Below are 288,358 nucleotides of genomic sequence, written 5' to 3'. Positions count from 1 at the left end.
CGATCCATAGTGAAGCTTCACCTTCGGGAATTTTAAACAAGGAAACACCGGCTGTGTTTGTGTGGCTAAAGACTAAAAGCTTCCCACCTCCATCTTTCTACTTTGACTTTTCAATTATTAATTGAACGAATTACAAAAAAATTCAGCAACACAGATGTCCAGAATACTGTGTAAATTTGTGATTAAACCAGACTACTTATAGCTTTAATCGGGCTGGAAAATAATGTCCGCTACAACCCGAGACGTCAAACGCACGCGTCATCATACGCGTCATCATACGCGTCATCATACGCGTCATCATACCGCGACGTTTTCAACACGACACTTCGCGGGACATTTAAAATTGCAATTTAGTAAACTAAAAAGGCCGTATTGGCATGTGTTGCAATATTAATATTTCATCATTGATATATAAACTATCAGACTGCGTGGTCGGTAGTAGTGGGTTTCAGTAGGTCTTTAAATAAGCTCGGGCCCAGCGATTCTGGGTGTTGTTGATAAATGTCTTTGGCTTTGCATAGTAGAGTTTTAACTCGCATTTACAGATGTAGCGACAAACTATAGTGACTGACAGTGGTTTTCTGAAGTGTTCCTGAGAGCCCATTTGGTGATATCCTTTACACACTGATGTCGCTTTTTGATACAGTGTCGCCTGATAGATCGAAGGTCACGGACATTTAATGTTGGTTTTCGGGCTCGTGATTTCCCCGGATTCTCTGAACCTTTTGATGATATTACGGACTGTAGATGGTGAAATCCATTATAGCTCGTTGAGAAATGTTGTTTTTAAACTTTCCATTAATTTGCTCACGCATTTGTTCACAAAGTGGTGGACCCTGCCCCCATCCTTGTTTGTGAAAGACTGAGCATTTCATGGAAGCTGCTTTTATACCCAATCATGGCACCCTCTTGTTCCTAATTAGCCTGTTCACCTGTGCGATAGTCCAAATAAGCATTCCTCAACTTTCTCATTCTTTTTTGCCACTGGTGCCAGCTTTTTTGAAACACGCATCAAGTTCCAAATGAGCTAATATTTGCCAAAAATAATGTTTTGCAATTCGGACGTTAAGTATCTTATCTTTGCAGTCTATTCAATTGAATATAAGTTGAAAGGGATTTGCAAATCATTGTATTCTGTTTTTATTTACCATTTACACAATGTGCCAACTTTACTGGATTTGAGCTTCGTACTATCATATGTAAGTGTGCAAGTTGAAACAGAGCCTATGACTCCATGCAGAAATGGGGTGTCATTTTTTATTTAAGAGTTGTTCTGACATATTTGGCTCTGTTTGCTTTCGCTATACAGTTGGAAATCGCTCAGAAGCATCCGGACATCTACGCCATCCCCATGAAATTACCCAAGCCAAATCTCAACCGTCCTCAGCCCATAGGGTGAGAGTTTGTCTCCATTGTCAGAAATGTGCAGCTCTTTCCTTTACTGATGTGTGTATGTGTGTGTGTGTGTGTGTGTGTGTGTGCGTGTGTGCGTGTGCGCGTGTGTGTTATATCGCAGTTCCAGCTCCAATCCTGAGCCCCAGACTTCATCCAGGCAGCAGTACTCTGAGAACAGACATGATGAAGATGAGGCAGAGTACCGCAGACAAATGGCTGACAGCAACAAGAGAGGATACTACAACACTCAGAAATACAAGGACACAGAGTTGTAGTAAAAAAAAAAACACATGACATCATCATTACATCATTACACAATGACATGTTAGATATATATGTAGGTATATATATATATATATGTGTATTTATTTGTGTATTTATTTGTATGTATGTATGTATGTACATATATATGTGTAGACATACATATATATGTGTATGTATGTATGTACATACATGTATGCATCTATATTTATATATATATATATTTACACGCATATATATATATATGTATATCGTAATTTTTTCATGTTCTTTTCAAACATTTTTTAGTTAAGAGTCAGACATCTGTTTTGTGGTTTTATTGGGTTGTCATCTCTTACACACAAACTCACGTTGCTCTTTGTGCTCAGTTTTTTTTAGATAGAAAATGTAAATAAATATAAGTATTTTATACGAACATCAAATTTGGGAATTTCCAAGTTAGTTCAAAGTAATTAAGGTTTTTGTTCATGATTTTGTCGTGCGTTTGATTTGATGTGTAGAACGTGTCGTGTTTTGTGTGTACTTTTACTTCTCTGCGAAGCACATGTTTAAGTGCCTTTGTCATAAAAATCACCAATTATTCATAATGTGACCGAACCTCAGCCGCTTCAAAACGATCCAATTTGAGTCGTTTTAATTTACTGGAACTTCTATTTTTGATCCTATAATTAATAAAAAATCAACGGCAAGGAGGGATGCATTTAAAATATGCAGAATCTAACCGTACTAAATAAATACATTTGTTTTTTGCGTGTTGGAATGCACAGAACTAAGTCAACATGAAAGATATTTAGCTTGAATTATTGGGCATAAAGTATATTTTCTTACCTACTTGCAGTTTAACTACACACTTGCTGTTTTTATAACAAAGAACAATATTCTGTCATGGTTATCAATTGTATATGTTATGAGACAATCATGGTAGTTTTATCTTAAATGTAGGTTTGATGGGGGATTTCAAATAAACGTGTTTTTTTTTTTCTACATATTGTTGTGTCGCCTTGTTTCAATTCGCACACTTTGCATTTTGAGTGCATAAGTGTAACTACCACACTGAAACGCAGTGCACTGCCAGTTGCCGGATGCTGCACTCACCACACCCCAAATATCAGTGGATATGTCTGCATATGCACAAACAACTTTTTTTTTTTTTATTATTTTTATTTTATTTTTTTAATAAACAAACAACTTTCTAAAGTGCTACTACATATTAGCGACTAAGTTGTTAAATATATTACGGAGGTTAATTTGTGTCTTCATTACAAAAGCTTTTTTTTTGCTTTACACTGAATTTTTAAACCCTGATTTATTTTTTGTACTGAATTTATAAACACTGTATTTTTATACAATGAAGTTTTATACAATTAATTTTAAAATTCTTAGTTTTCGCTTAATTTGATGTAAAGGAAAAAAGTGATGTAAAAAAATATAATTTAGTTACATAAACTCAGTGCCAAAAAAAAAGGCTTTCGTAATGAAGACTCACAAAAACCTCCATAATATATTACAAAAAAATAACTTTTTATGTGCATCTAACGTATTTATACAGCAAAATAATTTTTGACAAATTAAACTGCAACGCCAAACGGGACAAGCGGTAGAAAATGGATGGTTGATAAACGCCTAAACCAGGGGTGTCAAAGTCATTTTAGATGGGGGGCCACTGGGAGAAAAATCTACTCCCAATTTGGCTGGACTGGTAAAATCATGGCACGATAAGTTAAAAATAAAGACAACTTCAGATTGTTTTCTTTGTTTAAAAATAGAACAAGCACATTCTGAAAATGTACAAATCATAATGTTATTTTATTTTTAATTTTTTTACACTTACATGTTGCGGTTAATAGTACTTTATCTTTATTTGTCGTTATTTATACTTTCTGAATAAATTGTCATAATGTTCATCAGTCAACTCATTGGTCTTAATTTTCAATCTATCAAGATAATATATATATATATATATATATATATATATATATATATATATATATATATATATATATAAAAAACTCCTGTATGTTATTTATGTGAGTTTTCCTTGCCCTTATGTGGGCCTACCGAGGATGTCGTAGTGGTTTGTGCAGCCCTTTGAGACACTAGTGATTTAGGGCTATATAAGTAAACATTGATTGATGTAGTTTGCTCATTTTCCTTGGCTGATGTACAAACGTTTTTTTGTTGTTTTTTTTACTTATGTAGCATCATCTACAAAGATACAAATAATTGCTATTGTGACATCTAGTAGACACATTTAGAACAGCAGCTTCTTTCATTCAAAAATTTGGGCTCATTTTTATACTTGGCAAATTCATCCCGCGGGCAAGATAAAACCGGTTTGCGGGCCTCATCTGGCACGGCCCGTATGTGTGACACCCCTGGCCTAAACTTCAATTATCAGCGTATAATTGTTTGTTTTTTTTTAGTTATTGCCATGTAACCACCCAGTCTTAGTTAAGATGAAAAGCTTCAAATTTGAATAATGAACTATATATATATATATATCCATCCATTTTCTACCGCTTATTCCCTTTTGGGGTCGCGGGGGGCGCTGGCGCCTATCTCAGCTACAATCGGGCGGAAGGCGGGGTACGCCCTGGACAAGTCGCCACCTCATCGCAGGGCCATATATATATATATATATATAAATATATAAATATAATGTGTATGTGTATATATATATAAGTGTATATATATATATGTACGCTGAGATAGGCGCCAGTGTCCCCCGCGTCTCAAAAGGGAATAAGCGGTAGAAAATGGATGGATATACAGTATATATATATATATGTATGTGTGTATATATAAATATTTATATATATATGTGTGTGTGTATGTATATGTATATATATGTATATATACATATATGTGTGTGTATATATATGTATATGTATATATTATATATATACATATATATATATACATATATATATATATATATATATATATATATATATATATATATATATATATATACATACCTTATTTCCATATAGTATGCGCCTGCCTTGAATTACTGCCGGGTCAAACTCGCTTCCCAAAATAATTAGCGCATGCTTAGTATTACCGCCTGGTCAAACTCGTGACGTCACGAGTGACACTTCCCCTGTCATCATTTTCAAAATGGAGGAGGTTGATTTCAATACCGGTAATATGAAATCGCATAAAGGGAAGAAGATTAAGAGCTATTCAGTAGGATTTAAGGTCCAAGCTTACATCACACTCAATTTTTTACTGCATACCTTTGGTAAGTGCCGGAGTGAGAAGAGGTTTTAAATTAATTAGCGTTCCGGCGGCAATTCAAGGAAATTCTGTGTGTGTGTGCGCGTGTGTGTGTGTGTGTGTGTGTATGTTTATATATATATATATATATATATATATATATATGTTTATTTTTTTTTTTTAAGTGTGGCTATCGTTTGATACCTACAAAAAATGAAACGGAAACGGAAGTGGCTAAATGTCGCGCATGCGCCAAAGAATCGGGCAGTGGCGAGATATTGACAAGGCGGTTTTGAGCCCCGCCATCTTTATCTTGGAATAACATACTCTCTTTCTTGGCGTGGATTGACTCCGTGGTTTTAAAACACAACTTAAAAGAAGAAACTGCTTGTATTTAATACAAGCGTCATTTTCGGTCCGTGTGCAACCACAATATATTGTTAGGAGCACCAATAGCAGGTAAGTTAACAACGTGAAAAGAGACAAGTAACCGTGAGTCTCAATTCAGTAAAAAAAGCAGGTTTGTACGACTCTTTTATGACTTGCACGTCTCTAAATGTGTCACATTTGATGTTAGAATTGCCTAAAACAGTCTTTGTTCGTGATTAAATATGTCTTTGTGCCACAACTACAAGGAAACATAATCCTTTCTTCCGACAGCTTGAGTCGATTTTAACATCGCCGCAAGGTGGCAGCACTGTGACGTAGTGGGTGCCTCGCTGCAGTAAAACCTCCAACGAAGAAGAAAACTGCTGACCTTCCGAAAAGAGTATCTTGTTTCCCGCCGCATGAACTTTGAGAATGTTGCAAGAGTTGATAAGAGAGAGGCTGATATCGGCAGCTGATGAAATATTCAGGCTGTTCCAAGGAACCATTGTGTCGTACGAGGAGGAACTTTCTCGAACGAGAGAGGCGAACGAGCGACATCGACAACAACAGGAAGCTGTTTGCAACACTCCAGTTGCAACACATGTTGAAGGTGTGTTGTTCAATGTTTACCAGCTTTCTACTTCATATTTTACTGCATCTTTTCTATATTTATACACAGAACCTGGGAGACAACATTAACAAAAACGTCTTCTCTCATCCTAATTAGTATTTCTCTTCTTAGAAGTACAAACCCCGTTTCCATATGAGTTGGGAAATTGTGTTAGATGTAAATATAAACGGAATACAATGATTTGCAAATCCTTTTCAACCCATATTCAATTGAATGTTCTACAAAGACATTATATATGATGTTCAAACGCATAAAATTTATTTTTTTCGCAAATAATACTTAACTTAGAATTTAATGGCAGCAACACGTGCCAAAGTAATTGGGAAAGGGCATGTTCACCACTGTGTTACATCACCTTTTCTTTTAACACTCAATAAATGTTTGGGAACTGAGGAAACTAATTGTTGAAGCTTGGAAAGTGGAAATCTTTACCATTCTTGTTTTATGTAGAGCTTCAGTCGTTCAATAGTCCGGGGTCTCCGCTGTCGTATAATGTGCCACACATTTTCCATGGGAGACAGGTCCTGGACTACAGGCAGGCCTGTCTAGTACCCGCACTCTTTTACTATTAAGCCACGCTGTTGTAACACGTGGCATTGTCTTGCTGAAATAAGCAGGGGCGTCCATGATAACGTTGCTTGGGTGGCAACATATGTTGCTCCAAAACCTGTATGTACCTTTCAGCATTAACAGTGCCTTCATAGATGTGTAAGTTACCCATGCCTTGGGCACTAATTTACCCCCATACCATCACAGATGCTAGCTTTTGAACTTGGCGCCTATAACTGTCCGGATGGTTCTTTTTCTCTTTGGTCCGGAGGACACCACGTCCACATCTTCCAAAAAAATTTAAAATGTTGACTCGTCAGACCACAGAACACTTTTACACTTTGCATTGGTGCATCTTAGATAAGCTCAAGCCCAGAGAAGACAGCGATGTTTCTGGGTGTTGTTGATAAATGGCTTTCGCTTTGCATAGTAGAGTTTTAATTTGTACTTACAGATGTAGCGACCAACTGTAGTTACTGACGGTGGTTTTCCGGAGTGTAAATGAGCCCACATGGTGATATCCTTTACACACTGATGTCGCTTTCTGATGCAGTACTGAACCTTTTGATGATATTACGGACCGTAGATGGTGAAATCTCTAAATTCCTTGCAATACCTCGTTGAGAAATGTTCTTAAACTGTTCAACAATTTGCTCATGCATTTATTCACAAAGTGAAGACCTTTGCCCCATCCTTGTTTGTGAATGACTGAATATTTCAGAGAAGCTACTTTTATACCCGATCATGGCACCCACCTGTTCCCAATTAGCCCGTTCCCCTAATAAGTGTTTGATGAGCTTTCTTCAACTTTCTCAGTCCTTTTTGCCACTTGTGCCAAGTTTTTTTGAAAGATGTTGCAGGCATCAAATTCCAAATGAGCTCACATTTGCAAAACATAAAGTTTTCCAGTTCAAACGTTAAGTATCTTGTCTTTGCCGTTTATTCAATTGAATATACGTTGAAAAGGATTTGGAAATCATTGTATTCTGTTTTTACTTACAATTTACACAACGTGCCAACTACACTGGTTTCGTAGTTGGCCCATTCCACCGGATCAGTGCCATTTGTATCTCCAGGAAGTCAAATTTAGGAATGCACCATGAAATTAACTGAACATGTTTTTTCTTCAGCAAAATGTCCTGCACATTGATCTGATTGCATAGTTGTTAAATAGGATTTCAAAGATAATGTTAACTACCTTGAACATTGTAAAAATAACATTATTCACATGAAGTTGATTCATTCAGATATTCTGTTGGTCAGGGGATGGACAAAAAATTATTGTGTTGTATATTTTAACTGGGGTGTTGCTTGGACTCTCAGCACAGTCTTGTTACCTAAGATGTTTATTGAAAAATATATGTAGCTGAATCAGTCACTTGTCAACATGCTATGAGTATCAGTTCCATGTGGTTATATTTCATATTTGTGCAAATTCTATGTTAAAAACGTACGCCTGTTATTCCAATGAGCCATCTTCAGTTTAGAAACATTGTACAAAATGAAAAAAAACTTGCTCGAATGGGGTAATACACATTTTGAGTAGTTTAATATGTGTATTATCACATTTAGAGTTTGAAAAAAAAATGTATTTATTTTGAGAGTTACAACCGGAAAAGGCAACTGGTTCGGTGTTATGCCCCAATTATTGTGGCCTCAAACAAGACAACGTTATCTTAACTCAAATTAACTGCCATAGTGATTCTGGTCTGTGTCCTGCAGAATTCCATGAGCTGATTGGTTGTCAAGAAGAATGTCCACCTGAGCTGCCGGAGGCTTTACAGCCTCCCAACATTAAAAAAGAGGATGAACTCTGTATCGCCCAGGAGGAAGAGTGTCTTCTTGGGTCGGAGGAGGCTTTTGTCCCTAAGTTGCCACTGACTGCTGTCTCTGTGAAGTCTGAAGACCAAGAAAACAAACCACAAATCCACAACTTCTTAGCTCCACTATCAGACAGTGACGACACAATGTTACACATTCTTGACAGTGAAGACCGGTGCGACACCCAGGGACTTTTGAGCAGCGATCCAGACTATGAAGCCGGTACGAGGACTCACATGGACAGCAAACAACCTGAACTCTTAAAACAAAAGACAGGTAAAGAATGTCTGACCTGTTCAGTTTGTGGCAAAAGATTTAGCTCTGAGAGTTATTTTACTCGACACATGCGGACACACACAGGAGAAAAACCTTTTAGATGCTCGGTTTGTAGTAGACAGTTCTCTCATAAGGCTAATATGTTATCACACATGAGAACGCACACAGGAGAAAAACCCTTCGTATGCTCCGTTTGTCCTAAAACCTTTTGTAAAAAGCCTCAATTGGCTCAACACATGCTGACACACACAGGTGAAAAGCCTTTTTGCTGTTCAGTTTGCAGTGAAAGATTCTCCCAAAAATCAAACATGCTATCACACATGAGGATACACACTGGAGAAAAACCCTTCAGTTGCTCATTTTGCAGTAAAAGATTCTCTCACAAAGCAAATATGCTGTCACACATGCGAACACACACAGGAGAAAAACCTTTTAGCTGTTTAATTTGTGGGGAGCGGTACACTCAAAAGTCAAATATGGTTACACACATGAGAACACACACAGGCGAAAAACCCTTTCGTTGTCCAGTTTGTGGTAAAAGATTCTCAGGGAAAACGAACATGGTGTCACACATGAGAACACACACAGGAGAAAAACCTCCAAATTGTTCAGTTTGTGGTATGAGGTTCTCTGAAATAACGAACATGGAATCACATATGAGAACACACATTGTAGAAAAACCTTTTGGTTGTCCGGTTTGTGGTAAACAATTCTCTGTTAATGCAACATTGCTGTCGCACATGAGAATACACACAAACGTAGGGATGTGTACTGAATTCAATACTTTTGGAGGTGCTGACCAAGTTCAATTCATGTAAAATCAAATGGTACCATACCTTTTGTTGCATGGTCGTTATGTCTAGTTGTAGACAACAATGACATTCATAGCAGACTGTCTTGAGGTAATGTAATTTTCCATTCCAACAAAGCAAGTATGCCTGATAGCAAGCACTCAATAGTAAGGCTCCACTCTTAAAAAGACATGAGTCTATGCTAATTTACATTGGATGTGCTATTATACATGCTACTGATTAGCATTAGTAATTTTACATGGCAATTTCAACTCCTCCAAATCTGGTAATGGAAAGTACAACTAAGTTGTATGTTACAATTAAACAGCTGGTTTGTGATAAGTACAATATATATAATATAATCACTTTGTTGGACTCAACAAAAGACAAGACTGGCAGATTTAACTTAGTGACAAAGACTACATTCAGACTACGGCAACACACCTAGGACAAACTGAAATGAATGCGCACTTGCTAAAGATACTCAGAAGTGTACTAAAAAATGTAAAAAATTGGACTACACAATAATAATCAGCTCATCGTTGAATATTAAATAAAAAAAATACTTTTATTTTGAAACAAATTGACATTTATCAGCCCATGAACACACACCAAACATTGGTACAATTGAGAACTGGTATCAGTTCCCATGTAACAGGATTTGGTACTGTATCAGTTCAAATGTAATAGGTACTCCTCATTAAAATTATTTTTTAGCTGCTTTTAGTGCTTAAAACTCAAAAAGGTTCATTATGTCTTCATGTTAAATATACTCTGCAGTTTCTTCCAGTCAGATCAGATTTTGATACGATCGTTGGACTATTTTACTTTGACATTTTTCAACTGTCTTCCTCAGAAGAGTTACTGTATCAGTCAGGTGGCCGATAGTTTATTTCTGCCGCAATGACGTTACTTTTTTACGTCTCTTGAAAAAAACTTTACTGCAGGAGCATGTAAATCAACAATGTAGCAGAGACAGAAAGCACAATGTAAGCTAAACCAACAAAACCCGAAAATTGGTGCACATTAAAGGAACTTTGTTTGTTTGGATTAAAAAAACAACCAAACAAATGGTTCTCTACCACCTGGGCCACTCTAGTGGAAAAGTTGAACATCCGGGTCACAAAGGTTAAAGAGGACCTGCACTGTTTTTTTTATATTTATTATGTCTTCTTGTCTCTCATAATGATTGCGAACGATTCTGAAATAATAAGTGCAGTTCCCCTTTCAAAACCTAAATGTGGTATAAACTGTCTAAAACCAAAAATGTATGTTTTTTTTGGTATTTGTCTTGTCCTTTTTGTATATGAAGAATGTGTTTTAGGAATAAAATGAGAAAATATTTGAGAATCAACATTCATTTCAGGTGTGTGTGTATATGTACTTTTTTTGGTGTTTTGTTTTTTGAAAAAAAACAATATATTGTGATATATATTGGTATTGGGCTATACAATTACTAGCTTTGTCAAATGATTAACTTTTTAAATTAGATTATTCATACTGTTGACTTTGGATTAATAATGCTTCATCACAGGTTATCACTCGCTTGCATATTTTAAATAAACTTAAAAAAAACAATATTTAGACACAAAGCCAATTTCATTGTCAGAATGTTTTTCAGGAACACTTTTTAAATGTTTTACCTAAATGCACGTCACTCGAAAATTGGTAGCATTTTTATATAATAGCCTTCCAAGACCCAATCTCTGGTGTGGCATGCATTTTTTTTAATCTTGGGAATTTGGGCTCTTTGGACCCCAATGAGTATAAAAACCCAAAGTTTGAACTTTGCTCTGATTAGGGGGTACTTGAATTTAAAAAAATGTTCACAGGGGGTACATCACTGAAAAAAGGGTGAGAACCACTGTCCTATTGAATACCGCCGCAAGATGACAGCAGTATGACGTCATCGAGGATCGTAGAAGAAGAACAAATAATAGCAGAAGAAGAAGAGGAGGCGGAAGTCGAGGCTTTTTCAGCTACGTGCAAAAAGGCGATGCTAAGCTAGTTGGGGCAAAGTAAAAAGTCAAGAAGAAGAAGAAGCAGGATGCCTGCACATTGTGCTGCTTACGGCTGTAAAGTACGTCGCACGGCGGAATCGAAAAAACTGGGAATAACTTTTCACAGGTAAGAATAGTTGGTGGCTCTTTTTCGTCTTTAAGTCATGTTGAGAGCTTCAGGATTTGTGCTAACCAGCTAGCAGCTTCCCGACCATATAGACGAGTAATATTTGTTTTAATAAACTTTATAAACCGTCCCAGTATTAAAAGTACTTGCGGCCGTAGTAAAGGAAACAATAAGGATACATCTATTTGTTTTTGGTAATATCTGTACTGTTTACATCATTGAAACGTTTTTAAGAAATATTTTTGTTAAAGCCGACCGGATTTGCTAATTAAACTAGTGATATTCAATATTTGTCTCGCGAGACTTGAAGTAGGAGCTATCATTTTCTTATAGGCAGATACTACATTATTTTTTTCATTTCATTTTAGAGTCACGTTTTGCACCATTTAAATTTATCACACCGATAATATTGTAGGTCAGTTGTTCTCAAATGGGGTACTTGAAGGTATGCCAAGGGGGAACGTGAGATTTTTTTAAAATATTCTAAATATAGCAACAATTCAAAAATCCTTTATAAATATGTTTATTGAATAATACTTATGCAGTCCTCTCCAAGGTTTCTCATAGTCATCATTGTCACTGTCACCGACGTCCCAATGGGGTGAGTTTTTCCTTGCCCTTATGTGGGCTCTACCGAAGATGTTGTTGTGGTTTGTGCAGCCCTTTGAGACACTAGTGATTTAGGGCTATATAAATAAACATTGATTGATTGATAGATACTTCAACAAAATATGAATGTAAGTTCATAAACTGTGAAAAGAAATGCAACAATGCAATATTCAGTGTTGACAGCTACATTTTTTTGTGGACATGTTCCATAAATATTAATGTTAAAGATTTTTATTTTTTTTTGTGAATAAATGTTTAGAATTAAGTTCATGAATCCAGATGGATCTCTATTACAATCCCCAAAGAGGGCACTTTAAGTTGATGATTACTTCTATGTGTAGAAATCATTATTTATAATTGAATCACTTGTTTATTTTTCAACAAGTTTTTAGTAATTTTTATATCTTTTTTTCCAAATAGTTCAAGAAAGACCACTACAAATGAGCAATATTTTGCACTGTTATACAATTTAATAAATCAGAAACTGATAACATAGTGCTGTATTTTACTTCTTTATCTCTTTTTTTCAACCAAAAATGCTTTGCTCTGATTAGGGGGTGCTTGAATTAAAAAAATGTTCACAGGGGGTACATCACTGAAAAAAGGTTGAGAACCACTGTTGTGGGCGACTTGTCCAGGGTGAACCCCGCCTTCCACACATGTGCAGCTGGGACAGGTAGAAAATGGATAGGTGGATTGTTGAATTTCGTAATACAACGATTTTCTATGCATGCAGAGGTGGTATACTTTTAAATCAGGGGTCACCAACGCGGTGCCCGCGGGCACCAGGTAGCCCGTAAGAACCAAATGAGTTGCCCGCTGGCCTGTTCTAAAAATAGCTCAAATAGCAGCACATACCAGTGAGCTGCCTCTATTTTTTAAATGTTATTTATTTACTAGCAAGCTGGTCTCGCTTTGCTTGACATTTTTAGTTCTAAGAGACACAAAACTCAAATAGAATTTGAAAATCCAAGAAAATATTTTAAAGACTTGGTCTTCACTTGTTTAGATAAATTCATTTATTCTTTTAACTTTGCTTCTTATAACTTTCAGAAAGACAATTTTAGAGAAAAAATACAACCTTAAAAATGATTTTAGGATTTTTAAACACATATACCTTTTTACCTTTTAAATTCCTACCTCTTCTTTCCTGACAATTTAAATCAATGTTCAAGTAAATTTATTTTATTATTGGGACGGCGTGGCGCAGTGGGAGAGTGGCCGTGCGCAACCCGAGGGTCCCTGGTTCAAATCCCACCTAGTACCAACCTCGTCACGTCCGTTGTGTCCTGAGCAAGACACTTCACCCTTGCTCCTGATGGGTGCTGGTTGGCGCCTTGCATGGCAGCTCCCTCCATCAGTGTGTGAATGTGTGTGTGAATGGGTAAATGTGGAAGTAGTGTCAAAGCGCTTTGAGTACCTTGAAGGTAAAAAAGCGCTATACAAGTACAACCCATTTATTGTAAAGAATAAGAAATACATTTTAATTTAATTCTTCATTTTAGCTTCTGTTTTTTGACAAAGAATATTTGTGAAATATTTCTTTAAACTTATGATTAAAATTCAAAAAAATTATTCTGGCAAATTTAGAAAATCTGTAGAATGAAATTTAAATCTTATTTCAAAGTCTTTTGAATTTCTTTTAAAATTTTTCATCTGGAAAATCTAGAAGAAATAATGATTTGTCTTTGTTAGAAATATAGCTTTGTCGAATTTGTTATATATTCTAACAAAGTGCAGATTGGATTTTAACCTATTTAAAACATGTCATAAAAATATATATATTTATTGTGAGAAATCATTAAGATGATCAGTGTTTCCACAAAGATAAATATTATTAATAATAACTTAAAGGTAAATTGAGCAAATTGGCTATTTGTGGCAATTTATTTAAGTGTGTATCAAACTGGTAGCCCTTTACATTAATCAGTACCCAAGAAGTAGCTCTTGGTTTCAAAAAGGTTGGTGACCCCTGCTTTAAATGTATTTTTATAGGGCATCTCCAAATTTCATTTGAGTATGGTGGACCCCGCCTTCCGTCCGAATGCAGCTGAGATAGGCCCCAGAACCCCCCACAACCTCAAAGGGGACAAGCGGTAGAAAATGGATGGATGGATGGATGGATTGATTTCCCCAATGGGTTAGTTATGTTAGGTCATGTAAATACTGTAGTAGTAGTAGTAGCTTGTGTACTTACTGCCACTAGTACTAATAGTGCAGATAAAGCCTCCTGTGTTTCCCAGATTTTTTTTGCAAAATTAGCAACTTTATTTTATTATTTTACATGTACATAAAATAAAAAATATAAAATTTTTATTAGTATTAAAATATGTTCATTGTTACATTGAATCGTTTCTCTGCATTTTTTTTTATTTAATTTTTGTTGCTTTTTTCATCACGATCAAACAGTGCTTCTCAATTATTTTCTGTTGCGAAAGAAGAAGAAAATATTTGTTATTTATTACAATCTTTGGCAAGCTAGGTAACGTTTGCTGTGGTCTGGAACAACATGGCACACAAACAAATATCAGAAATGCAGCCAATATTACATACAGATAATGTGTCATGAAACATCCATCCTTCCATTTTCTACCACGTATGCCCTTTGGGGTCACGGGAGGCGCTGGTGCCTATCTCAGCTACAATCGGGCGGAAGGCAGCGTACATCGCAGGGCCAACACAGATAGACAGAAAACATTCACACTCACATTCACACACTAGGGCCAATTTAGTGTTGCCAATCAACCTATCCCCAGGTGCATGTCTTTGGAAGTGGGAGGAAGCCGGAGTACCCGGAGGGAACCCACGCGTTCAAGGGGAGAATATGCAAACTCCACACAGAAAGATCCCGAGCCCGGGATTGAACCCTGACTACTCAGGACCTTCGTATTGTGAGGCAGACACACTAACCCCTCTTCCACCGTGAAGCCCTGTCATGAAACATGCAAAACTAAATTATATACAAAAAGGATAAAAGTGTAGGATATTAAATGAGCTGAAATATAGTTACAGATGAGGCATAATGATTCAATATTTACATACAGCCAGCCTAAATAGCATGTTAGCATGGATTAGTTTGCAGTCATACAGTGACCAAATATGGCTGATTAGCGCTCCAACAAGTCAATAATATCAACAAAACCGCACCTTTTGTGCATTTTACGCACAGTATAAAATATTTGGTGGACAAGATGAGAAAGAAGAAGTGGAAGATTTTCCATGTAGAAAAATTGTTGCGTCACAGTCCACACTATGGTGAGTTCAAGAACCGCCGAAATTAGTCGGACAAAACAATGTTCACCAAATACTGTCATCAGTGAAGCATACACACAAACATTAAACAGTGGGCTTTCTTATAATTGGGAAGGTTTGTGTCCCGTTTGTCCTCAAACAAAAAACATACTAAAACAAAAAAATATTTTTCCCCCATCCTATTCCATTTTCAGTCCTTTTTTTAAAATGCTATAGAGCCACATGCGGCTGGAGAGCTGCTGGTTGCTGACCCCTGCACTAGTTCAATGCGAACATACAATGGAAGATCCCTTTGACAGGCTAATGAAAATTTGCATTGTGATGGTTTTAAACTTGCACAAACAAATAGGATTTTAACAAAAACAAATAACATAAAACATCAAATGTATTTTTATCTATAGACATATATCCACCAAACTCTGTCAAAAGGGATATTGATGTTAACTATGTACTCCTAGGCGAGTCTGTTCAACAACACTGTGTGCTGACTAACTACGGAAACCTGTTGCTCAGATCTCAAACTGGAATTTTAAAAGAATAATGTTGTCAATGTTTTGTGGAACATAATGGCCAGGAGATGGTGGCACATTTCACCAACATATGCACTATTGTTTTGTTGTGTGTGTGTTTGTTTTAACTTGTGGCAATCCTAAATCTCGGTCCTTATGTATCCAGATTACCGCTGATGTTCTTCCTCCTAATACAACAAACTTCTCTAATGTTGTGTACAGTCATGCAAGTGATGTCAAATAGTCCCAAGTGCTGTTGGAGTCAGACTTTTTACAAGTACTTCATACTAAGTGTTTTTCCATGAAGCACTCAGTTTTTATAAATACTGGGTTTACATGCAATTCTTAAGTATTGCTTTGAAAATAATGACATTATATTAACAAGGTTATACTTATCAATTTAAATACATTTGGTCTCCATTGTATTATCTTATTAGGTTGTTTATCCATCATTTCTTTATAGATAAGTTTTTACGGACTTTTTTTTTGTAATTGTCGTACTCTCTGTAGGTTTCAGTACTACAGAGGGGCTAAAAATAAGAAAATATGGTTTATAATTTATTTTTAAAAGAGTTTGTGTGCAAATGAATTGAATTCTGTCTACTTGTCATACTCTTTGTAGGTTTCCCAAAGACGATGACATGAGAAGAAAGTGGGAAGTGGCTGTGAGGAGAAAGAGTTTCGCTGCTAAAGAGCAGACTGTGTTGTGCAGCAAACATTTTAATCCAGAGGACTTTGACAAGACTGGAGGGTTATGTCGGATCAGACAAGGAGTTATTCCATCAGTCTTTAACTTCTCGCTTCCTTGTGAAAAAGTAAATCCACTTTTTGATTTTGATTTTCATTACAACTTACACTTTTTCTCTTACTTTCAAGTAGTGCAGGTAGAACATTTTCAAAAATGTAATATGTTTTCAAATGAGTAATATGGACTTGTAGTTAAGGAATATTATACAAAAAGAAATGTAGACAGACGACAGATGCAATACCATTGTTATTTCATATGTTTCATATCTATCTGGGAAACTCAGAATCATTTTTAACATGGCATATGCTCTTTAATTATATAATGATTTATATATTGATTTATATGACTTAAATATTGGTTTATGTAATGATTTATCATTAACAGGTGTTTTTACACAACAAAAGACCAAAACCATTCTTGTCTGGGCATGTCACCTCTTTTTAGAGGATAAATAATTTGGGTCTTGGCACCCAGCACTCGGCCAACATCTGACTAATTTAGCATGAACTGATGAAGTCTGCTCTTGTAAGGAGTGAAACATCTTAGACAGACTGAACAATCCAGTTGTGATCCATTGAATGTACTGAGAATAACACGCTCAGGTATTGTAGTTTAATGACGTAATGTAATAATAAAATGCAACATTTGGCTTGTTGAGTGGGCTTCTACAGTATGGCGTGTTTATAACCGTGTATCTACTCATTCTGCTTCAGAAGTAGTGCTACGCTCGTAGTGTTACGCCAAGTTGGGTGTCAAACTCACAACCCGGGGGGCCAGATCTGGCTCGCCATATCTTTTTTCTTTTAATTTTGGCAAAAAAAAAAAAAAACTACTTCATGCAATTGCATACCTTTTAAACTTTAATAGTATCTAATTATGCAACCGCATATTTCTAGCATTTATATAATAAATAACTGCTTTTTACCATGACTTATTATCTCAAAGCAAATTATACATCAATATGTCAGTAAAAAAAATAATACAATAATCAACTGCATAGGCAATGGTGTAATAAAATAAAGCGAGAATATTCATAACCTTACTTAATCTAAATGTGTCCTTCTTTGTGTCTGAAGAGCTCATTTTAACCAAATTTAAGGGCATTAATTGAAAAGAAATATTGAAATATTGTAACAATATTGTTGAAAACTAGAGATGTCCGATAATGGCTTTTTTGCCCGAATCCGATATTACGATATTGTCCAACTCTTAATTACCAATTCCGATATCAACCGATACGATATATACAGTCGTGGAATTAACACATCCTTTTTTTACCGCTTATTCCCTTTGGGGTCGCGGGAGTGCTGGTGCCTATCTCATCTATAATCGGGCGGAAGGCGGGGTACACCCTGGACAAGTCACCACTTCATCACAGGAATTAACACATTATTATGCCTAATTTTGTTTTAATGCCCTGCTGGATGCATTAAACCAGGGGTGCCCAAACTTTTTGACTCGGGGGGCCGCATAGAGTTAAAAAAAAAATTGGTCGGGGTCCGGGCTGTGTGTGTGTGTGTGTGTATATATATATATATATATATATATATATATATATATATATATATATATATATATATATATATATGTATATGTAGTCCAAGCACGATTATGTCACGTTATCGATGGTAAAATGCATTTTTTGACAATATGATTGTCCAAGTTAAACATTTTTTTAATTTGGGACAAAATCCCGTGGGCTGGATTTTGGAGGCTGGTGGGCCGGATCCGGCCCGCAGGCCGTAGTTTGGGGACCCTCGCATTAAACAATGTAACTAGGTTTTCCAAAATAAATCAACTCAAGTTATGGAAAAAAATGCCAACTACATTATAAATGATAAATGGGTTGTACTTGTATAGCGCTTTTCTACCTTCATGGTACTCAAAGCGCTTTGACATTACTTCCACATTTACCCATTCACACACGCATTCACACACTGATGGAGGGAGCTGCCATGCAAGGCGCCAACCAGCACCCATCAGGAGCAAGGGTGAAGTGTCTTGCTCAGGACACAACGGACGTGACGAAGTTGGTACTAGGTGGGATTTGAACCAGGGACCCACATTACATTGTTTAATGCATCCAGCGGGACATCACAACAAAATTAGGCATAATAATGTGTTAATTCCACAACTGTATGTATTGGTATCGGTTGATATCGGGATCGGTAATTAGGAGTTGGACAATATCGGAATATTGGATATCGGTAAAAAAGCCATTATCGGACGTTCTCTAGTTTCAAAGCGTTTGAAAAAAGGCTTTTAGTCCGGAATTTACGGTACAAACACAATGAAACAAACACTTACTGTACAATGTCTGCTCTCACTGGGATGCGGATATCATCCCATCTGGATGAAGAATTAATCATAGTCTTTATGCAGGTAAAACAAAAAAAAACAAAGCATTATTTCATGTCATCTCAGGGTCTAAGTTGAATGTCAAAGTGAACCAACTCCTCAGTTTATGGCCGCCACCTTCTAGCATGCAGTCGGAGGCATTATTTATAGTCTAGCACAATGTTTTACCGACTCAGAGACGATGTGGCAGCTCACCGGCTCTGTATGTCAATAGCTGCATAGGCTAGTTACCTTTCTGTGATCAAGGTGCCGCTAAAAGCAGTTCCTTGACGTTAACGCTTATGATAACAATATCGCAAATACTTGGTTAATATTCAGGTCACGAAATGTAAATGGAGTATTAGTGGAGATTTTTTGATTTTTTAACAGGGACTTAAGGGTGCAATAGATTAATTCCATTGGCTTCATGGTTAACCACCTTTTACATGTTTTATTTTACGGATTTGAATGCGTAAAAAAAAATGTGTGTCTTTCATAGGGATTGTGAGAGAGTGATAGAAAAAATTCCCCAAAAAGTGTGTTTCCCCTTTAAAGATGAACAAACATCTGTGACCCAATGCACTCTTTTTTTTTGTTTGTATATTAATAATATTTTAATGCCCTTTGTACGTGAATCATGTGTAAGTGTCTGAAAATAGTTATTCATACTGTGCGATGCTATATTCTCTGTATTTATTTTATATACCGTATTTTTCGGATTATAAGTCGCAGTTTTTTTCATAGTTTGGCCGTGGGTGCGACATATACTCTGGAGCGACTTATGTGTGAAATTATTACACATTACCGTAAAATATTAAATAATATTATTTATCTCATACGCGGAAGAGACGAAGAAAATGTCAGCAACCGTCAGACACACGTCAACCAATAAGAATTCGGCAGGGGAGGGTCATGGGAGAAGTGCATTGTGGGTCATGGGATGCTAACTGCTATATGCTACTGCTGTAGCTATTAAAATGGATCATTTCAACGTTGGCGGTAACTTATAAAAACTGAGAAGGTCTGAACAAAAATGGCACCGAAAAGGAAATCATGTACTGCAGACTACAAGCTGGACGTAGTGAAATATGCAGCGGCGCATACCTTTGGAGTTGGCAAAGTTGTTTAGAAGCGACATCAAGTAAGAAGATTTAATCGGATTTATCGATTAGGAGTGACAGATTGTTTGGTAAACGTATAACATGTTCTATATGTTATAGTTATTTGAATGACTCTTACCATAATATGTTATGTTAACATACCAGGCACCTTCTCAGTTGGTTATTTATGCCTCATATAACGTACACTTATTCAACGTACACTTATTTATTTTAAATTGTCTTTCAAATGTCTTTTCTTGGTGTTGGATTTTATCAAATAAATTTCCCCCAAAAATGCGACTTATACTCCAGTGCGATTTATATATGTTTTTTCCTTCTTTGTTATGCATTTTCGGCTGGTGCGACATATACCGGAGCAACTTATACTGTAACCCGAAAAATACGGTACCAAAGATCAATCTAAATATGTTTTTTTTTCTTTAGTCTAAAGGGAAAAGGACCGCAACAATCTCAAGGAAACCCAAGGAGTGTCTACCATTACTAGTGTGTACCAGTGAAAAGGTATTTTAGTCTTGAATAATTGATGTTCAAAATGCAAACACTTCTTTTTGTGTGTGTACGTACTCTGTGGAAAATCTACAAAATATCACTTTGGTGTAGACTTATGTATCATTCTTTTTTGGTCACGCCTGAGTGAGTGAATATTGAATAAGCAAGTAGCGAGTGAGAACTAGTTTTGAATTAGAGTCGAGAATTGTCACTCCTGAGTGAGTCAGTGAATCAGCAAGTGAGTGATCTAGTAAATGAGTGAGTGATTGAACGAGAGTGAGCGAGCGATGCAGTGAAATTGATTTTTATTCTCGGGATGACAGTTCGATGAATAACTGATTGATTTAAATGGGTTCTTACAATATAATGTTATTTTATTAAAAAATATAAATATACAGTACATCATTGTGGTATCAATAAATAAAGATGTGTCTTCTATTTACGTTCCTCAGCCTAAAGCCAAAAGGAGCACAATCACATCAAAGAAGGCCGAGGAGAGTCTTCTATTAAATATTTCTCAGCCTGTTATTGAAAATAAACATCAGCCTAATGTTGACCTTGTGAGTATTTGAACTTGATGATGGCAACAAAGTGAAAGTATTAATTACTGAATGATGTATATGGACTATTAACTTACACATTTGTCATCTTTTCCTGAAGCAGGAGCACAATTATTCGTTGCCTAGTTGCCCGTCTGCTCTGAAGGTGAGATTCAATGAGGCGGTAGCTCGGGTGTTGGTGCTGGAGAAGGAGAAGAGAAATGCACAAGTTCGAGAAAGGAGAGCAAAGGCCACCATCAACGCTCTCCTGCTTGTTTTGACCGAGAAGAACCTTGTGAACGAGGAACTGTATGACAAGATGCAAAAATACTTCGGTAAGAAGAAAATATTGCGTATAATGGGATTAATGTTTCACACCGCCGACTCTTGGTCAGATTTGCATTCAGGTCTTCCTTTGGAGTTTTTTAAAAAGAGGACACAAAACCAGTATTCAGCAGAACAGAGAGAGTTTGCCAACAATTTACACCTTCATGGTCCTAAAGCCTACAAGTTCTTCAGAGACACTCTGAATCTTCCTCTCCCTCACCCGCGATCACTTCAAAGGTAATATTCATATTTTATTCTTGGCTTGAAAGAAAGTAAGCGTTTGGAAATGTTACTTATACTCAGAGATGGGTAGTAACTAGGGGTGTAACGGTACGTGTATTTGTATTGAACCGTTTCGGTATGGGGGTTTCGGTTCGGTTCAGAGGTGTTGCGAACGAGTTTCCACACGAACATATTAGGTAGCGCACCGCAGGTTGTGTAAACAATGCAGAGCGAGGCACAACACACGGCAGGCTAGCAGCGACCGTGCTAGGACAACATGCAAAAGCCAGAGCTGGAAGACCCTCCTGCCTTGTTTACGTCTCCCGTTTGGGAACTCTTTGGCTGCGCGGTGCAATACAACAATGGAGGACGGAGGTTTGCCGACATTGTTCAGCAGCAGTAGGGTGCGCTTCTGCCAACACGTCAAACATGCTAACCCATTTGAAGCGTCACCACCGCATTAAAGCAGCCTCTCCTCGGCGAGTCAGGCAGGTCTAAAGCAATATCAAATGTTTTAATAGCAGATTTAAGACTATCCATCCATCCATCCGTTCGGGGTCGCGGGGGGTTGCTGTGTTACATTAAAAACTAGATTTTGACCCACTTCTATGGTGGAAGAACAATGAGCCCATATATCCTCTTACTGCCAAGTTAGTCAGGCTAACCTGGCAGTAAGAGCAACAACTTGAGGCAGTTTACTGTTGATGAACGTGGACCCCGACTTAAACAAGTTGAAAAACCTATTGGGGTGTTTGCAATCCAAGGTCAATTGTACGGAATACGTACTGTACTGTGCAATCTACTAATAAAAGTTTCAATCAATAAATCAAAAAAAGCTCTTTGTATGTAGAAAGGTTTTGTTAAGAAACCATTCTGAGCATTATCTTATTTAGTTTTTACTTTATATATGTTGACCACATTAACCTTGGCAATGGACCCTGTGTGTATATATGTATGTTATGCCATTGTTTACAAATTTGTTGGTAAATAAATAACCAAAAAATTAATATTTTGTTGTTTTCTTACTGTATCAAAAATGAACCGAACCATGACCTCTAAACCGAGGTACCTATCGAACCGACATTTTTGTGTACCGTTACACCCCAAATAGTAACTCATTACTTGTACTGCGGCACGACTTTTATCGGGAACTAAAAAAGGGAGCACATCACCTCAAATCTTGCCTCCCTGCATTGACATGCTGTTCGTTTTAGGATTGATTTTAAATTTTTACTGTTTGTTTTGAAAACTTTGAATGGATTGGCCCCAAAGTACATCACGGACCTCAGCCAAATTTATGCTTCAGCTCAGGCGTTGAGGTACGAGGGCCATTTTTAACTTGTGGGGCCTAAAACAAGACTCAAGACTAGGGGAGACAGAGCCTTCTCCGTTCCGAACTTTGAAACTTTCTGCTCCTTCATATCAAAATGACCCCCACTGTTGAATGTTTTAAAACCCACTTTCATCTTCTGGCTTTTAAATTAGCGTGAGTCTTGTGGTCCTCTGTGTCTTTTATTGTTTTATTTTATTGATTTGTTTTTACTTGTTTTATTTTACATGCTTGAATTTAAACCAATTTTTATTGTTTTGTTTTGTTTTTGTGGACAGCATTCTGGAAACAGTTTTGTTGTTAATAGTGCTAAAGATATAAAGGGGATTGATTAAAACCAGACAGATTTTTCTCGGCAGTATCGTGGGCACTGATTGGTTCAGCCTCATGCATCATTATTCAACTGGATTAAAAGAGGGTAAAGATGACTGTGTGTTAATTCATTTTTATAGGGCTCTCATAATGTTGAAAACTTTATTTAGACAGTCATAAACAGTTAAGTATAAACATTTTCCATTTATAAATAATGAATGGGTCATGGGATGCTAACTGCTATATGCTATATGCAACTGCCGTAGCTATTAAAATGGATCATTTGAACAGAGCGTATATATATTTTTTCCCTTCTTTATTATGCATTTTCGGCCGGTGCGACGTATATTCCGGAGCAATTTATAATCCGAAAAATACGCTACTTAATATTTCGGTGTGCTATAAAGAAACATTTTTGTTTTTCAGCTTATTGTGTTGTTTCGTCCAGAAGAAGTCCCACGAAGTACAACACTCGTTTTAAATGTATTGATGTGTATTAACCATGAATTGATTAACGTGGACCCCGACTTAAACAAGTTGAAAAACTTATTCGGGTGTTACCATTTAGTGGTCAATTGTACGGAATATGTACTGAACTGTGCAATCTACTAATAAAAGTATCAATCAATCAAATTCTGATGGAAACAATAAGCCGACAGAGTTCCGCAAGCTGTATGACACAAGAGTATCCCAAGGCTTAACTTCCTTTGCAAAGGAAATCAAGTTTGATCTTTTTGTTTCAGGCTTTGTCACTCTTGAAATCTGCTGTGTTGTGATCTTGTTCGTTAGTTTAGTTTTTGAAATGAAACAAGTTTTTGAAGCAATTGAGATCAACTTTAACCTTTTTTTTTTCAAAGGTGGCTCCCTTGTTCGGAGAAACCTGAGCAAGCCGTCCTGTGATGCGTGACACGGAAATCTTGCTACTGCGCTATAAAAATCATCGTTCACAAGCGCTACCACCTGAAGAAAATGGCCTGAAAAAAACTTTATCGGGTTACTGTTTTTTTTTATTGGTGACGTTTATGTGCTGAGAACGGCTGAGTGGACCATTTGCTGTAAACCTGGATGAAAACCACAAGAGTCTGTGGGTACACACTGTGTCCAAGGAGGACAACATTGCCACAACGACAAAATGTTGTTGTACAAATGTATATATTTTAAAAAACCTCTCTTGATTGCTTAAAATGTGTATGTTTTCGTACAAATAAAGCTGCATTATGTGTTTTACATTTTTATTTTTACATTTCCAAGAGGCAAGTACAAAGAAATCATGCATAACCATTGGTGTTGTTTTGCCTAGAATAGTCCTAAGCCCCCCTAAATAATTTTGTGTGAGTTCTTTTTTCTTTTATTAACAAACAATTGCAGACAAATTTAACAGAACAGAAATATGCAGGAATGTGAGTTTAAACAAATGATTATATAACCTCTCATTATTCACTAGGAATCTAAATCAGGTCCCCAACTTTTTTTGCAACAGGACCGTTTTAATGTAGGCATTATTTTCAGGGACCAGCCTTCCATGTGTGGCGGATAAATACATATATAGAAAATAAGTGCATGAAAAATGAATACCTGAAAAAACTCACCAGAACGTTGAATTAGTGGGAGCCCTTGGCCTTTTGCCTTTGAAAAAAAATCTCTCAATAGACTTTAGTTTTGTACGATTTTTTGCTAGTAGTAAGCTTTTTTTTTTGCTTTAGTATCTGATGGGTTATTATAGGTGATACATCACATTCAAAGATAAGAGCATGGATATATAATAATGCTACAAATACTTGCTATATAGTTACAATATATTCCTGTCTATTTCCATTCCAAAAGTTATGTATTCATATTTTGTGTAGAAATGTCCGATAATGGCTTTTTTACCAATACTGATATCAACCGATACCGATATATACACATTATGCCTAATTTTGTTGTGATGCCCTGCTGGATGCATTAAACTATGTAACAAGGTTTTCCAAAATGCCAACATGGCACTGCCATATTTATTATTAAAGTCACAAAGTGCCTTACTTTTTATTAAAGGCCTAATGAAACCCACTACTACCGACCACACTGTCTGATAGTTTATATATCAATGATGAAATATTAACATTGCAACACATGCCAATACGGCCAGTTTAGTTTATTAAATTACAATTTTAAATTTCCCGCAGAGTTTCTTGTTGAAAACGTTGCGGAATGATGACGCTTATGATGACGCGTGCGCGTGACGTCTCGAGTTGGAGGGGACATATTAGCGCAGCACCACTTGCGGCTAAAAGTCGTCTCTTTTCATCGTGCAATTACACAGTATTCTGGACATCTGTGTTGCTGAATCTTTTGCAATCTCTTCAATTAATAATGGAGAAGTCAAAGTAAAAAGATGGAGGTGGGAAGCTTTAGCCACACAAACATACAGTGTTTACTTGTTTAGAATTCCCGGAGGTGAAGCTTTACTATGGATCAGAGCGGTCAAGCAAACATGGACCCCCGACCACTTGTCAACCGGCAGGTTTGGGTGAAAAAATTGTGGTAAAAAGTCGCCTCTTACCGGAGATCTACGGAGCTTGCGCCGTCCATGCAGCTGCCGTGACTTCCCTCAGACACTGGCGTCAACACACCCCTCCGACTATCAGGTACTATTTAACTCATTAAACACTAGCAACTCAATAGAAAGATAAGGGATTTCCCAGAATTATCCTAGTAAATGTGTCTAAAAACATTTGAATCGCTCACAATACAATCGCCTTTTTTTTTCCCCCTAGTCCTTTGCTTTTAATATCCTCAGCCAAGAATCTTTCATCCTCGCTCAAATTGTCGTTTTCTCGGTCCGAATAGCTCATTTTGTTGGAGGCTCCCATTATAAACAATGTGAGGATGTGAGGAGCCCTCACACGGGTGACGTCATCGTCTGCTACTTCGGTAAAGGCAAAGCTTTTTTTTATTAGCGACCAAAAGTTGCGAACTTTATCGTCGATGTTCTCTACTAAATCCTTTCAGCAAAAATATGGCAATATCGCGAAATGATCAAGTATGACACATAGAATGGACCTGCTATCCCTGTTTAAATAAGAAAATGTCATTTCAGTAGGCCTTTAACATGCCTCAAAACAGCAGCTTGGAATTTGGGACATGCTCTCCCTGAGAGAGTATGAGGAGGTAGAGGTGGGTGGATAGGGGGGAAGCGGGGGTGTATATTGCAGCGTCCCGGAAGAGTTAGTGCTGCAAGGGGTTTTGGGTATTTGTTCTGTTGTGTTTATGTTGTGTTACGGTGCGGATGTTCTACCGAAATGTGTTTTTCATTCTTGTTTGGTGTGGGTTCACAGTGTGCCGCATATTTGTAACAGTGTTAAAGTTGTTTATACGGCCACAGTGTGACCTGTATGGCTGTTGACCAAGTATGCCTTGCATTCACTTGTTTGTGTGAAAAGCCGTAGATATTATGTGACTGGGCCGGCACGCAAAGGCAGTATCTTTAAGGTTTATTGGCGCTCTGTACATCTCCCTACGTCCGTATACACAGCAGCGTTTTAAAAAGTTATGATTTTTTAGTTTTTTAAACCGATACCAATAATTTCTGATTTTACATATTAAAGCATTTATCGGCCGATAATATCGGCAGTCCGATATTATCAGACATCCTTATTCTATTCTCGTCTTTTGCCTTGCACTTTCCTTTTTTTTTGGACTAAAATACACACAACGACGAATGTATAAGCTATGTGATTCAAACATACTGAAATGTAATACACAATACTTAAATATTAGCTTTACACAAATATAGAGCACTTGCGATAAGCTGGCGACTTGTCCAGGGTGTACCCCGCCTTCCGCCCGATTGTAGCTGAGACGGGCGCCAGCGCCCCCCGCGACCCCAAAAGGGAATAAGCAGTAGGAAATGGAAAGACAAAAAATATAGAGCACTATCATCAAACTAATACTTTTGAGTGTTGAAAGTATTTCGATGGTGGAAATATACGACCGGCAGCCATTTTGATTCCTCAAAACATCCATTTAAACAGTGCACAAACATTGTTTTTCAATAAACATCTTATAGTATCAATTTGAACCACTTTCCACCTTAATATTGAGTTATATAAACAATTTAAAGAGTTTACTTACAGACTTATCTTTTCCAAGGCTTGGAAGAGCGAACACAACTTGTCTCCTTCTCAATTGTCTCATGAAATGATCAGAAATCGTACACCCGGAAGTGACTAAACAATTGAAGCGTAGTATCTTCCTATCGCCACAAGGTGGCAGTAAAAGTCTACAATCAAATGGGCATAACAATGATGTCTTCCAAACAAGGTTTTAGTCCGCGAGCATTAAAAGAAGTTAGAATTTTGTAAGCTAGGCGCCAGCGCCCCCCGTAACCCCGAAAGGGAATAAGCGGTAGAAAATGGATGGATGGATGGAGTTTAGCAAAGTTGTCAATATAGAGAATATATTTGTTAAATTTAGGTTAAAATAGTGATAATACCTTGTTTCATTGTTTCTGCAAAGTTGGCCTAAATCTAAAAGGCCTACTGAATTGAGATTTTCTTATTTAAACGGGGATAGCAGGTCCATTCTATGTGTCATACTTGATCATTTTGCGATATTGCCATATTTTTGCTGAAAGGATTTAGTAGAGAACATCGACGATAAAATTCGCAACTTTTGGTCACTAATAAAAAAGCCTTGCTTGTACCGGAAGTAGCAGACGATGTGCGCGTGACTTCACGGGTTGTGGAGCTCCTCACATTCGCACATTGTGTACAATCACGGCCACCAGCAGCGAGAGCGATTCGGACCGAGAAAGCGACGATTTTCCCATCAATTTGAGCAAGGATGAAAGATTCGTGGATGAGGAAAGTGAGAGTGAAGGAGTAGAAAAAAAATAGACGGCAGAGCGATTCTGATGTTATTAAACAAATTTACTAGGATAATTCTGGAAAATCCCTTATCTGCTTATTGTGTTACTAGTGTTTTAGTGAGATTATATGGTCGTACCTGTACAACCTGAAAGTCGGAGGGGTGTGGCCACGGGTGTGGTGACCGCCAGTGACTCCGAGGGAAGCCACGTTTCTCGACAAGGCGAAGCGAAGGCAGCCGTTGGGGCCGGGCTGATTTTTTTTTTTCCTTCTTCAACGGTGGAAGAATCCCACGTTCGGGAGCGGCCTGTCGGAGGAGGGAAGAGAGTCCGCAGCTGCCTCTTTGATGACGCAAGCTCTCCGCTCATGTCTACAGTAAGAGCCGACTTATTACCACCATTTTCTTACTGAAACCTGCCGATTGACATGTGGTAGGGAACCATGTTCGTTTGACCGCTCTGTTCTATAGTAAAGCGTCACCGTTATCTTTCGGGTATGTAAACAAGGAAACACCGGCTGTGTTTGTGTTGCTAAAGGCGGCCACAATACACTGCCTACCACCTACATCTTTCTTCTTTGACGTCTCCATTATTAATTGAACAAATTGTAAAAGATTCAGCAACACAGATGTCCAGAATACTGTGTAATTATGCGATTAAAGCAGACGACTTATAGCTGGGATCGGGGCTGGAACAAAATGTCCTCTACAATGCATGACGTCCCGCGCATGCATATATGGTCGTACCTGTACAACCTGAAAGTCGGAGGGGTGTGGCCACGGGTGTGGTGACTGCCAGTGACTCTGAGGGAAGCCACGTTTCTCGACGAGGCGAAGGCAGCCAGTGGGGCCGGGCTGAGATTTTTTTTTTCCCCCTCCTCCACGGTGGAAGCATCCCACTTTCGGGGGTGGCTGGTCGGAGGAGTCAAGAGAGTCCGCAGCTGCCTCTTCGACAGGTGCACGAGGAACGCCGCAAGTTCCGCTCATGTCTAGGGTAAGAGCCGACTTATTACCACCATTTTCTCACCGAAACCTGCCGATTGATTTGTGGTGGGGAACCATGTTTGCTTGATCGCTCTGTTCCATAGTAAAGCTTCACCTTCGGGAATGTAAACAAGGAAACACAGGCTGTGTTTCCACCTACATCTTTCTTCATTGACGTCTCCATTATTATTGAAGAAATTGCAAAAGATTCAGCAACACTGTTGTCCATAATACTGTGGAATTATGAGATGAAAAGAGACAACTTATAGCTGTGAATGCTGCTGGACCAAAATGTCCTCTACAATGCGTGACGTCACGCGCACGCGTCATCATACCGCGACGTTTCAACAGGATACTTTGCGCGAAATTTAAAATTGCAATTTAGTAAACTAAACCGGCCGTACTGGCATGTGTTGCAATGTTAATATTTCATCATTGATATATAAACTATCAGACTGCGTGGTCGATAGTTGTGGGTTTCATTAGGCCTTTAAATCACAAAACAGAATGTGGTTCTTCAGTTTATTCAGTGTAATTGTGTGACAACATCTAGGTCCAACATATTCCGTGTACATTCACATATGACGGATAATTGCAATTTATAAAGTGATATTTAATTTGTTTTGTTGCCTCAATGAAGCACAATGAGACCTTTGATAGATCTTTGGTCCAGAGTGCTGTGCAACGAGGAACATGCGGGGTCAAAGGTCAGAAAACAAAGTCCATGTTGTTGTGCGCGACACACAATAAGGCCGTTTGCGTGATATCAAACAAGATGCGGAGAGAAGAAAGTTACTGAAGGAGTGAAAGTTGGAAGAAGAAGAAGAAGGTCAGATGAAGACTGGCTGTTCCTGCGCGGTCAGCAGGCGATACATGGCTGCTGGCATTGTCTTCATGTGGATCTGAAACACCAAACATTATCTTATCACACCAAACTTTATCTTTGTGCAGAGGAATCTTTCCATAATGGACATATGTAGCTATTGCTGATTTTGAAAGAACCACATTTCATTTTATATCATGCAATGACATGTAGGATAATTGTTACTCCTTCCAAATATTATACAGTTTCAGCTGATGTTAAAATGATGTGTCAGAAAACACACACACACACACACACACACACACACACACACACACACACACACACACACACACACACACACACACACACACACACATCAGGAATATTCCGATATTGTCAAATTTTTAATTACCGATTCCGATATTAACCGATACCGGTATATACAGTACAGTCGTGGAATTAACACATTATTATGCATAATTTTGTTGTGATGCCCCGCTGGATGCATTAAACAAGGTTTTCCAAGATAAATCAACTCACGTATGGAAAAAAAATGCCAACATGGCACTGCAATATTTATTATTGAAGTCACACAGTGCATAATTTTTTTTAACATGCCTCAGAATAACAGCTTGGAATTTTGGACATGCTCTCCCTGAGAGAGTATAAAGAGGTTGAGGTGGGGGAGGCAGAGGTAGCGAGGCTCTATATTGTAGCGTTACGGAAGAGTTAGTGCTGCAAGGGGTTCTGGGTATTTGTTCTGTTGTGTTACGGTTCGGATGTTCTCCCGAAATGTGTTTGTCATTCTTGTTTGCCGTGGGTTCACAGTGTGGAGCAAATTAGTAACAGTGTTAAAGTTGTTCATACGGCCACCCTCAGTGTGACCTGTATGGCTGTTGACCAAGTATGACTTGCATTCACTTGTGTGTGTGAAAAGCCGTAGATATTATGTAATTGGGGCGGCGCGCAGAAGCAGTGCCTTTAAGGTTTATTGGCGCTCTGTACTTCTCCCTACGCCGTGTACAACTCCATACAGCAAGGTTTTAATAAGTCATAAATGTTACTTGTTGAAACCGATACCGATAATTTACGATATTACATTTTAAAGCAGTCCGATATTATCAGACATCTCTACTATACATACGTATACAGTACAGGCCAAAAGTTTGGACACACCTTCTCCTCAGTCAATGCGTTTTCCTTACTTTCAGGACTGTTTACATTGTAGATTGTCACTGAAGGCATCAAAACTATGAATGAACACATGTGGAGTTATGGCCTTAAAAAAGGTGAAATAACTGAAAACATGTTTTCTATTCTAGTTTCTTCAAAATAGCCACCCTTTGCTCTGATTACGGTTTTGCACACTTGGCATTCTCTCGATGAGCTTCAAGAGGTAGTCACCTGAAAGGGTTTTCTTCACTTCACAGGTGTCATAGTTTTGATGCCTTCAGTGACAATCAACAATGTAAATAGTCAGGTTAATAAATAAAACACATTGAAATGAGAAGGTGTGTCCAAAATTGTGGCCTGTAAATATATGTATATATATCTATTTATTTTTTTCTTTTCTTTTTTTTCCTTTTTCTGAAAGAGCGCGTAATTGCCGATGTCACATTAGCGACGGGAAAATGCATGTTTAGACTATATTATTTGCCTGGGCGGCGAGGAGACACAGAGTACAAACAGTAGAAAATGTATTAGCAAGGACAGATTTTTTTTAATAAAAAAATACAAAATTAACTAGGGACTTCCCGCAGGCCGGATTTTGGACCCTGGCTGTAGTTTGGGGACCCCTGTCATAGACACTTCACAAACTTAATTCATGAAAATTGACCTCCAGGGGACCATTTTTACAAAATGAAAAATATTCATAAGGTCTATTAGGAGGCCATTTGTTTGCATTTTAAATTTACCACTGAGCTATGTAGAATATTGTGGTATATAATATAGATTGGAATAGAACGCTTTACTGTCATCAAAAATGACACCATGATGAAAATACAGGAGGCTACTCTGTTAGGTACAGTCAAAAGACAAGACAAACAATAAATAACATGTAAAAAATAAATACATAAATGTACAAAAATTACAGTAAATGCCACAAAAGAGGAGTATTTTTTGCGCTTAAGTGCTGCTCGGTCATCAAATTTGAGCTTTGTGCTCAGAGATAGCCGATCACTTTCAGCTTGCATGTAAAAAAATATATATATATACACCTCTACACTGTTCTCCGCAGCACTAACAGACCACCCATCTAATGTGTGCTCTCTTGCAGGGGCCGTGCAAAAACCATATCTTCACGTTTTCATTAAATCAATATAAATCGAGCTTTTTTTCTAATCAAATTATTTGATTTCGTCTATTAATCATTGCATTCCTACAATACTATATCATATCGTGACTCACGTATTGTCATATTGTGAAGTAATTTCCAGCAATGATTTGACAATAAGAGCAAAAAACCCATCAACAAATGAAAAATAATTCATTGTTTGACTATCATACCTCTCCCATGGCGTTGGACAGGATCTGAACAATCCTCTCATGAGGCGTCGCCACAACACTCTGACTGTTGATCTCGATGATGCGGTGACCGACACGTACGCCACCCCGCTCGGCGATTCCTCCCCTCATCAGGCTGCAGATCTGCACAAATATTACGTGAAATATTACAGAATGTACATCAAACAGCAACGTAATGTTTAACATGATGAAGTTGCAGGACTGCTGATGGGACTGGTGGCGAGTTCTTGCCGCATCAGGTCTTTAAAGACATCTTGTAACATTTGCTTCGTGGAGTGAGTGATAAGAGACGAGAGTTGTAGCAGGACAACTTCACCCTAGCAACGTCTGCTCACAAAGGATCATCAGCGTTTGACGATGTAGAATAGAGAATAGAAAGTACTTGTCAATGCGTGGATTGTGAGGTTTGTTTTCCCAGAAGGCAAAGGAAAGTTGGCGTGGGAAAAGTGTGAAGGTAAGGACATCATGTAATTTAACACTGACAAACTACAAAAAAGGAAGCAAACAAAGGCGCGCACAATGGCGGAAAACAAATTTGACTAATGAAAACAAAAGACTAGCACAAAGGCAATTAACTATGAACACAAAACAAAAACACTTACAGTGGCATGGCATGAAGCATGAACTATAATAAACAGGAATCTCGTGGGTAGCAGAGGTAGTATGGATGGATAGATAGGATAATGTCACCAGGACGAACAACAGAAACAGACCGGCTTAAATAGCAGTGACATGATCAGTGAAAACAGGTGCGTGACTCGACAGGTGAAAACTAATGGGTTGCTATGGTGACAAAACAAACAAAAGTGCACAAAAAGTCCAAAAACAAAACTGAACATGACTAAAACAAAACATGACCACACAGACATGACAGTACTGTATGGATCCCTTGGGGAAATTCAGCACCACAGTTCGCTCACAATAAACAATAAACACTTGGGTGTTTTTTTACATGTGAATAATATAAATACAGTCTATTACACAGCATTAACATGTGAATAATATAAATACAGTCTATTATACATTTAAGTACAGTCAAAAAGGAACATATGCATTATACAGTCTGATGGCTGTCTGTATGGACAAGATTAGACAACATTAAAGTACCAGTAGAGTGGAAAAACACTTTATATGCTTAATTGTGTTTCATTGTATCCATTAAACCAGGGGCGTCAAACTCATTTTAGCTCAGGGGCCGCATGAAGGAAAATCTCTGCACACGTGGGTCGGACTATTAAAATCATGGCATTAAAACTAAAAAAATAAAGACAACTTCAGTAAAAACTCACAATGCCGTTCTGGACACTGAAGCCCAGCTGGTATCTGAGGTCCGGCCTGCGAATCAGCACCATAGTCACAGGTGGGCAGCGGACTATGTTCATCTTGATCCTGCACTGACATTTCAGTCCCTGGAGGAAGAAGAAGTCTGATTGGCCACAAAAAAAACTCAGCAAGTTCCGACATGCGTGGAGAAAGCCGGCGTACTTTAATGATGCTTTGGCAGGTGCTGAGCGGCAAACCGACCAAGCTGGTCCCGTTAATGGTCATGATTTGGTCGCCGATGTTGAGTCGGCCGGACTTCTCGGCAGGACCGCCGTGCATCAGGCTGGCGATGATGACGGTGGGGAGGATGGATCCCCAGCCCGACTCCACGATGACCACGCCCACAAGCTCTCCTTTCTGCTTCTCAATGTAAACCTAACAAGAAAAGATCTGATGACTTCATCAGTTAAATTGCAGGAAGAAACAAGCAAAAGAAATGTTTACAAATAACAAAAATCTTTTTTCTGCCACAGCTGGACCAGTTGCTCGATAGAAAGAGCAATTCGAACGTTGATCTCATAAAGTGGGCAATAAGACTAATCTAGAAGAGTCTGAATTCAAGGTGTAGCTTTAACACGGCTGTCCAGAAACTTCAGGGTTCCTGGTTTGATTCCAGTTTCCGCTAATCTAGTCACTGCCTTTGTGTCTTTGGGCAGGACACTAAACCCACATTGCCCTCTTGGTTGCCAACACAGGGAAATTTAACCTACCAAGAAGCTGAACCATGACGAGCCAGATACGGTCCCCGGGGGCTACACAATAGGGGACGGCGTGGCGCTGTTGGTAGAGGGGCCATGCCAGCAACCTGAGAGTTCCTGGTGCGATCCCCACCTTCTACCAACCTCGTCACGTCCGTTGTGTCCTTGAGCTTCACCCTTGCTCCTGATGGGTCTTGGTTAGTGCCTTGCATGGCAGCTCCCGCCATCAGTGTGTGAATGTGTGTGTTTGAATGTGGAAATAGTGTCAAAGCGCTTTGTGTTCCTTAAAGAAGTCGAAAAGCGCTAAATAAGTGTAACCCATTTACCATTGCCCACTGTTACGGTCATGCTTAAAATGACCATAATATGATAAATGTTGTACATATTTCTCCGTAACAGTACATGTTATATTACAGACAATACCCAGGACACTTTGGAGGGACTATGTCTCCCAGCTGGCATGGAAACGCCTCGGGATCCCCTGGGAGGAACTAGACAAAGAGGGAAATCTGGGCTTCTCTGTTGCCCCCATGACCCCACCCCAGATAAGTGGAAGAAGATAGATGGATGGATGGATCTAGGTTGATTGGCAACACTAAATTGGCCCTAGTGTGTGAATGTGAGTGTGAATGTTGTCTGTCTATTTGTGTTGGCCCTGCGATGAGGTGGCGACTTGTCCGGGGTGTACGTCGCCTTCCACCCGATTGTAGCTGAGATAGGCACCAGCGCCCCCCGCTATCGCAAAAGGCACAACATGCATTTGTTACGTCTCGTCTCGATTACTGTAACGTATTATTTTCGGGTCTCCCCATGTCTAGCATTAAAAGATTATAGTTGGTACAAAATGCGGCTGCTAGACTTTTGACAAGAACAAGAAAGTTTGATCATATTACGCCTGTACTGGCTCACCTGCACTGGCTTCCTGTGCACTTAAGATGTGACTTTAAGGTTTCACTAATTACGTATAAAATACTACACGGTCTAGCTACAGCCTATCTTGCCGATTGTATTGTACCATATGTCCCGGCAAGAAATCTGCGTTCAAAAGACTCCGGCTTATTAGTGATTCCTAGAGCCCAAAATAAGTCTGCGGGCTATAGAGCGTTTTCCGTTCGGGCTCCAGTACTCTGGAATGCCCTCCCGGTAACAGTTCGAGATGCTACCTCAGTAGAAGCATTTAAGTCTCACCTTAAAATTCATCTGTATACTCTAGCCTTTAAATAGACCTCCTTTCTAGACCAGTTGATCTGCCGCTTCTTTTCTTTTTCTCCTATGTCCTCCCCTCCCTTGTGGAGGGGGTCCGGTCCGATGACCATGGATGAAGTACTGGCTGTCCAGAGTCGAGACCCAGGATGGACCGCTCGCCTGTGTATCGGTTGGGGACATCTCTACGCTGCTGATCCGCCTCCGCTTGAGATGGTTTCCTGTGGACGGGACTCTCGCTGCTGTCTTGGATCCGCTTTGAACGGAACTCTCGCGGCTGTGTTGGAGCCACTATGGATTGAACTTTCACAGTATCATGTTAGACCCGCTCGACATCCATTGCTTTCGGTCCCCTAGAGGGGCGGAGGGTTGCCCACTTCTGAGGTCCTCTCCAAGGTTTCTCATAGTCAGCATTGTCACTAGCGTCCCACTGGATGTGAATTCTCCCTGCCCACTGGGTGTGAGTTTTCCTTGCCCTGTTGTGGGTTCTTCCGAGGATGTTGTAGTCGTAATGATTTGTGCAGTCCTTTGAGACATTTGTGATTTGGGGCTATATAAATAAACATTGATTGATTGATTGATTGACAAGCAATAGAAAATGGATGGATGGGTTGGATGGATGGATCGTTTGACAGCACCAGTTAAAACACGTTTAGAAAGTCATAATCAATCTTCTATGGTTTAAGTATGAAAATATTCAATTTACAATTCCTACTTCACAGGAATTAAAGGCCTACTGAAACCCACCACTACCGACCACGCAGTCTGATAGTTTATGTATCGATGATGAAATATTAACATTGCAGCACATGCCAATACGGCCGGTTTAGTTTACAAAATTGCAATTTTAAATTTCCCGCGAGGTATCCTGTTGAAAACGTCGATGATGACGCTTATGTTGACGCGTGCTTGTGACGTTATTGGTTGGAGCGGACATTTCAGCCCAGCGCCACTCACGGCTAAAAGTCGTCTCTTTTCATCGCATTATTGCACAGTATTTTGGACATCTGTTTTGCTGAATTTTTTGCAATTTGTTCAATTAATAATGTAGACTATAAAGAAGAATGCTGTTGGTGGAAAGCGGTGGATTGCAGCTGCCTTTAGCAACCGACACACAGCCGGGGTTTCTTTGTTTGTTGTGAAGCTTTAACACAGAGCGGTCAAGCGAACATGTTTCTCTACGTCAACCAGCAAGTTTTTGGATGGAAAAATTGTGATATTAAGTCGGCTCTTACCAGAGACTTGAGTGTATTATGCGACCTCCTCCTGCAGCTGTCAAAAAGGCAGCTGTGATCTTGGCTCCTCCATTGGCTTCTCTCAGAGACACTGGCGTTCACCGCAGCCCTCCGACTTTCAGGTATGACTTTATAATTTCACTAAAACACTAATAACACAATAAGCAGATAAGGGATTTTCCAGAATTATCCTAGTAAATGTGTCTAATAACATCTGAATCGCTCACACTGCCATCGCCTGGAGCATCGCATTTTCTTTTTTCTTTTTTTTTGTGCTTCACTCTAACTTTCCTCATCCAATAATCTTTCATCCTCGCTCAAATTAATGGGGAAATCATCGCTTTCTCGGTCCGAATTGTTATTTCTGCTAGTGGCTAGGATTATAAAAAATGTGAGGATGTGAGGAGCCCTACAACCCGTGACGTCATGTGCACATCGTCTGCTTCTGCAAGGCTTTCTTATTAGCAACCAAAAGTTGCGAACTTTATCGTCGATGTTCTCTACGAAATCCTTTCAGCAAAAATATGGCACTATCGCGAAATGATCAAGTATGACACATAGAATGGACCTGCTATCCCCGTCATATAAGAATATCTCATTTCAGTAGGCCTTTAATTTACCATTGTCAAGCCTGGGACCAATTTACAGCAATAAAATAAGGGTTTACTGCATCCCAATGTCCCCTGCTGCACCTGTTGGTGCACTTACATCTCTACAGTTCTCTGATTTGGAGAAGTGGATGAGGTCGTCGTTGTACATGTCCTGAGTGTTGAGCAGGTCGCTGTACTCCCTCTGACTCAGATCCTCTGGGTCGATGCCGTTGGCCCTGAGAAACTCCTGGTAGGCCACGCTGAAGGACTGACCGATGGACTGAGCAATCAGCTGAGCCTGGAGGAAAGATGGCAATTTTGATGATTTGATTGTATTTCTTATTTTCAACATTACCTTCATTTGCTTATTGGTAGAGAAAAAGTAAGCAAATAAAAAAAAAACAGCAGCAGAAAATAACATTATAATAAATAACATAACTCACATCCTCAGACTCAAAGACGTGACAAATCATTCTGTAGACGCGTCTGTCATCATTGGACATGGAGTTTTGCTCAGCTGTGTTGTTCAGGCTTTCCTGAGCGCTGCGAGCACGAACCATCTTCCCTCGGGCCATCAGGACCACCATGTTGCCAATGTCAGCGATGTAAGAGATGGTCCTTAGCGGCAGATCCATTAAAGACTCCTGGTGGACCGCACAACTTTTTCAACAGTGCTTCAAAGACAAATTACTTTAGTATCACTTTTTATATAATCTATTTACATCAAACTGATGATTGAATGTGTATTATGGTTTTATACACTACTGTGAAGATGCATTGATGTACTGAAATGTGTGACGTTTGCTGGGCATGGTGAAGCGGGTGCGTTCTTTCAAGATGCAGTTCGGGCTCGAACACAGCGTAAAAGGTAAGAAAATCTAGATTTATTAAAAATTTAACAGACTAGGAAACAGAAAACTTGCACAAGGCAGAAAAGGCAAAACAAACAGAACTAGCAAGGGAGCTAAAAGAAAACAAGCATAGCATGGGAGCTAGCAAAATAGAAAAACAGGTCTACCAGATACGGGGATCAGCGTCGTCACTTGTTACGGGTAACAAAAGCTAGGATGCGAGAACGAGTCGACTGAAAGGGCAGGCTTAAATAAGGATGGTAATCAACAAACAGGTGTGAGTCCGGAAACAAGGAGCAGGTGGAACAAATAAGCAACCATGGTGACAGAACAAACAAGGAAGTGCACAAACAAACTCAAAAATCCACAAAACCTATGATCCGGGTAGCAGATCATGACAGAAGTGTGTATTATTGTTTTTGTATAAACTATTAATAATCAGAATCAGCTTTATTGGCCAAGTAAAAAGAGGTTTATTAGTGTTTTTGTATTATCATATTGATAAGCAGTATGAAATAAATTATTTCATTACAATTTTAATTCATTATTTACCTGAGTGTCTGCATTGAGGACTTTGATTCTTTGCGTGGACATGAAAAGATCCACTTCAGCAGTGGATGGAGTTTCACTGTCAGGACTCTGTTGAGATCAAATAAAAAAAGATTATGTTTTCAGTTTTCACACACAACAAATGTAAGGTCTCAATGAGTTATCACAAACTTCATTTTAACTTCAAAACAAAGTTTGAATAAACAATTTACCTTTTTTCTGTTTTTTGCTTGCTTCTGTGCTGCCTGCAGAGTCAAAAAGCACAACTCAGAATTATTTTTTTGGGGGGGGGACAGTGTCATTATGTTGTATAAGAAAATCAGGGGGAACATTACTCTTTCCAATGACATAAGACGACTAATAGATGCATGTAAATGAGTCACCAGAGACATTAAAATAGTTGCACATGAAAAACTTTCAGGCATAGACGACTATGCTAGTGAGAAAGTGAAGACACGTCTCCATTAGCTGGTGGTACCAGACTATGCTAATTCCAATTATAGTTCATCAGTCAAACACTCAAATAAATACTCTTCTGCCAGTAAATCATAGTCTGCAAGGTCAGCAGTAGCTGGCAAGAGAGCAGAGGCTGCAGCAGAACTCACGACAAAGGAAGTAGAGTATGAAGTGTTACTAGAGGAGGAAACACAAATGGAAAATATTAAACTTTTAGAGAGAAGGTAAAGAAAGGAAAAACATGAGAAACTAAAGGCTAAAAGGGAGTTAAAGGCTGCTCAAGCGAGACTAAGGACTTATGATCAAGAAATAAGGAATGAAAATAGTGTTCACGGTATTGACATAAGCAGAGCAGGTCAGAAGTCTCCTACGGTTTCTGCTCCCATTCAAGACCCTAACAGTAACGTGGTGTTAACCTCATCTCTACATGCAGACATATTTTATTTAGCTCAAGCAGTGCAAGACAGTATAGCCATCAACAGACTGCCAATTCCTGAGCCCTCCATTGTCACTGGTGACCCAATCCAGTTCATTGAGTGGAAAGCTTCATTTTGCTGCCTTCATTGATAAGAAGAACATCGTACCTGCTGACACTCTGCACTAATTAAGGAGATATTGTATGTTGGAGGTCCAGATCGAAAGACACTTGAAGGCATCTTCTACCGAAATGACAGTGACGTATACAAAGATTCAAAGGAACGTCTTAACCAAACTTATGGACGTCCATTTGTCATACAAAAGGCATTCAGAGAAAGGCTGCCAAAATGGCCAAAGATACAAATATTGGTCTCTACAGGATTTAGGGCATTTGTTAATTTTATTCAAGCATGTTATGAGGCCTTATCCCACGTTGAAGGCTTAAACATTCTTAACGACTGTAAGGAGAACCAAAAACTTGTACAAAAAAAACTTTATTGGGCAGCCACATAGATGGAAACGTCAAGCAGCTCACCAAATTAGAGAAAGTGGAAGTTCCCAGATTTGAAGGATTTTCAGAGTTCACGTTGTCTGAAGCAGAGATTGTGTGTAACCCCATCACATCATTTCAGGCTCTCCAGTCTACAGACTTCTCCACAAGCCCAGTCTAGAATTACCAAAGGGAAAAACAACCCACATCCTCTGTTCTCTACACGCAATCAGTTGCAGAGACTGACAACACAAAACAAAGGTCAAATGTCAAACAACCCTGCTTGCTTCGTCAAGACAGCGGTCACAAACTTTACAGTGGCCCTCAATTTAAAGGCAAATCATTTGAGGAACGGAAACTGTTTATAAAAGAGAAACAACTCTGTTATGGCTCTCTTAAACCAGACCTCAATGCAGAGTACTGTCATTACAGACTAATATGTGAAGTTTGTAAGAAAAAACACCCTACCTCTCTACACGACTTCAATTAAGACAATAATAAATTGGCCAAGAACCCAACTCAGAGCGCCACAGAAAAGGCTGCAACTACCCTGGCTCTAAATACGGAAACCAACACACAATGTGTAAACACGTCTATGATCGTACCGGTATGGGTTTCTTCAGAGCCACACTCAGGTACAGAAAAGCTAGTTTATGCACTTTTAAGACACTCAAAGTGACATTGTATTTATTGACTAAGATGTGTGAAATAGTCTTAATGCTAAGTCTACACCAATAAAGTTAAAGCTCTAATGCTTGGTAAAGATGCTGTTGTGCCAAGCAAACAGGTCTCAGGTCTTAAAGTGAGAGGCTATAACTCCTTAGAAACGATAAAACTCCCTCCTACGGCAAGGCAATTAAATCCTTTAAAAGGTAAGAGTAAATTAAATCCCCCCAAAGTTTGAGTGTGAAGTTGATAGGCTACATTTGCTCCAAGGCCCTGGCTTCAAGGCAGGTAATTGAAGGAGGAGAAAATGAACCTGGGCTGGGTTTTTGTAGGTGCCACATCATTACACAATAACTCATTAAGCATGTCCACTGTGTGTCACAGAGTTACCGTCAAAAAGTTCCCAAATGTGACTCCAGTTGATGCACTCAAATTTAATCGAGTTTGACTTCAAGGATGATAACACGGATAACAGGTCTGTGTCTCAGGATGACATTCCCTATTTGAAAACGTTAAAGGAAGGCATTTATTAAATACGCAGAAGTGTTACGCTTGGGTGGCATTGTAATTGTTTCACAAAGATGCAGACGGACCTGCGGAAGCAGTGTACAGGTAAGAAAGATGACTAAAATAGAATCTGTGGTGATTGGCTAGTTCAGGGGTAGGCAACCCAAAATGTGCCTGTAGCCGCAAAAAATTAAAAGCCTTATATAAGTGTTATAATGAAGGCAACACATGATGTAAGTGTCTATATTAGCCTACTATCAAAGGCTGACGCAAATTTTATTTGACAGAAATGTTGTATTTTAATTTTTATTCTACAAATTTATGCAACATTGGAAATCATTAGTAAAATGGTGGCTTCCCACAGGATGAGATAACTTCTGGAAATGACTGGCTCAGAATGGTAAAAGGTATACAGTAGATGTGGAGAGGAAACAACAGGCGATTTTCTCCTAATGGAATTATCACTTTGCAAGCTGGCTAACGTTTGCTGTGGTCTGGAACAAACACCGACCAGAAATGCAGCCAATATTACATACATACAATAGTAAATGGGTTATACTTGTATAGCGCTTTTCTACTTTCAAGGTACTCAAAGCGCTTTGACACCTTTTCCACATTTACCCATTCACACACACATTCACTGATGCCGGGATCTGCCATGCAAGGCGCTCACCAGGACCCATCAGGAGCAAGGGTGAAGTGTCTTGCCCAAGGACACAACAGACATGACTAGGATGGTAGAAGGTGGAGATTGAACCAGTAAGTGGAGCCCGAACGTTTTTCCAGTGGAGCCCGAACGTTTTCCGTTCGGGCTCCAGTACTCTGGAATGCCCTCCCGGTAACAGTTCGAGATGCTACCTCAGTAGAAGCATTTAAGTCTCACCTTAAAACTCATCTGTATACTCTAGCCTTTAAATAGACCTCCTTTTTAGACCAGTTGATCTGCGGCTTCTTTTCTTTCTCCTATGTCCCCCCTTCCCTTATGGAGGGGGTCCGGTCCGATAACCATGGATGAAGTACTGGCTGTCCAGAGTCGAGACCCAGGATGGACCGCTCGTCGGGACCCAGGATGGACCGCTCGCCTGTATCGATTGGGGACATCTCTACGCTGCTGATCCGCCTCCGCTTGAGATGGTCTCCTGTGGACGGGACTCTCGCTGCTGTCTTGGATCCGCTTGAACTGAACTCTCGCGGCTGTGTTGGAGCCACTTTCACAGTATCATGTTAGACCCGCTCGACATCCATTGCTTTCGGTCCCCTAGAGGGGGGGGGTTGCCCACATCTGAGGTCCTCTCCAAGGTTTCTCATAGTCAGCATTGTCACTGGCGTCCCACTGGGTGTGAGTTTTCCTTGCCCTATTGTGGGTTCTTCCGAGGATGTTGTAGTCGTAATGATTTGTGCAGTCCTTTGAGACATTTGTGATTTGGGGCTATATAAATAAACATTGATTGATTGATTGATTGATAACCCTCAGATTGCTGGCACAGCCACTCTACCAACTTCCCCACACCGTCATAATGTGTCATAAGACATGCAAATATAAATTAAATACACAGAGGACATAAGTAAAGAAAATTAAATGAGCTCAAATATACCTACAAACGAGGCATAATAATGCAATATGTACATACAGCTAGCCTAATTTCACCACACCGAGTGTGTGTGTGACGATCATTTGTACTTTAACTTTAAAACAGTATGTTAACATCGATTAGCTTGCAGTCATGAATTGACCAAATATGCCTGATAAGCACTCCAACAAATCAATAAAATCAACAAAGCTCACCTTTGTGCATTCACGCACAGCATAAAATGTTTGGTGGACAAAATGAGACAAAAAAGGAGTGGCATAAAACACATCTTTCTGTGGCAGCATCGGAGAAAGTTGTACATGTAAACAAACTACGATGAGTTCGAGGATCGCTGAAATTAGTAGGACAAAACGGTGCTTGCCGAATACGCTCATCAGTGAAGAATGTATAGCATAAACGGTGGAATTTGTAACAATAATTTCTTCATCTTTTTTCCATTTTCACACATCTCTGAAAGAGGTCCAGGGAGCCACTAATACGGTGCTAAAGAGCCGCATGTCTAGAGCCGCGGGTTGCTGACCACAGGTCTAGTTGTTTGGTAGCAGCTAAACAGCCATGTTGCAAGACTGTACTGTGTTGTTCTGTTGTCATGAGGGTTCGCCCTGGGACCCAATGTCTAAGAACGTACACCGAACACAGGAAATTTACAAAAAATGTACATATTGTTTTGGTGATTGTGTGATGTGGAGAAAGAATGTCTTTGAATAAGCTACACTTCTTCCGACTCCTTTAACTTGAGTTAACATGAGTCTCTGTGCTCTAATCTAGTATGCATTTAAAACAAACTTCAATAAACTGAACTGAATCCACTGTAGCGGTCAATGGCCATGAGCTTGGTTAGTAAAAAAAGTCATGTTTCAGGAATACTTTATGAAATAACATATTCAACTAGAAATGATGTCCTTACCCTCACTTGGTTCATGGCTTCCTGTGCCTGCTCCATGCGGGCACTCTTTGTAGGCGTCCTCTCCGAAAGAAGGTTGGTACAGCCCAGGTAGGTTGCGGCAAAGATGATGCCATCAATAAGGTCTTCAGGGTCACATGGTCCGGGTACTACACAAATGATATGCACTCATCAGACACGCATTTTGCAGTTTCCACTCTTTTGAGATGACTGGTCTGCGTGTTTGGATTTTTGTCAATTAATCCTTCAGAAAATTTGTGAGGTTTTTACCACAGTATAAAAAAGTACCGTATTTTCTGGACTCTAATACATAGCATATACTGTCAAAGAAACACATTCAAGGCTCTCACTAACTCAGCATTGTGGTGAATTTTTAGCACTTATTTTTACTATACTTATTTGCCACACGTGGAAAACCGGACCGTGAAAATAATGCCTGGATTAAACGGTCTTTGAGGACCCTACTTTAAATGAATATACCATTTATATACTGGAAATCATTAAATAACATTGCTTAATACAGTATTTCGATTGCCATGAACCAAATGTACAATTGGAAAGTATTATGTAATGTGTAAAATGATGGGGGTGGAGGTGAGAAAAAGTGTCTACTCACTATCCACAAATGTGGGAAACGGAGGAAGAGATCTGCGTATCTGTAAAAAGACAAAGAATACCTATCACATTTTTTCTGGTTCCTGTGATTGCTGTATCTTCTTGATATCCACACAAATATCAAATACATTAAATGTTTTCTGATTGCTCTATCTGCTTGCTATTAATTAGAGGTGGGAATATTTGGCCACCTCATGATCCGATTACGATTCAAAAGCTACGATTCAATTAAAAATCAATTGATGCATCTTTAATGTATGTATATTGATGCAGTTTTACATTTTGTTTGACTAAATAAGTGTTTATCACTTGCAACTTTAAAAAAAAACAGCGCATTTGTAAAAATAAATAGTTAAATTAATTCCCATGTTTATTAAATTGATGAAAATGTGTGCAAAACTGGAACATAAGTGTCTTAAAATGAAGCAGGTGGTCGGATCTCTCAGAGAGGTGGTTTGCTGCAGTCAGCCAAATTTTAAAACTGTCTGCATTAAATAAATTGATTATCGATTATGACGTTTACTAATCGATTCTATAATCCTGCATGTCCAAATTGCGATGCAGCCTAAAATCGATTATTTCCTCCTCCTCTTCTTGGTATACACACAAATATATTGAATATTAAGTTAAAGTACCAATGCTTGTCACACACACACTAGGTGTGGCAAAATTATTCTCTGCTTTTGACCCATCACCCTTGATCACACCTTAGGAGGTGAGAGGAGCAGTGGGCAGCAGCGGTGTCCGCGCTCGGGAATCATTTTTGGTGATTTAACCCCCAATTCTAACCCTTGATGCTGAGTGCCAAGCAGGGAGGGAATGGGTCCCATTTTTATAGTGTTTGGTATGACTCGGCCGGGGTTTGAACTCACAACCTACCAATCTCAGGGCAGACATTTTAACCACTAAAAAATTGTTTCCTGTAATTGCTGTATTTCCTTGCTATCCACACAAAGGCAAAATACATTGAATACTGTGTAGTTACTGGACTTTTGTGGTCGTCACAGATTGTCCATAACAAACACCATGTTCAAAAATAAGGTTGTCCATACGTGCACCTGGTACAAGGACACCATGGGCCTTATTTTGATGATTGACTCTGTGGTCGCGTCGTCGGACTTGGGGACCCATGTCTGGGACACTCGGGTGAAGAGAAGGGTGGCGCAGTCAACCAATTACCCCTTGGTGGTGAGTTAGCTCCAATGGTGGGGAGGATGCCAGTCAGACCTGGCAGCCCCAAACATAATGTGAGTGTCTGCTAAGAACGTCTGGCACTATTGGTGTAACAGTACATGTATTTGTATTAAACCGCATCGGTACGTGGATTTCGGTTCGGTTCGGAGGTGTACCGAACGAGTACACATGCTAGCAGCGACCGGACTAGGACAACATGTAAAAGCCAGAGCTGGAAGACCCTCAAAACCCGAACGAGTTTCCACACGGACATATTAAGTAGCGTACCGCACGTTGTGTAAACATTACACACCGAGGCACAACACACAGCATGCTAGCAGCGACCGGGCTACGATAGACTGACCATACCTCCTCTTTTCACCAGACATGTCCTCTTTTGCGGGGCTGTCCGGGTGGAGTTTCTTAAATGCCTCAAATGTCCGGCATTTTAAGTTAGGGTTGCGTGTATTTTCAATGTACGTTCAGGGTTAAGAAGGGGTTAAAAACAAGACAATTTGTGCACGCAGCAGCATTTGTGAGGGAGGGGCAGAGACAGAGAGAGCGAGAGAGTTATGATAAATGCGCATGCGTCGCCAGGCTCTGCTTTTTACCCATAGATTTATCAGATTTTATTTTTTATTATCTATTGCAGGGGTGTTAGAAGTGTGCCCCGGAGGCCATTTGCGGCCCACAGCTAATGTTTTAAAGGCCCACGGCATATTCTAAAAATACTATTAAAATAAACAAAAACATAAACAAAAGTGAAAAAAAAAACCATAAAGGCTAAATGTAATTTAGAAAAAGTTGCAACGTTGACTAATGAAACAAAGCTGGGGTTTTTTTCTTTCAAACTGTCATTGCTTAAAACATAATATTGAATCAAAATCAATGTTATTATGAATTATTGACCTATCCAAGGTTCCCATGACTTCACATCAAAAAACATTTTTTGGGTGGAAGATTTTGCAAATTTGGTAAAGAAATAACCAAAAAAGGTGTATTTTGTTGTTTTCTTACTGTACCGAAAATGAACCGAACCGTGACCTCTGAACCGAGGTACGTACCGAACCGAAATTTTTGTGTACCGTTACACCCCTATCTGGCGCAGTCTCCCGTTGGAACGAGTTCCAATTTCCACCTGTGGGAAAGCGTTGGCCTTATATATGAGTACAAGTGGGCCATGTTGGGGGCTGTATAGCTCAGTTGGTAGAGCGGCCGTGTCAGCAACTTAAGGGTTGCAGGTTCGATACCCGCTTCCGCCATCCTAGTCACTGCCGTTGTGTCCTTGGGCAAGACACTTTACCCACCTGCTCCCAGTGCCACCCACACTGGTTTAAATGTAAAAAAAAAAAAATAGATATTGGGTTTCACTCTGTAAATCGCTTTGAGTCACTAGAGAAAAAGCGCTATATAAATATACTTCACTTCACCATGTTCTGTGCCTCTTTTATTGAGGCGGCCGATCGTCGCTGTGGCTTACGCAAGTTGTTTGGTGCCCCCTCATAATCCGCCGGTGGAAACCAGCGCTGAGGTATGTTGTCAAGCTTGAAAAAGGAGTCCTATTAGGCATTTTAGACTTCTGACAAGTACCAAAAGGCCAAGCAGTGCGTGGAATTGGTGGTTGCCGAGGCAAAACTCGGAACTGGGAGGACAAGCCAAGGAGAAAGACTTCCAGACGGCTTTGAAGAGACTCTAGCGCCGTCTCAGGTAGAGAAAGCGATTAATTGTGAACACCATGCATAGAGTTGATGGTGTGCGACAGTATATTGACCTACACTGATTTGGTTTTAGTATTTCTAATGCTGGTGTACGGGCACTCACTTCCTGGACTGATGGCTGCTGTGAAGAAGGCTGGACCTGATGTGACTGATGTGGTGGATGTTGATTCTGTTGGTGATACTGCTGTTGATGTGCTAGTTTTGGCTGCATGTATGGGTGAGGTTGCTTTGTGACATCCCTCTGTTGTGATGGGCGGCCTTGGTGGTGATGGTTGTTGCTTTGGGGCTGATGTTCAGGATGTTGTTGGGAAAGGGGGACTTTGACGCACTCGTCGCTCAGTGGACTACAAGAGTCCGGATCACACAATGAGGCATGGTGTGATGGAGACCTTGATGCTGACTGCGAGAAGGACTGAGGAGAAGACTGTAGCAAGGAAACAATGAAAAGAAACAGACCGGTAAGTTAGAATACACATTGAATCAAAGACTAGAACAAACACTGAGTGTAATCGATCAAGGACCATGTTGACGGATCGATAGAAATGTGCTAACAAAAATGGTGTAGATATATAACAGTTCAATAACAGATTGGAGAGTTTCATAAACAAAAATAGAATACTCGCTGAGAACCAATATGGATACAGAGCTAATATTTCAACTTTGATGGCTTTAATCGAAATAACAGAAGAAATTACCACTGCAATAGATGGTGAAAATGTGCAGCAGCAATGTTTATGGATCTGACTAAAACATATGGCATAATTAATCACAATATCCATCCATCCATCCATTCATCTTCTTCTGCTTATCTGAGGTCGGGTCGTGGGGGCAGCAGCCTAAGCAGGGAAGCCCAAACTTCCCTCTCCCCAGCCACTTCGTCCAGCTCCTCCTGGGAGATCCCGAGGCGCTCCCAGGCCAGCCGGGAAAGATAGTCTTCCCAACGTGTCCTGGGTCTTCCCCGTGGCCTCTTACCGGTCGGACGTGCCCGAAACACCTCCCTAGGGAGGCGTTCAGGTGGCATCCTGACCAGATGCCCGAACCACCTCATCTGGCTTCTCTCGATGTGGAGGAGCAGCGGCTTTACTTTGAACTCCTCCCGGATGACAGAGTTTCTCACCCTATCTCTAAGGGAGAGCCCTGCCACCCGGCGGAGGAAGCTATTTTCGGCCGCTTGTACCCGTGATCTTGTCCTTTCTGTCATGACCCAAAGCTCATGAGCATAGGTGATGATGGGAACGTAGATCGACCGGTAAATTGAGAGCTTTGCCTTCCGGTTCAGCTCCTTCTTCACAACAACAGATCGATACAGCGTCCGCATTACTAAAGACGCCGCACCGATCCGCCTGTCGATCTCACGATCCACTCTTCCTTCACTCGTGAGCAAGACTCCGAGGAACTTGAACTCCTCCACTTGGGGCAAGATCTCCTCCCCAAATCACAATCTATCACAATATATTAATATAAAGATTAGAATGGTATGACATCAGAGGGTTGGTCTTAAACTGAAATAGAAGCTACTTAACTAACAGGAAACAATACGTAAAGCTAAGAGAAAGAATGTCTAAAACACCAAATATATCCTGTGGTGTACCATAGGGATCAATACTGGGACCAAAAATGTTCAATCTTTATATAAATGACATCTGTAAAGTTACGAAAGACTTGGTTAGTATTATTCGCGGATGATACATCAGTGATTAGTTCAGGAGAGAAGACTCAAAACCTAAAACAAACAGTAACGGAAGAAATGAACAAATCTAAAAGATTGTTTGACAAAACAATTTTTAAACCTCAGTAAAACTAAAATAATGCTAATCGGTAACAGTAGAAGAGAAAGTCAAACCAAATTACTAATAAACGTAATAGAAATTGAAAGACTAAATGACACCAAATTTGTAAGCATAATGATTGATGATTAAATGAATTGGAAATCTCATATAAACAATATACAACATAAGGTGGCAAGAAACACGTCAATAATGATTGAAGCTAAAAATGAATTGGACCAAAAATCACTTTATATTCTCTACTGCTTGCTAGTGTTACCATATCTGAGTTATTGTGCATAAATATGGGGAAATAACTACAAAAGTACACTTCATTCATTAACGGTGTTACAAAAAAGATCAGTTAGAGTAATACACTATGTTGGTTATAGAGAACATTCAAACCCTTTATGTATTGAATCAAAAATACTGAAATTCCACAACATATTGAATCTGCAAACGGCTAAAATTATGCACAAGGCAAATTATAACCAGCTACTGAAGAACGTACAACAGTTATTCTCAGCATAACAGAAGAAATATAATCTAAGAGTAAAATGTAATTTTAAATATTTGTATGCACGTACAACACTTAAGACCTTTAGTATATCAGTAAGTGGAATTTAATTATGAAATGGATTAAGCAAAGAAATCAAACAATGTACTAATATGACCCAATTCAAGAAACTCTTCAAACTTAAAGGCCTACTGAAACCCACTACTACCGACCACGCAGTCTGTTAGTTTATATATCAATGATGAAATATTAACATTGCAACACATGCCAATACGGCCGGTTTAGTTTACTAAATAACAATTCAAAATTTCCCGCGGAGTTTCTTGTTGAAAACGTCGCGGAAAGATGACGCGTGTTTGTGACGTCTCGGGTTGTAGTGGACATATTAGCCCAGCACCACTTACGGCTAAAAAACGTCTCTTTTCATCGCATGATTACACAGTAATTTGGACATCTTGTTGCTGAATCTTTTGCAATTTGTTCAATTAATAATGGAGACTATAAAGAAGAATGCTGTTGGTGGAAAGCGGTGGATTGGAGCTGCCTTTAGCACCGAAACACAGCCGGTGTTTCTTTATTTGTTGTGAAGCTTTAACACAGAGCGGTCAAGCGAACATGTTTCTTTACGTCAACCAGCAAGTTTTTGAATGGGAAAATTGTGATATTAAGTCGGCTCTTACCGGAGACTTGAGTGGATTATGCGAACTCCTCCTGCATCTATCAAAAAGGCAGCTGTGATCTTGGCTCCTCCATTGGCTTCTCTGAGAGACACTGGCGTTCACCGCAGCCCTCCGTCTTTCAGGTATGACTTTATAATCTCACTAAAACACTATTAACACAGTAAGCAGATAAGGGATTTTCCAGAATTATCCTAGTAAATGTGTCTAAGAACATCAGAATCGCTCACACTGCCGTCGCCTGGAGCCTTTGCCTTTTCCTTCTTTTTTTTGTGTGCTTCACTCTAACTTTCCTCATCCACGGATCTTTCATCCTCGCTCAAATTAATGGGGAACTCGTCGCTTTCTCGGTTCAAATTGCACTTGCTGCTGGTGGCTATGATTATAAACAATGTGAGGATGTGAGGAGCTCCACAACCCGTGACGTTACGCCCACATAGTCTGCTACTTCCGGTACAGGCAAGTCTTTTTTATTAGCGACCAATAGTTGCGAACTTTATCGTCGATGTTCTCTACTAAATCATTTCAGCAAAAATATGGCAATATCGCGAAATGATCACGTATGACACATAGAAAGGACCTGCTATCCCCGTTTGAATAAAAAAATCTCATTTCAGTAGGCCTTTAAAGTGTTTACAAAGTACAAAGAAGTGGAACCTTGATAGGTTATCTCAGCTGATTTAAAGTGAGAGGCAGGGTACAAACAGAACAGACTAGAACCACAGACTTGACAAAAAAGCTACCAATATTCACACTCACACTTACAGTTTATCAAGAGTTTTTATCGATCTGGCACACGATACATGTTTTTGGACTGTGGGAGGAAACCTCAGTACCCATAGAGAGCCCACATGCGCAGCAGGACAGCACATTCAGTAGCACCAAACCTTAGTCACGTAACAATGCTCACTATAAACATTAAGTCTGGTAATCATGAATGATAAGGTTCACACTCACGTTGCCTGCCATCATCTGTAGTGACTTGACTTCCTCTGTGGGGCTGATTTCCTGCCTCATCACCCAAATGGGCTCCACTGGCTGGTCAGGAGTGTAAGGGGACCGCACAGTCTTGGTCTTAACCTCCTCAATTGCCTCCCTGATGTCTCTTATCACAAGGCTGATGGTGTCTCCGGATACCTCTGCATTTGGACCTACCTCATCCCTGGTCCCGCCTGACCTGCTCTGTCCAGGGGATGAGTGCTTGGTCCGTGAATCTGCTTGTCTAGGTGCATTCCGAAAACTTTTCTGAATAGGGCTATGATTAGCACTGCCCCCCTCTCCATCAGACTGGGCATCATAGTGGTGCAGCCGGCAACCGACAGAGCTGTCCACATGGGGGGGATGGTAACCTCGGTCCCTGGAGCGCCTTGGTGCATAATGGGTGCCTTTGGTAGGCGAGACTTTTTGTACATTCTCCTGTTTATGGGTGGTAAATAGGTCATTGGGGGGCTCCTTCTGGGCCTCATATGGCTTAGTCATTTGACAAGACTGAATGTGAGGTTCTCTGAGTACCTCAGAATAAGATGCATTAAGGGGTTCTGGAAAAGACTTGAGATGGCAATTTGTCTCTGACTCCTTAACAGGCTGCAGGTAAGACTTTTGGTGGGATTCTGTGTAAAAGTCTGCATAGGTTTTTGGGTAATATTCAGAGGGCGATTCGGAGCACTCGTCTTCCTCTTCAGGCAGCAGATCATTGTCTGGCAGAGGACTCATATTAGCATCCTCACTAAAGTGGTCCAGCATTGGGAAAAATGGAGCATCAGGAGACGATGGCGGAGTTGGGGACTGTAGTGGGGGTGGACTGTGGAGAGGCCCATCGTTATTGAGAGAAGCAGCACTTTCTGTGTCCGAGCATAAATCAGTGATTTCAAATCCCTGAGCTTCAACATCAAGAACCTCATCAATGATGTCTTCCTGATTTTCTACATCCTTGTCTGAATTTTCCTCATCCTTCACTGTCTGCACGTTTTCATGGCTGAAATCCGAGTAATCTGTGCTTGGTTGATGATCTCCTCCATTTAATGACGGCTCTGGGGTTTCATCCTCCTTAACTTCCTTCACGTCATCTTCACAGACCACATCAATATCCTGGAAATTCTGTTGCAGGTCAAGATGTACTAGCTCTGATGAGAGGTGGGTAGGAGTGACCACAGCAACAGGAGTCTGATAGGGAGATCCTCTGCCCTGTATTTGGTCCTTTGGAGATATATCTGTCATGTCTTCCTCTGTAATGTCTGCAGGACCTTCCCTTGGTTCTGCAACTGATAATGTTTGCAGTATTTCTTTGTTTGCAGGCTTCGGTTTGTGAGCTCTGAGCCTTGGATTTGGGTCACCACGGCGGCGGTAACGATTAACAGCAGCGCGAGGCTGTTGGACAGGACGTTGATCACTTTCTTGACTTTCATTAAAAGGGACCACCTCCGGTACAGTACCAGAATACTGACCCTGGTTTTGGCTTAGTCCATTTACTGATGACTGACGATTACGTTGATGTGGTGGATTACGAGCTGCGTGTGGGTGGTAGTGATGAGACAATTGTTGATGATGGTGGGAACTCAGCTCTCCATCTTGACTAAGCATCTGACACGGCCTCCAGGTTCGGCGTATAGGAGGGTCTCCTGGTACTGATCCATTGTCCTGCCTAGACCGCTGAGGAACCAAGGCTGCTGGGCGTTCCTTGCCTACTTCCCCAGTCCACCCTTCCGGATACTTATGGCTCATTTTATTGTGTTGATGTGACTCCAATCTTTAGAACTCAGCCTGCAGATTCATAAACAGAAAAGACAAAGCAGCTATTACAAACTGCCCAAGAAAAAGTTTAAAAGTGACCTGCCGAACACGTAACACATGGTGTCTGATTTTGTGTATTTGGGATCTGCATAAGTCCCGAACATTTGAACTCAAATTAGCGGAGATATTTATAAAACAAATTTGCCTTTCTACGTACTTCCTCCAAACGAACCATTTGGTTTTTGCACAATCTGTGACATTTTCCCCGTCTGTGACGTTAGTGGATTATCCATATATGGTAAAAATTTACCCAAAGTGGTTTTGTGCAAGTCCGCTGTTGTAGTCCGACGTTGTGGTCAAAAAGCTCCTTCTTTTTCACTATCCTTTTGTTGTAGGGAAGACTGGCTCGTACATGCAAATAAATCCTTTCATGTTGCCATTTCTAATACAAATTAGCGTATAATTTGAATTTAAATCAGTCAGTAGACTGGCTATGGAAGCACTAAAAACTACAATACTGATGACGGCGGAACATGCTGTCGAAGTGGAGGCATGTATATAAAACGGCGCAACCTGAAGAGACGGTCAGAAATCGGCTGTAAAACATTCTGTAAAATATAATCGTTGCAAAACGTTGACTACAGAACACCATTACATGTTATGTAGACCACAGGGAAGTGTTTTAAATGCAGAAAAAAAATCAAATGACCCCTCTATTAACTCTACTAACTAATAATAGGACTTTAAAATAGAGCTTGAAGTGGAAGGGAAACCCACTCATCGCCTTTAAAACACCTCATCACCACGCGTGCAGCTGAGTTTTGTTATTATTGTAGATTTCTAATATTCTTTTTGGCATACCAGAGAGCAGGGTATCATCACCTCCATGCTGGCCTGAGAGAGAAACGGGAACAGCTCTGACTATGTTCTTGATATAATAAAAGTAAAAGACGTAAATGAGACTTATATGGTTACTTTCATTATTATTGTATATTATGGTTACAGAACTTTATCATCAATGGATAGTTTTTATTGGCTATTTCTTCAGTTTAAAAGCATGATGTAGTGGCTCTTTAGCGCCGCCCTAGTGGCTCTCTGGAGCTTTTTCAAAAATGTATGAAAACTGGAAAAAGATGAAGGGAAAAAATATTTTTCATGTTTTAACATGGTTTCTGTAGGAGGGCAAACATGACACAAACCTCCCTAATTGTTATAAAGCACACTGTTTGTATTAAACATGTTTCACTGATTCAAGTATTTGGCAAGCGCTGTTTTGTCCTACTAATTTTGGCGGTCTTTGAACTCACCATGGTTTGTTTACCAGTACAACTTTCTCCGACTTTCTAGGACGTGTTTTACGCCACTTCCTTTTCTGTCTCATATTGTCAACCAAACTTTTAATGTTTTGCGTAAATGCACAAAGGTGATTTTTGTTGATGTTATTGACTTGTGTGGAATGTTAATCGGGCATATTTGGTCCCTGCATGACTCCAAGCTAATCGATGCTAACATGCTATTTAGGCTAGCTATATGTGCACATTGCATCATTATGCCTCATTTGTAGCTATATTTGAGCTCATTTAGTTTCCTTTAAGTCCTCTTAATTTAATTTATATCTCATGACACACTATCTGTATGTAATATGGATTTTAAATTTGTTTTGCGGCTCCAGACAGATTTGTTTTAGTATTTTTGGTCCACTCTGGCTCTTTCAAGATTTTGGGTTGCCGACCCCTGATGTAGACAAAGGCTTACAAGCCTGTTTGCATAAAGCCAGATATTTTAAAGTAGATTATTGCAAGTTGTTCTGTGTGGCACTTTGAAAAAAGAATATGTTGATTGAAAGTCTAAAAGTAACATTTATTCCTTCACTCGTTATTTTCACAGTTGTATGCGTTTTTACGTATAGATTATAAATATCGCAGTTTGAATCGCAATCCAAATTTTGGAAGTAGAGAAACAGGTCTGTTGTATTGTATTGTACAGCCTTAATTTGTACACTTAAACTAGGGTTAAGTGTACAAATAAAAATCTACAGTATATTATGTGGTCAGCTGTGTCTTTAAGCAACAGACATAAATGAAATAGTAGGGACTCCTTGCCAGAAGAAGACATTGATAATTTAGGCTCAAAGTGAAATGATTGCAATGAAGGTCTTGGAGCATTCAGTGTGACAATGCTATCAAAACAGATGCCAAGAACTTAGTGAAAAACATGTCAACCATCATATTTTAAGTGTTGGACTGAACTGTTATGTTTATATTCTTCCATTTGAATTAATTCAATGACCTGATTTAAACTCCACACATGAAGCTAAGACTGACACATGAATACCTTCTTGCTGTGAGGCAGCATCCAAACCACTAATTCAGTAAGTTATGTTTTCAAGGAAGACTCCACACGGAAGCTAATACTAAATCCCTGGGGATATATTCGGCTGTTCGGTGCACTTTTTTCTACTTCCACGCACCCGGCAGCAGCTGGCTGAGCAGAGAAGACAAAAGGTCAAGAGGGGACAGAGTGGGAGGACAAGTAGAGATATTTCTCTGATGTAAGATTAGACTCGACACACAGAGCGATGGATAAGCCACTGATCTGAATAATAACTGTACTGCGAGGTACATGGCTACATTTGATACTGATGAAATGTGACGTGGCTATCAGGGTATATATCAGTTATAAACTTAACCATGTATCGCATTGAGAGAGAAGACTCACAACATTAACTTACTGAAGAAGGAAAACCAAAGGACAAACTGTGCAAACTGATACCAGGAAAGAAAACAGCCACCAAAAATGGGCTTGCAATTAGAGGTTCTCTAATACAACGGCGTGGCGCAGTGGGAGAGTGGCCGTGCGCAACCTGAGGGTCCCTGGTTCAATCCCCACCTAGTACCAACCTCGTCACGTCCGTTGTGGCAGCACTCTCCATCAGTGTGTGAATGTGTGGGTAAAAGTGGAAGTAGTGTCAAAGCGCTTTGAGTACCTTGAAGGTAGAAAAGCGCTATACAAGTACAACCCATTTATTTATTTATGAACTTTTTTAATTCCAAAACAATACCAATTTTGGAGCCCTATGTATTGGTCGATACTAGGGCTCGGCCATATGGATCAAAACTGATACCACCGTATTTTTAGTCAGAATCCAGGTATAAGGTACATACCGGTATCTCTTCTCTGGAAGAGGTAATGATCCTTCTTCAGGTTCACATGCGGAAACAATGTTACGACTTTCAAGTTTGATATGTTCTTTGTGCAACACCAGAGCTTAGGATCTCACAAACTATGCCTACACGATTAATCGAAATTGAATCCACTTCGAAGGTTTTATTAATGCGGTAGATAAAACCGCAAGAGGCTTAGGTTGTTTGTTTAAATTGAACAGCCATGTTCCTCAATCAGAATTATTTAGCCTAGCGTTTGTTTGTCTCTCGTTTCAAACAGAACGTAAGACGTCTGAGCGTGTTTATTTAACAGTGCAATTAACTGAACAGCATGACCCCTCTTTTCAGTCATTCACAATCTTTGTCTTGGCACAGATTCGAGCGGGGTGCCGTCGCCAACACTCTTACAGTACAGACAGCCTCGCGACTCGCCAGTGAGAAGTGCTCCAAAGTAACACAAATTAGGACGACAAACATAAGATTATAAGCCCAAAGTTACCGTTATGGAAACATTTCAGCTTCAAATAGGATGAGCGATAGGAGCCTATCAATACGGACAAATGAGCGAAAATGTCGCCGTGATTGCGGGATAGCAATAAAGAAAAAGACAACGTCCGACCTCATTTTTCCAACTGGGAAAAAAATGCACTTTAAGATGTTCAGTATTTATAGGGTTACAAAAATGACTCCATTTAATTTTTGTTAATGTATTTTTTAAGGATATCGGTTATTTACCTTCCAATTACAGTACAATAGTAAACAATCCTACAGTAATGAGGAATACAAGTTAATTATATCCTTTGAAGTGGTTACTTGTATTACTATACTGCAATATATGATGATTACATTAACTTATCATCACTGTATAGTAGGGATGCACCGAAATGAAAATTTGTGGCCGAAGCCGAATAAAATTTAAACGCTTGGCCGAAGGCCGAATACCGAATAATGAATGTAGTTTTTCACAATGTTTTTTATATTGCATAAATAGTCTAGAATAAATATTTAGACATGTTTTTCAAATAAAGTATTTTTTTATTGAATATTGACATTTTTTTTAATAATCCAGTAGCCTTTGCTTTTCAAAAGCACAAAGGTTTTCATTTTTTTTTTGTGGACTTCTGGATCTGCCTCCCGGGAGCCTCTTGGCCATGGAGACCAGCTGCTGGGTGTCTGCCACACCGGAGTCGGTTTGGAGGGACTGGCGGAGATGCGGATGAGGGGACAGGACTGCAGAGTTTGGAGGGATTGGAGGAGATGCGGATGAGGGGACAGGACTGCAGAGTTTGGAGGGACTGGAGGAGGTGCGGATGAGGGGACATGGCTGCGGAGCTAGCACTGAGCGCTGGGACGGAGAGGCTTCGCGGTGTCTTGGCTGGGTGAGCAGGTGTCGGACACCTCAGTCACCTTGGACGTATCCTCGCTCATCCATGCGGACTGGACACAGGCCGAAAATGGAGTCGGCTGTCTTGGTTGCTTTGTTGGGTCTGCTCCTGTCTCTGGCCATGCTCCCTCCACCCCAGCGGACGATGGCGTGGAACACCCCAGAGGCCACCACAGTGGATATGTTTCTTTTACTTTTTATTCATAGCTAGTATGTAGAAGTGTCTGGTTGTATCTGCTGCTTTAATGTCTTTAATGTCCTCTGTGTTCTTTGATGTTTGATGTTTCCCTCTTACACACATTTAAGAGGGATGTGTAACATGGCTATGAGTTGTTGTTTTTTCCCTTGGCCTCAGTCTGCACCTCCTCTCCAGGGCCCAGGCTAAGACCGATTTTTTTTATTTTGTTTTAATCTTCTATTCCCCCTCCTTGTTTACCTGTATCTCATCTTTTTGTAAGGGGCGCTGGAAGTCGGCAGACCCGTCAGCGATCCTGTTCTGTCTCCCTGTAATGTTTGTCTAAACTTGAATGGGATTGTGCTGAAAATTTTAATTTTCCTGAAGGAACTCTCCTGACGGAATAAATAAAGTACTATCTATCTATCCATCTATCTATCTATTTATATTAGGCCTTCAAACAAAACATGCATTCCAAAAAAAATTAAGTGCATTAAAGTGCATTAAAGTGGATAAACCCACAACAAATGAATTGTCCTTTTGGCAAAAGTCTGCTTAGCCACAGTAGATATGCTAATAATGTAAACAGAAGGCTCAAGTAAATCTCAATTAAGTGTGTGCTTGTAACCTCTTACACTTATACAGGTAGCCTACACAACAGGCTAATAATGTAAACAGAGGCCCCACTAAATCTCAATAAGTGTGTGCTTGTAACCTCATATACTTATACAGGTACACAACATATCCCAACGTCACCGCGTCACTGCACGTTCGTTGATTGCGTCACCGCGTCAAAAAAATTGCGTCACACGCCACTATTCGGCCTTCTTTTTAACTCATTCCACCGAAGGCCGAATATGGCTTTTTTTGCCATATTCGTCCGAATATATTCGGTTACCGATTAATCGGTGCATCCCTACTGTATAGTTTTTATTATTTATTCAGTTTAAGAATATGATTTAGACAAAAGCTTTAAGTCTGTCTGCATAAAGCCAAATATATTTTTTAAGTAAATGATTGCACATTGTTGTAATGTGTGGCACCTTGAGACAAAAATATGCTGGCAGTTTAATAGTAACATGTCTTTCTTCACTTGTGATTTTCGCAGTTTTATGTATAAGCTATAAAAATCCCAAGTCAAACGCATTTGCAATTTTGGAGAGAAAAATTTGCAATTAGGTTTTTTCTCAAAATCGTCACAAACTATTCGATCCCTACCGTGCTGATTTGTTTATCGGAGTTTATGAGCATGAACTGATGAAGCCTACTTGGATGAGACACGAAACGGCTTTTAACAAAAGGCAAACAGTCCAGTTGCGATCCATTGAATGCCCTGAGAATACACAATGACCTGGATTAATGACAACATCCATGTTACGTCTGTTTGGCATCGTGGTGCCGGGTTTGATTCCCTCGTGGATGCGTCAACAAGTGAACAGAGCAAAGGTAAGATATGAACAATTTATTTAACGAAAAGGATCTACGAAACAAAACACTGGTGCTAATAAAAAGGCAAACCAAAGACGATAGCATAAAAGCTAGGATATACAACAATGAGAACTAAAACTGGCACGTAGGCACATAAAAGAGTAAAACAAAACATACAGCATGAGAGCTGGAATGAACAAATGGCTTAGCGTGAAAAGCTAGCGAGAATGTACATACGTGACAGAGTGCAGGCGTAACTCGTTGCGTGAAAGCAAATTACAGTCCCAGAAAGAATAAACAGAAGAGACTGGCTTATAAAGGAGGGTGATTAGCTGAAGCAGGTGTGCGGACCGAGTGTAGCAGGTGAACTAATGAGTAACCATAGTGATGGACAAAACAGGAAATAAACGGATCAAACGGAGAATGAGAACAAAGATAAAAAAATAAACAATAACATGTGAAGATCCGAGTCACGGATCGCAACAATCCATAGACATTTATCAGAGTGATTTTGTCATGATCCGTGGTCCGGATCGTGTTTTTCTTATGTTCGGTTAGTTTTAGACTCCACTAGTTGCTGTTTTTGTGCCCCCTTTTTTGTTTTAGTTATAAGGGCGACTTATGATTGTCACCTGCCTCTGCTGTTAGGGACGCGCACCTGTTTCCAATCAACAGACATGATTTGAGCCCACCTTTGCCAGTCAGTCGTCCTGGCATCATTATTGGGTTTAAATCATGTCTCTTGATTTGGAAACAGGGGCACGTCCCAAACAGCAGAGGCGGGTGAAAATCATAAATCGCCATGGTAACTAAAACAAACAAGGGTGCACAAAAAACTAAAACTAACAACATGACAAAAACATGATCCGGACCACGGATCGTGACAGACTTAGACCATTTTTGAACTAGAAAAATTCACAAATGATATTTGTGTTGTTCTCTTTAATGAAAGACTGTATTACTTTTATAGGTTTTTGTATATAACATTAGAAGAATCCCTGTATAGCAGTTAAGATCTACGTCCATGTGACCTTACTGACACTGTATCACCGGTCAGTACACATTACTACAGGGGTAGGGAACCTATGGCTCTAGAGCCAGATGTGGCTCTTTTGATGACTGCATCTGGCTCTCGGATAAATCTGAGCTGACACTGCTTAACACGATAAGTAATGACTAATTCCACTTGTAATCAAAATGTTAAAAATAACGTTCAAAATATTAAACATGCTCATGCATTTGAATCCATCCATCCTTTTTTATACCGCACTTGTTCAAGAAATCGCATGATTTATTTATTATTGTTTTTTTTAGGGCTTGCCCTCCTGGGGGTTCTTCAGACCACCAAGCACCGACATGAAAGCCTGTTTCAGGGTTACGATATTTTTTATTTTTCAATAAGTCTCTCAGTTGCTTTCCAGCAATTGTCTTTCTCTTTCGTTCTCGCTCGCGCTCTGGCTCCAGCTCCAACCCTGTCTCCCCTCCCGGCTGCTGCTTATAACAGAGCGACTGGTGATTAGATTACAAGGACCAAGTGGGCCATCTACGCACCTGTCGCTGATTTTGAGGCCGGTCCTGTAACACCCCGCTTCGCTGCAGGCCCGCAGGCCACGCCCCTCGACAGTTAGCTTCAGAATATCAACGTTATTACAAAGAATACGAGACCTATTATACTCTAGTAATGGTGGTCTTACTTAAAAATGCACGCGTTTAGTTGTGTTCAGTGTTGAAAAAAAAATGATATGGCTCTTACGGAAATACATTTTAAAATATTTGGATTCTTGGCTCTCTCAGGCAAAAAGGTTCCTGACCCCTGCATTACTACATTCCATCCCAATCAGTGTATTTCTCTTCTAAAAAACAATGCCATAGATTCGACTAATCAGATTTGACTATGAAAACCCTTAGTCCAAGAAGACAGCCCTACAATATAGAGTAAATGGGATACAATTTGTCCACAGTAAAGAATGGGCAAACTCCAGCACTCCATATTGCTATTGTAAACGCAAAGTTGTAAGCATTAAGCCCAAAATATCTTGGTAAAAGCAAACATTCAGATTCATTCTCTTGCCATTGAGTGTTAGGGTTAGGGCTACTGAATGAAATCAGTAGGTGGTGTGTTTGCAATTAAATATAGTGAAAAAAAAACCTAATCAACAGAGGGCCGAGGTTAATGTAGTCCCCAAAGTCGATCGAGTAATCTGACCACAAAAACCAGCAGGACGAGCAGACGCCGGGCAGCTTGGGAAGAGGCTCATGGAGGAGGGCTTGTCCCAGCTGCAGATGGCCCAGCAGAGCAGTGGTGCGTCTGCAGAGCTAAGTGCAACACTTCCATCTGTCAGGATGCAGTGAAAGCTGCAGGGAGGAGGATTTACTAACCCATTAAGTCGCTAATCCACTACTGACAAACACCCGCTGACAACAACACACGTGCTGCTTGCACATACAAGTACTCGGAGTCATCAGTAATTGCACTAAATAGAATTTTGAAGGAATTTTACTCCCTTTAACAATACAATACGTCTATTATCTTAGTTATTTGTTGTTTAACACAAACAATATCATTAATCCATTCCTGACACATAACCCCCAAGATAATAATAATAATAATGGATTAGATTTATATCGCGCTTTTCTATTGTTAGATACTCAAAGCGCTCACAGTGAAGTGGGAACCCATCATTAATTCACACCTGGTGGTGGTAAGCTACATCTGTAGCCACAGCTGCCCTGGGGTGGACTGACGGAAGCGTGGCTGCCTCCGACCACCACCAATCATTCATTCATCATTCATTCACCAGTGTGAGCGGCACCGGGGGCAAGGGTGAAGTGTCCTGCCCAAGGACACAACGGCAGCGATTTGGATGTCAATAGGTGGGAAGCAAACCTGCAACCCTCAGGTTTCTGGCACGGCCGCTATACCCATGCTGCCCAAGATGAGCTAACTCCGGCATTTTTATTGCTTTTATGAACTGATAACTAGTAAGTCTTTGTAAGTTTGTAATGACGAATGTTTGAATAAATGAAGCTTCATCTCCATGACAACAGTTTATTTTAAGACCAGACTGGTGCTTTGAATAAAATAAAATAAATATTCTCGTAACTACTGTACCCGTCCATCATGTCCACCAAAGCTGTTGCCCATGAATTGAATGTTAATATCTCTACCATAAGGCACATATATATATATATATATATATATATATGTATATATGTGTGTGTGTGTGTGTGTGTGTGTGTGTGTGTGTGTGTGTGTGTGTGTGTGTGTGTGTGTGTGTGTGTTAGTCAAAAAGTTTGGGGACCCCTGGTCTAATCAGTCGGCATCCCAGTGAAAGCAGACATTGAGTAAGTAACTGTTTTATTATGTTCTTAGTTTGTATATATTTTTTCGCACTTAGCAATAGATCTGTTTATCACTCATATAAGGTTCTAGATCAGGGGTCGGGAACCTTTTTGGCTGAGGGAGCCATGAAAGCCAAATATTTCAAAATGTATTTCCGTGAGAGCCATATGATATTTTTTAACACTGAATACAACTAAATGCGTGCATTTTTATGTAAAATCTAAATTGTTAGAGTATAATTAGTTTCTAATTATTTTTAATAGCATTTTTATTTCTTGAACAGGTGCGGTAAAAAACGGATGGATTAAAAAGCATGAGAATGTCTTATATCTGGAACGTTATTTTTACCATTGTGATTACCAGCGGAATTATTCATTCAAGCAATGTCAGCTAAGATTTATTTGAGAGCCAGATGCAGTCATCAAAAGAGCCACAGGTTCCCTACCCCTGTTCTAGATCATCATTTGTCCCAAATTAGTCGTTGTGGCTTTCATGAAAGTTGCCAAGGTTAGTGATAGTAGTTGCTAAAGGAAATAGGGAACATTGTGATGCGTCCGGGCAGCACGGTGGTACAGGGGTTAGTGCATCTGCCTCACAATACGAAGGTCCTGAGTAGTCCTGCGTTAAATCCCGAGCTCGGGATCTTTCTGTGTGGAGTTTGCATGTTCTCCCCGTGACTGCATGGGTTCCCTCCGGGTAAATTGGCCCTTGTGTGTAAATGTGGGTGTGAGTGTTGTCTATCTGTGTTGGCCCTGCGATGAGGTGGCGACTTGTCCAGGGTGTACCCCGCCTTCTGCCCGAATGCAGTTGAGATAGGCTCCAGCGACCCCCCGCGACCCCAAAAGGGACAAGCGGTAGGAAATGGATGGATGTGATGCGTCTGCGAAATTAATGCGCCGCCCACAATATGTACAGTAACTTTAGATGTTATTATGAATGTGTCTGTTACTCCATTAATCTATCTTCCGCTTATTAGTGCGGTTAATTGCAGTTTCTGGTACTGTATGTACATCAGGAACATATGGGGTGGTATTTGCTTGGAACAATATAATGCATTACATGTAATGATGTTCTACTTTGTGTGTTGACATGGTAGTAGCTATATGATTTATGAGTAACATGGTTTTAGCGTAATGTGGGTTGGCTCATAGAACTGCACTCTGCACTGAAAGATAACGATGTGCGTACATGGAAGAGACTGAAAGGACAAGATCACGGGTACAAGCGGCCGAAATGAGCTTCCTCCACCGGGTGACGGGTCTCTCCCTTAGAGATAGGGTGAGAAGCTCTGCCATCCGGGAGGAACTCAAAGTAAAGCCGCTGCTCCTCCACATCGAGAGGAGCCAGATGAGGTGGTTCGAGTATCTGGTCAGGATGCCACCCGAACGCCTCCCTAGGGAGGTGTTTTGGGCACGTCCGACCGGTAGGAGGCCACGGGGAAGACCCAGGACAGGTTGGGAAGACACTAGGGCCAATTTAGTGTTGCCAATCAGCCTATCCCCAGGTGCATGTCTTTGGAAGTGGGAGGAAGCCGGAGTACCCGGAGGGAACCCACGCATTCACGGGGAGGACATGCAAACTCCACACAGAAAGATCCCGAGCCTGGATTTGAACCCAGGACTGCAGGAACTTCGTATTGTGAAGCAGACGCACTAACCCCTCTGCCACCGTGAAGCCCGCCTATGTGACATATAATATATTATTGTATATTATTATTTTGATGGTGGTCCCTGCGGTCAAACTAAACATTTTAACAGGGTAATGCCAACAATCTGTCGCGACTCCCGATGAAAATATTGCCACGTAACTTTACAAATACATTTGGCTGATCGACATCAGTAAAAAGTGGCATACTTTTTTTTTTTTAAACCATCTTGCAAGAAGCATAAACAAGAGAAACCTACACTGCAAAAACTGAAATCTAGGTAAGATTAAATATCACAAATTAGGGTGATATTTGCTTATTTTCTGTCTGATAAGATCATTCTTCTCACTAAGCAGATTTAATGTTAGTTTTTTACTTGTTTTAAGGGTTTCGGTCCTAAATGATCTCATTAAGATATTACAGCTTGTTGCTGAGATTTGATTATCTATATTGACTAAAACATGCTTAAAACTACTTTTGTCCAAATGTCCAAAACACACCCAGCAATGGTGCACAGGAAGGTGGGGAAAAAAAAGAGGAAAAGGCGGCCAATATGGTCAAAAGTCCCATTTTTGTCCAAAACACCTCCCCGGGTTCCAGTCCCACGAGTCCTGCCGCAGGCCGCACAAGTACCGGGATGCAAAAAATGTCCAAAACGCACCCAGCAAAGTCCCACGGGAAGTGGGGAAGAAAAGTGAGAAAAGTCGGCAAAAGTCCCCAAAAATGTTCAAAATACCTACCCAGGTTCGAGTCCCACAAGTCCCGCCGTCGGCCCAAAATGTCCAAAACACACCTAGCCGAGGCCCACGGGCAAGGGGGATAAAAGTTGGCAAAAGTCCCAAAAATTTTCAAAATACCTACCCAGGTTCGAGTCCCACTCAAACCCGGGTGTGATTTTGGAACATTTTACCCACTTTCTCAGTTTTCTCCCCGCCTTTGCTGGGCGCGTTTTGGACGTTTTGAACATCCCGGCCAACGGCGGGACTCGTGGGACTCGAACCTGGGTAAGTATTTTGGAAATTTTTGGGACTTTTGCCGACTTTTCCAACTTTTGGCCCCCCTCCCCGTGGGACTCGGCTGGGTGTATTATGGACATTTTGGGCATCCCGGGACTTGTGCGGCCATACAAATGATTTTATGTTAGAGTGTTTTACTTGTTTTAAGGGTTTTGGTCCTAAATTATCTCGTTAAGATATTACAGCTTGTAGGTGAGATTTTATGACCTATATTGAGTAAAACATGCTTGAAACTAGAATATCAAGTGTTGCAAAACTGCGTCATCAACAGTCACAAACATAAAAATACTTTTTTAAGTAATATTTTCTTATTTCAAGCATGAAAAAAAGAACATGACTTTGACACAATTGTGTCTCATAGTAAAACAGATGACAGCCAAATGGACTTTGCTGTTTTATTTTCAATGAAACAATAGAAAATACATACTTATATAATAGTACCGTTTTTATTAGTGAGAATATATTTATTTTAAGGTATTTGTGGGTTCATTGAGGTTAGCTAATTTTACTTGTTTTGGAAAAGCTTGACACGACAAATTTTCTTGTTCTATTGGCAGATAATTTTGCTTAGTTCAAATGAAATACCCCTAATTTTTGTTTTGTTTTTTCTTGTTTTTGAACACTGACTTTTTGCAGTATACGGCGTAGGACTCGTCGATTGCCATTTGAAGTCCCTAGAGTAGGATTCGGATTCGGCTACAGACTTTTGACGGTGATTGCAATACCATTTCTGGCCACATCAGTACATATGGCACCTTTAAAAGTTTCATCATTACTGATTTTTTTTGTAAATTGTGTAATTTCATCTCCAATTATTTAGGAGCAATATTAACAGTATATTAGTAATTATCTATCTCTGGAATCAGCTGGACAAAATAGGGCATTTAAAAGCAGTACTGCCAGCCTATTTGTCCCAGGAAATATTGTATTTTTATTTTGCTAAGTGTGCACTTTTCTTTATCTTTATAATAATTGGATGCCTCATTCATCCTCTCGAGGTTTCTTAGTCACACACGCGCACACACATTCACGGACGCACTCATGCACACACACAAACACTTACTCAGCAAACATTTGGCCCGTGTTAAATTATGTTTGTTGCAAAGTGCCAGCATGATAATACCAACATTGCATATTTATTAGGGGTGGACAGATCAATTTAAACATTGATAGTATTCATAAAAAAAGTAGTATCACTTTTAGATCTATAATAGCAAGATGAGAGTGATATTTTTCGATCCTCTTTTATATTTATTTTCCCAGAAATCAATGTTTTTGCTGTGCTGTTCATTTTAGCACACTGTTGATTTTGCTATTTATATATTGTTATATTGTTTACAAACTTAGGTAATAAGTTATTGCAGTGGTTCTCAAAAGGGGTACGCGTACCCCTGGGGGTACTTAAAGCTATGCCAAGGGGTAGGTGAGATTTTTTTTAAATATTCTAAAACTAGACAATTAAAAAATCCTTTATAGATATATTTGTTGAATAATACTTCAACAAAATATGAATGTAAGTTCATAAACTGTAAAAAAAAAAAAAATACAACAATGCAATATTTAGTGTTGACAGCTAGATTTTTTGTGGACATGTTCCATAAATATTGATGTTAAATATTTTTTATTATGTGAAGAAATGTTTAGAATTAAGTTAATGAATCCAGATGTATCTTTATTACAATCCCCAAAGAGGGCACTTTAAGTTGATGATTACTTCTATGTGTAGAAATCTTTATGTATAATTGAATCACTTGTTTTTTTCTTCCACAAGTTTTTAGTTATTTTCATATATTGTTTTTCCACTAGAAATTAGCAATATTTTGCACTGTTATACAATTTAATAAATCAGAAACTGATGACATAGTGCTGTATTTTACTTCTTTATCTCTTTTTTTCAACCAAAAATGCTTTGCTCTGATTAGCGGGTACTTGAAGTGAAGTGAATTATATTTATATAGCGCTTTTCTCAAGTGACTCAAAGCGCTTTACATAGTGACACCCAATATCTAAGTTACATTTAAACCAGTGTGGGTGGCACTGGGAGCAGGTGGGTATAGTCTCTTGCCCAAGGACACAACGGCAGTAACTAGGATGGCACAAGCGGGAATCAAACCTGCAACCCTCAAGTTGCTGGCACGGCCACTCTACCAACCGAGCTATGCCGCTCCATACTTGAATTAAAACAATTTTCACAGGGGTTGCATCACTGAAAAAGGTTGAGAACCACTGAGTTACTGGACATAGGAAGGCATTCGGGACAAAAAATCCTTAACATTTATTCAAGACAAAAGACTTAAAGTTGCACGCTATACATCTCAATGTTGGAGTTTATTCATTTGCATGCAATGGTATGCAACATTTTTGTTTACAGAAGTATTAAGACAGAAGTTTTGCCTTCCATAGTAAGTTCTATATTGAATTATTTCGATGGATCAGGACGGGCGGCAAACGGCGGCTCTTGAGTATATTTTTGATTTTGTTTACTTATTTTGTACCGTTGACATGGTTTTGCTAAAAAGTGTTATGCAATAGTAGGGAATAATTTTAATATTTTGTGGTGTTGTTTTATATTGTTGTACTTGTCGAAGGCAAAATCAGAGGAGGGTTAAATGAGCTTGAACATTTCCAAGTAAAATGTACAAACCCCGTTTCCATATGAGTTGGGAAATTGTGTTAGATGTAAATATAAACGGAATACAATGATTTGCAAATCCTTTTCAATCCATATTCAGTTGAATGCACTACAACGACAAGATATTTTATGTTCAAACTCATAAACTTTGTTTGGTTTTTTTGCAAATAATAATTAACTTAGAATTTCATGGCTGCAACACGTGCCAAAGTAGTTGGGAAAGGGCATGTTCACCACTGTGTTACATCACCTTTTCTTTTAACAACACTTAATAAACCTTTGGGAACTGAGGAGACACATTTCCAAAGCTTTTCAGGTGGAATTCTTTCCTTTTTTGTTTTATGTAGAGCTTCAGTCGTTCAACAGTCCGGGGTCTCCGTTGCGGTATTTTAGGCTTTCTTAATGCGCCACACATTTTTAATGGGAGACAGGTCTGGACTACAGGCAAGCCAGTCTAGTACCCGCACTCTTTTACTATGAAGCCACGCTGTTGTAACAAGCGACTTGGCATTGTCTCACTGAAATAAGCAGGGGCGTCCATGATAACGTTGCTTGGATGGCAACATATGTAGCTCCAAAACCTGTATGTACCTTTCAGCATTAATGGTGCCTTCACAGATGTGTAAGTTACCCATGCCTTGGGCACTAATACATCCCCTTACCATCACAGATGCTGGCTTTTCAACTTTGCACCTAGAACAGTCCTGATGGTTCTTTTCCTCTTTTGTCCGGAAGACACGACGTTCACCGTTTCCAAAAAACAATTTGAAATGTGGACTCGTCAGACCACAGAACACTTTTCCACTTTGCAACAGTCCATCTTAGCTGAGCTTGGGCCCAGCGAAGCCGGCGGCGTTTCTTGGTGTCATTGATAAATGGCTTTGGCTTTGCATAGTAGTTTTAACTTGCACTTACAGATGTAGCGACAAACTGTAGTTACTGACAGTTGTTTTATGAAGTGTTCCTGAGCCCATGTGGTGATATCATTTACACACTGATGTCACTTTTTTGATGCAGTATCGTCTGAGGAAACGAAGGTCCATTATATCATTGCTTACGTGCAGGGATTTCTCCAGATCCTCTGAAGCGTTTGATGGTATTACGGACCGTAGATGGTGAAATTCCTAAATTTCTTCCAATAGCCCGTTGAGAAATGTTGTTCTTATACTGTTTGACAATTTGCTCACGCATTTCTTTACAAAGTGGTGACCGTTTCCCAAACCTTGTTTGTGAATGACTTAGCATTTAACAGAAGCTGCTTTTATACCCAATCATGGCACTCACCTGTTCCCAATTAGCCTGCACACCTGTGGGATGTTCCAAATAAGCGTTTAAAGAGAACCCCTCCACTTTATCAGTATTTATTGGCACATTTCCCAACTTCTTCGTCACGTATTACTGGCATCAAATTCTAAAGTTAATGATTATTTGCACAAAAAAAGTGATTATCAGTTTGAACATCAAATATGTTGTCTTTGTAGCATATTCAACTGAATATGGGTTGAACATGATTTCCGTTTATATTTACTACTAACACCATTTCCCAACTCATATGGAAACGGGGTTTGTACTTGGTGTCGTGCAGATATAAGATTGCACTCCCCCCCACTATAAATATTACATATTTGTCAAACAGTCTCGTGCTTTTATTTTGAAGGCCTCAATCGCCTCTTAAATCCTTGCCTGGCCTTGAAAGATCATCCTGTTATAAAGGCTCAACAAAACCATTTAACGAGCATACACATGGGTTTTAATGTTACGAGTAGAGATGAATGTACTTTTAAATTTAAGCAAATATGATGTAAAATGTCACCTGTCGATATGAGCCTCGATACATTACACTAGAGCAGGTGTTTTAACAAATGACTTAGTAAGAAACATACAATAAATACAAAATGACGGCGTCATTTTTACCTGTTTGTCAGTCCAGGAGAGGAGCCGCTGCTCCGGCAGCCGTACACACATGCTCCTCCCGGTGCTCGGTCGGCCCGCTGCGGTCGTTGTTTGTCCGGCCAGACGACGACTTGTTCGGCTAAAGCAGAAAGCGGAGCCCCTCCTCCTTCCGCGCGGTGACATCACAGCGTATTACCGACGCACGAGCCATGGAGCACATCTACATATATGTTAGCACATACATTCAAGTTTTTGACTCAATATATTACAAATATATGTTACCACGATGCTGGCAGACTGTTATCAGCTGGAGTGGACGCTGCAAGACAGATGTGAATAATAACACGCAGCACTCAGGAGCGGCACAGCGATGGATGACATACAGGATCAGGTGGACACTTCCACAACGTCACCAACAGAGGGCGCTGTTTCCCGCTTTCACCCTCAACTGCTGCAATACTGCAAATGTTTGTGTAGGCCAGGGGTCGGCAACCTTTACCACTCAAAGAGCCATTTTGAGCCGTTTCACAAAGTAAAGAAAACAATGGGAGCCACATTACTGTTTTGAAATTTACAATGAAATAATACTGCATACATTTTTTTTTTTTTTGTTTTGCTTTATGCTATGTATAAACGAGGGGTCTCAGACACGTGGCCCACACTTTAATATGAAAATATTTAAGTGTCAACTCTCTCCTTGGAGTCAAACATTAAAAGCGTTACTAAAACGGCCTTCTTTCATCTCAGTAATATCCCTAAAATTCGCTCCATTTTGTCCACTAAAGACGCTGAGATCATTATCCATGCGTTTGTTACGTCTCGTCTCGATTACTGTAACATATTATTTTCGGGTCTCCCCATGTCTAGCATTAAAAGATTACAGTTGGTACAAAATGCGGCTGGTAGACTTCTGACAAGAACAAGAAAGTTTGATCATATTACGCCTGTACTGGCTCACCTGCACTGGCTTCCTGTGCACTTAAGATGTGACTTTAAGGTTTTATTACTTACGTATAAAATACGACACGGTCTAGCTCCATCCTATCTTGCCGATTGTATTGTACCATATGTCCCGGCAAGAAATCTGCGTTCAAAAGACTCCGGCTTATTAGTGATTCCTAGAGCCCAAAAAAAGTCTGCGGGCTATAGAGCGTTTTCCGTTCGGGCTCCAGTACTCTGGAATGCCCTCCCGGTAACAGTTCGAGATGCTACCTCAGTAGAAGCATTTAAGTCTCACCTTAAAACTCATTTGTATACTCTAGCCTTTAAATAGACCTCCTTTTTAGACCAGTTGATCTGCCGCTTCTTTTCCTTTTCTCCTCTGTCCCCCCCTCCCATGTGGAGGGGGTCCGGTCCGATGACCTTGGATGAAGTACTGGCTGTCCAGAGTCGGGACCCAGGATGGACCGCTCGCCTGTGTATCGGTTGGGGACATCTCTACGATGCTCATCCGACTCCGCTTGGGATGGTTTCCTGTGGACGGGACTCTAGCTGCTGTCTTGGATCCGCTTTGAACTGAACTCTCGCGGCTGTGTTGGAGCCACTATGGATTGAACTTTCACAGTATCATGTTAGACCCGCTCGACATTCATTGCTTTCGGTCCCCTGGGGACCGAAAGATATTACAGCTACAAGCTGTAATATCTTACCAAGATCATTTAGGACCAAAACCCTTAAAACAAGTAAAACACTCTAACATAAAATCATTTGTATGGCCGCCCAAGGTTCTCATAGTCATCATTGTCACTGGCGTGCCACTGGGTGTAAATTCTCCTTGCCCACTGGGTGTGAGTTTTCCTTGCCCTTTTGTGGGTTCTTCCGAGGATGTCGTAGTCGTAGTGGTTTGTACAGTCCTTTGAGACATTTGTGATTTAGGGCTATATAAATAAACATTGATTGATTGATTGATTGAAATTTAAAGTTAGAGCTGCCCGCGAGTTTTATATGAATGCCGCTTGACAGCGTCACACCTGCCAACCCTCCCAGGAGACTCCCGAATTTCAGAGTAATTATTCTCTCCAAACTACTGGTGTTCACCCAATGAACAAGAGCGTACAATAATGGCACTACTGCTAGCACCCTCTACAGCTAGTACAAATAACTTGCCAGCCCAAAGAAGTGTTTGACGAGGCTATTGCAGACACACGTATGCGTCTGCAAGGCATCCTTATTCAACAGCAATACAGGTCACACTGAGGGTGGGCGTTTAAACAACTTTAACACTCACTAATACGCGTCACACTGTGAACCCACACCAAACAAGAATGACAAACACATTTCAGGAGAACATCCGCACTATAACACAACATAAACACGACAGAACAAATACCCAGAATCCCATGTATCCATGACTCTTCCGGGCTACATTAGTGAATTATATTTATATTTATATAGCGCTTTTTCTCAAGTGACTCAAAGCGCTTTACATAGTGAAACCCAATATCTAAGTTACATTTAAACCAGTGTGGGTGGCACTGGGAGCAGGTGGGTAAAGTGTCTTGCCCAAGGACACAATGGCAGTAACTAGGATGGCACAAGCGGGAATCGAACCTGCAACCCTCAAGTTGCTGGCACGGCCACTCTACCAACCGAGCTATGCCGCCCCAAACTAAACTACCACCAATCCAACCCCCCTACCCGCACCCCTCCGTGCGTAGGTTGAGGTGGGCGGGGTTGGGGGGGGCGGGGGTGTATAAAGTAGGGATACATGGAATTCTGGGTATTTGTTCTGTCGTGTTTATGTTGTGTTATAGTGAGGATGTTCTCCCGAAATGTGTTTATCATTTTGTTTGGTGTGGGTTCACAGTGTGGCGCATATTTGTAAGGGTGTTAAAGTTGTTTATATCACAACCCTCAGTGTGACCTGTATGGCTGTTGAGCAAGTATGCCTTGCAGTAGTGTATGTGTTCAGATAGAGGTCGCATCCAAAATGAGACCGGCCGGCACGTAGATAAATGGTGAAAATCCTGGCACGATGACATGTAGAAAAGGAGTTAGAGGCGTTGTCATAACGGCACGCCCTCAAAGTTGAAGTCTGGGTGAAAATCGAAATATGTTTACCCGGGAGATTTCTGATGGAGACACTGAAATTTGGAAATCTACCGAAATCCGGGTGGTCGGCAAGTATGCGGCTGAGCCACATCAGAGTGGTCAAAGAGCAGCATGCGGCTCCGGAGCCGCGGGTTGCCGAACCCTGGTGTAGTCCTTAACCTATGGAAGTAGAATTGTCTCACATCAACTTCCATCCAAACATCTTCTTCCGCTTATCCGAGGTCGGGTCGCGGGGGCAGCAGCCTAAGCAGGGAAGCCCAGACTTTCCTCTCCCCAGCCACTTTGTCCAGCTCTTCCTGGGGGATTCCAAGCCGTTCCCAGGCCAGCTGGGAGACATAACATCTTCCCAATGTGTCCTGGGTCTTCCCCGTGGCCTCCTACTGGTCGGACGTGCCCTAAAAACCTCTCTAGGGAGGCGTTCGGGTGGCATCCTGACCAGATGCCCGGACCACCTCATCTGGCTCCTCTCCATGTGGAGGAGCAGCGGCTTTACTTTGAGTTCCTCCCGGATGGCTGAGCTTCTCAGCCTATCTCTAAGACCCCTTAGAGATAGGGTGTAATTTATATTTGGCATATAAATTACAATAAAACTACTTATAAACTTATGCAACGGCTCCTAATTTTACTGCTGATATATGCAGTCACATATTGCGTAGATTCCAGTTTATTTGAACATAACCTTTGTTAATCTACTTGATAATTTGCTGTTAATACCTAATTATTTTGTGTTGTAACATAGTTCAATCTACACGTCTGTTAAAATGTAATAAGCACTTATACTTCTGTTGTTTGATTACTTTACATGATTTCGGGTGATACTACAAATTTGGGTATTGATCCAATATCCGGTACAGACGCAGTATTAATCATACCAATGCTGATACTGATACTTCAAATATTAAACATCAACACATGATTACATTTTTAATCACAAATATAATCAAAGAAAAACACATGATGGCCGTGTAACTAAAGTAAATAAATACTTAAATTATTTCCCTCATCCCTTTGATTACATACAAAATGTATAATAAAGTCAATAGTGCAAAATATCGAAACAAATGCAAAAACATACTATTGGCTCCTATTTTTGAAACATTAACAAAAGAAAGATTTTGTGATAATATAAAATATGGATCAAATGGGGGTATGTGTACCCTTGGGGGTACTTGAAGGTATGCCAAGGGGTAGGTGAGATTTCTTAAAAATATTCTAAAAATAGCAACAATTCAAAAAAATACATTCAACAAAATATGAATGTAAGTTCATAAACTGTGAAAAGAAATGCAACAATGCAATATTCAGTGTTGACAGCTAGATTTTTTGTGGACATGTTCCATAAATATTGATGTTAAAGATTTCCTTTTTTCGTGAAGAAATGTTTAGAATGAAGTTCATGAATCCAGATGGATCTCTATTACAATCCCCAAAGAGGGCACTTTAAGTTGATGATTACTTCTATGTGTAGAAATCTTTATTTATAATTAAATCACTTGTTTATTTTTCGACAAGTTCTTAGTTATTTTTATATATATTTTTCCAAATAGTTCAAGAAAGACCACAACAAAGGAGCAATATTTTGAACTTTTATACAATTTAATAAATCAGAAACTGATGACATAGTGCTGTATTTTACTTCTTTATCAATTTTTTTCAACCAAAATTGCTTTGCTCTGATTAGGGGGTACTTGAATTAAAAAAATGTTCACAGGGGGTACATCACTGAAAAAAGGTTGAGAACCACTGCTGTATATAATTATTGCAAGAGCCTGCAACATATATTACCCTACTGTAATATAATATGTCAGAAGTATTACATATCAAAGTATTTATGTAGCCTAACTACTACAATCACACAGAAGTTTTCATCAACAGTTTTTTTTTTTTTTAATAATCGCTATAAAGTGCATGTTGTTTTACTGGCCAATAAGACATGACGGGTGATAGTATTCTCATTTTAGTGCAACTCATCAAAGCCTGCCAATGGAATACAAAACGTGTAATACACACTAACTGCATACAGTCAGTTACATTTGTGCTGTTGCCTTGACAACAACAAATGCGTGACATGAAAATGTTGTGATTGCAAAATCATCTTTTAGTGTGACGGGAAACTCGGTAAACTAAAGTTTATGTTTCATATTGTTGATGTTTGTGATGTAAATTTGCGCAAAACAGCCTGTATTTTATGTAAAGAGTTCAGTTCCGTGTGATTCTATTTTGAGAGCTGTTCATCAATAATTACTGGTCCTTTCTCCCTGCATACTGTACAATACATCTCGTGTCATTAGGTATTTCTAACCCTTTAAGGCACATTCATGTTTCATAAGCACTCTTTATATCGCTCGTCATGCTCAAAACATATGGCCGCAATTTAAAGACCATGCAGCAGCTCTTAGCACACAATCAAATATGGCTGTCGAAGAGATATTTTTCAGGCAATTGGGATTGAAAGGCGCGCTGCTGATGAGCGTGTCTATCCAGGTCTTTTTTCATACAAAAGGCGCACCGGATTATAAGGCGCATTAAAGGGGTCACATCATGATCCATTTTCCATCCATTTTCTACCGCTTATTCCCTTTCGGGGTCGCGGGATTTTTTTCTAAATTTAAAACACTTCTTTATGGTCTACATAACACGTGATGGCGGTTATTTGGTCAAAATGTTGCATAGATTGTTTCACAGACCATCTTCAAGTCGCATTCCGAGCGTCTCTTCAGGATGCGCCGTTTTGTGGGTCATACTTGCCAACTCTCCCGGATTTTCCGGGAGACTCCTAAAATTCAACGCCTCTCCCGAAAACCTCTGGGACAAATTTTCTCCCGAAAATCTCCCGAAATTCAGGCGGAGCTGGAGGCCACGTCCCCTCCAGCTCCATGCGGACCTGACTCAGCAATTGTGTGACCCTCTTAAACAGGACAATGCTGCCATCTACTGTACATAGAATGGAATAGAATGTACTTTATTGATCCCTGGGGGAAATTCAGCACCACAGTTCGCTCACAATAAACAATGATAATAATAAATAATATAATATATATAGTATATAATATATGAATAATATAAGTATATTCTACATATATTCTACATTTAAGTGCAGTCAAGGAACATATGCATTAGGGAGTCTGTTCTGAAACGCACAGTAAAGAGACGTACTGTAACTTCATCACGTCGCCTGGTTATTGACTCCAAACCCAATATATTACACCGTCAATGAGCAAAATTAAGAAATACGCTTGCAAGTTCCAAAACGAATGGAAACAAGAATTTCAGTTTATCCAGGAGAGTTCAAAGTGGAAGAGGTATGTTGCCTATAAATTTTGTAGAACAGATTTCTCCATTGAACACGGCGGCCGAACGGATATACTCAGTCATGAACGGTCAGCGAATCACAAAGCGTCCGCAGCGCAGCATCGTTCACAACCCAGTATTATGGGCCACCTCGCAAAATGGAGACCCGATGCTGTAACTTATGCTGAGACAAAGATGGCTATGCTGATAGCTGGAAGCAACATCCTGTTCTCATTTGCGGATGTCTACAATAAATCCGTGAAGGATATGTTCCCGGACTCGGAGATCGCTCCCCAGTACGCAAATGGCAGAACAAAGGTTACTCAAATAGTGAAAGGTAAGTGGGTTTTTTTTTAGTAACCAGCAAGCACAGTACAGTTAGTAGAACTGTGTTTTTATTACTGTCTATTTGATAGGTGCCGTTTGAAATTCAACTATTTCTTTCATTTATATATATATAATAAAATAAATATATATAGCTAGAATTCACTGAAAGTCAAGTATTTCATACATATATATATATTTATATACATAAATATATATATATGAAATATATATGAAATACTCAAGTTGGTGAATTGTACTCCTCCCCTCTTAACCACGCCCCCCGCCCCAGGGTCGGTCGTAGTGGGTTTCAGTAGGCCTTTAATGTTAGTGCGGCCCGCATGTTTTATATGAATGGCGCTTGACAGCGTTGTGTTATTTGAGTCCAAAATGGCTCTTTCAACATTCTGGGTTGCTTACCCCTGCGCTAGTGGAAAAGCGGCATTTGAGTGAAAGCGACAGAGACGTTGCCAAGGAGGCAAAGGTTTTCTTACGTGCTGGCTGCAGTCACACTGCCACACTTGTCCGTCAGTAATAAAAGTCCCCGATAACCCGGACCAATTCAAATTGTTATTTGTATTTTTTATCGTTTAATTTGCATTGCCTCACACGATGAACACTACATATATTTCTATATGATGCCGGACAACACTTCGGGAGCTGTCACTTTTTTGCGCTTGCTATCCAGGTACTTTCCCGGCTATTATTCACCGACCGCCGTGTTGCTGTAGGGAGGAAAAGCGTAATGACACACATTGCGAAAATAACATTATTCTTCTGTGCTTTGGCTAAATACAAATATATTCCACAACCCCAAACATGTCTTTTTCAAAGCCTGCAGTGTAGAGAAAGGTTAGTGATGAGCAAAGACAATTCCAGGAAAAGTGGGAGATGCAATATTTCTTTGTTGAAGAACCCCGACATGCACCCCGACATGTCTTATTTGCACAGAGAAAGTTGCGGTGCACAAAGGACTTAGGTGGGTGGGGTTGGGTTTGGTGGTAGCAGGGGTGTATATTGTAGCGTCCCGGAAGAGTTAGAGTTAGGGTTCTGGGTGTTGCGATCCGTGACTCAGATCTTCACATTTTATTTTTCCATCTTTGTTTCATTCTCTTTTGACCCACTTACTTCCTGTTTAGTCCGTCACCTTGGTTACAAATTGATTTCACCGGCTCCTCGTTTTCTACATACACCTGGTTCTCCTTGATTACTCCCTATATAAGCCTTCCTCTTTTCTTTGTTCTTTCTGGGTCCATAAATTTGCCTTTGAGCAACAAGTATCGACTGACTTCACGTACGTATATTCTCGCTAGCTTTTCACGCTAAGCCTTTGTTTTATTCCAGCTCTCACGCTGATGAATTGTTTTTCCTTTTTGTGTGCCTTCGTGCCAGTTTTAGTTTTTCTGTTTTCTATTCTTAGCTTTTATGCTAGCGCCCTTGGTTTATTTTGTCTGTTAGCTCCAGTCATTTTGTTCGTAGCCTGCTTTTGTTAAGTTTAATAAATAATTTAAACCTACCATTGCTGTGTACTTGTCGACGCATCGACGGAGGGACAAACCCGACATTACTATGCCAACCAGTCCTTACACTGGGTATTTGTTCTGTTGTGTTCATGTTGTGTTACGGTGCAGATGTTCTCCCGAAAAGTGTTTGTCATTCGTGTTTGGTGTGGGTTCACAGTGTGGCGCATATTTGTAACAGTGTTTAAGTTGTTTATACGACCACCCTCAGTGTGACCTGTATAGCTGTTGACCAAGTATGCTCGCATTCACTGTTTGTGTCTGTAAAAGCCACATATATTTTGTTACTTGGCCGACACGCTGTTTGCATGGAGGAAAAGCGGACGTGACAACAGATTGTAGAGGATGCCATAGGCAGTGCCTTTAGGGCACGTCCCCAATATTGTTGTCCGGGTGGAAATCGGGAGAATGGTTGCCCCGGGGAAGGGCACTGAAATACGGGAGTCTCCCGGAAAAATCGGGAGGGTTGGCAAGTGTGCTCGTCATTCCAAAGTGAGTGTCCAATCACAAGTTTCAATTTAGCAGGAAGCGGAAAGTGTTGACCCACAAAGAACGAGAACAAAATGCCTCCTAAAACCAAAGAGTGTTCAGGCACTTTGGTCGTGAAGCTGACCATCGAACTCAAGCGATGGGAAGTTACGTTTGTCTTTTTTCAAACTTCCATTAACATTGTCGGTTTGACAAACATTCATTTCCGTGCGTTCAAGCTCAGCTCTTTAGCAGTGTTGATGTTTTTAGGACACTTGTGAAGTTGATGTATAACATCTCCTACTTTGTCTCAACATTCTCCCCCTGCTAAGTCTCCACACCTCCTTCCTCCATCACTGCTTTCCAACCATTCAGATTCATTCTCATCTTCCAGCCCCCTCCTCTTTATTGGGCTCTGCTGTCCACATTTGGGACATTGGAGCAGTGTGTTGCCAGACCACTGAGTCGGAGAGACACTCAGATGACAAACAGGGAGCCTGACAGAAAAAGATCTTCACTTTTCGTTTTGAATGTGTCAACTTACCAAGCATTGCGATGCTTCCATTCTTCCTTTTGGCGCTAGCTGGTGAGTACTTTTTTAACGTCGGTGCCATGCAGATTGTGTGAGGATACATTTCTGTGCGCGCCAGTGTCTGTGATTCATTCTTGCCGTTTTGTTTCCCGATCCCCCACCCTTCAAGCCACCATCCAGGCCCAAATGGCGTTGTTGCCAGGCTCTTGCAGCTTTGAGGTCGACACCTGCGGTTACATGTCAGATGTCGACTTTACCAGCTGGACCCTAAACAAAAACGGTAATGGAAACTTTCCTGAGTGACGAATGGCATCCTCAGCCACGGTTCTCGTTCTGAAATGTTTTCCCGCTGCAAACTTTGCATTTTAGACATGGAATTTGCAATTCTACATGCAGCTGTTTAGCGCACACTTCTTATACTGCTGAGAAGGAGAACATCTGCTCTCTATAGACTCCAACATCCTTGAACATCTGGACTCAGTGAAAGAGCACATTTAGGCGTTCTCACTGGTCCAGTCCTAAGTTCAGCTGTGAACAATCATGACAACCTTTGTTTATGTTATGGGATCAAATGAATGAAAATTAGATCCTTCATTTACTGTGATTGTTCTGTAACAGAAACCTTGTCAGGTACTTTCGGGGCAATATGAGCAAAAGCTTCTTTTCCACCAATATTTCTTTCTAATATAATTTCTGGGTCTGAGTAGTGAACGTCAGCTGCAAGTAACAATACATCTACAATATCCAAAACCAGTGAAGTTGGCACGTTGTGTAAACCGTAAATAAAAACAGAATACAATGTTTTGTAAATCCTTTTTAACCTATATTCAATAGACTATTCAACAGACTGCAAAGAAAAGTAACTTTAAGGCCTACTGAAATGAGATTTTCTTATTTAAACGTGGATAGCAGGTCCATTCTATGTGTCATACTTGATCATTTCGCGATATTGCCATATTTTTGCTGAAAGGATTCAGTAGAGAACATCGAGGATAAAGTTTGCAACTTTTGTTCGCTAATAAAAAAGCCCTGCCTTTACCGGAAGTTGCAGACGATTTGGCAGACGATGTGCGCGTGACATCACCGGTGTGAGGGCTCCTCACATCTTCACATTGTTTATAACGTGAGCCACCGACAATAAGAGCAATTCGGACCGAGAAAGCGACAATTTCCCCATTAATTTGAGCGAGGATGAAAGATTCGTGGATGAAGATATTGATAGTGAAAGACTATATAAAAAAATAAATAAAATAAAATAAAAAGCGACGGCTCCCCCCCCAGTGTGAGCGTTTCAGATGTAATTAGACACATTTACTAGGATAATTCTGAAAGATCCCTTATCTGCTTATTGTGTTACTAGTGTTTTAGTGAGATTGTAAAGACATACCTCATTGTCTTACTAGTGTTTTAGTGAGATTGTAAAGACATACCTCATTGTCTTACTAGTGTTTTAGTGAGATTGTAAAGACATACCTCAAAGTCGGATGGCTGCGGTGAACACGCCAGTGTCTCAGAGAGAAGCCGAGGAGCCAAGCTCAAAACTGCCTTTTTTGACAGCTACTGCAGGAGGACGCATGATCCACTGATGTCTCCGGTAAGATTTATATATCACAATTTTCCCATCCAAAAACTTGCTGGTTGACGTAGAGAAACATGTTCGCTTGACCGCTCTGTGTTAAAGCTTCACAACAAACAAAGAAACACCGGCTGTGTCTCGGTTGCTAAAGACAGCTGGAATCCACCGCTTTCCACCAACAGCATTGTTCTTTATAGTCTCCATTATTAATTGAACACATTGCAAAAGATTCAGCAACACAGACGTCCAAATTACTGTGTAATTATGCGATGAAAAGAGACGACTTTTAGCCGTAAGTGGTGCTGGGCTAAAATGTCCCCTCCAACCAATAACGTCACAAACACACGTCATCATTCCGCGACGTTTTCAACAAGAAACTCCGCGGGAAATTTAAAATTGTAATTTAGTAAACTAAAAAGGCCGTGTTGGCATGTGTTGCAATGTTAATATTTCATCATTGATATATAAACTATCAGACTGCGTGGTAGGTAGTAGTGGGTTTCAGTAGGCCTTTAACATTCGAACTGGTAAACTTTGTTATATTTTGCAAATATTAGCTCATTCAGTTCAGTTCAGTTTATTTTGAACATGCATACAATACAATGTAATGCATCACACAGTTCCAGTTGTTTTATTACAGCATGTCCGAAAAGGAGTAGGAAGAAGCAGAGCTTATTTAATCCTACCCCTTTTCATAACATAATAATTTGATCAAATTTCCTTGTTCTCTGTAACAGAACAGTGAGCAGATAAATAATAAATAAACAGTGTACCATAGTAAACATACAAGTATTAAATACATAAATGATCTTTGTCGCAATAAAAAAGTATATCTACTACATGTTTGAAAAAAGCTAGCACAAGTGGCAAAAAAGACTAAGAAAGTTGAGGAAGGCTCATCAAACACTTATTTGGAACATCCCACAGGTGAACAGGGTAATTGGGAACAGGTGGGTGCCATGATTGGGTACAAAAGCAGCTTCCATGAAATGCTCAGTCATTCACAAACAAGGATGGGGTGAGGGTCACCACTTTGTGAACAAATGCGTGAGTAAATCGTTAAACAGTTTAAGAACAATATTTCTCAACGAGCTATTGTCAAGGAATTTAGGGATTTCACCATCTACGGTTCGTAATACCATCAAAAGGTTCAGAGAATCTGGAGAAATCACTGCACGTAAGCAGCAAGACCAACCAACATTGAATGCCCGTGACCTTGGATCCCTCAGGCGGTACTGCATTAAAAAAAAACAAAAAACATCAGTGTGTAAAGGATATCACCACATGGGCTCAGGAACTATTCAGGAAACCACTGTCAGTAACCACAGTTTGTCGCTCCATCTGTAAGTGCAAGCACCTATTCAGTGGCCTAGTGACCTACTCAGTGGCTTTAGTGGTTAGAGTGTCCGCCCTGAGATCGGTAGGTTGTGATTTCAAACCTCGGCCGAGTCATACCAAAGACTATAAAAATGGGACCCATTGCCTCCTTGCTTGGCACTCAGCATCAAGGGTTGGAATGGGGGGTTAAATCACCATAAATGATTCCCGGGCGCGGCGCCGCTGCTGCCCACTGCTCCCCTCGCTTCCCAGGGGGTGATCAAGGGGATGGGTCAAATGCAGAGGGCAAATTTCACCACACCTAGTGTGTGTGTGTGACAATCATTTGTACTTTAACTTAACATAACTTAAAACTATAAATCAAAAGCCATTTATCAACAACACCCAGAAACGTAACTGAGGCAAAGTGGAAAAGTGTTCTGTGGTCTGACAAGTCCACATTTCAAATTGTTTTTGGAAACTCATGTTCTCCGGACCAAAGAGAAAAAGAATCATTTGGACTGCTATAGGCGCAAAGTTCAAAAGCCTGCATCTGTGATGGTATGGGGGTGTATTAGTGCCCAAGGCATGGGTAACTTACACATCTGTGAAGGCAACATTTATACTGAAAGGTACATATAGGTTTTGGAGCTACACATGTTGCTATCCAAGCAACGTTATCATGGACGCCCCTGCTTATTTCAGCAAGACAATGTCAAGCCATACGTTACAACACCGTGGCTTTGTAATAAAAGAGTGCGGGTACTAGACGGGTCTGCCTATAGTCCAGACCTGTCTCCCATTGAAAATGTGTGGCGTAAAATACGACAACAAAGACAGCAGATTTACACAACGTGCCAACTTCACTGGTTTTGGGTTTTGTAAATCAAGTTTCCTTTTTCAAGGAGGACTTGCCAAGTGGTTGGCAACACACGTCCTCACACATTCATCCATCCATTTTCTACCGCTTGACCCTTTTGAGGCATCTAAATATGAATTATAATAGATAAACTAAAAACAGATTACAATTAATAAGCATTTTCACTGTTTGTAGGACTCTCTTCATTTGTTTTATTTTTAATGCCCAAACGGTACAGACAGAAATGAGGTCTGACATGTTCAGTTCTTCCTGCAGAGTGTTCCAAGCAAAAGAGGTGGAAAAATTGAAGGCACTTTTTCCAAAAGCGATCCGAACAGATGGGACAACCAAGTGATAAATGTCAGTAGAATGTAGGGCATAATGACTTCAGTTTCTTTGCAGGAGAGAGCTTCAATAGGATAGAGTAAGGCCAACAAGAGACTTCTCGTATAAATCAAAGTCCTCCAATGGGTATAACTGCCATTATTCAAAGAATGACACTCAGCTCTGGCATACGGTTCACAGTGATGAGTACAACCACTAGAGCCTGGCACAAAACTCAATGCACACTGATACACAGTATTTATGTAGTGGAGGCATTCATATAAAACACTACAATAGTCTAGTAAGTTTAAAAGGTTGCTGATCCAAAAAGGGAAATGAAAAATGACTTAATAGAACCCAAGCTTTACCTTGAAAAGTCCATATTTTAGTGAAGGTTTGTTCATTTTGAAAGCAATATAAAGTATATCAATCATTTATATCAAACAAACATAATAGACACAGAAGTCCCTTTGGTGCCCTCACATAGGATCAGAAACCACAAAAATCATTAACTTTACCAACCACATTGCTAAAATATTAAACATTTTAAAAAGTAAAATCAACTTACAGTAAATTATCGGTAAAAATGATAGGAGCAGCTCACGAGAAACACGCAGACAGCGTGTGCTCTGTGAAATAAATCCTCTTTGGCATCTTTTTCCAGAAACCGGCGTCCTTAATCTCTTCAATCTTCATTCTCTCTCCCGTGTTTGATATACATGATTGATATACTTTATATTGCTTTCAAAATGAACAAATTCAATCTTCAAAGAAGCATTTAAGTCTCACCTTAAAACTCATTTGTCTACTCTAGCCTTTAAATGGACTCCATTTTTAGACCAGTTGATCTGCCGTTTCTTTTCTTTTTCCCCTATGTCCCACTCTCCCTTGTGGAGGGGGTCCGGTCCGATCCGGTGGCCATGTACTGCTCGCCCGTGTATCGGCTGGGGACATCTCTGCGCTGCTGATCCGCCTCCGCTTGGGATGTTTTCCTGCTGGCTCCGCTGTGAACGGGACTCTCGCTGCTGTGTTGGATCCGCTTTGGACTGGACTCTTGCGACTGTGTTGGATCCATTATGGATTGAACTTTCACAGTATCATGTTAGACCCGCTCAACATCCATTGCTTTCCTCCTCTCCAAGGTTCTCATAGTCATCATTGTCACCGACGTCCCACTGGGTGTGAGTTTTCCTTGCCCTTATGTGGGCCTACCCAGGATGTCGTAGTGGTTTGTGCAGCCCTTTGAGACACTAGTGATTTAGGGCTATATAAGTAAACATTGATTGATTGATTGATTGATTCAATACGAGCAAAAAACAAAAGGGCTGCCAGCGGGATAGAAAATTTGTGAAAGAAGCATTTGTACACAAAGACATAGTTTTCAGACAAAGGCATAATTAGCGCAATGTGAAGGTTTGTTAATCCAAAAGTTTGCAAATAGAGGGTTTTGTAAATCCAGGTTGTTATTGCAAACGTCAGCAGCAAAAAATTAGGGGCCTTTGCAACCTGTTTTGAAATTGTTCTATTATTGTTTATATACCAAATAATATATTGTCCGATATCTTTATCACAAGAGGTTGCCAAATGTATTTAAATACAGATTCTGAGCCATGTCGCCCATCTAAGCTTAATTCAACAATAATTCTATTGTCTGCAAAAGAGACTGAACTACGTCAATGCAAATTGTAGGAACTCGAAGGTCGGTGTAAGAGAAGAGAAACGTCATTGTTGACTTATGGGTTAACAAAACTTACTGTCTAACAAACTAAATAGTAAATAGTTCATATCATTGACTTTTGTTCCGTTCATCTCTACAGTAGGTTGGTACACATCCTCAAGCAACAAGCTCGCCGTGTCCTTTAGTTGCTGCAGTATAGCAAGCTGGTCATTCCACTTGTTGGACCCACTGTGATTGTTATTCAGCTCCTTGGAATTGGCCATTCTTCCACAGACTTAGTTGTTTACGAAATACAATCAATATTTGAATGAGTATTGTCGTTTGGTGATGTTGTGAGCTTTTGTCTGGATCAAACATTTCAATGTCTTTACCTTAGGTATTGTCTTAATCGTGTCCGTACGTCTTCATATCGCCTCCCTCCGGTGGTTGGCGGAAGCGAGTGCGGCTGCGTTTGGTTAGCACAGGTCATGTCCAGGACGGTGTGGGGCCTGGCTGAAACTCATGAGTCACAGTTCAGAAGAGACTGACTTTTGTGGCTAAGCTGTGGCGACAGATCTACTGTTCCTTTTCAGTGTTAGTCGAAGAATACGTTAATCTTCTGATCTAAGTCCAAACCAGGAATCTCCAACCTCTTGATCGCAATCAGCCTGTCGATCCTTAGACTTAGACAAACTTTATTGATCCACAAGGTGTTCCACACAGTAGCTCAGTTACAAAGGATAGCGGTCAAGCAATAGAGAGATATCATCTATTGCTGAATGGCGAGTGATTATACAGCTGGATGGAGTGTGGAATGAAGGAGTTATTGAATCGAACACTGTGGAACGAAACTGAAGGGAGACTGTTGGAGTATGAACTTGGTTGACCTCAAATGTCCGGTGGAGTGGATGGTCAGGAGTATCCTTGATAGCAAACAGTTTGTCCAGTGTCCTCCTGTCCCTCACGGACTAAAACGCCTCCAACTGCGTGGTGCCAATAGTTTGGCCGGCTTTCCGGATATGTTTGTTAATCGGTTTCAGTCCCTTAAGCTGGTGCTGCTCCCCCAACAAACCACTGTAAAGTACAGGGCACTGGCCACAACAGACTGAAAAAAGATCTCCAAAAGGAGACATTAAAGGTCCTAAGCTTCTTCAGGTAAAAGAGTCTGCTCATGCCCTTTTTGTATACAGCTTTGCTTTTATGCTTCCAGTCCAGTCTGCTGTTCAAGTGGACTCCCAGGTACTTGTACTGCCCCACTACTGCCACCTCCCGGCGCTAAATGTCGGATTACTGTTGGATCCTAAAAACAAATGTCATTGTGATACACCCCCCTCTCAGAAAGTGACCACCAGACCAGCCAACATTTCAGTTTTGATTTTAATCCGTAAAACCTGGAAACGTAATTGTTGAGGCTGATTGTTGTGATCCAACAATTAGTTCCAGCTGCAATATTACTCTCCTTCGGTCTTTAATGACCATTGATAACCAATAACTAATTATGAAATGAATCTTTGTCTGTAAATATGCATCACTTCTCACTGTCTTTTGCCAAAACTTATCTGGGATATACTCTATTGACTCTGAAAAGTATAAGCGGTAGAAAATGGATGACTACACTTACCCATTCAACATATTTTGTCCTTATGTACGTATAGGAAGTGGCTGTCTTGTGTTAATCACAATATTATCTCATGTATTTTAGGACATTTTCTTGCAGTCGAGGCAGCTTTGATAGCCGACCAAGACTCTGACGTGACTGCAGATGTGACAGGAATCTTGTTGAGTCCGGCTCTGGAGCACAGCGAGTGGAGCTGCCTTAGGGTGGTCTACCAGATCAGCGGCTCAGGAAGTCTGCAGGTCTTGCAGCGCACGGAGGGACAGAGCTTTGACAGGCCGCTGTGGAGCAGCCATGAACCATCAGACAGCTGGATCATTGCGAGCATGGACCTGCAGAACAGGACGGATCCTTCCCGGGTAAAATTCATCTTATCTAACCCGTATTAAGATCGCCACATGCTTTTTTTGTGTCATGAACATTTTTCCACAGCAGTTATTTGAAGTGGACGGATGAAGCTCGTGCTATAATACTAAACTCTTCCACAAACCCCATTTATATGTTTAGTTTGCGTTACAATGACAACACTGGAACTGTCCAGCCCCATATTTAGTACGGCCCTGTTTCCACAGCACACCATATCTGAGGTTTTTGCCCTCAAGTGACCCAGATCAGATTTTTTTTTTTTTGCCAGACTAAACGCTTCAAATCTGATCTTTTGGCATCAGATCCAGGTCACATCAGGAGCTAGTCCTGAATCCGACTGGAATCTGATCTTTTCAAATGTGACTTCAGTGTAAACGCAATGCGACCTGTAAGCGACCTGAAAGTGACTTTTTCGGTAGTTTTGGGCGAAATGAAAATGCAGTCGCTCTAGCGGAAGTGGATATTTCATCACAACTTCCGTTTTCGGTGAGAAAAGTCTATTTAGGATGACCAAATTTTCGGTGCATCACTTGTCAATACTGGGTAAAAATTTGGCTGTATGTACAAACCCCGTTTCCATATGAGTTGGGAAATTGTGTTAGATCTTAATATAAACAATGATTTGCAAATCATTTTCAACCCATATTCAATTGAATATGCTACAAAGACAACATATTTGATGTTCAAACTGATAAACATTTTTTTCTGTGCAAATAATCATTAACTTTAGAATTTGATGCCGGCAACACGTGACAAAGAAGTTGGAAAAGGCGGCAATAAATACTGATAAAGTTGAGGAATGCTCATCAAACACTTATATGGAACATCTCACCGGTGTGCAGACTAATTGGGAACAGTTGGATGCCATGATTGGGTATAAAAGCAGCTTCCATGAAATGCTAAGTAATTCACAAACAAGGATGGGGCGAGGGTCACCACTTTGTAAGCAAATTGTCGAACAGTTTAAGAACAACATTTCTCAACGAGCTATTGTTATGAATTTTGGGATTTTACCATCGACGGTCCATAAAATCATCAAAAGGTTCAGAGAATCTGGAGAAATCGCTGCACGTAAGCGATGACATTACAGACCTTTGATCCCCTCAGGCGGTACTGCATCAAAAACCGACATCAGTGTGTAAAGGATATCACCACATGGGCTCAGGAACACTTCATAAAACCACTGTCAGTAACTAAAGTTGGTCGCTATGTATGTAAGTTCTAGTTAAAACTCCACTATGCAAAGCGAAAGCCATTTATCAACAACACCCAGGGCGTGACAGAAATTATTTGAGAAGCACCACCTTATTTAAAGGTAATAACATGAAAACTGCTCTATTTCATGCAGTGAAAAGTTAAGCAGAAGTAGGTCAACATGACACATGGACTAATTACGGCCAATAGAAAGTGCATGGAAAGGCGCACACGTAATGTAAACAACGTGTGTGAACAGTAGAGCACGTGTTTATGCTCTTTATCTAGAGGTGGCTCTGGATTTGACAAGGACATGACCTACGAGATGGCGAGCTATGTCTGCTATACTTGTGGGCCCCTGCGTGCATAAACATGAAGTGTTTCCAGGGCATGCATTAGGAGGGAAGAGGTTATGAATACAAACAATCATCCCAACAAATATTTTCACTGAACTGTTTGCTTCTTTTCTTCCGATGCAATGAAAATGTGTTTAGTGTAAACTCTACTTTGTCCAGACCTTGGCTTTGATATGATCTCTCCCCTCTGATGACATCATCGCTTGCTGATATCAAACACGTGTTGTGTGTTAGCTTGTCATTGAAGGTAAACCTGGGCGGAGGGCCGGGAGCAGCGTGGCCGTGTACGAGATCCACATTAGTCCTGGATACTGCCTGGGTGGGTGATGTCACTCCTTCCTCGCTCTCTCACACTCAGACTTTTTCAATCAGTCCGTCAATCATACTGTATTTGGGGGGGGGCACGCTGTAGTTACATTCAATGTGTTGCACAGACTTCATTTTTGAGCTTTGACCTCAATCAGTTTGACTGGTGTAATGTGTTCTCGCCATCTGGTTCTTCTTAGCAGTCAGGAAATCATCAAAGGCATAATGGCATTGAGGTGGTCCAGAAGTGTCATCCGCATGCTAATTTACGTTCATTTAACGGGAGCTCAAAAGAACACAAAACGTCAAAAGCCTGAGGCTAATGGTGGACTGTGTGTTTATGTAGAGTGCGACTATGAAGAGTCTCACCTGTGCGGCTACAATAACCAATGGAACGCCAACGTGAATTGGTATGTGGGGAGTGCTGGAGGCGGCCAACTGCTTGACAACAACCTGCCAGACGACCACACAAACAACAATAGGACGGGTGAGTAAGGAACCCTTGCACGAATACTAGGCTGACCATATTCCGAAATCCCAAAAAGAGCACACATAAAAGTGGGGCAAAAGAGTATTTAGTCAGCCACCGATTGTGCAAGTTCTCCCACTTAAAATGATGACAGAGGTCTGTAATTTTCATCATGGGTACACTTCAACTGTGAGAGACAGAATGTGAAAAAATGTAGGAATTTCAAAGAATTTATTTGTAAATTATGGTGGAAAATAAGTATTTGGTCAACCATTCAAAGCTCTCGCTGATTTTGGCTCAAAATCTCACGATACATGGCCCCATTCATTTCTTCCCTAACATTGATCAATCGTCCTGTCCCCTTAGCAGAAAAACAGCCCCAAAGCATGATGTTTCCACCCCCATGCTGCACAGTAGGTGTGGTGTTCTTGGGATGCAACTCCGTATTCTTCTTCCTCCAAACACGACGAGTTGAGTTTATACCAAAAAGTTCTATTTTGGTTTCATCTGACCACATGACATTCTCCCAATCCTCTGCTGTATCATCCATGTATCCATTTTGGTATAAACTCAACTTGTCGTGTTTGGAGGAAGAAGAATACTGAGTTGCATCCCAAGAACACCATACCTACTGTGAAGCATGGGGGTGGAAACATCATGCCTTGGGGCTGTTTTTCTGCTAAGGGGACAGGACAATTGATCCGTGTTAAGGAAAGAATGAATGGGGCCATGTATCGTGAGATTTTGAGCCAAAACCTCCTTCCATCAGTGAGAGCTTTGAATGGTTGACCAAATACTTATTTTCCACCATAATTTACAAATAAATTATTTAAAATGCCTACAATGTGAATTCCTGGATTTTTTTTCCACATTCTGTATCTCACAGTTGAAGTGTGCCTATGATGAAAATTACAGACCTCTGTCATCATTTTAAGTGGGAGAACTTGCACAATCGGTGGCTGACTAAATACTTTTTTTTCCCCACTGTGAATACGTGCCAAGGCGGGCAGCACACCAAGGTGAAAATTTGCCAATGATACTCGAACTTGCTTTATTAATAGTATAGTTATTTAAATAAAGCAATTTTTCTCCTCTGTTGACAGCAGTGTTGGCGCTAGGAATTTTCAAAACGGGGACCCACTTTTTTGTAAGCTTTTTGAAAATAAATGATAAACGTATGCATTGTCCTGTTATATCTCACATTCTATATAGTGTTTTGGAAAAAGGTTGTCATAAACGTTACTTAAAGGCCTACTGAAATGAGATTTTCTTATTTAAACGGGGATAACAGGTCCATTCTATGTGTCATACTTGATCATTTTGTGATATTGCCATATTTTTGCTGAAAGGATTTAGTAGAGAACATCGACGATAAAGTTTGCACATTTTGGTGCTGATTAAAAAGCCTTGCCTGTACCGGAAGTAGCAGACGATGTGCGCGTGACGTCACGGGTTGTGGAGCTCCTCACATCTGAACATTGTTTACAATCATGGCCACCAGCAGCGAGAGCGATTTGGACCGAGAAAGCGACGATTCCCCCATTAATTTGAGCGAGGATGAAAGGTTTGTGGATGAGGAAAGTGAGAGTGAAGGACTAGAAAAAAAAAAGACTACAGTGGGAGCGATTCAGATGTTATTAGACACATTTACTAGGATATTTCTGGAAAATCCCTTATCTGCTTATTGTGTTACTAGTGTTTTAGTGAGATTATGTGGTCGTACCTGTACAACTTGAAAGTCGGCCCCGCACCTTTCTTCGATCAGCACCAGTCGACGGGTGGTGGCGATGCCCAGCTCTACCCTTCGCAGAGGACCCTCTTCGAAACACGATCTTTCGAAATGATCGCAGCATAATACACTGTACTTTGTGTGTGTGGTCCAATCCAACCGTGTTCGCTTGACCGCTCTGTTCCATAGTAAAGCTTCACCGTCATCTTTCGGGAATGTAAACAGTGAAACACCGGCTGTGTTCATGTTGCTAAAGGCGGCCGCAATTACCGCTTCCCACCTACATCTTTCTTCTTTGACGTCTCCATTAATCATTGAACAAATTGCAAAAGATTCAGCAACACAGTTGATCAGAACACTGTGGAATTATGCGATGTAAACAGACGACTTATAGCTGGGAACGGTGCTGGAACAAAATGTCCTCTACAATGCGTGACGTCACGCGTACGCGTCATCATACCGCGACGTTTCAGCAGGATACTTCGGCGCAAAATTTAAAATTGCAATTTAGTAAACTAAAAAGGCAATATTGGCATGTGTTGCAATGTTAATATTTCATCATTGATGTATAAACTATCAGACTGTGTGGTCGATAGTAGTGGGTTTCAGTAGGCCTTTAATTCATTAAAAATATAATAAAAAAAGAAAACAAATTTGTATGCATATGTAGATGTATTCAGTTATCAATCAATCAATGTTTATTTATACACCCCTAAATCACAAGTGTTTCAAAGGGCTGCACAAGCCACAACGACATCCGCGGATCAGCGCCCACATAAGGGCAAGGAAAAACTCACAGAACCCAGTGGAACGTTATAAAAATTCACTTACTTTCTTCTTTCCTTCATGGATCTAAACTTTACCGCTGCTGGTAGTTTTTTCTAAGTTTTTATTTTATAAGTTTTAGGTGTATTTATTTCAGTATAAAAGTGTAAAAAGTGTTTTGCTTGGGTCATGAAATGATGATAATGGTGTGCCAGGACATACATGCATTTTATATTTAAGGTTTAAATCTCTGGAGTCTACATCAACTTCAGATCTATCCCTCATTTCAAAAAGTTTTAGTTTATTTATGTTGTTTTTATGTTTGATTGTTTTCCACCCTTTTTTGTCAAACAAAACTATGTTTTTAATGGCAAACGCACAAAATATGCAAAATCTTCCACCAAAAATATTTTTCAAAGTGGAATATTTGATGTGAAGTAATTGGAACCTTGGATAGGTCAATAATTCATAATAACATTGATTTTCATTCTATATTATGTTTTGAGCAATGACAGTTTGAAAGGAAAAAAAAACAGCTTGGTTTTATTAGTCAACATTGCAACTTTTTCTAAATAACATTTCACCTTTAAGCTTTTTTATTTCACTTTTGTTATGTTTTTGTTTATTTTAATAGTATTTTTAGAATGTGCCGTGGGCCTTTAAAACATTAGTTGTGGGCCGCAAATGGCCTCCGGGGCACACTTTTGACAGTCCTGCTATAGATAATACAAAATGAAATCTGATAAGCGTAGCCTGGCGACGCATGCGCTTTTATCATAACTCTCTCGCTCTCTCTCTCTGCCCCTCCCTCACGAATGTTGCTGCGTGCGCACACCTTCACAATTTGTTTTGTTTTTAAACCCCTTCTTAACCCTGAAAGTACATTGAAAATACAAGCAACCCTAACTCAAAATGCCGGACATTTGAGGCATTTAAGAAACTCCGCCCGGACAGCCCCGCAAAAGAGGACATGTCCGAGTAAAAGAGGACGTATGGTCAGTCTAACGCAGGGGTCACCAACCTTTTTGAAACAAAGAGCTACTTCTTGGGTACTGATTAATGCGAAGGGCTACCAGTTTGATACACACTTGAATAAATTGTTAGAAATAGCCAATTTGATCAATTTACCTTTAATAAATAAATATATATATATAAAAAATGGGTATTTCTGTCTGTCATTCCGTCATACATTTTTTTTTCCTTTTACAGAAGGTTTTTTTGTAGAGAATAAATGATGAAAAAAAGACTTAATTGAACGGTTTAAAAGGGGAGAAAACACGAAAAAATCTAAATTAAATTTCGAAACATAGCTTATCTTCAATTTCGACTCTTTAAAAATTCAAAATTCAACCCAAAAAAATGTAGGGAAAAACTATCTGATTCGAATCTTTTGGAAAAAATTTAAAAAAATTATTTATGGAACATCATTAGTAATTTTTCCTGATTAAGATTAATTTTAGAATTTTGATGACATGTTTTAAATATGTTAAAATCCAATCTGCACTTTGTTAGAATATATAACAAATTGGACCAAGCTATATTTCTAACAAAGACAAATCTTTATTTCTCATAGATTTTCCAGAACAAAAATTTTAAAAGAATTTCAAAAGACTTTGAAATAAGATTTAAATGTGATTCTACAGATTTTCTAGATTTGCCAGAATATTTTTATTTTATTTTAATCATAATAAGTTTGAAGAAATATTTCACAAATATTCTTCTTCGAAAAAACAGAAGCTAAAATGAACAATTAATTAAAATGTATTTATTATTCTTTACAACAACAAAAAAAAAATGTACTTGAACATTAATTTATATTGTCAGGAAAGAAGAGGAAGGAATTTAAAAGGTAAATAGGTATATGTGTTTAAAAATCCTAAAATCATTGTTAGGGTTGTATTTTTGCTCTAAAATTGTCTTTCTGAAAGTTATAAGAAGCAAATTATAAAGAAATAAATGAATGTATTTAAACAAGTAAAGACCAAGTCTTTAAAATATTTTCTTGGATTTTCAAATTCTTTTTGAGTTTTGTCTCTCTTAGAATAAAAAATGTCTAACAAAGCGAGACCAGCTTGCTAGTAAATAAATCAAATTTAAAAAATAGAGGCAGCTCACTGGTAAGTGCTGCTATTTGAGTTATTTTTAGAACAGACCAGCGGGCGTCTCATCTGGTCCTTACGGGCTACCTGGTGCCTGCGGGCACCTCATTGGTGACCCCTGGTCTAAAGTACAGTAGCATCTCAACTTATGAGCTTTTCGTGTGTCATTTTGCTGGAACCCGGAAAGAATAGCGGCAACTAACCTTGATGTTAATAAATAACAAATGTTGATCAGATTTGTTCCTTAGCCAACATCTGGCAAATCTAAATTTACTTGGTTTAATGTGCCATCATCTGTGCAGCAGGAAATTTACTCCAGCTTTTTTGAACTGGTTATGTTTAACAAAGCCAGGGATTGCCTTGCTTGCTTTGGGCTTCATGTCAGAATAGTCATGTTTGTGACAATAAACATGTCAGAGAAGTCATGTTTGTGAAAAATATTCTTAGAGCAGGACTCGATGAGTAAATACAGTTTGACATTTTAAGTGTCTTCGGTAGCAAAAGACAGTCTACAGTCCTTACCATGAATTGATTAACGTGGACCCAAACTTAAACAAGTAGAAAAACTTATTCGGTGTTACCATTTAATGGTCAATTGTATGGAATATATACTGTACTGTGTAGTCTAATAATTAAAGTTTCAATCAATCAATCCTTCTGTCTTTGCTTACAGTCTTCCCTTAAATCTGGTGTTGTCTTTAATGAGACTTGGGGCCCTATTCTACCACTGGCGCGTCAGCGTTTTTGTTTTTTTTTGCTTGAAATTAGTTTCTCTTATGCGTATTCTCCCATCCAGCCTGCGCACACGTCCACCGTACTTGCCAACTCTCCCTGATTTTCCGGGAGACTCCCGAAATTCAGTGCCTCTCCAGAAAACCTCCCGGGACAAATTTTCTCCCGAAATTCAGGCAGAGCTGGAGGCCACGCCCCCTCCAGCTCCATGCGGACCTGAGTGACGTGTGTAAAGAGTGTGTCTGCCCAATGACGTTATAACTGTAGAATGATTGAGGGCGAGTTCTTGGCTTCTTATGTGGGTTTATTGTGAGGCAGTTTCATTATCGTCCTCCCAGCGCGGCAACAACACACAACAACAGCAGTCCGTTTTCGTCTACCGTAAAGCAGTTCGTCTGCCATAAACAGCAATGTTGTGACTCTCTTAAACAGGACAATACTGCCATCTACTGTACATGCATGTGCTTAGAAAAACAACCCTTAACTCAACAATGAGTAGATGAGTGTTATGTGTGTGTAAATGTGTAAATAATTAAACACTGAAATTCATTTATATATATATATATATATATGTATAATTTAAAATATATATATATATATATATATATATATATATATATATATATATATGAAGTACTTTACTAGGTGAATCTTGCGGTAAATATAGAATAGAATAGAATGTACTTTATAGATCCCAGGTTGGAAATGTAGCACCACAGTTCGCTCACAATAAACAATGATCCATCCATCCATCCATCCATTTCCTACCGCTTATTCCCTTTCGGGGTCGCGGGGGGCGCTGGCGCCTATCTCAGCTACAATCGGGCGGAAGGCAGGGTACACCCTGGACAAGTCGCCACCTCATCGCAGGGCCAACACAGATAGACAGACAACATTCACACTCACATTCACACACTAGGGCCCATTTAGTGTTGCCAATCAACCTATCCCCAGGTGCATGTCAATATATATAATATATTATATATATAATATGTGAATAATATAAATATACTCCGCCCCTCTTAACCACGCCCCCACCCACCACACCTCCACTCGTCCACTGCCTGTCCGGTCTGTTCAATTCTTGTAGTTACGCATATCGAAATTCCGCGTGTAAATATTGATAAACAACATTAAACTGCACCGTAGTTTAAACACTACAATACTGAAATATTGTTCCACTAATCAGAGTTTTTCATAGCTGTCACACAAAGCTCCTGCAACTCCAAACTTCTTTCTCTCTTTTGTCAACTATCTTCTAAGAGAAATAAACAAGTTGTGACCACATACTGTATTGGCAGCTGTTTTTTTTCCAAGTAAAGTATTACAACCGCCTGAACTATGTTCCACCACTCAGCGGCCTTTAGTATTTCCTGCAGGAACTTGGTGGAAACGCAAGGGGTATTTCATTTACTTGGGTAAATTGGAAAGTTCCTACGGTGAAAAAAGGTCAATGGGATCCGGATTCAAATCTCTCCGTTGTTTCAAATTCAGTAAGTGCTGATACACACAGTATTATACAAACAATAACAGTGTCTTCGGTCCTTAGGTCACTTTATGTACGTGGACTCCATCTACTCCAAAACGTTTAAAGAAGTGGCCAAACTGGTGTCCCCAATGACTACCATGCCTATGTCTGGCTGCCTGACGTTTCACTATCAGCGCACGGATGAAGGGGGGAACCTCTTCTCTGTTTACACTCGAGACCGACTGGGTCAATACCAGGAGCTGTGGAGGGTGGGGCCAAGAAACACCAGCAACTGGAGTGGTTCACATGGAGAGTGGATACCTGTGCAGGTGGACCTGAGGGCTCCTTACTCTGTGCAGGTCAGTATAAACATATCATGAACACTTTTAGCATTGTTTTAGTGTCATGAGCTGTAATAATGGTTGGTTGTACCAAAAAGGACATTGGACTAAGACAGGGGTCACCAACCTTTTTGAAACCAAAAGCTACTTCTTGGGTACTGATTAATGCAAAGGGCTACCAGTTTGATACACACTTAAATTAATTGCCAGAAATAGCCAAATTGCTCATTATATATATATATATATATATATATATATAAATGGGTATTTCTGTCTGTCATTCCGTGGTACATTTTTTTCCTTTTATGGAAGGTTTTTTTTGTTTGGAATAATTGATGAAAAAAACACTTAATCGAACGGTTTAAAAGAGGAGAAAACACGAAAAAAAATGACAATTAAATTTTGAAACATAGCTTATCTTCAATTTCGACTCTTTAAAATTCAATATTCAACCAAAAAAAAATGAAGACAAAAACTAGCTAATTCGAGTCTTTTTGAAAAAATTAAAAAAATAATTTATGGAATATCATGAGTAATTTTTCCTGATTAAGATTAATTTTAGAATTTTGATGTCATGTTTTAAATAGGATAATATCTAATCTGCACTGTGTTAGACTATATAACAAATTGGACCAAGCTATATTTCTTACAAAGACAAATCATTATTTTGTCTAGATTTTCCTGAACCAAAATTTTTAAAGGAATTCAAAAGACTTTGAAATAAGATTTAAATTTGATTCTACAGATTTTCTTGATTTGCCAGATTAATTTTTGGGAATTTTAATCATAATAAGTTTGAAGAAATATTTCACAAATATTCTTAGTCGAAAAAACAGACGCTAAAATGAAGAATTAAATTGAAATGTATTTATTATTCTTTACAATAAAAAAAATAAATTTACTTGAACATTGATTTAAATCGTCAGGAAAGAAGAGGAAGGAATTTAAAAGGTAAAAAGGTATATGTGTTTAAAAATCCTAAAATTATCTTTAAGGTTGTATTTTTTCTCTAACATTGTCTTTCTTGTGCTGAAAATTGACATTTTCTTGAAGGAACGCTCCTGACGGAATAAATAAAATAAAGTACTATCTTTCTGAAAGTTATAAGAAGCAAAGTAAAAAAATTAATTAATTTATTTAAACAAGTGAAGACCAAGTCTTTAAAATATTTTCTTGGATTTTCAAATTCTGTTTGAGTTTTGTCTTTCTTAGAATTAAAAATGTCGAGCAAAGGGAAACCAGCTTGCTAATAAATAAATACAATTTAAAAAATAGAGGCAGCTCACTGAAAAGTGCTGCTATTTGAACTATTTTTAGAACAGGCCATGCAGCGGGCGACTCATCTGGTCCTTACGGGCGACCTGGTGCCCGCGGGCACCGCGTTGGTGACTCCTGGACTAAGGAACTTGTGTGTTTTGGCCAGATCATGTTCGAATTTAGTATGTTTATAAGCCAATGTTAATTGTGTAGAACTGATAATCCATTGGGAACTTAGACTTTAAGCTAGAAATGTTTGGATGACAGGAGCTGTAGCAAAAATAAAGTTCTGATCATATTTGGAGGCACAAAACATTTTTTTTAAGGATCCATGAACCTTTATGCGAGTAGAATTCCCAGTGGAAAACATGATGGTTGTCAAAAAACAAACACTCCTGGCTATAGTTTGATGCAGGCTAGAAACCTGGATTAATGAAAAGTAATGTGTGTTGTACCCTTTAGGTGGTTTTCGAGGTGGCCTTCAGTAGCCCGAGAGGTGGGCACGTTGCAATTGATGACATTTCATTTGCACCTGAGTTCTGCAGCTCCGACACAGGTAAGCAAAATCGCTCACTACTTATATTTTAGACAGTCCTATTCCATAAATACTGTATGTAAATGTTGCTTTTACATGAACGGAATGTGAAGTTTGCTTGAAGGATACAGAGGATGTTTGTTCAGATGAGACTGGTCAGATCTTCTAAGGGTACAGGAAGACTTCACACACTGAAGAGATTGATGAATGTAACAATGTACTTACTGTCCTGGAGAATCCTGCATCCTCAGCCAGAACTCTGAAGTTGGTCTTGGATCGCTCTTTCAGCTTGACAATGACCCAAAACATACAGCAAAAGTGTGGTTCAAATAAATGCACATTAAGATTCGGAGTAACCTGACCATTTGTAGCCTGATCCCATAGAACATTTGTGTTAAGGGTCTGAGAGATTGAGTTGCCAAGCAATAGTCTTAAAATCTTCAGGATCTATAGAAAGCAGAAGACCACAAGACAACCACAACCGTCTGACAGGGTCCATCATTTAGGGACATCTTGTTGACCGTCTTTTGAGTAAACTCTTCACATAATTAACTTTGATCTGACATTTTTTTTTTTCATAGAGCCCACCTTTGATCCTTCCATCGCCAACTGTGACTTTGAGTCAGGTTTCTGCCAGTACACCCAGGACCAAGCGACAGGATCATTGTGGAGGAGGGTGGGCGTAAAGCCGAATCTATTTCGAAACGGGGACCACACATCAGGAGCAGGTTGTATTTGAAGTTGACTGGAATTCTAGAACAAAAAAGGGCTTATAAATGTAACTCGCTGAGTTGTATGTCTGAGCTTTTCATAGTCTGGTCATCCATCTGAGCAGAACTTGAAAAACAAACTGATTAAAAAATAAATGTACTTGTAGACAAGTATGAACATCAAATGTGGATAGAATAACCAAAAATCTCGAATAAGTTTCTGTAACAAGCTAAATGAAATGTCTTTGTAGGCAGTAATTGATAGATTACTGTATAAATATGTATAATGGTGATTTAAATAAATGAATCAATGTAACAAACTAAAAGTAATGTTTCTTCTTCACAAAAATACTCAAGTAAAAGTAAAAGGTATGTTGCATTAAAACTACTCTACTGTACAAGAATAGTTTATTTAAAATGTGATTATGTAAATGTAACAACGTGTTATTATTATACACCTGTAGAGAACATTTTTAAGTTGACGTACTTCGGCGTAAAGATGCTAAATAAAATATGAAAAATCAATGTCAAAATAATCCCTCTTGTTTTTGATTTACTTTCAGGGACTTTCTTGTTGGCTCACTCCCAGCTGAACACAGAGTCCAGCTACATCAGTCGCTTAATCAGTCCAACACTGGCGGCCAACATGAAGTACTGCCTGAGATTCTACTTCACTGTCAGGGGTGAGAAGCACGTATTTGATATCTTTGTAGAATTTCAGTCATCCTGGTTGTGATTATCCTTGCAAAGGTTGAATTGAGGCAACTGGACTCTTCTTGTTCCTTAGGGCCCAGGGCCATTAGGAAACCCCCAAGATTACATAGACATTTACTTTGTTTTAATACTAGTTCAGGGTTGTCGCCCGCTGAAGTCGTCAGAGCGGCTTGCGAGACATCAAAAGATAAATAAAATTGGCCCCTGGTGTGTTTTTGCCTATATGTGTTCCGCTATAAATTCATTTTGTGTGATATTGGACAGATTTTGCCATCCAAACAACTTTCCCCACTCATGGTGCAAATGAACTATAACCAACTAATAAAGTCAACATACTCTGTGGACATTATAAAACATGCATATATAATTTACAATTAGACATATAGGCTCCAGCCACCCCTGTGACCCTGAGAGGGAGAAGCTAATTTTGCATTGCGCCAAAAATCACTACATTCTCTATTGCTTGCTAGTGTTACCATATCTGAGTTATTGTGCAGAAATATGGGGAAATAACTACAAAAGTACACTTCATTCATTAGCCGTGTTACAAAAAAGATAAGTTACAATAATACACAATGTTGGATATAGAGAACATTCAAACCCTTTATTTATTGAATCGAAAATACTGAAATTCTACGACATAGTGAATTTGCAACCAGCTAAAATTATGCACAAAGCAAACTATAACCTGCTACTGAAGAACGTGCTATAATTCTTCTCAACTAAAGACAAGAAATATAACCTTAGAGGAAAATGTAATTTAAAACATTTGTATGCACGTACAACACTTAAGACCTCCCAGCCTTTTTGAAACCAAGAGCTACTTCTTGGGTACTGATTAATGCGAAGGGCTACCAGTTTCATACACCTTTAACTCTATGTTATTATTAATAATTAATTATATTTATCTCTGTGGAAACACTGATCATCTTAATGATTTCTCACAATAAATATACATAGAAACAGATAAAAATATCAATATGCAACACTTTATATTTATCCATCCATCCATTTTCTACCGCTTATTCCCTTTCGGGGTTGCGGGGGGCGCTGGCGCCTATCTCAGCTACAATCGGGCGGAAGGCTCTTTATATTTATATTTTCTCTAAGTGCACATTTTTCAAATTTAACATTATCAAATTATCATTTCTAAGACAGTCTTGTGAAATCACAATGTCCCATTTTAACTAGCTAGCCTTTTGATTGATTGATTAAAACTTTTATGAGTAGATTGCACAGTACAGTACATATTCCGTACAATTGACCACTAAATGGTAACACCCGAATAAGTTTTTCAACTTGTTTAAGTCGGGGTCCACGTTAATCAATTCATGGTAACTCACATTTTTTAACAAATCATGAATTACTTTGCACCATGTTTGTACAAATAATAAGTAATGTAAAATACAAAAGTCAAATATCAAATGTTTAAATAAATCATGTCACACTTTGAACTGGACACCAAATCTGTTATCTGTTTCTTTGTCAGTTAGTGCAAGCCTGGCATTGCATGCTGTTAATTGGTGTGTAGTACTCTGCTGTGTAACTTGACCCTGCAGATGTGCATCAGTGAGGCGTGTTCTGTGTTTGTTCTTGATGAAGTTCATGTCAGAAAAGGCTGATTCACAAAGATAAATTGAACCAAACAGGCTTGCAACCTTCATAACTGCTGTGCATACAACACTGTACTTTTCTGTGTCAACAAGGCACCAAAAGTTTGGTGGCTTTAAATTTTAAATTGTCAGGAAAGAAGAGGAAGGAATTTAAAAGGTAAAAAGGTATATGTGTTTAAAAATCCTAAAATCATTTTTAAGGTTGTATTTTTTTCTCTAAAATTGTCTTTCTGAAAGTTATAAGAAGCAAAGTAAAACAATAAATGAATTTATTTGAGGGCTTCACGGGGGCAGAGGGGTTAGTGCGTCTGCCTCACAATACGAAGGTCCTGCAGTCCTGTGTTCAAATCCAGGCTCGGGATCTTTCTGTGTGGAGTTTGCATGTCCTCCCCGTGAATGCGTGGGTTCCCTCCGGGTACTCCGGCTTCCTCCCACTTCCAAAGACATGCACCTGGGGATAGGTTGATTGGCAACACTAAATTGGCCCTAGTGTGTGAATGTGAGTGTGAATGTTGTCTGTCTATCTGTGTTGGCCCTGCGATGAGGTGGCGACTTGTCCAGGGTGTACCCCGCCTTCCGCCCGATTGTAGCTGAGATAGGCGCCAGCACCCCCCGCGACCCCAAAAGGTAATAAGCGGTAGAAAATGGATGGATGGATGGAATTTATTTAAACAAGTGAAGACCAAGTCTTTAAAATATTTTCTTGGGTTTTCAAATTCTATTTGAGTTTTGTCTCTCTTAGAATTAAAATGCCGAGCAAAGCGAGACAAGCTTGCTAGTAAATAAATAAATTTAAAAAAATAGAGGCAGCTCACTGGTAAGTGCTGCTATTTGAGCTATTTTTAGAACAGGCCAGCGGGCGACTCATCTGGTCCTTACGGGCTACCTGGTGCCCGCGGGCACCGCGTTGGTGACCCCTGCATTGGCGTATCAGAATGTGGAATTAAATTATGAAATGGATTGAGCAAATAAATAAACAATGTACTAATATGATCCAATTCTAGAAACTCTTCAAACTTAAAGTGTTTACAAAGTACAAAGAAGAATAACCATGATAAACATTCTGAGTTTATTGATAATCTTATTTATCTCACCATATGAAATACAACTTACTTCACTAATTATTATTTATTTATTTATTTTTGAAAAATATTTCTTATGGAGTGTATTGTGAATAAATCCAGAACATGAAGTGAACAAAAGTGTTAGCCACTGCTATGTAAAGGAAAAGCGGAAGGATTAAAAAAGATCTCCTTCTTCTTACTCGTTTTTCAAACATGTTGAAAAGAGGAACTGGAAATTGTGATGTATCGTGTTGTACATGCATGTATATTCAAAATAAACTCAACTCAAACCCAGAAGACAGTAAGAGGAAGTATAGGTCTGAGATGTGAGGGAGGGTGACAATTGTGTCCTTTGATGAATAAAGAGTTGATATATTGTTACATATTTATTTGTCCAGACAAGAAACTAACATATGTTTTAATTAAGACAGTTGAGGTGTGAGTTTAAGCGTTGCTCAGAGACAAATTATTTTGGTGAAAATGACGCCGACTGGCCAAAGTGTGCAGGAAGTTGCAGGCATTCAACAACGTTGTGAAACTCTGCATAATTTGAAGGGAATGGGTGAATTTTCATGAATTGGCGCCATTGTGACATTGCAAATTCCTGGAGGTACTCTCTATTTCTGTCGTTGCCGGGTGCAAATAAGGGTTTTTGTTGTTGGGGTTGTTGCCTGTGTGACGATCTGTCACTGCTCGTCTAGTTATGTTTCCTTGGTTGGTGTTTATTTCCTGTCAGCGCTCTTGTCTTTGTTCCACTCCCTGCGTGTTTCCCCGAGCGATCGTTTCCCTCACCTGTCCCTGATTGGCAGCCTGGCACACCCGGTTGCAGTTGCCAATCAGGTTGCTATTTATGCCTGCCTCGCCTGTACGTCAGTGCTCGAGGATTAATTATGTTAAGGACCTTTTACCATGAATTAATTTACATGGACCCTGACTCAAACAAGTCGAAAAACTTATTGGGGTGTTACCATTTAGTGGTCAATTGTACGGAATATGTACTGTACTGTGCAATCTACTAATAAACATTTCAATCAATCAATCAATGCTGTATGCATGACTACTCCTCTTATTTTGAGTAGAATAAAAGACTCTTACCTGCACGTCGTCATCCTGTTTCCTGCATCTTGGGGTCACAACTGCCGCAGCCATGCGAGTTCCTGGTCGCAAAACAGCTTGTTAGTGACCATCTTTTGGGGAGTGATGTCAAGAGATTGTTATGAGAAGAACATACTGTCGATCAGGGGTAGGGAACCTATGGCTCTAGAGCCAGATGTGGCTCTTTTGATGACTGCATCTGGCTCTCAGATAAATCTGAGCTGACACTGCTTAACACGATAAGTAATGACTAAGTCCACTTGTAATCAAAATGTTAAAAAATAACGTTCAAAATATTAAACATGCTCATGCATTTGAATCCATCCATCCTTTTTCCTACCGCACTTGTTCAAGAAATTGCCTGATTTATTTATTATTGGTTTTTTTTAGGGCTTGCCCTCCTGGGGGTTCTTCAGACCACCAAGCACCGACATGAAAGCCTGTTTCAGGGTTACGATATTTTTTTATTTTTCAAGAAGTCTTTCAGTTGCTTTCCAGCAATTGTCTTTTTCTCATTTGTTCTCGCGCTCTGGCTCCAGCTCCAACCCTGTCTCTCCTCCCGGCTGCTGCTCATAACAGAGCGACTGGTGATTAGATAACAAGGCCCAAGTGGGCCATCTACGCACCTGTCGCTGATTTCGAGGCCGGTCCTGGCACACCCCGCTTCGCTGCAGGGCCGCAGGCCACGCCACTCCACAGTTAGCTTCAGAATATTAACGTTATTACAAAGAATACGAGACCTATTATACTCTAGTAATGGTGGTCTTACTTAAAAATGCACGTGTTTAGTTGTGTTCAGTGTTGAAAAAAAATGATATGGCTCTTACGGAAATACATTTTAAAATATTTGGATTCTTGGCTCTCTCAGCCAAAAAGGTTACCGACCCCTGCTGTAGATGTATTACACATAGTACATGGGAAAACTTGAGTAATAAAAGTTTTGCATGAAGTTTTTTGGACAAAAAGTGAAAGGTCTTCAACAAAAGTTAGTCCGGTTGCTTCGATTTAACCTTTGCTGACGCATTCCAATTACTCACCAGCCAATAATTACTGCAGGTATCAACCACTCGGGCGTGGCCCTGGCCGTGTATCTGCAGGAGGGCAGCAGCTTGGAAAAGATCTGGACACTGGGGGAGAGGTCCAGGGGAATATGGATAGCAACAGATGTAACCTTCCAGACATCACAAGCTGCTCAGGTCAGGAATGTTTTGAGATGGAGGTTGGGGGGTGGGGGGGGGGGCATCATTTGATTGGCATTGACAACACCCTTTCAAAGGGAAATACACTTTTGTTTGCAGTTAGGGCTCTGCAAACCAAAGTCTTTACATTAGAACACACTTATCTCAACAACACCCACTTTGAATCCAACCGCTTATTTTGTTGTCAGTCAGCCAATCTGAGTGGCGTTGACATCAGCAGCTTCCACTGTGTACCTCTATCATTGTATACTAGATCCACTCGACGTCCGTTTTAAGACACTTGTGATTTAGGGCTATATTAATAAACATTGATTGATTGATATAATGTTTAACAGCCCTTTGTACCTTCACAGATGTGTAAGTTACCCATGCCTTGGGGACTAATTTAACCCCTATAACCGTCCGGATGGTTCTTTTTTCAAAAACCAATTGAATTGTGGACTCGTCTGACCACAGAATACTTTTCTACTTTGCATCAGTCAATCTTAAATGAGCTCTGACCCAGCGAATCGAGTGGTGTTTCTGGGTGTTGTTGATAAATGGCTTTCACGTTGTATAGTAGAGTTTTAACTTTACACAACATGCCAACTTCACTGGTATTGGGTTTTGTACCTCCACAATGCCTCCATCGTGTGAATTCACATTTTTGGTCCTTATAAGGATTCGAATTGCACAAAAACCAGGTGCTATGCAACAGGCAAGAAAAGTGGGTTTTGCCTAATATGACCGCTTTAAGTGTCTTTTCAAAGTCTTTACAACACTCTAAGCTGCTAGTATTTAAATATATTGTGAGAATCTTGAATCCCTCAACACGATAATGTGCAAACACAAAAATTACAACACAAGTGTAAAAGTTGCTTCCAAACAGTTCCTCTGTACACACGTCACCGAAGCCAGTCATGCAGTTTTTAACAAAGGTTTAATGTTCCACAATGAATCTCCTCCCCTGTTCTCGGCCGTTAAAGACAACAGGTGATTAGATTAACGCGTACCACCTGTGAAATCTAATCACCTGTCAGCTGTGTCTCGCAGTCCCCTATCCGATGGCGCTTGTCCTCAGCACCATAGACAGAGGTGATGACCTTTGCTCCTGCAGGCGCGCTGGCCACACCACCCCCCACAACAACACACACACACACTGGGCAACACAAAGAGCAACTTCCTATAAACAAACTGAACTGTTTATAACCATTTCATGGGGAACTCAACATTGTGAAAATACACAATTTTTACATTAAACATTATTACAATGTTAGAATTTAGTTTGAAACGGCTGTTTTGGAGGAAGCAGTTGAACGTTTTTTTTTTTGTGAGACACAAATTTTAACAAGTTACCTTGGCTGTTTAGGTGGTTTTTGTCAGCACCTGCAGGAGTCTGTGGGACTGTGGCTCAGTGGCTTTGGATGACATCAGCATGAGTCTGGGAGACTGTGAGCTCACAGCAGGTAAAAAAAAATATATATATATAAAAATATATATTTCCAAATTGCAAATCTTTACTTTTCTTTCACAAGTCAAACTAATTTCTGCCGAGCTGAGCAGGAACACTCAGTCCAACCAACAAAACTAAATATGTTAACGTTCTTAGCAGTATTCCATTGAGATTAGAATCTCGGTTTCAAGGGACAAACTTTCATACATCAGTGTGAGTTTCAATGGGAGCAAGGTGGGTCAAGTGTCTTGCCCAAGGACACAACGGCAGTGACGAAGATGGCAGAAGATGTATTTGTACCAGCAACCTTCAAGATTCTGGATTATCGCTCTACCATCCGAGCTGCGTTTGTATTGAAGTTGTATTTTTGTGCTGCAGGGTTGACGTCATCAATCCCAGGTTGGTGTGACTTTGAAGCAGGATTGTGCGACTACACTCAGGACAGGCAGCATGATGCTGCTGACTGGGAACGCCGGAGGGGACCAACCCCGACCTCTTACACTGGACCCAGGGGAGATCACACTACTGGACTTGGTGAGACACAAACACGTTCTTAATCCTCTCTGTAATTAGTGCCTTCCTTAAAATGCTAATGCTGCAGAATAACATTGCAATGTCAGCACATTGGCGGTCAGTGGATGTGATGCAGAACAAATACCGTATTTTCCGGACCATAGGGCGCACCAGATTATAAGGCGCCCTGCCGATGAATGGTCTATTTTTTTAAATATTTTTTCATATATAAGGATTATAAGGCGCATTAAAGGAGTCATAGTATTATTATTTGTTTCTAAATGGAAAACCCTTCCTTGTGGTCTACATAACATGTAATGGTGGTTCTTTGGTCAAAATGTTGCATAGATTACGTTTTACAGATCATCTTCAAGCCGCTTTGTGACAGTCGCTTCCGGATGCGCCGTTTTGAGGGCGGTATTATTTACGTGGCTCAACTTCGGCAGCGTCTTCTCCCCGTCATTTTTGTTGTAACGGTGTAGCGTGCAAGGACGGGAGTGGAAGAAGTGTCAAAAGATGGAGTTAACTGTTTTAATGACATTCAGACTTTACTTAAATCATACGGAAACAACACGAGAAATGTGTCTTGTGAAAAAACGTCCGACCGGAACTCTCGACTAACTAAAGTTCCTTGGGTGAATAATGTAAACTCACTACACCGGTATGTTTTAGCACTTTCATGGCAAGTTTACTGACAGATATAACTGCTTTATATTAGAAATGGCAACAGCGGAGGATGAATGTCCCATAACACGAAGATAGCGAAACATAAGACGCTTGACGACACAGACTACAAATAGCGGTTGCGCGCAAATTTTCGGGATTTATGCAGATCACAAATACAGATCAGCAGGTACCAGAAGGTAAGCAAAGTTGCTTTTGCATAATATTACGAAACACAATGCCAGATAATATGTCTTACCTAATACGCACACCATAATAATACTCGTATGTTGAAGCAAAGTACAATCCATCAAGCGGTGCGGAGTCATAGCTTACCAGAGTCGTACTAAAACATTTTGATAGATTTTTGAGCGCCGTGTGTAATGTTCTATATTTTCAATGGAACATATAAAATGTTAGTGTTGTTTACCTGAGTCATATTGCCCAATAGTTCAGTCTACACTTATCTCTTATGTTTGACTGCCATCTACAGGTCACACTTATCATTACACCATGTACTAAATAAATAGCTTTGAGGTCGGTAAGCAAAATCAGAATTAATTCGTACATTAGGAGCACCGGGTTATAAGGCGCACTATCGAGTTTTGAGGGGAAAAAAGGATTTGAAAAAAAATGACTGTAATATCGGAACCATGGAGCGCACCCACCAAATTTAAGAAGCAAATCTATTTTTATATATATTAGCCGCACCGGACCATAAGCCGCAGACATATACACTGGTACGAAATATTTTGCTTGTGTTTATTTACATACCTTTATTATTTCCAAATGGTGTCTGTAACACAGCAGTAAAACGGTGGATCATACAAACAGAAATCATCGTCTCCAATTAGCTAAACAGACTCCACAACTTCATGATGACATTTTGGTGAATTGACTAAACAGAAACAATACAAAAAGAATGTATTGTAAGTTAACTATACTAGAGCACAGACACTCATGAACGTGTTAGCATATTTGCTAATGGTAATGACGCTAGCTTGATTACATTACAATACCACGTACAAATATGCATGAAAACACTCCCTACAGACATCAGACATGGGACGGTTTAGTAAGTATGAATTGTTTTAGTTGTATTGTAAAATCTATAAACGTTGCTTGTAGTGATGAATGAAGAATACTTTTGACCCGAAACACTATGGACGGTCTTACTTCCAGTCATAGCATGAAACACGAAGTACATTTTTCAACCCGGAGCATCTGCCGTAAGCGGTCTCATCCAAAAGATGGCGCCGTAGCACAAACAATAATACACCTTCTCAGTGTCTTGGTTAGTGTAATATAAAAACAGTTTGTTCAACACAAAACATTATGGTCTTTTGCAAAGAAAAATCCATAAACCAGCCAGTAGATGGTAGATTGGCTGATTAGAAACTTGAGGGTTCTGGGTTCGAATCCAGTTTCTGTCATCTTAGCCGTTGACATTGTGTCCTTGGGCAAGACACTTCGACCAACTTGCTCCCAGTGCCTCCCACACTGGTGTAAATGTAGCTTAAATTTAGATAATGGGTTTAATGTAAAGCACTATTTAAAAAATAAATAATTTGTAATATATTGCAATTCCCAGTCGATTTTTTTCCAGCCTTCTTAGTGCTAAGTGAGCACATTGCTAAGAAATCAAGGTTAACAAACACTTCCTGTCATGATGCGCATATGGGATCAGTGACTAACTTTTCCATGCCATGATTTGATTGACAGGTTATTATCTGTACATGGAAGCGTCCCCGATGTTGCCCGGTCAGACCGTCCGCCTGCTGTCTCCTCCTGTCCGAGGTTCTAAGGACGTGCAGTGTTTGGGTTTCTTCTACAACATGCTTGGTTCAAACACAGGCCAGCTCAGCGTGCGGCTGCAAAACAACAAGCGGGAAGTTTTGCTGTGGCAGCGGAAAGGCGAGCAAAGTGTTGCCTGGTTGAAAGCCGTGGTGGAATATCAGAGCGATGACCAACATCAGGTAAGAACTCAACTTTGTTTAATTGGCGTTAAGCTGACCAATAGTCAACATAAGCAACTATAAGAACTTTCTATTCTGTCTGTTTTCAACAAACGTCAGACATTTATGAAGTTTGTTTGCTTCTACATTCTCATTTTCATGTTCAAACTGGATCAAGTTAACTAAAATTGAAGGATTAAATCAGGAGCTTAGCCTTTGAGTGAGGGTCACGCCACACTTGACATTTCCCCATTCACTACTTTATATATATTCTTTTATAATGATAAACTTTTAGCTGAGCCAGAAGGCAAAGCTCTCGGTCTACAGAGCTATCTACATTCCTACTCTCACCTATGGTCATGAAGTGTGTGTCCTGACCGGAAGAATAAGATCGCGGATACAAGCGGCCGAAATGAGTTTCCTCAGAAAGGTGGCTGGCATCTGCCTAAGAGATAAGGTGAGAAATTCAGTCACCCGAGAGAAACTCGGAGTAGAGCCGCTTCTCCTTCGCTTGGAAAGGAACCAGCTTAGGTGGTTCGGGCATCTCGTGCGGATGCCTCACGAGCGTCTCCCTAGGGAGGTCCTCGCTGCACGTCCCACTGGGAGGAGACCCCGCGGCAGGCCAAGGACCTGATGGGGGGATTACATCTCCTCTCTGGCCTGGGAACGCTTCGAGATTACCCAGGAGGAAGTTGCTAATGTTGCTTCTGGAGAGGGAAGTCTGGGGGTCTCTGCTTGAGCTCTCCTGTCCAAAGGCAAAACCCAGTAACTCAATTTTGGTCAAAACTGAGCTGATAATAATGTTGGAGTTCCTAGGTGATATGCTTTACATTAGTGTATGCGACATTGTAATTTGTTCCGTAAGTAAGCTGTTACGCGCATGGCAGGACCTAGCAACTACCACATAACCGCGTAGATACAACAGAAAAACCTAGTATCTCAAGGGACCAATCGGAGCTTCTTTGTCAGTCGCCTTATTGTCTTTAATGAGACATTTGCAGGAATGGGGGCCGACGGTCAACCTGATTATGTGATATTATGGCACGAGGGGATATTTGGAAGATTGGCCCAGGTTTAGTTACAAGCACCTTCATTAAATGTATTGTTCTTGATTCTTCCCCTTGCATACTCTTTTGGGCAGAAAACTGTGGAGGTCAAAATAAAAACTGGACGCTGTACACGGCTCTTGCCCAATGTGCAAACGCAGAATGGGGCCCACCTGAGTTTGTGATAAAATATCTGGAGAAAGGGCACACGTTCATGAGAGCAGATTCAATCCATGGCTCAAACGGCAACAAAATGAAAGCTCAAGAAAACATCTATACGTTTGATGACTTTGTAAGTCTTTGTAAGACAGCATCAAGATAGATTGGTTTTCCTTTGTTTTCTCAAAATCAGCTAGAAGTGAGTTACTAGGTTTTGCCTTTGGACGGGAGAGCTGTTGTCCCCACGACCCGATTCTGGATAAGCGGTTGAAGATGGATGGATGGATCTTTTTTCCACGCGACATGTCGTATTGATTGACAGAAAGAACCAAACCCAGACCAATTCATAAAGTATTGTGCCTGAATCTAACCAACCACGGAAGGCATGACAAAATGTAAACCAATCAGAAGCAACCTAAGGTGGGTATTGGCGTCTCTTTCTTTTACACACACACACACACTTGGCGGCTTTCTCGCTAAATTTAGTATCTTTACAACTCTTATTAGTGGTGCAAGACAAGGATGTATACTATCAACCCTTTTATTTAACATAAAGTCCTGGTCAAAAGTTTACATACTTTAAAGAAACATAATGTCATGGCTGTCTTGAGTTTCCAATAATTTATACAACTCTTATTTTTTTGTGATAGATTGGAGCACATACTTGTTGGTCACAAAAAACATTCATGAAGTTTGGTTCTTTTATGGATTTATTATGGGTCTACTGAAAATGTGAGCAAATCTGCTGGGTCAAAAGTATACATAGAGCAATGTTAATATTTGGTTACAAGTTTCACTGCAATAAGGCGCTTTTGGTAGCCATCCACAAGCTTCTGGTTGAATTTTTGACCACTCCTCTTGACAAAATTGGTGCAGTTCAGCTAAATTTGTTGGTTTTCTGACATGGACTTGTTTCTTCAGCCAGGCAGGACTTTGGGAAGGCCATTCTAAAACCTTTATTCTAGCCTGATTTAGCCATTCTTTAAACTCTGTGCAAAGCTGCCGCCTTTCTGCCTTGGTTGAAATGTAAATGTTTCATCACTGTCTTGCTTAAAAAAACAACAACTATCGTTCATGCTAACGAGCCAGTCACTAGATTTGGTTAGTTCGTGAATAAATAAACCTTCAGTCTTTTGATCAATTTTGATACCATTTAGCAATGTAGAACAAAGCAAAAAATACAACTAAGAATTATCAGAAGAAATGTAATCATAATTTGCAGTTTTTAATCACATTTTATGTCTCACACTACGTTATTATAGTCTCCTAAAGTGTCCATTGTAATCAATTATGCAAATTAGCCAAAGATATCATTGAGCGACTTCTAGCAACTTTTATGACAACCAATAGCTTCTTACCTTACTGAGGAGTTGGCAACGCTGGAAGGTGGAGAGAGATCAGGTCAGATTGAGGACAGAGTTGTCGAAGTGACACAAAAGAGAAAACAGTGGAGATGATTTTCATATCCAGGCCACAGTGCAGGAAGACCCTGTGAAGTTGAGAACATCAGTCTTATGGTATACATCTATGTTAAAACAAGCTAAATCGATGTTAAAAAAAAAAGGCAACTTTTATTTCAAACACATCATGCCACTTAAGTCTCACTATTGTCATTTTCTGTAACTTGGCAGCCCTGTGATTACTTTTTATTTGTGTTGTTCCAGATTGTGCTCGAAGCCACCAGAGGTTCATCGGTCAGAAGTGACATCGCCATCGATGACATCATCTTGGAGAGTGGACCCTGTTCAGGTGAACTTCCTGTTTCCAAAACAGTTGATTTCAAACTGGGGAGAATTTACTGATGGTCATGTGATCAGTCATCTTAAAGGGGAAATGCACTTTTTTTTTTGTTCACAATCATGAAAAACATGACAGTGGATGTATATTTTTTTAATGCATTCTAAATATTAAATACATTTGATCAAAAGTCCGCTTACAATGGAGCCTATGGGAGCCTGGCTATAGAGCTGCCTAAAAAAAAATCCAAACACCTCCATTGAGATTTATATAGAATAGAATAGAATAGAATATATCTTTATTGTCATTGTACATTGTCCAACGAAATTGTATGCAAACTAATTTAGTGCAAAAATCATACATAAAAACATAGGAACATAGATAAATAGATAAAAATACATAAAAAATACCAAGCATACAGCTCACTTGCACAGTCATTATTGTTATCTTGTGTTCAGCGACACTATTGCTCTCGGGTAAAAAGTGTTTTTAAAACGGTTAGTCCGGCATTTTATTGTCCTGTATCTCCTGCCTGAGGGCATCAGTTCAAAAAGTTTATATATACATGATGTAAGTATATATGTAATGTAGTAACGGGCACATTTAAAATAACATGTCATATTTTCGTATTTTGATCATTTTAAGCATACACGGCACATTAATTTCAAAAACGCATCACAATTTGGGCTTATTTTCCTTCATCGCTGATTATTACTCACTGCAGACCTTATGAGAGCCAACAAACATGATAAAACATCACTTACTGTACAAGGTCTGCTGTCATTAGGATGCTGACTGCTGGGATGTTCATATATTCCCATTTAGATTAAGAATGACTCATAATCCTCGCCAAGAAAAGGAAGGTGGAACCAAGCGTCTTTTTGCTTCGTCCTCACCAGTTCCAGGTCCTAAATTGGCTGTCAAAGTGTACCAACTCAGCCATCTACTTTTCAGGGGAGAGGCATGATTTATGATCGACAATAAACTTACAGGGAAGCGAGGAAGCAGCAGACCACTCGATGTAAACATAAAGACACACAGTCGTGATCCCTGTGCCGCTATAAATAGTTTGTCTGCGTTAGCACTTAAAAATAACAATATCACTAATACTTGCTTAATATTCAAGTTACGAAATGTAAACTGTTGGTGGTTTTTAAATGGTAATTTATCTGATTTTATGGGCGGAATAGTGGGGATTCTATTGGCTGCGCTGTAATCCGACTTTAATTTACGTTTATTCAATATTTAGAATGCATTAAAACAAATCTGTTGTTATGTCTTTCATTATTATTGTGAGGGATAGGCAAAATTCCCAAAAAAAAGTGCAATTCCTTTTTAACCGCAAAACTAACTTGCAACTTGTCGGCAGGTAAATCAGACCTTTTTTAAAATCCCAAACTTTAAAATCACAAACATTTAAAAGGAAGGTTGGAGTTAAAATGATGAAAAATATATTACAAAAATATATAAATGTTTTTACTGACACTTTTGATGTTAATTCCTTCTACTGCTGCAATTATAATTGTATTTAAAATGATGCAAGTTAAACAATCTCCCACAAAATTTATATTTTAGGAATACATTACAACTTTGTCATAAAAAAGTAGATGAGATGTGTTTTCTGGATATATAAAACTACACCCAAGCAAGAGTCCGGTGGTGAGCTGCTGAGCAGGTAGTGTGAAGGCTAAAATAATAATAATAATATATTGACCTTTGGGTACAATATTTATTGTATTGTACAGTGGAATCCATTTATGTTGACTGAATAATGTAAACATAAGCCAGCATAACTGAGACATAACTTGCTAATGCTGTTATATTGGTCATTACACAATCATTAAAATTATTAGTAATGAGGGTTGTCTCGATACCAATATTTTGGTACTGTTACCTAAATGTATTTTGATGCTTTTTTAAATACAGCAGACCACCCAAAAAATTGCATTATTGGCTAAATTTTAACAACAAATTGTAGGGTATATTAAACATATGTTTCTTATTGCAATCAAAGAACAAATTTGTCCTTAAATAAAATAGTAAACATACAAGACAACTTGTCTTTTATTAGTAAGTAAGCAAGTTAACAAAGGCTCCTAAATTGTCTCATGACATATGCAGTAACATCCATCCATCCATTTTCTACCGCTTATTCCCTTGTGGGGTCGCGGGGGGCGCTGGCGCCTATCTCAGCTACAATCGGGCGGAAGGCGGGGTACACCCTGGACAAGTCGCCACCTCATCACTTCCAAAGACTAAAGACATGCACCTGGGGATAGGTTGCAGTAACATATTGTGTCAATTCTCCTTTTGTCCAAATTATAAAGGACAAGCTGTAAAATGGAATATTAATCCACTTTTTCATTTACAGTTAATATCTGGTTATTTTCTGTTTTAACGTGTTCTATCTACATGTCTCTGCTCGTAAAGCCAGCAATGTCACGACATGACGTCATGACCGGGAACCGGTACTTTTCAAACCGTTTTTGATTCATTAGTACCGGGATACTATACTAGTACCGGTATACCGTACAACCCTATTAGGAATTACAAAACAAAACACATTTTTGATTTAGTAATAATAGAAGTATTATTATTAAGGCGCTTCTCGAAGTACCAAAAATTGGGACCAATAAAAATGTTACAAAAGAAACAAAAAAACAACAGATAGCTAAAATGAAAGTGGAGAGGGAACATGAGGCCATGTTGCAAAGATCAGGAGGTGGTAAGTTCCGAACAGGTTGTGTACTTGTACTTAGTCTCCCAAAATTATGTCCATCCATCCATCCATTTTTGTACCGCATATTCCCTTTTTGGGATCGCGGGGGGCGCTGGTGCCTATCTCAGTTACAATCGGGCGGAAGGCAGGGTACACCCTGGACAAGTCGCCACCAAATTATGTCCTAAGTTCCAAATATGTCTGTGAAAAGTATAAAAGTGGGTGACATTGTTATCACCAGGAAACATGAGATCACCTACCTAGGTTCCATTCTAGAGGCTAATCTTTCCTGTGATAAAATGGCAACCAAGGTGATCAAAAAGCTCAACCAAAGAACGAGATTCCTCTACAGAATCTCCTCTCTGGTCAACAAAAGCACCTTGAGGATTCTAGCGGGAACTCTCATTCAACCCTTCTTCGATTACGCTTGCACCTGCTGGTACCCCAGCACCTCCAAAACCCTCAAATCTAGACTCCAAACATCCCAGAATAAGCTAATCCGGTTACTTTTAGACCTCCACCCCAGATCACACCTCAATCCAACCCACTTCTCCAAAGTGGGCTGGCTCAGGGTGGAGGACAGAGTAAAACAACTTGCACTGAGCCTAGTCTATAAAATCCGCTACACCTCCTTGATACCGAAGTACATGTCAAACTACTTCCTTAACGTAAATGACCGCCATAACCACAACACCAGGGGGAGCTCCACAAACCACGTTAAACCCAGATTTCGATCTAACAAAGGTCTTAACTCATTCTCTTTCTATGCCACATCAATGTGGAATGCACTCCCAACTGGTATAAAAGTAAGTGCATCTCTATATTCCTTCAAAACCGCTCTAAAACAACACCTCCAGGCAACTTCAACACTTTACTAATAGCCTCCTCCATTCACATCCTATCTCCCCGGATTATAAACAACTCAAATGTACTTCTAATGTATATACTTGTTCTTATGCTATCTGAACTCACTATGTTCTCTGCTGGCTGTACATATCCTACTAAGTAAGACCTACACTGTTTCAATGTCCACATTTCTCTGTTGATGCAATTGTTGATGACTGAAGTTCTGATATCAGCCAAAATTCCTCATCCCACCCCCCGGATTGTAAATAATGTAAATAATTTAATGTACATACTATGATGATTAACTTGTGTGATGACTGTATTATGTTGATAGTATATATTTGTACCATGAATTGATTAACGTGGACCCCGACTTAAACAAGTTGAAAAACTTATTGGGGTGTTACCATTTAGTCGTCAATTGTACGGAATATGTACTGTACTGTGCAATCTACTAATAAAAGTATCAATCAATCAATCAAAATATGAGGGGCAGGGGTCTGGACCCCATGGTGGACAGACGAAAACAAGGGAAAGTAGAATGGATGGACATTGAGAATCTTAGAGAACAGGAGAGGGGCCAACATGGAGCAGATGGGAACGATATGATTGTGTGAAGTTGTGGATAGAGGTGTCTCGATATAATATTTTCAGTTCCGATACGATACCGATATTGGAGACATGTGTGTTGGCTGATATCTATATTAACCTGATACAATGTCTGCAAAAATCATAACGCAAACTTTATGTACTGTTGTGGAATGTTACAAAATGTCTGATTGTGTGATGTTAGTCAAACAGGAAACAATGGTAGGTATGAAAAAGGAGTGTTAATTTGCTTTTGGCGACACCTAGTGTTCACAATCATTAACTTAACTCATGACGCAGTAAATTGAATGATGTGGACATGTAGATATGATCCTGCCTGTGTTAATATGCAACTTTAAGTATTTGAAAAAAGCAATGTTTTACACTGCAATATTGTTTAATTTAGGACTCTTATTCCTTATGTGCTTAGCCGTTGTGTAGTTTTTATCTCCTAGTTACTTTCGGACTAAAATACAAGACCAACCTTGTTTGCTTATTGGAGGACATTTTGGCCTTGTTCACACTGCAGGTCAATTCCGATTTTTTCACCCATATGCGACCTGTATCGGGTATTTTCATGCCAGAGTGAACAGTGCAATTGCGAATTCTTCATATTCGACCCAGGCCTCTTTCGTACGTGGAAATAAAGCTGATATATATGCGTTGGGTGCTCGAACGCTCTCACGCTTAGGTCGCATTCATCTGACCGGAACGTCATCAAAAAGCAACAAGTGACAAAATTATTCCCCAAAATAGATGGTTACAAAATAAATAGTTGACAATTTAGCAGAAAACGGATGAAAATGTTTCAGGAACTCACATGAAAGTTCCACCACTACTGCTCTTCAAACCTGCCAGAGCCCAAAAATGTGTCCTCTTTCTTTCTAATCTTTTATGCGCAATCATTTGGTTCAGAAAAAGTTGACTTTGATTACACAAAATACTTGAAATTGCCACAAATGCGCCAGTACTTAAATTGACTGAAGTTGAAGCCATGTTTACTTCTGTAAACACTGCAGTGTGTGCGACGTTAAGTCCACATGCGGGTCAGATTGCATTCACATTAGAAATCACTTTTTTTTTTTTGCAATGTGAACGGCCACTAAATAGATCGGATTTGACTAAAAAATCTGAATTGGACTTCCGACCCTGCAGTTTGAACGTAGCTTTAGATCAGACCTGGGCAAATTATGGCCTGGGGGCCGCATGCAGCCCATTAAGCTTTTCAATCTGGACCGACATTCCCAAATATTTTTTTTAGATCTTTCAGATCAAAACTGTATGATTTGCAGTGATGTTTTCATATGAGCGTAAGTCTTGAACTATACAAAGTATTTCAATGGTTGGAATCTGCGCTTTTGCATGATATACTAGTTACTATGGTAATCTACGTCACAGCAGCTCAGACGAGGCACCAAGCAGTGTGGGCGGGGAGCGTTTCCACAGAGTCTTTACAGAGCGGCCAGTCTGAAATGTGGGTGTCAGGGACAAACGCGAAATGACTTTTTTACAACAAAGTTCTGAAGCTTAGTGATGTATCAGATATATATTTAGATTGTAGTTTTTTTTGCCCTTTGTGTTCATATTTTGCTGTGTTTGTTACATTTTTGTTGCGTTCCGCTTGATTGAAATGTCGCTCGAGAGGCAGTGTGACGTTCATGTGTTGTCAACATTGTGTTTTATTGTTCATAGTTAATATTGTAAATCCCACATTTTTTATTTTTATGTACATTGTGGGTGTCTCATTTAGTAAAAAATTAAAAATTCCATTCCGTTTTTTAAGGTTGTCTGTCATAAGGTTTTTAGCATTCAATCAGACATTATTGTGAGGTTTTGTATTAGTGTTCCTGAAAAATAGATTTACTGGCCCCAAGACCAATTTCCCCTCCAATTTTTCATGTGTGAGCAAACGCCAAAACTCCTTGAGCATTCAGTGGCGCACACGTGAGCGACGGCAGACGTGCACACTGTTATGCGCTTATCTTTTTATTAGATTTTGTGCGCGGCCTAGATTTGCCGTGCGCACAGGACGCGTGAGCAGTGTGCGATTGCACAGGCACGTACCTTACAGGGAACGTTGCTCAAGACACATTTTTTTATCAAAACTTGGCCACTCAAGTCAAAATAATTGCCTAGGCCTGTTTTAGATGTTAACTGGCTCTCCAGCTTTGCGCAACTAAAAAACACTGCAGGACAGCTCGTATCTGAGACGTTAGATGCAGCCGATATCATCCGATACCTTTTTTTTTTTGCTGATATCGTACTGATAGTCAATATCAATACCGACCCGGAATATCCCTTGCCTAGGTTTTATAATTTGTAGGCTGAGGTAAGTGTGTAAGAATTGTAGTCATGTGTAATATTCGCTAAAAAAAAAAGTGTTCAGGAAGTCAAATCTGCTGCAGCATCTGATGTTTTGTTTCCATCACAGCTGCAGAGACGAAAGCTCCTGTGGGAACATTCAACGAGATCGAGTAGAAGAAAACATAATTGGGCTTGAACTCTTTTTTTTTCTTCTTCTTTTTCTTTTGGACTCCAAAGACATTTCGACTGCCCACGCGACCACATGATCAGTTTTTATGTCTTTTTATAAAGCACCTTTGTACTTTTCTCTGTGCTAAAACAAAAACTCTGTTTATCCTCACAAGTACGTGCATTAGATTAATGCTTATTAAAGCTACTGTTTTCTCACTGGTGTGTTTTCACTGTTTTATAGACTTAGACAAACTTTAATGATCCACAAGGGAAATTGTTCCAAAAAAGCAGCATGATTAAAGTCACCCGAAATTAAAACGAGGCCACCGGGGTGTTTGGTCTGTTGCCAATGGAATTCGAATTCCAACAGCCAGAAGTTCGATGTCTGGCATACAAACACACTCCCATACAGTAATATGTCCAGGATTACACTACCTCTCGTTCACCAAGATCGCAATCCCACCGCCTTTTTTCTTACCGCTCAGGAGTGTGTCTCTATCTGCACGTGAGTTTGTGAAGCTGGGTCGAGACGCGCTGTGGTCCGGAAAGTCTGCGTAGTTGTTGGTTGTAAGTAGTAGTAGAATCACTGAAAATGTTAAAAGTGTTAAAAATGTGGAAAAAAAAAACTACACGCATATTACAGAACACAGATAAGAAGGAATATAAACAGATTTATTCAAATAAAGTTATTTGGAAAAACATTTCAAATGGTCGCACGGACAGGTCACATGATACATGTTCCATCGTTTAAATACTTCATAGACTCCATCTGCTGCGTCAGAGCTAGAACGTCCTGGAATCCCGTGCTCAGCCCAGACATGTGCTGGAAGTACGCTTCCTTCTCCAACTGCACCGACAAGTTATTCACCCCAGCGTCTTTCAAAATAGCAGTCACCTGCAAGAGGAGTTGGAATGAAGGTGAACGTATGGATAAATTGATAAGTTTGCCTTCAAGTTCAACTCACTTTTTGCCACAATTCAGCATGACATCATGAACACAACCTAAGTGAGGTAGTGTTCCATCTCAGAGGGAACAACCATAATTTCCAATAACTCTGGTCTCAGATTCGAAGGTCCTAACCACCCCAAGAATAGGTGACGTTCAAACCTTGATGAAGTTATCAAGATCACATCAACCAATCAAATAGCAGAGACAAGATCCCCCAAAACCAGCAAAGTGAGCGTTCAAACTTTGAAAAACCAAACAAAATGCAGCATGAAACGCAATCAAATGTCTTGTTTACGCCCATGGGTTGGACACGTTTGCATGAACTCTCCGGCACTGATCCAGTGTTTAATGAAACCAAGGAAAGTCACACTGACCTCTGATCTTTGGCACGCAGGAAACATTTGTACTTTATTGAAAACTTCTTGAAAAGAGAGACCAAGGTATTTGGAGCGGAATATTCTAAATGGCCAACTGAATTATTGTCACATACTTTGTGGATTGTAATTACAATTGGATATGGTTTAATGCACACTTGCCAACCTTGAGACCTCCGATTTGGGGAGGTGGGGGGGCGTATAATTCACCAACTCGAGTATTTCATATATATTTCATATATACTATATATATATATATTTTTTTTTTTTATATATATATATATATATATATATATTTATGTATGAAATACTTGACTTTCAGTGAATTCTAGCTATTTATATTTATTTTATTATATATATAAATAAAATAAATAGTTGAATTTCAGACGGCACCTATCAAATACACAGTAATAAAAACACAGTTGTTTTACTAACTGTACTGTGCTTGCTGGTTACTAAAAAAAACAACACTTACCTTTCACTATTTGATTAACCTTTGTTCTGCCATTTTCGTATTGGCGAGCGATCTCCGAATCCGGGAACATCCTTCACGGATTTGTTGTAGATATCCACAAATGAGAACGGGATGTTGCTTCCAGCTATCAACATAGCTATTTTTGTCTCAGCATAAGATACACCATCGGCTCTCCATTTTGCGAGGTGGGCCATAATACTGGGTTGTGAACGATGCTGCGGACGCTTTGTGCTTCGCTGACTGACTGTTCATGGCTGAGTATATCCGTTCACCCACCGCGTGTTCAATGGAGAAGTCTGTTCTACAAAATTTATAGGCAAAATACCCATTCCTCTCGAACTCTCCTGGATAAACTGAAATTGTTTCCATTTGTTTTGGAACTTGCAAGCGTATTTCTTAATTTTGCTCGTCGAAAGTGTAATATATTGGGTTGGAGTCAATAACCAGGCGACGTGATGAAGTTACGTCTCTTTACTCTGGGCTTCAGAACAGGCTCTAATGCATGTTCCTTGACTGCACTTAAATGTAGAATATATTTACATTCTATTCTATGTACTGTAGATGGCAGTATTGTCCTGTTTAGGAGGGTCACAACATTGAATCAGGTCTGCATAGAGCTGGAGGGGGCGTGGCCTCCAGCACCGCCTGAATTTCGGGAGATTTTCGGGAGAACATTTGTACCGGGAGGTTTTCGGGAGAGGCGCTGAATTTCGGGAGTCTCCCGGAAAATCCGGGAGGGTTGGCAAGTATTGTTTAATGGATACAATGAAACACAATTAAGCATATAAAGTCAACTTGTTTTTCCAATCAAGGGTACTTAATGTGTAACATAAAAAACTGCCTTCTTTTTAATGACATATGACTAAGATTTGAAGGTGCATTAACTCTGTCATACATAAAGTATAAAATTAAGTTTGCCATAGTGTATCAATAAAAGCAACAAACAATAAAACATTGGAGTTTTAATAAATTGAACAATTATTATTGTATTGCTGCTTTGACTGATGAATAAATGTATTTATATCTCCCATGAAATGTATACAGCATGTGAGAAGGTATTTACCTGCTGAATGATGCGCTGCTCCACCACATCCGACATGACCTGCAGGTGGATCGTTCCTGCCACCACGCTGGCTGAATGTCTCCAGAAATGAGGGTCTCGATAGGACAAAACTCCTTCAATCTTTTCAATCTGGAAAAGCAACAGAGCGAATGAGGTGAAGGAGTCCCGTATACGCTAGTCACAAGTTCTAATGGAGTCGAGTCGGGGTGTAACGACTGATCGATGTATCGATTTATATTCCTAGATTTCACGTATATCGATCTGTGTTCGGAAAAAAAAATGTGCCTTGGCTCAAAAAAGGTTGAAAAACACTGTTTTAGGGAATGTATGACCGGTAGGAGACCACGGGAAAGACTCAGGACACGTTGGGGAGATTATGGCCATGATTTACTAACAGCCAAACACCACACGCTAAACAGCGGGTGCAAAAAATAAAATAGTGTGTACTATTTATGGTCGTGTTGCGTGTGATCTACTAAAACTGCGCGTACAATAAAAAAGTGGTGCAAACCGCCTTATTTAAAAGAGGCTTTTGCATGCATATTGGCTTTTACCACGGAGACAATCGTTTTCCTTACATTGATATTATCATGCTTTTACCTGTGTGCAATGTGTTAAACCAGCAGCACACATTTATGATCTGTAACACTTTCTGAATCGCAATCTATACAACACACTGACACTTCATTCTGTGCGCGAGGCTGTGTACCGCATCACCAACACATTTGTGTGTCTGGAAGACTCAGACGCAACAAAATTCACAATGTAGGAAAATATATTATAGTGGTATATTTTCTAAAAAAACAAATAAAACAAACGACATTTGAAAAAAAACTAAAGACACCAAAACGCATCAGTTGATTTAATTTTATTCCGTCTTACAAATTATCTAGCAGCTATAAAATTATTAATGGGAATTATATACCCAATGCGTTTGATATTTTATATTTTCGGACCATCCAAAATGTTGAGACACATGTAGGGCGAAGGATTCCTGTCTGTCCATCATCAGTACTCAGTACTCGCAAAACGGGGATGAGCTTTGATAAACCAATGATATTAGAATTTTGTCCTTCCAGTATTATTTTGATGTGAGCATATATTTCGCATTTCAATGAAGACGGAGACGCAAAATGGATTGCGAGCCTTATTCTGCTCACTTAAAAGATGCAATCCACTTTGCACAGTTTTTAGTAGATGAGCTTGTGTGCTATCAAGTTTGCACGTGTTTAAGTACACGCAAACCTTTAAGAAATTAAGCCTTATGTCTCCCAGCAGTGGATCCCCTGGGAGGAGCTGGACAAAGGGGTTGGGTAAAGGGAAGTCTGGGCTTCTCTGCTTAGTCTGCTGCCACTGTGACCGAATAAGCGGAAGATGATAGATGATGGACACTTAAAATTGTTGTGCTGGGCTTACAGCTCATTGGCACATTTTCATTTTGGCCCTAAGAGAAAAAAAAAATTGGGCACCCCTGCTAGAGTCGCAACCTCTAATGGAATCCAGTATACTCTCTAGTCACAACCTCTAATGGAATCCAGTATACTCTCTTGTCACAACTTCTAATGGAGTCCAATATATTCGCGAGTCCCAACTTCTATTGGAGTCCAGTATAGTCTCTAGTCACAGCTTCTAATGGAGTCCAGTATACTCTCTAGTCACAACTTCTAATGGAGTCCAGTATACTCTCTAGTCACAACTTCTAATGGAGTCCAGTATACTCTCTAGTTACAACTTCTACTGGAGTCCAGTATACTCTCTAGTCACAACTTCTACTGGAGTCCAGTACACTCTCTAGTCACAACTTCTAATGGAGTCCAGTATACTCTCTAGTCCCAACTTCTAATGGAGTCCAGTATACTCTCTAGTCACAACTTCTAATGGAGTCCAGTATACTCTCTAGTCACAACTTCTAATGGAGTCCAGTATATTCTCTAATCACAACTTCTAATGGAGTCCAGTATACTCTCTAATCACAACTTCTGATGGGGTCCGGTATATTCGCGAGTCACAACTTCTAATGGAGTCCAGTATACTATCTAGTCACAACTTCTAATGGAGTCCAGTATACTCTCTAGTCACAACTTCTAATGGAGTCCAGTATACTCTCAAGTCACAACTTCTAATGGAGTCCAGTATACTCTCTAGTCACAACTTCTAATGGAGTCCAGTATACTCTCTAGTCACAACTTCTAATGGAGTCCAGTATACTCTCTAGTTACAACCTCTACTGGAGTCCAGTATACTCTCTAGTCACAACTTCTAATGGAGTCCAGTATACTCTCTAGTCACAACTTCCAATGGAGTCCAGTATACTCTGTAGTCACAACTTTTTATGGAGTCCAGTATACTCTCTAGTCACAACTTCGAATGGGGTCCGGTATATTCGCGAGTCACAACTTCTAATGGAGTCCAGTATACTCTCAAGTCACAACTTCTAATGAAGTCCAGTATACTCTCTAGTCAGAACTTCTAATGGAGTCCAGTATACTCTCTAGTCACTCTAGTCACAACTTCTAATGGAGTCCAGTATATTCTCTAATCACAACTTATAATGGGGTCTGGTATATTCGCGAGTCACAACTTCTAATGGAGTCCATTATACTCTCTAGTCACAACTTCTAATGGAGTCCAGTATATTCTCTAATCACAACTTATAATGGGGTCTGGTATATTCGCGAGTCACAACTTCTAATGGAGTCCAGTATACTCTCTAGTCACTCTAGTCACAACTTCTAATGGAGTCCAGTATATTCTCTAATCACAACTTATAATGCGGTCTGGTATTTTCGCGAGTCAAGACTTCTAATGGAGTCCAGTATACTCTGTAGTCACAACTTCTTATGAAGTCCAGTGTACACGAGTCACAACTTCTAATGGGCTGACGGAGTCTCTTGTTCTCACCTTCTCAAGAGCATTGTTCAGGTCCTTCTCATGCTCAGGAGGAGTTCTCAGCAGTAGAACCTCACAAGCGTCTTTGAGCAGAGGGATCACACTGAGGAAGATGAGTGTGGCGATGAAGAGGGAGCAGATGGGGTCAGCGATCAACCAGCCAAACTGACGGATGAGGATGGTGGAGATAATGACGCCAACGCTGCCCAACGTGTCAGCCAGGACATGAAGGTAGACGCCTGAGAAGACGACAGGAACAATAATTACATTTTGCTTCTGGATACGCAAATGTTATTTAATATACACAGTTCCACCACCTCTCATGTTGGCATTCATGCCCCCTGAACTGTGGGAATGTCCATGTCCGCCATGTCCGTGTCCGCCATGAGCGTGGCCTCCATGAGCGTGGCCGTGGCCTCCGTGGCTGTGCTCGCCATGGGAGTGTCCATGGTGTGAATTTCCGTGGTCGTGCGTGGAGCAACTTTTTCCACCGTGGGAGTGAGCGTGGCTGAAGGCGCAGATTCCCACAAGGTTGACCAACAAGCCGCCAACAGACACGGGCTATAAGAAACACCAAGCAAAAAAATATAACAGATAAATAAATAACACCAAGCAGAGGTCAGACTGTTTACAATATAGGAGGTGTTTACGTCTAAGCCTCTAAGAGTAATTGTTTATGTCAACCTAAATGCAACTAATTTAATAAATGATAATAAAAGATTTGTTAGGCTACAGCACATTATTCTTCTCTATTTGTGCATTATTTTTTGGGGGGTTTAAGTATTTAGCAGAGCTGGTGCAGTCATTTTTTACTCCAATTAAAACTAATCGCAGACATTACAAACTTTGGTAGAATCCAAGTTATTAATGCCATGCTTTTATTTTGAAGCATACTTGAAAGTGAACAGAAAGTCCCTGTTTGCAGAGTAAGTAGACTGTAGTTATCCGCCTGTCCATGTTGTATGTTACTTATCTTTCTCTTATTGTCTTTATGTCCCTCTATCCCCCGTGGTTGCTACTCCTTGCTTACAGAGGTTTGGCCAGCAAGAGCACTATTGTACTTCCACAATTTCTGCTGGTTATTGTTGGTAGTGAGGCTGATAACGGCGAGGCTGGAGAGGACCATTACTGTTGTTGCAGTCATTAAGTGACTATAATGTGGTTTATACAACTGTTGTTGTGACAATTGTCCCTTGTCTTATTTCATGTCTCTATCTGTCTTTACTCTATCAATCCACTACTCTGTCTCTCTATCTCAACACAACTGGTCGAGACCCCAAAGAGCCTAGCTAAGTTCTGTCTGATTATTTTCCTTAAGGGTAGTTTTTCCTCGCCTCCGTCGCTGTGCTTAGTCATGTGGTGATCAATTGGTTGTCTTTAAAGTTTGTTGATCCATGTTTAAAGTAGCTACAACTTCTTATGTAAATTGGCGCTATAAAAACAAACTTGAATATAATTGAATCACACTACTTAGTGATAATAACGAACGGATAAAGTAAATAAAGGGCTAGAATTGATGTTACTATTATTGATACTTTTGACTAAATGTTACTAATTAATTTTGTGATTAGTGTCCGCCCTGAGATCGGTTGGGAGTTCAAACCCCGGCCGAGTCATACTAAAGACTATAAAAAAATGGGACCAATTACCTCCCTGCTTGGCACTCAGCATCAAGGGTTGGAATTGGGGGTTAAATCACCATAAATGATTCCCGGGCGCGGCACAGCTGCTGCCCACTGCTCCCCTCACTTCCCAGGGGGTGATCAAGGGGATGGGTCAAATGCAGAGGACAAATTTCACCACACCTAGTGTGTGTGTTACAATCATTGGTACTTTAACTTTTTAACATTCACCTGGGGATAGGTTGATTGGCAACACTAAATTGGCCCTAGTGTGTGAATGTGAGCGTGAATGTTGTCTATCTGTGTTGCCCTGCAATGACTTGGTCAGGGTGTACCCTGCTTTTTGCCCAAGTGCATCTGGGATAGGCTCCAGCTCCCCCGCAACCCCGAAAGGGACAAGCGGTACAAAATGAATGGATGGATGGATGGTCTTGAAGGTACCTTCTTATTGTATAATACTAAGATATTCAAATAATACAGTAAAACGCAGCTGATAGCTAGCTGGCAACTAGCACGCTAATCGCTAGCGGTCAATTAGTGTATTAATTACTAGTTGGCAACTACAGCACTAATTGCTTGCAGGCAAATAAAGCGCTAATCTCTAGATATCGACTGCTAACATGAATAGAGAAATATAAGAGTTTATTCAAGTTTTTGATTTAAAGCTGCAAGGTACAGTGAGTAGGGTGGTCACGTCACAGCAATTTATAAACTACGCAGGATGGAACGATATTGAACATATCGTTGTTTTGCCGTTTCAAAATCTTATCAAGGGCTTCACGGTGGAAGAGGCGCTGGTGCGTCTGCCTCACAATAAGAAGTTCCTGCAGTCCTGGGTTCAAATCCAGGCTCGGGATCTTTCTGTGTGGAGTTTGCATGTTCTCCCCGTGAATGCGTGGGTTCCCTCCGGGTACTCCGGCTTCCTCCCACTTCCAAAGACATGCACCTGGGGATAGGTTGATTGGCAACACTAAATTGGCCCTAGTGTTTGAATGTGAGTGTGAATGTTGTCTGTCTATCTGTGTTGGCCCTGCGATGAGGTGGCGACTTGTCCAGGGTGTACCCCGCCTTCCGCCCGATTGTAGCTGAGATAGGCGCCAGCGCCCCCCGCGACCTCAAAAGGGAATAAGCGGTAGAAAATGGATGGATGGACAATCTTATCAATAACGACGTGACTCGTGACGGTATCAAACAAAAATGGATGAGTGTAGTTTTTTTCTGGCACTTTTGCTTTGGCGGTTCTGAAAAATGGTTATCTTTTGATCTGCCTTTGCTATGCCCATTCTCTTCACTGCGACCCTTGCCTGCCTAGGCTTCTCAGATAAACAACAACAAAAACTTTTCAAATGAATATGGCGCCTCCGCCCCGACTAAAAGACTCCTGAGTGATGCAATGCTTTAGTCAGCGGCTGCATTTGGCTATTGGTGAACGACTACAGCTTTATTTACACAAACATCAATTTGCTTGAGAATGTATCTCTTCTTGTAGCGACTTTATCACTAATCTCATCTGTTTGTTGTTCACAAAGTTATAAGCTACTTAGCACCCCAGCTTGTGATAGCTCTTCTCTGCTGCTCGTTAGGTGGGTCAAATTGCGAAACCTCGTCTTGAAAGTGCCTCTCCCCACAGCCTGTGCAAATTAGGCTACTGCAGTATAGCGGCTGGGTGGCTGAAAAGCAGTTTTAAACTTAACAGCCAGCGGCTTTCACTGCAGTATGCGAATAGAAGCTCCACTTATCCCCGCACACAACTGTGAGGCTATAAACCTAACGTTAATGAACAAAATGAATGAAAACTGCTTTGACATAGTAACGGCTAACTAATTACCCTGTAAAATAAACAACACATTACTGCTTACAACACAGATTATCTGTGGGTTTTTTTTTTAAATACCGGTATATACCGTATACCGCCATTCGCACTAAAAAGGCCATGATATCAGTTTTGGTCCATATCACCCAGCCTAGCGTAAGTAATAAAAAACTATAATTATTTGACACTTGTTTGTATTGACAAAAGTGGTTTTAGAATGCAATACCTCAGAATGTCTTGCAGGTATGGAAAATTGACAAAATGTTTTCTTTGTATATTGTTCAGTTATGGACACAAGCTTGTGTCCGATGTTATTGTGTAACTGCTTGCTTCTAGTAGCCTATTACGTGTAACTTTTGTAAATAACTTGACTAACATACAAGAAAAGACTAACCATGTGTGCTTGTTGGAGGACATTTAGATGTTAACTGGCTTTGCACAAGTAAAATGCACTGCAGGACTGCTTCTAACAGAGATTGTATCACACATTTGACAAGCAAGCAGATATCATCTGATACTTGCTTATATTCGACCATGATTATCGGCTTGGTACACCTCTAATAAGACAGTCCATAAAAAAACACGCTATTAAAATCTAAGATGTTTCCATTGTGTATATTTTTTTAGACTAAACCTTGGTTGCTTACTGAATCAATTTCTGTGCGAGGCTCGATACGTTTTATATTGTGGGAATGGGCATCAATGCTGAACATGTACACAAAACATTCAAGCTGGCTGAGTGGAAATAAAAATGACTGCGTGGAGATTTGTCTCTGCACATTGTTGAGGAAATATCTAATAAATGCAACAATGGAACAACAACACCAGCGTGTTTGTGAAGAAGCTTTCACAAGAAGATGGGAAAGCACTTGACTCACAGTCAGCATGTCTGTGTTTATGTTAGGAGGGTCCAATAAACGGGTGACAGACTCCATGAAGACAAAGAAAGCGATGACCATCAGAAACAGGCCATTGATGAACCCAGAAAGGATTTCTACACGACCATACCTAGAGAGACAAGCACAGATTATCAATTCATGTACATTGAGTTTGAAAAATAACTCCACATTTTTACCCATAGGAGAATATCCTGGTGGCTTTCCAGCGTGTCATGAGGGCGGCAAATAGGCCGAGGACTAAAGCGGAGCAGTCAAACAACATGTGGAAGCCATCAGAGATCAGTCCAAGACTGTTTGTCCAAACGCCATAAAAGAGCTCAACAAAGGTGAACGCCTGGAACACAAAGATTCTCACGTAAACAATTCTGACAGCAGAGTGTCAACTTCACTTAATTATTCAAGACTAAAGAAAAACACATCCACTGCATAAATAGAGCCAATTGTTGTAAGGCCTGATGTTTCGTATGACAACATGTATGAATCCACACATCAACATACCAAGTTGAGACACAGGAAGTAGAAGATCTGTCTTGAGTCGTACTCCTCCAGGATCTGTTTCAAGGAGTCTTTGATGAAGCGTGGAAGCGACTGGGATGTGTGCTGCAAGGCGTCACCCATGAAGTTGTACAACGGTGTCCCTTCAGGGGAGTAACCCACTAAGGTGCCCTTGTGACCTTTTTTTGATGGTGATGACAGAATACTGGACGCTGCACGGGAAGAATAAAGACAGCAACTCTTCAAAGCGCTGCCAGAGCACCAACCTCACATGTAAATATACCTTAACAAGGAAATGTGGCCCATAATTTCACTGTTTTCAGGATTTTACATGTATACATGTTCACTAAGATATTAGTGATTATATACTTTAAAATGGAGTGAAAATTATGTTTTTAAAAAACATTTTCTCATCAAACAGATTTTTAAACTATTAACAACAGCAGCATATTTAAAATGTTACTTAAACTACTATATTTCAAGGTTTTAGGGCAACACTGTATAAAGTATTTGGGGTGAAAAAAAAGTGTCAGATGATATCAGATGCTAGCTTCCACATGTTTACCTTTTTTAAATAATTTGACTAAAATACAAGAAAACACCAACATTGTGTGCTCATTGGAGGACATTTAGATGTTGACTGGTTGTCTAACTTTGCACAGGGAACCACGCTGCCGGTACCGGGGATTATTTCACACATTTTACATGTAAGCACATATAAAACCATACATTTTTTGTTGATATCGGACTGGTATCAATATAAATAATAAATCGGGACGCCATTATTAAAAAATGTTTGATTTATTCACTGCAGCACATTATAAAAACTAAACTTTATCAGTTTTTTCTGGATTAAAAGGAGGTACTTTTTTCCTATGTTAAAAATATTAACCCTGCAGTATTTTTCTTTGCTAACAAGCACAATGTTTTGTATTCAACAAATAATTTTCATGAAACACAGACAAACACTGAAAAGGTGTGTCATGGTGCGTGCTATGGTGCCATTTTTTGAACGAGTTCACTCCTCCTGGGTAAAAAAATTACTTCCCGTTTCACGCCTGGACCCGGAACATACTGTTTATCCCGTTTCGTCTACTAGTCGTCTATAGCGTTTCTGCTGGAAGTGATTCTTCATTTATCTCTCCAAGGAACATTTGTAAGTTTTACAATACAACTAAAATAATTCACACTTACTGAACCGTCCCATGTGTGATGTCTGTAGGAGTGTTTTCATGCATTTTTGCACGTGCAATTGTAATGTAATCAAGCTACAGTCGTTAGTATTAGCAAATACGCTAACACGTTTACATGTGTCTGTGTTAGTATTATTAACTTACAAAAGCATTCTTTTTATATTGTTTCAGTTTAATAAATTTACTAAAACGTCACAGTGGAGTTATTAACTCTGTTTAGCAGATTGTAAAGCTGGCTACCGCAGCTAACAGCTCTATGACGATGACTTCTGTTTTGCTTGATCAGCCGTTTTACTGCCATATGACATAAGATATGTAAATAAAAATTTACAAAATCTTACGCATCAGTATATTTAAAAAAAAGAAAGTTGTTATTATACAGTAATATTTAAATACCAGTGCTCTATATCAGTGGTCCCCAACCACCGGGCCAATTGGTACCGGGCCACAGAATAATTTTTTATGATTTTTTTTAATTTTCTTAAAAAAAACATTTTTTTAATTAAATTAACATTAAAAAACACAAAATACACTTACAATTAGTGCACCAACCCAAAAAAACTCCCTTTTTCATAACAAAAAACACAAAAACAAAACAAAAAACACAAAAACAAAACAAAAAAAACAAACACAAAAATAATCCTTGACCGGTCCGCAGCTACAAAAAGGTTGGGGACCACTGCTCTATATATCCCGGAAATTATGATAACTAAAAAAATTACAAAAGTTGAAAAAATAAAGCATCAGGATCAATGTTATGTGATAAAGTTGAGATGTTAACAATCATTATTATTATTATTAGTTCTATTTAATTATTTCTATACATTTATTTTAATATATTCATAATTACTAATCAATAAAATATATAATAATTTGTCAGCAATCTAGAATGACATGATGTGTCCTCTTTATATAATTATATATGTCAGTGTATCATATGTGTAACCTTTTAGCGTATCTAAATTTAGTTCAAGTCTGACAATCAAATCACAAGGTTTTTTTTTAGCCTACTGTGTAACCTTTAGACACGCCTACTTTATGGGAACAAGTTGTGTGTGAAATAAATAAAGTAGAAAAGAAGAACTCATTAGAATGTCTTTGTTCAGGATCAAGTGTACTACTTACACATGATGAAGAAGATGGCACTGACCAGCACCCCTCCAGAGAGCACATGTTCTGTGCTGCTCTCCTGGGGCGGTTTGCTCATAGAGCGCAACTGGTCTGTCAGCGGGTGGGTCCAAAAGTTGGCGAGTAGCAGGGAGCTGGAGAAGAGAGCGATGGCGCCGTATCGGGCGCACCGCTGCACCTCCATTTTTGCACTGCAGATGGCCTCCACGTAAAACTGGAGGATGACTACGGAGAGGATGATCATGACGAAAGGCAGGATGAGAGAGGACCACGACTCTACTTTACTCTGCTCAGATGGAAAGAGAGAGAGAGAGATCCACAAAAATAGAAACGGTTTGCAATGTCACTTTAAAGGAAGCAGGTAAAAGTAGAGATGTCCTGATCAACATTTTTGGCCTACTATCCCAATCTGATTTCGAGTCCCGATCCAATACTTTGAAAATAGATTATAGAAGTGAAAATTTTAATTGCAAGTAACTAAGTAAACACAATAACACATTTTAAAAGGCTTATCTTATTAAATGTAGAACATGTTAGTATTGTTGAAATTAGATAACATATTACATTTGTGGTGTTGAATGCTACATACATTTTTTAAACAGAACAAAATGTCTCGTCCACAATAACTAAGAAAAAACTACTACTGGCTTCCATTTAGATAATTTGGGTTTTGCCCAGAAAGCCTTCCTTTACCCAGAGACTTACTCTCTGAGTTTGTAAACAATAACACAAACGATCAAAACATTATCAAAGTTTCCCCGAGACTGCTAAGATTCCTGTGGCGGTGGGCCGTGGTTATGAGCGGGGTCACCATGACGTCATCAAATAATTTGCAATATTTTCTCTGATGATATATTATATTTCTTTAAAAGGGCTAAAACATATTAAAGGCTTCATCTTTTCTCCTCCAAAGATATTGCTGGGTATTGTGGTCAAACAGCTCAATTTTTGTTTCATCTGACCACAGAACTTTCCTCCAGAAGGTCTTATCTTTGTCCATGTAATGTCAGATGAAACAAAAATTGAGCTGTTTGGCCACAATACCTGGAGTATTATGTTTAGGGCCTGTTTTGTTGCCAATGGAACTGGTGCTTTACAGAGAGTAAATGGTACAACAAAAATTAAAGAATACCTCCAAATTCTTCAGGACAACCTAAAATCATCAGCCCGGAGGTTGGGTCTTGGGCGCAGTTGGGTGTTCCAACAGGACAACGACCCCAAATACACGTCAAAAGTGGTAAAGGAATGGCTGAATCAGGTTAGAATTAAGGTTTTAGTATGGCCTTCCCAAAGTCCTGACTTCAACGTGTGGACAATGCTGAATAAAAAAAGTCCATGTCAGAAAATCAACAAATTTAGCTGAACTGCCTCCATTCTATCAAGAGGACTGGTAAAAAAATAATAAGCTACTGTGTGTATATATATATATATATATATATATATATATATAAATATATATATACACACATCCAAATCGTGTGATTTGGACTTGATGTCAGTTTTTCTCACATTTGCAAACACACCATTGTCTGGGGAAGCACGGAGACGAAAGAGTTTGCACGGGAGATAAAACCTTTTGTGCCATTTGTTATCCTAAAATTGGTAATAAAATTTAAAAATAGCGTCAGAGTTGGTGTGATTTCTTCTGGGGGCTACAATATTTTATATTATGTACTTATTTGTTTTAAGTAAGAAAAAAAAACAACAACATATTTTTAAGGTGTGGCGGTAATAAAACTGCCAAGGCGGCACGCCACATTCAACTACATTAAGGGGAAACCCTGAGGATTTTGTAATAACAAGAACATTGATGTAAGCACTCTAGTATCAGTTAAATACGCGAACCATACTAGGTATCGATAGTATTGACACTTGGATCGCTCACCCCTACTTAACATTGAAGCTTTAGCAGTTAGCTTTTTTTGTGTCATCACGCTGTGTGTGTGTGTGTGTGTGTGTGCGTGTGTGTGTGTGTGTGTGTGTGTGTGTGTGTGTGTGTGTGTGTGTGGCATGCTTAGCAATTCATGCAACTCCTGGATATGTGTAACAAGAATATGAAAATGTAATTATGTTTCCCAGAGAGGGCATCATTTTTAAAGGAATAAAACCATATCAGTACAATCTTTAGTACGTAAACACTGGTACACAGCTGTGATAACAAATTGGCTGGTCTCTGGAGCTTTTAGCCGATCGCCGATCAGTTAATAAAGGCAAATATCGACCATTATCTCTGTGTAAAAGTCCTATTTGAATGTAAACTGCTCATTGTGTTTGTGATTTCAATTCCTCGTGACTAAGTGCTTCATTCTCTGCACTTACTTCAGTGGTGACTGACAGCACTATGACCCAGGGCAGCAGCACCACAGCAGACACCAGGTTGTCCAGAGCAAACAGGCGCTTGGATCCTCCGAGCTCCACTGAGAGCTTCCTGGAGGCTGTGTGGAAACCCACCTTCAGGCACAGAGACACCACCAGCAGCACAACACCACCCTGATGAGAAGAATTGATGAGTTTACAAAAGTAACTAAGCTTTTTTCAATCACACCAAACTTACTTTGTGATCTGCGACCCCTAAAAATGCGATGCCGGTGTAGAGGAAGTGAGTTAGCGCACTGTCGTGATGCCCCTCGGCTAATGACAGCAGTCAAGGATCACACATAACCATAATACAGTCATCACTGATCGTCAAGTCATGAAGGATACGATGCTCTGCCATCTTGGCCATGAGATCATCATTATCGAAGAGGAGTAGGCAGATTACTGCGATGATGAAGAGAGCTGCGCCTCTGGTCTGGAAGACAAATTCAATGGTCATTAATGTTTTCAAGTTATGTTAGCAGCAAATATGAACCGTGAAGACATTTCTAGTATAGTGCATCACGCACATCAAACACATCAAAAAAATAAATATATATAATAACTTAGATTTATATCATAATAATAACTAGAGGTAGGAATCTTTGGCCACCTCATGATTCGATTACGATTCAGGAGCTACGATTGGATTAAAAATACATTATTGATGCATCTTTAATTTATGTATATTGATGCAGTTCTACATTTCTTTTTGTTTCACTAAATGAGCGTTTATCACTTGCAACTTTAAAAAAAAACAATTAATTTGGTATAAAAAACTGTTAAATTAATTCCCACTCATTAAATTAATGAAAATGATGTGCAAAACTGGAACATAAGTGCCCAATAGTAAAGGAGCTAGTCATAGCTCTCGTTAAGGTGGTCTGCATTACTTTATTTACAAAAAATAAATCAATTATCGATTGTTGACGTTTACTAATCGATTCTATAATCGCCCATGTCCAAATTCCGATGCATTTAAAAATCTATTATTTCCCTGCCTCTAATAATAACTGCATTTATTACTGATAAAGTCAAAAGTCATTCATTCATTAATCATTTATCATTAATTTTATTAGATATGCTCCTGAAGAAATGATCATTTGTGTTTTGTAGGAATATGTAACCATATGAAAATTTCATATCACGTTTATCGTGACCAGAATTATTATTATTATTATCGCTGCAATGTTCAATGTGCCCAAAAAGTACTTTATCAAAACTCGGATAGTCTGATGATGATATATTTTTTCTTTATGGCACGATGCAAAGTTTGACTGTTTGAGGTGTTTAATTCTTGATACCATGTGACACGCATAAGATACAAAGAAGGCATTTTGACGTGGATGCAATGGACAGAACTACAAAAATTAGATTGTAATGAGAGAAAACCAGAGAGACCACTGGTATGTCCAATAATTACGATTGTTGGTGCTAAGATACAGTTGGATATTAACACTATTTTGATAGTTATTTACTAAGCATTGAATGGTTACTGCTCATAGTGTTTGATGCTATCCCTCTTTAGTTTAAGGTTATCAACCTATCCAGAAAAGCTCTTGTAATAGATGTGGTGTAAAATAAGGAACAAAATCTCCTGGAGTTGAGCTGATAAAGCGTACTCTACAATCTTCAGTCTTTTCAAGTGCGGGTGAAGAAAAGTCCCAAAGAACTTGATACCTACTATCTTGCCTGTTAGTGTTTCTTATGTTTCACCTGCAGTGTTTTAGTCTGTTATCTGTTTCATGCCTAAGTTTGTATTGTTTTAAATGATAACTTTGTACTATAGCACTTCAAGATTTAGTTAAATGAGAAGTACGTAATAAATCAGCGGTCCTTAAATGCACCGTAAAAACACCTCTGTCTCTTTTCTACTGAGTATGGAATGATGACTATGTTTGAGAGAGAACAACTTGTGAGTTCAAAGTGCAAAATTTAATATCTTACCTCAAACAGCAATATGTTTATATAAGTTTAAAATGGGGTATGTCGATTCTTAATTGGGAAATAAATTATTGTCTCTTGTTTTCATTTTAGCATTTGAGCTTGTCGTTTGTTAAGACGGGAGGATACTGTCACGGCGTGGCGCAGTGGGAGAGTGGCCGTGCGCAACCCGAGGGTGACTGGTTCAAATCCCACCTAGAACCAACCTCGTCACGTCCGTTGTGTCCTGAGCAAGACACTTCACCCTTGCTCCTGATGGGTGCTGGTTGGCGCCTTGCATGGCAGCTCCCTCCATCAGTGTGTGAATGTGTGTGTGAATGGGTAAATGTGGAAGTAGTGTCAAAGCGCTTTGAGTACCTTGAAGGTAGAAAAGCGCTATACAAGTACAACCCATTTATTTATTAATAGAATACATATTTATCCATCCATTTTCTACCGCTTATTCCCTTTTGGGGTCGCGGGGGGGCGCTGGCGCCTATCTCAGCTACAATCGGGCGGAAGCATATTTACTCGTTACTAATTTATTTCCCTTTGTTATTTTAAGGTATATTTAATGTTGTGTTTTGGTCGTTGAATAAATATTAATGTTTTCAAATCAATGAACAATTTTGCTTTTTAATTATGATTTCAATATACCTGTGTGAAGTTGGCTCCCCTTATCACTGCAAATATTAAAATAACCCTGCTATTTGTTTGTGCTACAGCACGTTTGTGGTGTAAACATTTTTGTTTGTATCGTTACGGTTTTTACATTTTCTGATTAGTGACATCATCCAGCCAACATTTTTTTGTCTAACTATTATAGTTTTTATCTTATTAACTTTTAATGATTCAAAACCGGCCCCCCCACCTTGGCAAAACGTCCCCGAAATTGTCCCATTTGTGTGTGCAGCAAACATTTTTGTTTGATCATTATAGTTTTATGTTATTAACGCTTTATAGTTTTAATGTTAATATTGTGTTATTATTCATAACCAGCCCCATTACATAAAAACTGTAATAAAGAACGGAAATTTTCCAGCACAGACTTTGCACAAACGAATGGGACAACATTAGGGAATATTTAGACAAGGTTAGAGGACTGGTTATGAATAATAAAACACTAATAACTTAAGAACTATAATAATTAGAAAAAAAATGTGCAGCTCGAATGTAGTGCAAACGTTGGGACATGTTTGGTTTGATTTTGACAACATGGGGGGCTGGATGACAAAACCAGTCATAAAATGTATTTTACAATCATTCAAAACGGTAACGGCACATACAAAAAATTTACAGCAAAACAAACACAAACGTAGCACAAACGAATGACAGTGCTATTTTCAATATTTGTAATGACAAAGGAGGCCAACTTCACACAGGTTTTCAATATCAATCAAAATAATCGTGATTATTATGTTTGCCGTAATGCATTAATGTAAGCTAAATGACGACAACACTTGACCAAACATGTCTGTTGCAGCACAATCTGTAAATGCTGACTCTTTACCTTAGATGGTCCTCCTCCTGAACTGGTAAAAAGGACGCAGAGGAGTGCGATCACCACCACGTCACTGTGCTCGAAAAGTAATAACGCCCTGTAAAAGAAACCCAACAGACCATAATGACACATTTAAAGAGGCGCTATTATGCAAAACCAATTCACCCTACCTATTGTTGGTACCTGCTTATGTGTATTCGGGATCTGCTAATGTCCCGAATATTTTAAACAAAATCATGAATGCATGGCGGAGATATTTATAAAAAAACATCTTTGCCTTCCTTTATATTTCTGCTAATGATTGGAATTTGCCCCATTAGTTGTTCTCATTGTTGTCAGCGGATTATCCATACATTGAACAAATTTACCGAAAGTGTTTTGCCTCAGTCCACCATTGTAGTCAATAAACTACTTCTTTTTCTCTATCCTCTTATTGTGGGGCAGACCGGCTCGTAAATCCACATGCATCCTCCACTGTTACCATTTCCAATACCAAGTAGCTTACAGTTGTAACTTATATCTTACATATAAATTACAACATGGATGACGGGTAGGAGACCCTGTTCATGAACCACGTAAATAAGACAACGCATCCTGAATAGACGGTCAGAAAGCAGCCTTAAAACAGTCCGTGAAACAATCGATACACATTTTTGACCAAATAACCACTATTAAATGTTATGTAGACCACAAGTAAGTGTTTTAAATGCAGAACAAAATGATAATATGGACCCTTTAAGGCAGGGGTGTCAAACATACGGCCCACGGGCCGGATCAGGCCCGCGAACAGGTTTTATGCGGCCCGCGGGTTAAATTTGCTTAGTATAAAAATGAGCCGAAATGTTTCAATCAATTAAACTGCTGTTCTAAATGTGTCCATTAGATGTCGCAATAGCAATTATTTGTATTTTTGTAGATTATGCTATATATGTAAAAAAAAAAAAACATGTTAGTGCATCAATCAAGTAAAATGAGCAAACTACATAAATAACATCCTGTAATTTGATTTTGATATTATTTTTTTCATCTTGATAGATTGAAGATTAACACCAATGAGTTGACTGATGAATATTATCACATCATTCATTCAGAAAGTATAAATACGGACAAATAAAGATAGAATACTATTAACATGTAAGTGAAAAAAAACAAAAAAACATTATGATTTGTAAATTTGTTCTACTTTTAAACAAAGAAAACAATCTGAAGTTGTCTTTATTGTTAAGTTATCATGCCGTGATTTTACCAGTCCGGCTCACTTGGGAGTAAATTTTTTTCCATGTGGCCCCTGACCTAAAATGAGTTTGACACCCCTGCTTTAAGGGCTTCCGAACAAGAGCATGGACAATCGATAAAAAGGATAACACATTTTCTCTAAAGCCATGTTTATATGTATGAAGACATGTAAAATTTACCTCAGTGGTCCACAGAGAGTCAGACCAAAAAAGCCCAGCAGGGATATGATGCAGCTGAAAACAGCATGCTTTAGTAACTTTATCCACTGGAAAGACAAAACATTTCAAAGAAATAAGTTAACCATCATGACACCACATGTGAAAAAAGGAAAGCGTAATCTAGCACAAATGAAAAACCCAAACCAACCTGTCTTTTTGAGATGACTTTTCCAGAACTAAATGGTTTTTGAAAGAAAAGTAGAACAACAGCAGACCTAGGAATAATAGCAGATACATTTCAACACACAGTCATTGTTTGTCTTTAGTCATTGACTGAAGAGTACATGAACATTCTAACAGAAACTTCCAGTATGATTGACAACATGGAAGAATGTTGCCTCCAAACCAAAACTAGATTCTAATCTTAAAGACTGGACCATTTCCAAGGGACAATGGATAGTTAGTCATGTCTCAAGTACACTATCAAAATTAAGTGTCCATCCATTCATCCATTTTAAGCAGGGAAGCCCAGACTTCCCTCTCCACAGCCCTTCCGTGGCATTCCCAGGCCAGCTGGGAGACATAGTCTTCCCAACGTGTCCTGGGTCTTGCTCGTGGCCTCCTACCGGTCGGACGTGCCCTAAACACCTTCCTAGGGAGGCGTTCGGGTGGCATCCTGACCAGATGCCCGAACCACCTCATCTGGCTTCTCTCCATGTGAAGGAACAGCGGCTTTACTTTGAGCTCCTCTTGGATGACAGAAATTCTCACCCTATCTCTAAGGGAGAGTCCCGCCACCCGGCGTGATCTTGTCCTTTAGGTCATAACCCAAAGCTCATGACCATAGGTGAGGATGGGAACGTAGATCGACCGGTAAATCGAGAGCTTTGCCTTATGGCTCAGCTCCTTCTTCACCACAACGGATCGATAAGCGTCTGCATTACTGTAGACGCCGCACCGATCCGCCTGTTGATCTCACGATCCACATTTCCCTCACTCGTGGACAAGACTCTGAGGTACTTGAACTCCTCCACATGGGGCAAGATCTCTTCCCCAACCCGAAGATGGCCCTCCACCTTTTTCCGGGTGAGAACCTTCGACTCGGACTTGGGGGTGCTGATTCTCATCCCAGTCGCTTCACACTCGACTGCGAGCTAAAGATCCTGGCCAGATGAAGCAATCAGGACCACATCCTCTGCAAAAAGCCGAGACCTAATCCTGAAGCCACCAAACCAGATCCCCTCAACACCCTGACTGCACTTAGAAATTCTGTCTATAAAAATGATGAACAGAATTGGTGACAAAGGGCAGCCTTGGCGGAGTCCAACTCTCATTGGAAACGGCTCCGACTTACTGCCGGCAATGCGGACCAAGATTTAGTCTATGACTTAGATTGGTCGGATTTAGTCTTAGACTTAAGAATGGTCAGATCTGGTCTCTGACTTAGATTGGTTGGATTTAGTCTTAAAATAAGATTGGTCAGCTTTAGTCTCATACTTATATTGGTCAGATGTAGTCTTAAATTAGTCCGATTTAGTCTATGACAAGAGCTAGTCTTAGATTGGTCAGATGTAGTTTTAGACTTAGATTGGTCAGGTATGTTCTATGACTTAGATTGGTCAGATATAGTCTATTACTTAAATTGGTCTATGACTTAGATTGGTTAGATCTAGTCTTGGATTTAGATTGGTCAGATCTAGTCTATGACTTAAATTGGTCAGATGTAGATTTAGACTAAGATTGTTCAGATCGGGTCTCCGACTTAGATTGATTAGATCTAGACTTAGAATTAAATTGGTCAGATTTAGTCTTAGATTGTTCATATCTAGTCTATGAGTTGGATTGGTCAGATCTAGTCTTAGACTTAGATTGGTCAGATGTAGATATAGACTTAGATTGGTCAGATGTAGATTTATACTTAGATTGGTCAACTCTGGTCTATGACAGATTGGTTAGCTCTAGTCTTAGACTTAGATTGGTCAGATTTAGTCTCCGACTTAAATTGGTCAGATGTAGTCTTAGATTGGTCAGATTTAGTCTATGACTTAGATTGGTCAGATGTCGTTTTAGACTTAGATTGGTCAGATCTGGTCTAAGACTTACATTGGTTGGATCTAGTCTTAAGACTAAGATTGGTTAGATCTACTCTTAAGAGTTAGATTGGTTAGATCTAGTCTTAAGACTTACATTGGTTAGATCTAGTCTGTGACTTAGATTGGTCAGATCTGGTCGGTGGTTAGATCTAGTCTGTGACTTAAACTGGTCGAATCTAGTCTGTGAGTTAGATTGGTCAGATCTAGTCGGTGGTTGGATCTAGTCTGTGACTTAGATTGGTCAGATCAAGTCTGTGACTAGATCTAGTCTAGGACACTGATCATACATGGAGCGGACAGCCACAATCAGACAGTCCGATACCCCATACTCTCTGAGCACTCCTCACAGGACTTCCCAGGGGACACGGTAATTTTAATTAATTGCTCTTTCAACGAGTAATACTCACCCTAACTTCAATATGAAGATAAACTGTACAATGTGAACCACTTTAAGGATGTCGTATGATTCAAAGATTCCCAGGGCCTTGAGGATCTTGGAGACAACTAGCAACACGATGTACCTAGTTAACCTGCAGATGAAAACAAAATACAAGTATGACCTTCAAATATAATCAAAATAAATCAAGGACTTGTTTACTTCAAATTAGAGATGTCCGATAATATGGGACTGCCGCTATTATCGGACAATAAATGCTTTAAAAATGTAATATTGGAAATTATCGGTATCGGTTTCAAAAAGTAAAATGTATGACTTTTTAAAACGCCGCAGTACGGTACATGGACGTAGGGAGAAGTACAAAGCAGTTGCGTCTCCCAGTCACTCTTGCCAACCCTCCCGATTTTCCCGGAAGACTCCTAAATTTCAGTGTCCCTCCCGTAAATCTCCCGGGGCAACCATCTTTCTGAATTTCTCCGGATTTCCAGCCAGACAACAATATTAGGGGCCTTAAAGCCAATGCCTTTGTGTGTCGGCCCAATCACATAATATCTACGATTTTTCACACATCTTAGTGAATGCAAGGTATGCTTAGTCAACAGCCATACAGGTCACACTGAGGGTGGCCGTACAAACAACTTTAACACTGTTACAAATATGCGTCACACTGTGAACCCACACCAAACAAGAATGACAAACACATTTCGGGAGAACATCCGCACCGCAACATAAACACAACCGAACAAATAGCCAGAACTCCTTGCAGCACTAACTCTTCATGGACGCTACAATATACACCCCCTCTACCTCCTACCCCCCCCAACTCAACCCCGCCCACCTCAACCTCCCCATGCTCCCTCAGGGAGAGCATGTCCCAAATTCCAAGCTGCTGTTTTGAGGCATGTTGGCATTGTTTTTTCCATAACTTGAGTTGATTTATTTTGTAAAACCTTGTTACATTGTTTAATGCATCTCAACCTGCCACTTCGGAGGTTCTTGGGCCGCAAATATTTCAGTGTTGTGTAACTACATGAGCGTACAAAAATTAAACCAATGCACTCCACAAATATACAGAACAATTCAGCACAATATGACAAATACCTTGTTCAGCTAGCCAAATGTTCTTGCTGCTGCTGATGGCTCAAAGTCTTTTGCATGTCTGCAACCCCAAATACTACATCAAAATCTCAACAGACTCCGGCTTATTAGTGATTCCTAGAGCCCAAAAAAAGTCTGCGGGCTATAGAGCGTTTTCCGTTCGGGCTCGAGTACTCTGGAATGCCCTCCCGGTAACAGTTCGAGATGCTACCTCAGTAGAAGCATTTAAGTCTCACCTTAAAACTCATCTGTATACTCTAGCCTTTAAATAGACCTCCTTTTTAGACCAGTTGATCTGCCGCTTCTTTTCTTTCTCCTATGTCCCCCCTTCCCTTGTGGAAGGGGGGACATAGGGACCTCGGACTACGTTAAGGTAACGTGTGGAGTTCCCCAGGGTTCGGTCCTTGGCCCTGCACTCTTCAGCATCTACATGCTGCCGCTAGGTGACATTATACGCAAATACGGTATTAGCTTTCACTGTTATGCTGATGACACCCAACTCTACATGCCCCTAAAGCTGACCAACACGCCGGATTGTAGTCAGCTGGAGGCGTGTCTTAATGAAATTAAACAATGGATGTCTGCTAACTTTTTGCAACTCAACGCCAAAAAAACGGAAATGCTGATTATCGGTCCTGCTAGACACCGAACTCTATTTAATAATACAACTCTAACATTTGACAACCAAACAATTAAACAAGGCGACACGGTAAAGAATCTGGGTATTATCTTCGACCCAACTCTCTCCTTTGAGGCACACATTAAAAGCGTTACTAAAACGGCCTTCTTTCATCTCCGTAACATCGCTAAAATTCGCTCCATTCTGTCCACTAAAGACGCTGAGATCATTATCCATGCGTTTGTTACGTCTCGCCTCGACTACTGTAACGTATTATTTTCGGGTCTCCCCATGTCTAGCATTAAAAGATTACAGTTGGTACAAAATGCGGCTGCTAGACTTTTGACAAGAACAAGAAAGTTTGATCACATTACGCCTGTACTGGCTCACCTGCACTGGCTTCCTGTGCACTTAAGATGTGACTTTAAGGTTTTACTACTTACGTATAAAATACTACACGGTCTAGCTCCATCTTATCTTGCCGATTGTATTGTACCATATGTCCCGGCAAGAAATCTGCGTTCAAAGGACTCCGGCTTATTAGTGATTCCCAAAGCCCAAAAAAAGTCTGCGGGCTATAGAGCATTTTCCGTTCGGGCTCCAGTACTCTGGAATGCCCTCCCGGTAACAGTTCGCGATGCCACCTCAGTAGAAGCATTTAAGTCTCACCTTAAAACTCATTTGTATACTCTAGCCTTTAAATAGACTCCCTTTTTAGACCAGTTGATCTGCCGTTTCTTTTCTTTTTCTTCTATGTCCCTCTGTGTATCGGCTGGGGACATCTCTGCGCTGCTGGTCCGCTACCCTTGGGATGGTTTCCTGCTGGCTCCGCTGTGAACGGGACTCTCGCTGCTGTGTCTTGGATCCTCTTTGGACTGGACTCTCGCGACTGTGTTGTATCCATTGTGGATTGAACTTTCACAGTATCATGTTAGACCTGCTCGACATCCATTGCTTTCCTCCTCTCTAAGGTTCTCATAGTCATCATTGTCACCGACGTCCCACTGGGTCATTATTGTCACCAATGTCCCACTGGGTGTGAGTTTTCCTTGCCCTTATGTGGGCCTACCGAGGATGTCGTGGTGGTTTGTGCAGCCCTTTGAGACACTAGTGATTTAGGGCTATATAAGTAAACATTGATTGATTGATTGATTGATTGGGGTCCGGTCCGATGACCATGGATGAAGTACTGGCTGTCCAGAGTCGAGACCCAGGATGGACCGCTCGTCGGGACCCAGGATGGACCGCTCGCCTGTATCGGTTGGGGACATCTCTACGCTGCTGATCCGCCTCAAATTGAGATGGTTTCCTGTGGGCGGGACTCTCGCTGCTGTCTTGGATCCGCTTGAACTGAACTCTCGCGGCTGTGTTGGAGCCACTATGGATTGAACTTTCACAGTATCATGTTAGACCCGCTCGACATCCATTGCTTTCGGTCCCCTAGAGGGGGGGGGGGGGGTTGCCCACATCTGAGGTCCTCTCCAAGGTTTCTCATAGTCAGCATTGTCACTGGCGTCCCACTGGATGTGAATTCTCCCTGCCCACTGGGTATGAGTTTTCCTTGCCCTTTTGTGAGTTCTTCCGAGGATGTTGTAGTCGTAATGATTTGTGCAGTCCTTTGAGACATTTGTGATTTGGGGCTATATAAATAAACATTGATTGATTGAATCTCGCGAGAATAGCGGTGTGACAAAGGAAATAAATTGCCCCTTTTATAGTAAACCAAATGTGTCTTATTTACAAAAAATATAACATGACTTCACAACCATAATAATTTTCAACAAAAAATGTTAACCCTTAAAACAAAAAATATTAAGTGTCAGTTTTCAACAACACTTACAGGCATATTAATGTGTTAATTCCACGACTGTATATTTTGGTATCGGTAATTAAGAGTTGGACAATATCGGAACATCGGCCAAAAAAAAGCCATTATCGGACATCTCTACTTCAAATCATGCCACATGATCAAATTAATAAAACAAAGTTAGTTTCTGAGGACAAATACTGTACCTTGAATTAGGAACTTCAACCATTCCCAGTTTACTCCCAGAGAGAACATTGCTGCTGTATTTCTCCTCCATTTTACCTTCCCATGTACGCTTTATACCATTACTGCTATCTGCAATATCAACGTCACCTGTAACTTATTTACAGTAGATGGTTGTCATTAAAATACTTTCATAATTGTCGTTTTCTACTATCTTGGAGGGCAAATAGACTTATGGAGAAGCCTTGTTGCTCTGGAGCTTAGCAACGAGCTAACACGCTAACTAACCATCTGGCTTGACTCTAGTTGCTGTTTTTTATCCACTCTCAACACCTTGACGCTTTTTTTCCAAATCGTCTATTACGTACTACAACTGTTTAAGATAAATAAATAACATGCCAAGCAAGTAATATGACATTAAATAGAGCAAAATCCTTTTTAAAAAGGACCGAGCGGAGAACACTTCCGGACAAGATAAACAATCCACGTCACTGTTTTCTTTTTCTTAGGTTTAAAGGCGGGCAGCAACCGTCACTTCAAAGACGCATACTACCATCTAGTGTCCAAAATTGTGAACTACAGAACCTACTTTATTAAATGCCTACTACTACTGACCATGCAGTCTGATAGTTTATATATCAATGATGAAATATTAACATTGCAACACATGCCAATACGGCATTTTTAGTTTACTAAAGTGGGATTTTAAATTTCCCGGGAGTTTTTTCTTGAAAACGTTGTGTAATGATGACCAGTACGCGTGACGTCACGGGCTGTTAGGATTAGGAAATATGAGCGCTGCACACACACACAGCTAAAAGTGGTCTGCTTTAACCGCATAATTACACAGTATTTTGGAGATGTGTGTTGCTGAATCTTTTGCAATTTGTTCAATTAATATTGGCTCCGCCTCTCCATAGCTTCTAATGAGGTATCATCTATAACTGTTACCGGGAGGGCACTTTGTATTGAAGCAGCTTGTTCTGGCATTATTTGATGTTATACATTTATTGGATAATGATTTCATACCTCTACATATTTAAATCTGTTTAACTAAAAGTAAAAACTTAGATAGGGAACCAAATCTACCAACAGAACTAAATCTGCCGCCAACTATGCTAGTTAAATACAGGAGCTGGTCATATTATTAGAATATCATGAAAAAGTTGATTTATTTCATTAATTCAACTTAGAAAGTCAAACTTGTAGAATGTATACATTCATTCCAAACAGACTGATACATTTCAAGTGTTTTTTGCCAAAAAGGAGATGATTATAGCTGACAACCAATGCAAACCCTAAATTCAACATCTCAGAAAATTTAAATATGGTGAAAAGGTCAGATATTTAAGACACCTGGTGCCACACTCTAATTAGCTAACTGACTCAAAACACCTGGAAAAGCCTTTAAATGGTCTCTCGTTTTGATTCTGTATGACACACAATCATGGGGAAGACTGCTGACTTGACAACTGTCCAAAATATGACCATTGATACTTTAAAGGAGGGCAAGACACAAAAAGTAATTGCCAAAGAGGTTGGATTTTCCCAGAGCTTTGTGTCCTAGCACATTAATAGAGAGGCGAAGGGAAGACAAAGATGTGGTAGAAAAAAATGTACAAGCAAGAGGGATAACCGCGCCCTGGAGAGGATTGTCAAACAAAACCGATTAAAAAATGTGGGGGAGATCCACAAAGAGTGGACTGCAGCTGGGGTCAGTGCTTCAAGAACCACCACGCACCGACGTACGCAAGATATGGGCTTCAGCTGTCGCATTCCTTGTGTAAAGCCACTCTTGAATAAGAGACAACGTCAAAAGCGTCTCGCCTGGGCTGGGCTCACAACAAAAAGGACTGGACTGCTGCTGAGTGGTCCAAAGTTATGTTTTCACATGAAAGTAAAGTTTGTGTCTCCTTTGGAAATCAAGGTCCCAGAGTCTGGAGGAAGACAGGAGAGGCACAGAATCCACGTTGCCTGAAGTCCAGTGTCAAATTTCCACAATCGGTAATGGTCTGGGGTGCCATGTCATCTGCTGGTGTTGGTCCACTGTGTTTCCTAAGGTCTACAGTCAATGCAGCAGTCTACCAGGAAGTTTTAGAACACTTTATGCTGCCTGCCGCAGACCAATTTTATGGAGGTGAAGATTTCATTTTCCAACATGACTTGGGACCTGCACACAGTGCCAAATCTACCAGTACCTGGTTTAAGGACCATGGTATCCCTGTTCTTGATTGGCCTGCAAACTCACCTGACCTTAACCCCATAGAAACCCTATGGGGTATTGTGAAGCGGAAGATGCGAGATGCCAGACCCAACAATGCTGAAGAGCTGAAGGCCATTATTAGAGCAACCTGGGCTCTCATAACACCTGAGGAGTGCAACAGACTGGTGGACTCCATACCACGCCGTATTGCTGCAGCAATTCAGGCAAAAGGAGCTGCAACTAAGTATTGATTGCCGTACATGCTGAAACTTTCCATGTTCATACTTTTCAGTTGGCCTACATTTCTAAAAAATATTTTTAGGTACTAGTCGTAACTAATGTTCTAATTTTCTAAGATACTGAATTTGGGATTTTCAGTAATTGTCAGTACTAATCATCAAAATTTAAAGAAATAAACATTTCAAATATATCACTATGTGTGTAATGAATTGATATAATATGTAAGTTTCATGTTCTGAATATAATTACTGAAATAAATCAACTTTTTCATGATATTCTAATAATATGAACAGCACCTGTAGTCCTGCTCCATACTGTATTGAGAAACATGTAAATGACTGTACTGTTCAGTGCCACAAAACAATGACAACAGACAAAATTAAAATTAGCATGATCTAAAATTATTGTTTTTCAGAATTATAGTTGGAAGAAGGAATGAAGTCATTGACATAAAAGTTTTTATTCAGGTGACAATTTTTTGTCGATAGTATATGGACTGATGCATCATACTGTATACAAATGTTTATACATATGATTACTTCGAAAAAGCTATCATGTTCATTCTGTATCTGTTTGGTCTTGTGTTAAATGTGAACATTGTGTTGAAGTTATGCAGCCTCTAATATTGTTTCTGTATATGAATAACAATTGCTGAATTCCATGATGTCATTTAACGACACGGCACCCGCTCTTGTTTGATGTTCCTCAGTGAGGTCCACACAGTCCAAGCAGGATGTTCTCAAAATGATTTTTGGTGTCTTTCTGCAAAACAAACAAGTGTTTACACGCCTGCTACAAATACTGTAGTATGATTTAATTATTGAAATGTTACCAGTATGTCCTCCTGCAGTGTTCTGTCGTACATGGCTCTGTACTCTTCTAAGATCTTCTTCAAGTCGATTTCAGAGCGGCTCACCAGCACCCTGATCAGCGTATCTTCACACGTGCCATGACGCTGATAGAACACAATGTTCATTATTCATCATTCATAATCATAGAACCACACGCCACTAATGTTTATATGAGTTCTACAGAATGTACCTCCATAGCCCGATGAAGCTTCTCAGCGAAGAATGCAGGTGTGCTCCATGCACATTTTACTTGATGGAGAAGAAACACAACATATTGTAGTTTTTACATCATAAAATCACAAATATATCTTGTTTTCCGCACATCCCATGTGACCTATATCCATCTAAAACCGCTGCTTAATAGACAGGGCCAATCCAAATCAGTATCCGGATCAGGAATATGTGTAAATGGTAAATAAAAACAGAATACAATGATTTGCAAATCCTTTTCAACCTATATTCAATTGAATAGACTGCAAAGACAAGATATTTAACGTTCGAACTGGAAAATGTTTTTGTTTTTTTTGCAGATATTAGCTCATTTGGAATTTAATGCCTGCAGCATGTTTCAAAAAAGCTGGCACAAGTGGCAAAAAAGACTGAGAAAGTTGAGGAGTGCTTATCAGACACTTATTTGGAACATTCCACAGGGTGAACTGGCTAATTGGGAACAGGCGGGTGCCATGATTGGGTATAAAAGCAGCTTCCTTTAAATGCTCAGTCATTCCCAAACAAGGACGGGGTGAGTGAACCACTTTGTGAGGAAATGCATGAGCAAATTGTCCAACAGTTTAAGAACAACATTTCTCAATGAAAAATTGCAAGGAATTTAGGGATTTCACCATCTACGGTTTGTAATATCATCAAAAGGTTCAGAGAATCTGGAGAAAGGCTGAAAACCAACATTTAATGCCCGTGACCTTGAATCCCTCAGGAGGTACTGCATCAAAAACCGACATCAGTGTATAAAGGATATCACCACATGGGCTCAGGAACACTTCAGAAAACCACTGTCAATAGCTACAGTTTGTTGTTACATCTGTAAGTGCAAGTTAAAACTGTACTATGCAAAGAGAAAGCCATTTATCAACAACACCCAGAAACGCTGCCAGCTTCGCAGCTTTGCATCAGTCCATCTAAGATGGACTGATGCAAAGTGGAAAAGTGTTGTGTGGTCTGACGAGTACACATATCAAATTGTTTTTGAAAACTGTGGAAGTCGTGTCCTCCGGAACAAAGAGGAAAATAACCATCTGGATTGTTATAGGTGCAAAGTTGAAAAGCCAGCATTTGTGATGGTATGGGGGTGTATTAGTGCCCAAGGCATGGGTAACTTACACACCTGTGAAGGCACCATAAATGCTGAAAAGTACATACAGGTTTTGGAGCAACATGTTGCCATCCAAGCAACGTTATCATTGACACCCCTGCTTATTTCAGCAAGACAATGCCAAGCCATGTGTTACAACAGCGTGGCTTCACAGTAAAAGAGTGTGGGTACTAGACTGGCCTGGTGTGTAATCCAGACCTGCCTTCCATTGAAAATGTGTTGCGCGTTATGAAGCGTAAAATACAAAAATGGAGACCCTGGACTGTTGAACAACTTAAGCTGTACATCAAGCAAGAATTGGAAAGAATTCCACCTGAAAAGTTTCAAAAATTGGTCTCCTCAGTTCTCAAATGTTTAATGAGTGTTGTTAAAAGGAAAGGCCATGTAACACAGTGGTAAAATTGCCCCTGTGCCAACTTTTTTGCAATGTGTTGGTGCCATTAAATTCTAAGTTAATGATTATTTGCAAAAAAAACGTTTCTCAATTTAAACATTAAATATATTGTCTTTGCAGTCTATGCAATTGAATATAAATTGAATAGGATTTGCAAATCATTGTCGTCAGTTTTTTTTTTACGAATCACACAACGTGCCAACTTCACTGGTTTTGGGTTTGGTAGTCCGATTCCAACCTGCAGATGTCTCTGATACCATGCACCATGCCTGTGTTTTAATGTTTGCTGAAATGATTTCAAGATTCCAAGGGTGCTTCTATGCTCAGGTGGCTGGCTGCAAACTTTGGAATGGATTCCAAGAACAATATCGTGTCCAAATCAAGACGCAGAAAAATAAGACACGCCTCAGTTCAGTAAATCCATTCCACAGTTTACAGCCAGCGAGCAGGCGAACAAATTTATGAGAAGGGTTGCAGCTAACCAGCTTTTCATCAACAAATGTTTGCCATATGGAAATACTAAACTTAAGTCACTAAATTATTGTTTAATCAGGACACACCTGTCCCTGATTGATTGATTGATTGATTGATTGATTGATACTTTTATTAGTAGATTGCACAGTTCAGTACATATTCCTTACAATTGACCACTAAATGGTAACACCCGAATAAGTTTTTCAACTTGTTTAAGTCGGGGTCCACGTTAATCAATTCATGGTAGTTAATTCATGGTTGCCAATCAGGTTCCTTCTTATACCCTTTCATTTGAACAGGGCTGTATCCTCATTGTGTGCAAGTTTTTAATTTGTACTTAATATATTACGTTTTTACTTTGCACGTGGCCTGCTTTCTCTGCGTCTTGGGGTCACTTGTCAAAAAATGTCAGTTTAAAAATGAGGCTAATCTTGTCATTAAGTGATCTATTTTTTTTGTTTATGTCTGTTCTGTGTTTGTTTCCACTCATGGCTTTAAAGAAAATGTGCGTTAACTCGTTAGTATATGTGTAACTTTGGCAGCCCTGTTTTCAACTGTTGTTTTTTCTCCAAATTCAGCTTGAAAAAAAAAAAGGTGTGTTGATGCTCACCAATATCAATGAGGCAATCTTCAATGTCTCCTCTCAGCTCGACGTTCAGGGCTTTAGGTAACGTCATGTCACTGACACACGCGTACCTTTGGAACGCTAAATAAGCAACACGCAGGAAATAAATCAATCAATTAATGTTTACTTAAATGGCCCTAAATCACGAGTGTCTCAAAGGGCTGCACAAGCCACAACAACGACATCCTCGGCTCAGATCCCACATTAGGGCAAAGAAAAACTCACAACCCTATGGGATGACAATGAGAAACCTTGGAGGGACACTGCACATTATTATTGTATTATGCGTCAGTTCCATTGCATGTTCCACCTGTTCCTCAAGATGGGTGTGGTTTTACCTGCCTAGACCGCTGAGTCAAACAACAAGAGACAGACTGTTTTCAGTGACTCACGTACTTTTAGAGAGTTGTGGTCCGCTGCGTGTGGTCAGAATGTCGATGAAAGCAGAGACATTGACTCCTTTTGTGTTCTCACCAGCTTCAAAAAGACTCTGCAGATGCACAACATAAAAGTCATAATTGTGTGAATGCTTCAAAGCGTTCACAAATATGGTTTTAGACACCAAAATTCATCTATTTATTATTCAACATTTTCTTCTCCTGATTTTGGCACGCTCTACCGTCCACGTTTTTCATCTGATTTCTGTCAGTTTGAATAGTATTGAGCACCTTTGGAATTTTCTTCAAATAAGAGTGAATATTCAGAGAAGATATATTTCATTTTACACAAATTACCTCTGCATCCTCGTGGGCTTTATCCATGTCCACTTTTGTGTTTTCATCTTTGTTTGCTCTCAACATGGCCAGAAGAGCTGTGGTAAAATCACCTTTGGTTTCGTCCTTGATAACGTCCTCCAGGTCTTTATTATAGTCTGAGAGAAAATATCATAGTGAGAAGTCAAATCATGATTGCAGTCTTTGAGATACAACTCTCCACACACCGAAGAAAATGTCACATAGTAAACTTTCATTTCGATGTCCCGCCCTTTACCGTTTGACCAATAAGAAAGTCTGTGAGTGTGTCACATCCAGGTTGCCAGTTACACACCACCTTCTTTGTCTGGCTACTGCCACTGGTAAAGTTACTAAACATGTAAGATACAACTCTCTACACACCATAGAAAATGTCCCATAGAGAGTAGTAAACTTTCATTTCGATGTCCTGCCCTTTGCCGTTTGACCAATAAGAAAGTCTGTGAGTGTTTCACATCCACGTTGCCAGTTACGCACCACCTTCTTTGTCTGGCTACTGCCACTGGTAAAGTTACTCAATATGTAAGACTTTAGTAAACCTAAAAGGCATTGTTACGATACTCAACTTATTCATGACAAAACCAGGAACAAAACAAGGATTTATATCGGGGATGCCTTTGAAAGCTGGAGATGATTGAAGGCGGAGTAGATTTTTTCATCTGACGCCAAACTTGCTCATTTCCTCTTTGATAGTAGGGCTGGGCGATATGGCCTTTTTTAACATCTTGATATTTTTAGACCATGTCATAATACACGATATATATCTCGATATTTGGTTGGTTAAAATGTCTAACCTGCTTTAAAGGCCTTCTTAAGATCCCGAATCTGTTCATTTGACCTCGTTGCCAGAACTTCCACCAGGACATCTTCATCCGTGCCTAGTCCCTGTTGCAATAAAGTGAAATATGATTTATCTGTATTTGAAGGTATACATATATTATGCATATGATGCTCTTGTTTACCAAAAAAATAAATATAATTTTTGGCGCATTTTGAAAGTACATAAATATAAGGGTCTTTTTGCTGGACACAAAAGGAAAAAGAGGCTGATAAAATTACTAATAAAAGGAGGCTGGTACAACACTGCTAAATACCTTTGTTGCACTTCTGAGCAAAAATGCATCAAAGTGTGCTGGAGTCATCAACAAGGCCAAAGAGATGTCCTCCAAATCTGACCTGAGAGCAGACTTCAGAGCCCGACTCAGTGACTGCAACACATCAACACGACTTTAGAGTCAATCAAGACCACACAATCAAGGCACACAGAAGCAGCATGGTTTTTGATTGATTGATCGATTGATTGATTGAAATTTGTATTAGTAAAAATGCACAGTACAGTACATATTCTGTACAATTGACCACTAAATGGTAACACCCGAATAAGTCGGGGTCCACGTAAATCAATTCATGGTACGGTATGGGTAGACAGTTTGATCCAAATATTAATAGTATTGATAACAAGGGAATAAGGTTTTCCCGATACCAATAATTGGGTACCGGGACCAAAATGGATATCGAAAAAAAGCCAACTACAAAAAATTTCAATATTGGCTTTATTTGAACAGAAACTCCTACAATACAAAGAAATATATGTTTCCTTTTGCACTAAACAATTTTAGAAGGTTCAAATATAAGTTAAAGGGCATTAAACAGATTGGACTTTTCTTGTTGCACTCAAAAAACAATTTACAATCTTCCATATTACATATAGTCTGCCATAATTAAAGATTAGGTTAGAACAGGGGTCTCAAATTCAATTTACCAGGGGTCACTGTATGCAAAAACTGGGTAAGGCAGGGCCGCAAGAAAATATTTCTTTAAAAAAATCTAACATGTACTTTTTAATGAATTCATCTTCTTTGAATGGCTATCCCGCCCTAGCAAAATACTTGCCAACCCTTCCGATTTTTGGGGGAGACTCCCGAATTTCAGTGCCCGTCCAACAGTCTCCCGGGGCAACCATTCTCCCAAACTTTGTCCCGATTTTCACCCGGACGACAATACCAAGGGTGTGCCGTGGTAGCACTGTCTTTAACGTCCTCTACAACCTGACGTCGCGTGCGCTTTTTCACCTTATAAATAGCGTGCCAGCCTAACCACATATTGTATCAGGCTTCGGCAGATTCACGTAAGTGACTGCAAGACATACTGGATCAACAGCCATACAGGTCACACTGAGGGTGGCCGTATAAACAACTTTAAAACTGTTACAAATATGCCTGCTCTATACTGTACTGAGAAACATGTAAATGACTATACTGTTCAGTGCCACAAAACAATGACAACAGACAAAAAGGAAATTAGCATGATCTAAAATTCTTGTTTTTCAGAATTATAGTTGGAAGAAGGAATGAAGTCATCGACATAAATGTTTTTATTCAGGAGACAATTTTTTGTCAATAGTATATGGACTGATGCATCATACTGTATACAAACGTTTGTACATATGATTACACACTGTGAACCCACACCAAACAAGAATGACAAACACATTTCGGGAGAAAATCCGCATCGTAACATCAACATAACACAACAGGACAAATACCCAGAACACCTAGCAGCCCTCACTATTCCGGGCTACATTTTACACCCCCGCTACCACCAAACCCAAACCCCGCCCACCTCAACCGATGCACAGTTGTGTGGCGCATATTTGTAACAATGTTAAACATGTTTATACGGCCACCCTCAGTGTGACCTGTATGGCTGTTGATCAAGTATGTCTTGCAGTCACTTACGCGTGTACAGACATCAACTATAACATGCGACTGGATTGGCACGCTGTATATACAGGTTGTAGAGGGCGATAAAGACAGTGCCAGGGTGAAAATCTGCAAACGTTCGAGAGAATGAATGCCCTGTAATTTGAGACTCTCCCGCATAAATCAGGAGGGTTGGCAAGTATGACGCTGTCAAGCGCCATTAATATAAAGCTCGCGGGCCGCACTAACATTACATTTTTATATTAAGGTGCAGGCTGCTGAATAACCTCTCGCGGGTCACGGGTCCGAGACCCCTGGGTTAGAATATAAAAGAAAGCTTTATTAACATTATATTAAATGCTTCATGATTTATGGTTGCCTCTCCTGGTATGTGCTTTAAGAAAAATATTCGTAAGTACTAAAAACAAAAACTATGGATTAATGTACATAGACAAGCCATGTAGCAGGTAAAACACACATCTGTTAAAGATAAAACACAAATTGTAGCAATTTGTTATGAAATTCAGTCCTTTCACTTGCATTAGCTGACTGCTAATTGAGCGGTTTTAACTCTGCTAATATTAGCCATCAATCCAAGCTGCTGTGTGCGCGTCTACGTACAGCAGGGGCGCTCACACTTTTTCTGCAGGCGAGCTACTTTTCAATTGACCAAGTCGAGGAGATCTGCCTCATTCCTATTTATGATTTATATTTATTTATTTATGAGAGAGACATTTTTGTTAACAAGTTAATGGTGTTTAATGATAATACAAGCGTGTTTAACACACATAGATTCCTTTCTTTCATGAAGACAAGAATATAAGTTGGTGTATTTGATTCTGATGACTTGCATTGATTGGAATTAGACAGTGGTGCTGATACCGTCCGCATTTTCAAATGGAGGGAAAAAAAAAAAGTCCTCCTTTCTGTCCAATACCACATGAAAGTGGTTGGATTTGGCATCTCATTTGTCCAACTTGCATACTCGTTTTTAAACACTTTGTTATGAGAGTAGCATATGTGTGTGGCCCTTTAATGTCTGGCAGCAGGTGAGTGACGTCAGTGACTGTGCGGGTGGGCAAGCAAGTGAGAAAGCGGTCGCTGAGGGCGGGGGAGAAATACATTGGCATCAAACTCTGTAGCTTGCTAGCTTGTGCACGCTAGCTTTCTGAGACTCTTATTTTGTTAGTACAGGCAGGATGAAACAGGTCTTTTATGGTGAAGACAGGAACTGTGCTGTCGGTCTTTAGAGTTTTGACAGTAGGTACGGAGTCTCTAGAAATAAAATGTGTTTCTCTGCGTCCGCCCTGTTAGTGATTTTTTTCTTGAATATGAGCTCGCAGCAGCCAGCGTCATCTCACAAGAGCCTCGGGTGCCGAGAATGTCAAACAACTGACGAAAGTGAAGTCTTGGTATGATTGATGATTGCTCATTTTTATGTCTATTTTTTAATGCCTGGCTTGAGATCGACTGACACACCCTCCGAGATCGACCAGTCGATCGCGATCGACGTAATGGGCACCCCTGACGTACAGTATCTACACTCATAATTCGATTAAGATGAAAAGTTAGCAGCAAAATTCTTCAATAATCTTTAATTTTTTTCACGGAAAAAGCACATGTATTGGTGTGACACTGGTCCGGGGTTTACTTGCCACAGATTGGTACCAACTTCTGTAGCATAATCCCACCCCTATGTTAGACCGCTTTGTCTTTTTACATCACATCAATCCTTCATTATCCATGATTGAGCTCATCGTTTCTGGTTAATTCATGCTTTTTGAGAAATATTTAACTGTGTGATGTCCTAAAGGCTGAGTAACAATATGTTTGTCATTCAAACTTTCCAATCAAATACTGACTGACAGGACAAGTCAGTGCATTAAGTTAAGTTAAAGTTAAAGTACGACTGACAGTCACACACACACATGAGGTGTGGTGAAATTACCCTATGCATTTGACCCAGCCCCTTGTTTCACCCTCTGGGAGCTGAGGGGAGCAGGGAGCAGCAGCGGTGGCAACGCTCAGGACTCATTTTGGTGATTTAACCCCAAATTCTAAGCCTTGATGCTGAGTGCCAAACAGGGAGGTAATTGGTCCCATTTTTATAATCTTTGGTATGACTCGACCTACCGATCTCAGGGCGGACAACTAACACGGACGCGCGCAATTTTCCAGGACTTATGCAGATCCCAAATACAGATCAGCAGGTAACAGAAGGTAAGAAAAGTTGCTTTTGCATACCATAATAATAAAGTTGAAGTACATGAAGCGGTGCGGCTTCGTAGCTTACCAAAGTCGTACTAAAACATTTTGACAGATTTTTGAGCGCCTTGTATAATGTTCTATATTTTCAATGCGACATATAAAATGTTGGTGTTGTTTATTTGAGCCATATTAAATGATAAATGATAAATGGGTTGTATTTGTATAGCGCTTTTCTACCTTCAAGGTACTCAAAGCGCTTTCACACTACTTTCACATTTACCCATTCACACACTGACGGAGGGAACTGCCATGCAATGCGCTAACCAGCACCCATCAGGAGCAAGGGTGAAGCGTCTTGCTCAGGACACAACAGACGTGACGAGGTTGGTACTAGGTGGGGATTGAACCAGGGACCCTCGGATTGCTCACGGCCACTATTCCACTACGCCAAAACCGTCCCTATATTGCCATCATATGGCAGTCTACATAGAGCTTTTATGTTTGACTGCCATCTACTGGTCACACTTATCATTACACCAAGTTCCCAATAAAATTGCTTCGAGGTCAGTAAGCAAAATCAGAATTATTTTGTACATTAGGCGCATTATCGAGTTTTGAGGGGAAAAAAATATTTTAAGTGCGCCTTATAGTCCGGAAAATGGGGTAAATACTTTTTTGTGCAAAGTAACAATTTTATGTCAATGAAAAACATACATTTGAAAACTTTTCTGACTGCCTTACAATAAAAACATACATTTGAAAACTTTTCTGAATACCTCATAAGACCAACACTAACACTGTGTTACAAGAGTTTTAGTAATTGTCATTATATTATCAGTAATGGAGCAGAAAAGGGCTTGGAATATATCTGTGGTTAAATTCCATATGAAACGCCATGTCATTCTTTAATCGACAGTTACCATGCACTCTTTCATGCACAGTGTATGATCTGCATATAGAAAGGGCGACCCTGCTCGTGCTGTGGTCCACAAAGTTGACTCTTACGCGGCTAAATATCCTGATCAGTGCTTGTGATGGACAGCTAATCAGAAACTTGAACAGTCTTAAGAAAAGGAATGTTGAAACAGTCAACAGGTGTACTGTAGATAAAGACTCACCTCTCCAGTGGTGGCCTCATAGACAGCTTTTATCTTCTGTCTCTGCTCATTGTTTCTTTTGACCAGGACTGAAATGATCACATCCTCGTCTACCCCTAAAGTGTCAGAAAATTAAAATCTTTGAAGAAAACAACTTTTCTAGCCATTCAAACTTTATTAATGACAACTCAACAAAAACAACAATGAGCTCAAAGGCATCATGCAAAAATGAATCCCTGTATCAGTGATTCCAAACGACCATGCCGCGGCACCAACATTTCCATTTAATCATTTAATTTCTTATTATATATATTACATCTATTTTTAAAGGAATATTTTCTACCTTAACCGAATGAAACACATTGGGAGTCCTTTCTTTGGACTTTGTTCTGCTTGAGGAACCAAACAAAATGCATCCACCCTCTGGTTACATCTTTGCAAATACACGTGCATAGAATAAGCTTTAGTTTCGATGGCGAGAGGAGGTGCCAGGTACGAGTGTATGTGCGTCAAAAACACACACACCTAGATTTATTTTACATTACTCTGCATGGGAAGGGTGGGAGAATGGAAAAAAGCACTAAAGAGTGGATCCATCGAGTGCAAACTCACCGGACTTTGTAGAGCTTGGTCTTCTCTCCAGTGCTGATATCGCTAATGTTTATACTTGATAAGTTGTTCAACTTAAATTCTAGTCTCCTCGCTTTATTCAGACAGTGAAATCAAATAGTGTTATAATATGTTTTTTAGTACAATAAAGGTTGTGAAACACATCTAAGTTATGGTATAGTAAAAGTTGACTGGGGAACACTGGACTCATTTTGGGCCTTTCATCTAAAATGCGTCTTCACTTCTAAATTTGAGGTGTGGCGTCTGCCTGTCAGGAACACAAAGGCCAAATAGGGACTCTTCAAACCTGAAACTTAGAGGTAAAGAAACCTTTTGTTGAAACATCAACAAACAAGACGAGTCCACTTGCCCCCATTTATCCTCAGCTGATTAAAATGATCCACACAGATGGCTGACATGCTGAAAATATAGAATTTATTTTTGCTTTGAAAGTCCCTTGCAAGTGAAAATTATGGTATGTGTTAATTGCGATCAATCGCAGCAAATTTTAAACGAGACCCCAATATTTTCACACAAATACAATTTTACTTTACAGGAACATTTTTTTAAATGTTTTACTTGATTGCATGCATTTATTTAACCAATTAGCCAATGAACAGACCTGGCAGAATGCATTGACCTGATCAATGACCAAATAACAAGAACACCGTTCAGGTAACCGCGGTTAAGGTAAAGGAGCATGTGAGCTTGTGAGATTATCTGCCTTTTTTACACAATTAACGTACTAATTAATTACCCAAAAATGATGAACAGTTAAGTGTAACGATTAGGGCTGTTGAGGTAATTCATGATTAATCAAAAAAATATTGCATTAATCTTGTATATGCGCAGAAATTACGCAATTTATTTTGCCTGTACATGCTCCTTTACCTCAGCTACCGATGGTTCTATTTTGGCTGTCCGGGTTGCTATATATATATATATATATATATATATATATATATATATATATATATATATACACTGTATATATTTATACACACACTATATACATATACATATACATATATATATATATATATATATATATATATATATATATATATATATATATATATATATATATATATATATATATCTCCACCCATTTTCTACCGCTTATTTCCTTCGGGTCGCGGGGGGTGCCTGAGCCTATCTCAGCTACAATCGGGCGGAAGGCGGTTTACACCCTGCTGGACAAGTCACCACCTCATCACAGGGCCAACACAGATAGACAGACAACATTCACGCTCACATTCACACACTAGGGCCAATTTAGTGTTGCCAATCAACCTATCCCCAAGTGCATGTCTTTGGAAGTGGGAGGAAGCCGGATATACAGTATATATGTATATATAGTACAGGCCAAAGGTTTGAACACAACTTTTCTTTATTTTAATGACTATTCACATTGTAGATTGTCAATGAAGGCATGAAAACTATTGACACCTGTGAAGTGAAAACCCTTTCAGGTGACGACCTCTTTAAGCTCATCGAGAGAATGCCAAGAGTGTGTAAAACAGTAACCAGAGCAAAGGGTGGCTATTTTAAAGAAACTAGAATATAAAACATGTTTTCAGTTCTTTCACCTTTTTTTGTCAAGTAAATAACTCCACATGTGTTCATTCATAGTTTTGATGCCTTCAGTGACAATCTACAATGTAAATAGTCATGGAAATAAAGAAAGCACATTGAATGAGAAGGTGTGTCCAAACTTTTGGCCTTTACTGTGTATTTATATATGTGTGTCTCAATACTTGCCAACCTTGAGACCTCCGATTTTGGGAAGTGGGGGTAGCGGGGCGTGGTCGGGGGTGGGGTAGAGGCGTGGTTGGGGGCGTGGTTAAGAGGGGAGGAGTATAGAACAGGATGTTGCTTCCAGCTATCAGCATAGCCATCTTTGTCTCAGCATAAGATACACCATCGGGTCTTCATTTCGCCAGGTGGCCCGTAATACTGGGTTGTGAACGATGCTGCGCTGCGGACGCTTTGTGCTTCGCTGACCGTTCATGACTGAGTTTATCCGCTCGGCCACCGTGTTCAATGGAGAAGTCTGTTCTACAAAATTTACAGGCAACTTCCCCTTCGAACTCTCCTGGATAAACTGAAATTCTTGTTTCCATTCGTTTTTGAACTTGCAAGCGTATTTCCTCATTTTGCTCGTCGATATTGGGTTGGAGTCAATAACCAGGCGACGTGATGAAGTTACGTCTCTTTACTGTGGGCTTCAGAACAGACTCCCTAATGCATGTTCCTTGACTGCACTTAAATATTGAATATATGTCGAATATATTTATATTATTCATATATTATATATATAATATATTTTATACATTATATTATTTATTATTATTGTTTATTCTGAGCGAACTGTGGTGCTGAATTTCCCCCAGCGATCAATAAAGTACATTCTATTCTATTCTATGTACAGTAGATGGCAGTATTGTCCTGTTTAAGAGGGTCACAACATTGCTGAGTCAGGTCCACATGGAGCTGGAGGGGGCGTGGCCTCCAGCTCCGCCTGAATTTCGGGTTTTCGGGAGAGGCTCTGAATTTCGGGAGTCTCCCGGAAAATCCGGGAGGGTTGGCAAGTATGGTCAGTACAAAGATGAGTAAAGCGACTCCGACTGGTGTGCTCACTGCCAAATGTCACTTAAAAAAAACACCCTGACTGTACTTAATAATATTAAACTGTTAAAAGGTTTCAAGCAAATAATTGACATGCGTTCAAGCAGAACATTTTAAAAAGTGTTCCTGGATGACATTCTGACAATGAAATTGCTCTGTGTCTGGGTCTTTTTTAAATAAAATTAAATCATATATGCGACTACTTTCCTGTGATAATCATAATTAATCTGAGTTCAGAAAATATTATCATTTGACAGCACTAATAATATATATATTTTTAAATGCTGATCTTTGTAACATACAGTAAGTAAACTGAATTGCAACACTGAGTAAAAAGGGTATACATGTTCCAAGCAGAAATTGAGCGATTTAGATTGACCATACTGTACCTTTACTATTTATGGCGCTCTGGAGAACCGCAGCATCTTTGCTGGCATTGAAGTTCGGATAAGGTGCAACTGTGCCATGAAACACAGGCGTCATCTTCCCTCCCACCTAAAACACAGACACCTTTGTTTTCCCAAATGCAAATCATCATGCACATTAATCCTGTTGAACCACAGGACAGACAAGAAAATGGGAGGTGGTAGAAAGCAGGAGCAGTTTTCCGCTCATTTACATAAATACCAGTCAAAACTAGAAAAGCAACTAAATTGTGTGAAAAACGTGTCTCTCATTCCATGCGTTATCCAAGAAGACGACAGTACGTACTTTAATGGAGTCCTTGTCGGGGTCTCTGTCATGGATTATATTTTGGTAGAATTTCTTGAAGAAAGACATATTTTCTGGGCAAGTTGGTCAAATCTGGAAGAAAAAAAAGTCTCAATGAATCTAAATAATTCTGTTTAAGATCCACCAGTCTCACCTGAGCTGCTGATGACAATCTTCAAACTGCTGCATAGGTGAGTATTTGCAGTATTTAAGGACTTTTTACAGTCTCCACCCACCAGAACAAACCATGCAGGTTTTCCTGTCGACTGCAGGAGTTCAACCTTTGTAAAGGACACACCCAACGATCAAGTCACAAGCACCTCTGACTGGTCCGGTGACTTCTGTTTAGGCTTGTACTGTAAATAAAAGCTTCACCCTTTTATCAAACAATTATTGACACAAACCTGGAGTGAAGAGGAACATCTCAAATCCACTTTTATAACTTACTGGCAATAGAAGCATAATTTAAACGGCGTTCTTAGACGTAAACAAAAAAAAAAATGTGCTGTTGTTTTATGTGGCTCAACCGGACTGTCCACATTTTTCCCCATTGTGTTGTCCAGAGTCAATACAGCTAAAGTGGGAAACAAATTTAAATTAACTACAGTTGTGGTCAAAAGTTTACATACACTTGTAAAGAACATAATGTTTTGGCTGTCTTGAGTTTCCAATAATTTATACATCTCTTATTTTTTTGTGATAGAGTGATTGGAGCACAAATTTGTTGGTCACAAAAAACATTCATGAAGTTTGGTTCTTTTATGAATTTATTATGGTTCGACTGAAAATGTGACCAAATCTGCTGGGTCAAAAGTATACATACAGCAATGTTAATATTTGGTTACATGTCCCTTGGCAAGTTTCGCTGCAATAAGGCGGTTTTGGTAGCCATCCAAAAGCTTCTGGCTGAATTTTTGACCACTACCCTTGACAAAATTGGTGCAATTCAGCTAAATTTGTTGGTTTTCTGACATGGACTTGTTTATTCAGCATTGGCCACACTTTTAAGTCAGGACTTTGGGAAGGCCATTCTAAAACCTTCATTCTAGCACGATTTAGCCATTCCTTTACCACTTTTGTCGTGAGTTTGGGGTCATTGTCTTGTTGGAACACCCAACTGACTCAACCTCCGGGCTGATGATTTTAGGTTGTCCTAAAGAATTTGGAGGTAATCCTCATTTTTCCTTGTCCCATTTACTCTGTGTAAAGCAGAGGATAGCTGAATGGTTAAACAGCTAGCTTTCAATCAAAGGGGACTGGGTTCAAATCCCAGTCAGATCGATTGGTAACTAGGAAAGCTTTAGCTGGTGGAGTTAATCTTTTATATCATAGTTTGCTGAGACAGGTTCTCAATTAAATATGTCATTGGGGCCCGAAATCTCCCTAAAAGAAGACCAAGGATGGCTGGGTGGTCAAAACAACTATCTCCCAATTAAAAAGGACCTCGTTCAAATCCCAGTTATGTCGATCGGTAACTAGAAACGATCCAGTGGGAGGAGTTGAAGTTTTATATCATTGTTTACTGAGACAGGTTCTCAATTAAATATGTCATTGGGACCCAAAATCTCCCCTTAACAGGGCCTAGGTTAGCTGAGTGGTTAAAGCAGTTATCTCCCAATCAAGGCGAATTGGGTTCAAATCCCATTCAAGTCGATCGGTAAAAAGAAAATATTCAGTGGGAGGACTTAAAGGTTTATATCATTATTTACTGAGATAGGTTCTTAAATATAATTGTAATGGAGGAAAGAAATCTCATCTGAAGAAGACCAAGGATAGCTAAACGGTTAAAAAGCTAGCTCCTAATCAAAGGGGACTGGGTTCAATTCCCAGTCGAATCGGTCAGTAACTAGGAAAGCTTCAGCTTGTGGAGTTATATCATAGGTTACTCAGACAGGTTCTCAATTAAATAGGTCATTGGGGCCCGAAATCTCCCTATAAGAAGACCAAGGATGGCTGAGTGTTCAAAACAGCTATCTCCCAATCAAGGAGGACTGGGTTCAAATCCCAGTCAGTTTGATTAGTAATTAGGAAAGACCCAGTAGAAGGAGTTAAAAATGTATATCATAGTTTAATAAGACAGGTTCTCAATTAAATATCCATCCATCCATTTTCTACCGCTTATTCCCTTTGGGGTTGCGGGGGGCGCTGGTGCCTCTCTCAGCTACAATCGGGCGGAAGGCGGCGTACACCTTGGACAAGTCGCCACCTCATCGCAGTCAATCAAATATGTCATTGTAAATAAATGATAAATGGGTTGTACTTGTACAGCGCTTTTCTACCTTCAAGGTACTCAAAGCGCTTTGACACTACTTCCACATTTGACATTGTGTAGCATCTGACTGCTAAAGATGAAAATAAACATTGTTTGATGAATTTGTAGAATGAAAACCTTTATCAGAGACATGTAAGAGACACAAATAAGACAGTGTTGACAAAACGTTGTACTTGCTGACCAAGGATTAACAAACATGATGTCACTGTACCAGTATGACCATATTCCTTTGTAGTCGTTTATGCCTATAATTGCACTCAAAATTAATAACTGGAAATTACATTTATTCACAACCCTTACAAATGTGGATTTGTTTGTAATAAACCAACCAAGCAGGCAAAAACTACCCAATGTTGACTAATCCTTTTTAACCTATATTCAATTGAATAGACTGCAAAGAAAAGATACTTAAGCAAAAATAGGAAATAATTCCACCTGAGAAGCTTAAAAAATTGGTCTCCTCAGTTCCCAAACGTTTACGGAGTGTTGTTAAAAGGAAATGCCATGTAACACAGTGGTAAAAATGCCCGTGTGCCAACTTTTTTGCAATGTGTTGCTGCCATTAAATTCTAAATAAATGATTTGCAAAAAAAGACATACGTTTCTCAGTTGGAACAGTAAATATCTTGTCTTTGCAGCCTATTGAATTCAATATAAGTTGAAAATGATTAGCAAATCATTGTGTTTTGTTTTTATTCACAAATTACACATTGTGCCAACTTCACTGGTTTTGGGTTTTGTATACAGTGCCTTACTTTTAACTGTTGTGATTTGTTGCAATGTGCCTCCAACTATGAAGAAGTCCCTTCGCGTGTGTGCAAAGATTATCCCTGTTTCAACCATAGACCTTTACAAAAAGATGGATTTTCCACAGAAAAAAAAATACTTTTATTGGCAGGCTCAGCAAATACAATTTATGACAATGGAGGAGACAATGAAACAGTTAATAATAACTGTACGTCAGAAATGTCTGATTGATATGTTGAGTTGTGTAGCTAGCTTAGCCTTCCACTGTAAGACAATAGCATCCCAACCTCCGGCAAAATAATGAATGATTTTCCTCAAAACTACTTTTACTTGGATCATTGTCTACTATGCTTGGCAGTGGACCAGTTAGTAATATAATCCCTTACTACGCTTGCGATGTAGCTTGTTGCATGGTTTACTGTATAGCCTGATTACAAGTGTTCAAAACAGCAGCAGTGAACGTATTAACATGATATAGAATAGAAAATCATTTTATTCTCAATACACACACGTATGTGTCCAGGATTCAGCATTGGAGAAAGACTAGGTAGATTTTGACTTCAGCCAATTTCGGACCGGGCTTCCTTATTTCTTTCTGTCGCATTGTCCCCTCACTCCTTGAGCCAACAACAAACCATATGGAGCCGCTGGTTTGATTGATTGATTGAGACTTTTATTCATAGATTGCACAGTACAGTACATATTCCTTACAATTGACCACTAAATGGTAACACCCGAATACGTCTTTTAACTTGTTTAAGTCGAAGTCCACGTTAATCAATTCATGGTCCCGCTATATCATCCGAGATGTTGTGTTGTGGTGAAAGTCAAGTAAAAATTAGACGGTGGGAATCACCGGTGTCCAAATTCCATACAATCTTAGCAAAACAAAAAGAACTACCAAACATAGCTGTGGGGCGGGGACGAAAGTTTAGTCAGCCGTGGTAAAGAGGGGTTCATTTGCATCAACCTAATAAGCCTCTCAAAACGAACAGTTTTTAGAAGAAACCTGAAAGTATCCTACAGAAAATGTCTTACAGCAAAATCAATGCAAAATTCAAAACAAAGAACCATCATTACATGTTACGTAGACCAAAATGTTTTAAAAACAGAAAAACTAATCTCTTGACCAACCTTTTAAAGGAACTGCCTTTAAGAGGTTTAAATTCAATTTGTTGGTAAAGAGCAATCTGTATATGCAGAAGACAACCGTGACGCTTGGACCAATACTGTTCAGTCCTTACATCATAGGTGTCAAACTCTGGCCCGCGGGCCAAATCTGGCCCGCCGTGTAATTTAATTTGGCCCTTGAGGCAATATCAATCTCCTCTCTGAGCTGCAACCTTATCGTGGTAGAGGAGTTTGCGTGTCCCAATGATCCTAGGAGCTATGTTGTCCGGGGGCATAAAGCCCCCTGGTAGGGTCTCCCAAGGCAAACAGGTTCTAGGTGAGGGATCAGACAAAGAGCAGCTCGAAGACCTTTATGAAGATGAAAAACCATGGACCCAGATTTCCCTCGCCCGGACGCGGGTCACCGGGGCCCCCCTCTGGAGCCAGGCCCGGAGGTGGGGCACGATGGCGAGCGCCTGGTGGCCGGGCCTGTTCCCATGGGGCTCGGCCGGGCACAGCCCGAAGAGGCAACGTGGGTCACCCCTCCAATGGGCTCACCACCCATAGCAGGGGCCATAGAGGTCGGGTGCATTGTGAGCTGGGCGACAGCCGAAGGCAGGGCACTTGGCGGTCCGATCCTCGGCTACAGAAGCTAGCTCTTGGGACGTGGAACGTCACGTCACTGGGGGGGAAAGAGCCTGAGCTAGTGCGCGAAGTCGAGAAATTCCGGCTGGATATAGTCGGACTCACTTCGACGCACAGCAAGGGCTCTGGAACCACTTCTCTCGAGAGGGATTGGACCCTCTTCCACTCTGGCGTTGCCGGCAGTGAGAGGCGACGGGCTGGGGTGGCAATTCTTGTTTCCCCCCGGCTCAAAGCCTGTACGTTGGAGTTCAACCCGGTGGACGAAAGGGTAGCCTCCCCCCGCCTTCGGGTGGGGGGACGGGTCCTGACTGTTGTTTGTGCTTATGCACCAAACAGCTGTTCAGAGTACCCACCCTTTTTGGGAACACTCGAGGGAGTACTGGAAAGTGCTCCCCCGGGTGATTCCCTTGTCCTACTGGGAGACTTCAACGCTCACGTTGGCAACGACAGTGAAACCTGGAGAGGCGTGATTGGGAAGAATGGCCGCCCGGATCTGAACCCGAGTGGTGTTTTGTTATTGGACTTTTGTGCTCGTCACAGTTTGTCCATAACAAACACCATGTTCAAACATAAGGGTGTCCATATGTGCACTTGGCACCAGGACACCCTAGGCCGCGGTTCCATGTTCGACTTTGTAGTTGTGTCATCGGATTTGCGGCCTCATGTTTTGGACACTCGGGTGAAGAGAGGGGCGGAGCTTTCTACCGATCACCACCTGGTGGTGAGTTGGCTGCGATGGTGGGGGAGGATGCCGGACAGACCTGGGAGGCCCAAACGCATTGTGAGGGTCTGCTGGGAACGTCTGGCAGAGTCTCCTGTCAGACAAAGTTTCAATTCCCACCTCCGGAAGAACTTTGAACATGTCACGAGGGAGGTGCTGGACATTGAGTCCGAGTGGACCATGTTCCGCACCTCTATTGTCGAGGCGGCAGATCGGAGCTGTGGCCGCAAGGTAGTTGGTGCCTGTCGGGGCGGCAATACTAAAACCCCTTGGTGGACACCAGCGGTGAGGGATGCCGTCAAGCTGAAGAAGGAGTCCTATCGGGTCCTTTTGGCTCATAGGACTCCGGAGGCAGTGGACAGGTACCGACAGGCCAAGCGGTGTGCAGCTTCAGCGGTCGCGGAGGCAAAAACTCGGACATGGGAAGAGTTCGGGGAAGCCATGGAAAACGACTTCCGGACGGCTTCGAAGCGATTCTGGACCACCGTCCGCCGCCTCAGGAAGGGGAAGCAGTGCACTATCAACACCGTGTATGGTGCGGATGGTGTTCTGCTGACCTCGACTGCGGATGTTGTGGATAGGTGGAAGGAATACTTCGAAGACCTCCTCAACCCCACCAACACGTCTTCCTATGAGGAAGCAGTGCCTGGGGAATCTGTGGTGGACTCTCCTATTTGTGGGGCTGAGGTCGCTGAGGTAGTTAAAAAGCTCCTTGGTGGCAAGGCCCCAGGGGTGGACGAGATCCGCCCGGAGTTCCTTAAGCCTCTGGATGCTGTGGGGCTGTTTTGGTTGACAAGACTTTGCAGCATCGCGTGGACATCGGGGGCGGTACCTCTGGATTGGCAGACCGGGGTGGTGGTTCCTCTCTTTAAGAAGGGGGACCGGCGAGTGTGTTCCAACTATCGTGGGATCACACTCCTCAGCCTTCCCGGTAAGGTTTATTCAGGTGTACTGGAGAGGAGGCTACGTCGGATAGTCGAACCTCGGATTCAGGAGGAACAGTGTGGTTTTCGTCCTGGTCGTGGAACTGTGGAGCAGCTCTATACTCTCGGCAGGGTTCTTGAGGGTGCATGGGAGTTTGCCCAACCAGTCTACATGTGCTTTGTGGACTTGGAGAAGGCATTCGACCGTGTCCCTCGGGAAGTCCTGTGGGGAGTGCTCAGAGAGTATGGGGTATCGGACTGTCTTATTGTGGCGGTCCGTTCCCTGTACGATCAGTGCCAGAGCTTGGTTCGCATTGCCGGCAGTAAGTCGAACACATTTCCAGTGAGGGTTGGACTCCTCCAAGGCTGTCCTTTGTCACCGATTCTGTTCATAACTTTTATGGACAGAATTTCTAGGCGCAGTCAAGGCGTTGAGGGGTTCCGGTTTGGTAACCGCAGGATTAGGTCTCTGCTTTTTGCAGATGATGTGGTCCTGATGGCTTCATCTGACCGGGATCTTCAGCTCTCGCTGGATCGGTTCGCAGCCGAGTGTGAAGCGACCGGAATGAGAATCAGCACCTCCAAGTCCGAGTCCATGGTTCTCGCCCGGAAAAGGGTAGAGTGCCATCTCCGGGTTGGGGAGGAGACCCTGCCCCAAGTGGAGGAGTTCAAGTACCTAGGAGTCTTGTTCACGAGTGAGGGAAGAGTGGATCGTGAGATCGACAGGCGGATCGGTGCGGCGTCTTCAGTAATGCGGACGTTGTACCGATCCGTTGTGGTGAAGAAGGAGCTGAGCCGGAAGGCAAAGCTCTCAATTTACCGGTCGATCTACGTTCCCATCCTCACCTATGGTCATGAACTTTGGGTCATGACCGAAAGGATAAGATCACGGGTACAAGCGGCCGAAATGAGTTTCCTCCGCCGTGTGGCGGGGCTCTCCCTTAGAGATAGGGTGAGAAGCTCTGCCATCCGGGAGGGACTCAAAGTAAAGCCGCTGCTCCTCCACATCGAGAGGAGCCAGATGAGGTGGTTCGGGCATCTGGTCAGGATGCCACCTGAACGCCTCCCGAGGGAGGTGTTTAGGGCACGTCCAACCGGTAGGAGGCCACGGGGAAGACCCAGGACACGTTGGGAAGACTATGTCTCCCGGCTAGCCTGGGAACGCCTCGGGATCCCCCGGGAAGAGCTAGACGAAGTGGCTGGGGAGAGGGAAGTCTGGGTTTCCCTGCTTAGGCTGTTGCCCCCGCGACCCGACCTCGGATAAGCGGAAGATGATGGATGGATGGATGGGCAATATCAATTTAGCATTAGAGCTGGCCCGCCGGTGTTATACAGCGCTGGTGCCGCTGTAACACCGCATTCACCGCTAATACTCATACTTGCCAACCCTCCTAATTTTCCCGGTAGACTCCCGGAGTCCAGTGTCCCTCCCGAAAATATCCCGGGGCAACCATTCTCCTGAATTTCTACCGATTTCCACCTGGACAACTATATTGGGGCCGTGCATTTAAGGCACTGCCTTTAGCGTTCTCTACAACCTGTCGTCACGTCCGCTTTTCCTCCATACTAACAGTGTGTCACATAATATTTGTGGCTTTTACACACACACACACACACGCACAAGTGAATGCCATGCATACTTGGTCAACAGCCCTACAGGTCACACTGAGGGTGGCTGTATAAACAACTTTAGCACTGTTACAAATATGCGCCACACTGTGAACCCACACCAAACAAGAATGACAAACACATTTCGGGTGAACATCCGCACCGTAACACAACAGAACAAATACCCAGAATCCCTTGCAGCACTAACTCTTCCGGGAAACTTCCAGCAAACTGACCAATAATTAACGTTTTATTCCTGCATTTTCTCTTGCTACTTCAAGGCTTGAATGTGTGGTTCATTCATTATAGTTATTTTATTTTCAAATTTATTATTAGCCTGTGGAAAAAATTTGATATTTACCTCATAAGATTGCAAATAGAAAAAAAAGGCGTAAAATGTTTATTTCAATTTTATTTGATATGCCATTGATATTTTTTTAATTATTATTATTATTATTTGAAACTGGATTTTGTATGTCACTAAAGTTATATAAGCCTTGCTTGTTTAATATTTAATGCAAAACTTGTTTGGGTCCCTATTAAAAGGTTCATTTGTTCAACCTTGGCCCGCAGCTTTGTTCCGTTTAAAATTTTTGCCCACTCTGTATTTGAGTTTGACACCCCTGCCTTACATGTTATTTTTAGGCCATTGGCCACCAAAGATTTGGATCCCAAGGCCCCTCCCTGATCCCGGCCATGAACAAAAAGGCAGGATCTACTCCCAAATTGTATTTCTACAATGTGCCGCGAGTCATTGTAAAAATCGAGCACCTTGGTCACGTTTTGGAAACTCTTGTCTGTGCAGGTCTTCATAGTATATAGTTTCAACGATTCACAGAGCCATGCACAGCTTGAGGATTTTTTCCAAAAGTGCCTGTTACACAAAGAAGGTTTGCAGGACAAGAAGGTGTAGTGTTAGCCAGAACTTTGACACAGAAGTATTATCCAAGTTTCCCTGACTGAAATTAAAAACTGAAACCAACAAAATGCAACTAAATGCGTTATTGGAGTGCAGAGTTTATTACTTTGCATTCAAATGTCTAAACATGTGCTGAGTACAGAGGTTAAGTGTATGTTACCAGGTCTGTTGGTCACTTTCTGGGAAGGCGATGATTATGCATTTATTTTTCTTAATATTTTTGGGATATACCAATAAAGTTCCAAAGATCTACTGGTTGATCGTGATGAACGGATTGGAGACACTTGCTTCTTTCATTAAGTATTCTTGTTCATTTCTACACAACTTCATCAATGAAACACAATGGAATTATCATAAATCCAAACTGTAGGTGCGTAATCAATATATCAAGTACTGGATGATTGTTAACTTGTTAACTTACTTAAACAGAAAATATACTCCTTTGCTACGAGCACTGCACACATTCTGTATTTAAATGTAATTCATAATTAGGGCTGAACATTTTCAAGACAGAAACAGATGTAACTATTCATGGATTTCAGTCATATATTATTTACAGTTACACTGTAACGATTAAAAATATTTTTCTCCAGATTTTTTGAACTTGAAACAATCCTATCTAATATGGTTATTAGAAATGGTCATCCAGATTTATTTTTAAAATCCTTGTCTAAATTTTTAATTTGGATGAGAACAACAATAAATGTAGTTGTAACAACAAATATGGTTGTTGAGCCTATGGTGATAGTTACTGTGTCATATTCTAGGAGGGGCTCCTCTCCCGCGGCCTCGACCAGGACCGGATATTGGTTGCCGTCCTCGTGGGGCTCGGGTTACTGGCTCATGGGGAGCAGGTTTAGATGACGCAAGGGTCACATCTTTCTGCAGGTGAACGCCTTTTCCAGCTGTACCTGGTTTTGTTTTGGTCGGCTTTGCATTGGAAGGCTTTTCTGTTTAACGGAGCAAAGAAGGCGGTACTTTAATTAAAAAAATAAAAATAATAATACCTAACGTAAATGACACATTCGCATTTATTTTTAATAATCACTGATGATCGTTAAATCCAGTGTTTACTGACCAGGCTCTGGTGGTGGAGGAGGAGGTGCCAGAGAACTGTTTGGTAGCAGATCCTCCAAATCTTTCATGACCTGGTTGGTGCTGTCTGTGTTGTTCCTTCGGTTCTTCTCTTCATCGCGAGCCTGGTCAGAATGGTGATCGCCAGAAAAGAGGGGTGAATGATTTAAGAAATCATATGAAGAGAGAGGACGTGTAACTTTGCTGTGGTTGAAGGAGGTAATTGGACTCTTCTTGGTTGTGGAAGATGTTCCGTCAAAAAAAAAAAAATAGTTATTTTAAGTGTTAACCAAAATCCCTCTCTAAGACAAGAATATGTAATTTTATGTATTCCAAATTCATAAACGCTAGCAAGAAGCAGCCAACAATGCAGTTTTTATTTTCACAATAGAGCACCTTTGAAATGTCCAAAAACCTCAAACATTTACATTCCATCCATCCATCCATTTTCTACCGCTTATTCCCTTTTGGGGTCGCGGGGGGCGCTGGCGCCTATCTCAGCTACACCCTGGACAAGTCGCCACCTCATCGCAGGGCCAACACAGATAGACAGACAACATTCACACTCACATTCACACACTAGGGCCAATTTAGTGTTGCCAATCAACCTATCCCCAGGTGCATGTTTTTGGAAGTGGGAGGAAGCCGGAGTACCCGGAGGGAACCCACGCATTCACGGGGAGAACATGCAAACTCCACACAGAAAGATCCCGAGCCTGGATTTGAACCCAGGACTGCAGGAACTTCGTATTGTGAGGCAGACGCACTAACCCCTCTGCCACCGTGAAGCCCCATTCTGTAAGTATATATGCAATGTAGTAACAGGCACATTCCTAATATTAACAGTATTCATTTGAAGCAAGTCATTATTTGACTTAGTAAGTCATTATTTTGACTTAGTAAATTTCTAAGTCAAAATATTGATTTACTAAGTCATATTAATGATATACTTAGTACCACAGGTAACTAGTGAAGTGTGAAGTAAATTATATTTATATAGCGCTTTTCTCTAGTGACTCAAAGCGCTTTTACATATTGAAACCAAATATCTACGTTACATTTAAACCAATGTTGGTGGCACTGGGAGCAGGTGGGTAAAGTGTCTTGCCCAAGGACACAACGGCAATGACTAGGATGGTGGAAGCGGGGATCGAACCTGAAACCCTCAAGTTGCTGGCACGGCCACTCTACCAACTGAGCGAAAAAATATCAAAATCGTACATCACCATTCAGCAAATGGATATTATTTTGAAAAGCAAAATATTTTTATATATCATAATATTATTTGGTAATTCTTTAATAAATATGTGTTCAATGTAATCAGAGTCTGTGGTTTATTGACGACCCCCCGGCTGTGGTGGCAGCGATGAAGTAGAGACGTGATGGCGACAGGCCGAGTTACACTGAAGATAGAAACAGGAGGTGAAATGTGGTGTTCTTGTCCATGGCTGCTTTGTCAGAGAAACTAGGAATGATTTTCCCCAAAAACAACATACCGATACACACCAGACGCACCACTAACACCGTCCGACAAAAGCTGATCCTCCCTTGGGACAAAATACAAACAATATTCATTATTGAAATCTCCATTTACCATCTGCATCTTCTTCTTCAGATCCAAGTTGGAGTTTTTGTAGGCTTCTGAAACCGAGTTCAAATAGTAGATGGCCAGTCTGAAAAGGAAAGTGTTTTCGGCAAAGATCAAGCCTTATTGTACAAAAATAAATTCAATGTGCGTTTCTAATGCGTTGTTTCTATGTCTGTACTCACACCATGAGCAAAACAGCCGGTATGATGAGACCTGGGTTGGCGACATAACTGAACAATGTCCCAATGAAGGCTGGCAGGTCCAGTGTGATGGTTTCAATGATGACATCAAACATCTTCGCTTTACCACTACAAACAGCAACAGGAATATATCTGAATATCAACATTTGCTTAATCAGACGAGTGTCGTTACCTGAAGGGTCCACAATCAAACGAGGGCGACAGGGTCATGATGGTGTAGACAACAGGCAACAAACTGAGGAAGAGGATGAGGAGGAGCAGACCCATGTAGAAGTTGTTGGACTTGGAGGCCTTAAAGACCCTCTCATGGGGGACGTTGGTGGCCATCACAGCCCAACACTGATAGTACATGGAGGTGAGCAGGCGCAGCACGTTGATCCCGACCAGACCGGGAGCATAAAACGCTCCCATCCTAAAGGATTTCATCGTTCACTTACTTTGATATCTTCTCTGTGACAAATCATCAATAAAGCAAGGAAAGGTACTACAGTGGAAGCCGTTTATGTTGACGCCATAGGACAGGGGTCGGTAACCCGCGGCTCCGGAGTCGCATGCGGCTCTTTGATCACTCTGTTGTGGCTCAGCTGCAAACTTGCAGACCTTCCCGAATTTACCAGGAGATTTCTGATCTCAGTGCCTTTCCCTAAAATTGTCTGAGGTTTGCATATTGCGACTTTTAATCTGACAGCAACATTGAGGGCGGTCGGAGATGGTAAAACCATAACATCTTCTAATACATGTAGCTGTGCCCACTGTTACACAACACTGTGAGCGTGCGGGCTGGGCAGGTATTGTGTGAAACCGTTATTACAATCCTCAAGCGATTGCAAGGCATACTTGTTCAAAAGCCATGCAGGTTACACTGAGGGTTGTGATATAAACAACTTTAACACTCTTACTAATATGCGCCACACTGTGAACCCACACCAAACAAGAATGACAAACACATTTCGGGAAAACATCCGCACTGTACCACAACATAAACACAACATAACAAATACCCAGAATCTCATGCAACCCTGACTCTTCCAGGCTATATTATACGCCCCGCCCCCCCAACTTCGCCCACCTCAACCAATGCAAGAGGGGACGGGGGGGGTGGGGTGTATATTGTAGCCTGGAAGAGTCAGGGTTGCATGAGATTCTGGGTATTTGTTATGTTGTGTTTATGTTGTGTTACAGTGCAGATGTTTTTCCGAAATATATTTGTCATTCTGGTTTGGTGTGGGTTCACAGTGTGGCGAATATTTGTAAAAGTGTTAAAGTTGTTTAAATTAGCACCCTCAGTGTGACCTGTATGGCTGTTGACCAAGAATGTCTTGCAATCGCATTTGTGCGTCTGCAAAGGCCACATACAAGACGTGACCTGACTGGTAAGCTGTATGCACAAGTTGTGGAGGGCACTAAAGACAGTGCAATCGTGGCACGCCCTTATTTCTGTTGATTGGGTTTTGCTCAGCACAAGTCCGAGGGAATAGTCACTCGGTAACCCGCTAGTCTCCCGGTCAAATCGGGAGGAATTGAATGTGTGGTGCTAAGGGGTATTCATATAAAACTCACTGGGCGCACTAACATCAAATCTTCATATTTAATTGCGGGCCGCGTGTCTGAGAACCCTGGTTTATACATAGAACAAAGCAAAACAAAAACTCTCTATATAGTGTTATTTCATTATAAATTTCAAGAGTCTTGTGGCTCCCATTATTTTATTTATTTTGTGAAACGGGTCAAAATGGCTCCTTGAGTGGTATAGGTTGCCGACCCCTGCCATAGGACATCAGGAGCGGATGTACTTGTGACTTTGGACAGAGACAGAAGCAAAAGAGTGGATGATAAAGGTTGTTTACATCATTTTTCTCCATTTGTACATATTTAAATTTAGATTCTTCCGTTTTCATATAACTTATACTCTTGTCTCAGCTGCTGTGGTAAATTAGTTTTATTTCGTTGGCTAACACACTTAAAAAATCAAGTGTTTGTTGGTTACTGTGATAGGTTACTACCATGAGCTAATGTAACAAAATGTTGTTCTTATCTGTACGGTAAAGTTCAAATTCAAATGACAATAAAAGGAAGTCTAAGTCTCTTAATGCATTTATTTTAAAGCTGACTTTGCACTGAGCAGGAAATCACTGTGTACATGTATAAGTAGAAGGTAGTTGTTGTGGTTTCATGCTGCTCAGCGATTATGATGAAGTTAACAATACAACAACAGATGTTGACTTAAACAAACCCTTTCTCGTGGTAATAACCTCTTAGGCCAGGGGGCGGGAACCTTTTTGGCTGAGAGAGCCAAGAAGCCAAATATTTTAAAATGTATTTACGTAAGAGCCATATAATATATTTTTAAAACTGAACACAACTAATAGTGTGCATTTTTAATTAAGACCAACATTTCTAGAGTATAATAAGTCCCTTATTCTTTGTAATAACGTTGTTATCCTGAAGCTAACTTGGGGCGGGGGGGGGTCTGCGGGTCTGCAGCGAAGCGGGGTGTTGCCAGGACCGGCCTCGAAATCAGCGACAGGTGTGTAAATGACCCACCTGGGCCTTGTTGAAGAACCCCCAAGAGGGCTAGCCCTAGACTAATCAATAATAAATAAATTATTTCTTACCTTTAAGGCAACTTCTTGAACAGGCGCAGTAGAAAAAAGGATGGATGGATTCAAATGCATGAGCATTTTCATATTTTTAACGTTATTTTTAACACTGTGATTACAAGTGGAATTATTCATTACTTATTGTGTTAAGTAATGTCAGCTCAGATTTATCCGAGAGCCAGTTGCAGTCATCAAAAGAGCCACATCTGGTTCGCGAGCCATAGGTTCCCTACCCCTGTCTTAGGCTCTCAAATGTTACGGTAACAAAAGCGGTTGACCATTAGTGTCAATTTTAACAGGCACTTTTTAGTAATATTAAGAAAACGCTAGAAAAAGAACTGATGAGTTTGTCGACAGACAGGTTGTCAACATAAACGGCTTCCACAGTACTGGGAATACACAAAATACAAATCATTTTAATTGCAGAATCGAAAAAGTTCAAACCAGATCATTCCTTGATTGAAGACCAGTCCCAGAACATTGCCACTGATGTCAAACTCTCCATATGAGGGCTAAAATGAACAAATACGCAGTTTTTAAATAGTTACAATAATGCTAGGACTTTGACATCAACAAATGATAAAATTGCAAACTTAAATTGAATGCAAAGCTTCCAGTTTGATTAAGATGTAACTAAAAAAGCTTTTGACTTCCTCCAATCTCCAAATACTAAAGAATGCTTTTAAAAAAGTCCTGACTCCTTTTGGTTATCTGCACCATCCCCAAAATCTAATCACTAGTTTCTACCAATTTCACCTCTTTCCTGAAAGTTTCATCAAAATCCATCCATAACTTTTTATACATTCTACACAATCCAACTTGATCTTTTGAGGGACAAGTTAGAACACGCAGGATTGGAAGTGTTCTCTGCAGCTGGATTATAAACAACCTGACCAAGATCTTAGTTTCAAACATAGTGGTCTGCAGTCAAGATGCCACACAGAAAACAGTCTTATCACTAGTTTCTTCTTCCTATAAATCTCCACCCACTATAATCTGCAGATATTCTAAGATTACTTTGCCATTCTATTATCGATAAATATCTGTGCAATTACAAATATAACAACCATAATAAAAAACCATCATCACATAGTTATTTCCTCCCATTTTGTATTCCATTTGTTGTTAAGCATGCACTCAAAAAGGCTTATCAATGACTTCAACTGTTACTGAACTATTGAAATAGTCGCTGTCAAGTAACTAGATATTAGCTAAACTACCAGATTATACCAGTTTAATGTACAGTACTTACAAATCCAGCCTCCAGGTCCCAGCACCAGCAATAGTTAAGAAAACGCACAATGACAGCTCGGGCAAAGTCACCTATCAAGATGGTCAGATAGGTGACCTGAATGTCTGACACCGTCAGCTTTACAAACTCCTGCAACACAAACATACAAAAGATTAATACTATCAATTAGATTCAATCCCTAATACGGACAGATGCTTTCTTTTGTTCAATTATAATTAGGATTGGGCAATATTTGAATTTTGACAATTTTAGTTCCAATTTCGAATACTTGTTTCTATTAAACGATTCTCAATACACTCTCAAAAGTTTTATTTTTGAAAACATCATAAATAACATTTACACATATTATACACTGTTTTGATCAGGGTTTCCAGTTGACAATTATGATCAATGAGTGAAATTGCCAGATACCGGCCAAATTTATTAACCATATTTTTTCAATTTTATTTTATGGTGAGTGCTACTGACAATGTAACAGTTTCAACACAATATTTAAACAAGTGCCTTGTTTTATTTTACAACCTACAATTGTTTGATTAAAAAAAAGTCAATAGTACTCAATAACTTTACAAAATTACTCATTTATATACATGTCTTTGCCCTCAAAGTCCGCCTGTGTACCCGGAATAATTCCCAGTTTGTAAATATTAATAAAACAAAAAAAAATAATTGGGTGAAAATATATATATCAATCTAAATCACTCTAATATCAATCATATACTGATACTACCCGTAGTATCAACATAGTCGATTTATGCATCTATCTGCCCAGGGACGAAATTTGGATATCAAAAGTCATGAGGACACAATTGGCTTGCGTGGTTTGAATAATTCAACGCATGTATTTTTCTTTAAAAAACAATTCTAATACTACAAAACACAAAACCATTGAAGTTTTGCAAGTTGTTTAAATAATAAATAAAAACGGAATACAATGATTTGCAAATCCTTTTCAACCTATATTCAATTGAATAGACTGCAAAGATAAGATACTTAACATTCGAACTGAGAAACTGTTATTTATTGCAAATATTAGCTCATTTGGAATTTGATGCCTGCGGCATGGTTCAAAAAAGTTGGCACAAATGGCAAAAAAGACTTAAAATTTTGAGGAATGCTCATCAAACACCTATTTGGAACATCCCACAGGTGAACAGGCTAATTGGGAACAGGTGGGTGCCACGATTGGGTATAAATGCAGCTTCCATTAAATCACAAACAAGAATGGGGCGAGGGTCACCACTTTGTCAACAAATGCGTGAGCAAGTTGTCGATCAGTTTAAGAACAACATTTCTTAAAGAGCTATTGCAAATAATTTAGGGATTTCACCATCTGCGGTCCGTAATATCATCAAAAGGTTCAGAGAATCTGGAGAAATCACTGCGCGTAAGCAACAAGGCCGTGACCGTCGATCCCTCAGGCGGTACGGCATCAAAAACTGACATCAGTGTGTAATAAAGGATATCACCACATGGGCTCAGGAACACTTCAGAAAACCATCCTCAAGCAAGAATGGGAAAGAATTAAAAAATTGGTCTGTTTCCAAACGTTTACTGAGTGTTGTTAAAAGGAAAGGCCATGTAACACAGTGGTAAAAATGCCCCAGTTGCAACTATTTTGCATTGTGTTGCTGCCATTAAATTCTAAGTTAATGATTATTTGCAAAAATAATTAAGTTTCTCAGTTCGAACATTAAATATCTTGTCTTTGCAGTGAATTCAATTGAATATAAGTGGAAAATGATTTGCAAATCATTGTATTATGTTTTTATTTACTATTTACACAACGTGCCAACTTTACTGGTTTTGGGTTTTGTATTTTTACACGTGCACAACGATCCCAAACAATAAGAAATACATCAACTACGATCCATCCGTCCATCCATTTTCTACCGCTTATTCCCTTTGGGATAGCGGGGGGCGCTGGTGCCTATCTCAGCTACAAACTTGCGGAAGGCGGTGTACACGCTGGACAAGTTGCCACCGCATCGCAGGGCCAGCACAGATAGACAGACAACATTCACACTCACACTAGGGACCATTTAGTGTTGCCAATCAACCTATACCCAGGTGCATGTCTTTGGAAGTGGCAGGAAGCCGGAGTACCCGGAAGGAACCCACCCAGTCACGGGGAGGACATGCAAACCCCACACAGAAAGATCCTGAGCCCGGGATTGAACCCTGACTACTCAGGACCTTCGTATTGTGAGGCAGACGCACTAACCCCTCTGCCACCGTGAAGCCCATCAACTATAATGTATTGTAGTAAAACATAATAAATATATGATTTTAATTGACACTGATTTAGAGGTTAGAATTTAACAATGTGTTGATTATTGAAAGTGCAGTTTGCATTGCACCAATCTAAGAGCTCCAATTTCCTGTATGTACATACAAAAATGAAATGATCATATTAGATGGTGTAGATGTAGCGATATCCAATGAAGTAAAAGCCTTGTCTTTACTATGCCAACAGCCGTCTCCCAGCAAGGTCCTCTAATGACATCGGCAGGGTTCATGGGGGGTGGGGTTGCCTCTGAGTCATTGGCCAGTCGAGAGAAGTTAGCGTAGTATTCTTGTATGGCCAAGATGGAGGCGTTCTTGATTGACTGTTCTTCATTCAGCTAAGACGTAAAGAGAAGTTAAGATGTCATCACTGGAAGAGATTCCTCGAACGTGGAACAAGAGTAAGATCACACACCTTATTGTTGACCTCGTCAAAGAGGGCAAAAAGAAACGTGTAGAGGTTCCCTAGCAAGAGAGCGAAGATGCGTCCCAGCTGCCACTTGAGAGCGATCCGAGGATGGTAGTCCTCCAACTCCGCAATAGTCTCAAAGAGTGGAGGACAGAGAAGACCCAGCAGAGACATGATGATCTCCAACTGGATCAAGTGAATTAAAATCGGCATTTCGTCACACATTGCTTTCTATTTGACATTAGCAGTGTTACACTGCGATTGCTAGGCTGCAAAAATGTGGCCTACATCCAGTTCCAGCATTTGTTTGGAGGGTGAACATTAAATATTGTTACCATTCATTTAGCATTATAACAAGTACTGTTTCACAAGATAAAATATACGTAGGAGTATGATGCTATGGATGTGCATATTCTGTCTGTTCACCCAAGATGCAAACTTTTTTGGAGCAAGCGTAAACGTGTGACTTCTCTGTCAAATCATGCCACGTATTCTCCAATCCAGTGGTCCCCAACCTTTTTGTATCCGCGCACCGGTCAACCCTTAATAATTTGTCCCGCGGCCCGGGACAATTTTTTATTTTATTTTTTCTTTGTCATGAAAAAGAGACGTTTTTGTCATGAAAAAGGGAGTTTTTTGTGGTTGGTGCACTAATTGTAAGTGTATATTGTGTTTTTTATGTTGATTTAGTTAAAAAAAAAAATATATATATATATTTCTTTATTTTTTTTTATTTATAAAAATGAATAAAAAAATTCTTCTGCGGCCCGGTACCAATCGTGCCGCGGCCCGGTGGTTGGGGACCACTGCTCAAATCGACTTAAATACTTTTGTTCTTGCGTGCCTCTATAAGTCTGGAATAAGTCCAGCAGACCTGAAAGGTAAAATATTTATCATATTGCATTTGAAATTCTAATGCAGTGTACATCAAACGTAATAAAATTAGAAAAGAAACTACCGGAAAGCTAATAAAATAAAAGAAGGGGGGCACACCGTGTTTGAACATCCTGGTACTAATGGACATTTAATGTGGACCGTGATAGGATAGGACAGGATCGGGTAGACTGGGGAAATTTTACAGAATGTGGCTGCAGTGCAGATTCAAAAAGTCCACAAAAAAGTATTAGACGTAGCGCATAAGTCAAGAAATTGCCACCCTTCATTGCAGCTTTGACAGATGTGTGTTAAAACTATAAGCTACTTTTTGATTAGAAATGGCAACAGCGGAAGATTTTAGCTTGCATGTGCATGTATGAAGTAGTCTGGTCCACAACAAGATAGAGAAAATAATAATGAAAACTTATTTTACTTAGAACATGCTATCACTTTATGTTTTTGCTTAAGTATATGAAAAAATTAACTTATTGACTACAACTGAATGAATATGGCGGACTCGCGCAAAGCTCTTCAGGTAAACCTTTGCCATTTATGGAGCTATCAACTGACATAACATCACTAAAGTCTAAAATTCTAAACGCCTCGTTTGCAGCAAGTTTGATTTTATTTGATCGTTTTTAATATTTGCCTTATTGTGGTACTTTGAGATTTATATCACTGAAAGGTGTGACCAAATCTATCTCTATCCTCCGCAATGCTGCCATGGTTTCAGTTAAACATTTGGGGCTTGCAGGGATCTCAAATACACAAAAACAAGTACCAACACCAACAGGTAAGAAAAGTTGGTTTTGCATATTAAGACCTCTTTAAGCGCAACCAGGAGAATAGGGCCATAAATTAATTTATCCATGGTGAAATCCAGTAGTACACACAAAATCCTCATTTTGATATGCTGGTCTGCATTACTTTTGCACTTGTTATCAATTGTACACACAGTTGTAGTAGATCACCTGCAACACACTCACTAATAGGACACAGTTTTATACTTTCTACAGACTATTTAGTACTTCTAAACTCTATATCATTTCATTATCATTAACATGATGGTTTGGGCTTTTGAATCAAATCGGATAGTTACATATATTCCTTTTTTAACAATGTTCGATCCAGTAAATATTCTATAGCCTGTATGTAACTGATACCAATCCAGAGTGTGTAAACTGGGATACTCCCTAACTTCAATGGCATTAAAGGATTTACACATTGAACCAACAATCCTAATTTGAACCACCAATCAAATTATACAATTTCATAGATGCCAACTCCTGCATGCGACTAATTAGTTCACAATGTAAACTAAAATAGGGGAAATGCAATTAAGGTTGATGTTTTAGGTTGAAATAGTTAGGTGGAAATCAAACATATTACCAATTCTCACAATTAGTTCTCCAAGGATAACTAATTGTGAGAATTGGTAATATTTTCTGTACTATATAGGTAAAAAATGTCCTCACCTCATTTTTCTCATACCAGCTGAGATCAGTTCTGTTGGCAAACTCCTGAGAGCGCTTCACCACAAAGTAGATGAGGTATCCACTACCTCCCAGACTGCAGGTGATGAGAACATTAGCCAGCACCCTGAGGAACCTCCGCAGATGAATGTTCTCATCCTTCTGGTTCTCCTGCTCATCCACAATGGACTCCTGTTCTTGTACAAGTTAGTGGAAAACAGACAAATCTGTCACAAACAACTCAGGTGGAGCTGAAAAAAGACAATATATTTTTATTGTCTGTTTCTACAGTGAAAAAGAGAAATTTGTCTTTGACACGGCTTTATCACAAAATTAAAAACAGGTATTCAACCTATTTCATGTTGCTTTGAACAGTTATTGCAGAGGAGTTGAATGATTTCTTTTAAATGTTTTTCCGGGCCTGATGGCAGCAACATGAAGGAGTGATCCAGGGGGTGGGATTGCGGGGGGCAGGAGAGGTCCTCAGTTATGAAGATGGCCTTCTTTCCCAGTGAGCGCCTGTACAGTTCAGTGACAGGGCCAGAGGCTTTGTGTGGGTTTAATCCGTGCAGAATGGAGGTTACAAGCTGCTCACCAATAGTGAGAGCTTGGAGGGGGAGCTGGGGGTTAAATAGGGGTCCAGTTTGTTGGTTTGCTGCTGTTTGTTTGCTTGTTTGTCACCTGAGTCATCTCAGAAGTGCTAGACACGCTTATGGGAGGCTTTGAAGTTCACCAAATTAGTTGCCAAGTTGATGCTGATACCGCTCTGTCATCAGCGCTGGGCACCGTAACTAGAGGTGTTCGGCAGATTCTTGCTCCTCACCACACATCCATCGTCTTCACACTTTCCCGTCAGATGAAGCCACCTTCGGAGAGCAGGGTGGTGACTGGCTCCGAATCGGAGGAGGTCTGTGAGGTCTTTCTTCAACAACAAAAGCTCTTCTTGAGGGCTGGGTTTGTGGGATGTTCGGAAGATGAGACAGGGATGGTTGGAGGGGGCAGGCAGGCATCTCCTACGGATGATTGCATGACAAGTTAATCGATCGAGTTTGTTGTGATCTTGGGGGAGGGAGGAGCTGAGCTCGGCTTGTTCATCTGTGAGCTTGTTGCTTGATAGGTTGCAATGTCCTGAGACCCAGATGAATAGCATCCATTTTGAAAATGGGACAAGCCGATAGGGAGGATTGGATTGATATTGGGGTTGCTGACAGCTTGGACCAGGGACTTGCAGTCGCTGATGATGGAAACTGAGGACCAGTTGTCATACTGATGCATCCAAGATATCCATCCATTTTCTACCGCTTATTCCCTTTGGGGTCGCGGGGGGCGCTGGTGCCTATCCCAGCTACAATCGGGCGAAAGGCGGGGTACACCCTGGACAAGTCGCCAGCTTCTCGCAGGGCCAACACAGATAGACAGACAACATTCACACTCACATTCACACACTCGGGCCAATTTAGTGTTGCCAATCAACCTATCCCCAGGTGCATGTCTTTGGAAGTGGGAGGAAGCCGGAGTACCTGGGGGGAACCCACGCAGTCACGGGGAGAACATGCAAACTCCACACAGAAAGGTCCCGAGCCCAGGATTGAACCCAGGACTACTGAGGACCTTTGTACTGTGAGGCAGACGCATCGAAGATATGTTTTTTCAGATTTAAATGAGCTGCTAAAAAGTCCCAGGGGAAGCATGCCAAGTGTGGAGGATGTCATCTTCACAAAAAACTATCGCACCTGCTCCTTCATTCTGGGTGCCAGTCAGCGTAGAGCCATCGGTGAAGATTTGAAGGTCGGTAGCACCGGCCGGAGCTATGGTCTTCTCTGCTGCAGCAAGTTGTTGAGATGGGGATGAAGATTTGAGGATGGGAGTAAAACTTGCAGTGGGAGGAACTGGCAGGGGCCACGGCAGATCAGTACAGGTTCCGTCGGGCCAGTCAGTAGGTTGAGTTTGGATAAAACAAGGGTAGTAGGGTTTCAACAGATTTTTGAGGCAATAGTGGTCTGTCGTCATCTGTTGGAAGGTGCGGCCAATCATCAGCTTTGCAAAGAGAGACGTTCTGGAAGCGTGGGAGATGAGCTTTGTGGAGGATAGCGTCCTTTGGGGTGGAGCGGACTGTGCTGCTGTTGTTGAAGCGGGTGAATAAAATATTTTGCTGTTGTGCAAGGGAGGTGGGGTCCAAACAGGTGATCCCTGCAGGTTTTGGAGCTCTTCCCATCATGATGTTTAAGCCCTGCCATGCTTCTTTAATATTTTCTGATGTTCATTTTTTTCTCCACGGTGTCCTTATACTTAATTCTAGCAAGACTAGCCTTCCTACTAAATTCCTGTGTCACCTTATATATATATATTTTTTCTTTTGGACTAAACATGCTTTCATGTCCTTGGTAATCCACTTTGTTATTTGAAAGTATGGTTACAAATTTAGTGGGAGTAACTGTTTCTTCACAGAATAACGCAACTATGTCTCGCTTATTGAAAGAGTAACCTTGTATTTGTATTCTTATGTTATATTCCATGCATGTAGTGGTTGCTCTGGTTACCTTGAAGCTGGTAGTGATGGAGGCATACTTGTTGTCCGCAGTCTCAGCGTTTCCAATGAGATAATCCCAGCTGGTGAACATCTTCCAGCCAAAGGTGAACTCTCCATCTTCACCGTCTCCGCCGCCAAGGTCCGCATTCTTGGCCATCCTGAACCAGCAAGCAGATGACAGGACAGGATGGCGTGTGTTAAAGTAATTTAAAACATGCATATAAGATTACACTGGATCACATCTCATGTTCCAAATTACACATCATGTCTGAAAAGGAGGGGGAAGAAGTAAAGTTTATTTAATCCTACACTTCTACACATCAAAACAATCACAAATGTGTTCATCGCACACAATTCATTTGAGTAACGGACGTCAGGCCCGTGGGTGAGACCCTGAAATGAGGCAGAAAAAAAATGCACGACCAACTAGACCCTCTCCTTATTACTGAATGCACACGTCTCAGTGCTTTCCGTCTTAAATGTTCGTCCTGTGACTGCGGGGGTTCCCTCCGAGTGCTCCGGCTTCCTCCTACTTCCAAAGACATGCCCTAGTATGTGAATGTTGTCTGTGTATCTGTGTTGGCTCTGCAATGAGTTGGCGACTTGTCCAGGGTGTACCCCGCCTTCCGGACAAATTTCTGCTGGGATAGGCCCCAGCCACCCTCACGACCCCGAGAGGGACAAGGGGTAGAAAATGGATGGAAATCAACATCATCCTGACACTGAATAAACAGAAAGCATGTCATTTCAATGTTGTAGAATATTGGTTGGAAAATGACCAAGTTTCAGTGGTCAACTCAACATCAGAACCCAACATTGATTAAACGTCGTCAAAAAGCATGTTGTTTCTACGTCATGTTTGAGATGCTCAACGTCCCGACCTAATTCAATAAGTTCTCAATGATTTATCGTCTTAGAAAATAATAAAAAATACATGCATAATTTAGCATTGAGAAATTGATTATAAAAAATGTTTTTAACAGCAAATATAAAACTTTCAGCTGCCACGCTCCCCTGTAAAGCACATCCCCGCCCCTCACACACACACATTACATGCACATACACGCACCCACTCAAACTGACGCTTAGCTGGCATCGTGGTGCGGGTTTTGTTCTCTCGTGCATGCAGTCGGAGAATGGACACAGCGTGAAGGTAAGAATGAAGATTTATTTAACAACAAAACAAACTAAGAACAGAAATACTTGCACAAAGGCACTACAGACAAAACCAAGAGAACTAGCATGCGAGCTAGAAAGAACAAAAGACGCTAGCATGTGAGCTAGGGAAATAAACAAATGAGGGAATAGCGTGGAAGCTAAAGTACAAAAAGAGTTTTACCACAAGCTGGGATAGCGACGTCACCTGTTGCATTGAATAGCAAATGAGAATCCGAGTGGGAGTAACGAAAAAGGCAGGCTTAAGTAGAGACAGAAATTAAGAGGCAGGTGTGCGTCGAAAACACACTAATATGAAACAATTGCAACGGAACAAAACAGGAAGTGCCACCAGGAACTAAGGAAGTCAAATAACCACAAGACGAGATACAAAACAGAACCAAACCAGAACATGACATGATCCAAGTAGCGGATCATGACACAAACAGCTGTATTCTAAGCCTCTTTGACCCATCACAACTTCACAAATATTTGAACTAAACAAAACTCTCATCACAAATAGCACCTGGGTGGTTATAATAACAAGTAAATAATCGAGCTAGGAAGAAGAAGCTGTCACAAGTTCATGTGACTAGCACTGACTGGATTTATACAATATTTTCACATTTAAAGTGTGATCTTTTTCAAGTATTTTAATGACATTCATGTGTTAGTAAAACTTTGTGTGCCATTATTTTCACACAACCAAAAATGTGTCATAGTTAAGGTTCAAAGGGGTGGAAAGTTTCCGGAAATTTACCACGGACAGTTAAGATCAGGAAGTTTGGAAATATTGACCATTTTTTGATTATTCAAAGTTGCACACCGTCCATGGGAATTAATGGGAATATATAGGAATTAAGCAATTACACCTCTTTTAAACATAAATACCATATATCAAATATATTTACCCCAGTAATATCATCAACACTTACCTGACTTGATGAAGTCCTTGAGCTCAAATACTAATGTGGCCTAAATAGCCAAGCTGTAGTGTGTAGCAAGCTGGGAATTATATGTGCATGTGATGAAGGAATGCACAGTGAAGGGTTGAAATGCTACTGAATTCGCATTAAATCAGGTTGTTTTAGCTAATAATCATGCTGCAATATCTAGCATGTTGCATGCAATATTTATTCCCATTAATTACCGTTAATTCCCATATATTCCCGTTAACTCCCATGGAAAGTTTCCATGTTTGAATATTCCCGGAATTTTGCAACCCGAGTCATGGCAGAGTCTGCCTTATTAGTAATAAGCTCGCCTTGATTCATAGCTTAAGCTCTTTTCTTTCCTTTACGTTGGATGGCCTTGTCCTAGATGGATGGCAAAATTTGAATAAGACAAAAAAACACTGAAGTACAAACGGGGCCCTAAAACATCATCTCTTTCTTAGTTAGGCTTTTTGTGGCCCCTGAAGGGGATTCTAGTTGTGTTCTACAACATGACACATACGGTTACTACTAAAGAAACACAATAAATGCAATAAAAGAAAGAAAGGGATAAATCACAAATACCTTTAATTTAATAATGTCGCTAAAAAAATAAAGATGTGTTTACCATGGTGGTTGTGGCCCTAAAAAAACCTAGTGTTTTGCCAAAATGCTCAAAAAGATTTGTTATGTCCATCCATCCATCCATTTTCTACCGCTTATTCCCTTTCGGGGTCATGGGGGGGCGCTGGCGCCTATCTCAGCTACAATCGGGCGGAAGGCAGGGTACACCCTGGACAAGTCGCCACCTCATCGCAGGGCCAACACAGATAGACAGACAACATTCACACTCACATTCACACACTAGGGCCAATTTAGTGTTGCCAATCAACCTATCGCCAGGTGCATGTCTTTGGAAGTGGGAGGAAGCCGGAGCACCCGGAGGGAACCCACGCATTCACGGGGAGAACATGCAAACTCCACACAGAAAGATCCCGAGCCTGGATTTGAACCCAGGACTGCAGGAACTTTGTATTGTGAGGCAGACGCACCAACCACTCTTCCACCGTGAAGCCCGTTTGTTATGTCTTCTACGTCATATGCTTTTCTACGTCATATGCTTTTTAAAATGTTGTTGTAATCAGACCATATTTTCGGTATATTCGATTTTGCCAGGAGCCGGCCCTGCATAGCACGTATAGGAAAATCAAGGGCCTTCTAGCTGCAAAGTTACGAGAGGCAGACAATTGTTAATCAAGGCAGAACTATTTTAAATAGCATGAGAATATGAGCAGAAGAAGAATTGGCCAATGAGTATGTATGAGATTCATACATGACTTGTTACAAACATTAACAAACTCATTTTTGATTGACACTTACAAACATACTGTATATTATCTCACCCACAATGATTTGTAGCTCTTTGATTGGCTCATTGACAAACTGGTGTGCCATGAAAGATCATCAACATTATTCCAATTTCATGCTCATGACTCACGTGCGGATTACGACCATCAGGCTGTAGCCAAACGTTCCGACGCCAACCATGAGGTAAGCCAGAGGGAGCCGGAACTTGAGCAAGCCGATGGTCCTCTGGCTGTTGTAATATCCGTAAAACAGAACGGAATACTTGCAATATCCCTGGGAAAAGAAAGAATGCGGTTTATCTTTCATTCTAAATAAAACTATTCTACTGGGAACCACAACATCTCTTTAACTTGAAGTCTCCCTCTCCTGGTGGGATGTAATAATGCTCACTGTAAATGACAACCGTTAACACGCTATTTTGCGAAGATTACCGTTTTTCCTGTATTTCCTGTAATTTTGAAAGTTGTATTACTGGATATACTCTTATTTTGATAATGAACTAAGGGTTGAAAATGAAAACAGAAATGCTTCTTCCATATAAAAATTTACAGTCATGTATTAAAATGCTAAATAGAAACTAGCAGAGTTCAAAGAATTCGAACGTCAGTTGACCATCCGGTCCAGACCTTAATTTCAATTGAGCCGCAACACTCACATTTAATTGCTACTGTATTAATAACCTTTAGATATTAAAATGTAATCTTTCTGCATTTATTGTCTTGAGTGAAAAAAAATATGCAATAGTTTCTTTTGTCATAAAATAGTCTTTTTTAATGTAATGGCCAATATGCAATAGGCAGTGGTGGCTGTAATCCACAAAATATAAATATTTTGATCCATCATCTTCCCTTGAGTTTAAGAGAAAGACATTTAAAGAAAAAAAATATGATTTTTATTTCATATTCAAATTAGGGCTTCACGGTGGGAGAGGGGTTAGTGCGTCTGCCTCACAATACGAAGGTCCTGCAGTCCTGGGTTCAAATCCAGGCTCGGGATCTTTCTGTGTGGAATTTGCATGTTCTTCCCGTGAATGCGTGGGTTCCCTCCGGGCACTCCGGCTTCCTCCCACTTCCAAAGACATGCACCTGGGGATAGGTTGATTGGCAACACTAAATTGGCCCTGGTGTGTGAATGTGAGTGTGAATGTTGTCTGTCTATCTGTGTTGGCCCTGCGATGAGGTGGCGACTTGTACAGGGTGTACCCTGCCTTCCGCCCGATTGTAGCTGAGATAGGTGCCAGCGCCTCCCGCAACCCCAAAAAAGGGAATAAGCGGTAGAAAATGGATGGATGGATATTCAAATTAGCGATGTTAGGATCAGGGTTTGATGCAGGGTTATATTACGATACCGAGCATCCATGACTGAGATCGTCCGATACGATCACATTTATTAACTGTAAAAGCATTAAAGCAGGAGTCTCAGACGCAATTGGCCCGCGGGAGGATATTTTGTGGCCCCCACCTTAATATGAAAGTTTAAGGTTAATGCGGCCCGCGAGTTTTATATCAATGGCGCTTAACAGTGTTGTGTTATTTGGGTCCAAAATGGCTCTTTCAACGTTCTGGGTTGCCTACCCCTGCGTTAGTGGAAAAGCGCCAAATAAGTGAAAGCAACAGAAACGTTGCCATGGAGACCAGGGTTTTCTTACGTGCCTGGCTGTAGTCACACCGCGACACCTGTCCGTCAGTAATAACAGTCCTCGATAACCTGGACCAATTCAAATCGTGTTTAATTTGCATTGCCTCACACGATGAACACTACATATATTTCTATATGATGCCGGATAACACTCCGGGATCCGTCACTTTTTTAGCGCTCGCTATCCCGGTACTTTATCCGCCGACCGCCTTGTTGCTGTAGGGAGGAAAAGCGGAACGACACACATTGCGGAAATAACATTATTCTCCGTGCATCAGCTAAATACAAATATATTCCACAAACCCAAACATGTCTTTTTCAAAGCCTGCAGTGAAGAGAAAGGTTTGTGATGAGCAAAGACAATACCAGGAAAAAAGGGAGATGCAATATTTTTTTGTTGAGCACAGGGGCACCCCGACCTGTCTTACTTGCACAGAGAAAGTTGCGGTGCACAAAGGATACAATTTGAAACGTCATTATACAACTAGACATGCTGAGGAGTATGCAATTTTTTTTTAAAGAAATATTTTCTTGCGGCCCATTCTCATCCAAACTCTGCCTCCAGTGGCCCCCAGGTAAATTGAGTTTGAGACCCCTATGTTAAAGTATTTATACAGTCCTTGTGACAGTGTAACAATATCAAATACATTTTAAAACTATTATTTATTTTCTATTATTACATACAAATTTCAATTAATACTCAGTGGCCTAGTGGTTAGAATGTGGGTTCTTCCGAGGATGTTGTAGTCGTAATGATTTGTGCAGTCCTTTGAGACATTTGTGATTTGGGGCTATATAAATAAACATTGATTGATTGATTGATTGAATGTCCGCCATGAGATCGGTAGGTTGTGAGTTCAAACCCCGGCCGAGTCATACCGAAGACTATAAAAATGGGACCCATTACCTCCCAGCTTGGTACTCAGCATCAAAGGTTGGATTTGGGGGTTAAATCACCACAAATGATTCCCGGGCACGGCACTGCTGCTGCCCACTGCTCCCCTCACCTCCCAGGGGGTGAACAAGAGAATGGGTCAAATGCGGAGGACAAATTTCACCACATCTAGTGTGTGTGTGTGTGTGAGACAATCATTGGTACTTTAACATTAAGTTAATAGTACACAGTAACTAAACAAAGCAAAAACTACTTTATTGACTATTCTTTTAAATCCCTTGGTTTTCGCCCTCAAAGTCCACCTTTGTCCACAGAATTATTCTCAGAGTTTGTAAACATTAATAAATAAAAAACACAAAAAAAGTATTTTGTGAAAATAAAAATAATCGGTCTGAAATCGATCATATAATACTGATACTACCCTTGGTATCGACACTACCAATACATGGAAGGAGCCGCCCTAAACTTATGTGTACACCTGGTTGCTACACTGCATCAGACATAATTATGTTAACTTCTGTCTAACTATTATTAATCTACTTGTTAATATCTGCTTACTTTCTGCTGTAATGCGCTTCCATTTACACTTCTTTAACTTTACCAAGCAGGTTGTTTCAAGATATCTTAGTGGCTACACTGTAAAAAAAAAAGTTAAAAAATATTGCAAACAATTATTATTTTATAATAATAAAATAAATCACATGTGTTAACATTGACAGCCCTATTTTTTTTAATTACTTGAGTTGTCGGGCATCAGTTTGAGAGGCCACAGTAATACGTTACAAAATAAAAGTATATTATAGGTCCTACATAATGGTAAAACGAGTTATACTCAATGTATCATTATCAACAATAATATTAGTTATAATCATAATAACATTCCTAAAAACAACTCACATTAAAGTCCAAGAGGACTGAGTAGTCCTGAGCGGTCGCCTGCTCTGCTCTTGGCACAGTCTTCCTGGGAATGGATCCATAGGGGAGCCCCATTAGAACCTGTTATGTAAGCAATACAAAAAACTGAAAGTTAGGTCTTTGCATGAACATACTTGTAAACCAGCGGTTCTGAAACTTTTTTCACCAAGTACCACCACAGAAAAAACGTGGCTCGCTACTGTAAGTACCACCATACTGACCAATATCAAAATACGGTAACGCAGTAGGCCAAAATATCCATTAAAAACAAGGCAGAGGTTTATATAAAAAAGTATAATTTTTGGGGGCACACTAAATGTAGACAGTGTTTGAACAGTAACTCTGTTTCTGAATATAGGATAATAAACACCGTACTTTAATCAAGTGATTATTTGGCATGGCACTAGATAGGGTGTGAGCAACCTGTGGCTCTCTCCTGCCAGGGAGCCACTAGGGAAAATGGAAAAGTATGGGGTAATTTTTTTTTTTTAGTATGTTTTTTGTTTGAGGACAAAAATGACACAAACATTCCCAATTTTTAGAAAGCCCACTGTTTAATATGTTTGTGTGTATGCTTCACTGATGGAAGTATTTGGTGAACATCCTTTTATTCCTACTAATTTTAGCAGTTCTTGAACTCACCATAGTGTTTGTTAACTGTGATGCAACAGTTTGTTTACATGTAAAATCTTTCACTCCTTTTTTGTCTCATTTTGTCCATCAAAAGTTTTATACTGTGCGGGAATGCCCACAGGTGCGCTTCGTTGATGTTTTTGACGTGTGTGGAATGTTAATCAGGCGTATTTGGTCAGTTCATGACTGCAAGCTAATCAATGCTAACATGCTATTTACATATTGCATCATTATCCCTCATTTGTAGGTATATTTGAGCTCATTTAATATCCTTTACATTTATCCTCTTTGTATAAAATTTAGTTTTGCATGTCTCATGACACATTATCTGTATGTAATGTTGGCTGCATTTCAGATATTTGTTTGTGTGCCATGTTGTTCCAGACCACAGCAAACATTACCTAGCTTGCCAAAGATTGTAATAAATATATTAAAAGAATACAGCCTGCCGTTTCCTTTAACTTGGACACACACATCTATACCTTTGGCCATTAAAAGCCAGTCATTTCCATAGAATTATCTCACCTTCTGAGTAGCCTCTGATTTACTAATGGTTTCTGATGTTGTAAAAATGTGTAGAATAAATATTATATTTCAACCTTCCTGTCAACGAAGGTTTGCTTCAGCCAGCGACACATAGTAATTTTGATAGTAGGTTATTATAGCTAATATAGACACTTTTGTCATGTGTTGCCTTCATTATAACACTTATATACATCTTTAAATTTTTTGCGCTCCAGACAGATTAGTTTTTTGTATTTTTGGTCCAATATGGCTCTTTCAACGTTTTGAGGTGCCGACCCCCGCACTACATGGAGCCCGTAATACAGCTATGTGAATCACTGTTGTAAACTATTGTTTGCACTCAAGTCTAAAAAAGTCAAATATTATCAAGTCACTTCTTCACCTCAGGTATGACCACCAGTCCAAAGGTGAACCCAAACAGAACCAGGTTCATGCCGTACATCCAGCGCAGAAAGATGAAGTAAGAAGCCACAGATGAGCCGAAGTGACCTGAGGACACAGGAAGGGGTTCTGGTCTCCACATCACTGCTTAGCACAAAGGCGAGCAGGAATCCAAAAACATACTTTCCACGTCTTTGATCTTCCTCTCCCAGGGGATACATGCTGTTTTGAAGTTGTCAAAATCTCTCTGGAACTTAATCCATTTCTGTAAAACAAGGAAAAGAAAAATCATGGAGCCAATAAACATGAATGCTAAATAAAAAGTGTAATTTACTGTATTTCCCACCTTTGTCATCATCACTTTGTAGGCGTACCACTTCCTGCCTTTTCCTTTGCCGAGAGCTCCTTCAAACTTGTCCACAAACTCTTGAGCTTCCCTGTGAGGTAAAATGAAGGCTCATTGGCACATATTGACTTTTATATCTACAGTATTGGAGTACAATACTACAAACCCCGTTTCCATATGAGTTGGGAAATTGTGTTACAGGTAAATATAAACGGAATACAATGATTTGCAAATCCTTTTCAACCCATATTCAGTTGAATGAACTACAAAGACAAGATATTTGATGTTCAAACTCATAAACTTTTTTTTTTTTGCAAATAATAATTAACTTAGAATTTCATGGCTGCAACACGTGCCAAAGTAGTTGGGAAAGAGCATGTTCGCCACTGTGTTACATCACCTTTTCTTTTAATAACACTCAGTAAATGTTTGGGAACTGAGGAAACTAATTGTTGAAGCTTTGAAAGTGGAAGTCTTTCCCATTCTTGTTTTATGTAGAGCTTCAGTCGTTCAACAGTCTGGGGTCTCCGCTGTCGTATTTTACGCTTCATAATGCGCCACACATTTTCGATGGGAGCTTTAACTTGCACTTACAGATGTAGCGACAAACTGTATTTAGTGACAGTGGGTTTCTGAAGTGTTCCTGAGCCCATGTGGTGATATCCTTTAGATGTGATGCTAAAGTAGACCGAGGAAATTATAGTAGTATCGACTAGATACGCTCCTGTACTTGGTATCATTACAGTGGATGTCAGGTGTAGATCAATCCATCCATCCATTTTCTACCGCTTATTCCCTGTTTTTGGGGTTGCGGGGGGCGCTGGCGCCTATATCAGCTACAATCGGGCGAAAGGCGGGGTACACCCTGGACAAGTTGCCACCTCATCACAGGGCCAACACAGATAGACAGACATTCACACTCACATTCACACACTAGGGCCAATTTTAGTGTTGCCAATCAACCTATCCCCAGTTGTAGATCCACACATGGCATTTGTTTACATTGTGACGGCAGGGAGCCACGATGTGTAGTGAAACATGTTTAGCTATTCCTCGTCCTGCAGGGATGATACTTGTAAGATACCTACTTTATTTGTCGCCAGGGAGGCGATGATTAGTGATTTAGAAGAAGCTAAAACACTGCAGAATGCAGATGAACATTAGCTGCTAGCAAACTAGCCATGTCTTAAAGCACCTCTTTCTTAGGGTGTTTCAGTGTTATAACTTCACCTTTATCTTTAGTTTTTAAGCCAAAATGCATCCATTCTCCCTTTTCTGTCTAGACACCGGGACTGCTTGTAAGTACTCTGTGAGTGTGCGCTGCCGAACATGCTCATCTGCTCGTAAAACCAGCAATGTCACGACGTGGCGACGCGCTGTCATGACCCTTAAAAAAAATTAAAATAAAAATAAAAGGGGGGTGTTGGGACCGGTGCTTTTTAGATGCGGTATAGTACTGTTTCATTAGTATCAGGGTACTATACTAGCACCGGTATACCGTACAACCCTAGTCATGACGAATGGTTGGAATTGTCTTTTGTATTTTATGCATATTAAATGTATATTATAAGTATATGTCCAGGATATATAGCAAAGGAGAAAAGATTACTTCAGGTGTGTGAGCCTCCTCTTCATCCTCCATGGTTTGTTCCTGATAATAGCTATCAGTTTCTTCTTCTCCTCCACCTCCTCCATCAGCAAAGCCATCTCTCCTTCTGACAAAGACTCCTCTTCCTCATCTGAGCTTGAACTTGAATCGGATGAACTGTGTGCAGATGGACAGTGGTCATATACATCTGACTTTGTTTTGCATCGAATGCATATTAGACAGTGACGGGCAAGCTACTTGGAAAATGTAGTAAGACAAGCTACAAGTTACTTTTGATTATATGTAAATAAGCTACAGGGGAAGCTGTCTCCGGAGAATTGTAGCAAGAAGCAATTAGAGGCAATTCACCACTAGGTTGTCGACTGATTATGTTAACACAGCAGCATAAACTAGTTAGCGCTCTGTAAACAATGCAGCAAAAAAAGCAGTGCCTTTAGGGCACGCCCCCAATATTGTTGTCCGGGTGGAAATCGAGAGAAATTCGAGAGAATGGTTGCCCCGGGAGATTTTCGGGAGAGGCACTGAAATTCGGGAGGGTTGGCAAGTATGGTGGGATCTGAGCCGAGGATGTCGTTGTGGCTTGTGCTGCCCTTTGAGACACTTGTGATTTAGGGCTATATAAGTAAACTTTGGATTGATTGATTGATTGATTGATTGATTGATTGAAATCAAACTTAATACATGCATAAAGAATCATTGAATTGTAATATTTGACGCCATATGCATTCGAATTAGGGTTGTCCCGATCCGATATTTGGATCAGATCGGCCGCCGATATTTGCCAAAAAATGAGTATCGGCAAGGCATGGGAAAATGCCGATCCAGATCCAGTTTTAAAAAAACTCTGGTCCGAGTTTTCCAACACACCGATTTAAATAATACATTCCACTCTTCTGCTGCTCCCTAAACTCCGTTCCGCATTTTCCAGAACACCTTCGAAACATCCACAGGTTTGCTTTCTAACTGTTCAGACGGCCGTTTGAATTAAAAGTTACGGTAAAAATGTCAGCTGTGTGGGATTATTTTATCCTACAAAACGAAAAAGATGAAGAGGTGGAGTGCAAAACATGCCACAATAAAGTCAAGCGTGTTGGTAAAGTTGTAAGACATTTTAATGACTCTTGCGAGTGAGAGGCTTTTTAGCACTCATCATAGATGAACACAGGAGCAGGCTGACACCTGAGCATCTTCAAGTGCTCGTCTTTGTTAGAAAGAATCTCCCAATTATGCTTGGATTTCAATTGCTTGCCCCCCCTGACTGGGGCAAACAATTGAAGGGAGTGTGTAGATATATATATATATATATTTTTTAAAGTTTACACTTGTTCAAGAGCAAGTATTGATGCTGAGTTATAGACATTTTATCCCACTCAGGTTGTTTGTGTGTTTTGCTTTTTTGAATAATGTTTACAGCATTATTTGCACTTTATACTGTTCACTTTTTTACTGTTTAATAATGCCATTTCTGTTTGTCATGTATAATTTTTTTATATTTTGTGTTTATCCTTGGATACCAACTATTGTGTATTCAAACTCACCTAATTCAGCTGGCTAGTTGTTATCAAGAGTACTAAAATCCTTTTCAGCATGAATCTGACAACTAAGTAGGCTAAATAACTTCAAACTTTAATACATGCTTGGATAGGCCAGTATCGGCCAGTATCAGTATCGGATCGGAAGTGCAAAAACCTGGATCGGGACAACCCTAATTCTAATTGTTAGAAAACAATCTTGATAGCAAAAAATACTCTTTTGGGAATTAGCAAACTCCATCCGCCATTTTGGGACAGTCATGTCCTCTGATAGTAGACTGACCATACGTCCTCTTTTTCCTGGACATGTCCTCATTTTGCGGGACTGTCAGGGTTGTCCGGGCGGGGTTTCTTAAATGCCTCAAATGTGCGGCGTTTTGTGTCAAGGTTGCATGTATTTTCAAGGTCTGTACAAGGTTAAGAGGGGTTATGTGTGTATATGTGTAAATAAATGAACACTGAAATTCAAGTATTTCTCTCATTTATATATATATATATATATATATATATATATATATATATATATATATATATATAGCTACAATTCACTGAAAGTCAAGTATTTCATATATATATATATATATATATATATATATATATATATATATATATATAAAATACTTGACTATACACCTCCCCTCTTAACCACGCGCCCGCCCCAACCACGCCCCCCACCCCACCTCCCGAAATCGGAGGTCTCAAAGTTGGCAAGTACGCATGACTGTCACGTGACCACCACTCTCAAACACTTTAAACATTAAAAGTCACAACTCAAAGCTGCTTTAAAAACAGTACACATTATATACAGTACATACCTTTCCACCTTTTTCTTCTTTTTTTGGTTGTCTTTTCCTTTAGCTTCTCCTTTTTTACCTTTAGTTTGTTCCTCTTCTTTTCCTCCTTTCTTGCCCCCTCCCTTCTTCCTCTTCTTTCCTTTGTCTTCATCACTGTCCTCCTCCTCGCTGTCTTCACCTTTGCCTCCTCTTTTCCTCCTGCTTGCTGCGCCACCATTCTTCTTCTTCCTGGGTGCCTCATCTTCACTTTCCTCTTCTTCTTCAATTTTCTTGGCGGGCTTCTTTGCTGACTTCCGGCTTCGAGAAGCCACAATGTTGTCTTCCTCGTCTTCATCCTCACTGGCTGCTTGTTTGGCTGCCTTCACTTGCCTTCTGTTTCCTCGCCTCCGGGTGGCGCCATCTCAACAATAAATACAAGTACCAGCAATACATTTATCAATTATAAATTCCTTTTTAAACAATAAATAAATTTGTTAAAATTTGTCAATTCATCAACAATTAATATGTTTATCAAAAATAAATATATGCATTAACAAGAACATTTATCAAAAAAAAGTGCATTTATCAACAATGCATACATTCTTAAACAGTGTTGGGTTAGTTACTGAAAACCAGTAACTAATTACAGTTACTAGTTACTTTATTTCAAAAGTAACTCCGTTACTTACACCAAAAAGTAATGCGTTACTGTGAAAAGTAACTATTTAGTTACTTCTTCTTTTTCTTTAAAGGCCTACTGAAATGAGATTTTCTTATTTAAACAGGGATAGCAGGTCCATTCTATGTGTCATACTTGATCATTTCGCGATATTGCCATATTTTTGCTGAAAGGATTTAGTAGAGAACATCGACAATAAACTTCGCAACTTTTGGTCGCTAATAAAAAAGCCTTGCCTGTACCGGAAGTAGCAGACGATGTGCGCGTGACGTTACGGGTTGAAGAGCTTCTCACATCTGAACATTGTTTACAATCATGGCCACCAGCAGCGAGAGCGATTCGGACCGAGAAAGCGACAATTTCCCTATTAATTTGAGCGAGGATGAAAGATTCGTGGATGAGGAAATTTAGAGTGAAGGACTACAAAAAAAAAAAAAGAATAAAGTAAAAAAAAAAAGGTGATTGCATTGGGAGCGATTCAGATGCATTGGGAGCGATTCAGATGTTTTTAGACACATTTACTAGGATAATTCTGGGAAATCCCTTATCTTTCTTTTGTGTTGCTAGTGTTTTAGTGAGTTAAATAGTACCTGATAGTCGGAAGGGTGTGTCCACGGGTGTGTTGACGCCAGTCTCTGAGGGAAGTCACGAAGCTGCAGCAGGAGAGAAGCTCCGCTGATCTCCGGTAAGAAGCGTCTTTTTACCACAATTTTCTCACCGAAACCTGCCGGTTAACCTGTGGTCGGGTTCCATGTTCGCTTGACCGCTCTGATCCACAGTAAAGCTTCACGTCCGGGAATTTTAAGCTTGGGAACACCGTGTGTTTGTGTGGCTAAAGGCTAAAGCTTCCCACCTCCATTTTTCTACTTTGACTTCTCCATTATTAATTGAACAAATTGCAAAAGATTTAGCAAAACAGTTGTCCAAAATACTGTGTAATTATGTGATGAAAAGAGACGACTTTTAGCCGTAAGTGGTGCTAGGCTAATATGTCCGCTCCGACCAATATCGTCACAATCACACGTCATCATACGCGTCATCATTCCACAACGTTTTCAACAGGAAACTCTGCAGGAAATTAAAAATTGTAATTTAGTAAACTAAACCTGCCGTATTGGCATGTGTTGCAATGTTAATATTTCATCATTGATATATAAACTATCAGACTGCGTGGTCGGTAGTAGTGGGTTTCAGTAGGCCTTTAAGGCTCCCATTAATGCCCTTTTAGCCTTCATTTCAGTACTGTTATTGCAGTGGAGAATAATACAATCTGCTGATCAACTTGACGTGCATTTGCATCAGTGAACTCTGCTAAGCCGTGTGGTCTAAGTACAACACACAAAGACAAAAGATATGTTTCAAAGGGCCAATGAATTTTGGGCCAGGACAAATTGACAAAACTATTTTAAATAGCGACAAAAGAACTGTGGAGGGGGGCTTGGCCTGCGGGCCTGCAGCGAAGCAGGGTGTGCCAGGACTGGCTTCGAAATCAGCGACAGGTGCGTAGATTGACGACCTGGGCATAAGAGATGCGCGGATACGCAATCAAATCATCCGCAACCGCATCACCAAAGTAGTCATCCACCCGCCATCCACCCGCACCAACATTTTATCAGAACCACAACCGCCCACCACCCGCTCGCTGAAATACATCAGAGGTCGGCCACCTTTACCACTCTTAGAGTTATTTAAACCCGTTTCACAGAGTAATGAAGACAATTGGAGCCGCTAACGTTCTCGCGAATATCCAATTGGCGTTCATCCTGATGTCAAGAATATGGGCGTGCTGTGAAGCCATTGCCTTAGACACCTTCAACAACATGTACAAACCGATTGTTAGTCCGGCAACATGTTGTGTGCAGCTTTCGCAATCACACGTACAAGATTGAAAGGCATACTGGGTGATACAGAGTACACTGATGGTTGTGATATAAACAACTTTAACACTTACTAATATGTGCCACGCTGTGAAGCCACACCAAACAAGATTGACAAACACATTTCGGGAGAACATCCTCACAGTAACACAACATAAACGCAACACAACAAATACCCAGAATCCTTTGTATCCGTGACAATTCCTGAATGTATTTTACACCCCCGCACCCCCAACCCTGCCCACCTTACCGACGCACGGGAGGGGGGGGGTGGGGGGGGGGTGTTGCTGCTAGCGGGGTGTATAAAATAGTATAACGATGCAATATGTACATACAGCTAGCCTAAATAGCATGTTAGCATCGATTAGCATGCTGTGCTAATCGATGCACATTCTACGTAAATCAACTTCAAGCCGTCCCTGTTCATGTTGTTACACCCTCCGACAACACACCAACGGGGCATGATGTCTCCAAGGTACGGAAAACAGTCGAAAAAAACGGAAAATAACAGAGCGGATTCGACTTGCTGTGTGTAATGTGGTGGAGGATTACCTAGGTGATGTCACGTTCTGACATCATCGCTCCAAGAGCGATAAATAGAAAGGCGTTTAATTCGCCAAAATTCACCCAAAATTCTGAAATCGGTTAAAAAAATATATGGCCTTTTTTCCGCAACATCAAGGTATATATTGACCCTTACATAGGTCTGGTGATAATGTTCCCCTTTAAATTTCACTAAAATGTTCTTTTCTTTGTGTTCGACAAACGAAAAGTAGTGCGAATATCTCCATGTTAAGAAACTCAACTTTGACTCCAGCATGATGTCTTTTTAACCCTAACCCTGTTGGATTAATTGTAAATAAGTTATCTAATTTTGTTCAAATATGATTGTTTGCTCATGCATTCTGTAGACCATGGGTGCCAAACTCTGGCAAGAGGGCCAAATTTGGCCCGCCGTGTATTTTCATTTGGCCCTTGAGGCAATATCAAATTAACATTAGAGCTGGCCCGCCGGTATTATACAGCGGCGGTGTCGCTGTAACACCACATTCACCGCTAATACTCATACTTGCTAACCCCCTCCACCCCCTGATTTTCCAAGGAGACTCCCAAATTTCAGTGCCCCTCACGAAAAACACAGGGGGCAACCATTGTCCCAAATTTTTCCCGATTCCCACCTGGACAACAATATTGGGGGCGTGCCTTAAAGGCACTGCCTCAAGCGTCCTCTAAAACCTTTCGTCACGTCCGCTTTTCCTACGTAGAAACAGCGTGCCGGCCTAGTCACATAATATATGTGGCTTTTACACACACACACACTCAAATGCAATGCAAGCTTGGTCAACAGCCATACAGGTCACACTGAGGGTGGCCGTATAAACAACTTTAAGACTGTTACAAATATGCGCCACACTGTGAACCAACACTAAATGAGAATGACAAGCAATTTTCGTGAGAACATCTGCACTGTAACACAACATAAACACAACAGAACAAATACACAGAACCCCTTGCAGTACTACCTCTTCCTGGACGCTACAATATAAACATCTATTATTAGCCTGTGGGAAAAGTTTATTTTGATATTTACCTGAGAAGACTGCAAATAGAAAAGAGGCATTCAATTTCTATTTAAATTTGATTTGATATACCATTGCTATTTTTAAATTATTAGTATTATTTGAAACTCGATTTTGCATGTCACTATAAAGTTATATAAGTCTCGCTTGTTCAATATTCAATGCAAAACTTGTTTGGGTCCCTATTAAAAGGTTAATTTGTTCAACCTTGGCCCGCGGCTTTGTTCAGTTTAAAATTTTGGCCCACTCTGTATTTGAGTTTGACACCCCTGGTGTAGACAAGCTGAAGAGAAATGAAACTTGGCGTTAGATTGAAATTAGGTTGACCGACCAACTTCAAAGAGGAATTTGCAGATGGCAGAGAGCAACGCAGGAAGTTGATGTATCCTCTGTATTTGCATGTGTTAAGTTCTCACCACAGGTGTTAGGTTTCCAACACAGCTGCAAATACCCCCTCCTCCCTTAGTCCAGGTACGTGAAAATATTTTCCGTGCCATTTGCTGTTAGACGCCGGTTATCATGGTATTTAGCTGCCTGAAAGCGGGTGAGTCCACTGTAGAAATAGCCTGCATGTCTTCTAGCAGATACGATACATTTCACTAAAATGTTCTTTTCTTTGTGCTCGACAAAAGAAAAGTAGTGAGAATATCTCCATGTTAAGAAACTCAACTTTGACTCCATCATGATGTCTTGTGATACAGGAAGATTCAGAAAGACGATACTGCAGCTCTCCAATAAAACACACTCAGATCTTCTCAGTTTCTAGTTGATACTATATAAAAAAAATAACGTAAAATAGCGCCGTAACACATCATGTAGTAACGGTAACCGAGTTACTGAATGTGAAAAATAACGCGTTAAGACAACCAGTTACCGCCGAAAATAACGGCGTTACAGTAACGCGTTAGTCCCAACACTGTTCATAAACAATAAATACATTTATCAACAATAAATACATTTATCAACAAGTACATTCAAGCTAGGGGTGTCCAAACTTTTTCCACTGAGGGCCGCACACTGAAAAATCAAAGCAAGTGGGGGCCACTTTCATATTTTTTATTTTAAAAACCAATACAGTATATGTATAAAAAATATACATTTAGGCCTCCACTTAGTTATGGGGGGTTTTGGTCCAAAAAAATATTAAAAATGTGTCATTATTCAGTATTACTATTTTCATTATTATTCAAGTTTTAAATCTTTAGATCAACATTAGGGAAAAAAATGGAAAAAACACAAAATATGCAATATTTTCACCCAATAACTTTTTTAGGTGGAATATTTGAGATTATATAATAATTGGAGCCTCAGTTTTGGATTTTGATTCATTATTATTTTTTGAGCAATGCCACTTAAAAACAAATCACACTAAAATAATTGGGGAGCAAAAAGTGTCCTACTCATTGAAGTGTTAAAAAATAAATTATAATACTTTTTTTTTTACTGTTTACTTTTAGCACAATAATCTCGAGATCAACTTCAGATATATCCGTCAATTTACAGTTTTATTGTTGTTGATGTTTTTTGTTTGTTTGTTTTACGCTCTTCTTTAAAAAAAAAACAACTCGGTTTTTTATATGGCAAAACACAAAATATGCAACATTTCCCCCCCAAAAAAATATCAAAGTGGAATATTTAATGTGACGTAATTGAAGACTTGAATAGGTAAATAATTCAAAATGACATTGATTTTGATTCATTATTATTTTTTTAAGAAAACATGGCAGCTTTGTGTTATCAAAGCGTTGCAAGATTTTGTTGTTACATTTCACCTGTTCGCTGTTTTTTTAATCACTTTTTATGTTTTTAATTTTTTTCAATTGTATTTTTAAAATGTGCCGTGGGGCCGTTAAAAAATGACCCGCGTGCCGCAAATGGCCCCCGGGACGCACTTTGGACACCCCTGATTTAAGCATTAGATAGATAGATAGATAGATAGATAGATAGATAGATAGATAGATAGATAGATAATACTTTATTGATTCGTTCAGGAGAGTTCCCTCAGGAAAATTAAAATCCAGCAGCAGTGTACAGAGTTAAGATCAATTTAAAAAGTAACAAGTAAATAATGGGGGTATAAAAGGAAACAAAATAGAAAAATATTACAACAAGAATAAAAATATAAAGCAACAATGGGAATAAAAATATAACAGTAAAATAAGAATATAACAAGAGAAACCAGGCAGTAGTGACCATGTTATGAAAAATGGTTATGATTAAAGGATATGTTCGCGGAATATTGGACAAAACTTACCATCAGGGCTGTCATCGTCTATATCAATCCCCACTGAGAATAAACAACAATTTTGAAAGAAATTAGGAACAAGTCCAACGATTGAGGCACATGGTTTGTTTTTTTAAACGTAGTGTTTGTTGTTTAACAAAACTTTAGAATACTCGCATGAGGAAAAACATTACATCCGTTGAAATGCTTTGTACTCTTTGACACAAGTCCTGTGGAAGTTTCTAGAACTCAAGTCAAGCGTACTAATTATCAAGACATTTTTAAGTCTTGTTTCCCATTGCAACCTCTAAAGTTCGAGTAATTCTATACAGTTACCCTCGCTGGGGTCGTGAGTAGGCTGATATGGGAATGTAATGTCTGTGATGAGGTGGCGACTTGTCCAGGGTGTACCCCACCTTCCTCCCGATTGTACCTGAGATATGCACCAGCGCCCTCCGCCACCCCAAAGGGAAAGCGGTAAAAAAAATGGATAGCTGGATGGGAATGTAATGTAATTTTTTTTTTTTTATGCAGATATATTTCTCACATTTAGCACACTTTCGTCACATTTAATTCACTTTTTTTACATTTATAACACTTTTCACACATTTAGAGACTTTTCATCACAAAATAAAGTTGTTATATTTAGATTTAGCAATCAGGTTTAGATCAAACATTTAGATCTAGATGCAGATTTAGATTAAACATTTAGATTTAGATTCAGATATAGGTTTAACATTTAGATTTAGCTTGGATTTAGATTGAATTTTTAGGTTTACATTTAATTTGTACGTTTAGATTTAACAATTAGATTTAGATTCAAAAGTAAGATTTAGATTCATATTTAGGTTCAACATTTAGATTTAGCTTATGTTTAGATTTAACATATATATTTAACATTTACATTTAGGTTTAGATTTAACATTTAGATTTAGATTTAATTTTTATATTTAGATTTAATATGTATATTTAACATTTACATTTAGGTTTAGATTTAACATTTAGGTTTAGATTTAATTTGTACTTTTAGATTTAACAATTAGATTTAGATTCAAGTGTAAGATTTAGATTCAGATTTAGGTTCAACATTTAAATTTAGCTTGGGTTTAGATGTTAACATATAGGTTTGGATTTAACATGTATATTTAACATTGACATTTGGGTTTGGATTTAACATCTATATTTAGATTTACCATGTAGATTTAGATTTATTGTGTACGTTCAGATTTAACATTTAGATTTTGATTCAAGACTAAGATTTTGATTCAGATTTAGGTTTAACATTTAGATCTAGCTTAAGTTTAGATTTGACATTTAGGTTTGGATTTAACATGTATATTTAACATTTACATTTATATTTAACCTTTATATTCAGATTTAACATTTAGATGTAATGTTTACGTTTGGATGTAACATTTAATTTCAGAGTTAACATTTACATTAAGATTTACATTTAACATTTTGGTTTCGATTTAACATTTAAATTCATCAATTGTTTTACATTAAGTCATAGATCCAACATTTAGGTTTGGATGTAATGTTTAAATTTATATTCAACATTTAGATGTTTTATTTATATGTAGATTTAACATTTAGGTTTATATTTCGCATTTAGATTTGCCATGGACATGTATATTTAACATTTAGACTAAACATTTTATTTATATTTACTATTTATATTTATATTTAACATTTAGATATAACATTTACAGTAATTTAATTTAGACTATATAATACTTAATACTTACACATTTAGAAGTATTATTTAAATGTATATTTAACATTTAGGTTTATGTTTAACATTTAAATTTGCCATGTACATTTATATTAAACATTTAGACTAAACATTCATATTTATCATTTATATTTATATTTAACATTTACATTTAGGTTTATATTTAGCATTTAAATTTGCCATGTACATTTATATTAAACATTTAGACTAAACATTTATATTTATCATTTATATTTATATTTAACATTTACATTTAGATTTAACACTTAGATATAACATTTACAGTCATTTTATTTAGACTTAAATGTGATGAAAATGAGCTAAATGCGAGACAAGAGTTAAATTTGGAGAAAAATTTGCTAAATGTGACAAAAGTGCACTAAATGTGAATATTATATCTGCTAGAAAAGTCTAAGTGATTTTTTTTCGATTCAGCATCGCATAAACTGGAGCCTATCTCAGTTGATTTCAAGAAATCTGGCTTATTATTGAACTGTTATTGCAAAAAAAAAACTCTTAACATTTGTGATACTGTTTTTTTTTTTTACAACTGACACATATGAATGAAAATAGTCTTAAAAACTTGAGAAATTAGTCATTTTTATTACCACCGTTGTGTGGATCTGCACAATCTATCTCTGACAGCATGAACAGATGAAAGGCTGAATATTAACCTGATTTATGTTATTATAAATTGTTTTATCGTTTATTTTCTGTCATTTAAGATTGTTTTTTTCCTTTGTTTTGTGTAATTTTATACAAAAACCAGGTCTACATTTTGGTGACATGTTCTGTTGAAAACGGAAATACATTTGGCATATATAAATTGCCAGCGCCCCCCGCGACCCCAAAAGGGAATAAGCGGTAGAAAAATGGATGGATGGATGGATATATAAATTGAGGTCTGGTTACTAGTGCCATCCATCCATCCATCCATCTTTTTCCGCTTATCCGAGGTCGGGTCGCGGGGGCAGCAGCCTAAGCAGGGAAACCCAGACTTCCCTCTCCCCAGCCACTTCGTCCAGCTCTTCCCGGGGATCCCGAGGCGTTCCCAGCCCAGCCGGGAGACATAGTCTTCCCAACGTGTCCTGGGTCTTCCCCGTGGCCTCCTACTGGTTGGACGTGCCCTAAACACCTCCCTCGGGAGGCGTTCGGGTGGCATCCTGACCAGATGCCCAAGTCACCTCATCTGGCTCCTCTTGATGTGGAGGAGCAGTGGCTTTACTTTGAGTTCCTCCCGGGTGGCAGAGCTTCTCACCCTATCTCTAAGGGAGAGCCCCGCCACCCGGCGGAGGAAACTCATTTCGGCCGCTTGTACCCGTGATCTTATCCTTTCGGTCATGACCCAAAGCTCATGACCATAGGTGAGGATGGAAACGTAGATCGACCGGTAAATTGAGAGCTTTGCCTTCCGACTCAGCTCCTTCTTCACCACAACGGATTGGTACAACATCCGCATTACTGAAGACGCCGCACCGATCCGCCTGTCGATCTCACGATCCACTCTTCCCCCTCTCGTGAACAAGACTCCGAGGTACTTGAACTCCTCCACTTGGGTCAGGGTCTCCTCCCCAACCCGGAGATGGCACTCCACCCTTTTCCTGGAGAGAACCATGGACTCGTTCTTGGAGGTGCTGATTCTCATTCCGGCTGCTTCACACTTGGCTGCTAACTGATCCAGTGAGAGCTGAAGATCCCAGCCAGATGAAGCCATCAGGACCACATCATCTGCAAAAAGCAGAGACATAATCCCGGGGCCACCAAACCGGAACCCCTCAACCCCTTGACTGCGCCTAGAAATTCTGTCCATAAAAGTTATGAACAGAATCGGTGACAAAGGGCAGCCTTGGCGGAGTCCAACCCTCACTGGAAACGTGTCCGACTTACTGCCGGCAATGCGGACCAAGCTCTGACACTGATCGTACAGGGAGCGGACTGCCACAATAAGACAGTCCGATACCCCATACTGTCTGAGCACTCCCCACAGGACTTCCTGAGGGACACGGTCGAATGCCTTCTCCAAGTCCACAAAGCACATGTAGACTGGTTGGGCAAACTCCCATGCACCCTCGAGAAGTTCTTGAGGGTTCTTGAGGGTTCTAGTTACAAGTGTATTAACCTAAAGTGCTGGGTTCAGTACAAGTTTAGGAGGGTATTTAATACCGTGAGTAGGGAGTGTCTGTCCATCCTCATGGTGTACAATGAAATACTTATCAAATATTCAATGAGTGCAGAAGCCCTGCAAATGATTCAAACACCTTTGCAAATTCTATCACTTTTGGAAATGCTGAAAGGTGTCTAAGGTTCTGAATAAAAAAGGTTAGGAAAGACTTAAATTTTCTGACTTAGTTCATGTACTAGTCTTGACATTCTTCCTACCTGCACCATCATTATCTGAACACAGACGCAGAGTGCTTCTAATGACTTATATTTAAAGTACAAATAGTATAGAGGACTACACTAAAAAAAATGCTGGGTTATTTTGATAACCCAATTTATGAGTTGCAAGTGTTGGGTTACATTTTGGGGTTATTTTTATGAAGAGCAATCCAGTTTTTGGGTTATAAGGGTGTTATTTTAACTCAATTTCTGGCTTTTTAAAATTATGAACCATTTTTGTGTTGTTTTTCAATGAGTTACGCATTTTTAGGTAAAAGGCTTCTTTTTTTTTTTTTTTATTAAAAAGTTACTTTTTTTAAGGGAATTTTATTATGGCTTAATCTCATTGACACTTACAATCACACATTTTATGTACATGAAAATATTTGGGCATGCGGATAGGATGAGCGGCGATTCTTGTTTAAAAAAATGTCACTCATATCTTGATTTGAGTATATTTTAGTGCAGGGGTCACCAATCTTTTTGAAACCAAGAGCTACTTCTTGGGTACTGATTAATGCAAAGGGCTACCAGTTTGATACACACTTCAATAAATTGCCATAAATAGCCAATATGCTCAATTTACCTTTAATAAATAAATTATATATATAAAAAAATGGGTATTTCTGTTTGTCATTCCGTCATACATTTTTTTCCTTCTACGGAAGGTTTTTTGTAGAGAATTAATGATGAAAAAAAAACACTTAATTGAACGGTTTAAAAGAGGAGAAAACACGAAAAAAAATTTAAATAAAATTTTGAAACATAGCTTATCTTCAATTTTGACTCTTTAAAATTCAAAATTCAACCGAAAAAAAATGCAGAGAAAAACTAGCTAATTCGAATCTTTTGGAAAAAATTAAAAAAAGAATTTAGGGAACATCATTAGTAATTTTTCCTGATTAAGATTAATTTTAAAATGTTGATGACATGTTTTAAATAGGTTAAAATCCAATCTGCACTTTGTTACAATATATAACAAATTGGACCAAGCTATATTTCGGACAAAGACAAATGATTATTTCTTCTAGATTTTTCAGAACAAATATTTTAAAAGAAATTCAAAATATTTTGAAATAAGATTTAAATTTGATTCTACAGATTTTCTAGATTTTGGCAGAATATTTTTATTTTATTTTAATCATAATAAGTTTGAAGAAATATTTCACAAATATTCTTCGTCGGAAAAACAGAAGCTAAAATGAAGAATTAAATTAAAATGTATTTATTATTCATTACAATAAAATTGTTTTTTACTTGAACATTGATTTAAATTGTCAGGAAAGAAGAGGAAGAAATTTAAAAGGTAAAAAGGTATATGTGTTTAAAAATACTAAAATCATTTTTAAGGTTGTATTTTTTCCCTAAAATTGTCTTTCTGAAAGTTATAAGCAAAGTTAAAAAAAATAAATGAATTTATTTAAACAAGTGAAGACCAGGTCTTTCAAATATTTTCTTGGATTTTCAAATTCTTTTTGAGTTTTGTCTCTCTTAGAATTAAAAATGTCGAGCAAAGCGAGACCAGCTTGCTAGTAAATTAATTAAATTTAAAAAATAGAGACAGCTCACTGGTAAGTGCTGCTATTTGAGCTATCTTTAGAACAGGCCAGCGGGCGACCTGGTGCACGCGGGCACGGCGTTGGGGACCCCTGTTTTAATGGAATAAAAATAATTATAGTCAGGAGTAAGACAAACCAGCAATAAAAATGTATTATTTACAACCGACAATTGAGTCAAGAAGTGCTAAACTGCACAACCCAATAGTTGGCTTTGGAATAACCCAACACTTGGAGCGGTATAGTTCGGTTGGTTGAGTGGCCATTCCAGCAATTTGGGGATCCCAGGTTCGATCCCTGCTTCTGCCAACCTAGTCACTGCCGTTGTGTCCTTGGGCAAGACACTATACCCACCTGCTCCCAGTGCCACCCACACTGGTATAAATATAACTCAGATGTTGGGTTTCACTAAGTAAAAGTGCTTTGAGTCACTAGAGAAAAGCGCTATATAAGTATAATTCACTTCACTGTAGTGAGCCTAACTCAGCTTTTGTGTGGAATAAATTCAACCCAATAGTTGGGTTATGAATCAACCAACATTGAGTTAGCATAACTCAACTTTTGGGTTAAGTAATTCAACCCAATAGTTTGGTTGGGAAAAACCCAACATTAAATTAACATTCTCAACGTTTGGGTTAAATAATTCAAAACAGAAGTTGGATTTACAAAATTAACCCAAAATGTTGAGTTAAAATAACTCAATTAACGGGTTTGTCCCTTTCTGAACACGGAGTTGGGTTAAAATGTGGTTATTTTTTTTACCCAACATTTTTTAGTGTGCAAGTTTAACATTAAAAAACCAAATTGCATAAATGACACCTGTACACTTTCTTTATATAAATCATGATTTTCTGCTTATTCAGCGTTTATCCCCAAACATCATCAAGCTTACCTTCGTCTGCTGACAGAGTCTTCTTTCTGGGCATGATGGAGAAGACAAAGTCAAGCCTTGTCTGAGTGGAACTAGAAGTTGTTTGCTTGGCTCCTTCTATAGGCTGCTTGCCAGAACCAACTCAAGCATCTCACAGTACCATTAATTAATGATAGTAATAGTCACCATGGCGACGGCTGCACATGACGCCACCCACAGGAAGCTACCTGGATCTGTGCTTTTTTTTTTTTTAAAAGGGCAGACAGTGTGATTTAACAAGGCAGCAGATGACTTATGTAGATGTTATTGTCATTAGTGTTGATTAATAGAATAATTCCAATCTACACACCCCAAAACCAGTAAAGTGGGCACGTTGTGTAAATCGTAAATAAAAACAGAATAAAATGATTTGCAAATCCTTTTCAACTTATATTCAATTGAATAGACTGCAAATACGATATATTTAATGTTTGAACTGAGAAACTAAATTTTTTTTTTTTTGCAAATAATCGTTAACTTAGAAGTTAATGGCAGCAACACATTGCAAAAAAGTTTGCACAGGGGCATTTTTACCACTGTGTTACATGGCCTTTCCTTTTAACAACACTCAGTAAACGTTTGGGAACTGAGGAGACCATTTTTTAAGGCTTTTTAAGTGGATTTTTTTCCCATTTTTGCTTGATTCACAGCTTAAGTTGTTCAACAGTCTGTTTTACGCTTCATAATGCGCCACACATTTTTAATGGGGGACAAGTCTGGACTACAGGCAGGCCAGTTTAGCCACGCTGTTGTAACATGCTTTGGCATTGTCTTGCTGAAATAAGCAGGGGCGTCCATGATAACGCTGCTTAAATGGCAACATAAGTTGCTCCAAAACCTGTATGTACCTTTCAGCATTAATAGTGCCTCCACAGATGTGTAAGTTACCCATGCCTTGGGCACTAATACACCCCCATACCATCACAGATAATGGCTTTTGAACTGTGCGCCTAGAACAATCGGGATGGTTCTTTTCCTCTTTGTTCCACAAACCATTTGAAATGTGGACTCGTCAGACCACAGAACACTTTTACACTTTGCACCAGTCCATCTTAGATGAGGTCGGGCCCAGCGAAGGTGGCGGCGTTTCTGGGTGTTGTTGATAGATGGCTTTCGCTTTTCATAGTAGAGTTTTAACTTGCACTTACAGATGAAGCGAAAGACTAGTTACTGACAGTGGTTTTCTGAAGTGCTCCTGAGCCCATGTGGGGATATCATTTACACACTGATGTCGGTTTTTGATGCAGTCCGGCTTGAGGTCACGGGCTTTTAATGTTACGTGTAGTGATATTCTCCAGATTCTCTGAATCTTTAGATTATATTACGGACCGTAGATGGTGAAATCCCTAAATCCCTTGCAATTGCTCGTTGAGAAATGTTGTTTTTAAACTATTCGACAATTTGCTCACGCATTTGTTCCCAAATTGGTGACCCTCGCCCAATCCTTGTTTGTGAATGACAGAGCATTCCATGGAAGGTGCTTTTATACCCAATCATGGCACCCACCTGTTCCCCATTAGCCTGTTCACCTGTGGGATGTTCCAAATAAGTGTTTGATGAGCATTCCTCAAATTTCTCAGTCTTTTTTGCCACTCGTGCCAGCTTTTTTTAAACATGTTGCGGTCATCAAATTCCAAATGTGCTAATGTTTGCAAAAAATAACAAAGTTTACCAGTTCGAACGTTAAGCATCTTGTCTTTGCAGTCTATTCAATTAAATATAGGTTGTGGTATGCCAAACATTTAGCGGTACACCAAATAATCACTTGATTTAAGTACAGTGTTTTACTATATTCCAACACAGTGTTACTGTTCAAACAATGTCACATGTAACAGTGGGCCAAAAAAATTAAATATGCTTGGTAAATAAAACCTCTGCTTTGTTTTAATTAGTACTTGGGCCTACTACACTACTGTGTTTTAATGTCTTGTCTTTATGGTGGCTTTTGGATAACCAAGTATTTTCGGAGGTGGTTCATGAACAAAGTTTGGGAAGGGCTGGTTTACTTTGCCAAAGAACACTATTAACTAAAGTGTTGCAGAGACTCTCACTTCTTGAAGACCGACCCCACACATGCACACAGAGAGAGAGAGAGAGAGAGAGAGAGAGAGAGAGAGAGAGAGAGAGAGAGAGAGAGAGAGAGAGAGAGAGAGAGAGAGAGAGACAGAGAGACAGAGAGACAGAGAGAGAGGCCAGTCACTTTAAAATGTAATGACGATTAGGGTTTCTAAATACTGTAGCTAAATCCCCTTGTTTGTTGTATTTAAAAGTTCGGTTCTTGCATTTAAAAAATTAAACTTTGAGACCAAAGATGGTTTAATACACGGAAAACATTTTAAAACGCAAACTCGGCAATTTTGGCAATAAAGTGCAGTGTAGTGAGGAGTGCAATGACCTCTTAAATGTAGTTATTTTAATAATTCTGTCAGAATAATTGTATCTAAGTCATCACAAAACTTTGTGTGTCAATGAGTTCCCGGAGAGTGGACAAAAGCTGTCTTTAATCCTACCGAGAAAAAGGCTTGTAAAACTCCACTGTGTAGGATGGGAAGCAACATGAAATAGTTTTTTTTCATGTATTGTAATCAACAGAAAGATAGTGTCTGACCCAAGAACTACAAACCGGAGATGAAGCAGGGCCTGACTCCCCTCCAGGCACCGCTTGTTTGAACTGTTTTACTACCTTTTCTTTAAATTGTTGTAATCAAAAGCGATGGCTATTTATGACCCCCGTTCCTTAGAACCAGCTGTTGCCATGTAATCCGGGAAAGTCCAAATAAAAGAGGTGGAGTACAATCTTTCGCCAGAGAGTGCTGGAGATTGTACAAGCGTACAGTCCAGACGTTTCTCCTCACATTGAGCCAAATTTAATTGTGTCTGTTTAATTCCTTGCTTCTTGTCTCGTTTAATAGATGTCATCACTTGACAAATTCAAACATGAAAAAAATAGATTTTATCAGGTTGATATCAATCCAAAACAGATGTGTGTGCGTTAGTTATAGTAAAGTCACTGTCTGACACATTAAAACACATCAAGTTGAGAGCTCAATGTTGAATGCTCCCCGCTCTCTTTGGGAGGTCACACTGATATCACGCACACCATCCTGGAATCGATACTTTGATATCGGGCAATACTCAGAACTTCATTGGTGTGTCTGAATGTGTTGTCATGGTGAGGAAACGTGACCCAGGATCGTGCACGCTCACTGCAGCTGATCCCGTTTCAACACATGGGCATACGTGAGGTAAACGTCTGTTTGCATGCACCTGGGGGAACGCTTCATTTATGGATATTCACCGTATTGCAGCTATGACTGACACACCCCAAAACCAGTGAAGTTGGCTCATTGTGTAAATGGTAAATAACAACAAAATGGAACAGGAACACTTCAGAAAACAACTGTTAGTAACTACAGTTTGTCGTTACATCTGTAAGTGCAAGTTAAAACTCTACTATGCAAAGCGAAAGACAATTATCAACAACACCCAGAAACGCCGCCAGCTTCGCTGGGCCCGAGCTCATCGAAGATGGACTGATGCAAAGTGGAAACGTGTTCTGTGGTCTGACGAGTCCATATTTTTAATTGTTTTTGGAAACAGTGGACTTCGTGTCCTCCGGAACAAAGAGGAAAAAAAACATCTGGATTGTTATAGGCGCAAAGTTCAAAAGCCAGCATCTGTGATGGTATGGGGGTGTATTAGTGCCCAAGGCATGGGTAACTTACACATCTGTGAAGGCACCATTAATGCCGAAAGGTACATACCGGGCTTGGAGCAACATATGTTATCCAAGCAACGTTCTCGTGGACGCCCCTGCTTATTTCAGCAAGACAATGCCAAGCCACGTGTTACAACAGCCTGGCTTCATCCATTTTCTACCGCTTATTCCCTTTCGGGGTCGCGGGGGGCGCTGGCGCCTATCTCAGCTACAATCGGGCGGTAGGCGGGGTACACCCTGGACAAGTCGCCACCTCATCGCAGGGCCAACACAGATAGACAGACAACATTCACACACTAGGGCCAATTTAGTGTTGCCAATCAACCTATCCCCAGGTGCATGTCTTTGGAAGTGGGAGGAAGCCGGAGTACCCGGAGGGAACCCACGCATTCACGGGGAGAACATGCAAACTCCACACAGAAAGATCCCGAGCCTGGATTTGAACCCAGGACTGCAGGACCATCGTATTGTGAGGCAGACGCACTAACCCCTCTTCCACCGTGAAGCCGCCTGGCTTCATATTAAAATAATTTGGGTACTAGACGGGCCTGCCTGTAGTCCAGACCTGTCTCCCATTGAAAAATTAAGGGGCATTATGAAGCCTAAAATACCACAACGGAGACCCCGGACTGTTGAACAACTTAAGCTGTAAATTAAGCAAGAATGGGAAAGAATTCCACCTGAGAAGTTTCAGAACTTGGTCTCTTCAGTTCCCAAACGTTTACTAGTCACTCCCGTGGCCCCGGGAAGCATAAGCAGTGGAAAATGGATAAATGGAAATTAAATACATTGCCTAATTTAAAATAAATACACCAATTAATTGAAAATGTATATATCAGTACACCAATTTAGTTATTGAAATACACTAATTAAGATGCACTATTTAAAAATACACTAACAAATACAAATACACAATTGAAATTGGAATACAGTATTTGAAATTGAAATACCCTGACTAATTGAAAAACACTATCTTAAATAGAGTATAATTAAAATACACTAACTGAAATTTACTGACCGTTTAAAATACACTAATTGAGCATGGACTACACAAATTGAAATGTCCCAAATAAAATTGAAATACTTTGACTAATAAAATACACTAATTGAAATGCACAGCCTAATTTCCCAAAAACTCATTTAAGAAGAAAAACTGAAATTGGAATGGTTGGAATGAAATGATCATTGATGTCATTGCACAAGTACAACATTTTGTTTTCAGCACAAACCCATTCAGGATTAGACAACATTGTACAGGGTTATTATTATATGGGCCACGTGTAAAATATCAATATTAAGAGTGTACGAATGGAACCAATAACAACTACTGCTTGGAGTCCCTGCACCCTACCGTTTGTAGTTATTTAAAACTTTATTTAGCTTACCTCTATAATGTTATTCTTTTTCCCTGCCCTACAGAAAAATAATTAAAAAAGCAAACAGTATCTGTATCTCGTTTAAAAAAAAACTACTTTTTTGGGACAATTGGTAATGGTTGTGTGCGGTACATGCTGCTATGACAATAAAATTGCATTAGTCCTTTAATTGCTCTATCCTGATCAAGGACAGCAAATCAAAATGTTAAAAGTTGAAGTAGAATAACCGTAAAAACATACAAACTTTCACTTTTGGAAGTTTTTTGTTTTGTTTTCGCCCTCTATGAAAATTAAGGACCAACATCTTTTAGTGTATTATTTGTGAACACTGTTTATTTACAACACACAGACACACGTGTTTTATTGTAAGATTACACACTATAGTATATAAATAAAAATGTTTGTACAAACTTGCATTACTAAAAGGGTAAAAATAAACAAAACCACATTAAGCAGTTAAGCCTTGCCCCTCTTCACAGAAATAATTAAAATCAATGAAAGAAAATGGAACTACTCAACTCATATAATCATCCAGCATACACATTTACCCCACAAATATCCTGTGAATGTGACACTCCTAACATTGTGAACAGGTCAACACACATTAAACAGCAGAAAACATTCACAAGTGAAGTCACAGAAGAAAATAGTGGGACCAAACCCTGTAAAAATCCGAACAAATGAGCCAAATTGTCGTATGACATTAAACATATTTTGTAGTGACGGGGAGATAAAAATAATAGGTATTATTTTGGCAGACACAAAGCAAGAATCAGATGGCACATGTCAGCTTAGCAAACATGGCCGTGTGAAGAGGGTGAGGATCCAGTGGCTCAGACTTAAAGGCAGGTGCAACATCTGACCAGTCAGATTTCAGTTCTTAAATTTCTTTTTTTTTTTTTAAAGAAAAAAATATGCCTGTCGATTGAAGCGCAGGTAGTTTGGCGTCAGTGGCCAACAGAGGCCTCCAGATCACAACCTTCAAATAAATTTACTGGTACCTTTTTTTAATTTTTTTTAAACAGGAGCACAAGGTGGATGCATGGATTCTCTTCAGCCTACAGATAAATACTGACCAACATCTGCTCTGATACACACATGTACTTAGTGTTCACATCCACTTCTAGAAAAACCAAAAAAAAGCATACAAAGAATAACAAAAGCTTGCTATTTGAAATAAAAAAAAAAAAAAAACATTTGTAATGGTGAAAAAACAAAGGGAAAGTTGGGCATCCAATGATTTAAAGTCTTATATTCTCTGGATCTTGTCAGCAACAACCACGGGGTTTTCTTTGCGAATCTTTTCCGCAGCTTCAGCTTTATAATCGTATGGACAGTTGTGTTTGTCGGAGTAACGGTGAACGCCACAGAACAAGTTCCCACAGCGACAGTCGAAATCTGCAACGCCACGACAGACATCAGAATTAGCAATTTACTTATGAGAGTAAATATGGATGTTGTCATTCATCAGATCTTTGCTTTACAGAACATTTAATCCGTCACAACTGGACTGTTCAGTTTAAGTTTGACGTTTCATCACTTCTTGCTCAAACCTGATTTGGTCGGAACCTTTTTTAACTGATTTGTGATCAGCTGATGAGCTTCCGAGGCCGAACACAAAGAAAGTCAGTTATGTACTTGTGTTTCCATTTTAGAGATTGCAGTCATGTGAAACATTCCTTCAAAAATGGATGCCCGCTTTGAGAGATAATTAAAGGCCTACTGAAACCCACTATTACTGACCACGCAGTCTGATAGTTTATATATCAATGATGAAATATTAACTTTGCAACACATGCCAATACGGCCTTTTTAGTTTTTTTATTTTAAATTTCCCGCGAAGTGTCGTGTTGAAAACATTGCGGTATGATGACGCGTGCGTTTGACGTCTCGGGTTGTAGCGGACTTTATTTTCCAGCCCGATCCAAGCTATAAGTAGTCTGCTTTAATCGCATAATTACACAGTATTCTGGACATCTGGGTTGCTGAATTTTTTGCAGTTTGTTCAATTATTAATGGAGAAGTCAAAGTAGAAAGATGGAGGTGGGAAGCTTTTAGCCTTTAGCCACACAAACACATGGTGTTTCCTTGTTTAAAATTCCCAGAAAGCTTTACTATGGATCAGAGCGGTCAAGCGAACATGGATCCAGACTACATGTCAACCGGCAGTCTTCGGTGTGAAAATTGTGGTAATAAGTCGGCTCTTACCGGAGACATCAGCAGAGCTTCCGTCCAGCTGCAGCTGCCGTGACTTCCCTCAGAGACTCTGGCGTCACCACACCAGTGGCCACACCCCTCCGACTGTCAGGTACTATTTAATCTCACTAAAACACTAGCAACACAACAGGCGGATAAGGGATTTCACAGAATTATCCTAGTAGATGTGTCTAAAAACATCTGAATCACTCCCACTGCAATCGCCTTTTTTTTCTTCTAGTCCTTCACTCTAAATTTCCTCATCCACGAATCTTTCATCCTCGCTCATATTAATGGGGAAATTGTCGCTTTCTCGGTCCGAATAGCTCTAGCTGCTGCTGGCTATGATTGTAAACAATGTGAGGATGTGAGGGGCCCTACAACCCGTGACGTCACGCGCACATCGTCTGCTGCTTCCAGTACAGGCAAGGCTTTTTTATTAGCGACCAAAAGCTGCGAACTTTATCGTCGATGTTCTCTACTAAATCCTTTCAGCAAAAATATGGCAATATCGCGAAATAAACAAGTATGACACATAGAATGGACCTGCTATCCCCATTTAAATAAGAAAATCTCATTTCAGTAGGCCTTTAAATTTCTATAGATTTTTTACAAACATTCCAGGATTCCATTTTTGGTGTTTTTTTTTATTATTGTAGGGTTTCCCCTACATAGGGATGGGAATCGAAAACCTGTTCTTGTTCAGACCCCGTACATAGTGTATCAAATCCTTGGAATCAGTTGCTATTTATTTAAACAGTTCTCTTATTGATCTTTTCAGGTGGTGACGACGTCGCTTAGTGACGTCAGACCTCAAAATGGCACAGCCCGGGTGCAACAAACGCTCTAAAGTAGCGACTACATTTTACAAGAAACAGCCTGCGGAGAGGCGGGGCTGGCAGTCCGACGGCGATGCAGGCCCAAGATGGAGGTGTGGACGGCTAGCCGCGAGGTGTGGCGTGCCGGGAGCGACGCCGCAATCGAGATCAGGTGCTTGGATCGCGCACCTGGAACCAATTAACGAATCTCCTCTCGCTCTATAAAAGGGCAGCAGCAGAGGAGGAAAGAATTGGAGAGACAACAACTGAGCAAGCAGCAACGCATGCAGCGCGGAAGAGAGCGAGAGGCAGACGACGCGGAACCGAGGAGCGAGCACAGAGCGGCAGAGCTGAAAAACAACCCGCAAAAGACTTTTCGTATTGAAAAATAAATAAGTCTACACCTGCTCGCAAAATGTCTGTGCTTGGTGGTCCTGGGAACCCACGCGACGGCTTGAGGCCGTCACACAGCCCTTATGGTAATAATTATAAGGCTGCTAGTTCATCAAGAGGAGGACATGCTAAAACATTTGACCACAAAGTATGCAATAATTATAAATGAAAGTCGCCTTTTGAACCGCTCCCATTAAATCCCAGCAGCAGTAATGCCAGCACGTCAGGTTCAAACTACCGCCTTATAATAGCGCTATTCTTTTTCAAATTGAAATGAATGCCCTCTCATTTAGATTAGCATGACGAGAGCCAGATTCTGACTGGCTCAGATGCGGGTAGCCCCTGTTCATGTCAGCCGCAAAACAAATGTCTCTGACAAGCGACTAAATTTATGGTGGAAAGTTCGCATTTTCGGTGGGTGAATGTTCAATTGTAGTCAGACAAAAGTTCCATGTTTTCTTGCAATCAGATTTTCTCTGTCATTACATTTTACAGGTGAAGTCTGTATAATGGAGGCCTCATTGCTGACAACAGTGAGACCTGTTACAGGTAGGCGGTCCAATACCTGGAGGAGTGGTGCACAGACGATGACCTGGTTCTTAATACCGCCACAACAAAAAAGGTCATCATGGACTTTAGGAGGACCAAGAGAACAACACAACCCTCACTCCTCTGACATATAAAATGCCTTACTTTAAACGTTTATAACTCATGGCCATGTGCCTTGAACTGTAAAGAAGTTGCTTTTAGTGTGAAGAGTCCTGCCTCACCCACCAACCTTTCACACAAAGAGGGATTTTCCAAAAAAAAGCATTTTTAATGGCGGAGTCGGTGACTGCTGTTTATGGTAATGGGGGAGACAATCAGTATGTGTACACGCGCTAAATTGTCTGATTTTTCAAATACTTCGGCTCTAAATGGGCCTCCTACAGCTGATGGAAACATCTGAATCACATCGTGTTCGACTTTTGAAAAGTCGGACTAACACACCTGGATTATGCGATTGGAAACCTAAGGGCCGGGTTGTGGCCGAGGGGACAAAAATATCTGTATTGGACATACTAAGTCTGTGGGCATGAACTGATGAAACCGGCTTGGGTGAGAGGCGAAACGTCTAAGACCAACTGAACAGTCCATTTTCTATTGATTGAATGCTCTAAGAATTTAAAGACCTTTCTAGACACATTTTTATTATTTTTGCTGGAAAAATTTTTTCACCTTCCAAGGTCTTTTACACCATTGTTTGCTTTCATCTTAGTGGCCTTTTTTTAGAACAGAGACGAGTCAACAGCAGGGGTGCTGCCAGAGATTTGGAGACAATAAAAACAAGAACAAAACCAACAGCTACAAGTCTCATCTACTGCTAAGTTGTTAATGGGTCCTTACAATCATCCCTCCCCTACTTTTTGCTCATAGAATATTAATTAATGTATTAAAAGACTGGTTGAGAGTAAAACCCTAAACACATTTGTACCTCTACGGGAAAGCTATTTTCACATGACTCACCTGTAAGACCAAGCTTTTTGCGGCACATAAAACAACGGTTCTTCTTGGGTTTGAGGGGATCAGGAGCGCTGAATACTGGACTGTCAGAAGTGGAGGGATGGATATCCGTGTCTGTGGACACTAAAAAGAACACACTAAACAGCTTTACCTCACAATATGCAAGCGATCAAAAAATACAGTTGAAGCAAGAAACAGCACAAATTAGCAGCTGATGAAAGTTCTGAGTAAATAAAATGGATGACAATTAGTTTCAAGTATTTTGCCTGGTTTCGATTACTTACCGTATGTTTTAGATTATAAGTCGCAGTTTTTTTCATAGTTTGGCCGGGGGTGCGACATATACTCCGAGCGACTTGTGTGTGAAATTATTAACACATTACCGTAAAATATTAAATAATATTATTTATGTCATTCGCGGAAGAGACGAAGAAAATGTCAGCAATCGTCACACACACACGTCAACCAATAAGGATTCGGCGGGGGAGGGTCATGGCAGAAGTGCATTGTGGGTCATGAGATGCTAGCTGCTATATGCTACTGCCATAGCTATTAAAATGGATCGTTTCAACGTTGGCGGTAACTTATAAAAACTGAGAAGGGCTGACCAAAAATGGCACCGAAAAGGAAGTCATGTACTGCAGATTACAAGCTGGACGTAGTGAAATATGCAGCAGAAAACGACAAGAAGAAGCGGCGCATACCTTTGGAGTTGGCAGAGTTGTTTAGAAGAGACATAGAGGAAGAAGATTTCAACGGACTTAGCGATGGGGAGTGACAGATTGTTTGGTAAACCTATATGTTGTAGTTATTTGAATGACTCTTACCATAATATGTTACGTTAACATACCAGGCACCTTCTCAGTTGGTTATTTATGCCTCATATAACGTACACTTATTCAGCCTGTTGTTCACTATTCGTTATTTATTTTAAATTGTCTTTCAAATGTCTATTCTTGGTGTTGGATTTTTTATACTCCGATGTGAAGTGTGTGTGTGTATATATATATATATATATATATATATATATATATATATATATATATATATATATATATATATATATACACACACACACGTTTTTTTCCTTCTTTATAATGCATTTTCGGCCAGTGCGACGTATACTCCGGAGCAATTTATTATCCGAAAAATACGGTAAATCTAAATAAACTGCTGAAATATTCCGGTCAGCAGTAGATAGGAATTGGAAGCAAGGATATTAAAATAATATCTAATCGACAGACATATTTTAATAACTTTAATAAATGGTTGAAAATATTTTTAAATATAAATTACAATGATTATTTTAAAAAAAACATGAGTTGAGCAATCTAAAGTAAGAAATACTATATCAGCCAGTTGTTAAAGACTAAAAAATATTCAAAGAAAGTTTTGATACGCACCAGGCCCCGTCAGGTCTGCTTTGCTAATGGATGCTTCTTTGTCCTCCGAGGAAAGACTCATCTCAGTCATCTTTTGTGTTACACAAATAGTTGACATCCTACTGCAATAGAGAGGAGATTAAAAATACAAATAAAAAATATTGTTCATGTTTATCAAAGCTAATGCAACACATTTTGAAAATACCTGAGAGTTTCGATAGCAGCAGCCTGTGCTGAAGCCGCGGCCTCAGCTGCAACCTTTGTTGCAGCCACTGCTGCTGCTGCATTATTCAAGGTGGCCTCTAACCGCTGGATTGCTGAAACTTCTGTGGAGACCATGCTGCTGCCTGAGGAACAAGATGCACGACATAAAACAGCTGAAAGATGACAGAAGCAACAAATACTGGTATTGACTGACATGTCTCCAATGATCAGGGGTTGGGCATCGTTTTGGACGATGATCAACCCAGGGTTTCCCACACATTAATTTATTTGAGGCGGCCCGCCCCGAAAGAATTACGGCCGCCACAAATAGATTTTTCGGCTTTTGACTCGCTCGACCGCTCATAAAAGCAATGGGACTGTCTGTGAATAGAGTTTGTAGTTACAACTCCGGTGCAGTAGGTGGCGGTAGCCTACTATGCATTGTAACTCCGCCAATTGCACTTAGTTCACCTGGTGGGTCAGAAGAAGAAGAAGAAGACGACGACAACGAAGTACAGGAATAACGGACCGACCAGATCAAAATATGAGGATAAGACGTCTTGGCAAACAAGTTCAAAAGTGGTCCGAACCTGTGCAGTGTTCAGCATCGACTCGGATTTTTTTAATTCTTATTTTCGGGACCGGAGCAGACGCACGAAGTAACAGTCACCTGTTACCATGCCGACGAGCTAACGTGTCCAGGTTATAACCCTGTTGTCAATAAACACAGGTGGAGACGGTGCTTCAGATACTGCATTAATACTGAAAGCTAAATTGTGCACTGTCCACTGCAGCATGTGAATGCAAAGAAAATAATAAAATCTGCGCCAACCAGCTGTTAAAATGTTATCCAGGTTAATGTTTTAGCCATTAAAGGCCCTTCATTTCAAGATTTCAGCTGTGATCGGGCGTTAAAAAGGTGGCTGACCTGTTCAGATGGGTGGAACTGCTACTGGTCAAATAATGTGAAATAGCATTTAATTTTACATGTATGCAATGCCATTTAAATGTTATTATAGATAATAATAATAAATACTGCGTAGTGTTGTAAATAGTCAACGGGAAGGATTTTAGTAAGACATAAGCACTACACAGACAGAAAAAAACCTAGGCAGGACAAGTAAAAATATTGGGGCAAGTAGATTTGAGAAGTCGGGCAAGTAGAAAAAAACCTTAACATTGAACCATGCATGTGTTGAGCTGGTGCCGCTTAAGGGTAGACGGCACTGTACATAGAGGGGTTCTGCTCGTTAGTAATAAATTCTAATGTTGGATGTTCACTCCTTCACACAGATGAGTACAGAAAAATATGTTCAGCGGCCGAAAAGGGCTCAACTTGGAGAGGGGGTACGCCTACAGTGCGGACCACAGGAGGTATTATCAAAACTGTGTTTTGATAATAGTGTTTTTTGAAGGACAAGAACCAGGCTGACATCCTTACTCTGCTGGCAAGTGAGTTCGACGAATGGGATAATGTCTACCCATGCCTCAAGCCTCCTCGCAGGCATTGCTTTGGTGATCCCCGTTTCAAGTGTTAATTGTGAACGGGATTTTTCTACTCTGAATAGGCTAAGAGCATCACTCTGAGGAGCAAAACAAATATTTTCTTTACTGGTGCAGTTTATGACATTTTTTTTTTTTTTTTTGGATGTATCCTTAGGTGAAAACAGACCTGAGGAATCAGCTGCAAGGAGAACACCTGGCTGGCTGCCTGCCTGAGAATCTCCATCAATGGACCTGACCCCAAGGACTTTCCTTATGATAAGGCCTTACACAATTTTTTACGGAAGCCCCGAAAAATTCATTGCCCTAACAAAGGGTGCAAAGTCTGCAGGCAGTAGGAAACACATGGTTAAGTGTAGGGAGTAAAACTGATGGCAGTCTAAAGTTCAAGATTTTTGGAGTGGGCTTTAATAGACATTTTAGCTTTTATATTTTGGAAGATTATATACTTTTTGTAAAAAACACAATTAATAAATATATTTCAGTGAATAACTAATTGTTCAAATCTGTATATAAATATAAGTGTTGTAATTATATTCCAACTCCGCGTTCTTCTTGGTCATCGCCGCCGTCACTGCCAATGCAGGATTATTGATATAGTGGAGCAGCTCCACAAGGTGTATGGAGCCGGGAGTCTGCCAGCTAAATCATTTTTCAGGTCGGCAGACCAAGCATCAGAAATAAAAATTGAAGATTGAATTGCAGGAGAATTGGAACGCAACACACGGTTTGCATCAATCGATGCCCAACCCTACCAATTATGTAATCAAGCTCAGCCCGTTATAATGGTTGAAATGCCCAATTGTATTAGATTAAACAACAGTGATTGAACATTTGCATGCAAACTGTTGGCTAGCTGTATGTGTACTTAATTTCCCAGTTTACTCTTGAAATAATTACAGAGTTGGTCATTTCCAGTTTTTTGTGTTTGCACATCAACAATAAAATCTATCACGGTTTTGTATATTTACAACAACATAACTCTCTGGTTCAATAGCCCATTAACACTTCAAATTTGCAACGTGTCTGGGAAATTTGTGGTTTTTGAAGGCACAAACACAAAAAATAACAAGAAGCATGTTGCGTAGCCTGCTGCTTCAGTGCTCACATATCTTAAGTCTTCCATAGCAACAATTTATCTAGGGTTTGACTGCTTTGGAGCATTCACACAATTAACTTAAGAACATACCTGCAACACATTATGAGTTACTCTGCAAGTGTGTGCAGTAAATACATTCCTTAAAGTGCAAGGAGAGAGGAAAAACAAGTTTCCTCTATATTGAAGCAATTATCATATATACACTGCTAGAATGGGCCGTTTACGCTTATAATAACAATATCACTAATATTTGGTTAATTTTCAGATCATGACATGTAGATGAGTGTAGTTGGTGGTTTCTGGACGTTTTAAAAGGGTATAATGAGTGTAATAGAGGACCCTCGATCTGTTGACCCAAGTGTTAGCTATTTATTTATGATTTCGAATGCATAAAAAAAAAATTCAAGCATATGTGTTCTTGTTTTGCATAAGGCTTGTGAATGATAAACAGCACATCTCACATTTCCAGTATGACTGATCTGATATGGTCATAGTGCAGAAGAATTACTACAGTGACGAAGAATCTAAGGAAATTGCTAAAGATATTCTGAGTGGAATATTCAAAATGGCCGTTTGAATTTGGGGCCTTTTTTTATGTTTAGACCAGGGGTAGGGAACCTATGGCTCTAGAGCCAGATGTGGCTCTTCTGATTGATGCATCTGGCTCTTAGATTAATCTTAGCTGACATTGCTTAACACGATAAGAAATGAATATTTCCACTGGTAATCAGAGTTAAAAATAACGTTCTAAATATAAAACATTCCCCTGCATTTTAATCCATCCATCCGTTTCCTACCGCATCTGTTCAAGACGTCGCATTAATGGTAAGAAGTATTTAATTTATTATTGTTAGCTTCAGAATATCAATGTTAATAAAAATAATACAAGACTTATTATACTCCAAAAATGTTGGTGTTACTTAAAATGCACATTTTTAGTTGCATTCAGTGTTAAAAAAAACATTATTTGGCGCTCACGGAAATACATTTTAAAATATTTGGCTTTCATGGCTCTCTCTCAGCCAAAAAGGTTCCTGACTCCTGGTTAAGAGGGAATTTTCGCATACTTTGTGGATTGTAAATACAATTGTATACGGTTTAATGGATAAAATGAAACAGGCAAATAAAGTCAAATTGTTTTTTCCACTCTTCAGGTACTTTATAGACCTAATGCTCACTAATGTTACTGATTGTTTTAAAGTGGGGAAGTGAAGGGGTGTAGGCAGACATATAATCCAAGAGGTTTGTTGATAATTGACAATTAACTTCAAATCAGTCAGGTTCAGGTTAGAAAACCTGCACAGAATAACTTAAGTCCATGCAAGTGGACATAAAACAGCAGGTCTTACCCATAGCACTCAGAGAACTGACTCCTCCATTGTTCTGTCTTGACAGGTGCTCCTTGTGGCAAACTGAGCACATGCCATTAGTCCTGGGGTTGCCATAGAAACCACAGCCAGTGGCACAGAGCATAGGAGCTGGGCTCTGATTGGTCTCCTGCGCCATAGCGATGTCTAAACTGACCTGAAAAAAAAAACACAAAAATACACATTGCGTGTTTGTCTGGAAGAACATCAATAATATTATAACCTAACTGAGCCATCAATTGCACTACTTTTTCATGACGTCATGCTAACTTTCCAGGGTGCATTAATACTTGTCATTTTTGGTCAAGCTAAAACAAACTTTAGTCTTGTTTTTTCTGCTAGTGCGGGTCTTTTGGTCAAGTGTGAACAGACGGAAGGTGGCCCGCCTGGGGTTTTGGCACCAGCCACTGGACTAGATCTGACCAATCTACGTCTATGAGCACAAACTGATGAAGCCTACTTGGATGAGCGGCGAATGGTCTTCTAAGACAAACCAAACAGTCCTGTTGCGACCAACTGAATGCCCTGAGATGACAATGACCTAGATGAATGAGGACATTCATAGACATGTTCTTGACAACATTTCAGTCACATTATGTCAACTTTCACAACTTTTCACGTTTAAAAGGAGACTCCAAATTTTGTGATTTCGGTTCCGTGTTAATCATGGGGCCCTACCGATGCTAAAACCCTTAACTTTACGACGGCCTGCAACTAGGACTGGGCGATATATCGCGGGTATGTCTCTCTGCGATATAGAAAATAACTATACCGTAATATTCGAGTATACATTCTCACGCAGTTGCTTTTAGCTGCGGGCATTACACTACAGGCTCTTCTAACTCCTTCTTGTGTCTCCTTCTCACAGACAGCGAGCGCACAAACTTACACATGTCACATACTGTCATGTCATACGTCACATACGTATATGCCCTCGCCCAGCAGAGAAGTAGCAGCCTGGCTACCGTTAGCTGTGATGCTAGCGAAACCGTGTGGAGGTATAATACGAAAGAGAGAATGTGCGAATCTGGTAACAAATGAAGGAAAAATTAATTCCCTAGAAAAACAGCACGGGGGTTTATAGTCTGGCTGTGGTTCGGCTACAAGCAGGAATTTGTCGAACAAACAACCGTAATTTGTCAAGTGTGGGGCACAAGCGTTGCTACCAAAAGTAGCATTACTGCTAATATGTAGCATCGTTTGAAAAGTCACGTGCTACTAACTTTAACAAATATAGTTTGGTAAATTCACTTAGTTTTGATTTCCTTCTGTGCATGAAAGTTTAGAATGAGCATACATTAATGCAGTATGAACAAGAATGTTTTAATGTAGACACATAGAATCATCATACTGCTGTGATTATATGCATCAAGCGTTCATTCAAGGCTAAGGCAAAAAACCGAGATATATATCGTATATCGTGATATTAAAAAAAGGCCATATCCCCCTGCCCTACCTGCAATTATCGTCATGTTGACTGTTACACTAGTTGCACAAAAACATTAATAACACCCCACTTCAAAGCTTCACAGTATTTCATCAATCCATCCATTATCTACCGCTTGTCCCTTTTGGGATAACGGGGGGTGCTGGAACCTATCTCAGCTGCATTCGGGCGGAAGGCGGTGTACACCCTGGACAAGTCACAATCTCATCACAGGGCCAACACAGATTGACAGACAACATTCACACTCGCATTCACACACTAGGGCCAATTTAGTGTTGCCAATCAACCTATCCCCAGGTGCATGTCTTTGGAAGTGGGAGGAGGCCGGAGTACCCGGAGGGAACCCACGCAGTCACGGGGAAAAACTCCACACAAGTTTGACAAATTAGGTCCTGTTAAGGTTGGCAAGGGCCAAATGAACATCATATTTTGTCCACACCACAACTTACTTCCGTAAAGACACATGGAGTGTAATGGCACACCTCCATCATTTTTGTCAAGCATAGGTGCCCCAGATACAGCCTGGTACTGAAACAACTCAGAATTATTTATTTTACAATCAGCCATGACAAATGGGTCTTGAAAGACAGGATGGAGTGCCAGTAACCAAAAGGGTTTTGTTTGCATGGAAGTTAGTGAAGACCCTGAGAGTGTCTCAAAAAGGGACGGCGTGGCGCAGTGGAAGAGTGGCCGTGCGCAACCTGAGGGTCCCTAGTTCAATCCCCACCTAGTACAAACCTCGTCACGTCCGTTGTGTCCTGAGCAAGACACTTCACCCTTGCTCCTGATGGGTGCCGGTTAGCGCCTTGCATGGCAGCTCCCTCCATCAGTGTGTGAATGTGTGTGTGAATGGGTAAATGTGGAAGTAGTGTCAAAGCACTTTGAGTACCTTGAAGGTAGAAAAGCGCTATAGAAGTACAACCCATTTATCATTTATCAAAAAGGAACACCTTTGGATATCTTATTGTAACAATAAAGGTCTACAGACCCATCGGGTTTTGCAGTGCATGCCTTCAAACTAGTAATTTTGAAGGCACGTTTCGGGAAAAATATAGCCAAAACTAAAAACAAATCATATTCAGTCTATTTGTACTAGTACTCTTGGTCATTCTGACTGCAATTATTCACTTCAGAAGAGACCAAAGCAATGCGTTTGTTCCAAATAGTTTGAGCCGAGGACAGTTTTACGTTTTTTTTGGGCATTCGTGGTTTTTTTTTTTAGGTATTTTAGCCAAAAAACATGGAATGCCAAGGGCTGAAACGAACATTATTTATTCCTTGACAAAAATACAAGTGTGACTGCTAAACAAACCACACTTCATTTGCACAATGCATATTTTTGAAAATAAAGTAACAATAGGATAGTGTTTATATGAAATAACTCTGGAAAATGCTGCAATGCAATCGCAGCTGCAGAAAAACCCAAAATATACCCAAATGTGAGATTAATTTACCCAATTCTGGCCTTACAATTAGCACAGGTCTTGAATTTAACCACAACCAATTGCCGCAGGGCCCTAAAAAATTTACCAACATTTGCGGCAACAACTTGCCATGACCGCCTTTGACTTTTTATTTATTAATGGACAAGAGATATAATGGCCAACGACAAAATGATAACTCGCGATAAAATTCCGGACAGTTAGTCATTCCACCTCCTTTCTCCTTTATAAACCCCGTCATTTGTTGATGGATGTTAGTGCGCATGCGCCTGACTTTGTGTTGCCTAACGTCTTTTGGCTTTTTAACCACGGCAGACTAACAACGTTAATCTCGCTCCAAGGGAATTACCTCGAAGTATATTTAGTCAAAAGACCTACATGTCACACTAATGGTGGCGTATAAACAATGCCAACACTGTCATAAACCTCTGCCATATAGTGAAACACTTAACACTGAAAATCACATTTCGGGAGAATATTTGACCCCCAACATAAACACAACAAAGCACATTCCCAGAATTCCTTGCAGAAACAACTCTTCCGAGACGCTACAGTCATTTTCTCTTGCTTCCCGCCATGTGTTTAAGAGCGCATTGATATTAGATGGAGACAGGTGTGGACAATATTGGATACTATTTTAAGCATACGAAAAGTAAACAGCGAGGGGAAAAAACTATATGATGTTGCTTTCATTTTGTCAATACAGCATCGATCAGCTGATGTGACTGAGAGTTAAAGGCCTACTGAAACCTACTACTACCGACCACGCAGTCTGATAGTTTATATATCAATGATGAAATCTTAGCATTGCAACACATGCCAATACGGCCGGTTTAGTTTACTAAATTGCAATTTTAAATTTCCCACAAAGTATCCTGTTGAAAACATCGTGGAATGATGACGCGTGCACGTGACGTCACCGGTGGTAGCGGACATGTTCTTCAAGCTCGATCCCAGCTGTAAGTAGTCTGCTTTAATTGCATAATTACACAGTATTCTGGACATCTGTGTTGCTGAATCTTTGGCAATTTGTTCATTTAATAATGGAGAAGTAAAAGAAGAGAAGATGTAGGTGGGAAGCGGTGTATTGCAGCTGCCTTTAGCAACACAAACAGCCGGTGTTTCCTTGTTTACATTCCCGAAGGTGAAGCTTTACTATGGAACAGAGCGGTCAAGCGAACATGGTTCCCGACCACATGTCAACCGGCAGGGTTCGGTGAGAAAATTGTGGTAATAAGTCGGCTCTTACCGTAGACATGAGCGGAGCTTGCGTCCTCCTGCAGCTGCGGACTATTACCTCCTCCCACCGGAGACACTGGCGGTCACCACACCCGTGGCCACACCCCTCAGACTTTCAGGTACCATATAATCTCACTAAAACACTAGTAACACAATAAGCAGATAACGGATTTTCCAGAATTATCCTAGTAAATGTGTCTAATATCTGAATCGCTCCCACTGCCCTCGCCTTTTTTTTTTTTTCCTAGTCCTTCCCTTTCACTATCTTCATCCACGAATCTTTCATCATCGCTCAAATTAAATGGGGAAATTGTCGCTTTCTCGGTCCGAATCGCTCCCGCTGCTGGTGTCTATAATTGTAAACAATGTGAGCATGTGAGGGGCCCTACAAACCGTGACGTCACTCGCACATCGTCTGCTACTTCCAGTAAAGGCAAGGCTTTTTTATTAGCGACCAAAAGTTGCGAACTTTATCGTCAATGTTCTCTACTAAATCCTTTCAGCAAAAATATGGCAATATCGCGAAATGATCAAGTATGACACACAGAATGGACCGGATATCCCCGTTTAAATAAGAAAATCTCATTTCAGTAGGCCTTTAATGAGGTGGGAAAACACGCCGTCACTCCTGTTATTTTTGTTCTTTGCCAAACTGTTGTACTGAACAACAAGGGGGGTGTTGGAAAATAACATATTGTTTATTAGACTTTATCTTCATTAGCCAAATTGCTTTGTGTTTTATTTTGATATCAAAAAGTGAACGGCGTGGGTTTTTTTTTACAATACTTTTGTTTTTTTCATGTCACAAAAGGTATTACCTTAAAAAACATTTCACATGTCATTTTGTTAATGTTCTATTGTGTATAGTTAATTCCTATACGACATATTTCTACTCAAACTCTTAATGGATCCCTGCCGATACATCATCTACATAACTTAAAAAACAAATTACAAAAAATACTTCCCTCTATCAAAAGGTAAAAATTAGAGATGTCCAATAATATCGGGCTGTTGATATCATCGGCCGATAAATGCTTCAAAATGTATTACGGAAATTATCGGTATCGGTTTCAAAAAAAAAAATGTATGACTTTTTAAAACGCAGCTGTACGTAGTGGTACACGGATGTAGGGAGAAATACAGAGCGCCAACAAACCTTAAAGGCACTGCCTTTGCGTGCTGGCCCAATCACATAATAGCTTTTCACACACACACAAATGAATCCAAGGCATACTTGGTCCAAAGACATACAGGTCACACTGAGGGTGGCCGTATAAACAATTGTAACACTGTTACAAATATGCGCCACACTGTGAGCCCACACCAAACAAGAATGATAAAACACATTTCGGGAGAACATCCGCACCGTAACGCAATATAAACACAACAGAACAAATACCCTAAGCCCTTGCAGCACTAACTCTTCCGGGATGCTACAATATAGATAAAGGCATCATGAAAAGACAAAACAAGCTGACAAGTTTATAATAATAATACATTTTAAAAACTGTATATGTATGCTTTAGAGCCCATGCATGGAAAGAAAATGTCTCCTTTAAAAGGCATATGCGGTCCTCTCCAAGGTTTCTCATAGTCATCATTGTCGACGTCCCACTGGAGTGAGTTTTTCCTTGCCCTTATGTGGGCTCTACCGAGGAGGTTTCATTTAATTGTTTATTTATCTCCTTCATTGATGTGCATTTTCAACGATACACAATTATACCTCAATTATACAATTTAAATTCACACAACAATGCCTGAGAAGGAGCAGGATGAAGAAAAATCTTATAGTTTCCTGCCCCCTTTGACATAATACATTATCTTACTTCATGAATATCATTTAAACCAAAAGGCTCGCCATTCCACGTTGCGTTAAAGGCCTACTGAAACCCACTACTACCGACCACGCAGTCTGATAGTTTATATATCAATGATGAAATATTAACATTGCAACACATGCCAATACGGCTTTCTTCCTCCAAACACGACGAGTTGAGTTTATACCAAAATGGATACAAGGATGATACAGCAGAGGATTGGGAGAATGTCATGTGGTCAGATGAAACCAAAATAGAACTTTTTGGTATAAACTCAACTCGTCGTGTTTGGAGGAAGAAGAATACTGAGTTGCATCCCAAAAACACCATACTTCCTGTGAAGCATGGGGGTTGAAACATCATGCTTTGGGGCTGTTTTTCTGCTAAGAGGACAGGACGGTTGATCCGTGTTAAGGAAAGAATTAATGGGGCCATGTATCGTGAGATTTTGAGCCAAAACCTCCTTCCATCAGTGAGAGCTTTGAATGGTTGACCAAATACCTATTTTCCACCTTAATTTACAAATAAATTCTTTAAAATTCCTACAATGTGAATTCCTGGATTTTTCCCCACATTCTGTCTCTCACAGTTGAAGTTTACCTATGAAGAAAATTACAGACCTGGCATCATTTTAAGTGGGAGAACTTGCACAATCGGCGGCTGACTAAATACTTTTTTGCCCCACTGTATGTATGCTTTGGAGCCCCTGCGTGGAAATAAAATAATGTCCCCTTTAAAGCAACACTTGCCTTGACCTTAAAAAGTTAAAATTCGAGGCCTGTTAGCACAAGCTTCTGTACGAACATAACTCACTAAAAACTGCTTCAACTCAAAAAGAACCCACAGGTGAACATAATGTGTTTAAAAAGAGTAGCTTTGTAACGAGCAGATGCGATAATTAACCAGCATGCTCACAGCAACAAGACAAAGGCTCACCATTCCACGTTGCGTTAAAGCTCTTAAAAACCGCTCACCACAAACTGCCAACACCACTTAAGATGAAAATAGTTATTTACCTGATTATCCTCGACGTATATTATTTTAAAAATGTATAGCTTTTATACGCTTTCTTCCAAACAGAAGGCCACCATCGTGCCTCACACACCAAATCTACTGAGTCATGCTAGCGAGCTAATGTTAGTCACTTTCGTTTACGAGCAGATAAATTAAATAACCGCGTAGCGTTGTTCGTGTTTCGTACGAAAACATAAACGGCATGAACACAAATATGATGTTAACGATTAAATGCGTGCGAGTTATAAGTGAATCTCGACACATTTTTATCGTGACTAGCATGCTAATGCTAGCTGGCTAAATAAATTGAGGCTTGTCGTGATATTAGCTGGCCTTTAATTACACTTTTGTGCGTTTATTGCTACTTGCAAGCGCTGTGTATGTTAAAATAAATCACACAATACAGTATAAATGTATAATATAGTTGAAGCGATCATGATGTGCTGATAAAAGATAGACACAGGACTATATCACTGCTAACTTGATGAGACTAAACATTTAGAGGAAACACACGTCGTTGTTTGTTTTCACTATTGAGTTGACTTACCTCTGCCGTCAGATGACAGTTTGTTTCCAGAGAATGAAAAGGAATAATAAAGTTGATTTGCGCACACAACTGGGGTCTTCTAAGTGTGAGGACTTTGTTGGGGCTGAACTGAACTCAACAGCTTCTTCGCTCCTTTGTGCTTTAAAGCGGTTGGCATCGAGCTTAATGGTGCATTAGCACCGCCTAACGCTTCGGAGTCCGGGCCAGGCAGTACTTTTTCTTCTTTTTTGATTGATTTATTGATACTTTTATTAGTAGATTGTACAGTTCAGTACATATTCCGTACAACTGACCACTAAAAGGTAACACCTGAATAAGTTTTTCGACTTGTTTAAGTCGGGGTCCACGTTAATCAATTCATGGTACAAATATATACTATCAGCATAATCCAGTCATCCATCCATCCATCATCTTCCGCTTATCCGAGGTCGGGTCGCGGGGGCAACAGCCTAAGCAGGGAAACCCAGACTTCCCTCTCCCCAGCCACTTCGTCTAGCTCTTCCCGGGGGATCCCGAGGCGTTCCCAGGCCAGCCGGGAGACATAGTCTTCCCAACGTGTCCTGGGTCTTCCCCGTGGCCTCCTACCGGTTGGACATGCCCTAAACACCTCCCTAGGGAGGCGTTCGGGTGGCATCCTGACCAGATGCCCGAACCACCTCATCTGGCTCCTCTCGATGTGAAGGAGCAGCGGCTTTACTTTGAGTCCCTCCCGGATGGCAGAGCTTCTCACCCTATCTCTAAGGGAGAGCCCCGCCACACGGCGGAGGAAACTCATTTCGGCCGCTTGTACCCGTGATCTTATCCTTTCGGTCATGACCCAAAGCTCATGACCATAGTTGAGGATGGGAACGTAGATCGACCGGTAAACTGAGAGCTTTGCCTAATCCAGTCATCACACAGGTTAATCATCATAGTATGTACATTGAATTATTTACATTATTTACAATCCGGGGGGTGGCATGAGGAGATTTGGTTGATATCAGTACTTCAGTCATTAATCAATCAATCAATGTTTATTTATATAGCCCCAAATCACAAATGTCTCAAAGGACTGCAAAAATCATTACGACTACAACATCCTCGGAAGAACCCACAAAAGGGCAAGGAAAACTCCCACCCAGTGGGCAGGGAGAATTCACATCCAGTGGGACGCCAGTGACAATGCTGACTATGAGAAACCTTGGAGAGGACCTCAGGTGTGGTTGGAGAAGTGGGTTGGATTGAGGTGTGATCTAGGGTGGAGGTCTAGAAGTAACCGGACTGGCTTATTCTGGGATGTTTGGAGTCTAGATTTGAGGGTTTTGGAGGTGCTGGGGTACCAGGAGGTGCAAGCGTAATCGAAAAAGGGTTGAATGAGAGTTACCGCTAGAATCCTAAGGTGCTTTTGTTGACCAGAGAGCAGATTCTGTAGAGGAATCTCGTTCTTTGGTTAACCTTTTTGATTACCTTGGTTGCCATTTTATCACAGGAAAGATTAGCCTCTAGAATGGAACCCAGGTAGGTGATCTCATGTTTCCTGGTGATAACAATGTCACCCACTTTTATAGTGAAGTCACTGACTTTCTTCGTGTTTACGGCGGGTGGCATCCAGCTTAATGGTGCATTGCTGCTAATTTCTGCTCCGGGGCATCCATTCATCCATTTGTACCGCGCTTATTCCCTTTGGGGCCGCAGGCAATATATACAAAAGGTGGGTAGAGTAGCCAGAAATTGTACTCAAGTAAGAGTACTGTTACTTTAGAGCAGGGGTCACCAACGCGGTGCCCGCAGGCACCAGGTAGCCCGTAAGGACCAGATGAGTCGCCCGCTGGCCTGTTTTAAAAAATAGCTCAAATAGCAGCACTTACCAGTGAGCTGCCTTTATTTTTTAAATTGTATTTATTTACTAGCAAGCTGGTCTCACTTTGCTCGACATTTTTAATTCTAAGAGGGACAAAACTCAAAAAGAATTTGAAAATCCAAGAACATATTTTAAAGACTTGGTCTTCACTTGTTTCAATAAATTCATTTTTTTTTTTACTTTGCTTCTTATAACTTTCAGAAAGACTATTTTAGGGAAAAAATACAACCTTAAAAATAATTTTTGGATTTTTAAACACGTATACTTTTTACCTTTTAAATTCCTTTCTCTTCTTTCCTGACAATTTAAATCAATGTTCAAGTAAATTAATTCTTTTATATATAGAATAATAAGTACATTTTAATTTCATTCTTCATTTTAACTTCTGTTTTTTTGAGGAAGAATATTTGTGAAATATTTCTTCAAACTTATGATTAAAATTAAAAAAAAATTATTCTGGCGAATATAGAAAATCTGTGGAATCAAGTTTAAATCTTATTTCAAAGTCTTTTGAATTTCTTTTAAAATTGTTGTTCTGGAAAATCTAGAAGAAATAAAGATTTGTCTTTGAAATACAGCTTGGTCCAATTTGTTATATATTCTAACAAAGTGCAGATTGGATTTTAACCTATTTAAAACATGTCATCAAAAATATATGTTTATTGTGAGAAATCATTAAGATGATTAGTGTTTCCACAAAGATAAATGTCATTAATTATTAATAATAACATAGAGTTAAAGGTAAATTGAGCAAATTGGCTACTTCTGGCAATTTATTTAAGTGTGTATCAAACTGGTAGCCCTTCGCATTAATCAGTACCCAAGAAGTAGCTCTTGGTTTCAAAAAGGTTGGTGACCCCTGCTTTAGAGATTTATTACTCAAGTAAAAGTAAGGAGTAATCACCCAAATATTTACTTGAGTAAAAGTAAAAAAGTACCATATTTCCTTGAATTGCCACCGGGACGCTAATTAATTTAAAAGCTCTTCTCACTCCTGCGCTTACCAAAGGCATGCGGTAAAAGTAAGCATGCGCTAATTATTTTAAAACCTCTTCTCAATCCGGCACTTATTACCAAAGGCATGCAATAAAAATTTGAGTGTGATGTAAGCTTGGACCTTAAGTCCCACTAAATAGCTCTTAATCTTCTTCCCTTTATGCGATTTCAAATTACCGGTGTTGAAATCAGCCTCCGCCATTTTGAAAATGATGACAGGGGAAGTGTCACTCGTGACGTTACGAGTTTGACCAGGGGGTATTACTAAACATGCGCTAATTATTTTGCGAAGCAAGTTTGACCCGGCAGTAATTCAAGGCAGGCGCATACTATATGCCCTGCGGCAATTCAATGAAATATGGTATGTTGTAAAAAAAAACTACTCAAGTTCTGAGTAACTGATGAGTAACCTGTTCGTTTAATGATTACGGCAACAAATAATGCATAAAAACATAAAAATAGCAATGAGCTAATTCAGAGCGAGTAATATCTCTAAGCAATTAAAACAATAATATATATTAAATAATAATACATTACAATAAAAAAATTAAGGCAAATTGAGCCACAATAATAACAGCACCATGGGCTCAGTAAGCATTGATTGATTGAAACTTGTATTAGTAGATTGTACAGTACAGTACATATTCCGTACAATTGACCACTAAATGGTAACACCCCAGTAAGTTTTTCAACGTTAATCAATTACTTAATAAATGACCAAGTCGAGGTGATCTACCTCATATATACTGTACATATACATACACACACATATCATATACTTATATATATATATATGTGTGTGTGTGTATATATATATATATATATATGTATACATATATATATTAGGGCTGAGAATCTTTGGGTGTCCCACGATTCGATTCAATATCGATTCTTGGGGTCGCGATTCGTTAATATATCGATTTTTTATTCAATGCAATTCTCGATTCAAAAACGATATTTTTCCAATTCAAAATGATTCTGTATTCATTCAATACATAGGATTTCAGCAGGATGTACCCAAGTCTGCTGACATGCAAGCAGAGTAGTAGATTTAAAAAAAAAAAAAATTATAATTGTAAAGGACAATGTTTTATCAACTGATTGCAATAATGTAAATTTGTTTTAACTATTAAACGAACCCAAAATATGACTTATTTTATCTTTTTAAAAATATTGGACACAGTGTGTTGTCAAGCTTATGAGATGCGATGCAAGTGTAAGCCACTGTGACACTATTGTTCTTTTTTTTTTTCATTTTTATAAATATCTAATGATAATGTCAATGAGGGATTTTTAATCACTGCTATGCTGAAATTATAACTAATATTGATACTGTTGTTGATATTCATTTTTGTTTCATTACTTTTGGTTTGTTCTGTGTCGTGTTTGTGTCTCCTCTCAATTGCTCTGTTTATTCCAGTTCTGAGTGTTGCTGGGTCAGGTTTGGTTTTGGAATTGGATTGCATTGTTATGGTATTGCTGTGTATTGTTTTGTTGGATTGATTAACAAAAATAAATAAATCAATAAATAGATTTTTAAAAAATGAGAATCGATTCTGAATCGCACAACGTGAGAATCGTGATCCATATTCGAATCGATTTTTTCCCACACCCCTAATATATATATATATATATATATATACACACAGTGGGTGCGGAAAGTATTCAGACCCCCTTATATTTTTTACGCTTTGTTAAACTGCAGCCATGTGTTAAAATCATTGAAGTTCATTTTTTTTCCTCATTAATGTACACACAGCACCCCATATTGACAGAAAAACACAGAATTGTAGACATTTTTACAGATTTATTAAAAAAGAAAAACTGAAATATCACATGGGCATAAGTATTCAGACCCTTTGCTCAGTATTGAGTGGAAGCACCCTTTTGAGCTAACACAGCCGTGAGTCTTCTTGGGAATGATGCAACTAGTTTTTCACACCTGGATTTGGGGATTCTCTGCCATTCCTCTTTGCAGATCACCTCCAGTTCTGTCAGGTTGGATGGTGAACGTTGGTGGACAGCCATTTTGAGGTCTCTCCAGAGATGCTCAATTGGGTTCAAGTCAGGGCTCGGGCTGGGCCATTCAAGAACAGTCAGAGTTGTTCCGAAGCCACTCCTTTGTCATTTTAGCTGTGTGCTTAGGGTCATTGTCTTGTTGGAAGGTGAACCGTCGGCCCAGTCTGAGGTCCATAGCACTCTGGAAAAGGTTTTCATCCATGATATCCCTGTACTTGGCCTCATTCATCTTTCCTTCAATTGCAACCAGTCGTCCTGTCCCTGCAGCTGCAAAACACCCCCACATCATGATGGTCCCACCACCACACTTGACTGTAGGGATGGTGTTGGGCAGGTGATGAGCGGTGCCTGGTTTTCTCCACACATACCACTTAGAATTAAGGCCAAAAAGTTCTATCTTTGTCTCATCAGACCAGAGAATCTTATTTATCAGAGTCTGGGAGTCCATGTGTTTTTTGGCAAATGCTATGCGGGCAAATTCTATGTGTCTTACTCTGAGGAGAGGCCTCCGTCGGGCCACTCTGCCATAAAGCCCTGACTGCTGGAGGGCTGCAGTGATGGTTGACTTTTTTGAACTTTCTCCCATCTCCTCACTGCACCTCTGGAGTTCAGCCACTGTGATCATCGGGTTCTTCTTTTCCTCTCTCACCAAGGCTCTCCTCCCCCGATTGCTCAGTTTGGTTGAACGGCCAGCTCTTGGAAGAGTTCTCGTCATCCCATACGTCTTCCATTTAAGGGATTATGGAGGCCACTGTGCTCTTGGGAACTTTAAGTGCAGCAGAATTTTTTTTTTTTTGTATCCATGGCCAGATCTGTGCCTTGCCACAATTCTGTCTCTGAGCTCTTCAGGCAGTTCCTTCGACCTGATGATTCTCATCTGCTCTGACATGCACTGTGAGCTGTAAGGTCTTATATAGACAGGTGTGTGCCTTCCTTAATCAAGTCCAATCATTAGAATTAAACACAGCTGGACTCCAATGAAGGTGTAGAACCATCTCATGGATGATCAGAAGAAATGGACAGTACCTGAGGTAAATATACATGTGTCACAGCAAAGGGTCTGAATACTTAAGTCCATGTGATATTTCAGTTTTTCCTATTTAATAAATCTGTAAAAATGTCTACAATTCTATGTTTTTCTGTCCATATGGGGTGCTGTGTGTACATTAAAAGGAAAAAAATGAACTTAAATGATTTTAGCACATGGCTACAATTGCGGGGTACACCCTGGACAAGTCGCCACCTCATATATATATATATATATATATATAGCATTCTATTTTTGTTACTTTATTGAGTTTACAACCCCCTGGAGCTTTTTTTTTTTTTTTTTTACTGTTTCTGTACTTGTTTTGATTATTATTATTTCTTGATTGTATGTAAATATTACATATTATAAATAAAGGTTAATAAAATAAAAAAATAAAAAAGGACAGCCAATAGCGATGGCAATACTGAACGGCGAATTTAGTGTGTGAATGTGAGTGTGAATGTTGTCTGTCTATCTGTGTTGGCCCTGCGATGAGGTGGCGACTTGTCCAGGGTGTACCCTGCCTTCCGCCCGATTGTAGCTGAGATAGGCGCCAGCGCCCCCCGCGACCCCAAAAGGGAATAAGCGGTAGAAAATGGATGGATGGATATATATATATATATATATATATATATATATATATATATATATATATATATATCCATCCATTTGAAAAAAAAGTACAAAACAGAATGCTATATATATATATATATATATATATATATATATATATATATAGCATTCTGTTTTGTACTTTTTTTTTTCTTACTGTTTCTGTACTTGTTTTGATTATTATTATTTCTTGATTGTATGTAAATATTACATATTATAAATAAAGGTTAATAAAATAAAAAAATAAAAAAGGACAGCCAATAGCGATGGCAATACTGAACGGCCAATTTAGTGTGGGAATGTGAGTGTGAATGTTGTCTATCTGTGTTGGCCCTGCGATGAGGTGGCGACTTGTCCAGGGTGTACCCTGCCTTCCGCCCGATTGTAGCTGAGATAGGCGCCAGCGCCCCCCGCGACCCCGAAAGGGAATAAGCGGTAGAAATGGATGGATGGATGGAATACTGAACGGACCATAGGACCTCATATAATTGTAAATGTCTCAACTGATACTTCATTGTCAACGTTTAATCATATGCTATCAATACACATTTTTTCAAGTGTCCTTGTTTTAACCAAATGAAATAGTCCGCAACCGAATGCAGCATATTCGACCACGAAATGTTCTGAATCTATGCCCCTACTAGCCGAGCAAATATCACCGGAAACGGAAATAGACCGTTTTTTAAATTATGCACGTCACCCCAGGGCGGGGCTACTGGGAACGGACGTTAAGCAAATGCTCTCGGCCAATGAGAGTGTTCGATAGTTTGATTTAGCCAATCAGCTTTAAGCTTGCGAGGATTTAAACTAAGATACACCGTGTCGCTTTACAGCGTTGCCTCGTTCTTTCACAAACTCTGCGGGCTCGGGAGCGAACGACATTTTTAAGAAAATAAAATGGCCTTTCGTGGTACAAGAGTAAGTAATCAACATCATATGTATGCTGTTGTGTTGTTGACAGTGGTTTCATGTTTACGTCGCTGTATATGTAGTCTAATACTGCTGCTATGCCAGCCAGCAGCCATTTTAACAGTCCACTTATTTATGCGGTCTAACATTGTTTTATTTAATTTTGTTTCAGAACCGCATGGCCTCCACTAGGACTGACCTCGTTGGAAAGGCGTGTGGACCCACAAAGCCGCGAGCAGCACTTGGGGAAATTGGAAACGTCCAGGCTAGCAAAGAGACACAAAATAAGGTAACTTTTAATTAATTTTGAATAAATTATATCTAATTAATCAACGCAACAAAGGTGCGTTGGTCGTTTACAACTCTGTCTTAAAGCTGAATGAAAAATCCTGCGGCCATTTTAAGCAAAGAGGCTTCCACTCAGTTGGAAACTACTGTATGCTAGGGCTGGGCGATATTGCCTTTTTTAAATTTAGCGATTATTTTAAGCCATATCGCGATATACAAAATATTTTACAAAATTTTGCCATGGCCTTGAATGAACTCTTGATGCATATAATCACAGCAGCGACCCCAAAAGGGAATAAGCGGTAAAAAATGGATGGATGGATGATAAATGGGTTGATTGATACTTTTTATTAGTAGATTGCACAGTACAGTACATATTCCGTACAATTGACCACCAAATGGTAACACCCGAATAAGTTTTTCAACTTGTTTAAGTCGGGGTCCACGTTAATCAATTCATGGTACAAATATATACTATAAACATAATACAGTCATCACACAAGTTAATCATCATAGTATGTACATTGAATTATTTACAATCCGGGGGGTGGGATGAGGAGCTTTGGTTGATATCAGAACTTCGGTCATCAACAATTGCATCAACAGAGAAATGTGGACATTGAAACAGTGTAGGTCTTACAGTAGGATATGTACAGCCAGCAGAGAACATAGTGAGTTCACATAGCATAAGAACAAGTATATACATTAGAAGTACATTTGAGCCATTCACACACACATTCACACACTCTACATTAAAACATTCTTCTTCATACTGCATTCATATATGCTATTTTAAAGGCCTACTGAAATGAGATTTTTGCTGAAAGGATTTTGTAGAGAACATCGACGAAGTTCGCAACTTTTGGTCGCTAATAAAAAAAGGCTTTCCTGTACCGGAAGTAGCAGAAGATGTGCGTGTGTCGTCACGGGTTGTAGGGCTCCTCACATTCTCACATTGTTTATAATCATAGCCACCAGCAGCAAGAGCGATTCGGACCGAGAAAGCGAGGATGAAAGATTTGTGGATGAGGAAAGTTAGAGTGAAGCACTAGGGGGGAAAAAAAGGTGACGGCAGTGGGAGAGATTCAGGTGTTAGACACATTTACAAGGATAATTCTGGAAAATTCCATATCTGCTTATTGTGTTACTAGTGTTTTAGTGAGATTATAAAGTCATACCTGAAAGTCGGAGGGGTGTGGTGACCGCCAGTGTCTCTGATTGGAGACATGGAGGAGCAAAGAAAGTTGCAACTGCCCCTTTGACAGCTGCAGGAGGACGCAAGCTTTGCTCATGTCTCCGGTAAAAGCCGACTTATTACAATTTTCTCACCGAAACTTGCCGGTTGACATGTGGTAGAGAAACATGTTTGCTTGACCGCTCTGTTCCATATTAAAGCTTCACAACAAAGAAACACAGGCTGTGTTTTGGTGTTAAAAGCAACTGCAATCCACTGTTTTCCACCGACAGCATTCTTCTTTATAGTCTCCATTATTAATTGAAGAAATTGCAGAAGATTCAGTGACACAGATGTCCATAATACTGTGTAATTATGCGATTAAGGCAGACTACTTTTAGCCGTCAGTGCTGCTGGGATAAAATGTCCGCTACAACCAATAACGTCAACATAAGCGTCATCATTCCGCAATGTTTTCAACGGGAAATTTAAATTTGCAATTTAGTAAACTAAAGAGGCTGTATTGGCATGTGTTGCAATGTTAATATTTCATCATTGATATATAAACTATCAGATTGTGTGGTCGGTAGTAGTGGGTTTCAGTAGGCCTTTAAGTGTCAAATAGAAATGAGCTGCATAATAGGAAATCAAATAGTAATCGTCCTTCACTATGTGGTAGGTTACTACGGACGTTATTAAATTCTCTTCATTCTCTAGCGAGTGACTTTTTCAAATGCAGTAGCAGTAATGCTACTTTTTATAGCAACGCTTTTGCCCCACACTTCACAAATTACGGTTGTCTGTTCAACATATTCCCACTTGAAGCCGAACCACCGCCAGACGATGGACACCTTGCTGTTTTTATTGGGAATAAACTTTTCCGTCATTTGTTACCAGTTTCGCACATTTCTCTCGTTTTACGACTCGAACGGCTACGTTAGCATCACAGCTAACGTGACCCAGTCTGCTACCTCTGCTGGGCGAGGACGTATACGTATATGACGTGATGTGTGTAAGTTTGTGCACCTGCTTGTCTGTGAGAAGGAGGGACAGGAAAGAGTGAAAAGAGCCTGAATGCCTGCAGTTAAAAGCAACTGCGTGAGAACATATACTCTAATATTGCGATATAATCATTTTCTATATCGCACAGAGACAAACCCGCAACATATCGTGTATATATCGCCCAGCCCTACTGCATGCTACATTTTAGTTGTCGAACATTGGATACATACTTGTTTTTTAAGTGAGATTAGATTAGATAGTACTTTATTTATTCCGTCAGGAGAGTTCCTTCAGGAAAATTACAATTTTCAGCACAATCCCATTCAGGATCAAACCTTACAGGGAGACAGAACAGGATCGCTGACTGGTCTGCCGGCTTCCAGCGCCCCTTACAACGTATGTACAGTTGTGGTCAAAAGTTTATACACACACACACACGGAAATAACAAAATGTCATGGCTGTCTTAGGCTTACAATTTTTCACTGCAATAAAGCGCTTTTGGTAGCCATCCACAAGCTTGTAGTTGAATTTTTGACCACGCCTCTTGACAAAATTGGTGCAGTTCAGCGATATGTTTTTCAGACATTGACTTGTTTCTTCAGCATTGTCCACATGTTTAAAGTCAGGACTTTCTGAAAGGCCGTTCTAAAACCTTAATTCTAACCTGATTTAGCCATTCCTTTAGCACTTTTAATGTGTGTTAGGAGTCATTGTTCTGTTGGAACACCCAACTGCGCCCAAGTCTCAACCTCCAGGCTGATGATTTTAGGTTGTCCTGAAGAATTTGGAGGTAATCCTCCCTTTTCACTGTCCTGTTTACGCTCTGTATAGCACCAGTTTCATTGGCAGAAAAACAGGCCCGCAGCATAATACTGCTACCACCACCATGCTTGATGGTAGGTATGGTGTTCCCGGGATTAACAAGTCATTCAAAAGTCAATAAACCCACATCAGCAATTAAAACATCTTGTGGTACTGTCAAACTTTTCACATGTCAAAGAAACATGGAGAAATAAAATATTTGGACTCAGAATTTGTAGACTTACACATTAGACTTAGACAAACTTTAATGTTCCACAAGGGAAATAGTTCCACACAGTAGCTCAGTTACAAATGATGGAAAAGAATGTGGGATTTAAAATATTAACTATGAACGATAAAACACTGAATATTGTACAATCAACCGAAACACATAGTGAAATATGAACGCGAAGGATACAAAAAACCCATCTATAATCTGATCTCTCAGTGACCATAGTAACTAGTATATCATGCAAATTCCAAGCATTGAATGACTTAGTATTGTGCAAGACTAACAGTCATTAGATAACATCACTGCACATCATAATGGCAGCTACACTTTCCATCTTAAACATCTAAAACAATTACCGTATTTCCTTGAATTGCCGCAGAGCATATAGTATGCGCCTGCCTTGAATTACTGCCGGGTCAAACTCTCTTCGCATAATAATTAGCGCATGCTTAGTATTACCGCCTGGTCAAACTCGTGACGTCATGAGTGACACTTCCCCTGTCGTCATTTTCAAAATGAAGGAGGCTGATTTCAATACCGGTAATTTGAAATCTCATAAGGGGAAGAAAATTTAGAGCTATTCAGTAGGATTTAAGGTCCAATCTTACATCACACTCATATTTTTACTGCATGCCTTTGGTAAGTGCCGGAGTGAGAAGAGGTTTTAAAATTAGCGCATGCTTACTTTTACTGCATGCCTTTGGTAAGCGCAGGAGTGAGAAGAGGTTTTAAATTAGCGCCCGGCCGGCAATTCAAGGAAATACGGTATTTGGGAACATCCGGCGGGCCAGATTGAAAAGCTCAACGGGCCACATGCGGCCCCCAGGCCTTAATTTGCCTAGGTCTGGTATAGATATATACTGATATTATGATAGCAACCGATTGACGCCATATAGCCTCTCGTAGTCTGTGGATTAAAGTAGAAATAGCGGGCATTTCGTTGCCGACATAGTCCCCCAAGATGAAGTTTCTCTTTAAATATCGATCTTGAAAATAAACTATTCTAAAATTCATGCGGTCCCAAAGAGTATCCAATCACGGGACGCGTAAATGTCACATTCAACCTTAGGCCAGCTAAAAGGACTTACTGACAACTTGTGATCTGATTCGATTATCACAATTGTCTATCACTTATCCTGTTCACTTACAGTGCACAGATGCCTGTATTGATACTGAAGGCCCCGGGCATGGCAACATAGAGCTGAATTCTGATTGGATAGGAACTCTAACTTAAAAACAGAACTGGAAAGAGCATAATATGACAAGAGAATATGAATACCTTTAGATATTTAGGGAAAGTACATTTTAAAAATGCCTTCTCTTTATCATGATTTCTGTTTGTTAGGCCAGCAGAGAAGGCCTTGCTGTCCCTGATGGCACACCACTGCATTTACCTGTATATGTCCCTGTTCAGCAATGTTTTCTAGCGGTATTAAGATTCAGTATGTGCTGTTGAGCCTACGAATGATTTAACCATCTAGCTTAAAGGCCTACTGAAATGAAATGTTCTTATTTAAACGGGGATAGCAGGTCCGTTCTGTGTCATACTTGATCATTTCGCGATATTGCCATATTTTTGCTGAAAGGATTTAGTAGAGAACATCGACTATAAAGTTCGCAACTTTTGGTCGCTAATAAAGCCTTGCCTTTACCGGAAGTAGCAGACGATGTGCACGTGACGTCACCGGTGTGAGGGCTCCTCACATCTTCACATTATTTACAATCATAGCCTCCAGCAGCAAAAGCTATTTGGACCGGGAAAGCGACAATTTCCCCATTAATTTGAGCGAGGATGAAAGATTCGTGGATTAGTAAAGTTAGGGTGAGGGTGAGGTAGCGTTTCAGATGTATTTACAAGGATAATTCTGGAAAATCCCTTATCTGCTTATTGTGTTAATAGTATTTTAGTGAGATTAGATGAGTAAAGTCATACCTGAAATTCTGATGGCTGCGGTGAACGCCAGTGTCTGAGAGAAGCCGATGAGGAGCCAAGATCACAGCTGCCTTTTTGACAGCTACAGGAGAAGGTCCCACAATCCACTGACGTCTCCGGTAAGAGCCGACAATTTTCCCATCCAGAAATTAGCTGGTTGATGTCGAAACATGTTCGCTTGACCACTCTGTGTTAAAGCTTCAAAACAAAGTTATTTATAGTCTTCATTATTAATTGAAAAAATTGCAAAAGATTCAGCTACATAGATGTCCAAATTATGCGATGAAAAGAGACGACTTTTAGCCGTGAGTGGTGCTGGGCTAAAATGTCCCCTCCAACCAATAACGTCACAAACACATATCATCATTCCGCGACGTTTTCAACAAGAAACTCACCGGGAAATTTAAAATTTTAATTTAGTAAACTAACCCGGCCATATTGGCATGTGTTGCAATGTTAATATTTCATCATTGATCTATAAACTATCAGACTGCGTGGTCGGTAGTAGTGGGTTTCAGTAGGCCTTTAATACTATTAAGGATATTTTCTTGATGCTAACAAATATCACTAAAGACGCTGTAATGTGGTCATCCATGTCGAACAAAGCACTTGGCTTTCCTGCAAAACTTAGCTTTTAATTTCTGTAATAAAATCAACAAGGAAATATGGTGTATTGGACGAATAATCACTATTACTGGACTTAATATGACCATTTATTTGCACAACCTGGACCTTGTAGTTATATTTAGGCAATATAAAAAATAATGCAATCGATTGTCCTTTCTTTAGTTCTGCTACTAAAATAACTTGCATTACAGTTTATCATACAAATCAAATGTTCCCGCAAGCATTTTACAAAGTGATTGCTGCAAACACAAGCGGTCTGATTTTTGTATTTCACAAGATTATGAAAGTGATATTAAGAGCCATTTTCTTCCACGCACTTTCATTTTGTCTCTTACTTTTTTATGAGCCACTTCTTTCTGGACTATAGTAAAGCAAACGACCTCGAACATCGATGAACAGAAATACATTTTCTGATCAAACTCTACACTTGCTCTGCTTGACCATTGTGTGAATTGACCCGTGAAGAAGAAAAACAAAAGTGACGTCATATGAAGCCCTCTTGTTGTGTTTGTAGTGTTTTTTTTTTTTTGCATTAGAAGACAGGCTCTGAATGAGTTGTCCCTTACAGAGGACAAAATGCATTGCTGTGTCACATTGTCCACTAGGGTCAAATACTGCCAGTAATATACAGCAGGATTGGTTTGGCTTTTTCTGTTGGAGCACTTTCCTGGAAAATAATCCAAAATGTCTGTCATTTACCCCAAAAAAGGGAACTTGATGCTGTGAGTATGTCCCTTTTTTCTATTTTTAACTTGTTTCGTTCTAAAAATTTTGCTTATCTCCCTGTCCAGCCTTTAAAGGTCAAGGCTGTGAAGAAGGTCAAGGCTCCTGCTCCAAAGGAGAATGCTGCACCCAAACCAGCGAGTATTCCTGTGCCTCAGGTACGTCCCCCCAAGCATCAAATCTTTATTTACAGGCTTGACCCCACCTTTGCCTGGCTTGCAGGTTGTTCCTGAGTCTGTCTCTCCAACCCCGATGGAGACTTCAGGCTGTGAGCCCGCTGACCTGTGTCAAGCGTTTTCTGATGTTATTATTGAAACTGCTGTCCGGGACGTGGATGCAGACGACTGTAACAACCTAATGTGCTGCAGTGAATATGTGAAGGACATCTACAAGTACATGCGCCAGCTGGAGGTGAGGAACATTTTAAGACGGTGCTCACCAATATATTTGCATAAATGCTTGGGTTTGATCCAATATTGATATCTGTAAGTATAGGATTTGTGATAATTTCTGTTACTGCTGCCAGTTAACATCTAAATGTCCTCCCAATAAGCACACGGTGAATTTATAAAGGAATTTATAAAAGGTAAACATGGTAGGTTATTGCTGGGATGTTATTGACATCAATTCAGGCTCACGTCCCGCCCAATGAATACGCGCAGCCAAGCCCTACAATGCCCTATGCTTGGGTTTTATGCTGTACTAATCGTTCAAATGTAAAAAGGATAAATGTTTCTTCAGAGTTGCCCGAGAGGTAATTAAAAATGGAGACTGAAACATTTTACAAAAGTAACTCACACTCTAGTCCAAGGGAGTAGAATCGACAATTGCGTGAGTTTGCAGTAATCTCTTTGTTAAAGGGGAACATTATCACCAGACCTATGCAAGCGTCAATATATACCTTGATGGTGCAGAAAAAAGACCATATATTTTTTTTAACCGATTTCCGAACTCTAAATGGGTGAATTTTGGCACATTAAACTCCTTTCTGTTTATCGCTCTGGAGGGGATGACGTCAGAATGTGACGTCGCCGAGGTAATACACCCGCCATTTTCATTTTCAACCCATTGTAAACATTGGGTATCAGCTCTGTTATTTTCCGTTTTTTCGACTATTTTTTGGAACCTTGGAGACATCATGCCTCGTCGGTGTTTTGTCAGAGGGTGTAACAACACTAACAGGGAGGGATTCAAGTTGCACCACTGGCCCGAAGATGCGAACGTGTCTGCCGCCAGACCCCCGCTGAATGTACCAAAGTGGCTCCACATTTTACCGGCGATGACAGACATGGCACAGAGATGTATGGATAACCGGCAGATGCATTTGCAATGATAAATTCAACGAAATCACAAAAGGGAGTTTTGTTGATGTTTACTTATTTGCTAATCAGACATATTTGGTCACGGCGTGACTGCCAGTTAATCGATGCTAACATGCTATTTACCGGCGGTGCTAAAGCAGACATGGCACAGAGATGTATCGATAACCTGCAGATGTATTTGTAACGATAAAGTCCCAGTAATCACAAAGGTGAGTTTTGTTGATGTTGACTGCCAGCTAATCAATGCTAACATGCTATTTACCGGCGGTGCTAAAGCAGAGATGTATGGATAACCTGCTGATGCATTTGCAACTATATTACGTTTCCTTCCACCCACGTTTAATGCGAAAAAAACACTTACCAATCGACGGATTTAAGTTGCTCCAGTGTCACAAGATGCGAAAGTCCTGATCGTTTGGTCCGCACATTTTACCGGCGATGTTAACGCAGCTATTCGGGCGTCCTATGGCTATGAATAGCACCAATAGCTATTCGCTCAATAGCTTCAGTTTCTTTAATACTTTCATACTCCAACCATCCGTTTCAATACATGCGTAATCTGTTGAATCGCTTAAACCGCTGAAATCCGAGTCTGAATCCGAGCTGATGTCGCTATATCTTGCTGTGCTATTCGCCATTGTTTACATTGGCAGCACTGTATGACGTCACAGGGAAATGGATAGTGGCATCACAAATAGCGAAAATCAAGCACTTTAAAGCTTTTTTTTAGGGATATTCGGAGACCGGTAAAATTTTGAAAACTTCAAAAAATACAACATGCCACTGGGAACTGATTTTTATAGTTTTTAACCCTTTTGAAATTGTGATAATGTTCCCCTTTAAAAGGGGACATTATCACAATTTCTGAAGGGTTAAAACCAATAAAAATCATTTCCCAGTGGCTTATTTTATTTTTCAAAGTTTTTCTCAAAATTTTAGCCATCACGCAATATCCCGAAAAACTGCTTCAAAGTGCCTGATTTACACCATAGCTAGATCCACCCGTCTATTGTCCAGTGAAGCCACCATAAACAAACATGGCGGATAGCACAAAGGTATAGCATAGTAGCCCGGATTCAGACTGATTTCAGCACCGTAAGCGATTCAACAGATTACGCATGTATTGAAACGGATGGTTGGAGTGTGGAGACAGGTACAGAAGCTTTTGAGCAATATGACAACAGACAGCTGCACGGGAGGAAGCGTGGACGAATTCGGCGATCGCCTTCTAACCAACGATTGGTATGTGTTTGTTTGGCATTTAATGTGGGTGGAGGGAAAGGTTGGATGCAAATATAGCTACAAATGAGGCATAATGGTGCACTATGTACATACAGCTGGCCTAAATAGCATGTTAGCATCGATTAGCTTGCAGTCATGCCGTAACCAAATATGTTTGATTAGCACACTCCACATAAGTCAATAACGTCAACAAAACTACTTTTGTGATTTTGTTGACTTTATCGTTGGAAATGCATCTGCTTTGAGTGTCGCAGGATATCCACACATTCTTTCCATCTCTGTCGTAGTAGCATAGCTGTCGTCGGTAAAATGTGCGAAACAAACGGGACTTTCGCATCTTTTGGCCACTGGTGCAACTTTAATCCGTCTCTGTTCGTGTTACACCCTCCGACAACACACCGAGGCATGATGTCTCCAAGGTGCGGGAAAACAGTCGAAAAAACGGAAAATAACCAGAGCTGATTTGACTTGGTGCGTCTAATAAGATTGAGAAATTGGCAAATTGCTTTTAAAGGTTTGTATGGTATACTTAAAGTTTATTTGTATTAAACATTTGCTACAAGTGGTGAGACAAGCATCTACTTGGTGACTCTTTAAAGTAAATGTGAGCATAACCTAAAAGGGTTAAGCTTTTACCGAAGGCAGCAGTCGTAAATGGAACTTTCAGCACATAATGTTGACATCTAGTTATATTTTGATAAAGATGGGGGTGGGTGGATCACTACTCAGACGGCGCGTGCAACAGCAACAAACATCGGTAGATGTGAAGTTAAGTCATGAAACGCAACCATACCGAGCAAAAATGATGCATATTTATCAAGGAAAAACTATCACGGTCCTTGACCCAGTCTCCCACAAATGCTTTTTCAAGTTTTACTCTGTTTTGTTATTTAGAATGAGGTCTGGAGCACAAGTGTCTGAGAACACTACAGACCTATTTCCTTTATCACTGGACAAATCTTTTTGTTGAAGTATAGGGATCTTTCATTGCAAAGTTAGATATTGTATTTTTGCTCTTATCTACTTTTCGCATCAATATTTAAATAAGCCTCTTTTGTACTCTAAGCTTGTTGTTCACTGCTGTTTTCAACTTCCGGGAGGAAGTCACGTGTCGGAATACAAGTAATAGGCTACTAGGAACTAATAGCTACACAATTTAGTATGTGTAATAAGTGTCCTTAATTGAACACAATTGCAGTCTAAAACAAACCATTTATCAATATAAACAGGTAACAAATCCAATCAATGTATTTATAGTGCGTGCTGTTGACAGTTTAGCAATAGAACCACAAAATCAAACTACCGGTAGTTTGATTTTGATGAGATATTGTTAGTTTCTCTTTTTACATCGTTTGGTCAAAACAAAGTTAATAGTACACTAAAAAAACATAATGTGTAGGCTTTTACCCTGAAATATGTATTTCTTTTAATTTGTAAACGTTAAACCAATAACAAGAAATAAAAATCGTTCATATACAGATATTACCCTTTGTGCCAAACTACCGAAATATGAATAGGCTCGGCCACTACATCATAACATACATTATTGGGGGTGTGGGAAAAAATCGATTCAAATTTTAATCTCGATTCTCACGTTGTGCGATTCAGAATCAATTCTCATTTTTAAAAAATTGATTTTTTTAATTTTTTTTATCAATCCAACAAACCACTACACAGCAATACCATAATGCAATCAATGTCAAAACCAAACCTGACCCAGCAACACTCAGAACTGCAATTGAGAGAAGACAGAAACACGACACAGAACAAACCAAAAGTAGTGAAACAAAAATGAATATTATCAACAGTATTATAATTTCAGCATAGCAGTGATTTAAAAATCCCTCTGACATTATCATTAAACATTTATTTAAAAAAAAAAAAGTGTCACAGTGCCTTACACTTGCATGGCATCTCATAAGCTTAACACTGTCCAATATTTTCACAAAGATAAAATAAGTCATATTTTTGGTTGTTTAATAGTGAAAACAAATTTACATTAAAAGCGCTTTGAGTACCTTGAAGGTAGAAAAGCGCTATACAAGTACAACCAATTGATTTATTATTGCAATCAGTTGATAAAACATTGTTCTTTAAAATTTATAAAAGCTTTTTACAAAAATCTATTACTCTGCTTCAATATAGGCAGACTGGGGTAGATCCTGCTGAAATCCTATGCATTGAATGAATAGAGAATCATTTTGAATCGGGAAAAAAATTGTTTTTGAATCGAACCGTGTTGAATAGGAAAAAAATATTTTAAATCGAATCGTGACCCCAAGAATCGACATATCGAATGGTGGGACACCCAAAGATTCGCAGCCCTAATTGTTATCCTATCAATTATTATTCTACTTGATGTCTGCTGTAATGCGCTTCCATCTACATGTCTTGAGATTAACTAAGCACTTATTTATTCTGTTCCTAGCTTAGCAAATGGCATGTAATTTTATCTACAGTAAGGCAAACTAGACTGTCGTAACTATAGTGTCACTGCATTAATTGGCTACTTAATGGGAACGCTGGCTTACTTTTCATTTCACAGCCAAGTCTTTGATGCTTTGCCAACCAGGTTTTTGTCGCAAGTTGCTTTTTGTGCTGGAAGGGGAAAAAAAAAAGTACTTCACTTGGGCAAAGGAGATTGGAAGACTCACACGGCGTGAAGTTAGATGTTATTGTTGGTAGTGATGTCAAAAGATTTAGGCTATTATACAGTGGCTTGAACAAGAAATGAATTATCTTAAAGTACCCTTTTCTTCACTTTCCCTCCTTTTGCCAGTGTCAACTCCTTTTTAGATGCGTGACCAGCTAACATGCGATTTTAGATGTATTTTTTTCACAAAATAAAGCAATGCCAAATGTTTTGGATAGTTAAACAGTTTTTTTTTTTTTTAAACTTTGTGTAGGCATTAGTAGGTAAATAGACTATATAAGGTATATCCATTCATGAAATGTATGACTTAAATTTGTTTTCATGTAAAAAGGGTTTCACTAAACCTATTTTGAATATGTAGTGGCATTTGCATGTAGGAGAAACCCTGATCAAGAATTTGGCTGAAATGGTTGGCCATACTCTATACACAACTCTGAGCTTTGTGAGTTTACTGCCATCCACTGCTTACTGTATTTCCTTCAATTGCTGCCGGGGCGCTAATTTAAAACTTCTTCTCACCAAAAGCATGCAGTAAAAATTTGAGTGTGTAAGTATACCATCATGAAAAGCACATTTAATAAAAAAAAAAACGTTATGTTCTTAGCTTATAAATTAAATCCATGCCAGCTCCTTCTGATCAAAAGCATCTAACTTGTTTATGGAAGTCTTCCTTAACTATCTTCAGTTTTAAAAGTCTCGATGGAGATCTTTTTTTTATTACCTCATGCTTCGTTTGAAAGTCTAGTTTAGAAAACTATCATACCGGTGCTATCAGTTAGCTCGGCTCCTCAAGTGCAGGGGCGACGACAGAATTATCCTGACAAACCCCCCTGCCGTTCTGCTCCGTGGGTGATTTCTTTATCCCACCACTGCCACCAGGAAGTGTTATTGTATAAATAATACACTGGGTATTTAGGACAGGAACATGCTTTATTTCAGCCCGGTTGTTTATATAGCCAGCATAAGTGTTACATCCTAAAATGTCCGTCGCTCATTGTCACTTCTTCTGCGGCCGAGTAGTCTCAAGAAGGATCACTAGCGCCCTCTACCACCAGGAAGCGGGAGTCATTTAATGTGTCATATTTGACAGACGCAGCTATGGTATTGTGACGGTCTCAAGCCGTCGTCTTGCCGGTTCCCAGGACCACCAAGGAAGGACATGGCTTGAGCAATTTGACTTTATTTTTCAATAAAACCTCAGTCCAGGTCGTTCTTCCGCTCCTCTTCTCAGCTCGCTCGCCATCTCCTCGCCGCATTCTTGGGCTATGCTCCGGCGTGGCCTGCCTGTCTGATTGTCTGCTCCACAGGTATATTAATAAAACATACCTGCTTACTGTTCTTTTTAGTATACCGGTATTAAATAGCTTGGACCTTAAATCCTACTGAATAGCTCTTAATCTTCTTCCCTTTATGCAATTTCAAATTACCGGTATTGAAATCAGCCTCCTCCATTTTGAAAATGATGACAGGGGAAGTGTCACCCATGACGTCACGAGTTTGACCCGGTGGTAATACTAAGCATGCGCTAATTATTTTGCGACGCAAGTTTGACCCAGCAGTAATTCAAGGCAGGCGCATACTGTATGCCTGGCGGCAATTCAAGGAAATACGATAGGTACGTAAGTCAGTGTAAAACAATAGAATTTTTGTTAAAATCCTGCGCTATTTGAGGTTAATTTTACAATAATTTTTTTATATATAAATAAAAGTTTAATTGAAATAATTGTGGGAAAAAGTCAATATTTTGCTACTTTCAGAAAGAAATGGTTATTCAACTGCCAAAATAACAAAGCACTTAATCATGAAGGAATGGGGGATAAAAATGGTTGGCGGTTGAAAGACTGACAAGTTTCTTCTTAGGCTGACCAGAATGTTCGAGCTGCTTACCTCCAAGGCCAGGAGGTGACCGGTAACATGCGTGCGATACTTGTGGACTGGTTGGTCCAAGTCAACCTAAAGTTTCGCCTGCTGCAGGAGACCATGTACATGACTGTGGCAATAATTGACCGTTTTCTTCAGGCAAGTACTTTTTTGCTTTTATTGCTCATCACCAGTAAGGTCTTTTGAATGAAATGCTTTGACCACCCACAGGAACAGCCGGTCGTCAAGAAGAAGCTGCAACTGGTCGGAGTCACAGCCATGTTCCTCGCATCCAAGTACGAGGAAATGTACCCGCCGGAGATCTCCGACTTTGCCTTTGTGACTGACAGGGCGTACACCACTGCTCAGATCCGAGAGATGGAGATGACCATTCTGCGGGTGCTCAAATTCCAGCTGGGTCGCCCTCTTCCTCTGCACTTCCTCCGAAGAGCCTCAAAGATTTATGAAGTTTGTAGCAGAATATTCACCTGCATGACTTCTGCTGTGCTCCCACATTAACACTTCTGTCTTCAGGTAACTGCAGAGCAACACACGCTGGCCAAATACTTGCTGGAGCTGACCATGGTGGATTATGAAATGGTTCACTTGCCACCTTCACTGGTGGCGTGTAGTGCGTTGGCGCTAACACTGAAGCTAATGGACGCCGGAGAATGGGTGAGCGCTAAACTCGTAATTGACAGTTTGTGTGATTGTTGCTGTGGTTACAAGGCTGCTAGAGGGTGCCAACTTTCAAACATGATGCAAGCATTTTATTCTGCCCTCTTTGAAGGGGCAGACACTTTTTGCACAGTCATTGCAATGCAGGCAACTTCTTGGGGTGGCTGGTGAGGTTTGTGTTGAAGACTGTTTGTAGGGTACTTTCCTCCTGCATGAACACAATTTAGCCTGTAAGCTCACTGGAAGTTTGTTAAAGGGGAAAATTATCACAATTTTTGAAGGGTTAAAACCCATAAAAATCAGCTCCCAGTTGCTTGCTTTATTTTTCGAAGTTTTTCACACAATTTTACCCATCACACAATATCCCGAAAAACTGCTTCAAAGTGCCTGACTTTAACCGTTGTTATATCCACCCGTCCATTATCCTGTGACGTCACAGCGTGATCACACAGAAACAAACATGGCGGATAGCACAGAAAGGTATAGCGATATTAGCTCAGATTCAGACTCAGATTTCAGCGCCGTAAGCAATTCAATAGATTAGGCATGTATTGAAACTGATGGAGAGTGGAGGCAGGTAGCGAAAACAAAATTGAAGAAGAAACTGAAGTTATTGAGCAATATCACGACACAGCGGCACGGAAGGAAGCGAGGACGAATTCCAAGATCGCCTTCCAAGCAACGATTGGTATGTTTGTTTGGCATTAAATGTGGGTGGAGGGAAAGGCTGGATGCAAATAAGGCATAATGATCCAATATGTACATACAGCTAGCCTAAATAGTGTGTTAGCATCGATTAGCTTGCAGTCATGCCGTGACCAAATGTGTCCATCACACTCCACATAAGTCAATAACATCAACAAAACTCACCTTTTGTAAATTCATGCACAACCTTATAAGATTGGTGGACGAAATGAGACAGAAAAAGAAGTGGCATAAATCACGTCTTAGCCAACATATCCAGGGGGTTTACCTCGCTCGTCTGCGGGAAGAGACTGCCGTCGTCCCTGAATAGCTCACGCTCGGGCAGATTCAGTGGTGGTCTATTTTCCAATATTGCAGTTTTTGTTGACTTTATTGTTGGAAATGCATCTACTTTGAGTGTCTCGGGATATCCACGAGGCATGATGTCTCCAAAGTACGGGAAAACAGTAAAAAAAAACGGAAAATAACAGAGCTGATTTGACTTGATGTGTGTAAGATTGAGAAAATGGCAGATTGCTTCATGTTGTGACGTCACAGGTGAAAGGTCATCGATTGGCAGGCTATCACTTGAAAGGCATTTAAGTCGCCAAATTCACCCTTTGAGGGTTCGGAAATAGGTTAAAACATATGTTCTTTTTTCTGCAACATCAAGGTAGATATTGACGCTTATATAGGTCTGGTGATAATGTTCCCATTTAAACAAGGTCATAGACCATATTGGACAATGTAGTTTACATACTATGTCCTCTTCCATTTATTACAAGTAATAAAACATAAACGCCCTACTTGCCTATCAAGGAGGAAATTGGCAAGTTTGGCGTCAGATGAGAAAAATCATCTTTCAAAGGCATCCCCGATAAAATCCAAATTATGTTCCTGGCTTTGAGATGAATAGGTTGAGAATCGTAACGACACCTTAGATTTACTAAGGTCTGACATGTTTAGTAACTTTACCTGTGGCAGTAGCTGGGCAAAGCTGCCAGTGCAAAACTGGAAACCTGGATGTGACACACTCTGGCTTTCTAATCGGTCAAACAGTAGAGATTGTGGGGCTGTAAATCTAATTTTGAAATGAGCTTATCCAGCTGAACTACGGTTATCGAGGTATTCGAACATAACATGATTTAATTGCTTTGACATATCAGGGCCATTAAATGACTTGACATGACATTCTTATATATGGCTCATAAGTTTAAGCATAATCATTTTGTTAATGTATCAATAAGTGCATTATCCTTGTGCAAGGTACTTTTTCAACCATTTTTTGTTTCCGTAGTGAAACTGGATTTGGCGCATCGCGCTATTGTGAAGGGTGTGTTGTGCTGTTCTCAGCTTGAGTAAAGCAGCGACTCACTTGGAGGGAGGGGGGACTACTGTTACATGGATGATTTTGTCACAACACAAGCAAATGGTTTGCTCTTGACACGTAGATTAGTCTGTTTGAATTACCGTCCCGATATTCAATATCATGCGTGTCGGTAATGAATGCAATTTGACGCATTACTTTCCCAACAAGTTTCTTCTCCCAACAAACCTGATATTTTGCGTTTATCAGAGGATTCTGTTTTAAGTTAAAGTACCAATGATTGTCACACACTAGGTGTGGTGAAATGTGTCCTCTGCATTTGACCCATCTCCTTGTGAACCCCCCTGGGAGGTGAGGGGAGCAGTGGGCAGCAGCGGTGCTGTGCCCGGGAATCATTTGTGGTCATTTAACCCCCAATTCCAACCCTTGATGTTGAGTGCCAGGCAGGAAGGTAATAGGTCACATTTATATAGTCTTTGGTATGACTCGTCCGGGGTTTGAACTCCCAACCTACCGATCTCAGGGCGGACATTCTAACCACTAGGCCAATGAAACAAGCTTATTGGTGTGTCAAGTGCAGGGGTCGGCAACCTTTACCACTCAAACAGCCATTTTAACCCATTTCACAAAATAAAACAATGGGAGCCACAAAACACTCTTGAAATTTAAAATGAAATAACACTGCATACAGGTTTTTTTTATTTTATTTTCTTTCCCGCTCTGTGCTATGTATAAGCCAGGGGTCTCAGACATGCGGCCCGCACCTTTTTAAGGAAAATTTAATGTTAGTGCGACCCGCAAGTTTTATGAGTGACGCTTGACGCCGTCACCCGAATTTCAGAGAAAATAATACCTGTATATCAAATGTCTGCTGAATTTCACCCCTCAACCATAATAAGGTCATGATATGATGGCACTGCCTTTAGTGCCCTCTACAACCTCAACAAACTGCTTCCCAGCCCAGTCTCATGTATGTGGCTTCTGCAGACGCACGCAAGAGACTGCAAGCAGTACTTGTTCAACAGCCATACAGGTCACACTGAAGGTGCCTGTTTAAACAACTTTAACACTCTTACTAATATGCGCCACAATGTGAACCCACACCAAACAAGAATGACAAACAAATTTCGTGAGAACATCCGCACCGTAACCCAACATCAACACAACAGAACAAATACCCAGAATCCCATGCATCCCTGATTGTTCCGGGCTACATTATACACCCGCGCTACTACCAACCGCAGGCACCAGGTAGCCCGCTGGCCTGTTCTAAACATAGCTCAAATAGCAGCACTTACCAGTGAGCTGCCTCTATTTTTTCAATTTTATTTATTTACTAGCAAGCTGGTCTTGCTTTGCTTGACATTTTTAATTCTGAGACAAAACTCAAATTGAATTTGAAAATATTTTAAAGACTTGGTCTTCACTTGTGTAAATAAATTCACTTATTTTTTTACCTTGCCTCATTATAACTTTCAGAGACAATTTTTGAGAAATACAACCTTAAAAATGATTTTAGGATTTTTAAACACATACTTTTTTTACCTTTTTAAATTCCTTCCTCTTCCCTGACAATTTAAATCAATGTTCAAGTAATTTTTTTACTAGATTTTTTAATTCTTCATTTTAGCTTCTGTTTTTTCGACGAAGAATATTTGTGAAATATTTCTTCAAACTTATGATTTAAAATTCAAAAAAATTATTCTGGCAAATCTAGAAAATCTCTAGAATCAAATTTAAATCTGACTTCAATCTTTGGAATTTCTTTTAAATTTTTTGTTCTGGAAAATCTAGAAGAAATAATGATTTGTCTGTTAGAAATATAGCTTGGTCCAATTTGTTATATATTATAACAAAGTGCAGATTGAATTTTAACCTATTTAAAACATGTCTTCAAAATTCTAAAATTAATCCTAATCAGAAGAAATGACTAATGCTCTATAAATTCTTTTTTTAAATTTTTCAAAAAGATTCGAATTAGTTAGTTTTTATCAATTTTTTTCCGGTTGAATTTTAAAGTCGAAATTGAAAAACTGTTTCAAAATTGAATTTTCATTATTTTCCTGTTTTCTCCTCTTTCTAAACCGTTCAGTTTTTTTTCATCATTTACTCTCTACAAAAAACCTTCCGTAAAAGGGAAAAAAATGTTCGACAGAATGACACAAATACCTATTTTTTTTATATATATAGATTTATTAATTAAAGGTAAATTGAGCAAATTGGCTATTTCTGGCAATTTTATTTAAGTGTATCAAACTGGTAGCCTGTCGCATTAATCATTACCCAAGAAGTAGCTCTTGGTTTCAAAAAGGTTGGTGACCCCTGGTCTAGACTAACGTTTCAGATACATTGTCACACGGTTTATTTTCATCTTGTTGGACTTTAATCAAATGACACTCCTAAGTGGATAAGTATTTTTATATATTTTTTTCAATTGTCAGGATGTGACGCTCCAGCACCACATGGATTACAGCAGTGACACTTTGATGCCCGTCATGGCTCACATTGCCAAGAATATTGTGAAGGTCAATGAAGGGAAAACCAAACATTTGGTAAGAAGTTGAGTTTAGTTATTTGACTTATTTGAGACTTACATTTGTGCTGTGACTGCAGGCTGTCAAAGGAAAGTATTCAACCTCGAAGCAGATGAGGATTGCGCTGATTCCGCAGCTCAAGTCGTCGTTGGTAAAAGAACTTTCAATGCAGCTCACACAATGAGCACATTTTTGTTGCTCATCTTGTACAAAACTGTCCAATGTTTTTAATATTTGTAGATTTTTAAAGCTTTTATTGCAACTTTTTAAACATGTGACTTTAATCTTCCTTGCAAACTTGTAGTCTGTGGTGAAAATTAAACTTTTTTTTTTTTCTCTCAAGGTCTTAATCATATCAACCATTGCATCATTTGTATTATGCTTTTCATTTGTATATGGTTTTGTACACAACGTAAACTTTCTTACCTCTAGAGGGTGCCATTGGAGTAAGTTTGGATGGTGAATGTTGATGCATGTCAGTCTTCTGCCTGCAGAGTGCTTTTCATGACATTGTGAAGAAATAAGAAGACAGTGGGCTGTACTTTTTTTTTTTTTTTTTTTAAAGTTATAAATCCTTGCATTACTAGTATTGCCAGTAATGGTTTTTGTGCCTTTAAAATTTTTAACCCACTTATTAAAAGAACTCTAACTTTTATATATATAAAAAAGCAAAATACTCTGAGTGCTGCTTGGGTGTTTCTCTAGTGCTTTTCAGTAAGGATCCAAGTGAAACTTAGAAGAAATCTGAGGTACTAAAAGGGTTAAGGATTAAAACTTAGCGGTGAATATCTTTCGCTACAGTTAAAATACTTCAATGCCATCAGTTTTAAATATGCTTCAGTGGATATATTGCTCAAATTACATTTGATAATGTCTGCATGTGTTTGTCAGAAGTAAATAAAGCCGCATCCCATCCTTTAAAACACAGGTATCAAACTCAAGGCAATGGGGCCAGATCCGTTTATATGGCCCACAAAAGCCTGGGGGGGAAAAAAAGGTTTTTGTTTTCTTTATTTTCTAACTAAAGGTGTTTTTATTTTTATATTTTTATTTTTTTCCCTAGTTTGACAGGGGTAAGTTGTCCGATATTGCAACATATGTTTAACTTTTTTGGTCGAACCCCAAATACTTTTATATCTACTTATGATTTTGAAGCAAGTTATCCCATTAAATTTTACACTATAAATTTTTATTTTTTTTTACAGCAGACTACTGTAAGTAGGAAAAAACAAGTTGTTTTTACAGTAAAATTGTTGACTGAGCTGTTTTTTTTTCCTAACCTGTAAAATCATGGTTTATTTTATGTTACTAAATTTTATGATAAACTGGCGGCAGTTGCCAAAATATTTAGCTGGTACTTTTTTATTTACAGTAGTATGTTGTAAAAATAAAAACACCATATTTTACAGCAAGTCTGGCAACTAAGCTGCTGTTTGTTTTCTGTAAATACTGGTTAAAAAAAAAAAAAAATGTTTTTTCATTTTTTGCTTTAAGGAAAAAAAAAGTGAAATATTTGAATTCATAGTTGCAAGCAGCCCGTTAACGGCAGCTATGACTGTGGTGTGGCTCTCAATGAAAACAAGTTTGACACCCCTGCTCTAAAAGTATCAATAATATATATATATATATATATATATAAAATGTACACAAGTGATATTAAACCAAATTATTTTGGGGGTTGAATTTCCAGAAAACTCAAGACTAGGCTTTCATTTTAATATTTATCCTGTAAAACTCCGTAAGTAGTATACATTTGATATTAGTCGAGTTAGTCAGTGAGTGCTCTGCTCTTTCTAAGAATGTTTTGCAAAAATCCTCAAAGACAGCACTTTGTGTTAAGAATTTTCTGCAAAAATGCAAGTTTTGTTCAGCTGGGTACTGTGACTTTAAAAAAAAAAATTAAAAAAATTTTTAGAACACAATGGAGTTGATGACTGTGTTCCTTGTATTTATCACTTCAGTTGTGATATCAGGGTACCAGTCGAGCTCCATCTGTCCCACCGTTCCCTTGGGGACGCCCCAGAAAGCCTTTATTGGGATGACCACCTGCTGTGGTCAGCAGATCATTTCCCAAAGGGTTATGGGTAGTAGGTTGAATGCAGTGTTTAGGAGACATTTTAATGTATGGACTTTGTCTGAACATTGAACAAAATGTTATTTATAAAACACAAGAGCTTTTTGATGAAACTGCAGGTAATCAAAGCAAATCATGAAAGTATTGACTAAGTGTACACTAAAAGTTGACCGAGATTTTACAGCATTTAAAATTTTTGTCAGTAAAATAGCAAACTTTACATTACAATTGACTAAAAATACACGACCATTATTTCATCACAAAATAATAATTGACCCTACAGATGTCAAAAAATTACTGTTAATTCAAACATTCGTCCTTTAAGGGCTTTTTTAGACTAAACTGCACACTTTCTATCCATCATCGTCCGCTTATCAGAGGTTGGGTTGTGGGGGCAGCAGCCTAAGCAGGGAAGTGTAGACTTCCCTATCCCCAACTACCTTGTCCTGCTCCTCCTGGGGGATGTTTATTTTGAACATGAGTCACAATATGATACAACATACATACATTTTCTACCGCTTGTCCTTTTCGGTCTTGTGGGGGGTGCTGGAGCCTCTCAGCTGTATTCAGGTGGTAGTCAGGGCACAAGTCGCCACCTCATCGCAGAGCCAATACTGATAGAATGTTGTTCCTAAACAATTTGTTTACAGTGTTGACCTTCGCCCCATCCTTGTTTGTGAATGACTGAGCATTTCATGGAAGCTGCTTTTAAACCCAATAATGGCATCCACCTGTTCCCCTGTGGGATGTTCCAAATAAGTGTTTGATGAGCATTCCTCAACTTTCTCAGTCTTTTTACCACTTGTGCCAGCTTTTTTTTTTTTAACCTGTTTTAGGCATTAACTTCCATGCATACAATCTAATTTTTCTTTGCATCCCTGAAAAGAAAGAAAAATCAAAGCATATTTAATCATACTCCTTTTCCAACTATTGACATATTTCCACTTCCTGTTCTCATTTTGTAACGATTGACATCAATGGAATACAACACTTCTCTAATAGGTGGCAGTATGCTGTCAAAAAGTAGTTTTAACAGTAAAATTACATCTGAGAAGCAACAGCATATAGTTGTAAACTGCAATTAATTGCTTTAATATTTTACATTAAATCATTGCAAATGTTAATGCAATATTTTGTGACTATAAAATGATTAGTGCAGATTAACATTAGATGAATTAATGTGTTTGATTTCAGTTATAATAGACGCTTTAGGGTGATAATTTGAAGATTCAAGCATATACTTAATTTTGTCCCATTTTAACCCTAGACCAGGGGTCGGGAACCTGTTTGGTTGAGAGAGCCATGGAAGCAAAATATTTTAAAATGTATTTCCGTGAGAGCTATATAATGTTTTTTAAACATTGAATACAACTAAAAGTGTGCATTTTTATGTAAAACCAACATTAGGGTATAACACGTATGTTTTTCCTTTTAATAACATTTTTATTCTGAAGCTAACTAATAATGAATAAAATACTTCTTACCATTCTTGACTTCTTGAACAGGTGCGGTAGAACAGTCTTTTTCAACCACTGTGCCGTGAGATACAGTCTGGTGTGCCGTGGGAGATTATCTAATGTCACCTATATGGGTTAAAAATATTTTTTGCAAACCAGTAATTAGTCTGAAAATGATGTCGTCGGTGCTGTTTAGAGCTAATTGCTTTGTAGATGTCGGAAACAGCGGGAGGCAGGGTGCAGGTAAAAAAATGGTGTCTAATGCATAAGCCAACAATAAACAACGGGTGAGTGCCCCTAAAAAAAGGCATTAAAGCTTAGGGAAGGCTATGCAGAGCAAAACTAAAAATGAACTGGTTACAAAGTAAACAAAAACACAGAATGCTGGACTACAGCAAAGACTTACGGTGGAGCAAAGACAATGTACATCCGAACATGACAATCGACAATGTCTTCACAAAGAAGGATAAAAACAACCTGAAATATTCTTGATTGCTAAAACAAAGTAGATGCGGGAAGTAGCGCTCAAAGGAAGACATGAAACTGCTACAGGAAAATACCAAAAAAAGAGAAAAAGTAACCAAAATAGGAGCACAGGACAAGAACTAAAACACTACACACAGAAAAACAGCGAACAACTCATAAGTCACGGCGTGATGTGAAAGGTGGTGACAGTACATCTACTTTGAGACAAGAGCTAAATTGATGAATGCATGGTTATGGTTTAGAGTCGTATCCAACAATTGTGACGACTTTCTACTGTCAACTGAGTTTCGTTTTAAATACATTTCTGCTGGTGGTGTGCCTCCGTATTTTTTTAAACGCAAAAAATGTGCCTTGGCTCAAAAAAGGTTGAAAAACACTTCGGTAGAAAACGGATGGAGGGATAAAAATGCATGAAAATGTTTTTACATTTTGAATGTTATTTTTAACACTGTTTACTAGTGGAATTATTCATTACTTATTGTGTTAAGCAATGTAAAATAAGATTAATCTGAGAGCAAGCTGCAGTCATGAAAAGAGCCACATCTGGCTCTAGAGCCATAGGTTCCCTACCCCTGCCCTAGACCAATGTTCTATTTTCAGCTTTATTTGTATATTTTTGAAAAATGGACCTGGTCAGCACTGAGGCCGACAAAGAATGAAATTTTGGCTTTTCAGGCTTCCAAGAATTCCAGAGATTGTTGAGGATCAGTCAGGATCTATTTTCCAGTCTAAACATTGGCTTGCAAAAAGCAGACTTTCTAACAAATAATCCTTGCTGACCCCTTCTAGAAAGTCTGCTAGTATTTATCCAAGAAAGACAAAGTCAAACCTAAGAGCCACACAAGCACTTTTAGTGTGTATGTAAGGCCGGAAAAGTGCATACAATAAGACCAGATTCATTTACATGTGTTCACAAGTAATCATGTGACTGCTGAACGTTTATAACCTTTGATTTGAGGTGTGATTAACACATAAGTTATTGCGAAGTTTAAGTGCAGAAAAGTAAAAAACATGTTTGACAATATCTCTTTATTCTAGGGCAGCTTTTTCAACTAAATTGTTTTGGGGCCACATTTCCAGAGAGCTCTGTACTGGGTGGTTGGGTCCCCTTCATAATTAGTTTATATACAGTATTCTGGTGAACATGCTTACTCTAGAGCAGCGGTCATCAACAAGGCATAATTGTTCAACAGCCATACAGGTCACACTGAAGGTGTCTGTTTAATTGTAATTTTCCTGACGGAATAAATAAAGTACTATCTAATCTAAACAACTTTAAAACTCTTACTAATATGCGCCACAATGTGAACCCACACTAAAGAATTACACACATTTCGTGAGAACATCCGCACCGTAACCCAACATCAACACAGCAGAACAAATACCCAGAATCCCATGCATCCCTGACTCTTCCGGGCTACATTATCCACCAACCGCAGGCACCAGGTAGCCCGTAAGGACTAGATGAGTCGCCCGCTGGCCTGTTCTAAAAAATAGCTCAAATAGCAGCACTTACCAGTGAGCTGCCTCTATTTTTTAAATTGTATTTATTTACTAGCAAGCTGGTCTCGCTTTGCTCAACATTTTTGATTCTAAGAAGGACAAAACTCAAATAAAATTTGAAAATCCAAGAAAATATTTTAAAGACTTGGTCTTAACTTGTTTAAATAAATTCATTTATTTGTTTTACTTTGCTTCTTATAACTTTCAGAAAGACTATTTTAGACAAAAAATACAACCTTAAAAATGATTTTAGGATTTTTAAACACATAAACCTTTTTACCTTTTTAAATTCCTTCCTCTTCTTTCCTGACAATTTAAATCAATGTTCAAGTATTTTTATTTATTTATTGTAAAGATTAATAAATACATTTTAATTTAATTCTTCATTTTAGCTTCTGTTTTTTCGACGAAGAATATTTGTGAAATATTTCTTCAAACTTATGATTAAAATTCAAAACAATTATTCTGGCAAATCTAGAAAATCTGTGGAATTAAATTTAAATCTTATTTCAAAGTCTTTTGAGTTTCTTTAAAAAAAATGTGTTCTGGAAAATCTACAAGAAAAAATGATTTGTCTTTGTTAGAAATATAGCTTGGTCTAATTTGTTATATATTCTAACAAAGTGCAGATTGGATTTTAACCTATTTTGAACATGTCATAAAAATTCTAAAATTAATCTTAATCAGGAAAAATTACTAATGTTCCATATATATATATATATATATATTTTTTTTTTTTAAATATTCGAATTAGGTAGTTTTTCTATAAATTTTTTTCGGTTGAATTTTTAATTTTAAAGAGTCGAAATTGAAGATAAACTAATTTTCTAAATGTTATTTTCATTTTTTTCGTGTTTTCTCCTCTTTCAAACCGTTCAATTAAGTGCTTTTTTCATAATTTATTCTCTACAAAAAACCTTCCGTAAAAGGAAAAAAAATGTATGACCGAATGGCAGACAGAAATACCCATTTTTTATATATATAGATTTATTTATTAAAGGTAAATTGAGCAAATTGGCTATTTCTGACAATTTAAGTGTGTATCAAACTTGTAGCCTTTCGCATTAATCAGTACCCAAAAAGTAGCTCTTGGTTTCAAAAAGGTTGGTGACCCTTGCTCTAGAGTATGCATTTGAATGTAGTCTTATTAGTTACATTGTTTTATACTGTATGTCTTCTTTGAGACAGTAGTTGCAATGTGCTGCAAACTCACAGGCCACCAGTTGTATAGCCTAAATAATAAAGAGGGCCTAAAGTGAAACTTGCACATTTCTAGTATAACTAAAAGTTGAACAAATGACATATGTGGTCCTCTCCAAGGTTTTTCATAGTCATTGTCACCGAAGTCCCACTGGGTGTGAGTTTTCCTTGCCCTTATGTGGGCTCTACTGAGGATTTTGTGGTTTGTGCAGCCCTTTGAGACACTAGTGATTTAGGCCTATATAAATAATCATTGATTGATATGACAAAATAGAGCTACAAAACCAGTGAGGTTGGCATGTTGTTTAAATCGTAAATAAAAACCAAATACAATGATTTGCAAATCCTTTTCAACCTATATACTTAACATTTGAATTGCAAAAGTTATTTTTTTTGCAAATATCAGTTCATTTGCAATTTGATGCTTGCAACATGTTTCAAAAAAGCTGGCACAAGTGTCAAATGAGACAAAGTTGAGATATGCTCATACACTTTTTTTGAAAATCGAACAGGTTAATTGGGAACAAGTGAATGCTATGATTGGGTATAAAAGCAGCTTCCATGAAATGCACAGTTATTCGCAAAAAAGGATTGAGGAAGAGTCACCGACTTGTGAACAAATGTATATTGTCCAACAGTTTAAGCACAACATTTCTCAACGAGTTATTGCAAGTAATTTAGCTTTTCCACCATTTACGGTCCGTAATATAATCAAAAAGGTCAGAGAATCTGGAGAAATCACTGCATGTAAGCAGCTAAGCCCGTGACCTTGGATCCCTCATGCGGTGATGCATAAAAACTGACATCAGTGTGTAAAGGTTATCACCACATGGGCTCATTAACACTTCTGAAAACCACTGTCACTAACTGCAGTTTGTCGCTACATCTTTAAGTGCAAGTTAAAACTATAAAAAGCGAAAGGCATTTATCAACAACACCCAGAAATGCCGCCGGCCTCACTGGGCCTGAGCTCATCTAAGATGGACTGATGAAAAGTGTTCTGTGGTCTGATGAGTCCACATTTCAAATTTGTTTCTGGAAACCGTGGATGTTGTGTTCTCAGGACCAAAGAGGAAAAAGAACAATCTAAACTTATAGGTGCAAAGTTCAAAAGCCAGCATCTGTGATGGTATGGGGGTGTATTAGTTTCCAAGGGATGGGTAACTTACACATCTGTCAAGGCACCATTAATGCTGAAAGATACATACAGGTTTTGCAGCAACATATGTTGCCATCCAAGCAACATATATTTCATTGACGCCCCTGCTTATTTCAGCAAGACAATGCCAAGCCATGTGTTACTAAAACTGGTTTCATAGTAAAAGAGTGCGGGTACTAGACTGGCCTGCCTGTAGTTCAGACCTGTCCCCCATTGAAAATGTGCAATGCATTATGAAGCCTAAAATATGACAATGGAAACCCTAGACTGTTGAACATCTTAAGCTGTACATCAAGCAAGAATAGGAAATAAGTCCACCTGATAAGCTTAAAAAATTGATCTCCTCAGTTCCCAAACGATGGATCTACTACAGTTGTATGACCTGATGCAGCAGGTTTTACCCGGCCCGCGGGATGACTTTTAAAAATATTAAATGAGCTGAAATTTTTGAATGAAATAAACTGGATGTCGCAATAGCAATTGTTAGTGCACCATTCGAGGAAAATGAGCAAACTACATAAATAACATCCTGTAATTTGATTTTGATATTTTTTTTATTTTGATGGATTGAAAATCAACACCAATGAGGAACATGATCACCAAATTTATTCAGAAAGTATAAATACCAACAAAGATAAAATACTATTAACCGAAACGTGTAAGTGTAAAAAAAACACATTTTTAAGCAAAGAAAACAATCTGAAATTGAGTTTGCTGTAATTTTACCAGTTCGGCCCACTTGGGAGTAGATTTTTTCTCCATGTGGTCCCCGATCCAAAATTAGTTTGACACCCCTGTTTTACAACAGTCCACACCATAAAATGATACCAGTATGTACTATATTTTGTACTGCTATCGATTGGCTTAATATCTGTATCGGCCAATCCTGAAAGCTACAATATTAATATATCAGAAGTGGAACGTATCGGGACACCCCTACTTTTTATGTTGCAGCTGGTCAGGATGTAGTATATTATTCCATTATTTATTATTAAAAAACAATCACTGATTCATGATGTTGTTGTTTTTGTGTTTGGATTATCACTTCTTCAACAACTGTTTTGGTTTTAAACAATAACGTGTTGATTTACTAATCACACAGTGACCGTTTTTAATAATAACTCCATATGGTTTTGCTGAGTAACGCCATGACTTTGTGAAGGTTGTGAATGAGTGCGAGTTCAAGCAGAGCCTGCTGGTGTCGTGTTGTAATCCGAGCCGGGCTCTTGGATCCGAGCAGACTCCTGAGTGGTGATAAATCTTCAGTGGGTTTGGGGGGGAAGGGAAAGAAGGATGCTGACACGTTAAAAAGCAACATTCTTGTCTGCATCAGACGTAGACACTGATAGATGCGCCTTTGGTAGCTGAATACACTTATAAAGATGTATAGTAGGCAATTGTATTGTTGTGTTGTTTCCGTTTTGACTGGCATGTCATTTTTCAATCTCGTAAATGCTTCTGGTCACAACACAAACTAAACCCAATCAGAACCGATCCATAAAATTACTGTGTTCACCCCAAACTGGAAAAAAATCCAAAACCAGTCAAATTGCCACGTTATGTAAATCGTAAATGCAAACATAATACAATGGGGGTGTATTTGTGCCCAAACCATGGGCAACTTACACATCTGTGAAGGCACCATTCATGCTGAAAGGTACATACTGGTTTTGGGGCAACATATGTTGCCATCCAAGCAAAGTTATCATGGACGCCCCTGCTTATTTCAGCTAGATGATGTGTAACGCGTGAGCATATTCTCCAACAGTTTAAAAACAACATTTCTCAACGAGCTATTGGAAGGGATATAGGGATTTCACCATCATCAAAAGTTTCAGCGAATCTGGAGAAATCACTGCACGTAAGTGGTACTGCATCAAAAACCAAAATCAGTATGCAAAATACATCACCACATGGGCCCAGGAACACTTCAGAAAACAACTGACAATATCTACAGTTTGTCGCTACATCTGTAAGTGCAAGATAAAACTACTATGCAAAGCCAAAGCCATTTATCAACAACACCCAGCAACGCCGGCAGCTTCGCTGGGCCCAAGCTCATCTAAGATGGAGTGATAGAAAGTGGAAAAGCGTTCTGTGGTCTGACGAGTTCACATTTCAAATGGTTTTTGGAAACTGTGGACGTGGTGTCCCCTGGAATAAAGAAGAAAAGAACCGTCCGGATTGTTATAGGCGCAAAAGTTTAAAAGCCAGCATGTGTGATTGTATGGGGATGTTTTCGTGTCCTAGGCAGGGGTAACTTACACATCTGTGAAGGCACCATTAATGCTGAAAGGTACATACAGGATTTGGAGCAACATACAGTATGTTGCCATCCAAGCAACGTTATCATTCAGCAAGACAATGCCAAGCTACGCGTTACAACAGTGTGGGTACTAGACTGGCCTGCCTGTAGTCCAGACCTGTCTCCCATTGAAAATGTGTGGCACATTATGAAGTGTATGCGTGTTTATAAGTATGTGTGTGTGTGTGTATATATATATATATATATATATATATATATATATACCGTATTTCCTTGAATTGCCGCAGGGCATATAGTATGCGCCTGCTTTGAAATACTGCTAGGTCAAACTCGCTTCCCAAAATAATTAGCACATGTTTAGTATTACCGCCTGGTCAAACTCGTGACGTCACGAATGACACTTCCCCTGTCATCGTTTTCAAAATGGAGGACGCTGATTTCAATACCAGTAATTTGAAATCGCATAAAGGGAAGAAGGATAAGAGCTATTCAGTAGGATTTAAGGTCCAAGCTTACATCACACTCAAATTTTTACTGCATACCTTTGGTAAGTGCCGGAGTGAGAAGATGTTTTTAAAAAAATTAGCGTAGCTTACTTTTACCACTTGCCTTTGGTAAGCGCAGGAGTGAGAAGAGGTTTTAAATTAATTAGCGCCCTGGCGGCAATTCAAGGAAATACAGTATATATATATATATATATATATATATATATATATATATATATGTATCTGTTTATATAAATGTGTATATGTAAGTGTATATATGTATTGATGTGTATCTATGTATGTATATATACTGTATGTATATGTATATATACTGTGTATGTATATGCATGTATTTATACAGTATACATGCGTATATATATTTGTGTGTATATATATGTATGTGTGTATATAAGTATGTATGTATATAAATAAATATATATATTTATCTGTTTATATACATGTGTATATATATGTGTATATATCTATATACACACATGTATGTATATAAATGTATATATGTATTTATGTGTATCTATGTATGTATATATACTGCATATCTATGTATTTATACAGTATACGTGTGTGTGCATGTATATTATTTAAATATATATTTTTTATTTTTGTTTGTATTTATGTGTGTATATATTTTTTTCTTTTATTTCTGTCTTTCTTTCTTTCTTTCCTTTTTATTATTTATTGTTGTGTTTGTTTTATGTGTTATTCATAACGTTATCCAGCTTTTAGTCCATAACACAGAGTGTCTTTGTTTCGTCGTTGGCTCATCTTTAAAAAAATATACATATATAAATAAACAAATAGATGGAATAAGGAATACACTGATCCCAATTCTTTTCGCATTAGGACGAAAAACAATCAACTTTCTTCAAAGACTCATCGAAATTTTTTTTCTTTCCATGTGATTGCCTGAATGGATTTTTGGATGTGGGGCACATTGTCGCACACAAGAACCTACTGGAACCTTCAGGGATTTATGACTCATTGATTATATTCATCAATAAAGGCTTGTTTCCTGATGCACTTTGGGGGAATATGTCCCACTAGAATTACAGGTTAGGTAATAAAGTGCATCTGAGCTCCTAAATGATTCACCAGCTCCAACCTCCATTAAATTGGGGGCGTGGCTAAGTTTATGATGATGATGTCACTCTGACCCACACAGCCTTGCAAGGGCACTCGTGAGTGATGGCAGCTGTCATCTGCTACTTTACGGGAAATGTCTGCTCAAGAGGATGTTGGTAACTTGAGAGCGGCACAAATGTGATTACAATGTAAAATCATTAAATGAAGACAAACATAACAGCTGCCAAAGTGCGCTAGAAATGTTTGATTCATTATTTTTTGTTAGTGAGTCAGGATTAATCAAAAACCTTTGAAGACTACATTGTACAGAAGACATGTTAACATGCATAATCATTTAACAGATCGTTAAAAATTTGTTTATCTTAAATGTAATGTTCCCTTGTAGTAGTGGACAATGGTATCGAGTAATGTTGTCCCGATAACAATAACATTTTGGGACCGGTACCGGAACCAAAATGTATTTCAATACTTTAAAACATTGCATTATTGGCTTTATTTTAACAAAAAAAATCTTACGGTACATTAAACATATGTTTCTTATTGCAAATGTGTCTTTAAATAAAATAGTGAACATATAAAACAACTGTGTATGTATACACATTAGGCTCTTAATTTAGTCTGTTGACATATGCAGGATAAGATTGTGTCATTTTCCATTCCATTATTTTGTCAACATTATATATATGTATATATATATATATATATATATATATATATGTATATTTATATATATATATGTATATTTATATATATATATATATACACATATATATACATATATATATATATACAGTATATATATATATATCATCCACTCACTCATCCATTCATTGATTCATCCACTCGATTGATTGTTCGCTCACTCACTCACTCACTCACTCACTCACTCACTCACTCACTCACTCACTCACTCACTCACTAACACACTCATTCATTCATCCACTCACTCACTCATTCAATAATTCATCCACTCCCTCACTCACTAACTGACTCACTCACTTATCCATCCATTAACTCACACTCATTCTCTCACTACTCACACATTCCTCACTCACTCACTCATTCACTCACTCACTCACTCACTCACTCACTCACTCACTCACTCACTCACTCACTCACTCACACTCATTCCTTCATTAGTCACTCATTCCCTCACCCATTCATTGATTAATCCACATACTAACTCACTCACCCATTCATTCATCCATCCACTCGATTGATTGCTCACTCACTCACTCACTCACTCACTCACTCACTCACTCACTCACTCACTCACTCACTCACTCACTCATTCAATAATTCATCCACTCACTCACTCACTCATCCATCCACTAATTCACACTCATTCTCTCACCACTCACTCACTCACTCACTCACTAACCCATTCATTAATCCATTTACTCACTCATGTCCATTTTCCCACTAATCATTGATTCCCCCACTCATTCTTTGATTCATCCACTCACTCACTCACTCACTCACTCACTCACTCACTCACTCACTCACTCACTCACTCACTCACTCACACTCATTCTTTCAATAGTCACTCACTCACTCACTCACTCACTCACTCACTCACTCACTCACTCACTCACTCACCCATACATTAATCCATTCACTAGCTCACACTCATTCCCCCACTAATCATTAATTCCCTCTATCATTCCTTTATTCATCCACTCACTCACTCACTCACTCACTCACTCACTCACTCACTCACTCACTCACTCACTCACTCATCCATCCACTAACTCCCACTCACTCACTCATTTCCTAACCCATTCATTGATCAAATCACTCACTCACTCACTCACTCACTCACTCACTCACTCACTCACCCATTCGTTCATTCATTCATGCACTAGCTCACACTCACATATCACTCACTCTTTCCCTCACCCATTAATGGATTCATCCACTCACTTACACACCACTGTAGCCTAGCGATATTTAATCAAGAGTCTCTCGTAGCTTAGTTTACTACATTTTCCGAGTAGCAAGTCCGTCACTGTCGTGGGGTTACCTCTCATGGTAGGAGACTTCCCCGAAGTATGGATGCTATTATTTTTATTTTTATGTTTTATATGCAAGTGAAGTCTTTATAAGCCCTTCACACAGATCTCACACACTCACTAATAAATTCTTCCTATGCTTTTTGAAAACTTCATATACTCTAAAACTTACAAAATTTTAACATGAAACTTAATTGGGTACGGAAATCTTAATGTACTCCATAATACTTTAAAATCGGTGTACTTAATAGTACTTTGAAATCAACATACTCTGTATTTTTTTTAAATGAATGGGTGAATTATTAATAGACTTTGACATCCATATGGCACCAGATGTCGCACAGTGTTGGACTGAGTTAGATTATATTAATTTTGTGAAAAAAAAACACAAAAATGGAGACAGGCTTAATGTGATTTGAGTATCAGATGTCATTGTTCAAACACAAAATGCAACAAAGTGGCGACACGAGGCCACTGCGGGGACACATGACACAAGTTAAAAGTGCTGGAAAGTGGACACCATTAAGATGTTCTTGTTGTCAATGGCAACAAAGTTATTGATGGCTCTGTCTCTCATTCAGTGAATGCTAGAAAATATTTGTATGTTGTCCATCTCTCACACTTTCTTAGCTTTAAAAGTATTTAGACACTGATACTGTTTTTTTGTTTAAAAAAAAAAAAAATCATTTTACCTTTAAAACTCACCATAATAAATGTGGAATAAAACACTCCACATATGGAAGCGTAGACTTTCAAATTCATTCGAGAATTTTTCACACAAATATGCTAATAACTTTCAGGAAATAGGAACATTCCTCATGTTGGCTAAGACATCTATTTTCTTTACATTTGAAATTCATCTGCTTTTATTACTACACTACTGCACTTGATCTTAGCCAAAAGGGGAGAAACTGTTGATTCATTTGCTCATCAAGATGGTAACAAGAACAATAAGGCAGTAATTCACTTTCATAAAAATGTTACCAAATAATTGTTGTTCACATCTATTTACTTTTAGGAAATTAAATACAAAATACTTCATCACCTTCTGTTTTGTCTGAAAGTCAACTTTGGACACCTTTTGATCTATGATATGTAATCCTACATATTGGTAACCTCATCCATCCATTCATCCATCCATTACCTACTCACTCACTCACTCACTCACTCACTCACTCACTGACTCACACACTCAGTCAGTCACTCATTCCTTCATTCACTCACTCACTCACTCACTCACTCACTCACTCACTCACTCACTCACTCACTCATTCACTCACTCAATCACTCACCCATTCATTGATACATCTGCTCACTCACTCACTCACTCACTCACTCACTCACTCACTCACTCACTCACTCACTCACTCAAAGATTCATCCACTCACTCACTCACTCACTCACTCACTCACTCACTCACTCACTCACTCACTCACTCACTCACTCACTAACCTACTCACTCACTCACTCACTCACTCACTCAGCCAGTCACCCATTTCATCATACACTCACTCACTCACTCACTCACCCATTCATTGATACATCTGCTCACTCACTTACTTACTCATAGATACATCCAAACACTCACTCACTCACTCACTCACTCACTCACTCATACATTCATTCACTCATGCACTCACTAACTATTTTCCACTCACTAACCTATTCACTCATTGATACATCCACTCACTCACTCACTCACGCACTCACTCACTCACTCACTCACGCACTCACTCACTCACTCACTCACTCACTCACTCACTCACTCACTCACTCACTCACTCACTCACTCATTCACTCACTCACCTGTTCATTGATACATCTGCTCACTCACTCATTCACTCACTCACTCACTCACTCACCCATTAATTCATACATTCATTCATTCATTCACTCACTCACTAACTAATTTCCACTCACTAACCTACTCACTCATTCCCTCAGCCATTCATTGATATATCTGCTCACTCACTCACTGACTCACTCACTGACTCACTCACTCACTCATTCACTCACTGACTCACTCACTCACTCACTCACTCACTCACTTGTTCATTGATTCATCAAACTCTCATTTACTCACTCACTCACTCACTCACTCACTCACTCACTCACTCACTCACTCATTCCCTCACTCACTCACTCACTCACTCATTCCCTTACCATTCATTGGTTCATCTGCTCAATCACCAATTAATTCACTCACTCACTCACTCACTCACTCACTCACTCACTCACTCACTCACTCACTCACTCACTCACTCACTCACTCACTCACTCACTAACCTACTCATTCATTCCCTCACCCATTCATGGATTCATCCGCTCACTCACCGATCCATTGACTCACTCACTCACTCACTCACTCACTCACTCACTCACTCACTCACTCACTCACTCACTCACTCTTTCAGTAGAGCGCTAAACATGTCCTTGCATCTGACTTACTGATTAAAAAAAAGCCCCAATCAAAACAAATTCTGACTTCCTGCGTGAAAAGAGACATTAGCTTATTTCCGCCTCCATGTTCCTCAGTCTAGTGGACATTTTATTTAGTTCGGTTTGCTGTCATTGTTTTTACATATTTGCACAACAGAATCACAATATATTAATTTTTTTATTATCTGTTATATTTTATTTATAATCTATTCCCAGTAACCTATGCTATCTACAGCCTGCCTACTCTATTTATATCCTAATCTATTGAAATTATTATGGACATACTATTCTTTTTGTGGTACTAAGTCGACTGAATCTGGGACCTTAGGTATTACATTTTGTGCCATATCATGTGTGCTGAAATGACAATAAAGTTCTGTGAACCCTTAAAGTACCCAATGAGGAAAGAGAGGACAATGCCAAAAAGGAAGGAACTAGAGAACTAGAGAAACATATTCGGCACATTAACACAGATATCATTTTATAGCAGCTGGATGATTTAAAGAGCTGATAAAACAAATTTAATTGATAAGTTTTTTGATGACATCCATAATTTCACACGGCATGTATATTACTAACAGATATCCTACAGTATAAGACAAAAACTTCTTGAAGTATGCATTTTTTTCTCCCAAGCACCTTCAGGAGGGGAAAAAAAGTAGTGTCAGTGTAGAAGCACCGCACGATTGCTTCAAAAATGCCCATAAAAAGTGGTAGATGTCTCCTGCTTGTTTAAAAACATAGCAACACGCCCTTAGATAGGACTGTGATAACATGAATGTGCAGTAAATGAGTGTCTCCATGGCGATTCCTCGCATAGTACGCGGAAAATCTTTTTATAAATAGAGCGTTCTATACCACTTTTCCATTGCACACTTAGTCTTAGTAGAGTGCATGCAACACACCCACTAACACTACACGCTACATCATAGATTGCACACGCTGTTTAGCATGTGGTACCGTATTTTACGGACCATAGGGCGCACCGGATTATGCTGATGAATGGTCTATTTTAGATCTTTTTTCATATATAAGGCGCACCGGATTAGAGGGTGTTTTAAAGGAGTCATATTATTGTAATTTTTTTTCTAAATGTAAAACACTTCCTTGTGGTCTACATGACATATAATGATGGTTCTTTGGTCAAAATGTTGCATAGATTATGTTTTACAGATCATCTTCTAGCCGCTTTCTGAGAGTCGCTTCAGGATGCGACGTTTTGTGGACAATCTTTTTTACGTGGCTCGCCTTGGGCAGCGTCTTCTCCCCGTCATCTTTGTTGTAGCGGTGTAGCGTGCAAGGACGGGAGTGGAAGAAGTGTCAAAAGATGGAGCTAACTGTTTTCATGACATTCAGACTTTACTTAAATCAATAAAGGAGCAGCATCTCCTCATCCGCCAAAAATGTGTCCCGTGAAAAACCGTCCGACCGGAACTTTCTAATAACTCGTTCCTTGGGTGAATATTGTATGTTTTAGCACTTTTATGACGAGTTTACTGGCAGATATAAATAAAAACTTTACACTACTTTATTTTAGAAATGGCAACAGCGGACGATGAATGTCCCATAACAAGATAGAGAAAAAGAAGAAGCTTATCGATTACGGAGTCGTTACGGACAACAAGGGCGGAAGCACGCAATTTTTCAGGATTTATGCAGATCCCAAATACAGATCAGCAGGTACCAGAAGGTGAGAAGAGTTGCATAATATTGCGAAACAAAACGCCAGATAATATGTCTTACCTTATACACACACCATAATAATACTTGTATGTTTAATGTGCCGACAATCCATCAAGCGGTGCAGCTTCATAGCTTACCAAAGTCGTACTAAAACATTTTGATGGATTTTTGAGCGCCGTGTGTAATGTTCGATATTTTCAATGGAACATATAAAATGTTAGTGTTGTTTACTTGAGTCATATTGCAGTCTACACATATCTCTTATGTGTGACTGCCATCTACTGGTCACACTTATCGTTTCCATACTTGCCAGTCCTCCCGATTTTTCCGGGAGACTCACGAATTTTAGTGCCCCTTCCGAAAATTTCCCGGGGCAACTATTCTCCCGAATTTTTCCCGATTTCCACCCGGAAAACAATATGGGGGCGTGTCTTAAAGGCACAGCCTTTGGCGCCCTCTACAACCTGTCGTCACGTCCGCTTTTCCTACTTACGAACAACGTGTCGGCCCAGTCACATAATATATGCGGCGTTTGTAGACACACATAAGTGAATGCAACGGCCACACAGGTCACACTGAGGGTGGCCGTGTAAACAGCTTTAACACTGTTGTAAATATGCGCCACACTGTGAACCCACACCAAACACATTTTGGGAGAACATCCGCACCGTAACACAACATAAACACAACAGAACAAATACCCAGAACCCCTTGCAGCCATAGTGGCTGTGTTGGAGCCACTATGGATTGAACTTTCACAGTATCATGTTAGACCCGCTCGACATCCATTGCTTTCGGTCCCCTAGAGGGGGGCGGTTGCCCACATTTGAGGTCCTCTCCAAGGTTTCTCATAGTCATCATTGTCACTGGCGTCCCACTGGGTGTGAATTCTCCTTGCCCACTGGGTGTGAGTTTTCCTTCCCCTTATGTGGGTTCTTCCAAGGATGTCGTAGTCGTAGTGGTTTGTACAGTCCTTTGAGACATTTGTGATTTAGGGCTATATAAATAAATATTGATTGATTGATTAATTCTTCCAGGACGCTACAATATACACCCCTGCTACAACCAACCCCCCCGGTCCCGGAATATCCCTAAATAAAGCTTTAAAGTGCCTTATTTTCGCTATCTTCGAAACCACTATCCATTTCCCTGTGACGTCATACAGGGCTGCCAATACAAACAATATGGCGGTTACCACAGCAAGATATAGCGACATTAGCTCGGATTCAGACTCGGATTTCAGCGGCTTAAGCGATTCAACAAATTACGCATGTATTGAAACAGATGGTCGGAGTATGGAGGCAGTTTGCGAAAACGAACATGAAGAAGAAATTGAAGCTATTGAGCGAATAGCTATTGACGCTATTCGGCCATAGCGTGGGTGTACCTAATGAAGTGGCCCATAGCATGGCTGTCTTATTAGCATCGCCGGTAAAATGTGCAGACCAAAGGATCAGGACTTTTGCATCTTGTGACACTGGAGAAACTTAAATCCGTCGATTGGTAAGTGTTTGTTTTGCATTAAACGTGAGTATCTAGTTTCAAATGTACATACAGCTAGCGTAAATAGCATGTTAGCATCGATTAGCGTAGCATGTTAGCATCGATTAGCTGGCAGTCATGCCGTGACCAAATATGTCTGATTAGCACATAAGTCAACATCAACAAAACTCACCTTTGTGATTTCGTTGACTTAATCGTTGCAAATGCATCTGCAGGTTATCCATACATTTCTGTGCTATGCCTGTCTTAGCATCGCCGGTCAAATGTGAAGACACTCTGGTACATTCAATGGGGGTCTGGCGGCAGATTTCTTGCCAGTGGTGCAACTTGAATCCCTCCCTGTTAGTGTTGTTACACCCTCCGACAACACACCGACGAGGCATGATGTCTCCAAGGTTCCAAAAAATAGTCGAAAAAACGGAAAATAACAGAGCTGAGACCCGGTGTTTGTAATGTGAAAATGAATATGGCGGGTGTGTTACCTCGGTGACGTCACGTTCTGACGTCATCGCTAAAAGACCGATAAACAAAAAGGCGTTTAATTTGCCAAAATTCACCCATTTAGAGTTCGGAAATCGGTTAAAAAAATACATGGTCTTTTTTCTGCAACATTAAGGTATATATCGACGTTTGCATAGGTTTGGTGATAATGTTCCCCTTTAAATCACCAAAAATGATTCCTGGGCGCGGCACCGCTGCTGCCCACTGCTCCCCTCACCCCCCACGGGTGATCAAATGCAGAGAATAATTTCGCCACACCTAGTGTGTGTGTGACAATCATTGGTACTTTAACTTTGTGTTTTGAACCTTAGTAGATCAGATTTTTAGGCTTTGGCAACCCCTTCAGTGTGCATGCTCCTTCTCCCTGGCACTCATCGAGGGCGGATGCTCCCCTTTCCTCTCCCTTATCTCTCCTGCTTGCTTCTTTGTCTTTTCTTAACTTTTTTCTAGCCTCCTTTTGCACTGCTCTTCAAATCAACATTGGAACTATTTAACTGGCCTCAACGTAATTGACAAGATCTTCGTTTAGGGGAACCTGCTTCTCGCGACGGAGCGTTTGTTGCTGGACACACGACGGACACTTGGGCGAAGAAGGAGTGGCGCGTGCCTGGGGACACTTTTCTGTCGAGGACGTGAAGATATCCACCTATTCCGAATTATTACAACAGGACATCTGCTGATTGGAGTAAGCGTTGCGCTGGTTTGTCGACAAATTGGAAGTTGCTGGCAGTCTTCAAAGTACCCCAGAGCTGCCACAAATGATTCGAGGATGCGAGAAGAACTGTGGACACTCTTGTGATTTGGATCACATTGGACTGTCTGCCCCGAAGGTTTGAGGACCGGTCATAGACAATTTAGAGTGAAAAGAAAGTGTTATTTTCACTGGTATACAAAACATTCTAACTTGGATTGTTTCGCTGGCTTCGAGACTCTCCCGAAGGACAGTGCAGCGAAGACACAACAAACTCCCTTCTTGTCTCTCATGGACACACACCTGTTGTTGTTGACTTTGGACTAGCGACTGCATAACATCAAGGCTGCGGAACAGAGACATGCTGCACGGCTTACACACAAACATGCATCCACAAAAATATACGCCACACACAACGCCCTCGACACAAATACCATAGGGGGGAGAAAGGACGGTCAGTGCATGAGAGCTGTGGCCTGCCATCATGACCCCGCACTCCCTCCCCTCTGTTGTTAGATATCTTGAGATGTATGTTGTATTATGTATATGTGCTTTGCTATGGAGTTTTTTTCCCACTTTAGGAGCCTGGTCTAAATTGTACCTTTTCCCATCTTTTACGGGGCGCCTTGTGGCGACCGATCAGCTTTCCTGATCTGCAACCCTGTACACTGTTTGTTTGTCTAACCTTGAACGGGTTTGTGCTGAAAGCAAAGTTTCGTTGTACATTTGCAATGACAACAGAGACCTATCCTATACCGTAACTATAAATACAGAAAACAGAAAGTAGACATACTGCAGAACAACAGTTTTTATTCTGCAATCAGGTGACTATAGCTACACAAGATTCTAGAGTATATTACAGTTCAGCAGAGATGATAAACGATGTCATGACAAGCAGAGCAGATTGTCCTAGACTTCCCAGCATGGTCGGTAGACTCGCCCCACCATGCACCTCATGGTGTCCCGCCTCAGGATGGGGAAGCTCAGGTCCTGGTTGGCGGGTCTGTGTTCACCGGTCTGGCTCTGGTCATCGGCTCGCCGCTTGTAGAGGGCCATGCCGTTGCGCAACACTTGCAGCTCCCGCCAAAGACTGGGATCAGCGACAACGATGACCCTGGACCCTCTGGCTTTGCCGTCCGCCGCGGGGTCCGCCGCCACTGCCTCCTCGCTCATCAGAGAGGCGAAGGCGTCCTGCTCCGAGGAGCTGTCCTCCACCAGGCCGCCAGGCGAGGTGGAAGAAGAAGAGTGCAACAAGATTGCAGCGGCAAGGATGACGGACATGAGGCTCTGTCTCATGGTAAGGATCTGTTCAAAGATTGATCAGGTTCACGGAGGAATCTCTCTTCGGAGGTCTGGATGGGACTCTAAGATTCGCCTTGATCTTTTATACTCTTTGATCTGTCCACGTTGGCATCATCAAAAGTTCCTCCTTTTGTGTTCAGGAAATGAGCAGAAAGTCGTAAAACAGAGCCAAGTGGACATCCGGCGGCGTCCAAGTGTGTCGTCTCAACGTCCGTTAATTAAAGTTCCCGTAAGTGTGATGGAAGACATCAGAGCGTTGATAAAGAAACAGTCGGATCCCTAGGAGCCGGTGAGAACATGGGAAAAGGTAATCCAAAATGTCTACCCTTTAAAATAATGGCGATGGATTAACCACCCATGAAGCGCATTGTGCTTTGGTACACTCGTTCACTTTTGTTGTCGCAAACGTCGAAGCGGATTAATCGCGACTGAATGGTCGTTGAGGTGTTTGTTTGGTCCCCGGTGACACATCCTGTCAGCGTGTCCCGAGAACAATGTGGAAGTCCGTGTCATCACACCATCATATCATCAAAAATATAAACAAAACCCAAAACCCAGTGAAGTTGGCGCGTTGTGTAAATCGTAAATAAAAACAGGATACAATGATTTGCTAATTCTTTTCAACCTATATTCAATTGAATAGACTTCAAAGACAAGATACTTAATATTCAAACTGGAAAACGTTGTTATTTTTTGCAAATATTAGCGCATTTGGAATTTGATGCCTGCAACATGTTTAAAAAAAGCTGGCACAAGTGGCAAAAAAGACTGACAGAGTTGAGGAATGCTCATCAAACACTTATTTGGAACGTCCCACAGGTGAACAGGCTAATTGAGAACAGGTGGGTGCCGTGATTGGGTGTAAAAACAGCTTCCATGAAATTCTCAGTCATTCACAAACAAGGATGCGGCGGGGTTCACCACTTTGTGAACAAATGCATGGGCAAATTGTCGAACAGTTTAAGAACAACATTTCTCAACCAGCTATTGCAAAGAATTCAGGGATTTCACCATCTACGGTTCATAATATCATGAAAAGGTTCAGAGAATCTGGGGAAATCACTGCACGTAAGCAATGATATTACGCACCTTGTATCCCTCAGGCGGTACTGCATCAAAAAGCGACATCAGTGTGTATCACCACATGGGCTCAGGAACAGTTTAGAAAACCACTGTCAGTAACTACAGTTGGTCGCTACGACTGTAAGTGCAAGTTAAAACTCTACTATGCAAAGCCAAAGCCATTTATCAACAACATCCAGAAACGCCGCCGGCTTCGCTGGGCCGAAGCTCATCTAAGATGGACTGATGCAAAGTGGAAAAGTGCTCTGTTGTCTGACGAGTCCACATTTCAAATTGCTTTTGGAAACTCTGGACATCGTGTCCTCCGGAACAAAGAGGAAAATAACTATCTGGATTGTTGTAGGCGCAAAGTTCAAAAGCAAGCATCCGTGATGGTATGGGGGTGTATTGGTGCCCAAGGCATGGGTAACTTCATCAACGCTGAAAGGTACATACAGGTTTTGGAGCAACATATGTTGCCATCCAAGCAATGTTATCATGGACGCCCCTGCTTATTTTAGCAAGACAATGCCAAGCCACGTGTTACAACAGCGTGGCTTCATACTAAAAGAATGCGGGTACTAGACTGGCCTGCCTCTAGTCCAGACCTGTCCCCCGTTGAAAATGTGTGGCACAATATGAAGCCTAAAATACCACAACAGAGACCCCGGACTGTTGAACAACTTAAGCTGTACATCAAGCAAGAATGGGAAAGAATTCCACCCGAAAAGCTTCAAAACTCAGTCTCCTCAGTTCCCAAACATTTACTGAGTGTTGTTGAAAGGAAAGGCCATGTAACACAGTGGTAAAAATGCCCCTGTGCAGACTTTTTTGCATTGTGTTGCTGCCATTAAAATTTTAAGTGAACGATTATTTGTTTAGTTTGAACATTAAATATCTTGTCTTTGCAGTCTATTCAATTGAATATAAGTTGAAGAGCATTTGCAAATCATTGTGTTTTGTTTTTATTTACAATTTACACAACATGCCAACTTAAGTGGTTTTTGTTTTGTTATAAAACAACATATAATCAGTATGACATCACCGTATGTAATCATTTCTGTTTGTCCCAGGTGTGTAGTTTTTGCCATTAAATTGAATGTGCCAGTCTTGGTTTTTTTTAGTCCTACAAAGTGTTTATACTGTAAGCATTGTGCCTATTACACACCAGCTGTTTGATTGTAACGTGCATCTTAGTTGTAGTTTTCATTACCAGATGAGGAGGCGTCGAAATCGCCATATAAAATCATTAATGCTAATTATTATCACATATATCTATCAAACTTACATCTTTTGAAAAGTGTAGCCTTATATTTTAGCGCTTTCTATCAGATACGCTTGGTTTGATGGCATGGAAAAACTGAATATTACGTATGCCTGTTTGCCTGCCAAGTGTTCGAGCCAGTGATGTCACGTAAAGCAAAGATGTCAAAATATAATACTTTTTAATTTCATGTGAATAGGTTGTTGCCTATAAAAGCACCAGATTCAGAAATCATCCCTGTATAAAAGTGACACATGCACATTTTTGTATTTATCAATTAGTATATGAACTTTATGAGAGTATTATTAACAGAGTAACTCAATCAATGCTTGCGTGATTATCGATATACTGTGGAATCGATACGTAAGTTGGGCATTCCTTTTCTTTAAACTGTTCTTATTTATTTTCAATGATACTGACATAAACTCAAAACTGCTTTTGCAACAACAGAGAATGTAGTAATGCACTTTACATTTGTTAAAATCTCAAAGTGCTACAAAGTATAAAAATAATTAAAAAAATAAAAAATAAAAAAAATAGAAAGATAGAATATAAATAAGTAAAAATAAAATAGAAATTAAATCATGAAAAACACTAGATAAACACTAGACAAAACCGAAACATAGATAAAAATAAAAAATAAAAGCATGAAAGCACTGGTGAGAGAAATGAAAGAGAAAAGTGATAATGATAAAGTTAATATCCATCCATCCATTTTCTACCGCTTATTCCCTTTCGGGGTCGCGGGGGACGCTGGCGCCTATCTCAGCTACAATCGGGCGGAAGGCAGGGTACACCCTGGACAAGTCGCCACCTCATCGCAGGGCCAACACAGATAGACAGACAACATTCACACTCACATTCACACACTAGGGCCAATTTAGTAAATAAAGTTAATACCACAACAAATATTTTTTTTCATTGATATTGCTCCTATGGACCTTTATTTGTATGTTAATAAAACGGTTGGAGCACTTTTTATGAATAAAATATTCCATGATGTATATAAAAAAACAGGTTCCACTGTAAGCATGCTGATATATCCTCCTTATGGCTGCCAGATGATTAAAGGATTTGCAACATAAATCATGCAAGTGAGATGAGAAAGTCTGCATTGCCACATGAAAACATCTTCTACCTGCTTCTTTTGCAACCTTTTGAATGCCTATTTGATCCAATTATCTTTTTTTTTTTTTTGCAGGGTGGGGGGTTGGATTTGCATAACATGATTTATCAGCCGTATAGTAAATTTTAAAAGGCTGAGATAATGGTGTAGATATCAGGCCTAAAAATACATAAGATTGTCACCTTATTTTCTGGACCATAGATTTTAAGGCGCACTGCAGATGAACGGGTCTATTCAGGTCTATTTTCACACAAAAAGCGCATTAAAGGAGCCTTATCATGATTTTTTTTGTCAATTTAAAACTTTTCCGTCTAAATAACATGTAATGGTGGTTCTTTGGTCAAAATGCTGCATGGATTATGTTTTACAGATAATCTTCAAGCCGCTTTCTGACAGTCGCTTCGGGATGCGCCGTTTTGGGAGCGGTCTTATTTACGTGGCTCACCTTCGACAGCGTCTTCTCCACGCCATCGTTGTTGAAGCGGTGTAGCGTGCAAGGACGAGCATGGAAGAAGTGTCAAAAAATGGAGTTAGCTATTTTAATGACTTTCAGACTTTACTTCAATCAACAACTGAGCAGCATCTCCTCATCAGTGGCTCACTCGTGCAATAACAATGCCGGAAATGTGCCCCGTAACAAAACAGTCCGACCGGAACTCTCTAATAACTAAAGTTCCGTGGGTGAATTATGTAAACTCACTACACCGGTAGTTTTTAGCACTTCCATAACAATATATAAGTTATAACTTTACACTACTTTATATTAGAAATTTCAACAGCAGAGGGTGAATGCCCCATAACAAGAAGATAGTGCAAGAAGAAGCGTATCGACTACGGCATCGGCAGGACTTATGTAGATCTCAAATACACATCAGCAGGGACCAGAAGGTAAGAAAAGTTTTGTGGGGAGGCGTGGCCGACGGACCGGCAGCGAGGCAGGGCACGCCGGGATCGACGCTATGAACAAGATCAGGTACGTGGATCGCCTACCTGGGCACAATCGTCTAATCTCATCGCAATGTGTAAAAGGGCAGCAGCAGAGAACAACGGGGCAGAAAAAGTGTGAGGGGCAGAAGCCGACGCTGAACGCAAGAGACGGAGAGCCAAAGGAAGACATACATCCATCCATCCATCTTCTTCCGCTTATCCGAGGTCAGGTCGTGGAGGCAGCAGCCGAGGCAGGGAAGTCCAGACTCTCCTCTCTCCAGCCACTTCGTCCAGCTCTTCCCAGGGAATCCCGCGGCGTTCCCAGGCCAGCCGGGAGACATAGTCTTCCCAGCGCTTCCTGGGTCTTCTCCGTGGCCTCCTACCGGTTGGACGTGCCCGAAACACCTCCCTAGGGAAGCGTTCGGTTGGCATCCTGACTAGAAGCCCGAACCACCTCATCTGGCTCCTCTCGATGTGGGGCAGCAGTGGCTTTACTTTGAGCTCCTCCCGGATGGCAGAGCTTCTCACCCTATCTCTAAGGGAGAGCCCCGCAACCCGGCGGAGGAAACTCATTTCGGCCGCTTGTACCCGTGATCTCGTTCTTTCGTTCATAACCCAAAGCTCATGACCATAGGTGAGGATGGGAATGTAGATCGACCGGTAAATTGAGAGTTTTGCCTTTTGGCTCAGCTCCTTCTTTACCACAACGGATCGATACAGCGTCCGCATTACTGAAGACACCGCACCGATCCACCTGTCGATCTCACGATTCACTCTTCCCTCACTCCTGAACAAGACTCCCAGGTACTTGAACTCCTCCACTTGGGGCAGGGTCTCCTCCCCAACCCGGAGATGGCACTCCACCATTTTCCGGGCGAGAACAATGGACTCAGACTTGGAGGTGCTGATTCTCACCCCAGTCGCTTCACACTCGGCTGCGAACCGATCCAAAGAAAGAGACTGACGCGTGAAGCTGAAAAGCAAGCGGAAGAGCGAGCAGGCACGCGGAAGGCTGAAAAGCAACCCGACGCAAGACGCAGCTTTATTGAAAAATAAAGAAAGTCAAATCTGCTCGCAGTCATGTCAGTCCTTGGTGGTCCATGGAACCCGCACGACAGCAAGGGACTGTCACAATTTGGTTTTGCACTATATTGTGAAACAAAACACCTGATTATATGTCTGCGATTAGTTGCCAATGTGCGGTCCTTATACACACACCATAGTAATACTTGTATCTCCGACTACGGTAGCCGTAATGGGCCGACAATCCATCGAGCGGTGCGGCTTCAAAGTCATACTTAAAGGCCTACTGAAACCCACTACTACCAACCACGCAGTCTGATAGTTTATATATCAATGACGAAATATTAACATTGCAACACATGCTAATACAGCCTTTTTTGTTTACTAAATTACAATTTTAAATTTCCCGCGGAGTTTCTTGTTGAACACGTCGCGGAATGATGACGCATATGATGACGCGTGTTTGTGACGTTATTGGTTGTGGTGGACATATTAGCCCAGCACCACTTATGGCTAAAAGTTGGCTCTTTTCATCGCATAATTACACAGGAATTTGGACATCTGTGTTGCTGAATCTTTTGCAATTTGTTCAATTAATAATGGAGACTATAAAGAAGAAAGCTGTTGGTGGAAAGCGGTGGATTGCAGCTGCCTTTAGCAACCAAAACAGGTTCCTGTTTCTTTGTTTGTTGTGAAGCTTTAACACAGAGCGGTCAAGCGAACATGTTTCTCTACGTCAACCAGCAAGTTTTTGGATGGGAAAATTGTGATATTAAGTCGGCTCTTACCGGAGACTTCAGTGGATTATGCGACTTCCTCCTGCAGCTCAAAAAGACAGCTGTGATCTTGGCTCCTCTATTGGCTTCTCTCAGAGACTCTGGCATTCACCGCAGCCATCCGACTTTCAGGTATGACTTTACAATCTCACTAAAACACTATTAAAACAATAAGCAGATAAGGGATCTTTCAGAATTATCCTAGTAAATGTGTCTAATTACATTACCGCCTGGTAGAGATGCGCGGTTTGCGGTCTCATCCGTGGAGTCCGCGGATAAACCGCGGGTCGGGCGGTTGACATGACGAAAAAATTGATTTTAATTAGATTCGGGCGGGTGGCGGTTGAACCATCCGGAAATATTTGATA

The 288,358-nt window shown here is 39.8% G+C and overlaps 11 protein-coding genes across 27 annotated transcripts in view; 5 read left to right on the top strand and 6 right to left on the bottom strand.

The window, feature by feature from the left end:
• The window catches only part of tjp2a (tight junction protein 2a (zona occludens 2)), a 98,246-nt gene extending 95,604 nt beyond the window's left edge, over window positions 1-2,642 (top strand). For all 10 annotated transcript variants that reach the window (XM_061876948.1, XM_061876943.1, XM_061876950.1 and 7 more), the window contains 2 exons: window positions 1,310-1,395; window positions 1,517-2,642. In XM_061876948.1, coding sequence (XP_061732932.1) covers window positions 1,310-1,395; window positions 1,517-1,670 — 240 coding nt within the window. In that variant the 3' untranslated portion in view covers window positions 1,671-2,642. The remainder of the gene's footprint in view (window positions 1-1,309; window positions 1,396-1,516) is intronic.
• Window positions 2,643-5,117: 2,475 nt separating this feature from the next.
• Window positions 5,118-10,668, top strand: LOC133536430 (zinc finger protein OZF-like). Of its 3 annotated transcripts, none has more exons than XM_061876938.1 (3): window positions 5,118-5,334; window positions 5,536-5,854; window positions 8,147-10,668. In XM_061876938.1, the coding sequence occupies exons 2-3, from the start codon at window positions 5,677-5,679 to the stop codon at window positions 9,337-9,339; spliced, it is 1,371 nt and encodes a 456-aa protein (XP_061732922.1). In that variant the 5' UTR covers window positions 5,118-5,334; window positions 5,536-5,676; the 3' UTR covers window positions 9,340-10,668. The 3 variants fall into 3 exon arrangements, with proteins under 3 accessions (XP_061732922.1, XP_061732923.1, XP_061732921.1); XM_061876939.1 differs by having other exon boundaries at window positions 5,118-5,395; XM_061876937.1 differs by having other exon boundaries at window positions 5,118-5,854.
• Window positions 10,669-11,245: 577 nt separating this feature from the next.
• LOC133536429 (THAP domain-containing protein 2-like) lies at window positions 11,246-24,461 on the top strand. 4 transcript variants are annotated; one of them, XM_061876934.1, is made up of 8 exons: window positions 11,295-11,439; window positions 14,044-14,144; window positions 16,432-16,624; window positions 20,439-20,516; window positions 20,957-21,064; window positions 21,165-21,378; window positions 21,439-21,607; window positions 24,092-24,461. In XM_061876934.1, exons 2-8 carry the CDS (start codon window positions 14,068-14,070, stop codon window positions 24,132-24,134), a joined length of 882 nt encoding a protein of 293 aa, XP_061732918.1. In that variant the 5' UTR covers window positions 11,295-11,439; window positions 14,044-14,067; the 3' UTR covers window positions 24,135-24,461. The 4 variants fall into 4 exon arrangements, with proteins under 4 accessions (XP_061732917.1, XP_061732916.1, XP_061732918.1 ...); XM_061876933.1 differs by lacking the exon at window positions 14,044-14,144 and having other exon boundaries at window positions 11,246-11,439; window positions 21,168-21,378; XM_061876932.1 differs by lacking the exon at window positions 14,044-14,144 and having other exon boundaries at window positions 11,247-11,439.
• Window positions 24,462-29,571: 5,110 nt separating this feature from the next.
• On the bottom strand, window positions 29,572-70,170 carry LOC133536428 (amyloid-beta A4 precursor protein-binding family A member 1-like). Its single transcript, XM_061876931.1, has 14 exons — window positions 70,034-70,170; window positions 69,773-69,971; window positions 51,299-53,101; window positions 47,485-47,805; window positions 44,492-44,531; window positions 43,879-44,024; window positions 39,056-39,088; window positions 38,847-38,933; window positions 37,887-38,087; window positions 37,562-37,741; window positions 33,880-34,092; window positions 33,684-33,803; window positions 32,377-32,517; window positions 29,572-29,965 (listed from the first exon to the last, which is right to left on the bottom strand). The coding sequence occupies exons 3-14, from the start codon at window positions 53,060-53,062 to the stop codon at window positions 29,894-29,896; spliced, it is 3,318 nt and encodes a 1,105-aa protein (XP_061732915.1). The 5' UTR covers window positions 53,063-53,101; window positions 69,773-69,971; window positions 70,034-70,170; the 3' UTR covers window positions 29,572-29,893.
• Window positions 70,171-78,828: 8,658 nt separating this feature from the next.
• LOC133536427 (MAM domain-containing protein 2-like) lies at window positions 78,829-118,646 on the top strand. The gene is made up of 15 exons (XM_061876930.1): window positions 78,829-78,991; window positions 79,107-79,217; window positions 86,373-86,644; window positions 88,436-88,520; window positions 88,854-88,994; window positions 95,851-96,128; window positions 97,830-97,923; window positions 98,484-98,630; window positions 99,176-99,295; window positions 104,155-104,294; window positions 105,646-105,742; window positions 106,108-106,263; window positions 108,628-108,881; window positions 111,730-111,814; window positions 118,387-118,646. The coding sequence occupies exons 1-15, from the start codon at window positions 78,961-78,963 to the stop codon at window positions 118,431-118,433; spliced, it is 2,058 nt and encodes a 685-aa protein (XP_061732914.1). The 5' UTR covers window positions 78,829-78,960; the 3' UTR covers window positions 118,434-118,646.
• Window positions 118,647-119,081: 435 nt separating this feature from the next.
• On the bottom strand, window positions 119,082-145,206 carry slc30a5 (solute carrier family 30 member 5). The gene is made up of 16 exons (XM_061876929.1): window positions 144,724-145,206; window positions 141,004-141,126; window positions 138,712-138,778; window positions 138,525-138,610; window positions 137,119-137,206; window positions 134,034-134,121; window positions 133,885-133,961; window positions 133,650-133,820; window positions 131,328-131,616; window positions 129,013-129,221; window positions 128,691-128,848; window positions 128,494-128,623; window positions 124,498-124,741; window positions 124,193-124,419; window positions 121,292-121,420; window positions 119,082-119,325 (listed from the first exon to the last, which is right to left on the bottom strand). Exons 1-16 carry the CDS (start codon window positions 144,792-144,794, stop codon window positions 119,155-119,157), a joined length of 2,328 nt encoding a protein of 775 aa, XP_061732913.1. The 5' UTR covers window positions 144,795-145,206; the 3' UTR covers window positions 119,082-119,154.
• Window positions 145,207-147,587: 2,381 nt separating this feature from the next.
• Window positions 147,588-161,749, bottom strand: LOC133536425 (annexin A1-like). The gene is made up of 12 exons (XM_061876928.1): window positions 161,679-161,749; window positions 161,525-161,617; window positions 161,203-161,308; window positions 157,598-157,692; window positions 152,664-152,777; window positions 152,364-152,454; window positions 151,552-151,688; window positions 151,214-151,307; window positions 150,803-150,898; window positions 148,185-148,243; window positions 147,976-148,098; window positions 147,588-147,905 (listed from the first exon to the last, which is right to left on the bottom strand). Exons 2-12 carry the CDS (start codon window positions 161,591-161,593, stop codon window positions 147,849-147,851), a joined length of 1,041 nt encoding a protein of 346 aa, XP_061732912.1. The 5' UTR covers window positions 161,594-161,617; window positions 161,679-161,749; the 3' UTR covers window positions 147,588-147,848.
• Window positions 161,750-168,149: 6,400 nt separating this feature from the next.
• On the bottom strand, window positions 168,150-210,414 carry tmc2a (transmembrane channel-like 2a). The gene is made up of 19 exons (XM_061877180.1): window positions 210,381-210,414; window positions 197,501-197,879; window positions 195,154-195,309; window positions 193,545-193,635; window positions 193,382-193,463; window positions 193,200-193,306; window positions 191,642-191,740; window positions 188,342-188,484; window positions 184,767-184,914; window positions 182,230-182,418; window positions 179,885-180,064; window positions 179,649-179,807; window positions 177,184-177,312; window positions 176,376-176,443; window positions 173,504-173,743; window positions 173,314-173,439; window positions 173,138-173,216; window positions 171,548-171,668; window positions 168,150-171,419 (listed from the first exon to the last, which is right to left on the bottom strand). Exons 1-19 carry the CDS (start codon window positions 210,412-210,414, stop codon window positions 171,226-171,228), a joined length of 2,724 nt encoding a protein of 907 aa, XP_061733164.1. The 3' UTR covers window positions 168,150-171,225.
• Window positions 210,415-215,807: 5,393 nt separating this feature from the next.
• Window positions 215,808-233,619, bottom strand: LOC133536423 (AN1-type zinc finger protein 5-like). Of its 3 annotated transcripts, XM_061876927.1 has the most exons (7): window positions 233,464-233,619; window positions 225,940-226,114; window positions 221,990-222,131; window positions 221,806-221,906; window positions 220,406-220,525; window positions 220,118-220,198; window positions 216,743-216,890 (listed from the first exon to the last, which is right to left on the bottom strand). In XM_061876927.1, exons 2-6 carry the CDS (start codon window positions 226,094-226,096, stop codon window positions 220,149-220,151), a joined length of 570 nt encoding a protein of 189 aa, XP_061732911.1. In that variant the 5' UTR covers window positions 226,097-226,114; window positions 233,464-233,619; the 3' UTR covers window positions 216,743-216,890; window positions 220,118-220,148. The 3 variants fall into 3 exon arrangements, with proteins under 3 accessions (XP_061732908.1, XP_061732909.1, XP_061732911.1); XM_061876924.1 differs by lacking the exon at window positions 220,118-220,198 and having other exon boundaries at window positions 215,808-216,890; XM_061876925.1 differs by lacking the exon at window positions 220,118-220,198 and having other exon boundaries at window positions 215,808-216,890; window positions 221,806-221,903.
• A 7,100-nt stretch (window positions 233,620-240,719) lies between these two features.
• Window positions 240,720-260,292, top strand: ccnb1 (cyclin B1). The gene is made up of 9 exons (XM_061876923.1): window positions 240,720-240,878; window positions 241,042-241,158; window positions 247,719-247,808; window positions 247,873-248,061; window positions 254,728-254,880; window positions 254,953-255,195; window positions 255,262-255,402; window positions 259,858-259,968; window positions 260,030-260,292. The coding sequence occupies exons 1-9, from the start codon at window positions 240,858-240,860 to the stop codon at window positions 260,132-260,134; spliced, it is 1,170 nt and encodes a 389-aa protein (XP_061732907.1). The 5' UTR covers window positions 240,720-240,857; the 3' UTR covers window positions 260,135-260,292.
• A 21,019-nt stretch (window positions 260,293-281,311) lies between these two features.
• On the bottom strand, window positions 281,312-281,858 carry pmchl (pro-melanin-concentrating hormone, like). Its single transcript, XM_061877244.1, has one exon. The coding sequence runs from the start codon at window positions 281,804-281,806 to the stop codon at window positions 281,420-281,422; it is 387 nt and encodes a 128-aa protein (XP_061733228.1). The 5' UTR covers window positions 281,807-281,858; the 3' UTR covers window positions 281,312-281,419.
• Between the last annotated feature and the right edge of the window lie 6,500 nt (window positions 281,859-288,358).

This window comes from Nerophis ophidion, linkage group LG17 (genome assembly GCF_033978795.1).
Source record: "Nerophis ophidion isolate RoL-2023_Sa linkage group LG17, RoL_Noph_v1.0, whole genome shotgun sequence".
Classification (NCBI taxonomy): Eukaryota; Metazoa; Chordata; class Actinopteri; order Syngnathiformes; family Syngnathidae; genus Nerophis; species Nerophis ophidion.
This window is presented reverse-complemented; position numbering and strand designations above follow the sequence as displayed.

What these genes read in the sequence shown, in the direction of transcription:
- ccnb1 (XM_061876923.1), top strand. Translation starts at nt 240,858, where the DNA reads ATGGCCTTTCGTGGTACAAGA. An exon ending in TGGCCTTTCGTGGTACAAGA is followed by an intron (nt 240,879 to 241,041) that starts GTAAGTAATCAA and finishes ATTTTGTTTCAG; the next exon opens with AACCGCATGGCCTCCACTAG. An exon ending in AGTACATGCGCCAGCTGGAG is followed by an intron (nt 248,062 to 254,727) that starts GTGAGGAACATT and finishes GTTTCTTCTTAG; the next exon opens with GCTGACCAGAATGTTCGAGC.
- tmc2a (XM_061877180.1), bottom strand. Translation starts at nt 210,414, where the DNA reads ATGCCCAGAAAGAAGACTCTGTCAGCAGACGAAG. An exon ending in CCATCACTACCAGCTTCAAG is followed by an intron (nt 182,419 to 184,766) that starts GTAACCAGAGCA and finishes GTACAAGAACAG; the next exon opens with GAGTCCATTGTGGATGAGCA. An exon ending in TCCTCCACCACCAGAGCCTG is followed by an intron (nt 171,420 to 171,547) that starts GTCAGTAAACAC and finishes TCCGTTAAACAG; the next exon opens with AAAAGCCTTCCAATGCAAAG.
- LOC133536423 (XM_061876924.1), bottom strand. Translation starts at nt 226,096, where the DNA reads ATGGCGCAGGAGACCAATCAGAGCCCAGCTCCTATGCTCTGTGCCACT. An exon ending in GCTGCTATCGAAACTCTCAG is followed by an intron (nt 221,907 to 221,989) that starts GTATTTTCAAAA and finishes TCTCTATTGCAG; the next exon opens with TAGGATGTCAACTATTTGTG. An exon ending in AGCAGACCTGACGGGGCCTG is followed by an intron (nt 220,526 to 221,805) that starts GTGCGTATCAAA and finishes TGTTCTTTTTAG; the next exon opens with TGTCCACAGACACGGATATC.
- LOC133536429 (XM_061876932.1), top strand. Translation starts at nt 11,360, where the DNA reads ATGCCTGCACATTGTGCTGCTTACGGCTGTAAAGTACGTCGCACGGCG. An exon ending in CTGGGAATAACTTTTCACAG is followed by an intron (nt 11,440 to 16,431) that starts GTAAGAATAGTT and finishes TACTCTTTGTAG; the next exon opens with GTTTCCCAAAGACGATGACA. An exon ending in TAGTGTGTACCAGTGAAAAG is followed by an intron (nt 20,517 to 20,956) that starts GTATTTTAGTCT and finishes TACGTTCCTCAG; the next exon opens with CCTAAAGCCAAAAGGAGCAC.
- slc30a5 (XM_061876929.1), bottom strand. Translation starts at nt 144,794, where the DNA reads ATGGAGGAGAAATACAGCAGCAATGTTCTCTCTGGGAGTAAACTGGGA. An exon ending in CATGAATGCCAACATGAGAG is followed by an intron (nt 124,420 to 124,497) that starts GTGGTGGAACTG and finishes TCGTCTTCTCAG; the next exon opens with GCGTCTACCTTCATGTCCTG. An exon ending in AGCAGCGCATCATTCAGCAG is followed by an intron (nt 119,326 to 121,291) that starts GTAAATACCTTC and finishes CTCCTCTTGCAG; the next exon opens with GTGACTGCTATTTTGAAAGA.
- LOC133536430 (XM_061876938.1), top strand. Translation starts at nt 5,677, where the DNA reads ATGTTGCAAGAGTTGATAAGAGAGAGGCTGATATCGGCAGCTGATGAA. An exon ending in AGTTGCAACACATGTTGAAG is followed by an intron (nt 5,855 to 8,146) that starts GTGTGTTGTTCA and finishes TGTGTCCTGCAG; the next exon opens with AATTCCATGAGCTGATTGGT.
- LOC133536425 (XM_061876928.1), bottom strand. Translation starts at nt 161,593, where the DNA reads ATGTCTTTCTTCAAGAAATTCTACCAAAATATAATCCATGACAGAGAC. An exon ending in GAGCGCCATAAATAGTAAAG is followed by an intron (nt 157,693 to 161,202) that starts GTACAGTATGGT and finishes CTGACACTTTAG; the next exon opens with GGGTAGACGAGGATGTGATC. An exon ending in AGCTTCATCGGGCTATGGAG is followed by an intron (nt 148,099 to 148,184) that starts GTACATTCTGTA and finishes GTGTTCTATCAG; the next exon opens with CGTCATGGCACGTGTGAAGA.
- LOC133536427 (XM_061876930.1), top strand. Translation starts at nt 78,961, where the DNA reads ATGCTTCCATTCTTCCTTTTGGCGCTAGCTG. An exon ending in GGGCTCCTTACTCTGTGCAG is followed by an intron (nt 96,129 to 97,829) that starts GTCAGTATAAAC and finishes TGTACCCTTTAG; the next exon opens with GTGGTTTTCGAGGTGGCCTT. An exon ending in AGATCACACTACTGGACTTG is followed by an intron (nt 106,264 to 108,627) that starts GTGAGACACAAA and finishes TTTGATTGACAG; the next exon opens with GTTATTATCTGTACATGGAA.
- pmchl (XM_061877244.1), bottom strand. Translation starts at nt 281,806, where the DNA reads ATGAGACAGAGCCTCATGTCCGTCATCCTTGCCGCTGCAATCTTGTTG.
- LOC133536428 (XM_061876931.1), bottom strand. Translation starts at nt 53,062, where the DNA reads ATGAGCCATAAGTATCCGGAAGGGTGGACTGGGGAAGTAGGCAAGGAA. An exon ending in ACGTCTTTGAGTCTGAGGAT is followed by an intron (nt 37,742 to 37,886) that starts GTGAGTTATGTT and finishes TCTTTCCTCCAG; the next exon opens with GCTCAGCTGATTGCTCAGTC. An exon ending in CCTGCCAAAGCATCATTAAA is followed by an intron (nt 33,804 to 33,879) that starts GTACGCCGGCTT and finishes TTCTTCCTCCAG; the next exon opens with GGACTGAAATGTCAGTGCAG.